We start from the raw sequence: 288,358 nt of genomic DNA on the forward strand, positions 1-288,358 counted from the left end.
TGGAATGGATAGGAGAAACAATGAAATGCCTTGACGGCGTGAGAATGTCGTGTCCATAAAGTTCCCAGCTGCGCCTGAATCGACTAGCGCCTTACACTGGGGAACTACCATGTGATCGGGAAAGTGGATAGGTAGGGTACAGTGCGCAGCAGAGGGCTCTGAACGAGTGTGGGTGTTCGATACCTGGGGTGATGCGAGAGTGCCCTGCCTGCCGCCTCCAGACCCAAAAGAGCATTGACTATGACGTGTCATTTCTGTGATGAGTGTGATAGAAGGAGTCAGGCGCAGGAGGGTAATCACCAAATGCAGAGTTTATTCCGTTGTACACAAATAGCGCTGGATAGCGACAAACGAAACAGGCACAGGGGAAAATCTACCCTGGCAATACAAGGTAACGGTAGCTCCAACAATAACAGGCACAGGAGAAATATCTTCCCCGGCAATAACAAGGTACGAGTAGCTCCACCGAGCTACACTACTCTCACGAATAAACAATCACCCACAAGGACAAGGGGGGCAGAGGGAACAGTTATACACAGACTAATGAGGGGATAAGAACCAGGTGTGTGTGATTAACAAGACAAGACAAATGGAATGATGATATATGGAGCGGCAGTGGCTAGTAAGCTGGTGACGACGAACGCCGAAGCCTGACTGAACAAGGAGGGGAGGCTGCCTCGGCGGAAGTCATGACATTATGTCTTTAAACAAAACCAATAAAAAGAGAGTAGTGAACACACTTGTTCTAGTGATTGCCCCACACACCATTTAAACTGCAGAAGAATGACATGTAAACATTGAATAAGAGCACATTTTAGACTCGAGTTGAAAAGCCAACATTAAAAAAAAACGTTGTAATAGATTAAAAAGGCCATACAAAACTTTAAATCCTCTAAATCACGTTTCAAACTCATTCCACAAAGGACCAAGTGTTTGCGGGCTTTCGCTCCACCCTTGTACTTGATTGATGAATTAAGGTAACTAATTAATAATGAACTCCCCCTCTTCTGCATGTCTAGGTCTTAATTGAAAGGAAGAAAAAAAAACCTGCAGACTCTTGGCCCTCTGTGGAATGAGTTTGACACCCCTGCCCTAAATGGACAGAAATATTGCTAATCAATTTCATGCCCATGAATAGAACCATATTGTCAGATAAAACTAAGGTTGATGTGGTTTTATGAGTTCAACATTTACTAATATTATATCATCTGCGTATATGAACCGTACAGCAACACTCATGCTAAAATGTTATGTAAACAATTAGCAACTAAACTCCTGTACAGCCACTTTAATTAAGCAATGTGGAATGACTTGAGTTTTTGGACTCGGAACTATGGCCCACCAGCATTGCAAAACAGTATGGGAGGCTTCTTCAGTGGAATGTATATATACAGTGCATTCGGAAAGTATTCAGACCCCTTGACTGTGCATATTACAGCACAGTACATGTGAACCTACTCATAATTAAATTGCAGAGAAAAACTAACTTAAACAGTCTTAATTCCACTGCGATAAACAATGATGGATTGTTTGTGCATATTACAGTACGTCTGTGTGGGATACAGGCTTCAGTTCATAGTCCATTCCCTTTCCGCCCGTCTCCTCAGAAAAAGGCAGGGTTTGTGTGCTCAATGATGCAACGCTTGCAGTGGCGCTTAACAAAGCACAGCACCTCCAGTGGGGCGTCGCAGTCCTGCACGTTGAGCAGCTGCAGGTCGAAGCAGTTGGCCGCCACAACCTGCAGCCCGCGGCCTGTGATGCTCTCACATGACTTGAGGCTCAGCCGCTTCAGATTGAAGCAATTGAGCGCCAGCAGTTCCAGGCCCGCATCCGACACTAGCGGGCACTTCCCGATGTCCAGCGACTTGAGCTTGGGGCAACTCTTGGCCAGGTATTCCAGGCCATGGTCTGTAAGGCCCTCGCAGCCCCGCGCGTTCAGGTAGCGCAGCCGCGAGCAATACTTAGCGACATACCGCACCCCGACGTCGGTGATCCTTCCGCAATGCGCCACGCTCAAGTAGCGCAACCGGCCTTCGAGCTTGGCGATCTCGCGTAGGCCAACGTCGCTGACGTAGTGGCAGTCGCTGACGCTGAGCTCGCGCACGGCGGGGCAGTAGATGACCAGGTAGCGAAGACCCTCGTCGGTAAGGCGCACGCAGCGCCGCAGGTAGAGGTGGGTGAGCTGGGTGCAGTTGGCGGCGATGGTGTGCAGGCCCTCGTCCTCCAGGGCGAAGCAGTCGGTCATGTCCAGGTAGCGGATGGAGATCTGCTGGCCGTGCATGGGCGAGAGTTTGAGGGAGACCTCCCGTGTCAGACTGATGCAGGTCACCTTGGAGCACCCTTGAGGGAGAGAGAGAGAGAATGTAGTATTTAGGTGTATTCAGTATTTATTGTATCAAAACTACAACAAAAATACAAATGAAATACAGTACACCACAAAACCCATTTCTTACAAAACAGTCACAACATTCAACTGAGAGCAAAGCCGCTTTCCTTAGCCCCACTAATTTAATTGCATAGAATGCACGTCAGGTATTCTGCGTCCTGTCCATAGTCATTCCATTCCCCTATTCCCCATTCCATGGTCTTTCTATCTGAAAATACTGTTCTGGAAACTGTATGCAGTGAGAGAGTAGAGAGAGAGAAATACCATGGCAAACAACACTTGACTCTGGACAGTTTATACCACAGAGAACATAAGAGGGTTGTTGGGCTGTCTTAGCAGTCCACCTGGGTCAAATACATACTGGTTTACATGTCAAATGTGTGGTGCACTTGATTTATCTTTGGATTTGCACTTAAATGACTATTACATTGGTTATATTATTCCAGGAAAACTAGTATTTGACATTCGGTGTGTGTTTCACGCAGGTCTGTAAACTGGATTGACCGGAGGTGAGTTCAACAAGTAACAATTTCAGTTGAACGATTTGAATGAACATTCCAAAATGTTACAGTGAAACATCAAACAACACATTTTTGTAAAGATTACTGTGGCAGTTTAGCAAAAATATTCAAACTACAAATTACTGTGCTATTCCTACTACCACTAATAGAAAGCCTACATGGCCACATGATTATTTGAAGTGGCAGTTTAGACCCAAAACAGATACTTACGTTCGCTGCACACTATCTTCTCACACTGTAAGCTAATGTTAGCTAACGTTTCGTGAACTATTTCCCTTGTTGAACACATCGCTGTACAAGTTACTAACTCAAAGACGGAAGCCCTTTTCACCTTGCAACAAGTGCTAGTCAAATTAGGGTTGTGTTATAGGCCTACATGTATTTTTCTATGTGTGTGTGTGTGGGGGGGTATATTAGTCATTTGACTTATTTCAGGTTTTCAGCATGGTAAGTCATAATAATATGTGAACTAATTATTGAAAGAGTAAGACTTTAAAGAGACTTTAAACATTCTATAACCTTGTTATCCTGTACATCCATTCTACACACCCAGGGTAATCCTGGGAGTGGGAGGGACGGTTACAAGTATGATTCATTACTCCCAGGCACTGGTTCTGGAAAAACAGGAGAACTAGGTCATACTTTAGGAATTTGCTTGGACATTTTACCACTTTACCCAAGGCTCTGGTTATACTTCTTTTTAATAACAATTCATAAGTTATTTCAATGCATTACTACTGTACCGGGAAATTAATGCAACGAGGCAGCCTTGCTGCAATCAATGATTTCTGTATGGGATGCTACCTCTCCAAGAGGAGGATTGGCACCTTAGTCACATTTGCCACCATAATATCACTGGGCCGCAGTTCTTTTGTATTTATGGCATGTACTTTTCTTTCTTGCACTCACATCCGCACTTTTTTTATTTTCTTCCTGGCACTGACTCTGCTGATAGCGGCTATAGCAAAGAAGGTTCTGCTCGCAATAACTGTGATATATGTTTGTTCTTTCCTACTAAACATACAGTGGTTGAATGCACTTACTGTAAGTTGCCGTGGATAAGAGTGCCCGCTAAATGATAAAAATGTCAAATGTAATGTAAATGTTTACCTGAGACGTCTAGGTGCTCCAGGTTGGGGCAGCATGACACCACCTCGAACACCGCCTCGTTTGACACATTATAGCAGCCCGCCACCTCCAGGCAGCGCAGCTCAGGGCAGCACTGAGCCACCGTGTGCAGCCCACGGTCCGTCAACCTCCGGCACCCGCTCGCCACCAGCGTCTCCAGCATCAGGCACACGTTGGGCGTGTCCTTGCAGAGACGCTGCGTCAGCACCCGCAAAGCTCGGTCGGCATGGAGCAAGTCGCCTGTCAGCCGAATGCTCTGCCACAGCCGGGGGGCCCATGCCAGGTTGTACCAGCGGCGGCAGACGCGGGCGCAGCAGCACAGCTGGTTGGTGGGCAGGCGGGCGAAGATGTCCAGGAAGATGTGGTCCGGCAGGAGGTCGATGGGCACCGATGTCCCTTGGTGGTGGTCCCGGGTTGCGTGGAGGCGTGAGTAGGTGGAGGAGAAGGGATGGGCGTCGGCGTGCACCATGGCCACCGTTTTGCAGGAGGAGGTGGCACTGTTGAATGAGGCGGATGTGGGGAAGAGAGGGTGGATGTGGGGGTGGGGGGAAAAGTGGGGCTGGGGAGGCAGAATGAGGGCAGGGCTGGGGGTGCTCAATGTCTGCGAGCTCAGGTCTGAATCTGGGAGGGAGAGAAAGCAAGAGAGAAAGAGAAGTAGAGGGTTAATTGTTGAATCTGTGTACACTACGGGTCAAAAGTTTTAGAACACCTACTCATTTAAAGTTTTTTTTTTTTTGACTATTTTCTACAGAATAATAGTGAAGACATCAAAACTATGAAATAACACATATGGAATCATGTAGTAACCAAAGAAGTGCTAAACAAATCAAAATATATTTTATATTTGAGATTCTTCAAATAGCTCCTTGATAACAGCTTTGCACACTCTTGGCATTCTCTCAACCAACTTCATGAGGTAGTCACCTGGAATGCATTTCAATTAACAGGTGTGCCTTATTTAAAGTTAATTTGTGGATTTTTTTTTTTTTTTAATTTGGGGGGAGGGGTAGATCAGCTTTAATATTGCAGATAGATTGTAACTTCCATCAATGTAATTGTCTGCATCACTTCCAATTCCCCATGTTTTTTTCAGGGAAATATATATATATATATACACATACATACATATATACATACACATAGATATACGTACATTCACACACACACACACACACACACACACACACAAACACACACACATACAGTGGGGAGAACAAGTATTTGATACACTGCCGATTTTGCAGGTTTTTCTACTTACAAAGCATGTAGAGGTCTGTAATTTTTATCATAGGTACACTTCAACTGCGAGAGACGGAATCTAAAACAAAAATCCAGAAAATATAATTGTATGATTTTTAAGTAATTAATTTGCATTTTATTGCCGGACTGACGAAACACAGGGGAGGGCCGGGTGGGTGTGTTTCTAAGTTCAGGATCTAGTTCATTGTGTTTCTATGTTGGCCGGGGTGGTTCTCAATCAGAGGCAATGAGAATCAGCTGTTGCTTGTTGTCTCTGATTGGGAACCATACTTAGGCAGCCGTTTGGGCATTTGTGTTTGTGGGATCTTGTTCCGTGTATGGTTTGTGTATGTACCCAAGGACTTCACGTATCGTTTTGTTGTTTTTGTTCGTGTGGTGAATATTTAATATAAGTATGTTCGCATTCCACGCTGCGCATTGGTCCACTCCTTTCAACGATTGTGACACTTTGGAGGGAGTTGAAAGTCCGTGTTGCCCAGCGACAGCCCCAAAACATCACTGCTCTAGAGGAGATCTGCATGGAGGAATGGGCCAAAATACCAGCAATAGTGTGTGAAAACCTTGTGAAGACTTACAGAAAACGTTTGACCTGTGTCATTGCCAACAAAGGGTATATAACAAAGTATTGAGAAACTTTTGTTGTTGACCAAATACTTATTTTCCACCATAATTTGCAAATAAATTCATTAAGAATCCTACAATGTGATTTTCTGGAGAAAAAAATTCTCAATTTGTCTGTCATAGTGTACCTATGATGAAAATTACAGGCCTCTCTCATCTTTTTAAGTGGGAGAACTTGCACAATTGGTGGCTGACTAAATACTTTTTTCCCCCACTGTATATATATATATATATATATATATATATATATATATATATACACACAGTGCCTTGCAAAAGTATTCATCCCCCTTGGCATTTTTCCTATTTTGTTGCATTACAATCTGTAATATAAATTGATTTTTATTTGGATTTCATATAATGGACATACACAAAATAGACAAAATTGGTGAAGTAAAATGAAAAAAATAAATTCTACAAAATAAATAACGGAAAAGTGGTGCGTGCATATGTATTCACCCCCTTTGCTATGAAGCCCCTAAATAAGATCTGGTGCAACCAATTACCTTCAGAAGTCACATAATTAGTTAAATGAAGTCCAGCTGTGTGCAATCATGTCACATGATCTGTCACATGTTCTGAAAGGCCCCAGAGTCTGCAATACCACTAAGCAAGGGGCACCACCAAGCAAGCGGCACCATGAAGACCAAGGAGCTCTCCAAACAGGTCAGGGACAAAGTTGTGGAGAAGTACAGATCAGAGTTGGGTTATAAAAAAATATCAGAAACTTTCAACATCCCACGGAGCACCATTAAATCCATTATTAAAAATGGAAAGAATATGGCACCACAACAAACCTGCCAAGAGAGGGCCGCCCACAAAAACTCATGGACCAGGCAAGGAGGGCATTAACCAGAGAGGCAACAAAGAGACCAAAGATAACCCTGAAGGAGCTGCAAAGCTCCACAGCGGAGATTGGAGTATCTGTCCGTAGGACTACTTTAAGCCGTACACTCCACAGAGCTGGGCTGTACCGAAGAGTGGCCAGAATAAAGCCATTGCTTAAAGAAAAAAATAAGCAAACATATTTGGTGTTCGCCAAATGCCATGTGGGAGACTCCCCAAACATATGGAAGAAGGTACTCTGGTCAGATGAAACTAAAATGTAGCTTTTTGTCCATCAAGGAAAATGCTATGTCTGGCGCAAACCCAACACCTCTCATCACCCCGAGAACACCATCCCCACAGTGAAGCATGGTGGTGGCAGTATCATGCTGTGGGGATGTTTTCATCGACAAGGACTGGGAAACTGGTCAGAATTGAAGGAATGATGCATGGCGCTAAATACAGGGAAATTCTTGAGGGAAACCTGTTTCAATCTTCCAGAGATTTGAGACTGGGACGGAGGTTCACCTTCCAGCAGGACAATGACCCTAAGCATACTGCTAAAGCAACACTCGAGTGGTTTAAGGGGAAACATTTAAATGTCTTGGAATGGCCTAGTCAAAGCCCAGACCTCAATCCAATTGAGAATCTGTGGTATGACTTAAAGATTGCTGTACACCAGCGGAACCCATCCAACTTGAACACATACATATAAATATATACATACATATACATACACATATATACAGTGGGGAGAACAAGTATTTGATACACTGCCGATTTTGCAGGTTTTCCTACTTACAAAGCATGTAGAGGTCTGTAATTTTTTATCATAGGTACACTTCAACTGTGAGAGACGGAATCTAAAACAAAAATCCAGAAAATCACATTGTATGATTTTTAAGTAATTAATTTGCATTTTATTGCATGATATAAGTATTTGATCACCTACCAACCAGTAAGAATTCCGGCTCTCACAGACCTGTTCGTTTTCCTTTAAGAAGCCCTCCTGTTCTCCACTCATTACCTGTATTAACTGCACCTGTTTGAACTCGTTACCTGTATAAAAGACACCTGTCCACACACTCAATCAAACAGACTCCAACCTCTCCACAATGGCCAAGACCAGAGAGCTGTGTAAGGACATCAGGGATAAAATTGTAGACCTGCACAAGGCTGGGATGGGCTACAGGACAATAGGCAAGCAGCTTGGTGAGAAGGCAACAACTGTTGGCGCAATTATTAGAAAATGGAAGAAGTTTAAGATGACGGTCTATCACCCTCGGTCTGGGGCTCCATGCAAGATCTCACCTCGTGGGGCATCAATGATCATGAGGAAGGTGAGGGATCAGCCCAGAACTACACGGCAGGACCTGGTCAATGACCTGAAGAGAGCTGGGACCACAGTCTCAAAGAAAACCATTAGTAACACACTACGCCGTCATGGATTAAAATCCTGCAGCACACGCAAGGTCCCCCTGCTCAAGCCAGCGTATGTCCAGGCCCGTCTGAAGTTTGCCAATGACCATCTGGATGATCCAGAGGAGGAATGGGAGAAGGTCATGTGGTCTGATGAGACAAAAATAGAGCTTTTTGGTCTAAACTCCACTCACCGTGTTTGGAGGAAGAAGAAGGATGAGTACAACCCAAAGAACACCATCCCAACCGTGAAGCATGGAGGTGGAAATATCATTTTTGGGGATGCTTTTCTGCAAAGGGGACAGGACGACTGCACCGTATTGTTGGGAGGATGGATGGGGCTATGTATCGCGAGATCTTGGCCAACAACCTTGGCCAACAAGTGGCTAGGCCACTCCAGGACCTTGAGATGCTTCTTACGGAGCCACTCCTTAGTTGCCCTGGCTGTGTGTTTTGGGTCGTTGTCATGCTGGAAGACCCAGCCACGACCCATTCAATGTGATTTTCTGGATTTTTGTTTTAGATTCCGTCTCTCACAGTAAAAATTACAGACCTCTACATGCTTTGTAAGTAGGAAAACCTGCAAAATCGGCAGTGTATCAAATACTTGTTCTCCCCACTGTATATTGTAACTCAAAACATGACTTCTGAGCTCACTAAAAAGAAAGGCAGATCTGTTTGTTGACCAAACATTCTCGCGATCTTGAAAATCCAAAACAAGGACAATATGATGCCTGTCATGTGATATACAGTGGGGTCCAAAATTATTGACACCCTTGATAAAGATAAACAAAAAAGACTGTATAGAATAAATAATACCAGTATTGAGCTATATCATAATTTTCCAACTTGTGGAATACACTATATATACAAAAGTATGTGGACACCCCTTCAAATTAGTGGATTTGGCTATTTCAGCCACACCCATTGCTGACAGGTGTATAAAATCGAGCACACAGCCATGCAATCTCCATAGACAAACATTGGCAGTAGAATGGCCTTACTGAAGAGCTCAGTGACTTTCAACGTGGCACCGTCATAGGATGACACCTTTCCAACAAGTCAGTTTGTCAAATGTCTGCCCTGCTAGAGCTGCTCTGGTCAACTGTAAGTGCTGTTATTGTAAAGTGGAAACGTCTAGGAGCAACAACAGCTCAGCCGCGAAGTGGTAGGCCATACAAGTTCACAAAATGGGACTGCCGAGCGCTGAAGCGCGTAAAAACCATCTGTCCTCGGTTGCAACACTCACTACCGAGTTCCGAACTGCCTCTGGAAGCAGCATCAGCACAATAACTGTTAGTCGCTTCATGAAATGGGTTTCCATGGCCGAGCAGCCGCACACAAGCCCAAGATCACCATGCGCAATGCCAAGCGTCGGCTGGAGTGGTGTAAAGCTCACCACCATTGGACTTCGGATCAGTGGAAACGCGTTCTCTGGAGTGATGAATCAGACTACACCATCTGGCAGTCCAACGGATGAATCTGGGTTTGGCGAATGCCAGGAGAATGCTACCTGCCCGAATGCATAGTGCCAACTGTAAAGTTTGGTGGTGGAGGAATAATGGTATGGGGCTGTTTTTCAAGGTTCGGGCTAGGCCCCTTAGTTCCAGTGAAGGGAAATCTTTAAACTACAGCATACACTGACATTCTAGACGATTCTGTGCTTCCAACTTTGTGGCAACAGTTTGGGGAAGGCCCTTTCCTGTTTCAGCATGACAATGCCCCCGTGCACAAAGCGAGGTCCATACAGAAATGGTTTATTGAGATCGGTGTGAAAGAACTTGACTGACCTGCACAGAGTGCTGACCTCAACCCCATCGAACACCTTTGAGATTAATTGGATCGCCGACTGCGAACCAGGCCTAATCGCCCAACATCAGTGCCCAACCTCACTAATGCTCTTGTGGCTGAATGTAAGCAAGTCCCCGCAGCAATGTTCCAACATCTAGTGGAAAGCCTTCCCAGAAGAGTGGAGGCTGTTATTGCAGCAAATGGGGAACCAACTCCACATTAATGCCCATGATTTTGGTATGAGATGTTCGACAAGCAGGTGTCCACATACTTTTGTTCATGTAGTTTATATTTTCCTTTATTAATGATTCAATGGAATCAACCAAAATATCACATTTCTAGATTTATGAGAAACCTCTGTTTTCAATACATTGTACATCCTACCCTTGCGAGGATAATGTCGCTGAGCCTTTTTCTATAATGTTGTATGAGATTGGAGAACACATTGGGAGGGATGTTTGACCATTCCTCTATACAGCTCTTTCCAGATCCTTGATATCCTTTGGTCTGTGCTTATGGACTGCCCTCTTCAATTCAGACCACAGGTTTTCAATGAGGTTGAAGTCTGGAGACTGAGATGGCCATTGCAAAGTGGTAATTAACAATTTCTTTGTGGATTTTGATGTGTGCTTGGGGTCATTGTCTTACTGGAAGATCCACTTGCAGCCAACTTTCATCCTCCTGGCAGAGGCAACCAGGTTTTCAGCTAAAATGTCATGGTACTTGGTAGAGTTCATTATTCCCTTGCCCTTAACAAGGGTCCCAGGACCACTGGAAGCAAAACACCCCCATTGCGTCAAAGATCCACCACCATATTTCACAGTAGGTATTAGGTTATTTTATCTGTATGCTTATTTTACTTTGACTCAAACCCACTGCTGGTGTGAATGACCAGAGCACCCGGTTCCAATTCAAGTGCCATTGCCGTATAGCAAACTCCAGGCGTTTACATTTGTTGTTTGATCTCAATAAAGGCATTTTTTCTGGCAACCCTTCCAAAGAACCTGTTGGCATGGAAGTGGTGTTTGATTTTAGATTTGGAGACTTTGTGACCCTAAGAGGTGACCATGTTCAGTAATTCTCCAACTGTGACCCTTGGATTCATCTTTGTCTCCCGGACCATCTTCGTCACTATGCGTGGGGACAAGATACACTTACGTCCTCTACCAGGCAAGTTTACAACTGTTCCAGTGTTTTTAAACTTCCTTATTATTCCCCTAATAATAGTGCTAATTAGTATAGTACATTTCGTGTTTTTTGCTATTTTTTTGTACCCATTGCCCGATTGATGAAGGTCAACAACCATTTGTCTCTTATCTTTTTGAGTTCTTTGCCTTTCCCCATGGTGATGGATGACAAAGGGACTTTACATGTGTGTTACCTCATTTTTATACCCCAGTGAAACAGGAAGTCATTGTAGGTGACAATACAGTTCCTTAGACTGAGATTAACTTTATTTTTTAATTTTTTTTAATGCAGATTTCATTTTGTTTGATTTTATTGATAAGACTCTTGGTCCCGCTTTAAATTACGTTCAGCTTATAAAGGCTTCATAAAGCCTTCATAAGCACTACATAAATGTGTTACAAAGCATCTATAACCATATGTCATGATTTATAAAGGGTTCATAAATGTGGCATAACTGTGTGACGTAATCACCAATGTCAAATGTGCTGTCGTGACATGACTTACTTTAATGTAGGACTGTTATTTATTGAATAATAACACAATACAAACACACACACACACATAGGTTATTGATTACTAACGTAATACAATGAAAACAGGTCCCTAGTGGACTGGACTAACATTAGCATGAATGCTTGGGTAGAAGGAGGGTCAGAGTGGAAGGGAGAGAGAGATTCAAACTATCATGGTTACTTTGGAAACTACCCTCACGGAAATATAAATGCTTAAAACCCCACTAAACGCTCATTCTGATTAGAAATGCAACATGTATTTAAGTGTAGCTGTCCTCGATAGTTGAGTTGATGACGTAGGACTCTGGTTTGCCCAGCAGAGATCCTAATGTCCTTGGTAGAGTTTCTTCAGATGTACCAGCAGTTGTCTGAGAGGGATTGTCCTTCCCAACTCGTGTCTTTAGTGAAAGTTCTCTAGACTATACATGCCAGCTGCAGACTGAGATGATGAGGTCTAGTGTGTTTATCTGCTTCTTCACCTTGTGTAGAGGTTGAGAGTTTCAGAGTTTCTCCATTTCAAACGTGTGGACTAACGTCTCACCTTTTCTGGTCTTTCTGGTCTAACCATTTTGTAACGTGTAGCTTCAGCGTCACGCTTCTTGGTCTTATAGAAATTCAACCATTTGCAACATCCGGCTTATACCGTAGTATGCTTGGTCTTCCTTTGGTAATGGAGTTGTAGTTTTAAACCATTTTGTAACGTTTAGCTCACGTCTGCTGGTCTGTAGAGTTTCAACCATTTTAAGCCGTGGGGCTTCCTGGTCTCCTGTTAATTTGTTTTTCAAAGCTTTTTATGCACTCGGGGGTAAAAGGGGCGTTCCATCATGTTTGTGCTCATCTGGGCGTGGCCACTGACTGAGAACAAATCAATATGGAAAACAGTCATCTCATCTAGAATGCTAAAATCACATTGTCATCTTCACAAAAGTGTTATTATACTTAATCATTCGTTTTATACAACAATTAGATGCAAACCTCATAACTGGGAGGTGTACACGACCAGAGATACAGTTATGTTGTTCCACCGTTTTTAATGACATCACAACATAGTAACGAATTTGACATGATTGTTCTTTAAGTCCCTACCGACCATTTCCCACATTCTTTTAAGTAGGAATATTGTTTCATTATCCACTTTTGGATGTTGGATTCTTGGCAGGAAGACTTCCTTTGTCTCACATGGAAATTCCCTCTCCCAATACTGCATGGCGCGGAAAAGAAAGTTTCTGCAAGGAATTTACGACCAGTCATAAAACTGGCCTCCATGAAAGAGGGTGTTCAAACATTTGCCTAGCCGGCATCTTTGATCCTCAGCCCATGAGTCATGACAGTGACATAATCCACTATGTCAAATATGATTTAAACGTGCTTTATAAAGGGTGACATGTTGGGTCGAAAGATGGCATACGCTCCAAAGTGATGTAATTTTAGTCAAATTACACATAATCTCGTTCCCAGACACTTCTGGCTAAATGCGCAGAAGGTCTGGTGGACCAACATATCAAACTTGGCCTTCATTAGTTAGGGTTAGGTTTAAAATCAAATTTTAAGAATATCAATTGTGTAAATGGGCAGAGTTTAGAAATAATTAGGATGTTTTGACTGTGTTAAGTAGTGACGATGACAAATATTTTACTCAGTAAGGTCACTCCCATTCTATGGTCACTCCCACCAACTTTGAATGGTAGATATCCCAGGCTTATATGTGCTGTGTGTGTAATAGCCTGGGGACGACGTTCCACCAAGAAACACTTCCCTTGATGAATGTCCCCAACCTAAAGACATTTAAAGTGTTTTTCTTCTGGAACCAAGTTACATGTTCCTCAGTACACAAACATGTACACAACAAAAACTACTACTCCAAATCATCTTGGTTCTGACACACACACACACAAACGTAAGCTTTGCAGGTCCATCAACCCATTTAAATACCTCTCAGACCCTACAGTAACCTGTGGATCATGAGAGAACCTTCATAAATCAGCAGAATGTTAATAACCTATTTATTTACACTTTATGTAGTGTCCTGTAATACTCAGTTTGAAGTGAGACACCTTCGGTCATTCATAACACATCCCTAAAGACGCTGTACTTAACTCAAAGTCAGACCCCTTTGATCATTTATAACACAACATAAAGGCTTTATGATGTAAACACAAATGTATTAACACTTGGGGAATTATCACTAACAGCTAAAACAAATTAACATTAACGACATGTTTAAACCATACATTTCCTTTTATTTGTACATTTTTAAAACATTACATTTCAAAAAGTCCAGCAATGCAAATACATTGAACATTACACATGGCTGTGAATAGTGTAGCTGGTCCCTGAGCTGGCGGACGAATGGTTCTTGTCCCTTCCTGCTGGAGGTACTGCATGTTGGTTTCAACCTTAAAGTAACAACAAAGAAAGTTAGCAGGTCTGTTAGGAAATGCCTTTGTCACACCATCTGGATAAGGGCATTTCTGTGCTGCGCCAGAAACTCTAAATGGGAAGATGGGAAACTCCATTGAATTCGTATTATTATATTCCTCTTTCATTTACAAATCTCATGACGTGACTATGAGACAGGGCTGTATCTAGGGGGATTTGTATTTAGCTGAGCCTGCTAGCTAGCAATTGCTGTGAAGTCACCAAAATGATTTGCAATAACGATTGAGGTAGCTACAGTATGTACATGTAACATTTAACTACTACAAACTAATTTAAATTCCAATAAATAAAGGTTAACTTACTTGTTTTTCTCTATCCAGTGGCAGCACAAGTGGGGCATTTGATTTGCGAATTCATCACATGATCAGCATCTCATCACCAACAATAAAAAAGTACTTCCGGGTCACGGAATTTTGGAAATGTTCTAAATAAATGTCCCCCACGTAATAGTAGAAGAGTGTCATTAACCATTCATGATATATGAAAAATAATTGTCTTAAATGACATTTGCATTACATTTCCCTCTCCCTCTCTTTTGTGGTCTCTCTCTCACTCTTTCTTGGTCCCCTCTTTCTTCCTCTTACTCCGGGAGTTTTACCGCTCAGCCAGTGAGTCAATCTAAAGGGGGAGGGTGTGCTGAGAGAGAGGGACAGAGTAAAAACCCATCTGAGTCTGCTTTGGTGGACTAGGCCGCAGGTTCTGAAATGGTTCCTTTCTCTCTCTGCGTTGCTTCGCGATGATAGACCAGTGAGACGGAACCCACTTTGGGATTAACACTTTTGTCAATTGACATTCATTCAATTCAATGTTTGAAAGCAAGGGTTTTTTATACCTTTAAAAAAAATCATACCCATGTCTGAGTGGGTCTCAAGCAACCAACACTTTGGGTGGGTCACGTATAGTGAAAAGACAATAATAATATGCCATTTAGCAGACGCTTTTATCCAAAGCGACTTACAGTCGTGCGTGCATACATTTTTGTGTATGGGTGGTCCCGGGGATCGAACCCACTACCTTGGCGTTACAAGCACCGTGCTCTACCAGCTGAGCTACAGAGGACCACAATGTTTGAGCCTGACTGTGACTTCATTTATTATCCTTCTTATAGATTCTTGCTGTTGCGCCTCTCAATCAGCCAGTCACTGCAGCGAGATGGGGCGCTGAATGAACCCATACAGGAAAAACATACATTTCAAATGGATAAATGTAAAATATAAAATGTTGCCAAATAATGTATTTAATTTGTATTTATTTAATGCATTTTAAATACATTCCAACATATATTAATGAATGTATTTAAAATGTATATATACTCCAAATGTATGTCAAATGTATATCACAATATATTTTAAATGCATCGGAAAATGTTTTTAATATATTTCAAAATACATTTTGATATACATTAAAGAATGTATATATTTTTGAACATATTTTCACATGTATTTATCGATATACTGTATTTGGTAAATATATTTAAAAATGTATTTGGAAATGTTTTGTAAAATGTATTCCAACATGCATTTAAATGTATTTGTAAGAAATATATATTTTTAATGAATATATATGCTAAATATAAAGCATTACCCAAATCATATTGTAACGAAATGGTGACTGTCTTAACAATGAAACTTTAGTAGGCTCTTTGGTATCACATGCACTTATGTCAGTCTCATTAAGACTGCATAAATGGCAGTGTACAAGCTTAACCTTTATTCACAGAACATAACACATAAACTGGCATGAAAATCTGTCTCATGGGAGAACATTTTTTTTTATGTCCACGAATATTGACCACGAAGATTGCCATACTCATATTGACTATAATGGGGATCCTGCTTTCTGAAGACATTGCCTGCAGTACCCCGGTCAGCCTTGAACCATGAAATCCTCAATGAGAAGGGGCAGTCATTCTCCCTTGGTAAACAAACTGAAATCTTGGATCAGTGACTCAACGCAGCCATAAGATGAGATACATTTGTTAGTGAACAATCCCTTTAAAGGAGTCTGATTTCTTGTGGTTGTTCTTTTGATTAATCCTGTTATAACTAACCCCTACCCCTTTCTTCCTACAGCGGTATATGGTTTTCTTTATTAAATCCCAAAACATCATAGAGGAAATATTCAAACATCTGGTCTTAAAACTTAGGCTTTGCCACAGCAAAGAGGAAGAGAAACGAGACGCATTTCATGTTTCTAACCACTCTTATCCCCCCCCCCCCTCCTCCTCCTTTGAATCATGGGGCCTTGCTAGTGATCTGTAAACCAGAGAGGATCTGGGGTAGTGTTCTCAGACTCTGAATGCTGTGTGTTAAGGGAGAGCCTCCACTCCCAGTTCACTACAACACAAACAGACACAACAAAGCTAGCCCTGGCCTGTACACTCCCTAAACTTGACATTAGTGGGAATTGGACGCGGAAAGAAGAAAACTTCAGAGCAAAAACAAGTTTGTTGTCTTTCTCTCCGAAAGCATGCAATTCTAATATCCCATTTTAATGGGAAAATAGGGAAGAAATCGCCCAGAACAATATAAAAAGTCCATTTCAAAATGGTTCCAAGAACAAAAAAAACATACTGCTGAGTGAGAAAAGTGTGTCATCGAAGTATTGCCAGATGTCTCCTAATTCAAAATAAATATTGGTAACACTTTTTGCTTAAAGCCAACCAGTATAATGCTTTACTTCTTGTAATAAGCATATATGAGCCTGTGATTGTGTCAAGGCGTCAGTGTAATGCGGTAGACGAAGTCAGGCGCAGGACACAGAACTAATCGAAAAAGCATACTTTACTCGTACGTAAATGAATGAACAAAACCTCCACGCAGGGAGGAACAAACCCGCACACTAACGACAACCAAAACATGAACAAACACGCACAACACACAGTGTGAGACATATGGTTAAATAGGGAAGACATAACTACATGATGGGAAACAGGTGTGACCAATGAAGACAAAACAAGTCGAACATAGACACATGGATCGGTAGTAGCTAGTACTCCTGTGACGACGAATGCAGAAGCCTGCCCGAGCAAGGTCAGCCTCGGCTGAATTCGTGACAGTACCCCCCTTCTTCCGGCAGGGCAGGCGAAGGGGCAGGTTTCGGGTCGAGAGCCAGACCCGGTCCCCCGGTGCATACACCGGGGCCTCACTGCGGTGGCGATCGGCGCTCGACCTTTTGTCGCCTGATGGCCCGCTGCAGGTGTACATGAGCAGCGTTCCAGGTCTCTTCCGAGCGCTGAAACCACTCATCCACCGCAGGAGCCTCGATCTGGCTCTGATGCCAAGATGCAAGGACCGGCTGATAACCTAGTACACACTGGAAAGGAGTAAGGTTAGTAGAGGAGTGGCAGAGTGAGTTTTGGGCCATCTCTGCCCAGGGGATATAACCCGACCACTCCCCCTGCCGGTCCTGGCAATAGGACCGCAGAAATCTACCCACATCCTGGTTAACTCTCTCCACCTGCCCATTACTCTCGGATCGTGGTGTTCCCTTGTGAGGGGGGAAGGTCCGTAACAAAATCCACCGATAGGTGGGACCACGGCCGTTGTGGAACGGGTAGGGGTTGTAATTTCCCTCTGGGCAGGTGTCTAGGTGCCTTACAATGGGCGCACACCGAGCAGGAGGAAACATAAACCCTCAAGTCCTTGGCTAAAGTGGGCCACCAGTACTTCGCACTAAGACAGTGCACTGTCTGACCGATGCCAGGATGACCAGAGGAGGGTGACGTGTGAGCCCAATAGATCAATCGATCGCGAACCTCGAGCGGCACGTACATCCGACCCTCTGGACACTGGGGGGGAGTGGGCTCGGTACGTAAAACACCCGCTCGATGTCCGCGTCAACCTCCCACACCATCGGTGCCACCAGACACGACACCGGAAGTATGGGAGTGGGCTCAATGGACCTCTCCTCTGTGTCATACAGTTGGGACAGGGCATCTGCGTTAGCGTTCTGGGAACCTGGTCTGTAAGTGAGAGTAAACACAAAACGAGTGAAGAACATGGCCCACCTTGCCTGGCGAGGGTTCAACCTCCTCGCCGCCCGGATGTACTCCAGATTGCGATGGTCAGTCAAAATTAGAAAAGGGTGTTTAGCCCCCTCAAGCCAATGCCTCCACACTTTCAGAGCTTTAACCACAGCTAACAGCTCCCGGTCCCCCACATCATAGTTGCGCTCCGCCGGACTGAGCTTCTTAGAAAAGAAAGCACAGGGGCGGAGTTTTAGTGGCGTACCCGAGCGCTGAGACAGTACAGCACCACTGTAGACGCACCGGTCCTCCCTTCAGCAAGGAGGTAATGGGAGCCGCTACCTGACCAAAGCCCCGGATAAACCTCCGGTAGTAGTTGGCAAAACCCAAGAATCGCTGCACCTCCTTCACCGTGGTTGGAGTCGGCCAATTACGCACGGCCGAAATGCATTCAATCTCCATCTCCACACCTGACGCGCCAGGCGGTGTCCTAGGAAGGAGATGGACTCTTGGAAGAACATACATTTCTCCGCCTTCACATACAGGTCATGCTCCAACCGTCGACCAAGCACCTGACGCACAAGGGACACATGCTTGGCCCGTGTAGTGGAGTATATGAGAATGTCATCAATATACACCTCTACACCCTGTCCGTGCAGGTCCCTGAAAATCTCATCAACAAATGATTGGAAGACTGATGGAGCATTCATCAAACCGTATGGCATGACGAGGTACTCATAGTGCCCAGAGGTGGTACTAAATGCTGTCTTCCACTCATCTCCCTCCCGGATACGCACCAGGTTGTACGCGCTCCTGAGATCCAATTTCGTGAAGAAGCGCACGCCGTGCAATGACTCCGTCATACTAGCAATCAGAGGTAGTGGATAGCTGTATTTTAAAGTGATCTGTTAAATCACATTATCTGGTGTAACAATCTGTAGCTAAGAGAAGTGGTGATCAGCAGATGATGGGAGAGGTGGTCATGATGAAATTGCCATTCCTAAGAAACATACATAAAATTCAGGGAATACATGTAAAGCTGTGGGAGGAGAGTTGTCATGATCAAACTGCCATTCAGTTCGTTATGAGTCAACTGCTTGAAATACAGCATAATTTCTAATCCCTCGACAGGGATACAGTTCTGCTACAATGACACACGCAGGCAAAGGAATTCTGTTTATGTGGCTTGGGAAAGTATTCACCCCCGTTGGCATTTTTCCTATTTTGTTGCCTTACAACCTGGAATAAAAATTGATTTTTGGGGGGTTTGTATCATGCCTACCACTTTGAAGATGCAAAATATTTTTTATTGTGAAACAAACAAGAAATAAGACAAAAAAATACTATTCTTTCAATTTTTTAATAATGGATTTAATGGTGCTCCTTGGGATGTTCAAAGTTTCTGATATTTTTTTATAACCCAACCCTGATCTGTACTTCTCCACAACTTTGTCCCTGACCTGTTTGGCGAGCTCCTTGGTCTTCATGGTGCCGCTTGCTTAGTGGTGCCCCTTGCTTAGTGGTGTTGCAGAATCTGGGGCCTTTCAGAACAGGTGTATATATACTGAGATCATGTGACAGATCATGTGACACTTAGATTGCACACAGGTGGACTTTATTTAACTAATTATGTGACTTCTGAAGGTAATTGATTGCACCAGATCTTATTTAGGGGCTTCATAGCAAAGCGTTGAATGCATATGCACGCACCACTTTTCCGTTATTATTGTTTTAGAATTTTTTGAAACAAGTAATTTTTTTTCATTTCACTTCACCAATTTGGACTATTTTGTGTAGGTCAATTACGTGAAATCCAAATAAAAATCCATTTAAATTACAGGTTGTAATGCAACAAAATAGGAAAAATGCCAGCTAGTTGTTAGCTAGCCAGAGAGCCACGAAAAATTGTTAGCTAGCTATCCACAAAGAGTTGAATTGACATCTACCTTGAATAACATGCGGCTAATGGCTACTCTGACTCGATCACCACACTGGAAAGGGATGTTCTCCAAATGAAAAAGGAAATCAAGGAACTTAAAGAGAAAAATTAAAATTTGGAGGTTAGATCCTGTCGTTCGAATTCACGCGTGATGGGTGTGTGAGAGAGACAGGAGGATGGCAAGTGCCCTACAGAGTTCATCGAAGAGATGCTACAACAGGCATTCGGCTTGGACAAACCCCTGCTGCAAGAACGCGCACACCGCACTCTATGAGAGAGACCGGGTGATGACCAGCCACCGCGAGCATTCGTGATAAGATGCCACTACTACCAAGAGAAAGAAGCAATCCTCCGCAACGCAGCCGAGGTCAAACAAGTGATATCCACACATGGAGACCAGATCCGAATCTACCCTGAATACACCCAGGCGGTTACCAAGCAGAGGTCTGCCTTTCATTGAGGTGAGGGCCATGCTCAGGGGCTGTGAGGGAATCCGTTATGGCCTGTGGATTTGAGGGTAACAACCCCAGATGGCATTCGGAAAAGCTTCTCGGAACCAGCGCTAGCTAAGGATTTCATTCTGAAGAATTTGACAAGCAAGTGAAGACCTAACACAACAGTAATTCCGTTCTCTCTTTCCAACTCTGGGCGAAATGCTAGCCTAACCAACCAAGCTAGGAAGCAACGGGCCATTTGGCTATCTGGAGGCTTCTCTGCATTCCACAGTAAGAACATCATACCAAAGGTCAAGCATGGTGGTGGTGGTGTGATGGTTTGGGGATGCTTTGCTGCCTCAGGACCTGGACAACTTGCCTTAATAGAAGGAACCATACATTCTGCTCTGAGATGTTGTGGCAGGACTTGAAACGAGCAGTTCATGCTTGAAAACAGTCACTGAGTTAAAGCAGTTCTGCATGGAAGAGTGGGCCAAAATTCCTCCACAGCGACGTGAGAGACTGATCAACAACTAAAGGAAGTGTTTGGTTGGAGTCATTGCAGCTAAAGGTGGCACAACCAGTTATTGAGTGTAAGGGGGCAATTACTTTTTCACAAAGGGGAATTGGGTGTTGAATAACTTTGTTTATGAAATAAATATGTAATTGTTGTGTTATTTGTTCACTTATGTTCCCTTTATCTAATATTAGGTTTTGGTTGAAGATCTGATAACATTCAGTATCACAAATATGCTAAAGTAGAGAAAATTAGAAAGTGGGCAAATACTTTTTCACAGCACTGTATATATATATATATATATATATATATATATATATATATATATATATATATATATATATCGCACCAGTCAAAAGTTTGGACACACCTACTCATTCAAGGGTTTTTCTTTATTTTTACTATTTTCTACATTGTAGAATAATAGTGAAGACATCAAAACTATGAAATAACACATATGGAATCAAGTAGTAACCAAAAAAGTGTTGAACAATCAAAGTATATTTTAGATTTTAGATTCTTCAAAGTAGCCACCCTTTGCCTTGATGACAGCTTTGCACACTCTTGGCATTCTCTCAGCCAGCTTCATGAGGAATGCTTTTCCAACAGTCTTGAAGGAGTTCCCACATATGCTGAGCACTTGTTGGCTGCTTTTCCTTCACTCTGCGGTCCAACTCATCGCAAACCATCTCAATTGGGTTGAGGTTGGGGGATTGTGGAGGCCATGTCATCTGATGCAGCACTCCATCACTCTCCTTCTTGGTCAAATAGCCCTTACACAACCTGGAGGTGTGTCTTGGGTCATTGTCCTGTTGAAAAACAAATGATAGTCCCACTTAGCGCAAACCAGATAGGATGGTGTATCGCTGCAGAATGCTGTGGTAGCCAGTCCTGGTTAAGTGGGCCTTGAATTCTAAATAAATCACTGTCAGTTTCACCAACAAAGCACCCCCACACCATCACACCTCCTCCTCCATGCTTCACGGTGGGAACCCACATGCGGAGATCATCTGTTCACCTACTCTGCGTCTCACAAAGACATGGCGGTTGGAACAAAAAAAATCTCAAATTTCGACTCATCAGACCAAAGGACAGATTTCCACCGGTCTAATGTCCATTGCTATTGTTTCTTGGCCCAAGCAAGTCTCTTCTTATTATTGGTGTCCTTTAGTAGTGGTTTCTTTGCAGCAATTCGAACATGAAGGCCTGATTCACACAGTCTCCTCTGAACAGTTGATGTTCAGATGTGTCTGTTACTTGAACTCTATGAAGCATTTATTTGGGCTGCAATCTGAGGTGCAGTTAACTCTAATGAACTTATCCTCTGCAGCAAAGGTAACTGGGTCTTCCTTTCCTGTGGTGGTCCTCATGAGAGCCAGTTTCATCATAGCGCTTGATGGTTTTTGCGACTACACTTGAAGAAACTTTCAAAGTTCTTGAAACTTTCCGGAATGACTGACCTTCATGTCTTAAAGTAATGAAACTGTATTTTCTCTTTGCTTATTTGAGCTGTTCTTTCCATAATATGGACTTGGTCTTTTACCAAATAGGGCTAACTTCTGTATACCACCCCTACCTTGTCACAACACAACTGATCGGCTCAAACGCATTAACTTTTAACAAGGCACACCTGTTAATTGAAATGCATTCCAGGTGACTACCTCATGAAGCTGGTTGAGAGAATGCCAAGAGTGTGCAAAGCTGTCATCAAGGCAAAGGGTGGCTACTTTGAATAATCTCAAATCTCAAATATATTTTGATTTGTTTAACACTTTTTTGGTTACTACATGATTCCATATGTGTTATTTAATAGTTTTGATGTCTACTCTATTACTCTAAAATGTAGAAAATTGTAAAAACCCTTGAGTGAGTAGGTGTGTCCAAACTTTTGACTGGAACTGCATATCTGAGAATGCTGGAGTTGCACATTTTGTCTAAAAAGGGCCATTCTGTCTCTCTTCTCTCTTGGTCACATACACAAGCGCACACAGACAGACAGACAGACAGACAGACAATCAGAAAAGTAGCAGACAGACAGACATTCAGACAAGTAGCAGACAGACAGACCAACAGACAGACACATATGCTTTGAAACGGACATCAAACTGATGTAAGTTCAGGAACATGACCGCTCCATGAAAAGAACTGGCTCCGGCAGAAGCGGTCAACACAGTGCCGCTAACCCCAAATGCCAAAATACTCTGGTCTGGACGTCCAGTTGACCAATACTAAAGCTGCTGCCTCTAAATAAAAACAGAAATTAGAATTGAGTAAATTGTACCCAAACACCATAGAGTATGGGGTACAAAAGCTTTTTTAGTAACTTGCTTTAAGACTAAATAATAGGCCCTGGACTTTTTACAAATGCCTTTTTTCCCAAGTTGGCAAAACTGGTTGCAATTATATCATTATTACGTACTTTGATGTTGTGGTGAGGTTGTGGACTGACTGTAGAAGGATCTTTTTAGCAACCAGAAATAGTTGTCTTTGACTGGTTGTTATTTGGTTATCTGATGTCTCTACAACCAGAAAAACAGTACTGAATTGAAATATGACATCATAATGACGACCTATGCCAAATGCTTTTAGATGACTATCCCCCTAAAATCCATTAGAAGAAGAAAAAAAATGTATATTACCAATTGCAGGATAAACCAATGTTAGAGTTTACATAGCTGGCCATAAATGGATGTTGCATTTTACTTTATGGGTTGGTTATGTAGGCTTCTTCTAACCCATTGCTTTCTACTACAGATAATAATACGATTAAGCTATATCTTTATATTAAAAACCAAAGTCTGTCAGATTTCCAGTCATTCCAATTAATTTAATACCCCTTGATCTTTAAGAATATGACTTGGAAATTAGCCAAATTGTTTTACCTGAGCATAACCCAAAAACAAAGGACTTATTAGCCTACTGATTTTGTTGTCACGGAGGACTGATTGGGCACATTGCTTCAAAACGTGGTTGAAAAGGAAATGCTACTCTAATGGAATGGCATGCTTTGAGGAATACTGAAAAGTGCTATTTGCATTTTGTTTTAAATGTATGCCATGTGATGCATTTGCTACTGGCCTATTGTTTACGTTTTTGTTGGTGACACTTTGATATCTCGATAAAGTGTGCGTGTTCGAGCATGTGTCCGTTAGGACTATAGATTTGTTTTTATCAGCACAAATTAGATTGAACAATAAAAGCCCCACTTGTGGTCTTCTTAAATTAAACTAGTTTTTGACAGTATGGAGCACAATACACAGAGGAATTTAGAAGGGAGGAACTCCCCTCAAACATTTATTCCATAGGCTGGGTCCACTCTACTATGCAGCTGTTGCAAGAGCTAATTTTCACTGGCTGTCCACTGGTCACAAAAACAATGATTGATTGGCAGATTAAAGGGAAACTGCACACCTGAGCAAGAGGACAAATACATTAGAGTGTCTAGTTTGAGAAACAGGCGCCTCACAGGTCCTCAACTGGCAGCTTTGTTAAATAGTACCCGCAAAACACCAGTATCAATGTCAACAGTGAAGAGGCGACTCTGGGATGCTGACCTTCTAGGCAGAGTTGCAAAGAAAAAGCAGAAGTGCACATCCAACAAAGGTAATTGGCCAGAGATAAAATGATGTTTAAATCACGTTATATCTACCGTAGCTTTGATTGGACTGATCATGTCAACATCATACAGTGAGGGAAAAAAATATTTGATCCCCTGCTGATTTTGTACGTTTGCCCACTGAAAAAGAAATGATCAGTCTATAATTTTAATGGTAGGTTTATTTGAACAGTGAGAGACAGAATAACAACAACAAAAATCCAGAAAAACACATGTCAAAAATGTTATAAATTGATTTGCATTTTAATGAGGGAAATAAGTATTTGACCCACTCTCAATCAGAAAGATTTCTGGCTCCCAGGTGTCTTTTATACAGGTAACGAGCTGAGATTAGGAGCACACTCTTAAAGGGAGTGCTCCTAATCTCAGCTTGTTACATGTATAAAAGACACCTGTCCACAGAAGCAATCAATCAGATTCCAAACTCTCCACCATGGCCAAGACCAAAGAGCTCTCCAAGGATGTCAGGGACAAGATTGTAGACCTACACAAGGCTGGAATGGGCTACAAGACCATCGCCAAGCAGCATGGTGAGAAGGTGACAACAGTTGGTGCGATTATTCGCAAATGGAAGAAACACAAAATAACTGTCAATATCCCTCGGCCTGGGGCTCCATGCAAGATCTCACCTCGTGGAGTTGCAATGATCATGAGAACGGTGAGGAATCAGCCCAGAACTACACGGGAGGATCTTGTCAATGATCTCAATGCAGCTGGAACCATAGTCACCAAGAAAACAATTGGTAACACACTACGCTGTGAAGGACTGAAATCCTGCAGCGCCTGCAAGGTCCCCCTGCTCAAGAAAGCACATATACAGGGCCGTCTGAAGTTTGCCAATGAACATCTGAATGATTCAGAGGAGAACTGGGGGAAAGTGTTGTGGTCAGATGAGACCAAAATGGAGCTCTTTGGCATCAACTCAACTCGCCGTGTTTGGAGGAGGAGGAATGCTGCCTATGACCCCAAGAACACCATCCCCACCGTCAAACATGGAGGTGGAAACATTATTATTTGGGGGTGTTTTTCTGCTAAGGGGACAGGACAACTTCACCGCATCAAAGGGACGATGGACGGGGCCATGTACCGTCAAATCTTGATTGAGAACCTCCTTCCCTCAGCCAGGGCATTGAAAATGGGTCGTGGATGGGTATTCCAGCATGACAATGACCCAAAACACACGGCCAAGGCAACAAAGGAGTGGCTCAAGAAGAAGCACATTAAGGTCCTGGAGTGGCCTAGCCAGTCTCCAGACCTTAATCCCGTAAAAAATCTGTGGAGGGAGCTGAAGGTTCGAGTTGCCAAACGTCAGCCTCGAAACCTTAATGACTTGGAGAAGATCTGCAAAGAGGAGTGGGACAAAATCCCTCCTGAGATGTGTGCAAACCTGGTGGCCAACTACAAGAAACGTCTGACCTCTGTGATTGTCAACAAGGGTTTTGCCACCAAGTACTAAGTCATGTTTTGCAGAGGGGTCAAATACTTATTTCCCTCATTAAAATGCAAATCAATTTATAACATTTTTGACATGCGTTTTTCTGGATTTTGTTGTTGTTATTCTGTCTCTCACTGTTCAAATAAACCTACCATTAAAATGATAGACTGATCATGTCTTTGTCAGTAGGCAAACGTACACAATCAGCAGGGGATCAAATACTTTTTTCCCTCACTCTACTTTCAAAGTCTTGGCTAGCAAGCTAGCAGTCATCATCATGAATGAAGTCAACAATCTACTGGCAAATCCTTTTCAATCCTTGTCATGTGAAGAGAAATTATGAAGAGAAAATATAGATAAAACCTATCGGTGCTCATCGGCCATTGGACATAAACATTACAGAACAAGTTGGAAATCGCAAATTCAACAATGAGTGGTTTGGAATGAATCAGTGGCTAACTGCAAGCATTCCAAAGTAATCACTAGCCTGCTATTCAGTGGAGTGGATGTGTGGTCCAGTCTGGGTTTAATGGTCTCTTTTTCAAGCTTAAAAGGATAAACATTAAACATGGGCCATGTTGTCAATCCAGCATGACTTCTGCCGCTTTCAAAACAACTGGAAACTTGGAACTGGGAAATCTCAGACTTCAGTGAGTTCAAGACAACTGGGAACTCTGAAAAAAATGGACTTGGAAAATACGTTTTGAACAATCTTCCAACTCGGAATTCCAAGTTGGGAACTCGGGCATCTTTCCAGAGCGACGACCTGAAGATCACCGTCGTCATGAATCGACGTGGTTTTTGTCTGAGTTCCCAGTTGTCTTGAAAGCACTATAAATCCAGAGAATGCCAGACGTTGATGACAAAGTTTGATGACAGAATTTTTCCATGAAGGACCGCCATGCCACCTTCCTGTTCAAGTGAGCACAGCACACACAAGGTGAGTCCAAAAATGTATTGTATGCTGCTGCATAAATTATGTAATATGCCAGGGAGATATGTATACTGTAGCTAAGAAAGTAATACTAAGTGTATTTTGTGTACTAAGCTGTTAGTAGCCCATGTGCCTCACCCTAATAATTTGGTCCCTTTTCCCCTTATAATTTAGCCTTCTGTTCAGACTTGGTGATGCACATGTAGCCTACAGCCTATTTTAGAGAAATGCCATCATCGAATATTGTAAGAGCTTTCATTGTCTGCTTATATGCCCCCTTTATTTATCCTACGGTGTTGACTTGGTGTACAGAGAGAATACTGTAAGAACAGCCCATGTTCTGAATTCTGTCGCTGTACATTTCAAATGCGCTGAACAAATAGTTATATTGACTACGTCCGTCCTAGCTCGCTCATTAATGTCTTAATTGAAATTACGGATTGCCTCTTATCCTCTCGTCGTCCCCTTATGCCATAGTTTGTACATCTCAATTGTCAGTAGAAACCACATTTGTTTAAGCAAGTCAGCCATATCAGCTATGTTTTTTTTAAGGCAGTACATGAGGCTGAATTAACTGTTTCGTTGCCAGACAAGGCTCCGCTGATAGCCAGGTGTAGCAGTGGTAAGGTTTTGGGACAGCTGTTGGGACTCTGCTGTTGGGACAGCTTTATGTAAGCCCTAACAGTTTGTGGGCACCGTTTGTCACCGTTATAGTGCAATTAATGTATTGTTTAGTGTTGTGTTGTGTAGTGTAGTGGCTTTGCTGGCATGCATCTAAAACAAATCTGGGGAGTTTGCCCCACCAATATTTACATTCTAAAATCGCCACCAGTACAGAGTAATATGAGAATAATGCAATTGCTGAATTTATGTAGTTATTCTAAACTAAGTGTTTTGATAACTTTCAAATGTAGTAACAGGTCCATGTAGAATAAACAACCTTTACATAATGCCATATAAGTAATGTTCTGCTAATATAACAATGTGCACCTTTCAGCTTCCATTCCCAGCCGATACAGATAATGTGCCTATTGGCATTTTGTCTGGTGGTAATGGAGCTACCTTGGCAAACATGTCAGAGTGGTCATACCTTCCTGTGTGGTGTGCCATATAAAACTGGAGTTCCCTGATCCTGGTGTGGAATACACAGGGTTTTCCCCTCCCTATGTTGACTAATACCATTCAATTCAATAATTTAAAAAAGACATTACAAGTAAAAGTTGTCTAGTAACATTTTTTATGCCGAGTGCCAGGTCTCTCTCCATTTAGAGATATCAGTATCATGCCAGTCTGTCAGTCTGGACTTCATCACATCATCTTGCAAGTCTCCATGTGCTGGATCCATACATGTTTCTGTGAACATATACACACATAGTCACTGTTCTATAGCAATCGCTGTTAGGATAGGTAATATCTGACACACAAACAGGTATGTTGTTGAAATTCGAACAGGTCAGATAAAAACGACCCAATTATTTTCTCCCCATCAAACGAAGAGGCTGGCATCTGGCAAACGCGTCTACAGTCCTCTCCATCTGCAGAAATGGGCAGAGTTGAGGCAGAGTTCATCAGTGACACATGGAATTAAAAGGGTGTTGCAAATACTGGGCATTTTTGCTGTACTGTCTTATTAGTAATCACCTTCAGTCCCACATTGGGGATGTGTTGAGTGCCAGGTCTCTCTCCATTCTTCTGCATCAGTATCAAGCCTGTCTGTCTGTCAGGACTCCATCACATCATCTTGCAAGTCTCCAAGTGCTGCCTCCATAGATGCATCTGTGAACACATACACAGTTACTATTTTATTACCAATGGCAGTTAGGATAGTATATGTTTGTTTGTCAATATCACCACTGTTGAAGTTTGAACAGGTCAGACTAAACCTACCTAATTCTGGTCTCCCCATCAACGACCGGTGGTGAGCAGGCAAGAGGTGAGGCTGGAGGTGAGGTCATTGCCAGCGCCCCATTGATGTAGATCAGCTCCTGGCCCCTCATCAAAGATACTGGTCGGTCAAACACACACACACAGAGCACTGATTACATTATCAGTGGTGGCTATGATTAGCATGGTGGAACCAACCTGATTGCTGCATTCACCTTTCTATTTCACTTCAGATATCATGCAGTGATCAGGCTGGTTCCACCAGGCTCGGTTATGAAGGTGAATTGGGACAAAACTCAAAACTGTTTTGACCTTTGACCAGGTCAAATGTCACCAATCTGATTCGAGTGTCCTCCCTGTTCCATTTACTTTTGCAAACAGCGAGGGTCCTCTTGCTGAGGGTCCCCTTGCTGGTCTTCTCTATGTTGCATGTTCGGCTGCAAACTGGACATCTCTCAAACAACTGCAGCAGCAAATCCTCAAAAACAATGTACTTCCTCATCTTCTGAGGTAGGGTGACCACATGTCCCGGATTGTGCGGGACAGTCCCACATTTTGGCCCTTTGTCACACATTTTATCAACAAATTCAAACACCACCAATTTAGAAAAAAAGGTTCATTTGTTCCGTATTTTAGTCAGACATTCCAACCTGTCTCTTGCAGTCACGTTGTGTTTCGAAAATATATATCATAAGGATGTGGTAGCCTAAGCCTCATGGAGATTTTAAACACTTCTCCAATCGTTGTTGAGATCTGATATTCTGCGCAGCGCAAGACAAGACATAGGCCAATGTCATATGCCTATCGTCAACCAATATTTCTCTAATCCTTTCGGGCTAAATTCAAGCTAAACTGGAGAAGACAGTTACAGAGTTCCTCAATTAAACGTTTCGAGCTTATGCTGCGACCGTTTGTGGTAGATGGTGGCAGATTGTGGTAAATTGCGTCATTCTGTCATTGCACCACTCTATCACAAGGGGGAGTTAGAACGCTGCTCTATCGGTAGTCTAAACTGTGGCACAAATTATATTTTCGTAAATTAATGGAGGTGTGAATGTTTCAGTCCGAGAGTCTCTCTTCTCTGGCACTAGAGTCCTGCATCAGGCAAAAAATAATAATTGCTGGTGGGTGGTCCCGAGTTGAGAGAGAACTTGGGTAAATACAATGGTGCAATTACACTTGACATGTGGACTGACGATTTTCCAAAAATAGGCACGGTGGGCTTTTGGTTTCTCTCCCTCTAAAAACAGAAATAAATCATTCTAAATAACAAACGGGCTTTATTTACAACAGTGTGAAAGAATGATAGCCGCTCTATATAAAGTGAGTTTCTGAAACACAGAGTCCTTCTTTGCTGATGTGAAGAAGAAACTGAATGAAAGAGAGTCCAGCGAGGATAGGGAGGGGGAAAAGTTGCCCATATTTTCAAGACCTGAGCTACTTCATTTATTTATAAGATATGTACTAGTTTATTTAGGCAATTTAATATACTCATTTAGGCTTGGCCTATTTAGTTGGCTATTCCATAGCATCAAGCTATATTTGTCAGCATGAAGCTGAGTGACTCACTCATTCGTGGCTTTGGATCAAAATAAGTAAGTACCAACATTCTTTCTGATAGTCTTTAATAAAGAAATGTTTTGACCAAGTTAATCTGCTCATGTTGTGTGTGTTCAATTATTTGTGACATTGAAAAGATGCTGGAGGAGTGCTTGATGCCATCTGTCAAGCATGGTGGAGGCAATGTGATGGTCTGGGGGTGCTTTGGTGGTGGTAAAGTGGGAGATTTGTACAGGGTAAAAGGGATCTTGAAGAAGGAAGGCTATCAATCCATTTTGCAACGCCATGCCATACCCTGTGGACGGCGCTTGATTGGAGCCAATTTCCTCCTACAACAGGACAATGACCCAAAGCACAGCTCCAAACTATGCAATAACTATTTAGGGAAGCAGTAGTCAGCTGGTATTCTTTCTATAATGGAGTGGCCAGCACAATCACCGGATCTCAACCCTATTGAGCTGTTGTGGGAGCAGCTTGACCGTATGATACGTAAGAAGTGCCCATCAAGCCAATCCAACTTGTGGGAGGTGCTTCAGCAAGCATGGGGTGAAATCTCTTCAGATTACCTCAACAAATTGACAACTAAATAATAATAATATGCCATTTAGCAGACGCTTTTATCCAAAGCGACTTACAGTCATGTGTGCGTACATTTTTACGTATGGGTGGTCCCGGGGATCGAACCCACTACCCTGGCGTTACAAGCGCCATGCTCTACCAACTAGAATCCCAAAGGTCTGCAAAGCTGTAATTGCTGCAAATGGAGGATTCTTTGACGAAAGCAAAGTTTAAAGGACACAATTATTATTTCAATTAAAAATCATGATTTCTAACCTTGTCAATGACTTCATTTCCTATGCATTTTGCTATATTTCCTTTTCAAACTCATTTCATGTATGTTTTCATGGAAAACAATGACATTTCTAAGTGACCCCAGACTTTTGAACGGTAGTGTATATTCAGAAAAATATGTTAGTTCAATGCTGGGAGCAAATGTTACTTAAATGTCATGTTGAGGTAGATATACTGTAGGCCTTCTAATCCATACCTAGCTGTGCTTAACTGTCTCAAATACAGTATGTGACACAACACAAATGTTAAGTCCAAAGTACTTATGACCAGGGGCCATGTACAGCATCAATAGCATGTGTTACTGATATTATAATATACTGTTATGTAATAATTTAATCCAAACTCAACACACACCATTCAGCACAATCGACCACACCCCAAACATTTCTTCAAGACAGCATGGTCACAAAATTGTTGCTCATAGAATTAAACCAACAGCAATGGTGCAATACAGCCTATACACACACAAAGGACCTTCCAGGTAAAAAGCTCTAACCTGAACTTTTTTTTTCCCTATACACCTACACTACCAGTCAAAAGTGTGGACACACCTACTCATTCAAGGGTTTCTCTTTATTCTTACAATTTTTTCCATTGTAGAATAATAGTGAAGACAGCAAAACTATGAAATAACACATATGGAATCATGTAGTAACCAAAAAAGTGTTAAACAAATCAAAAAATATTTTATATTTGAGATTCTTCAAATTGCCACCCTTTGCCTTGTTGACTGCTTTGCACACTCTTGGCATTCTCTCAACCAGCTTCATGAGGTAGTCACCTGGAATGCATTTCAATTAACAGGTGTGCCTTCTTAAAAGTTAATTTGTGGAATTCCTTTCCTTCTTAATGCGTTTCAGACAATCAGTTGTGTTGTGACAAGGTAGGGGGGGTATACAGAAGATAGTCCTGTTTGGTAAAAGACCAAGTCCATATTATGGCAAGAACAGCTCAAATAAGCAAAGAGAAACGACAGTCCATCATTACTTTAAGACATGAAGGTCAGTCAATACGGAACATTTCAAGAACTTTTGTGCAGTCACAAAAACCATCAAGCGCTATGATGAAACTGGCTCTCATGAGGACCGCCACAGGAATGGAAGACCCAGAGTTACCTCTGCAAAGAAACAACTACTAAAGGACACCAATAATAAGAAGAGACATGTTTGGGCCAAGAAACATGAGCAATGGACATTAGACCGGTGGAAATGTGTCCTTTGGTCTGGAGTCCAAATTGGAAATGTATTGTTCCAACCGCTGTGTCTTTGTGAGACGCGGTGTTGGTGAACAGATGATCTCCGCATGTGTATTTCCCACCGTAAAGCATGAAGGAAGATGTGTTATGGTGTGGGGGTGCTTTGCTGATGACACTGTATGTGATTTATTTAGAATTCAAGGCACACTTAACCAGCATGGCTACCACAGCATTCTGCAGTGATACGCCATCCCATCTGGTTTGAGATTAGTGGGACTATCATTTGTTTTTCAACAGGACAATGACCAAACACACCTCCAGGCTGTGTAGTGCTATTTTACCAAGAAGGAGAGTGACGGAGTACTGCATCAGATGACCTGGCCTCCACAATCCCTCGACTTCAACCCAATTGAGATGGTTTGGGATGAGTCGGACGGCAGAGTGAAGGAAAATTAGCTAACAAGTCCTCAGCATATGTGGGAACTCCTTCAAGACTGTTGGAAAAGCATTCCAGGTGAAGCTGGTTGAGAGAATGCCAAGAGTGTGCAAAGCTGTCATCAAGGAAAAGGGTGGCTATTTGAAGAATCTCAAATATATTTAGATTTGTTTAACACTTTTTTGGTTACTACATGATTCCGTATGTGCTATTTCATAGTTTTGATGTCTTCACTATTATTCTACAATGTAGAATAATGTAGGATGTTGTCCTTTAGTAGTGGTTTATTTGCAGCAATCCGACCATGAAGGCCTGATTCACAAAGTCCCCTCTGAACAGTTGATGTTAAGATGTGTCTCTTACTTGAACTCTGTGAAGCATTTATTTGGGCTGCAATTTCTGAGGCTGGTAACTCTAATGAACTTATCCTCTGCAGCAGAGTTAACTCTGGGTCTTCCATTCCATTCCTGTCGCAGTCCTCATGAGAGCCAGTTTCATCATAGCGCTTGATGGTTTTTGCGATTGCACTTGAAGAAACTTTCAAAGTTCTTCCGTATATTCCGTATTGACTGACCTTCATGTCTTAAAGTAATGATGGACTGTCGTTTCTCTTTGCTTATTTGAGCTGTTCTTGCCATAATATAGACTTGGTCTTTTACCAAATAGGGCTATCTTCTGTATATCCCCCTACCTTGTCACAACACAACTGATTGGCTCAAATGCATTAAGAAGAAAATTAATTCCACAAATTGACTTTTAAGAAAAACACCTGTTAACTGAAATGCATTCCAGGTGACTACCTCATGAAGCTGGTTGAGAGAATGCCAAGAGTGTGCAAAGCAAAGGCAAGACAAAGGGTGGCTATTTGAAAAATCTCAAATATAAAATATATTTTGATTTGTTTAAAAAAAAATTGGTTACTACATGATTCCATAGGTGTTATTTCATAGTTTTGATGTCTTCACTATTATTCTACAATGTAGAAAATAGTACAAATAAAGAAAAACCTTTGAATGAGTAGGTGTGTCCAAACTTTTGACTGGTACTGTATATACCACTACTTCATAAAAATAAAATCTCAAAACATCTTATAACTCTTCTGCAGTAAAATCTCGTACACCCAGGTACTTCTCTGCAGCTACTACCTACACCCATAAAAAAATAAACACTACCCCATTCCACTGCTTTGACCCTATCTGCTCCTGCACCATGCCAACTGCCTGGGAAGATGGGACACCACCACTCAACTCACCCTGTAACTCTTCTGAAGTGAAATCTCATATACCCAAATACTTCTCTGCGGCTGCCACCACAACATCTATTTTCTGTGATTTATGTTCCATATCCTCTCGCCTGAACTTGGCATCCAATCCAATATGCTGCATTACCGCCCCCAACTGAACTATAGTATAAATCCATTACACTTTGTGATGCAATATGGGAAAAGTGGAAAAATAAAATAGAAATATATATTTTTTTACCCTACACTCATTAAAACCGACCATCGTATTTCAATACTTTAACTCTCTGATCCTACCCCAGGCCAACGACCTGCAAGGACGGGACACTACCACGCAACACACCCTGTAACACTTCTGAAGTCAAATCTCTTACACCCAAGTACTTCTCTGCAGCTGCCACCACAACATCTATTTTACGTTCTATCTGTGTGGTAGATTTGATAACCACTGCTATGAACGCTAAGAAGCTAACCTTACTGAAACATATCAATCATTGGCCTATCCCACTGTTCTGGCACAGATCTACTATTCACAGGGATCCTCTCAGAATCTCTCACCCTTGATCCACCCTCCTCTACTTTCGTCACTGCCTCAGCATAAGACATCTTCTGCACTACTCTGACCCTGGCCACCTCAACCTGCCTCTCTCGCACCGGACAACTCCGATCCCCAGCAACATGGGCACCCATACAGTTGACAACTTTTTCCACCGAAACTACACATTCCTCTGTCCCATGTCCTCCTGCACACTTCCCACATCTTGGAATCTCCCTCCTACACACTGCTGCGACATGACCATAAGTTTGACACCTATAACACGGCAGTGTATATGGCACAAAAGCGCTAACAGCATAACTCATATCCTAACATGACTTTGTCAGGTAAATACTCTGAATCAAAGCTCAAAAGAACAGACTGTGTCACCTCTTTCACCACGCTCCCCACAGGATCTGCGTCGCACCATACGGCAGGCATTACAAACACCAGGAATCTTCAACTTAAATTGCTCCACCTCCACACTTAATGCTACCCCAGAAATCACTGCCTTCAATGGTGCTCTGTACCTAAGCGCAAAGAAAGATACAGGTCTTTCCCAAATTTGCTTCGCACGTAGGGCCTGCTCCCTCTTATCTGAAGAAACACAAACAAACATCACAAGTCCACTTTAAGCTACCTTCAACGACTCATTAGCACCCACCATCTTTTCCACCCAACCCGAAACCACCCATGGATCAGCCAGAAGGCCTGGTTCTACCCTTTTCAAAAATCTCACTCTCACTGGACCAAACGTATCTTTATCATAACCATGTCCATCAATGCAAGGCTCGGGCTCCGAGCTCCTCACAACACCTTCTACCCCTTCCATTTCACCTCCAGAACTTGAACTGGCGTCCGGCTCACTATGTTTGAACTTGACACCAATCTTCCCCGACATAATCTTCCCCGACAAACACTTACCCAAACCTTTGGTTCCTAGCCTGTCACACAATATTCTTCAGTTACAAATAGTGATAGGGAAATGAAGCTTCCTGAAGCATGGATGCTTTCCAGCCAATTGTGTCAAATAGGTTCATTACTCAAGGCATTGATCAACACAGTGTACACTAGTGGTACCTGCTGGTCAAAATAATTTAGAGCAGCCAAATTATTATAGATGATGTCCCACACGCTGTAGTGCAGAGTAGCCTTTTTATCTTCTACCGAAACCAATAGCAAACCAATCAAGTGGTTGTTTGACAAAATGTCATTGATCACGTGCTTCTGATAAAGTGATACAGGCAAAGTTATACAGGCACCAGGGTTATGGTTACAATGACACTCCAGTTAAAGAGCATTGGGAGGCAGAGATGCAGTTCAGTTTAAGTCTTCATATATTCAGGTAATGGAGAAGATACATGGCAGGGAATGATTGACAATTGTTAACATGACTCTTGTCTTGAGACATGGTTGGCTTTTTATGGAATAATATAATAATGACTTACAGTCATGCGTGCATACATTTTTACGTATGGGTGGTCCCGGGGATCGAACCCACTACCCTGGCGTTACAAGCGCCATGCTCTACCAATTGAGCTACAGAGGACCACAGGAATATGGTTGATCTAAAAGGAGACACAGAAAGGTGCACATAATAATGGAAAATAACAGCAATGAACATGCATAATTAACTGGCTGTTAATGGCAGTAATCAATGACAATATGCAAATACAATAAGCATATAAATTACTAAAGCTATGCGTAAATATAGCATCAGTTAACAATGAATGGCCAGAAAGGGGTGCAATAGAATGCTGCATGGTAGGCCGAAGCTATAGCAGGCTAATTTATCAATGGCTACATAGCATAGCATAGCAAGCAAACAAACAATATAAAGCTAACAAAAGTAGCAAGAATAGCTATAAAGCAGGCCTAGTTGTCATAACAAAGGCAATGCACAGAAAGCGCAACACATAAGCAAGTGACCATTAAGAAAACAACCACAGAGAACAGTAGACTAAAAATGGCTGTTTGACTGAGCCGTTAGCATTTCACAGCCATTAGCGGCCGATATCAACTACACAAAACAAACAATGGTGAGAGAGTCCTCTTCTTATCCTAAGCAGTGTACTTCGAAGCAGTGTGCCGATGCCTGTACTGTATCACTTTATCAGAAGCATGTGATCAATGACATCCAAAGCTTAATTTCCATCTGATTGGTTTGGTAGAAGACAAAAAGGCTATGGGGTGTGGGACGTCGTCTATAATAATTTGGCTGCTCTAAATTATTTTGACCAGCAGGTGCCACTATTCTACAGTATAAATAATCCACAATCATCAGACAACCAATAATACATACCCAGATAGTGGCTTGCTCTACTCAGACAATCAAAAAGTATTTGAAATTATCCTCTTTGATTATATGATATGTGACTTGAAGTCCTAAGTATTTATGGTTGTCTGAGTAGAGCAAGCCACTATCTGGGTATGTTTTATTGGTTGTCTGATGATTGTTAATGATTTATACTGGTTAAACCAAAAGGAACTGCCAGTTGGTTTTAAATATTTGTACAGAATTCCCTGCTCGGTGACGTGGATGCAGGGGAGGGCATTCGTGACAGGTGTGTCCTCTGCCAGTATCTATGGTCACAGGAGTACAGAGGGCACTCGTGGCAGGTGTGCCCTCTATATAACTCTATGGCAAGGTATTTATACGGGCAGGTTCAAGGGCACCTCCTTTCAATCTGGGTCCTTCACCCAGACAGAGCTGAGTAGTTGAGCACAACAAACAACTCTCACAAACAACAACCAGTATGTGTCATTGAAATGTGAGTACATTTATCTCATAAAAAAGGATAAAAAGAGGACTCTCACCATTGTTTCTTTTATATAGTTGATATCGGCTGCTAATGGCTGTGAAATGCTAACGGTTCAGTCCAATAGCCATTTTGAGTCTACTGATCTGTACTCTTTGGTACTTGTAGTGTATATGGACGCATGTTTACTGGGCACCCTTATTAGGGAAGGACATTAAGGAAATATTTAAAGCACCCCTTGGTCATGTTCAGGTGAAAACGTTGTACCTGAAGGTCCTTTGTGTGTATAGGATGTAGGGCACTGTTGGTTTTGTGACTGTGCAGTCTTGAGGAACTGTTTGGGGTGTGGTCGATTTGTTCTGAATGGTATGTGTTGAGTATGACAATCAGAGTTTCAAGATTCAAGATTTTCATCATATAAAGCCAATGCAATGTCCTTTTGTTTTCAGTTGGTTTGTTTGGAGAGGCTTTGCTGGTTTGATGTCCAGGCAGTTTAATGGCAGCGCCCTCCTCCAAATAAGGTGACTGTCTTTATGTAAATACAGTGGTTAACTGTTCAAATCAAAAAATCAAATCAAAATACAGTTCTTTCTACTATCTAAGTACAGTGTTTGTCACAGTTATTGGTGAACTTAGTCAGCTGAATCTCTGAAAGCACTGTTGTATTTCAGAGAACTAGCTAGTGGAAGTAACAGATCTGTCATTTTGGTGTACTCATGTTAATGTGTTAATCTGTGTCAAACAAGCAAATCTAAGCTTTAATAAACATTGCTTGTTCTTTTTTATCTGCCTCTGTACTATTTCCATTTAATGGGCCTAGAATGTGTCGTTTAGATGTTACAATTGTAATCAAATATTGTATATTTTTGCTAAGGTGTTGTCTGGTCCATGGCATTGCTCAGAACGGTTGACCCAACTCAATAGGTGGCCTGTCAAAAACCTGTGTCTTATGTTCTGGTTGGAGTGTTCCCCTCATTAAACGGTGACTGGGGTAGTCTGGTAGTTGTGCCATGTTAGCAAACCCTATGAGGCAGCTGTTACTACAATATACTACAGAAAATGCTGCAGTATACTAGTCATGTCCTCAAAAACACTACAGCAAATACTATAGTATACTAGTCATGTCCTCAAAAACACTACAGCAAATACTATAGTATACTTCAGTCATGTCCTCAAAAACACTACAGTAAATACTATAGTATACTTCAGTCATGTCCTCAAAAACACTACAGGAAATGCTGCATTATACTAGTCATGTCCACAAAACACTACAGTGACTACTGTTTTTGCTGACTTTACAGTACAGTGAATACTATCATATATAAATATAGTAATCCTATAGTGTTTTTAATGTGGGTTAGCTGTAAATGTGTAACATGTTTGTTTGAACTAAGACCACAATGGAAATAAATGTAACTTTTTTGGTTGACACATTTCTAAATTGTATTCACATTTGTGGTTGTATTGTTATTAAATAGTCTAATAAAATCAATCAAGGGATACTTGTGTATAGTATACTACAAAATTCTATAGTAACCACTACACGATCGAGGGGGGAACCTCAGAGGAAATCCCTGGCATGAGCTCCCCAAGGACCGCACGTTCAAATATGAAGTACTGTCAGTGACCTGGTCTGGGCATACCGTACTAGATCAACCTTCCTCTACCAACTCTTTGCTAAGCTTCAACGCTTTCAAGAAACTTGGCTTGGACTTTATTCATTCTTTCTTTGAGTTATGTCATCCACCTCGAATTTAGGATCTGATCCCATGCTTCCACCAGCCCCCTGCAATCCAAATAAGTCTGCGTTGGCCAGCTAAGCTAAAGCCTGTCTTTGGGTCTAAGGGAGAGTGATGTCACTGTCCGACAAGGCCACTTCATTATCTTTTGGTTAACATTGAGCTGCAAAACCAAAATGTCTGTCTCTAAATTTACCTTCCCGTTGGACCAGGGCAAGGAACATAATAGTACACCACTTTTTGTCTTTAGGTAAAATGAGAACATGGTGGAAAACAGGGTGGGAATCAAATTCTTAAATCAAAACATTATGCCCTCATATCAATTTCTTGGTGAAACTGTTCCCCACCTGCTCTGTTTTAATATAATTGGCAAAGAGGAGTGAAGCAGGAAGAGGAATTGTGTATTTACATAGATTCCAAAATGACTTCCTCATTCCACAAAGTGTAGAGGGACAGTTAAGTTACATGACAGGTAACGGTTCTACGTTCATTACACATAACCTATACATTACAGTTTTGAATGTGGTATGTATGGGTTATGAATGTGTTATGAAGTCCTTACGTAGGTACCTTTTTTAAGTAAAGTGTTACAGGGTGTCCTATGCTGGGCTTGCAGTGCAGGGCTTAAAGTCTGTCTCATGCAGGACTGGGCACAGACTTAATTGGTCATCATGGGCCTGTTTTACATCCGACAAATTCCGATATCTCTATACAACTCTTTTCCTGCTCTTTAAATAAGAATATCCAAAACAGTCCTGAGGGTGTAGGTAGTCCAAATCAATTCAGTGATAATGAGACGGAGCAGGAAGAAAGAACAATGAAGATGAGGACAGATGATAAGGAAACATAGCTTTAGATGAATGAATGTCAATACCAGGTGCTGGATTCTCTCTCACGACACTTCTAACCCTTAACAGATAGGCCCATAACAAGATCGAGCAGATCAACTTGTTGGAAGCAGGCTTACGGCTAGAAACTCACAGTTCCCTCCTATCAAGCTCCCTCTAATATTATTATTCCCCTTTGCGGAATCACGGTCCAAAACCTTGCCCGTTTTCTGCCAAAGAAAATGTGTCTGGGACTATGTTTTCCAGGACACAGTTGTAAAGGATTTGTAGTGGAGGGATGTAGCCTAGACTAGACTGAACAGCTCCAGCAAGAGCCAATCAGGTGTTTGATAAAACATGTGACCTAACCTCTATAGAGAACCCAGGAAATAAAAAGCAAAGTATGACCGGCCATACTATTAGGACTTGGCAACGGCTCAACCAACAGCTGTGGATGAATCAGACATGCTACCAGACCTTTTTTCCATGCATATTTCTATTCAGGTCATAATACTTCATTTTCCCTAAGTTGTGACTTCTTTAACCTTAAACTGCTTACAGTGATGTTTACGTTTTCTAGCACAACTGTCACCATTACAAGGTTCCCTCTGGAAAAACCAAAGTGGCCTTGTTTTGAGTGAAACTACCATTCATGTATTCATTGTATTGTTGTCAATTTGCTTATAAATGTACTTTACTTGAACCCTGTGTCATAAGGCTACACAAACTGTCATGACCACAAACCATTGTAAAAGACATGTACGGAACTTTGGCGACTACTAAGACTCTTTTAAACCACCCGCTATGGGCTAGATGTGTCAATGTGTAGTTCATACATGTACAGTGGCTTGCGAAAGTATTCACCCCCCTTGGCATATTTCCTATTTTGTTGCCTTACAACCTGGAATTAAAAGGTTTTGGGGGGGGTTTGTATCATTTGATTTACACAACAAGCCTACCACTTTGAAGATGCAAAATAATTTTTTTTGTGAAACAAACAAGAAATAAGACAAAAACGGAACTTGAGCGTGCATAACTAACTATTCACAACCCTCAAAGTCAATACTTTGTAGAGCCACCTTTTGCAGCAATTACAGCTGCAAGTCTCTTCGGGTATGTCTCTATAAGCTTGGCACATCTAGCCACTGGGATTTTTGCCCATTCTTCAAGGCAAAACTGCTCCAGCTCCTTCAAGTTGGATGGGTTCCGCTGGTGTACAGCAATCTTTAAGTGATAACACAGATTCTCAATTGGATTGAGGTCTGGGCTTTGACTAGGCCATTCCAAGACATTTACATATTTCCCCTTAAACCACTCAAGTGTTGTTTTAGCAGTATGCTTAGGGTCATTGTCCTGCTGGAAGGTGAACCTCCGTACCAGTCTCAAATCTCTGGAAGACTGAAACAGGTTTCCCTCAAGACTTTCCCTGTATTTGGCGCCATCCATCATTCCTTCAATTCTGACCAGTTTCCCAGTCTCTGCCAATGAAAAACATCCCCACAGCATGATGCTGCCACCACCATGCTTCACTGTGGGGATGGTGTTCTCGGGGTGATGAGAGGTGTTGTGTTTGCGCCAGACAGTGTTTTCCTTGATGGCCAAAAAGCTCAATTTTAGTCTCATCTGACCATAGTACCTTCTTCCATATGTTTGGGGAGTTTCCCACATGCCTTTTGGCTAACACCAAACGTGTTTGCTTATTTTTCCTTTAAGCAATGGCTTTTTTCTGGCCGCTCTTCTGTAAAGCCCAGTTCTGTGGAGTGTACGGCTTAAAGTGGTCCTATGGACAGATACTCCAATCTCCGCTGTGGAGCTTTGCAGCTCCTTCAGGGTTATCTTTGGTCTCTTTGGCCTCTGATTAATGCCTTCTTTGCCTGATCCGTGAGTTTTGGTGGATGAATACAACAGGTGTAGACATTACAGTGAAATGCTTACTTACAAGCCATTAACCAACAATGCAGTTTTGTAAAAAAATAAAATAACAGTAGGGAGGCTATATACAGGGGGTACCGGTACAGAGTCAATGTGCGGGGGCACCGGTTAGTCGAGGTAATATGTACATGTGGGTAGAGTTAAAGTGACTAAGCATAGATAATAAACAGAGTAGCAGCAGCGTAAAAGAGGGGGATGGGGTTGGGGGGGCAATGCAAATATTCCAGGTAGCCATGATTAGCTGTTCAGGAGTTTTATGGCTTGGGGGTTGAAGCTGTTAAAATAACTTTTGGACCTAGACTTGACACTCCGGTACTGCTTGCCGTGTGGTAGCAGAGAGAACAGTCTATGACTAGGGTGGCTGGAGTCTTTGATAATTTTTAGGGCTTTCCTCTGACACTGCCTGGTATAGAGGTCCTGGATGGCAGGAAGCTTGGCCCCAGTGATGTACTGGGCCATACGCACTACCCTCTATAATGCCTTGTGGTCAGAGGCCGAGCATTTGCCATACCAGGCGGTGATGCAACCTGTCAGGATGCTTTCGATGGTGCAGCTGTAGAACTTTTTGAGGAACTGAGGACCCATGCCAAATCTTTTCAATCTCCTGAGGGGGAATAGGCTTTGTTGTGCCCTCTTCACGACTGTCTTGGTGTGTTTGGACCATGATAGTTTGTTGGTGATGTGGACACCAGGGAACTTGAAGCTCTCAACCTGTTCATGGTGCTGCTTGCTTGGTGGTGCCCCTTGCTTAGTGGTGTTGCAGACTATATATACTGAGATCATGTGGCACTTAGATTGCACACAGGTGGACTTTATTTAACTAATTATGTGACTTCTGAAGCTACTTGGTTCCACAAGATCTTATTTAGGGGCTTCATAGCAAAGGGGGTGAATACATATGCATGCACCACTTTTCTGTTATTTTTTTATTTCACTTCACCAATTTGGACTAATTTGTGTATGTCCATTACATGAAATCCAAATAAAAATCCATTTAAATGACAGGTTGTAATGCAACAAAATAGGAAAAACGCCAAGGGGTATGAATACTTTTGCATGGCACTGTATCTATGAGCAGAATTACTGTCTTACCTCAATTAGCCACAAAATCCCTAGTTTGAAATAGGAAGTGGTGTAAAGTACTTAAGTAAAAATACTTTAAAGTACTACTTAAGTAGTTTATTTTGGTATCTGTACTTTACTTTATTATTTTTATTTTTGATTACTTTTACTTCACTACATTCCTAAAGAAAATAATGTACTTTTTACTCCATACATTTTCCCTGACACCAAAAAGTACTTGTTACATTTTGAATGCATAGCAGGAGAGGAAAATGGTCCGATTCACGCACTTATCAAGAGAATGTCCCTGGTCATCCCTACTAACTGATCTGGCAGATTCACTAAACACAAATGCTTTCTTTGTAAATTATGTCTGAGTGTTGCAATGTGCCCCTGGCTATCCGTAAATGTAAAAAATAAATAAAAATTATGCCGTCTGGTTTGCTTAATATAAGGAATTTAAAATTATTTATACTTTTACTTTTGATACTTAAGTACATTTAAAATCAAATACTTTTACTCAAGTAGTATTTTACTGGGTAACTTTCACTTTTAATTGAGTCATTTTCTATTAAAGTAACTTTACTTTTACTTAAGTATGACAATTGGGTACTTTTTCCACCACTGGAAATAGGGTTTGGCGATATTACGATAGCATAGTCTATTGACGCTGATTGACAGCCATCGTAGATGGTGATGACATCGTGATGTGACAGACGATAGTTTAGCCTATTTGAACTTAACTGGCACCACGCACTAGAAAACGGAGTCTCGCATTGTACAGAAGGGCAGACAACAAGTGACATTCTAAGTAATTTGCCTATTGCTATTTGCTATAGCCTATTTCAATAAATATGTTATATAGCAAGAGAGGACTGTAAGCCAGACAGAGCAGAGAATTCTACCAAAGCAGCGCAAAATGCCCAGTCAGAAAATATTGTTTCTCTCTGTCAGCTGCGTGGTCCTCTGTAGCTCAGCTGGTAGAGCACGGCGCTTGTAACGCCAAGGTAGTGGGTTCGATCCCCGGGACCACCCATACACAAAAATGTATGCACGCATGACTGTAAGTCGCTTTGGATAAAAGCGTCTGCTAAATGGCATATTATATTATTATTATTATATTATCATTAGGCTATAGCGTAAACCTATTCATTTTTTTTAACTGACACTTCTTCACTATCTTGTGGCCAATGGCCGATCCTCCTTCTAGGCCTATCATAAAAACTTTAAGACAAGTTAAAATTAGGAACAGTAGCTTATAGTGTTGCACAGTATATCGAAACTTCTGTACTTTTTCGATACTAGAACATGAAAAACGGTTTGGTACTAGACTTTTTGCTACTTTCGGTACTTCTGTCAAATGTGTCTCATGGGTCAAGTCTGTCTATCAATGCAGCCGATGTCTCCCTTATAGCGAGTGCACTGTGCCTGCTCCACTTAGCCTGCACTGGAAGTCTGGGCTGCATCATGTTAGCTCCCCACTCATGCTGCACAGACGTTAACACACTTGAATAATGCGACACGGCATGTGGAAATCTTGAAACTGTTAATTACTGTTTGCAAAACAATATCCATACCGGCTACAACACTTTACAATGCAATACGATACTGGTAGCTTCCAGGTTTGTAGGCTAACTTTCCTTGCTAGCTTACAGCTGAAGGCAGCGAACATCAATTCACTACCCCACTACTTTGTTTGTGATAATATGCAAACCATAATGCAAAATATGCTGATTTCAAAGCTGATTGACACCAAAACTTTATTAATTCACTTAATCAGGCTCTCTCTCTCATGTCTCTCCAAAAATATGATCTATATGAATGTGTGTGAATACGGCTCTGACTGGCCTCTTGCCTCATGAATTACGTCATACTGGTTATAAAATAAGCTAGTTCTATGCAATGGTTGTTGATCAGTACAATAAAATAAGTCCCAAATGGAAGGGAAACAGATTGTTTATCATCTGTAGCCCCATGAAATCAGCCAAAACAAGCTCAACTCAATGCATGCACACTCCTATTGAATATGCATTCACCTGTATTGTGAGTAGGCCTAGGCTACATCTTGATTTACCCAGTTTATCAATTAAGATTTACCATTCAAATAAATGATTAACATTATGTTATGTAGTTAGTTGGTAAAAATTGATTGTATAATTGATAAATTAATGCATACATGGCTGTCTCTGAAAAATGTTGACATAAAAAATGTCTAATGTAATGATCGTGAACTCAAAAGATGCCCAACGATTGAGCAGAGCAGTAGCGCAGTGCCATTCTGTGACTTTGGCTAATATGCCTTATTTTTCTGCCGTGGTATAGTTTTGGTATCGAGTATCGTGATCCCAACCTGGTATCGAATTCAAAATTCTGGTATAGTGAAAACGCAAGTAGCTTATTTCCCAAATATTCTAGCCTACGAAGGTGTGGTCCTACAGTTGTAGTGGCTTTCAAAAATAATAAGCCTGAATGTCTATAGCCTAAGCCTAGGTATAGGCTATTCTTACTCACAGAATTATGAGCTGTACCGGAGCACCAAGTCTAGGTCCAAAAGGCTTCTTAACAGCTTCTACCCCAACACCCTCTTTTGCGCTGCTGCTACTCTCTTTATTATCAATGCATAGTCACTTTAACTCTACCCACATGTACATATTACCTCGACTAACCAGTGCCCCCGCGTCCAGTTGCATTCGATTTTGATATATATATATATATATATAGCAAAATATTTTATGAGGGGTGGCCAATAGGGGCGATAGCATCATATATCACATAGTTTTATGGGTACATAATAACGATAGGAGAAAGGTTGACATCGCCCAACCCTAGTTTGAAAGCCAATTTTCCTACATTTCTCCCCACATGGGCCAGCCCCCTAGCAATTTGAGTTCTAGACAGCCCCTCGTAATTTGAGTGACAGCTAGCAAGATGTGCACACACAGCAGAGTAAGAAAGAGCGCAATGACGTGGTGCACATACTGTATGTGACGTAGTACACCATTTTTGGGGACCACTTTTGGCTCGTGAGGCTGGCTAAAAAGTATACAAAAGTACTGGAGAATCTCTTTTAAAGCAGTGGTATTCAACGTGGGGGGGGGGGGGGCTACAGCATTCAAGGTGATAATGGCTGGGGTCACTTTTGCTTGTTTTTGCTGTTCTCCAAATAGCATATATATATATATATATATATATATAGTACCACTCAAAAGTTTGGACACAACTATTCATTCAAGGGTTTTTCTTTAATTTTACTATTTTCTACATTGTAGAATAACGACAGTCCATCATTACTTTAAGACATGAAGGTCAGTCAATACGGAAGAACTTTGAACGTTTCTTCAAGTGCAGTCGCAAAAACCATCAAGCACTATGATGAAACTGTCTCTCATGAGGACTGCGGCAGGAATGGAACACCCAGAAATAACTCTGATGCAGAGGATAAGTTCATTAGAATTACCAGCCTCAGAAATTGCAGCCCAAATAAATGCTTCACAGAGATCAAGTAACAGACACATCTCAAAATCAACTGTTCAGAGGGGATTGTGTGAATCAGGCCTTCGTGGCTGAATTGCTGCAAAGAAACCACTACTAAAGGACACCAATAAGAAGAAGAGACCTGCTTGGCCCAAGAAACACGAGCAATGGCCATTAGACCGGTGAAAATGTGTCTTTTGGTCTGGAGTTCCAACCGCTGTGTCTTTGTGACGCGGTGTGGGTGAACAGATTATCTCTGCATGTGTAGTTACATTTACATCATTTAGCAGGCGCTCTTATCCAGAGCGACTTAGAAATTTGAGTAGATATATTCGTTTGACCGAAACGGACTGATTTATCTCTCGCGTTTCAGTAGCGTGAGGAGTTGAAGGCGAGTATTTATTTTATGTTTCCGCGTGTTCCGGTTAAACATTGCTAGCGAAGAATCGCCGAAAGGGTTAACGTGAGACGTCATTAGTAAACCCCTTCCCTTGTTAAATGGGACACTGTATGTGCTTGGAAGTGAGATTCCCTGTACAAGGAGGGTAGCTTTGCACTAGATGCTAAGCTAACAAAGTGAAATCCCGTTTGAGTTCAGTTTCTGGGATCAATGACCCTTGGGTGACGGAAGTTCCGCCCCCTCGTGACTCCCGTTTTTATTTCAGCTTGATTAATCAATGAAAATTGCTTTTGCAAGTTCATTAAAAGCCAACATTGGTCCAATATCGCTGTGCTCAGCAGAAGCATGTGCAAGAAGCTGTTGAGATGAAGGGACAGGTGGAGAGAACCAGGAAGCTAAAGACAAAAGCCGACAAAGACCAGATGCTGCTAGCCGAGGAGCTGCATTTGAGAATGGATCAATTAAAAGATGTGGCAAAAACTTATGACGAATGAGAACAAACTCTTGAACAAAATCGTCTTCTACAGGAACAACTCCATTTAGCCAAAACTAAATATGTGAAGTCCATGCAAAACTAGATCAATTTGACAACCATACTTAAAAACAAGAGTGAGCAACTTGATGCCCTGCAAGCAGTTTTGAATGGCACCACTCAAAGCAATAATGTTCTAGTCCAAAAGCTGCAAACCAAAGACGATCAGTTAATGAACACAATGACTAAATTGGATGAAAAAACAGCATGTACTGGAACGGTCGCCACATGCGGACGCTGTGGTGACTGACAGGCCACAACAGCCACTGAGCGTTTTTGAAGCACAAACACCAGGAGATTTGGTTGAAAGGTTACAGCCAATCTACAAACAACGCGGCTGCTGACAACTCGTACAACGGGTCCGACCTTTTCGTTTGTGCCTCGGACACCAACACCCACCACTGGTGGGGGGTCCCAAGACACAAAGGGGGGGAATACTAGCCCAGACCCATGATGAACATCGTCAAGGCCGGTGGGGGGGTCGAGACTACGTGCAACACTGTACGAGACCGCCAGAGCAGGAAACAAATCTAGTTGTAAACTTCCCGTGAGAACAGGGAGGAGCGGACAAGCCCCTCGACGGGGATAACCTGAGAATACAGTTGAAGTCGGAAGTTTACATACACTTAGGTTGGAGTCATTAAAACTCGTTTTTCAACCACTACACAAATGTATTGTTAACAAACTATAGTTTTGGCAAGTCGGTTAGGACATCTACTTTGTGTATGACACAAGTAATTTTTCCAACAATTGTTTACAGACAGATTATTTCACTTATAATTCACTTTATCACAATTCCAGTGGGTCAGAAGTTTACATACACTAAGTTGACTGTGCCTTTTTAAACAGCTTGGAAAATTCCAGAAAATGATGTCATTGCTTTAGAAGCTTCTGATAGGCTAATTTACATAATTTGAGTCAATTGGAGGTGTACCTGTGGATGTATTTCAAGGCCTACCTTCAAAATCGGTGCCTCTTTGCTTGACATCATGGGGAAATCAAACGAAATCAGCCAAGACCTCAGAAAAAAAATGGTAGACCTCCACAAGTCTGGTTCATCCTTGGGAGCAATTTCCAAATGCCTGAAGGTACCACGTTCATCTGTACAAATAATAGTACACAAGTATAAACACCATGGGACCACGCAGCCGTCATACCGCTCAGGAAGGAGACGCGTTCTGTCTCCTAGAGATGAACGTACTTTGGTGCGAAAAGTGCAAATCCATCCCAGAACAACAGCAAAGGACCTTGTGAAGATGCTGGAGGAAACAGGTACAAAAGTATCTAAATCCACAGTAAAACGAGTCCTATATCGACATAACCTGAAAGGCCGCTCAGCAAGGAAGAAGCCATTGCTCCAAAACCGCCATAAAAAAAGCCAGACTACGGTTTGCAACTGCACATGGGGACAAAGATTGTACTTTTTCGAGAAATGTCCTCTGGTCTGATGAAACAAAAATAGAACTGTTTGGCCATAATGACCATCGTTATGTTTGGAGGAAAAAGACTTGCAAGCTGAAGAACACCATCCCAACCGTGAACCACGTGGGTGGCAGCATCATGCTGTGGGGGTGCTTTGCTGCAGGAGGGACTGGTGCACTTCACAAAATAGATGGCATCATGAGGAAGTACAATTATGTGGAGATATTGAAGCAACATCTCAAGACATCAGTCAGGAAGTTAAAGCTTGGTCGCAAATGGGTCTTCCAAATGGACAATGACCCCAAGCATACTTCCAAAGTTGTGGCAAAATGGCTTAAGGACAACAAAGTCAAGGTATTGGAGTGGCCCTCACAAAGCCCTGACCTCAATCCTATAGAATATTTGTGAGCAGAACTGAAAAAGTGTGTGCGAGCAAGGAGGCCTACAAACCTGACTCAGTTACACCAGCTCTTTCAGGAGGAATGGGCCAAAATTCACCCAACTTATTGTGGGAAGCTTGTGGAAGGCTACCCGACATGTTTGACCCAAGTTAAACAATTTAAAGGCAATGCTACCAAATACTAATTGAGTGTATGTAAGCCTCTGACCCACTTGGAATGTGATGAAAGAATTAAAAGCTGAAATAAATCATTCTCTATACTATTATTCAGACATTTCACATTCTTAAAATAAAGTGGTGATCCTAACTGACCTAAGACAGGGAATTCTTACTAGGATTAAATGTCAGGAATTGTGAAAAGCTGAGTTTAAATGTATTTGGCTAAGGTGTATGTAAACTTCTGACTTCAACTGTACATCTGAGATATCGCTGAGGTGTACCACACCTCCAAAACAAATGGCAACAATAATCATTCCTTGCCATGTGTAGTTTCAACTACAATGCAACTAATAAAATGCTCTAATCATGTATTCTGATAGGATAACATTTCAGAATACATCGGTAGGATAGCTGGTCCCCTTCAGTACCAGTACCAATGCCAGCAACAGTCAGTCCAGCCACACTCAGTAAGAAGGTTAGAGACCTAACAAGTCGAATTGCCCTTGATAACAGCGACAGAGGAGTTAGTAGTCACTCACATTGCAACACGTGAAAGGGAATCTCCCAAAACACTCATCTGATGGTTAACACACATGCCACTAATAAATAGAACCCTCCATTCAGGAGGAAAGTTATTAGAAGTCATTAACCATGATCACACCGCGTGAGTTTAGCTCCTCCGTGGCTAACATAGCTATGAAATAGACTCCTTAATAACTATCGCCACTACAATGGTGTAAGACACATTGACTTGTAGTAAAACCACTGCAGGTCCCCTTGGCATATAGCTTGAGGTCGGCACTGATTCTTACTGCCCTTCAGTCATTGACATGGAAATTATCTGATGACGTCAGACTCATTCTGAACAGGTTGCAGCCTACCAGGATACTTGGTTTTCTTTCCCTTGGCATGTGTGCTTGTGTAAGCATAAATGCACAACGGAACATTTTTAATGAGGAATTATGCTAGGATCACTTAAGGGTCAGAGCAAAATACCAGCCTTGGTAAAGTAGAAAATTTACCCTGAGGCCTTTGACTCTACATCTACAGTACTCACCAGTTTCGTGACATAACAGCCGGTCATAAATAGTTTGCAGAAACTCTCCCTCTGGCTCTCTAGTATGGTAAGACTGAGATTTTCTTTGTTCCAGAGTCCTTTGCCGCCCAAAAACTTCAACATCCAACAATGAACACTGGGACAATATATTTCAACATCCGAATGTTGGGAATGATGAGAAATGGAATATGGAAAATGAATGTCTATTTTATGATGTCATTAAAAATTGTATAAAGGCGTTATAACGAAAACATTGTAACTTGAAGAGCGTTTACACTGTGTATATCAGGCTTACATCCTTTACCTTGTGTAGAAAATATCAAGGAGGAAGACAATATTTTCGTGAAGATAAGAATGTGATAATGGCTTTCTAACAAGATCATAGTGATGATATTTTGCCTCGTAACTAGCCATACCTGAGGGAGCTCAGAGAGCGTGTCAGTATGACAGAAACGCCCCTTTTTACCCGAGGGTATAAAAGATTGAGTTAAGAATTAATCAAGAGACCAGATGGACTCAAGCTGCAACTTTTGTCTCCATTGGTTACGACCCTGAAAATCAACACGAGGTGAAGATGACAGTCACCTCTAACAATCAATGTTACATTTACATTTTTACATCTTTAGTCATTTAGCAGACGCTCTTAACCAGAGCGACTTACAGTTAGTGAGTGCATAAATGTTTTCATACTGGCCCCCCATGGGAAATGAACCCACGGCTGAGTAGCTGTTCTAAGTACTGTATCTAAGAAGGTGAATTTAAGTGGGACCGTCCTGTTGCTCTCTTCAAACATTTTTACATTTACATTTTAGTCATTTAGCAGACGCTCTTATCCAGAGCGACTTACAGTTTTTTATACTGGCCCCCCGTGGGAAACGAACCCACAACCCTGGCGTTGCAAACGCCATGCTCTATCAACTGAGCTACATCCCTGCCGGCCATTCCCTCCCCTACCCTGGACGACGCTGGGCCAATTGTGCGCCGCCCATGAGTCTCCCGGTCGCGGCCGGCTGCGACAGAGCCTGGATTCGAACCAGGATCTCTAGTGGCACAGTTAGCACTGCGATGCAGTGCCTTAGACCACTACGCCACTCAGGAGCGCCATTGTCTACTACACTGCTCTCATCACCCCACTAGCGATCATCGACACGGCTGATTAGCCGTCCTCAGAAGACCATTTCCAGAACGAGTGAAAGTAAACATACAACTAAGAAGGACATTGTGACCTCTTGTGGACAATCAGAGCCTTACCTCTGAGGACGAAGGAGAAGGCCCAATCGAACCGTTTCTACGAAGGCCTGGGTCCAACAGAGATACACGACTAAAATCTTCAACACGTAAATACATGCATTACTTCTTACCCGAAAGTGCTGGCAGTTCGGGGCAAGGTATTAGGATTACTGTGAGAGTAGTTCCCAAATGTATCCAAGTGTTGCTTCTCTTCCTCTCTCTCTTTCTTTAACTCTCCATATTTTGTAACAAGTGTCATATTGTGTTAATACGATGATGACAGGTCCCTAGCGGACTAAGTTTCTAATCAATAACCTATACCGTGTATGTGTGTATTCTATGTTATCATTTAGTTTGGTAGTAAATAAACAATCAAATCAATTTGTGTGGTACGGAATGATCAGTAAGACTCGGGTTTGTGCAGATTCAAGAAGTCTGCGACGTTCAGAATGAGACTGATATGAGGTAAATGATAAATAAGTGACTATCGATATCTATAAATTATTGAGTTTAATTCGGGAAATGGTAACTCGTTAAACAACTACCCTTGTCATGCCCCAAATTCCTCATGAGTTAATTGTTACATGATTAATTTAATCTAGTAACAATTAAACATAGCAGGTAATTATTCACATTAATGACAGTCACGTCACGACAATATACACCACCAGTCAAAAGTTTAGATACACCTAGTGGTACTGTGTATGTGTGTGTGTGTATATATATATATATATATATATACACACACACACACACACACACACACACACACACACAGTACCAGTCAAAAGTTTGGAGCAGCAACTCATTCCAGGGTTTTTCTTTATTTTGACTATTTTCTACATTGTAAAATAATAGTGAAGACATCAAAACTATGAAATAACACATATGGAATCATGTAGTAACCGAAAAAGTGTTAAACAAATGAAAATATACGTTATATTTGAGATTCTTCAAATAGCCACCCTTTGCCTTGATTACAGCTTTGCACACTCTTGGCATTCTCTCAACCAGCTTCATGAGGTAGTCACCTGAAATGCATTTCAATTAACAGGTGTGCCTTCTTAAAAGTTAATTTGTGGAAATTATTTCCTTCTTAATGCGTTTGAGCCAATCAGTTGTGTTGTGACAATTTAGGGGGGTATACAGAAGACAGCCCTATTTGGTAAAAGACCAAGTCCATATTTTGGCAAGAACAGCTTAAATAAGCAAAGAGAAACGACAGTCCATCATTACTTTAGGACATGAAGGTCAGTCAATACGGAACATTTCAAGAACTTTGAACGTTTCTTTAAGTGCAGTCGCAAAAAACATCAAGTGCTATGATGAAACTGGCTCTCATGAGGACCGCCACAGGAAAGGAAGACCCAGAGTTACCTCTGCTGCAGAGGATAAGTTCATTTAAAGTTACCAGCCTCAGAAATTGCAGCCCAAATAAATGCTTCACAGAGTTCAAGTGACAGACACATCTCATCATCAACTGTTCAGAGGGGACTGTGTGAATCAGGCCTTCATGGTCGAATTGCTGCAAAGAAACTATTACTAAAGGACACCAATAATAAGAAGAGACATGCTTGGGCTAAAAAACACGAGCAATGGACATTAGACCGGTGGAAATGTGTCCTTTGGTCTGGAGTCCAAATTGGAGATTTGTGAGACGCGGTGTGGGTGAACGGATATGTGGGAACTCCTTCAAGACTGTGGAAAAGCATTCCAGGTAAAGCTGGTTTGAGAGAATGCAAAGCTGTCATCAAGGCAAAGGGTGGCTATTTGAAGAATCTCAAATCTAAAATATATTTTGATTTCTTTAACACTATTTTTTGGTTACTACATGATTCCATATGTTATTTCATAATATTGATGTCTTCACTATTATTATACAATGTAGAAAATAATCAAAATAAAGAAAAACCCTGGAATGAGTTGCTGCTCCAAACTTTTAACTGGTACTGTGTGTGTGTGTGTGTGTGGAAATGCAGTAAATGCATTAGGCCCTAATCTATGGATTTCACATGACTGGGAATACATATATGCATCTGGTCACAGATGCTTTAGTTTATTTAGTAAATATTTTCTTAACTCTATTTTCTTAAAACTGCATTGTTGGTTAAGGGCTTGTAAGTAAGCATTTCACGGTAAGGTCTACACCTGTTGTATTAGGCGCATGTGACAAATAACATTTGATTTGATTTGAAACACTAGGTGATGGCGGCGGAGGAATGGCACGACAATGGGCCTCAGAATCTCATCACGGTATCTCTCTGTATTCAAATTGCCAGCGATAAAATGCAATTGTGTTCGTTGTCCGTAGCTTATGCCTGCCCATTCCATAATCCCACCACCACCATGGGGCACTCTGTTCACAATGTTGACATCAGCAAACCGCTCACCCACACGACGCCATACACGTTGTCTGCGGTTGTGAGGCCAGTTGGACATTCTGCCAAATTCTCTAAAACAACGTTGGAGGTGATTTCTGTTAGAGAAATTAACATTCAATTATCTGGCAACAGCTCTGTTGTGTGACAGAACTGCACATTTTACATAGCCCTTTTATTGTCCCCAGCACAAGGTGCACCTGTGTAATGGTCATACTGTTTAATCAGCTTCTTGATATGCCACACCTGTCAGGTGGATGGATTATCTTGACAAAGGAGAAATTCTCACTAAACAAATTTGTTGGTCCCATGTAAACAAATTTCTGCACAAATGTAAGTGAAATAAGCTTTTTGTGCATATGGAACATTTCTGGGATCTTTTATTTTTATTTCAGTTCATTAAACATGGGACCAACACTTTACAAGTTGCATTTCAGTGTACTTCAGGGGCTTCGGGTAAATTCAACTGTAGAGATACATGGACTAAAGTTAACCATTTTGTTACACATTCAGTAAGTCTACTGTGGAAAGACCAAAATATCTTTGAAAACATTAAAACGGGCATATCCCGAGAATCACAGAGTTCCAACAGCTGAGAAACGCAGTGTGTGTGTTACAGGGCTTGCTTATTTAAGTTTGAGCCAGGGCGTAAATGGAGATGGAGGAGCCTGGGCGGCTGTACTCTCCTCTGAGATGGGGGGGAGACCCTGACCTCACTCCCCTGTCCTCACTCCCCTGTCCTCACCACTCCTTCCCCTCCCACTCTCCACTACCCCCCCTCCCCGGTATATTAGCGTGTGTCTCTCAGTGAACTGTGGCTCACCTCTGACTATACGCTGGGTCCAGCCCCAGATCAGATTTCTCCAGCAGAGTCAAGCTAGGAGGACCTAGCAGAACACAAACCAGTGCCCCCACTCCCACTGTGTGTGTGTGTTTTAACTATCCATCTCTTGTAAGAATACCATGAGTCATTTCACTATTCCGGCATTTTGCCTTTGATCTCCTTAGTTATTTGGGATTCCAAAGAAGATTGACTTAGCATACTTCCATACTCACAAATGTGGTGGGTACGGGTTTATGAAACATAAATGACTGAGTAACAACTGATAGAATCAAATACAATTGTATTTGTCACATGCGCCGAATACAACCTTACCATGAAATGCTTACTTACCAGTCCTTAACCATCAATGCAGTTAAGAAAATAGGAGTTAAGATTTGTTTAAATGCATAAACGAAAGTTTAAAAAAAAAAGTAGTCCGGGTAGCAATTTGATTAATTGTTCAGCAGTCTTATGGCTTGGGGGTAGAAGCTGTTAAGGAGCCTTTTGGACATAGACTTGGCGCTCTGGTACCGCTTGCCGTGCGGTAGCAGAGAGAACAGTCTATGACTTGGGTGGCTGGGCCTTCCTCTGACAACGCCTAGTATAGAGGTCCTGGATGGCAGGAAGCTTGGCCCCATTGATGTACTGGGCCGTACGCAATACCCTCTGTAGCACCTTACGGTCAGATGCCGAGCAGTTGAAATACCAGGCGGTGATCCAACCGGTCAGGGTGCTCTCGATGGCGCAGCTGTATAACTTGTTGAGGATCTGGGTACCCGTGCCAAATATTTTCAGTTTCCTGAGGGAGAATAGGCGTTGTCGTGCCCTCTTCACGACTGTCTTGGTGTGTTTGGACCATGATAGTTTGCTGGTGATGTGGGTACCAAGGAACTTGAAGCTCTCGACCCACTCCACTACAGCCCGGTCGATGTGAATGGGGGCATGTTCGGCCCTCTTTTTCCTGTAGTCCACGATCAGCTCAATTGTCTTGCTCACGTTGAGGGAGAGGTTGTTGTCCTGGCAGTGTCTCTCACCTCCTACCTATAGGCTGTCTCATCGTTATCCGTGATCAGACCTTCCACCGCTGTGTCGTCAGCAAACTTAATGATGGTGTTGGAGTTGTGCTTGGTCACGCAGTCGTGGGTGAACAGGGAGTAAAGGAGGGCACTAAGCACGCACCCCTGAGGGGTCCACGTGTTGAGGATCAGCGTGGCGGATGTTGTTGCCTTCCCTTTCCACCAGGATCCAGTTGCAGAGGGAGGTGTTTAGTCCCAGGGTCCTTAGCTTAGTGATGAGCTTTGTGGGCACTATGGTGTTGAACGCTGAGCTGTAGTCAATGAACAGCATTCTCACATAGGTGTTCCTTTTGTCTAGGTGGGAAAGGGCAGTGTGGATTGCAATTGAGATTGAGCCATCTGTTGGGGCGGTACGTGAATTGGAGTGAGTCTCAGGTTTCCGGGAAGATGGTGTTGATGTGAGCCATGACCAGCCTTTCAAAGCACTTAATGGCTACAGACGTGAGTGCTACGGGGCGGTAGTCATTTAGGCAGGTTACCTTGACGTTCTTGGGCACAGGGACTATGGTGGTCTGCTTGAAACATGTAGGTATTACAGACTCGGTCAGGGAGATGTTGAAAATGTCAGTGAAGACACTTGCCAGTTGGTCTGTGCATGCTCTGAGTACACAACCTGGTAATCCGTCTGGCCCCACGGCCTTGTAAATGTTGACCTGTTTAAAGGTCTCACTCACATCGGCTACAGAGTAAGTGATCACACAGTCGTCCGGAACAGCTGGTGCTCTCATGCATGCTTCAGTGTTGCTTGCCTGGAAGTGAGCATAAAAGGCATTTAGCCCATCTGGTAGGCTCGCGTCACTGGGCAGCTCGCGGCTGGGTTTTCCTTTGTAGACCGCAATAGTTTGCAAGCCCTGCAACATCCAACATCCAACGGGCGTCAGAGCCGGTGTAATAGGATTACATCTTTAGTCCTGTATTGACGCTTTGCCTTATTGATGGTTTGTCTGAGGGATAGCGGGATTTCTTCTATGGGTCCGGATTAGTGTCCCACTCCTTGAAAGCGGCAGCTCTAGCCTTTTAGCTCGGTGCGGATGTTGCCTGTTATCCATGGCTTCTGGTTGGGATATGTACGTACGGTCACTGTGGGGACGATGTCATCGATGCACTTATTGATGAAGCCGGTGACTGAGGTGGTATACTCCTCATTGCCATTGGATGAATCCTGGAAAATATTCTAGTCTGTGCTAGCAAAACAGTCCTGTAGCTGCTTAACATCCGCGTCATCTGACCACTTCCATTTTGAGCAAGTCATTGGTACATCCTGCTTTAGTTTTTGCTTGTAAGCAGGAATCAGGAGGATAGAATTATGGTCAGATTTGCCAAATGGAGGGCGAGGTAGAGCTTTGTACACGTCTCTGTTTGTGGAGTAAAGGTGGTCTAGAGTTTTCTTTCCTGCAAGTTAGTGAAAAAACCCAAAATCTGAATTCATTCAAGCTTGCACTGGTAGTGAAACCGGCAAATAAAAAAATTATCCCATCCATGCATACTAAAACAAAACAAGCTGTTTTTCGTAAAGGGCCATGTACACTACTCTTTAAGACAATCTGCTAGTTCCTTATGAACTATCTCTTGAGAATAGTTTTAAGAGCTTGTTCCCATTTAGTAGCCTCATTGAGTTTAGCTTAAAGAGTGAGACTCATTGTTTTCTAATGGGATGGGACAGGTCATAGCCTTGCATAGGCCTCCCCAGGTCATCACTACTAAAGTGTTCGGTTGTTTTCAGCAGGGGGAATGGGGATTACACCAGAGAACATATGCTGCTTTAAAGATGTGAAGAGCATGATGATAATGATTACGGGCTAGCAAAGCCAACCTAGCTAATTACATCTGATAAAATCAGTCCGTCATTGCTTTGGCTTTGTTGTGTTTATCTCTCGCTCTCTGCTTTGTTTCTTTCCCTACCTCCCTCCCCCCCACCCCCTCCTCCTTTTGGAAAGGCAGAAAAACAAACGATTAATGCGGACCACACAAACATGCACACGCACTTACACAAACATTAACAAGGCCAATTCCAGCACTAGAAACAAAAACATGCACTTTCTCTCTCACTATTACATACTGTACATATCTAGATGAAGGAGAGGGGACAGGTTAAAGAAGGATTTTTAAGCTTTGGGACAATTGAGACATGGATTATGTATGTGTGCCATTCAGAGGGTGAATGGGCAAGACAAAAGATTTAAGTGCCTTTTGAACTGGGTATGGTAGTAGGTGCCAGGCGCACCGGTTTGTGTCAAGAACTGCAAAGCTGCTGGGTTTTCCACGCTCAACAGTTTCCCCTGTGTATCAAGAATGGTCCATCACCCAAAGGACATCCAGCCAACTTGACACAACTGTGGGAAGCATTGGAGTCAACATGAGCCAGCATCCCTGTGGAATGCTTTCATCACCTTGTAGAGTCCATGCCCTGATGAATTGAGGCTGTTCTGAGGGCACATGCACCGAACACACATGCTCGCACACACACCTCAAAATTACACACATTACCTGTGGTAATATTCAGGGACTTAAAGGAAGACCTAATGTTTTATTTTAATGATTTTAAGAGTATGAGGTTTCAATCTGAACAGCCATTGTATTTTCACTGAAGACTTCATATTCTGGGATTGGTACATCCATTTTTGGACTTAATTATGAATTATTAAGCCCCATCCGTCAGCTGTTTACTAAAACAAGTGTAGGCGTGACCAATTTGTTGTTTTTCGAATCACAGATTGCCCCTTTAAGCCAGTCTTGCCTCGACTGGGGATCAAACCCTCAACCTTCTACTCTCAGGTAGGACACCACAAGGCCACTGAGTTGGTACCATGAGCAAAAGCTATATTACAAAAGTTTGCTAGCCTAAAACTAATGATTGTGTACATACACTCAAGACAACCTCTATAGTGTATCCTGGCATCCGATGTGGTGGCCAAATGACTAGTCCATAGCCATGGGACAAAAATTAGTTCTAGCTCACACACACACTTGTGGGCCCATACAATGTAGGGTTGGGAATTCCCAGGGACCTCACAATACGATATTATCATTTACATTTTTTACATTTACATTTTTAGTCATTTAGCAGACGCTCTTATCCAGAGCGACTTACAGTTAGTGAGTGCATACATTTTCATACTTTTTTCACAATACTAATTGCTGATACGATATGTCTTGTGATTCTATAAGTATCACGATTCTATATGTATTGCGATTCATACTGCGATTTTATTGCAATTCGATGTTCCAAACATATTGCTCACTATATGTCAACCAACGAGAGAGCCATGAGAGAATTTATTTTGATCAGTCCTGTAGGGTAAGTGTACCTAATTAAGCTCACCAAAATGTTAGTTTAGACATTTCTAACATATACTGCCCTAATTCTTACAAAAAAATTTAATAAGACATTTGATAAATGTCCGGACTGGGCTTAATGGGTACAGAGTGTAACCTTTAAGCCCATGGGTGTTCCAAATAAGCCCACCTCTTAAATAATACATTTCCAAACTGACATTTCTTATGTAAAATGTTATTATATTAATCTCCCCTAAAGTTATTAAAATCAACTGATCATTAATATTCATCATGGAAGTAGTACTCCTAAAAGGGGTGGGTCCCATCGTATCTACAGAGATCAATGTGGACTTGCCAACCAGTACATACCTGATTCAACTAATCATAGACTTCAATCAATACATGATTAGTGGAATCAGGTGTGTTGCTGCTTGGTTAGAACACAAGCCTGCACCCACACTGGCACTCTGTGGATAAGAAGCCATGCTCAAAGACCATAACACACACAACTTTCAATGATTATCTGAAGGCTAATTCACATTTGCTGTCCTGTTTTTCTTGTTAATTAGTCCAACTTTTCTTCCTAAAGCCTATCTGAAGACTGTTTCGAATCTACCTCTCTACTGTGTATTAAAAAGGTACAGGTGGAAGACCAAAAAACGGAATCACCTTGATTAATAAAAGAAAACAATATGGCAATGCCCCACCTGAAAGTGCATGAGTAATCGCCCAATAGTCATCTTCTTGTCCTCCATTTTGTTTGCATTTTTATCCACCACTTGTAAGTCTTCTATCCCTGATATCCCTCAACCCAGATCTTATTCTTCTCTCTCTGCATCAACGACTACCTGTCCACTCGAAACGTCTTGGAGAGAGTACCGAGGTATCTAACTGTTCCTAATTGTTTCTAATCTTGGTAAAGATAGATCTTAATATGGATCTTAACATGGATAGACACATTATATGCATAATTGTAGTTTGTTTTAACCAACCTAAATCGGAAGAAAAAAAACATTCATGTTCATTGAATACTAGGGATATCAACACCGTATCCCTATGTGTTTCAATTTAAAACAGGCATAATAGGAGCATACTGGGCTTAATTGGAACAACAGTGATTTATGGTGAAAAATACCAACATTGTTTGGGGTATAAATATACACTATAGACTACAATATTATGCAAAGTTAGTATTGATCATATTGAACAACATTCTCTATAGATGGAGTGCTTTTTGTGGTACTGTACCCTTTAAGCCCATCTGAGATCAATATCAAATTTAACAAAGATTGCATCTATGAATAACAATGCAAGGTTCATTTAACAGTGAAATGGGACAAAATGCATTTACAAATGTAAGCTGTTAATGCCTGAAATCTATTATCTTGTTGTAGTTCACCAAGTTATGTTGCTACTTTGTGACTGTGATATGCAGGCATGACTGCTAGCATGAAAAACCCATATTTTCAATTGGCAAGAAATAGTAATGAATGTTCATGAAATATGCTATCACGTGCATATATTAGCACATTAATCTCTTAATTTTACATAAAGTATGATCACTTATCTGAGAAGGTAATACAAATATCTGGAACATTTGTTTATCTGAGGCTAGCCTCAACACCACAGTTTTTTTGCAGTTTTGAAATTGTCCACTAGTGGGAACTTACACATAACTGTCAATACATTTATAATAAAACAAATCTGATTGGCTTATGCCAATTAGCCTATCAGAAGCTTCTAAAGCCATGACATCATTTTCTGGAATTTTCCAAGCTGTTTAAAGGCACAGTCAACTTAGTGTATATACACTTCTGACCCACTGGAATTGTGATACAGTGAATTATAAGTGAAATAATCGGTCTGTAAACAATTGTTGGAAAAATTACTTGTCATGCACAAAGTAGATGTCCTAACCGACTTGCCAAAACTATAGTTTGTTAACAAGAAATGTGTGGAGTGGTTGAAAAACCTAAGTGTATGTAAACCTCCGACTTCAACTGTATTTGGCTAATGTGTATGTAAACTTCCGACTTTAACTGTCTGCAACACCACTAAGCAAGGGGCACCACCAAGCAAGCGGCACCATGAAGACCAATGAGCTCTCCAAACAGGTCAGGGACAAAGTTGTGGAGAAGTACAGATCAGGGTTGGGTTATTTAAAAAATATCCGGAACTTTCAACATCCCACGGAGCACCATTTAAATCCATTATAAAAAAATTGAAAGAACATGGCACCACAACAAACATGCCAAGAGAGGGCCGCCCACCAAAACTCACGGACCAGGCAAGGAGGGCATTAATCTGAGAGGCAACAAAGAGACCAAAGATAACCCTGAAGGAGCTGCAAAGCTCCACAGCGGAGATTGGAGTATCTGTCCATAGGACCACTTTAAGCCGTACACTCCACAGAGCTGGGCTTTACGGAAGAGTAGCCAGAAAAAAGCCATTGCTTAAAGAAAAAAATAAGCAAACACGTTTGGTGTTCGCAAAAAGCCATGTGGGAGACTCCCCAAACATATGGAAAAAGGTACTCTGGTCAGATGAGACTAAAATTGAGCTTTTTGGCCATCAAGGAAAACGCTATGTCTGGCGCAAACACAACACCTCTCATCCCCCCGAGAACACCATCCCCACGGTGAAGCATGGTGGTGGCAGCATCATGCTGTGGGGATGTTTTTTATCGGCAGGGACTGGGAAACTGGTCAGAATTGAAGGAATGATGGATGGCGCTAAATACAGGGAAATTCTTGAGGGAAACCTGTTTCAGTCTTCCAGAGATTTGAAACTGGGACGGAGGTTCACCTTCCAGCAGGACAATGAGTGTTAATTAGTGTTAATACTAATTGTAATTATTTTGCACTATGGCCTATTTATTGCCTTACCTCCATAACATGCTACATTTGCACACACTGTATATGTATTTTTGACTTTATGTTTTGTTTTACCCCATATGTAACTCTGTGTTGTTGTTTTTAGCGCACTGCTTTGCTTTATCTTGGCCAGGTCGCAGTTGTAAATGAGAACTTGTTCTCAACTGGGTTACCTGGTTAAATAAAGGTGGGGGAAAAAAACACTTGAGTGGTTTAAGGGGAAACATTTAAATGTCTTGGAATGGCCTAGTCAAAGCCCAGACCTCAATCCAATTGAGAATCTGTGGTATGACTTAAAGATTGCTGTACACCAGCGGAACCCATTCATCTTGAAGGAGCTGGAGCAGTTTTGCCTTGAAGAATGGGCAAAAATCCCAGTGGCTAGATGTGCCAAGCTTATAGAGACATACCCCAAGAGACTTGCAGCTGTAATTGCTGCAAAAGGTGGCTCTACAAAGTATTGACTTTGGGGGGGTGAATAGTTATGCACGCTAAAGTTTTTTCTGTTTTTTTGTCTTATTTCTTGTTTGTTTCACAATAAAAAATATGTTGTGTAAATGTAAATTATACAAACCCCCAAAAAATATATTTTAATTCCAGGTTGTAAGGCAACAAAATAGGAAAAATGACAAGGGGGTTGAATACTTTCGCAAAGCACTGTAGGTGCCTTTTGGCAAACTCCAAGTGGGCTATCATGTGCCTTTTACTGAGGAGTGGCTTCCGTCTGGCCACTCTTCCATAAAGGCCTGATTTAGTGGAGTGCTGCAGAGATGGTTGTCCTTCTGGAAGGGTCTCCCATCTCCACAGAGGAACTCTGCAGCTCTTTCAGAGTTCTTGGGGACCTTCAATGCTGCAGAAATGTTTTGGTACCCTTCCCCAGATCTGTGCCTCGACAGAATCCTTGACGGAGCCCTATAGACAATTTCCTTCGACCTCATGTCTTGGTTTTTGCTCTGACATAAACTGTCAACTGTGGGACCTTTTATATAGACAGGTGTGTGCCTTTCCAAATCATGTCCAATCAATTGAATTTACCACAGGTGGACTACAATCAAGTTGTAAAAACATCTTAAGGATGATCAATGGAAACAGGATGCACCTGAGCACAATTTTGAGTCTCATAGCAAAGGGTCTGAATACTTATGTAAATAAGGTATTTCTGTTTTTAATGTTTTATACATTTTCAAACATTTCTAAAAACCTGTTTTCACTTTTATTATGGGGTATTGTGTGTAGATTGATGAGATGTATTTTTTTTAAAATACATTTTAAAATAAGGCTGTAATGTAACAAAATGTGGAAAAAGTAAAGCGGTCTGAATACTTTCCGAATGCACTGTACATGCCGATAACAACTTATAAAGCATCATACCTGCATATTTGAAAATGTTACCAAAAAAACGACTACATTTGGCAAATGTGTTGTACGTGACTGCTCTGTAAAATCAACCACACAGTTCCGCCCCAAAAAACTATTTCAAAGGATTGGTGGAAAAAACTATCGGAGTGAAACAGAGAATAATCCCTCGCTATTACAGCACAATTGCAAATGAGCACAGTCCATTGTGTTACGTAACTCCAAATGGCTTTAAATGCCACGTGGCCATTATTAGCTGAGGTCAAGCAGATATCGAGTCCTTTGACAAGAATCACTCCATTCTTGACTCCTTTCTATACAGAAAGTGTGAGGAGTGTGCGTTTAGATCATATAGCAATGAGCTTGAACATAGACTCAAGAGCAGAGCGAGGGAGTGCAGAGTGTGCAAATCTGCTGTGAGGTCACACGGTTTGATCACACAGTGAAGAACAAACTGGGCTGACCACTGGGCTGACCACTGGGCTGGCCACTGGGCTGACCACTGGGCTGACCACTGGGCTGACCACTGGGCTGGCCTATGTCTGGGTGTGTCAGTACAGGCACGGCCAAGTTGCAGTCAACCTTTGTTTCACTGCGACCCATTTCCTGGAACAAGCTACCCGATGACCGTTCAGTACACATGTTCCTTGAGTTGGCACATCATAATAACATCGCTTGAATTCGGTGTATGAATACTGTATATCAGCCATAGAGATCCTATAGGTCGTTATCAATAAAACGTCACAATCGAACATTTGTAGTTCTGACTATGCTCTTCAAGAGGTGATGATATTACAACCAAATAGTTCATATTTATTTAACAATCCCTTAAACGGCACCCAGTTGTCAATGGTTTTTAGCAGAGCTGCTGATCTCCTTGACCCCCAGCAGGCAAATCGAACGCTCTGCACCTTATTGTGACATTGTATTGATAACGACCTACAATGGGCTCCAACATTACTGGCACCCCTGACTGGCAATGCACAAACAATACGTAAAAATATATAAACAATATAATTATAGAGAGAAACTCAAAATACCAACCTGTGAGAAATACTGTACTATATTAATGTTCCAATGGAACCCACCAAAATCATTTATTGATTTAATTAAAAATATATGTCCTCCAAATCAAGGTTTCACAATTTAATGGCACCCTTAAAGATTATTGTAAATAACATTTACCAAAATTAAACCAGGAATTAAATTCCACTTATTTAAGTTTATCTAAGTCTTAAGGCCCTATATTGAGCCATTACATCACTTCCTGTTTCACTAGGTAACACGCATGCAATATCCCTTTGTCATCCAACACCATGCAGAAAATAAAAGAACAGGCAGTTCAAAAGACACAGATGGTTGTAGACCTTCATAAATCTAGTAATGGCTACAAGACGATCCACAAATGATTTGAATATACCACTGAGCACTGTCAGGGCAAAAAAATTAAAAGATATGGAACAGTTGAAAACCTCACGGGTAGAGGACGCAAATGCATTTTGCCCCCCAGGATAGGGAGGAGGATGGTGAGAGAAGCAACAAAATCCCCAATAATCACTGTGAATGAATTGCAGGCCTTGTTGGTGTCTTGGGGTCACCAGGTTTCAAAAAGCACCATCAGACGCCACCTCCACAACCACAGGCTCTTTGGAAGGGTTGCCAGGAGAAAGCCCTTTCTGACCCCAACACACAGACGCAAGCGCTTGGAATTTGCCAAACGTCATTTAAATTATGACTGGAAGAAGGTGCTCTGGTCAGATGAGACCAAACTTGAACGTTTTGGTCAGATATAGCATTGGCATGTTTGGCGTCGAAACAGAGATGCCTACAAGGAGAGACACCTCATACCCACGGTGAAATATGGTGGTGGGTCAGTGATATTTTGGGGCTGTTTTAATTCCAGAGGTCCAGGGGCACTGGTTAAGATTTTATGGTATAATGAATTCCAGCAAGTATCAGGCAATTTTGGCTGACAATCTGGTTGCCTCTGCCAGAAGGCTGGGACTTGGCCGTAGGTGGACTTTCCAAAAAGACAATGACCCAAAACATACCTCAAGATCCACACAGAAATGGTTCTGTGACAACAAAATCAATTTTCTGCCATGGCCATCTCAGTCGCCGGACCTTAATCCATTCGAAAATCTGTGGGCTGATTTGAAGAGGGCAGTTGATAAGCGCGAACCCAAGAATGTGAAGGATCTTGAAAGGATCTGCATAGAGGAATGGTCCAAAATCCCTCCAAATAATAATATAATAATAACAATAATAATAATAATAATAATAATAAAAATCATACAATTGTGTTCCTTAACCTTGTCAAACATTACAGGAAAATAATTCATGCTGTTATCCTTGCCAGAGGTGGTTAGACTAAATGAGGAGTGCCAATAATTATGAAGCCCTGATTTTGGTGACATTTATTTTGTATTAAATAATTGTATGATTTTGGTTGGTTCCATTGAAACATTAATAAAGTACAGTATTTCTCACATGTTGGTATTTTGAGTTTATCTCTATAATTATATTGTTTATATTTTTTGAAGTATTGTTTGTGCATTGCCAGTCAGGGGTGCCAGTAATTTTGGAGCCCACTGTATTAAATATCATAAACCCTCAAAGTTCCAGAATGGAGTGAAAATGGCAGCCATATTGATCAAATTCAAACCAGTCTAATTGGAATTAATGGCAGTAGAGGCATAATCCAGATTTTACTTATGCAGTAAAATAAAAGTAAGGCATGTGATATCAGGAATTGTGTAATAGAATTGTCAACCTAAAATATTGTAATATAATTATAAATACAGTTTATATGGGTTTTATACACATTTTCTGTATAAATAGCCTCTAAAATACAGACCATAAATGTCAAAAAAATATATATCTTAAAAAGCTGTGAGTGCTATTATATGATCAGTACTTGTCGCATATACAACTTGTATAAGTCCTATCATCAACTTATTTCAGCCAGTTTATGGCTGTGGATTGACTGCATTGTTTGAATGGAATTTTGGCATATTGGCAGTTAATTTGAGAAATGTATGGACTCATTCCTCAAGCTGACTGGCTAGCTAACTAACAAACATACAGTGCAGACAAATTCTTTTAAATTCATTATTTTACACTATCTTATCACTGCACTGGCAAACCATGGTTGACCAACTCCCTGACCAAAATGGCTGACCTTTAACCCATCATAAGAAGGTTAATGTCTATTCTAGTATTTTAATTCCTAATTCTATAATATCAGCACTCAACATTTCTATTTGATTATCTTCAGGATCATAATACTACTTAAATATACAGTACTTTCCAAGATGGATAAGGTCCACACAGATAGATATACAAGTACCTAATCAGAAACATTCCTCCATGCTATAGCATAACTCTCTCGTGCTCTCTCTCTCACCAAACACAGACACGAGCACACACACGCATTCAAAGTTTATCACAAGGGAAACTGTAGTAGGAGAGGCCCCACGCTAGGAACAATGTTATCTCACAGAGCGCGCTAACCAGGTTGCACACTGCCATTTCAATAAGATCCATCCAGACTGTTCTCCATGGTTGAAAATGCTGCCGTTCCCAAAATGTTCCATGTTAGCTCAGTGAGATGGATGATGGACCAAAACATGTTTTGCTTTATCTGATGCACTGACTTATTCCTGGGAGCGCTTGGAGGATATGCGCTCTAGCTACATCCATTTTAATATTGTGGAAGAACCAAATCTCGGTAGTTACTCGGTTTGATCCTGGGGGCGGAAGTTTTCTAATGGAAACTGGTTATAATAATAATAATAATAATAATATGCCATTTAGCAGACGCTTTTATCCAAAGCGACTTACAGTCATGCGTGCATACATTTTTGTGTATGGGTGTTCCCGGGGATCGAACCCACTACCTTGGCGTTACAAGCGCCGTGCTCTACCAGCTGAGCTACAGAGGACCATAATAACGTCATTATGTCATTTCAACCAGTTTTGCACGTTGGGAATCCATTAAATTCCTACTACCCTGATAGCTACAGTAGTAGTAGCTACTTGGCTGCAACAGCAGACATTTTGGAGCTGAAATGGACCCACTGGCCAAGACCACAGGCTAATGCTGACGGTGCCTTCTCTAGAATACAGGCTCTTCTGGCCTTGCTGCTATTATTTTGGCGCTGTTAAACCCAGGAAGACAAATTATGTAGTGTGTTTGTGTATATACTGACACAGAATAGCCTGTGGATTAACAGAAAAGGCCTCCTCCTAAAGTTCATTGAAAAACACATCTTTCGAGAAGTTGTTTGTGTCTATTTATGTGCTCAGGCCTAAAGATAACACAGATTCAACCTGAATCCCTACAATACGTGTCTGAGTGGTAACTGAGTACTTACTGAATGGTAACCATACAAGAAACATACAGTACCAGTCAAAAGTTTGGACACACCTATTCATTCAAGGGTTTTTCTTTATTTTTACTATTTTCTACATTGTAGAATAATAGTGAAGACATCAAAACTATGACATAACACATATGGAATCATGTAGTAGCGAAAAAAGTGATAAACAAATCAAAATATATTTTTATATTTGAGATTCTTCAAAGTAGCCACCCTTTGCCTTGATGACAGCTTTGCACACTCTTGGCATTCTCTCAACCAGCCTCATGAGGTAGTCACCTGGAATGCATTTCAATTAACAGGTGTGCCTTGTTAAAGGTTAATTTGTGGAATTTCTTTCCTTCTTAATGTGTTTGAGCCAATCAGTTGTGTTGTGACAAGGTAGGGGGGGGTATACAGAAGATAGCCCTATTTGGTAAAAGTCCAAGTCCATATTATGGCAAGAACAGCTCAAATAAGCAAAGAGAAACGACAGTCCATCATTACTTTAAGACATGAAGGTCAGTCAATACCGAACATTTCAAGAACTTTGAAATTTTCTTCAAGTGCAGTCGCAAAAACCATCAAGCGCTATGATGAAACTGGCTCTCATGAGGACCGCCACAGGAAAGGAAGACGCAGAGTGACCTCTGCTGCAGAGGATAAGTTCATTAGAATTACCAGCCTCAGAAATTGCAGCCCAAATAAATGCTTCAGAGTTCAAATAACAGACACATCTCAACATCAACTGTTCAGAGCCGACTGCGTTAATCAGGCCTTCATTTTCGAATTGCTGCAAAGAAACCACTACTAAAGGACACCAATAAGAAAAAGAGACTTGCTTAGGCCAAGAAACACGAGCAATGGACATTAGACCGGTGGAAATCTGTCCTTTGGTCTGATGAGTCCAAATTTGAGATTTGTTTTATTCCAACCGCCGTGTCTTTGTGGGATGCAGAGTAGGTGAACGGATGATCTCCACATGTGTGGTTCCCACCGTGAAGCGTGGAGGTGTGATGGTGTGGGGTTGCTTTGCGGATGACACGGTCTGTGATTTATTTCAAAATCAAGGCACACTTAACCAGCATGGCTACCACAGCATTCTGCAGCGATAAGCCATCCCATCTGGTTTGCGCTTAGTGGGACTATCATTTGTTTTTCAACAGAACAATGACCCAAAACACACCTCCAGGCTGTGTAAGGGCTATTTGACCAAGAAGGAGTGTGATGGAGTGCTGCATCAGATGACCTGGCCTCCACAATCACCCGACCTCAATCCAATTGAGATGGTTTGGGATGAGTTGGACCGCAGAGTGAAGGAAAAGCAGCCAAGTGCTCAGCATATGTGGGAACTCCTTCAAGACTGTTGGAAAAGCATCCCAGGTGAAGCTGGTTGAGAGAATGCCAAGAGTGTGCAAGGCTGTCATCAAGGCAAACGGTGGCTACTTTGAAGAATCTCAAATATAAAATATATTTTGATTTGTTTAACTTTATTGGTTACTACATGATTCCATATGTGTTCTTTCATAGTTTTGATGTCTTCACTATTATTCTACAATATAGAAAATAGTACAAATAAAGAAAAGCCCTTGAATGAGTAGGTGTGTCCAAACTTTTGACTGGTACTGTGTATATATATATATATATATTCACTAAAAAAGTTAAAGTGCCCAACGGAGCATAAGATGTCAAGACACACTTCCAGAGCGTCTGTCCAACAGCTCTATTTGAAGACATGTTGACAGTTTGACATTTATACAGTCACGAGCAAAGATGGTGGTCAATGGCTTCAAGGCAGGCAGACAGACAGATGCATGAACTGTGTGCAGAGATGGGATGACTGTCGAGGCTCGTAGATGCCTAGGGACCTTTCTGGACCACGGCTGAAGTGTGGTGTGCTTTGGCGCTGCAGCTGCCAAGGCATCCTCCAGGTGGGTGCTACGCTTTCGGCCATGGAGGACTAGATAGGAGTGGCTGAGGTGAGGTGCCCTCATGAAGATCTCCTGGCCGGTGTCAGACTGACTGTTTATCAGCTCCGCTCAAGCCAACTGCCCAACATCTCCGCTCAAACTCACTGCCCAACAGCAGATTATGAACATCATTACTAGCTACTTTCATCAATTTCATTCATTGATATTGACCTAATGTATATATTTTCTTTATTGTGTTTTGGAATAATATTTTGTAAATGTAAATTGTACTCTCAATTCAGCCTGTTGCTGCCAGTTGTACAATGTTGTTGAAGAACAGTAAAAAATGTATCATGTTCTGCCTCAAACCCTTTTCAGGGCAGGGCTCCATTGCGAGCTCAACGAAGAGGACGCCTCTAATCTTGGGAAACAGTTCTCATCTCTCCTCCCTTCCACAGACACACGCATGCACACACAACCAGCTAACAATTATAGGGAGAGCGAACGTTTTTGTAATGTTACTGGAATGTTCCACTAATGTTTGAGTGTCCAGTTTTCCATTAGTAAGGGAACATTCTATCAATGTTAGGAAAAACCTGAGAGCCTTTTTAGCATGTTTTGGTGTTAAAATCAGGAGAATGTTCTCTTAATGTCAAGCAGAACTTATCTAGAACGTGGTTACAATGTTCTCAGAATATACAACATTTATGTTCTAGATGCATTTTATGGGACGTTGCAAGAACATTCATGTGTCCAGTTTTCTGAAGGTTAGGAGAATATTCCATCAACTTTCCATCAAACATACAACGAACATGGTTGCCATGTTCTCAGAATGTAAGATATTAATGTTTGAGAGACGTTTCATGGGAACGTTGCAAGAACATTTCTGTGTATCAGTTGTCAGGACATTGCCTGATGCTCTCAAAGAAATGTTCTCCCCCTCCAAAGAATTGTGTAATTACACATCACACCTTGTTATTGTTGCCTAGCCCATCAAGGCCCTGATTGATGAACCACTAATCCATTCACAGCTCTTTTTGTCTGTTGGCAAGGTTACGGATACTCACACACAGTGCTTTTAACATAGTGTCAACTTACATATTTGACACATGATTACATTGTGCATGTTAATTTATACAGTATGTTAATTTATACAGTAATTATTATTCAACATGTCCTCACCTGGGATTTGTACTCAACCTCTTGGTTCACGCCATTCAGATTTTACTGCTACACCACCATGTCTGTCAGTTATCAGTTCATTTGACTATTCTCTCATCATTGATTTTATTGACTTATTTCAACAATTTAAGGGCTTTCTGTATAGTTGTCTAATGTTGGTGGGGCATATTAACCTGTTTTTAATGATACTCTTGAGTGTACTTTTAACAGAGCTGAGGTTTACTACAAAGTACATTCACCCTATTGCTTATACCTATCCAGTTGTTTCAGATCTACACAAGTGCCTAGGGAGAAGGGTGCTGGTGTTGGTGCTGGTGGCCTGGGTTTGAGACCCCATTAGGGGTGTCACCTTACTCACATTCTTAGCAATATATCGAGACCTTGGGACTATAAGGTTCAATCTGACATGGGTTATTCACATACAACTGCTCTTTAGGTGGTCCTTCACATGTAAGATATGTCAGATGTGAAAAAGTCCATTTTACGATAAAAAAAATATCTGCGCCAACTTTGAACTTTGCTGTAAGGTTCTATCTGCAATCCAATCACACAATGTTGGGTTGTAAATACAAAAATAATTGTATGTAATGTTGGGTACTTATTATTGAGTCAATAAAGAAGAAGACACAACTGGGACTTGAAAAAAACTATCTCAAACCATACATTTTGCAGATAAAACCTTATATTCCCAAGTACTTGATTATTCATATTATAGGTTCTGGTCCTCTTTTGCAATTACATTGATTTCTTTTACCACTTTTTCAGAAAGATGGCCATAACTTAAGCTCTTTACGGTAAAAACAAATAAAAACAGGTGCCTCAGATCTTGTTTAAAGCCCATTTGAGGGGCATTGCTGTTTTTGTCTTGTTCTATATCAATATGAAAACCTCCATGGAAGGGGTATTTCACAAAAATGACAAACTTACCACATTTTATTGATAACTAGCAAGCAGTTTACTGACTTTGGGTGTCAGAGAACAGAAACATACATCAGTTTACTCATCCAGAGCTACACTTTAGCAATGTTGCTAGTTCTCCATAGGATATAGTGCATTTGTCATTTTAGTGAACTATTGCTTTAACAAATGTGTGATGCACATTAATATATGTAATGATGTGATTAGAAAGATGGAAGGGTATTATCTTTACTTAATCATTCAATGACTGTATTTTTCCATTGAAATTGAAATAATTGTAACATTCTGTGTCAGAACCTTATTACTGAACCCATATTTACATTTCAGAACTATAAGGTTCTATCTGGGATTGCACCCCCCTAGAAAAACTGATTTACAAATGTCTCAGGATTTTGATACTCTGCACTTTAGGTACCTTTTAAGGTGAGGACCTTAATGGGTTATGAAAGAAGAATTCACTACAAAACAGTTCTGAGATCTGGGATGTGAAAACTTTAATTCTCAATATCTCTGAACTATATTTTGCTCAGATAGAACCTTATAATCCCAAGGTCACGATATATTAATATCATTATTTGGCAACAGTTACAACACAGCTATCTGATCTAATTAAAATGTGAATCTCATTGAAAGATGGGAATCGATAGAATTCTAGATAGCTGAGCATCTGAAAGAGAACTCTATCATCTTTTTGAATTCAACACCACATATAGCATGTAGAACAAACATGTGACTAAGGAATCACATCAGCTCTCATCATGCATTTCTATCTGTAACATTCCTAATTTGTTGCCGAAACATGGCCCAGGTGGTTGTTTTGCTTCTGATAGAAATATACCCAGAACATGGTTCCATTTCCTCAGAATATCAGAAATGTGTATATTTACAGTAGCATGTCTGTACTTTCTCAGATTTGCCATTTAAGCAATGCTGATGCCAGTTATATCAAAACAATAAACAACACAGTGTTCCATCTACATGTTTTTATGTGGAAAAACAGACAAATTGCAACAGAATCAGTTGGGACCAGTGTTGGGGGAAATATATTACTTACAGTAATATATTAATTTGATTATTAACGGAGTAATATAACAAATTCCTGTCTTTAAATGTTGTAATATTATGAGTCACTTTTTCAAATAACCCGTACATTACTTTGAAGCATATCTCTACCGGCGTGTTAGATCTATTTTTTAAAGCCTTGTCTCATGCTAACGGAATTCATGCTGTAGGTTAAATCGTTTACAATGAATAGGCTATTGTAAAGCAGAAAATCTAAGAAAGATAGCAGCTGTGTTACCCCGCATAACCTTTTTCAGCATTTGACTAAAATGAACATCCATTTTAGTAAAATGCAAACTCTGCAAAGGCAGCATTGGCTCTTCATCCAGAAACACCACATCAAACCTGAAAAAGTATCTGGAGGTCGTGCACAAAAGCACAAAGCTGGTAGTCAAAGTTCTACAAATGCGTGAAAGAGGAGAAATCTATACACATTATGATAATAAATAAAGATGCATAAATAATATTTCCAGGTTTTCAAACAATGTCCATATAAACAATAAAAATGTCTGATAAATGCAATTCAAAACGGCAATAAAGACATTAACATACACTGAAGAAAAATATAAATGCAACATGCACAAATGTCAAACATTTTACTGAGTTACAGTTAATATAAGGAAATCAGTCAATTGAAATACATTAATTAGGCCTTAATATATAGATTTCACATGACTGGGAATATAGATATGCTCTTTACATTTGAAACCGGGATTGATCCATGAAGAGCACACTTCTCCAGCATGCCAGTGGCTATCGAAGGTGAGCATTTCCCCACTTAAGTCAGTTATGACGCCGAACTGCAGTCAGTTCAAGTCCCTGATGAGGACAACGAGCACGCAGATGAGCTTCCCTGAGACAGTTTCTGACAGTTTGTGCAGAAATTCTTCAGTTGTGCAAACCCACAGTTTCATCAGCTGTCCGGGTGGCTGGTCTTGGACGATCCCGCAGCTGAAGAAGCTGGATGTGGAGGTCCTGGGCTGGCATGGTTACACGTGGTCTGCGGTTGTGAGGCCGGTTGGACGTATTGCCAAATTCTCTAAAACGACGTTGGAGGCGGCTTATGGTAGAAAAATTAACATTCACTGGCAACAGCTCTGGTGGACATTCCTGCAGTCAGCATACCAATTGCACACTCCCTCGAAACTTGAGTCATCTGTGGCATTGTGTTGTGTGACAAAACTGCACCTTTTATTGTCCCCAGCACAAGGTGCAACTGTGTAATGATCATGCTGTTTAATCAGCTTCTTGATATGCCACACCTTTCAGGTGGATAGATTATCTTGGCAAAGGAGAAATGCTCACTGACAGGGATGTAAACAAATTTGTGCACAATTTCAGAGAATTTTTTTTTTTGTGCGTATTAAACATTTCTGGGATCTATTATTTCAGCTCATGAAACTAACACTTTACATGTTGCGTTTTATATTTTTGTTCAGTATGTGAGAGTAGAGTGACGCCCCCAACAGGTCTTAAACCCAGGCCACCAGCACCAATGACTCACGCCCTAACCACTGTCCCAATAAGGGATATCTCTAGGGCATGTGCTAATTGGGCCAATATAGTTAGGTCCTGTCCAGAATAAACTCTAACCCCTCCTCCTTAGGCAATTGTGTAGATCTGAAACAAGTTGATAGGTGTAAGCAATAGGGTGAATGCCCTTTGAAGTAAATCTCAGCTCTGTTAAAAGTACACTCAAGAAAATATTTTATTGATCATTATCATTAAAACAGGTTAATATATGCCACCAACATTAGACAACTATACAGAAAGCCCTTAAATTGCTGAAAAATGTAAATAAAATCAATGATTAGAGAATAGTCAGATTAACTAATACCTGACACGGACATGGTGGCGTAGCAGGAAGATCGGAGTACTGTGACCCAAGAGGTTGAGTTAAAATGCCAGGTGAGGACATGTTGAATAACAATTACTGTATACATGTACAGTACATGTTAATGAACATGCACAATGTAATCATGTATGTCAAAGTGTGTCAAATATGTAAGTTGAAAACACTATGTTAAAAGCACTGCATGAGTATACATAATCATGCCAACAGACAAAGAGATATGCATCAATCAGGGCCTTGATTGACTCTGCAACATTAACAAAAGATGATGTGTAATGAAAATATTTGGGGACACATGTTCTTCTAATGTTCCCATGAAACGTGTCTAGAACATCAATATCTTATGTTCTGAGAACATGGCAACCATGTTCTGTGTATGTTTGGTGGGACGTTGATGGAAAATTCTCCTAACCCGCAGAACTGGATACATGAATGTTCTTGCAACGTTCAAATTTAACGTGTGTAGAACATTAAGGGATAATCAGCGAGGGGCTATGGGTTCTATGGAAAATAATGAACGACGTGGATACCATGGCTATAATTTAACACATTTGCCGCTAGAAGTGTGTTCATTTGCAGGTAGAAATGTGTTCAACATCCACTGAAGTTGCTAGCAAGTTTACTAGATAGCTACAGTAGTTGCATTGTTAACCAAACCAACAGACTTGCCAGTTTAGCAATAATAATAATAATAATAATAATAATAATAATAATATTTTGGGGGTTGCTTAGAGTGTGTATTTTTTGCATATCCCAACTCCCCCTGAGACACCCGCAGGGAGTGGGGTCACAGGTAGGGTTGCCATTGTACAGCGCCCCTGGAGCAATTAGGGTTAAGTGCCTTGCTCAAGGGCACAGTGACAGATTATATTTTTTTCACCTTGTCGGCTCCGGTATGCGAACCAGCAACCTTTCGGTTACTGGCCTAAGGCTCTAACCTCGAGAATTCCTGCCGCTAACCAAACCATCAGTCCTACCTTGCTATTATGAAAATGTAATTCAACAATGCCAATAATGTTTTCAATTTGACTTTTGCTTTCAAAAGCAGCTCAAACATAGAACATGTAAGAAGGCCATTGAATTCTACCTTGCTGATATACCGTGCGTTATAGGGAAAGAATGCATGCTCTAGAATGCCCTTAAAGCCAATCAGAAACCAGTATTCAACAATGCCAAGGTATATCTTATGTTCTGAAAACATGGCAACCATGTTCTGTGTATGTTTGATGGGATGTTGATGGAATATTCTCCTAACCCACAGAAAACTGGACACATGAATGTTCTTGCAATGTTTCCATAAAATGTGTCTAGAACATTAATATCTTAAGTTATGAGAACATAGTAACTACGTTTTGGGTAAGTTCTATTTGACATTAAGGGAAGGGTCTCTTGGAAACAATCCTTGCACATCACAGGAACATTCCTAGGAAAATGTTAGTTAATGACCTAATGAGACTCTTAAGCGAACATTCTCTGAAGTTGTTAGCTGGGCATACACTCTCTCTCTTTCCAAAGCAGCACCACAGAGTTGGAATCAGTATTCTCCCTCTGCACGGGCCAGACTTTACTTTTAATGAACCAGAGAACGAGAACAATTCATAACAGCAATGGTGGTGGGCAGAGGCGTCATGCCCATAGGGGGCACAGGGGCACGTGCCCCCTCAGATTTGTCCTGTTAAAAATGTTTACATGCAAAATAAACAAATAAAAAATAAACATGTTGTTTCTCTGTAATACTACTAGCCAACTAGCAATTTTATGAAGTTGGCTTTAGCTAGCCCAGATAGGTTCCCAATCTCCCAACCTCAATCAAGTTAGAGTAGCTACTGTACCTTGTCTAACTATCTTAGCTGGCATACCTGCTGGCAAGGTTGGTAGCAATTACCAAATGCAAGCAATTACCAAATGTACTGAATAAGACTCACATTCCTTTCAATCTTTGACCCAGATATTAGCAGAGATGCGGAGAAGCATATTTTGTTTCTTTAAAAAAATATACACCAGTCAGGAGGATACAGACAGCTCAAAGGGTATGCTTAGCTATGCAGAAAAATTGGGACATAGAGTTAAGCATAATGATTATGGCTCTAGATTGCAGGAAAAAGCTGTTTGAAAATGTTTTATTTCTCCAACTTACGGATGGGGGGGGGGGGGGTCTAGGCTCCCTCTGGACCACCCCCAGCCATCCTCACGTACTTTGTGCCCCATCAGATTTTTTGGGTGCATGACGCCCCGGGTGGTGGGCAGTTTGTTTCCCAACATAAAGCATCTCTGAAAACACTTGGTTTCGTCCCAAAATAGTCAACGGTGCAGAAACAAAAGAGAGGGAGAGAAAATAGAGAACGAAATGTAAATGGCCAAGCTTTTGCCTAATGAAGTCCAGATGCCCTACCTTCGCTGGTACCTGCATTCTTTGGAGCTTTGGACGACGTCTGGTCCGTACTCCAACTCAGGTCGGAGGAAATACTGGAGCTACCTTTACCTAGAGGAACACAGGACACACCCCAGTACAAATCAGGACAGGCCATATCACAGTGGAACACACACACCACGAAAAGACACACACAACCAATCCCATCGAAATCCACATCGGCTGGTTACATTGTTTTTACACCAAGTAGTCTTTTTTAGCAGTTTTAAACTAAAGTCACTAGCACCTTAGCCTGGCCCCAGATCTGTTTTTAGGCAACTGACATATTTTTGGATCCCATTTAAGTCTGAATGAGTGACACTTGTATGTCAACTTGAAATAGATGGTGTACCTTGACATTTGTCTACGACAACAACATAATGGTATTGCAAATGAAGGATAATGGGGTGTTCAATAATATAATGCCAGAGAAGCCGGTGTTTGGAGGATATATGTCTCGGGTCGGCAAACCGTGCCAATATATCCTCCAAACACCTGCTTCAAGGTCATTATCACTTTTATACAATGGGTTACCAACATATTCAAATAATGATTGACATTTGTGACCCGTTTTAGGAAGCTAGGCGTATGTTGCATGCCACTACTTCACAGTAGAGGCATTTTATAGTTTTTTTTATTAAAATTAAAACATTTTTTGGCAAAAATACCTTCTGGAACATGTGAACTTTCATGTGCCTTACTAACAAACTTGTATTCCATCTGTAAATACGAATACAATTGTTAAATTACAAGCCTAGTTGGTTTAGCCACGGAAAAAGACAGGAACCTTCCCGCTAGCCTTGATTGGCTGAGATAATGGACGGGTTGGACATGCCGGGAGATGAGTTTGGATTGGTCTGCCATGTAGCATGCTTCTGTCTATAACGTAACCTGCTCAGTCTGCGTTGATAATCCTTTCTACCGCGGCTTTTTTGAAAGATATAACGTTAGCCATCGAGAACTACACAAGTTTAGCTACTTTTCTCAACTACATTGATGCCCTGAATTTAGCAGGCGCTATCGACAGATCAGTTGGAAAAAGTTGTGATGGGCTACTGTCTTCACACGCCACGGTCAGTGTGAACCGGAGTGACTTGACACAACACTGGCCAAACAAGATGTAGCTACAAACAAAACAGAGTTAAATGGGTCCAGTCTACCGTGAAGCGTTCATCCATGTGTATGGATAAGAGTCTAGCTACATTTTCAGATATTATACGTTTCTAATTTTGTCAGTCATTTTCATTGCAAGTTAAAGCCACTGTTAGCTAGCTAGCTAACGTTAGCTGGCTGGCTGGCTCGCTAACATTACGTGTATGATCTGTGTAGTAATATTATTTGTGTCTCAGAAATCCATTTGCATTGCTAGTTATAGGCTAACGTTAGCTAGCCAGCCAACATTGGACCTAGTTGGTTAGCTTTAAATAAATAAATAAATAAATTGGTCATTTAGCAGACGCTCTTATCCAGAGCGACTTACAGGAGCAATTAGGGTTAAGTGCCTTGCTCAAGGGCACATCGACAGATTTTTCACCTAGTCGGCTCGGGGATTAGAACCAGCGACCTTTCGGTTACTGGCACAATGCTCTTAACCATTAAGCTACCTGCCGCCCTTTAGCTACCTGCAGATTCATGCATGGTGCATGGTATTATGAGTTGGGATTATGGTTCATTGTTTAGCTAGCTACATTTCTAAATAAAAGACTCCACTATGCAAGTAACCATTTCACTGTACCGTTTACACCTTCTGTTTCCTGTGAATGTGACAAATAAACATAGATTTTATTTGATATAGTGTGTGTTGAACAACATGACCTGCACCAAAGTCAGATTAGGATATAGGCCAAGGACTAGTGTATTTTTACTACTACTTTTTGCTACTACCTTCACCACTTTTAGTCTTAATCTTTGGTTGTTTACTACACTACCATATTCACTCTGTTTAGCACATGGCCTCACATGTAAATCCTTAAAGAGATGGGTGGGGCTAAGGCTTAAGAGGGTGTGAATGATGCTGAATGGGTGTAGACAAAGAAGAACTCTCCAGTAGGTGTACCAAAACATTAAGGGTCATTTTCTCAAAAGTAGGGTTACAAGTTTATCAACTTTCAAAGCAGAATTACTTTACCATTGTTCCTCAACTGCAGTGTATGATATACCATTTTCTAGCTCAGTCTATACTTTTATCCAATGTAAAAAAGACAATTTCAAATGTTTCTACATAGGACCGAATCCAAGTGATGGATCACATATTTTCATTAACGTTATTTTGATTAATTTATTCATACTATTTCATCCTTCCACAAGATATAGTCCCGACACAAATCTAGGGTTGCTACCCAAGCCGGCTGGTCGTTCGTTCTATCGGTTCGGTTGCCAGAGACGTGACCCAGTCATGAAGTCTTTAATAATAGCAAAGTAGCTGCATTTGTTTTCTAGTGACATTTATTTGGATACATACATAACAATGAGAGGACTGAGCACGCCCCCATTCTCATCGACGGGGCTGTAGTGGAACAGGTTGAGAGCTTCAAGTTCCTTGGTGTCCACATCACCAACGAACTATCATGGTCCAAACACACCAAGACAGTCGTGAAGAGGGCACGACAAAGCCTATTCCCCCTCAGGAGGCTAAAAAGATTTGGCATGGGTCCTCAGATCCTCAAAAAATTATACAGCTGCACCATCGAGAGCATCCTGACTGGTTGCATCACCGCCTGGTATGGCAACTGCTTGGCCTCTGACCGCAAGGCACTACAGAGGGTAGTGCGTACGGCCCAGTACATCACTGGGGCAAAGCTTCCTGCCATCCAGGACCTCTATACCAGGCGGTGTCAGAGGAAGGCCCTCAAAATTGTCAAAGACTCCAGCCACCCTAGTCATAGACTGTTCTCTCTGCTACCGCACGGCAAGCGGTACCGGAGTGCCAAGTCTAGGTCCAAAAGACTTCTCAACAGCTTCTACCCCCAAGCCATAAGACTCCTGAACAGCTAATCATGGCTACCCGGACTATTTGCACTGCCCCCCCACCCCATCCTTTTTACGCTGCTGCTACTCTGTTAAGTATTTATGCATAGTCACTTTAACTCTACCCACATGTACATATTACCTCAACTACCTCAACTAGCCGGTGCCCCCGCACATTGACTCTGCAACGGTACCCCCCTGTATATATAGCCTCCCTACTGTCACTTTATTTTACTTCTGCTCTTTTTTTCTCAACACTTTTTTTGTTGTTGTTTTATTCTTACTTTTTTTGTTTAAAATAAATGCACTGTTGGTTAAGGGCTGTAAGTAAGCATTTCACTGTAATGTCTGCACCTGTTGTATTCGGCGCATGTGACCAATAAAATTTGATTTGATTTGATTTAATGATGCACAATTTTGCCAACTACACAGCTGACATAGGGTTTTCACCACTTCCAAATTCGTCAGATGAAGTTCCGCCTCCATTCATTTTCAACAGGGACACGCGGAGCAAGGCGCAGGGGATTGTGGGAAGATGAGTGGCGAGAACCCTACTAGCGGAGCGGTAGAAAAAGTTCAGCTCTGCTCTACTTTATGCAAATTGAACATGGCCACCGCCGCCGTTAACCAATTAGGTGAGGAGCAGATGTTTGCTTGAAAATCTTCCGATCATGAAAGACAGTTGCACCTGTCATTAGTTCCGGGCAAGCAAACCAAAAAAGATGGAGTAAAGCCAATCATCGCTGTGTCTGGTTTTCCAATTCTATATGATGTCGCTTTGCTAGCACTACACAGCTGATTCAAATAACCAACTCATCAAGATTTGATTATTTGAATCAGCTGTGTAGGGCTAGGGCAAAAACCAAAACATGCACCATTCTCCATGGCTTAATGGTAATGACAATGGCTTCCCCAGGACCGAGTTTGGGAAACCCTGTGCTAGAATACAGAGACAAAATCAGAAGGTCAATGGCATGGAGGAGGACTGCAGAGATTGTTGATGGTGGGAGAAGAGAGATTTGCACAACAATGTTTGCTTGTGCTGCTAGCTATCCCTATGTAGTCCATATCCCTATGTAGTCCATGATTGTCTGTAGACCCTGCCACATACGTCTTGTGTCTGAGCCATTGAATTGCGACTCCACTTTGTCTCTATACTGACGTTTTGCTTGTTTGATTGCCTTGCGGAGTGAATAACTACACTGTTTGTATTCCTCCATATTCCTAGTCACCTTGCCATGGTTAAATGCGGTGGTTCGCGCTTTCAGTTTTGTGCGAATGCTGCCATCTATCCACGGTTTCTGGTTAGGGTAGGTGTTAATAGTCACAGTGGGTACGACATCTCCTATACCCTTCCTGATACACTCAGTTATCGTATTGATGTATTCATCTAAATTATTTTCGTAAGCTACCCGGAACATATCCCAGTCCGCGTGATCAAAACAATCCTGAATAGTGGATTCCAATTGGTCTGACCAGCGTTGCACATGCTTCTTATGACAGCCATTAGACTCTGTAACTGTTTTAAAGTCACCATTGGTCTCTTGGTGAAATCCCTGAGTGGTTTCCTTCCTCTGGCAACTGAGTTAGGAAGGACACATGTATTGTTGTAGTGACTGGGTGTATTGATACACCATCCAAAGGGTAGTTCATAACTTCACCATGCTCAAAGGGATATTCAGTGTCTGCTTTTTTATATTTTTTACCCTTCTACCAATAGGTGCCCTTCTTTGCGAGGCATTGGAAAACCTCCCTGGTCTCCCTGGTTGAATCTGTATTTGAAATTCACTGCTCGACTGAGGGACCTTACAGATAATTGTATGTGTGGAGTTCAGAGATGAGGTAGTCATTCAAAAATCATGTTAAACACTATTATTGCACACAGAGTGAGTCCATACAACTTATTATGTGACTTAAGCAAATTTTTATTCCAGAACTTATTTAGGCTTGCCATAACAAAGGGGTTGAATACTTATTGACTCAAGACATTTCAGCTTTAAATTGTTAATGAATTTGTAATAATGTCTAAAAACATAATTCCACTTTTACATTATGGGTTACTGTGTGAAGGCCAGTGACACAAAAATCTAAATGTAATCAATTTTTAATTCAGGCTGTAACACAACAAAGTGTGCATACTTTCTGAAGGTACTGTTGGTCCAGAATTAGCCCATAGAAACGCATTGGACTTATGTTGGACAGATTTTGGATATAGTGAAACCTCTCGCTTCGCCTCTTTCTCTCTGGTCACACCAGAATGCATTGAATGATGTCAACAAACATGGCTACACACTTAGCCGGCACATAGTTTAGCATTAGCTCATCATAATCAGTACAACCTTCAAATAAGTATTTTACACACATCATAGATGTCCATTACAATCTATGCAAGAATCGGAATGCATGATGTCACCAGTACTTGAAAATGTGAATAAAACAGTAGATAAATTATTACCACACAAACCATTTTCTGCTAGTGATTTATTGATACAAGTGGTGAGTGCCGTTGTTATGATAATTATGATTTGCTAAACCTTTTTTCTAACCTTAACCTCATTCTCTTAACCTCTGTTAACTCACCTAACCTGCTGCATTAGTTAGTTAATTAGTCCTGGATGTTATGGAAGGGTAGGCTGGCGTTCCATCAATATATTCCCTCTAAAAGGCACAGGTTTGGGTTCAAGTTCTTTGTTATGTGCGACGTGAAGACATGATTTGTCCAGGACATTATAGTCTACACAGGGTCCACCACTGACATCCAACATTATGAAGGGCTTGGGGTGTCCGGGTCCGTGGTGATGACCATGCTGGCTCCTCATCTGAGGCCACACTTTGTATGTGGACTGTGGACAAAACAAGACCTTCTGCCCAGAACAAGGCTTCCTGTGTGTAGGAGGACGAATCAATCAGTCGAAGTTTCAGAAAGATGAGACCAACCCTATCCTTATCCCAGGCCAGCAGCATGTTGCGACCTTGCTCATTCGTCACCATCACGAAGGTGTGAAGCACCAAGGAAGATACCTCACTGAAGGAGCCAACCGAGCAACTGGTTTGTGGATAGTGGGAGCCAAGAGATGCAATAGCAGCATCATTCACCAATGTGTAACCTGTAGGAAACTACGAGGAAGAATAGAGCAGCAACGGATGGCAGACCTGCCGGCTGAGCAGATGCAAACAGACCCCCATTCTCATACGGTGCATTCGGAAAGTATTCAGACCCCTTGACTTTTTCTACATTTTGTAAAGTTACAGCCTTATTCTAAAATGGATTAAATCAATGTTTTTCCTCATCAATCTACACACAATACCCCATAATGACAAAGCAAAAAAATATGGAATTTGTGCTAATTTATTTAAAATGAAAAACAGAAATACCTTATTTACATAAGTATTCAGACCCTTTGCTATGAGACTCGAAATTGATTGATCTCCGATGCATTCTGTTTCCATTGATCATCCTTGATGTTTCTACAACTTGATTGGAGTCCATCTGTGATAAATTCAATTGATTGAACACACCTGTCTATATGAGGTCCCACAGTTGACGGTGCATGTCAGAGCAAAAACCAAGACATGAGGTCGAAGGAATTGTCCGTAGAGCTCCGAGACAGGCTTATGTCGAGGCACAGATCTGGGGAAGGGTACCAAAAAATGTCTGCAGCATTGAAGGTCCCCAAGAACACATTGGCCTCCATCATTCTTACAGAGCTCTAGAGTTCCTCTGTGGAGATGGGAGAACCTTCCAGAAGGACAACCCTCTCTGCATCACTCCACCAATCAGGCCTTTATGGTAGAGTGGCCAGACGGAGCCACTCCTCAGTAAAAGGCACATGACAGCCCTCTTGGAGTTTGTCAAAAGGCACCTAAAGACTCTCAGACCATGAGAAACAAGATTCTCTGGTCTGATGAAACCAAGATTGAACTCTTTGGCCTTAATGCCAAGCGTCACGTCTGGAGGAAACCTAGCACCATCCCTACGGTGAAGCACGGTGGTGGCAGCATCATGCTGTGGGGATGTTTTTCAGTGGCAGGGACTGGGAAACTAGTCAGGATCAATGGAAAGATTAACGGAGCAAAGTACAGAGAGATCCGTGATGAAAACCTGCTCCAGAGCACTCAGGACCTCAGACTAGGGCGAAGGTTCACCTTCCAACAGGACAACGACCCTAAGCACACAGCCAAGACAATGCAGGAGTGGCTTCGGGACAAGTATCTGAATGTCCTTGAGTGGCCCAGCCAGAGCCCGGACTTGAACCCGATCTAACATCTCTGGAGAGACCTGAAAATAGCTGTGCAGCAACGCTCCCCATCCAAACTGACAGAGCTTGAGAGGATCTGCAGAGAATGGGAGAAACTTCCCAAATACAGGTCACACCCAAGAAGACTCAAGGCTGTAATCGCTGCCAAGGGTGCTTCAACACAGTACTGAGTAAAGGGTCTGAATACTTATGTAAATGTAATATTTATGTTTTTTTGTTGGAAAAAAAATCTAAAAACCTGTTTTTGCTTTGTCATTATGGGGTATTGTGTGTAGATTGATGAGGGAAAAAAACTATTTAATCAATTTTAGAATTAGAATCTGCGCTCTCTGCAGATCTCCAGGACCAGGGTTGGTGACAACTGTTATACATGGCCTTTCATGAGAACTTCATGAGATCAAGTCCAAGATAACGGAATAACCATTTGACCTAGTGTAGATCAATGTGACTGGAACTGAACCAAAGAGTTCTCAGTTCTGGATTACTTTGTTTCAGATCTGACATATTTTTTCTGTTACCACCACTCTCTTGCTCTCTCTCTCTCTCTTTCAGATTTAGTCTTTTCCCTTACAAAAAAGTTTTTTTGCGGCAAACTTCCCGCAAGTTTGTGGCAAATTTTCCGCAAACTAAATAGTGTGCCACAAAATGTTGCCAGAAGTTTTCAAATGTTTGCCACTAGTGGTGAATCTACGGCAAACCTTTGGCAACAATAATACGTATTGCCAATAGAGGCAAACAGTTTGCCAGAGTTTTCTGGCAGACAATTCTCTCAACATTCTATTTGAATTTGTGGCAAACCTGTGGCAACAACATTTATTGCAGCTAGTGTCAAACAGTTTACCAGAAGCTATTTCTGGTGAACACAGGAGTTCCAAGACCAGTAACATTGTTGAGCACTCATTGGGATTAGAGAAATCTGTTGGAATATGGAAACCAAGCTATCTAGCTAGCTACCTACCAACGTTGTCCGGTGAGTGTCTAACATATTAATTAAACTTCCTAATAAACTTTAACATTTTATTAGCTAAATGATGCCTAGTTAGCAATGTCATGTTTTATGGAATAGAGTGAAACACATTTTGTTGATAACAGTTTCAATCTGTCAGTGCCACAGACTGGCTAGCGTTTAGCTAGCTAACGTTAGCTATCATAATTTTGCTCAAATACAGATTGAGGCCTTCAACAGAGAAATATGTGTACACCATACAGGTCAAGGATTCTTGCATGCATGGCTTTGAGATGTAAATTGCACCAAAAAATGCTGGGTTGTTTGGATGACCCAATTCTGGGTTGCAGGCATTGGGTCAATAGTTAGGTTGTTTTCTGTAAAAACATTAAGGTTGGGTTGTTGATGCTGGGTTATTGAGGTTGGGTTATGGATATTTTACCCAGCCAGTGGGTTAATTCTCCCGCCACCAGCGCGTGAACTTCACCAGAATGTGAGCAAGTGTCGAGACGTCGAAACTTGCAAGTCTTCTAGTGCAACTGAGTGACTGACTGAGTGGAAAATGGCTAATGTTATGTCGACAGACTATTGGTGTTTTGGCTGACTGAAAAACGTTAAAACGGTAAGTAACAAACATTATGAATTAGATGGTCCTTCAGGTTAAATAGGTTGTCCTATCATAATTAGGTAGCTAGCTAACGATAGCTTGAGCGTTAGCTAATGACCGTTAGCTAGCTAGCCATTTTCTGTGCTAATATCTCTGGCTGTGGTAGCTGTAGCTTGCTAAAGTTAGCCTCGTGACGCTATCTTACTGAAGTGTTGTTGTGGAATATAGCTAAATATATGTTTTTTGTAGATTTACCTAGCCAGATAGCTAACTACAGTGGGGGAAAAAAGTATTTAGTCAGCCATCAATTGTGCAAGTTCTCCCACTTAAAAAGATGAGAGAGGCCTGTAATTTTCATCATAGGTACACGTCAACTATGACAGACAAATTGAGCATTTTTTTTCTCCAGAAAATCACATTGAAGGATTTTTAATGAATTTATTTGCAAATTATGGTGGAAAAAAAGTATTTGGTCACCTACAAACAAGCAAGATTTCTGGCTCTCACAGACCTGTAACTTCTTCTTTAAGAGGCTCCTCTGTCCTCCACTCGTTACCTGTATTAATGGAACCTGTTTGAACTTGTTATCAGTATAAAAGACACCTGTCCACAACCTCAAACAGTCACTCGCCAAACTCCACTATGGCCAAGACCAAAGAGCTGTCAAAGGACACCAGAAACAAAATTGTAGACCTGAACCAGGCTGGGAAGACTGAATCTGCAATAGGTAAGCAGCTTGGTTTGAAGAAATCAACTGTGGGAGCAATTATTAGGAAATGGAAGACATACAAGACCACTGATAATCTCCCTCGATCTGGGGCTCCACGCAAGATCTCACCCCGTGGGGTCAAAATGATCACAAGAACGGTGAGCAAAAATCCCAGAACCACACTGGGGGACCTAGTGAATGACCTGCAGAGAGCTGGGACCAAAGTAACAAAGCCTACCATCAGTAACACACTACGCCGCCAGGGACTCAAATCCTGCAGTGCCAGACGTGTCCCCCTGCTTAAGCCAGTACATGTCCAGGCCCGTCTGAAGTTTGCTAGAGTGCATTTGGATGATCCAGAAGAGGATTGGGAGAATGTCATATGGTCAGATGAAACCAAAATAGAACTTTTTGGTAAAAACTCAACTCGTCGTGTTTGGAGGACAAAGAATGCTGAGTTGCATCCAAAGAACACCATACCTACTGTGAATCATGGGGGTGGAAACATCATGCTTTGGGGCTGTTTTTCTGCAAAGGGACCAGGACGACTGATCCGTGTAAAGGAAAGAATGAATGGTGCCATGTATCGTGAGATTTTGAGTGAAAACCTCCTTCCATCAGCAAGGGCATTGAAGATGAAACGTGGCTGGGTCTTTCAGCATGACAATGATCCCAAACACACCGCCCGGGCAACGAAGGAGTGGCTTCGTAAGAAGCATTTCAAGGTCCTGGAGTGGCCTAGCCAATCTCCAGATCTCAACCCCATAGAAAATCTTTGGAGGGAGTAGAAAGTCCGTGTTGCCCAGCGACAGCCCCAAAACATCACTGCTCTAGAGGAGATCTGCATGGAGGAATGGGCCAAAATAACAGCAACAGTGTGTGAAAACCTTGTGAAGACTTACAGAAAACGTTTGACCTGTGTCATTGCCAACAAAGGGTATATAACAAAGTATTGAGAAACTTTTGTTATTGACCAAATACTTATTTTCCACCATAATTTGCAAATAAATTCATTAAAAATCCTACAATGTGATATTCTGGATTTTCTTTTCTAATTTTGTCTGTCATAGTTGACGTGTACCTATGATGAAAATTACAGGCCTCTCTCATCTTTTTAAGTGGGAGAACTTGCACAATTGGTGGCTGACTAAATACTTTTTTTCCCCACTGTATGTGAGTGTCTATAATGGTAGCTTTTTAAGGCTGACACTTCTTCTGGACGGTCTCAGACACGGTTTCACTCGTTAGCTAACGTTAGCTAAGTTAGATGGCTAGCTAAGTTACCATAGCTATATTTGATATATTTTCCATCTGGGTTAATTTAACCAAGCTAGGATTGTCTCATGTCTGCATGGTGATTGACTGAGTTAGCAAGCGGTACTGGACTGACTGGTTTTCAATGGTTTCTGACAGTGGCAGCTTTAATCAGACTTTTGAAGTTGAGAAGGTTGGATGCAAATTCTGTTGGCTAGCTAATTTTATTTACTTTAAATTTGATGTAGCCAAGTTAGTATAGCTAGCTAGCTATGTTTCTAACATTTCTTTATTGCTGTACTTAAATGCATGTCTAGGCCAATGGACAGCTTTGTAAAGGACACGCTGAATGAGTGGAACCTGGCCTCTTTGATTCCAAAGTAAAACTGAGAAATTCCTTTTTGAGAGTGGGCACAGAGCATTGATTTTCATTGATCCTGTGTAAAACAGCATCTACGTCTTCCACATTGTCATCGATAACCAATAGTACAACCTTAATGGAAACTTGAAAAACGAAACTTCACCAAAGCCTCTTTGAACCATGCAGCCACTTTGGGACTAGATACATTGACTTCTTTAACCGTAAAAGCATTGGTTTCTTGCACGTTAACATCCAAAGCCTCCTTCCTAAGTTTGAGTTATTCACTGCGTTAGCACACTCCGCCAACCCTGATGTTCTAGCAGTGTCTGAATCCTGGCTTAGGAAGGCCACCAAAAATTCAGAAATGTCCATCCCCAACTACAACATTTTCCGTCTCGATAGAACTGCCAAAGGGGGTTGCAATCTACTGTAGAAATAGCCTGCAGAGCTCTATCGTACTATCCAGGTCTGTGCCCAAACAGTTTGAGCTTCTACTTCAAAAAATCCACCTTTCCAGAAATAAGTCTCTCACTGTTGCCGCTTGCTACAGACCCCCCTCAGCCCCAAGCTGTGCCCTGGACACCATATGTGAACTGATTGCCCACCATCTATCCTCAGAGTTCGTACTGCTTGGTGACCTAAACTGGGATATGCTTAATACCCCGGCCAACCTACAATCTAAACTAGATGCCCTCAATCTCACACAAATTATCAACGAACCTACCAGGTACAACCCTAAATCTGTAAACATGGGCACCCTCATAGATATCATCCTGACAAATGTACCCTCTAAATACACCTCCGCTGTCTTCAACCAGGATCTCAGTGATCACTGCCTTATTGCCTGCGTCCGTAATGGGTCTGCGGTCAAACGAGCACCCCTCATCACTGTCAAACGCTCCCTAAAACACTTTAGCGAGCAGGCCTATCTAATTGACCTGGCCCGGGTATCCTGGATGGATATTGACCTCATTCCATCAGTAGAGGATGCCTGGTTGCTCTTTAAAAGTGCTTTTCTCTCAATCTTAAATAAGCATGCCCCATTCAAAAAAATCAGAACTAAGAACAGATATAGCCCCTGGTTCTCCTCAGACTTGACTGCCCTTGACCAGCACAAAAACATCCTGTGGCGTACTGCATTAGCATTGCACAGCCCCCGCAATATGCAACTTTTCAGGGAAGTCAGGAACCAATATACACAATCAGTTAGGAAAGCAAAGGCTAGCTTTTTCAAACAGAATTTTGCATCCTGTAGCACTAACTCCAAAAAGATTTGGGACACTGTAAAGTCCATGGAAAATAAGAGCACCTCCTCCCAACTGCCCACTGCACTGAGGCTGAGAAACACTGTCACCACCGATAAATCTACAATAATCGCGAATTTCAACAAGCATTTTGCTATGGCTGGCCATGCTTTCCACCTGGCTACCACTACCCCGGCCACCAGCTCTGCACCCTCTGCTGCAACTTGTCCATGCCCCCCCTGCTTCTCCTTCACACAAAATCAGACAGCTGAAGTTCTGAAGGAGCTGAAAAATCTGGACCCCTACAAATCAGCTGGGCTAGACAATCTGGACCCTTTCTTTCTAAAATTAGCTGCCGAAATTGTCGCAACCCCTATTTCTAGCCTGTTCAACCTCTCTTTCGTAACGTCTGAGATCCCCAGAGATTGGAAAGCTGCCGCGGTCATCCCCTCTTCAAAGGGGGTGACACTCTAGATCCAAACTGTTACAGACCTATATCCATCCTGCCCTGCCTTTCGAAAGTATTTGAAAGCCAAGTTAACAAACAGATCACCGAGCATTTCGAATCCCACCGTACCTTCTCCGCTATGCAATCCGGTTTCCGAGCTGGTCATGGGTGCACCTCAGCCACGCTCAAGGTTCTAAACAATATTATAACCGCGATCGATAAAAGACAGTACTGCGCAGCCGTCTTCATCGACCTGGCCAAGGCTTTCGACTCTGTCAACCACTGCATTCTTATTGGCAGACTAAATAGCCTTGATTTCTCTAATGACTGCCTCGCCTGGTTCACCAACTACTTCTCAGATAGAGTTCAGTGTGTCAAATCGGAGGGCCTGTTGTCTGGACCTCTGGCCATCTCTATGGGGGTGCCACAGGGTTCAATTCTCGGGCCGACTCTATTCTCTGTGTATATCAATGATGTTGCTCTTGCTGCTGGTGAAGCTCAGATCCACCTCTATGCGGACGACACATTGGACACTGTGTTAACAAACCTCCAAACGAGCTTCAACGCCATACAACACTCCTTCCGTAGCCTCCAACTGCTCTTAAACACTAGTAAAACTAAATGCATGCTCTTCAACCGAACGCTGCTTGCACCCGCCCACCCGACTAGAATCACTACTCTCGGCGGGTCTGACCTAGAGTATGTGGACAACTACAAATACCTAGGTGTCTGGTTAGACTGTAAACTCTCCATCCAGACTCACATTAAAATCAAAAGTTAGATCTAGAATCGGCTTCCTATTTCGCAACAAAGCCTCCTTCACTCATGCTGCCAAACATGCCCTCGTAAAACTGACTATCCTACCGATCCTTGACTTCTGCGATGTCATTTACAAAATAGCCTCCAACACTCTACTCAGCAAATTGGATGTAGTCTATCACAGTGCCATCCGTTTTGTCACCATAGCCGCATATACTACCCACCATTGTGACCTGTACGCTCTTGTTGGCTGGCCCTGACTACATATTCGTCGCCAAACCCACTGGCTCCAAGTAATCTATAAATCACTGCTAGGCAAATCCCCGTTTTACCTTAGCTCACTGGTCACCATAGCAACACCCACCTGTCGTCTGCGCTCCAGCAGGTATATCTCACTGGTCATCCCCAAAGCCAACACCTCCTTTGGCCGCCATTCCTTCCAGTTCTCTGCTGCCAATGACTGGAACGAACTGCAAAAATCTCTGAAGCTGGAGACTCTTATCTCCCTCACTAACTTTAAGCGTCAGTTGTCAGAGCAGCTTACTGATCACTGCACCTGTACACAGCCATTCTGAAATTAGCCCACCCAACTACCTCATCCCCATATTGTTATTTATTTTGCTAATTTTCACCCCAGTATCTCTATTTGCACATCTATCATTCCAGTGTTAATACGAAATTGTAACTATTTTGGACTACGGCCTATTTATTGCCTTACCTCCATTACTTACTACATTCACACACACTGTATATATATTTTCTGTTTGTATTTTTGACTTTGTTTTGTTTACTCCATATGTAACTCTGTGTTGTTGTTTTTATCGCACTGCTTTGCTTTATCTTGGCCAGGTCGCAGTTGTAAATGAGAACTTGTTCTCAACTGGCTTACCTGGTTAAATAAAGGTGAAATAAATAAAAAATATATATATATTACATGCACAGCTACCATAGATAGTCTGGCCTTCATTTTACCATACTTTGCACAGATATTCTGTCACAGTGACCAACCTGACACACAACACACACATCACAGGTGGAAGCAGCTCATGGGCTCTTAGGGGTAAAGTGCCTTGCTCAAGGGCACAACAGCAGTAGGTAGTATACAGAGATATTGTAGCTGGTGACCCTCTGGCTGTGTCACGCCCTGACCTGGAGAGACTGTTATTCTCTAGGTAGTTTGGTCAGGGTGTGAAACTCTATGTTTTGTATATCTATGTTTGGCCGGGTGTGGTTCCCAATCAGAGGCAGCTGTCGCTCGTTGTCTCTGATTGGGGATCATACTTAGGCAGCCAGTTTTCCTGCCTGGGTTGTGGGATCTTGTTTGTGTTCTTGTGTGGCTTGTTTCGTGTATAGCCCATAGGACTTCACGGTTTCGTTGATGTTGTTATTTTGTCTAGTGTTTATCCAGTTTAATCAACATGTACGCATACCACGCTGCACCTTGGTCTGACCCGTCTCTCAACGATCTTGACAGGCTGCCGGATCACTCCCTGCAGATTTCCCCGCAGGCAGCTAGGGGTTGGAACCGATAACCCGCTGGTTATCGGCCTGCCTTTCTAACCTCAAAGCTACTGCTGCCCCTATTCATTTTGCTCTTTCCTCACTCCCTTGCCTTTGTTCAACCATTTGACCTGGCTTATCAACCCTTCCCTCTTCAAAGTATGCAATTTAGAAATGTGGGTGAAACTATCCCTTACAATCTCCCCCTAGCGGTTAAGCCTAGCGATTAAGAGTGTTGGGCCAGTAACCGAAAGGTTGCTGGTTCGAATCCCCGAGCCAGCAATGTGGAAAAATCTGCCGGTTTGCCCTTGAGTAAGGCAAACCCCCAAAAACAACTGCTCCCCAGGCGCCGAAGACATGGATATCTATTAAGGCAGTACCCCACACCTCTGAATCAGAGGAGTTGGGTTAAATGCGGAAGACACATTTCGGTTAAATGCATTCAGTTGAGCAACTGACTAGGTACCCCCTTTCTCTTTTGCAGCGGAGGAGATAGACCAGGAAACGCTCTTGCTTTTGGACGACTAGACTATAGCCTGAATTTAAAGAAGAACATGAGACTTACACGCAGCGAGTATTCTGTAAACGGCACCTTCTATTATACACGAGTGGAGGTCCTCGGGACACACACATACAGTTGAAGTCGGCTGTTTACATACACCTTAGCCAAATACATTTAAACTCAGTTTTTCACAATTCATTTAAGACAAGACATTTAATCCTAGTATACATTCCCTGTCTTAGTTCATGTAGGATCACCACTTTATTTTAAGAATGTGAAATGTCAGAATAAGAGTAGAGAGAATGATTTCTTTCAGCTTTTATTTCTTTCATCACATTCCCAGTGGGTCAGAGGTTTACATACACTCAATTAGTATTTGGTAGCATTGCCTTTAAATTGTTTAACTTGGGTCAAATGTTTTGGGTAGCCTTTCACAAGCTTCCCACAATAAGTTAGGTGCATTTTGACCCATTCCTCCTGACAGAGCTGGTGTAACTGAGTCAGGTTTGTAGGCCTCCTTGCTCGCACACACTTTTTAAGTTCTGCCCACACATTTTCTATAGGATTGAGGTCAGGGCTTTGTGATGGCCACTCCAATACATTTACTTTGTTGTCCTTAAGCCATTTTGCCACAACTTTGGAAGTATGCTTGGGGTTGTTGTCCATTTGGAAGACCCCTTTGTGACCAAGCTTTAACTTCCTGACTGATGTCTTGAGATGTTGCTTCAATATATCCATATAATTTTCCTTCCTCATGATGCCATCTATTTTGTAAATTGCACCAGTCACTCCTGCAGCAAAGCACCCCCACAGAATGATGCTGCCAACACCGTGCTTCACGGTTGGGATGGTGTTCTTCGGCTTGCAAGCCTTCCCCTTTTTCCTCCAAACATAACGATGGTCATTATGGCCAAACAGTTCTATTTTTGTTTCAACAGACCAGAGGACATTTCTCCAAAAAGTACGATCTTTGTCCCCATGTGCAGTTGCAAACCATAGTCTGGCTTTTTTATGGCGGTTTTGGAGCAGTGGCTTCTTCCTTGCTGAGCGTTCTTTCAGGTGATGTTGATATAGGACTTGTTTTACTGTGGATATAGATACTTTTGTACCTGTTTCCTCCAGCATCTTCACAAGGTCCTTTGCTGTTGTTCTGGGATTGATTTGCACTTTTCGCACCAAAGTAAATTCATCTCTAAGAGACAGAATGCGTCTCCTTCCTGAACGGTATGATGGCTGCGTGGTCCCATGGTGTTTATACTTGCGTACTATTGTTTGTACAGATGAATGTGGTACCTTCAGTGTTTGGAAATTGCTCCCAAGGATGAACCAGACTTGTGGAGGTCTACAATTCTTTTTCTGAGGTCTTGGCTGATTTCTTTTGATTTTCCCATGATGTCAAGCAAAGAGGCACTGAGTTTGAAGGTAGGCCTTGAAATACATCCACAGGTACACCTCCAATTGACTCAAATTATGTCAATTAGCCTCTCAGAAGCTTCTAAAGCCATGACATAATTTTCTGGAATTTTCCAAGCTGTTTAAAGGCACAGTCAACTTAGTGTATGTAAACTTCTGACCCACTGGATTTGTGATACAGTGAATTATAAGTGAAATAATCTGTCTGTAAACAATTTTTGGAAAAATTACTTGTCATGCAAAAAGTAGATGTCCTAACCAACTTGCCAAAACTATAGTTTGTTAACAATAAATTTGTGGAGTGGTTGAAAAATAAGTTTTAATGACTCCAACCTAAGTGTTTGTAAACTTCCGACTTCAACTGTACATAGTATTGTGGACACACCAAGCTTGAGCAGTAACCAGGTCTGGCCTTGTATATGTTGAAAGATTTGTTGTGTATTTTGAAAACTGATTGTTAAAAGGAATTTATAATTCATTGAGTACTTTGTGCTCACAACAGAGTCAAATGTGCAACGGCAGTCAAGATTACAGAGTGGCTGAAGAACAACATCTGGCCAGCAAACCGAATTGCGGAGTACATGAAGGAGACCGCGATCCAGAGGGTTCAGGTGAACAGACAGAATGGGGCCAAGACAATAGAGAGAGTCCGAGAGTATCCGCGTCTGCTGGATACTCCAGGCATGGTGAGTTAAATTTTTTACAAAAACATTCGTCTTGAATTTGATTCTGCTTGCTGTGATTAACTAGCCTGGCTGACATGACCCACATGACTCACAGAGCAGGGAGAGCTGTGATCACACTTGTTTGGAAAGGAGGCTGTTTGTTAACGCAATATTCACTCATAAATTGTACGACAGGGTTTGACTGGTTCTCTCAAATGTTTTTTTTCCTCTCTGGGGTTGAGACCTATCATTGTTTGGACTTCCTCGGAGGCTGAGTGTGTGTGTTGGTGTTTGAGTGAGAAAGACAGAGAGCCAACCAGTAAAAGCACAGCCCCCTTCATTATCGACGCATTGTGCCGACGTCAAAGAGCCATTTCAGACTGAGGTGAGGAGGACTTCGAGAGTTAAGTGTTAGCCAGACTAATGATTAACTGCAATGGAAAAGTAATTGTTTGTCTGCTTAACTACAGATTGCTCAGGACTTCTCAATTTTAAACCCAGACTGCTCGGGGAAACTCACTGTGAACTGGATTACGGACAAAGAACGTTGCTTCACCAGCCAAGAGAAGCAGGCCTAAGATCTTCTCTTCAAAGTGCAGGTATAGTTTGAAATGACCCTGCTGGTGGTGCCGCAGATGCTCATTCCTTTTTTTTTTCTGAAACATTCAAGTTATGCACTAAACATTATTCTCTCCAGATACACAAGGTGACATCGCTTTAAGACTTCTGCCAGTGGTCCTCCCAACACCAGTCTACAAGTTTGGCAGGAAGACATTCCAACCCAGCTTCAATGACCAGAAAGTCCTTCATTGACTTGCAGCCTGTAAGTTTAAATAGTGGATAGGCAGAGGGAGGCATAGGGAGATTAGATGATAGCATTTCTAAACCTTGAATGACAGGAACAGCATTCCAAAATCTGTTATGCATAACTGCACACTCCAAGACGTTGTGTAAATGAACCTATGAGCCTCAGCCCCAAATTAATGGAAGATGTAAGCCTCAATCAGGGATTGGGTATATTGATGTGTAAATGGCTATATAGCATTCAAAATAAATTGTGTGTGATGGCATTGTCAGCGTGCCTCCATCCTTTGCACAAGTCCTCATATTCTAAAATGTAATGATTTCTATCTAACAGGTTGGGAACCACATGGTTGAGTACCTTCGCTTGTCAGGGGTGACCAAACCCTACTCATTTGTGTTGGCTCTTGCGGACTGCTCACAGGTGTTTACAGTCATTAGTGGACAGGCATTGGAGCAAGGTACATTGCTTGGGACACTGGATGTGTGCTTCAAGTCCTATTATATGTTTGATATCAACTTTCCCAGACTGTGTGCCCCATCATTGTAATTCCTACAGACCACAGTGTATCAGCTGGCAGGAACAAAATGTTTTTTTCCACTGAACAATAGTGGATAAGTATCTACTCCACAGGAAGTTGGTGGCACCTTAATTGGGGAAGACGGGCTCGTGGTAATGGCTAGAGTGGAATTAGTGGAATTGTATCAAACACATGGTTTCCATGTATTTGATGCCGTTACATTTACATTTGTTAGTGAGCATTCCTCTTTTGCAAAGATAATCCATCCACCTGACAGGTGTGGCATATCAAGAAGCATGATCATTACAATAAAATAAAAGGCCACTCTAAAATGTGCAGTTTTGTCACACAACACAATGCCACAGATGTCTCAAGTTTTGAGGGAGCGTACAATTGGCATGCTGACTGCAGGAATGTCCACCAGAGCTGTTGCCAGATAATTTAATGTTAATTTCTCTACCATAAGCCTACCAAAACCAATGTTGTTTTTAAGAATATGGCAGTACGCCCAACCGGCCTCACAACCACAGACCACGTGTAACCACGCCAGCCCAGGACTGCCACATCTGGCTTCTTCACCTGTGGGATTGTCTGAGACCAGCCACCCGGACAGCTGATGAAACTGAGGAGTATTTCTGTCTTTAATAAAGCCCTTTTGTGGTGAAAAACTCATTCTGATTGGCTGGGCCTGGCTCCCCAGTGGGTGGGCCTGGATCCCAAGTATGTGGTCCTATGCCCTCCCAGGCCCACCCATGACTGCACCCCTGCCAAGTCATGTGAAATCTATAGATTAGGGCCTAATGAATTTTTTTCAATTGATTGATTTCCTTATATGATTTCCTTATGATTTTTTGAAATTGTTGCATGTTGTGTTTATATTTTTGTTCAGTGTGTATATATATATATTGTTGTACATTGTGGACAATTATCTGACGTGCTGTGATGTATGTTCTGAAATGCAGGTAATACAAATTAATTATTTGACATTCAACATTTGTATCTTGATTGTGTAGGGAAATGAGGGGGTGGGATGGTAGAGAAGGAAAAAAATATATAAACTGCAAATTTACCACAACAGTTTGCCAAAAAACTAATTTGCATGTGAAAATAGGAGCTTGCTGCAAATTTGTGACAAATTGGCCAAAGGTTTGCCACAACTGTTTGCCAGAAGCCTTTTTTTTCGGTAAGGATTCCCGGCTTCCCTTCCAGCTTACATTTGCAATTAGAAATACATTTCTTGCCTCTGAGAAAAGCACATTTGAACTCAAGTAGCTGATTATATTACCCACCCTCAGACTACTTGCCCACTAACAGGCTTCCTATGAATGTCACGTGTACATGTAGCTTCATTATAGTAAGTGACCCACTCCAAATCCTGTATATTGAGAATAATTATCCCCCCAAATATATTTTTAATGCTTCCTCTGTCTTCTGAAAATAATTCACCTTTCCTGTGAGTTCTGCTTGAGATCTGATGTTGTTGTGATGCCTTTTCCTTATTATCCATGTCTAACTACTGATACAGGGTCAGCTATTTTTTCATCCCCCAAATGGTTCATGTTGGGAGATTAATTTGGTCCTAGATCTGCGATTATGGGCATTTTATAGCTCAAGCTATTGCTCCAGTGGAAATTTGCTGACATCATCAATGTGAGCCAGTTGGCAGGACAACCCAAACTGTAACCTTATAAGAAGTAGCTGGTTGCACCTGTTAAGGTGTAGGGAATGACAACTTATGCTTATGTTTTCCCACCTCATTACACAGGTAACAATGTTGGTTTAAAACTCCAGCCAACAAGTCACTCAGTGGGAGAAGAATGTGGCAGAGGCACATTGTGTAAAAAAGAGGCACTGCTCTGAGTTTTGCATATGACAACAAATGAGATACTAAACAATGAAATGGATCAGTTCGTACTTGACAATGCAAAATCAATTGTGAAATGTTTCCAAAGTACCCACTGGGCACAGACATTTCAACGTCTAGTTTTGATTTACATTTGGTTGAGTTTTCAACTAACGTGAATTAAACGTGAAATCAACAACAAATGTCACCATGTCATTGCATTCAGGTTAAAAGTTTGGTAAAAAAAATACTAAATTCCCCTACGTTGATGACTTTTTGCAAATCAAATCAGTTTTCCACATTGATTCAACGTCATCACATTGAGTTGAAATGATGCGGAAACAACGTTGATTGAACCCATTTTTGCCCAGTGGGTATCTATCTAGAGTGCCTTCAGAAAGTATTCATACCCCTTGACTTATTCCACATTGTTGTGTTACAGCCTGAATTCAAAATGGATTAAATAGATGTTTTTCCTCACCCATCTATACATAATACCCCATAATGACAAAGTGAAAATTTGTTTGTAGACCTTTTTGCTAATTTATTAAAGTTGAAATACAGAAATACTGCATTTCATTTACATAAGTATTCACACCCCTGAGTCAATACATGTTACAATCACCTTTGGCAGCAATTACAGCTGTGAGTCTTTCTGGGTAAGTCTCTATGAGCTGGATTGTACAATATTTGCACATTATTCTTTTTTAAATTCTTCAAGCCCTGCAAGTTGGTTGTTGATCTTGAACAGCCATTTCCATGTCTTGATTTTCAAGCAGATTTAAGTCAAATCTGTAACTAGGCCACTCAGGAACATTCAATGTTGTATTGGTAAGCAACTCCAGTGTATATTTGGCCTTGTGTTTTAAGTTCTTGTCCTGCTGAAAGGTGAATTAATCTCTCAGTGTCTGGTGGAAAGCAGACTGAACCAGGTTTTCCTCTAGGATTTTGCCACATTTTATGCAGTATTACTTTAGTGCCTTGTTGCAAACAGGATGCATGTTTTGGAATATTTTTTATTCTGTACAGCCTTCCTCCTTTTCACTCTGTCAATTAGGTTAGTGTTGTGGAGTAACTACAATGTTGTTGATCCATCATCAGTTTCTCCTATCACAACCATTAAACTCTGTGGTGGAATCCCTGAGCAGTTTCCTTCCTCTCCGGCAACTGAGTTAGGAAGGACACCTGTATCTTTATAGTGACTAGGTGTATTGATACACCATCCAAAGTGTAATTAATAACTTCACCATGCTCAACGAAATATTCAATGTCTGCTTTTATTTTACCCATCTACCAATAGGTGTCCTTCTTTGCGATGCATTGGAAAACCTTTCTGGTCTTTGTGGTTACATTTGTGTTTGAAATTAACTGATCGAGTGAGGGACCTAATAGATAATTGTATGGGTGGGGTACAGAGATGTCATTCAAAAAATCATGTTAAACTCTATTATTGCACACAGAGTGTTCATGCAACTTATTATTTGACTTGTTAAGCACATTTTTACTCCTGAACTTATTTAGGCTTGCCATAACAAAGGGCTTGAATACTTATTGACTCAAAACATTTCAGCTTTTCATTTTTAATTAATTTGTAATAATGTCTAAAAACATAATTCCACTTTGACATTATGGGGTAGGCTAAGTGACACAAAATCTCAATTTAATCCATTCTAAATGCAGGCTGTGACAACAAAATGTAGAAAAAGTCAAGGGGTGTGAATACTTTCTGAAGTGTTCTGTAAGTACATTTAAAACCAGATACTTAAAAAAAAAAAAAGTACTATTTTACTTTCTGAAGGTACTGTAAGTGGATGTAGGACAAAAAGAAGGACAACCATTTTTTTTACTTAAAAGGTATAAAATATATCAAAAGGTTTAAAGTTTGAACAGCGTTTCTAGCTTAAACGGTGTAAGAGGAGTAGCATGCTAAATAATAATAGTAAAAAGTCTGAAGTACTGTATCTCAAGGGTTTAAGTAATTGCTTTTGCTTTGCAAGCCCCACCTAATAATAAGTATGAAGAAGAAGTAGTCAAGGGGTGTGAATACATTCTGAAGGCACTGAATCTAACTAACACCTTTCTGTAGTATGTAGTATGATCAAAAACATCCATAAAGAACACAACCTGAGGTGGATGTGTGAAAGACCAAGATTTCATTCCCAGGTGGCACAATAGCCTATGGCCAGAATCTAGCTTAAGTCCTTACTCTCATCTAATTGACTAACTAACAATGCACAATGTTGAACTCCACAAACAGTTGAACATATACCAACACACTAAAAGAGCAAGAACTACTGTCCCATAGAAATATAATTATGGAACATTGAGTTGAATGGGGATGCCTGTTCTACTAATTATATTTCCATGGTATCTATTGTGTCTACTGTCTTGCATAACAAGCTTTTAACACTTCCTATATGAGTTGGATTTGACCACATGGCCTGTTAAGGTGTAGGGAATGACAACGTATGCTTATGTTTTCCCACCTCATTACACAGGTAACAATGTTGGTCACGAGAGCTGTCATTTTCCCTTTCACCCTTCAATTAATGTTGCCAATAGCCACCGTCTTGTAAACGGCACAATGTTTCTCCCACCATAACATGACATTACTTTGTTCGTGGGCCAATACCTCCTCACTACCAAAATGAGCTTGTGCTTGTGATGCAGCTGTCAAGGTTATTTGTACGAAGAACTTAGTGATTGTGATGGGGCAAACAAAGGTCATTGATTTGTGGATCAGCTTATGTAGCACTAATTACACCTTTCTCATGGTTTGATGCCAAGAATAAATCAGGGCCCAAAGGCAGCCTATGCAAATTAATCCCACTCATTTCAAACAGATGCCAATAACATACCCCTAAAAGGTATGACAGATAATTATGAGGCTATTGAAAAAAAGATAAAGAATGAGAGAATTCTTTTATTTTTTTGCTGTTGTTTCAAAGCTGTTCTTTTAGTTTTTCACTGCATACAAGTAGAATGGGAACGCTTGAGCCACTCTTGGCTTCAATGTTAGTTTGCAAGAAAATAAAATAGGCCTTTAATATTTTCCATATTTAACTTGGCTGTTGTCGAACACCAGACCATTTCTGCATATCTGGGTTATTTAGTTAGTTACAGCAGCCTCTGGTTAGCATTAGCATATCCAGTACCAAACTTTAATTGAAGCCAAGGAGGCATCATTGTTGCATGCTTTACATAAAGCATGAACATGCCCTCAAAGTAACTCCAAAGTGGTTTGGTTACGTTGGTATCATGAAAAACAATAATGAATAGTTACTTTTGCCACTGTGGGTACCACTTTTGTCAGTGCTCTGGAGAATCTGAATTGTTTTGTTACAAGTGATATATGGAAACTTCAGACATGCTACATTGAGTCCCATTAACCATAGGGATAAAGGCCAACTTTAAGAGAAAATGTATATTCTTAATCATTCAATTGACAAAAGGTATTTCTGAATCTGTGTACGTGTGTTTATCCTTTTAGCATGTAGCTAAACTGTACTACACTAATGCAAGTTAGACTAATGAAAAAAGGGTGGATCATTGTAGGGAATACCCACTTGGCAAAAACTGGTTGAATCAACGTTGTTTCCACATCATTTCAACAACAAAAAAATCTACTGAGTTTTGGGGGGAAATAACCTTTTTAGATACTGCTCTATGTAGTCCACTCGGTCGGGGTCTCAACTTACTGTTGAGATTTTGAATAATAGAATACACAAGGTGCCATATCTACATCTGGTTGTGTATCAGCAGTTTTTCTACTGTTATGTCAGTCAATGACAGTCACTCAATTAGCCCATGTCAGCTAACATTTTTTTGATTGGTAAGTTAGTCTAGCGGCCAGCTATCTAAACTTGTAGTAAGCATGGTTGAATTACCGACCTATAGCAAAATGTGTAGAATTGCAGGAAATTAGCTGTTAAACTGCTCATTTTTCTCTCCGCCCCCTGGCGAAATGAATAGAATTGCAGGAAATGTGTTATAAAATTGCTAAATCTTCTCTCCGCCCATGGCAAGATGTGTAGAAGTGCCGCAAACTTGCTTTAAACCTGCAACATTTTCACTACGCCCCATGGCAAAATGTGTAGAATTGCAGGAAATTAACTCTAAAACTTCAGCTTTCTCTCTTCGCTGTCAAGAGGGGGGCTGCTAAAATGTTTTGCTGGCAAGGTGGGGTGGGGTACCTCCCAATCTCTTGCCCTCAAAAGGCTAGGTCTGGCTCTGACTGCATATGTGGGTATGCAAATCCACGATCCACTGCGGCCCCTCTTGATTTTTTTGTGGCCCCCACCCCCATCAAAGTTGCACATCCCTGATGTAGGCTGTGTTGTGATCTTGTTTTCCGTTAGATCAATAATTCAACCTCTTTAAAATTCCTATAACTTTTAGCAGGTTTACCTGAGCTACAAGGCTGCCAATGGCCCATTGTAATGTGAACACCCTCTGTAATGTGTCATGAATATACACTGAGTGTTCTTAAGTGTACAAAACCTTAAATTAAGAACACCTTCCTAATATTGAGTTGCGCAAATGGACTCTACAAGGTGCGGAAAGCGTTCCACAGGGATGCTGGCCTATGTTGACTCCATTGCAAGTTGGCTGTATGTCCTTTGGGAGGTGGACCACGGAAACTGTTGAGCATGAAAAACCCAGCAGCACTGTAGTTCTTTACACAAACCCGTGCGCCTGGCACGTACTACCATACCCCGTTCAAAGGCACTTAAATATTTTGTCCTGCCCATTCACCCTCTGAATGACACACATACACAATCTATGTCTCAAGGCTTCAAAATAATTCTTTAACCTGTCTCCTCCCCTTCATCTACACTGATTTGAAGTGGAGTTTAACAGGTGACATCAATAAGGGATCATAGCTTTCACCCTGATTCACCTGGTCAGTCTATGTCTTGGGAAAATAAATGTTCCTAATGTTTCGTACACTCAGTGTAACTTAGATACGCATATTCAGACAGACAGTTTTAGATACAATCTGTTTTTTTCGGGATATAGCATAGCTGACACATAACAGGCGACACTGTAAAACCAACGATCATATGGGCTATTGTGTTGCCTGTATAATTATGCTCCTGAAACAATTTAGCCGATTATATGACGTTGCCACAATTATGGCTGCAGAACGTACTGTAAACCAAGTTTTCCGGAGATGAGCACCGTGAAATTCGTTACTTACCCTCACTCCCACTTTGTTTCCCATTGTTCGCACCCATCCTGTGTAATGCATAATCTATTTGCAGAGCTCCGAGGTATCCATAAAATAAAACGTATTCCTACAAGAACGTGCGCGTTAGAGGATGAGGGAAATTCACGTGGATGCTATTTTTTCCCAGTTGAAGATAGTCCCAAAAACGTTATTCTCAAACCATAAATCCAAACATAGTTAGCATGTCATTGCAGATATATTTTTGACTGAATACATTTTGATTTCAAACTAAATTATTACAAGACATGCAGGTAGCAGTAGACTGGTCAAACGACACTGTTGAGGCAAACAAAAAATATTGTATTTCCGAGTGTTACAAATGGAAACTTATTCGCAGTCAGCTTAATAAAAATGTATCCGACTAGTTGCGTCAAAGAGCCAATGCATCCACTCCTGCGGAGTAGGAACCCGTTACCATGTAGACATCCTTTCGGCGGCCACGAGAGGCAACGTGGATTTGCTGTAAAATCCTCCCTCTTTCCCCGGAGCATGTCAGTCTAGCCTACCATAGGAATGACTAAGGTAGGATACCATTTTAAAGAGACAATAGACCCAAAAAGTTACAACCATGATTACATTGATAATCTCCATGTTCTAAAGTACCTGAAACAACTTGGACTGTTGCTTCCCTTACAAAAATAAAAAAATCAGTTTTGAAACTGTAGTAAAAGTGTAGTAACTGCAGTCGACTGTGTTATTTTGGACGCAGTAATTGCAGAATAACTGCAGTGTACTGCAGTTGAACTGAAGTTATACTGCACTCTAAATTACTGCAGTAAAAAAAATGTGTTATTTTGGATGCAGTATTTGCAGCATACTGCAGTTATAATGCACTCTAACTGCAGTTATACTGCAGTCTGACTGCAATCTATTTCGTAAGGTTAGCAACAAAGTTGCATCAGTTACTCCCTGTTTCACCTAGAAAAAGGCCTGCAACTCATACGTTTTAGCAGCGTGAAGCGCACCCATGTGTGAAATACTGTGTGACAGTGTGAGAGCAAAGTCTTGGCAACATCATTTCGCTGAGTCTACCTTTTAGGTAGCTATGGCGAACAAGTAGTTCCGTGTACTCGAGAAAAATAAGTACAACTCATTTAATATTGTCAAGGTGTTGGCTTTTCCGAGTACAGTAGCTGAGTATTTGCTACCTGGCTTGATACATTCATCTGTTTCAACAGAAGATATCTGTATATGGGACCTCATCCCGAGGCCTGTAACAGATTTTTGGGGGCTCATCCGTGATCAGCGACACCTGGTGGACGGTTGCTGATCCAGTGATCCAGACATCCAGGCCAAGGTCCAGGATACCGCAAAGCTGAACAAGTAGGCATGTGACCAACATGAGGGAGAGAGATATGGAGTGAGATTTGTCTCTTTATTCTGTAAATATGTCTTCCATTCAACATGACTCACAAATAAAACAACTGTGATCTGTGAATTTAATAAAATATTTTGTAAATACAACCATGATCCATATATGTATTCACCATATCTCACAAATACAACTACAATTTGAACAAATGTAGATTTGTGTGCAAATGTTTAGAAATACCTAACAGTCACAACTGTGGAATGTGCATTTGCGCATTCAAAAAGTGCTTGTGGATCTGTATTCTATGCTTACAGAATTTTGAGAATCTTTTTCCGCCGGTTTGTGTGTTTAATCCACAAATGGACAGTCTATTGAGATCTTTGTCACATAAGGTGCAGTGTGATGGCGTCATGACAGGGCAGGGCATCAAAATCCCAGTGTCTTGGGAGAACATTATCTATCTAGAAGGATAAACAATAACTTCGTGAAATGTGAGTACTACCTATATTTATTCAACTAAATATGTTACAATATAGCTAACATTGGACAAGATAGCTATAGATGCGATCTCATCATGTTTAGATTAACAACTAGCTAGGTCATGTTTAACTAACCAATTGTAAATTCAGGAATGTGTCACTTATGAAGGACCGCACAGTTTTTAAATCCTGAATTGGTCATCTTGCTAGCCAGCTAATGACACATCTTTTTTCATTCAGGGACTAGCTAAATTGGCTAAAGAAGACAAGTGAAGTTAAAGTGACATGTAGGCAGGACAATACAAAACACTCTTTCCCGACTGGTTTAAAGGTAAGAAATTTGAACATTAACTGATTCAAAAAGTAAGAAATGATGCTAGCTGTATTCTGCTCCATCTAGGCTTACTTGCTAGCTAGCCAAGCCAATTGCTGTGCATTGTTACATTGATTAACACTCAGAGCGCTGGAATTGCATAACTACTAGAGTGGCCATGATGGTCATTCTGACCGTTGACATTTGAATTGTATAAATAATCCATAATAAATAATCCATTGCTAATTGAATATATGTATTACGTTAAAATAGGTAATAAAAACCTCAGGACACCAAATGCAAATTGTAATCAGTCATGAAATGTATTGATTGGTCTAGAAGCGCATAGACTGTAAATACTAAAATAAGATGAGTGTATTTTCTGACTGTAAGACAACAGTTGCCTGGCCAGCTGGCCCATCCAAACTACACTGTAACTACACTGAACAAAAATATAAACACAATATGTAAAGTGTTGGTTTCATGAGCTGAAATAAAAGAAGTCTAGTCCTTTTGTTCCATACGCACAAAAAGCTGAGGAGTATTTCTTTTATTATTTTGCCCTTTTTCATGATATCCAATTGATAGTTACAGTCTTGTCCCATTGCTGCAACACCCCGATGGACTTGGGAGAGACGAAGGTCGAGAGCCATGTGTCCTCCGAAACAAGTCCCTGCCAAGCCGCCATGCTTGCTTAACCCGGAAGCCAGCCGCACCAATGTGTCGGAGTAAACGCCGTCCAGCTGGCGACTGAAGTCAGCTTGCAGGCGCCCGGCCCACCACAAGGAGTCACTAGAGCGCGATGGGACAAGGAAATCCCTGCCGGCCAATCCCTCCCCTAACCCAGACGACGCTGGGTCAATTGTGCGCCGCCTCGTGTCTCCCGGTCACGGCCGGCTGTGACACAGTCTGGGATCAAACCCGGGTCTGTAGTGATGCCTCGATGCAGTGCCTTAGATCGCTGCGGCACTGGGGAGGACCTACTGAGGAGTATTTCTGTCTGTAATAAAGCCCTTTTGTGGGGAAAACTCATTCTTATTGGCTGGATCTGGCTGCCAAGTGGGTGGGCCAATGCCCTCCAAGGCCCACCCATGGCTGCACCCCTGCCTAGTCATGTGACATTCATAGATTAATGAATTTGTTTCAATTGACTGATTTCTTAAATTTTAGTTCAGTATACACTACCAGTCAAAAGTTTGGACAAATCTACTCATTCAAGGGTTTTTCTTTATTTTTACATTGTAGAATAACAGTGAAGACATCAAAACTATGAAATAACACATATGGAATCATGTAGTAACCCAAAAAGTGTTAAACAAATCAAAATATATTTTAAATTTGAGATTCTTCAAATAGCCACCCTTTGCCTTGATGACAGCTTTGCACACTCTTGGCAATCTCTCAACCAGCTTCATGAGGTAGTCACCTGGAATGCATTTCAATTAACAGGTGTTCTTAATGCGTTTGAGCCAATCAGTTGTGTTGTGACAAGGTAGGCGGGGTATACAGAAGGTATCCCTAATTGGTAAAAGACCAAGTCCATATTATGGCTAGAACAGCTCAAATAAGCAAAGAGAAACGACAGTCCATCATTACTTTAAGACATGAAGGTCAGTCAATACGGAACATTTCAAGAACTTAGAACGTTTCTTCAAATGCAGTCGCAAAAACCATCAAGCACTATGATGAAACTGGCTCTCATGAGGACCGCCACAGGAATGGAAGACCCAGAGTTACCTCTGCTGCAGAGGATACGTTCACTATAGTTACCATCCTCAGAGATTGCAGCCCAAATAAATGCTTCACGAGGTTCAAGTAACAGACACATCTCAACATCAACTGTTCAGAGGGGACTTTGTGAATCAAGCCTTCATGGTAAAATAACTGCAAAGGAACCACTAATAAAGGACACCAATAAGAAGAGACCTGCTTGGGCCAATGGACATTAGACCAGTGGAAATGTGTCCTTTGGTCTGGAGTCCAATGAATTATTATTATTATTATTATTTTTTTAAAGAATAAAAGCAAATAACTAAAGAGCAGCAGTAAAATAACAGTAGGGAGGCTATATACAGGGGGGTACCGGTGCAGAGTCAATGTGCGGGGGCACCGGCTAGTTGAGGTAATTGAGGTAATATGTACATGTGGGTAGAGTTAAAGTGACTATGCATAAATAATAAACAGAGTAGCAGCAGCGTAAAAGAGGGGGATGGGGTGGGGGTGGGGGGGCAGTGCAAATAGTCCGGGTAGCCATGATTAGCTGTTCAGGAGTCTTATGGCTTGGGGGTAGAAGCTGTTGAGAAGCCTTTTGGATCTAGACTTGGCGCTCTGGTACCGCTTGCCGTGCGGTAGCAGAGAGAACAGTCTATGACTAGGGTGGCTGGAGTCTTTGACAATTTTGAGGGCCTTCCTCTGACACCGCCTAGTATAGAGGTCCTGGATGGCAGGAAGCTTGGCCCCAGTAATGTACTGGGCCGTACGCACTACCCTCTGTAGTGCCTTGCGGTCGGAGGCCAAGCAGTTGCCATACCAGGCGGTGATGCAACCAGTCAGGATGCTCTCGATGGTGCAGCTGTAGAACTTGATGATCACATAGTCATCCGGAACAGCTGGTGCGCTCATGCATGCTTCAGTGTTGCTTGCCTCGAAGCGAGCATAGATGTGATTTAGCTCGTCTGGTAGGCTTGTGTCACTGGGCAGCTCGTGGCTGTTCTTCCCTTTGTAGTCTGTAATAGTTTTCAAGCCCTGCCACATCCGACGAGCGTCAGAGCCGGTGTAGTACGATTCAATCTTTGTCCGGTATTGACTCTTTGCCTGTTTGATGGTTCGTCTGAGGGCATAGCGGGATTTCTTATAAGCGTCCGGGTTAGAGTCCCGCTCCTTGAAAGCGGCAGCTCTACCCTTTAGCTCAGTGCAAATGTTGCCTGTAATCCATGGCTTCTGGTTGGGGTATGTACGTACAGTCACTGTGGAGACGACGTCATCGATGCACTTATTGATGAAGCCAGTGACTGATGTGGTGTACTCCTCAATGCTATCTGAACAATCCCAGAACATATTCCAGTTTGTGCTAGTAAAACAGTCCTGTAGTTTAGCATCTGCATCATCTGACCACTTTTTTATTAACCGAGTCACTGGTGCTTCCTGCTTTAGTTGTTGCTTATAAGCAGGAATCAGGAGGATAAAGTTATGGTCAGATTTGCCAAATGGAGGGCGAGGGAGAGCTTTGTATGCATCTCTGTGTGTGGAGTAAAGGTGGTCTAGAGTTTTTTTTTTCTCTGGTTGCACATTTAACATGCTGGTGGAAATTAGGTGTCTTTGTGAGATGCGGTGTGGGTGAACGGATGATCTCCGCATGTTTAGTTCCCACCGTCAAGTATGGAGGAGGAGGTGTTAAAGTGTGGGGGTGCTTTGCTGGTGACACTGTCTGTGATTTATTTAGAATTCAAGGCACACTTAACCAGCATGGCTACCACAGCATTCTGCAGCGATACGCCATCCCATCTGGTTTGGGCTTACTGGGACTATCATTTGTGTTTCAACAGGACAATGACCCAACACACCTCCAGGCTCTGTAAGGGCTATTTTACCAAGAAGGAGATTGATGGAGTGCTGCATCAGATGACCTGGCCTCCACAATCACCCAACCTAAACCCAATTGAGATGGTTTGGGATGAGTTGGACCGCAGGGTGAAGGTAATGTCCCCCTCATCCTTGACTTTTCCTAAATAAGTCTATATAACACACAGTCATTGTTAGAATGTTAATATCACAAACAGAACTGGAGTTATAACCAGTTTTAGGATGGCATGTGATTTTTTGAATGGTTTTCCCCGGCCTGCTCCGCTCCATCTCCGATAGTTGAATGTGCCATGCCCAGTTGATAATCACCCTTATAATTGCTTCGAAACTGAACCTAAACTATACCAAAACAAATTTCACACATATAACAACAGATGAAATAAATGAAGTATAGTATGATGGGGGAGAATGGGTAAATTGATGAATGAGTGGAAGCGAACAGCTATAATTATGTAATCACATATTGTGATTGAAGAACAGGGCGGGCCATTCTATTGTATTCATCTATTGTAATTATAATCAAAAAAATATTCTAATTATAATCTCTAAACGGTGTACCCTATATCAGTCCACCGAATCCAAGCAGTCTTATTATTCTACTCTAGGCCCATAGCCACGGGAAGTAGGGGTGCTGAGGGTGCTGAAGCACCCCTTGAAAAATCTGAATTTGTTATTTTTAACAAAAGTAGTGCACTGGGCCTTTAATAGTCCTGCCAGGGCGAAAATATTTTTGACAACATTTACAGCACCCCAACCCCCAAACTACTTCCCGCGGCTATGTCTAGGCCTACTTGGAGTAGGTTACACAGTGAGAGCGTGACTAATTTACAATGGCAAGACCAAGACGAATGGATTCACATGCTGAATGAAAACAACTCAGATGGCAGGGAAGAAATGGATCATAACATCTTTGATGATTATTATTCTGATTCATGCTGAACGGCTTTCCATATCTGGGAAAGGATCCATATCGGGCAGCAGGTGAGCGAGTGTTGGATAATGTTTCCACAGCTGTACTAGGTGGAAGGAGGAACTCGCAGCTGGCCTGCTGCTGTGTTCTACAACATGCTTGACTTGGCTGCTATCAACGCACACGTGTTGCAGTGCATGAACAACACCATGAGCAGGAGAGACTTCATCTTGAGTCTGACACAAGGGCTATGTTAGAGAAATATGAGGGCCAAGGCAGCAGCAGGGATTCCACACGAGCCATTGCGCAAGCCAAATTGCGCACAGCTCCCGGGGAAGACAAACTGCAAGGTGGGCAGATGCACTCCAAAGGGAACCAAAGACACCTGTTTCAGCTGGTTGCAATCAAGTGAAAGTGACAAAGATTTGTGCTGACTGTTAGGACAAGGGATAACAGCTAAATGAGAGCCAACTGTTGAGTGAAAACGCACACCATACTGTAAGCACGAGCGAGCCCACAAATAGCGTGTCCAATAACTGACAATAATAGACCATTTTTTACCTCGACACTTACAGTGCCCTCTGTAATTATTGGCACAGTGACACATTTGTTGTTGTTTTGGCTCTGTACTCCAGCACCTTGGATTTGAAATGATACAATGACTATGAGGTTAAAGCACAGACTGTCATCTTTAATCTGAGAGTATTTCCATCCATATCAGGTGAACCATTTTAGAAATTACAGCACTTTTTGTACAGAGTTCCACCATTTTAGGGTCCAAAAGACAAATTCACGTTTATGTGTATTAAAGTAGTCAAAAGTGTAGTATTTGGTCCCATATTCCTAGCATGCAATGATTTCATCAAGCTTGTGACTCTACAAACTTGTTGGATGCATTTGCTGTTTGTTTTGGTTGTGTTTCAGATTATTTTGTGCCCAATAGAAATGAATGGTAAATAATGTAGTGTCATTTTGGAGTCACTTTTATTGTAAATAAGAATAGAATATGTTTCTAAACACTTCTACATTAATGTGGATGCTACCATGATTACGGATAGTCCTGAATGAATCGTGAATAATGATGAGTGAGAAAGTTACACACGCACAAATATCATATCCCCCAAAAATGCTAACCTCCCCTGTTATTGTAATGGTGAGAGGTTAGAATGTCTTGGGGGTATGATATTTGTACATCTTCAACTGCACTTTCAGAGTGATAGTTCAGAACAGTAGTTTTCAAAATGAAATAAAAGTTATCTTGCAAATTCAGCAGGCTAGGGTGTGAAATAGTATTTTAGAAGTGCCGTCTTTATTTTATTACTTTTCGTTGATGCCGTCTTTATTGTGCTTTGGTGTGCACAAGCACCTTTTTTCCCACTTCTATTAATCAAATAAGTGTATTAAGTCATACTAAAGTTTTACTGTGTGTGATGTTTAAATGCATTCTGTCATTACTAAATGTGCAATGTGATAGGTATTTTAACATTAAAAAAAAAAATTACACTAAAAAACATTTGATTAATAAAATATTTAATCAGTCATCTTCCTCAAATGAAGGGGATGATGATGCAATCTTTGCGAGAGGGAGGGAATCTGATTTAATTGGTCCTCAACTCGTGGCTTGTGAAAGAATTCACCCCCTTTAGCATTTTTCCTATTTTGTTGCCTTACAACCTGGAATTAAAATGGATTTTGGGGGGGGGTTGTATCATTTAATTTACACAACATACCTACCACTTTGAAGATGCAAAATATGTTTTATTGTGAAACAAACAAGAAATAAGACCAAAACAAACTTGAGCGTGCATAACTATTCACCCCCACAAAGTTAATACTTTGTAGAGCCACCTTTTGCAGCAATTACAGCTGCAAGTCTCTTGGGGTATGTCTCTATAAGCTTGGCACATCTAGCCACTGGGATTTTTGCCCATTCTTCAAAGGCAAAACTGCTCCAGATCCTTCAAGTTGAATGGGTTCCGCTGGTGTACAGCAATCTTTAAGTCATACCACAGATTCTCAATAGGATTGAGATCTGGGCTTTGACTAGGCCATTCCAAGACATGTAAATGTTTCCCCTTAAACCACTCGAGTGTTGTTTTAGCAGTATGCTTAGGGTCATTGTTCTGCTGGAAGGTGATCCTCCGTCCCAGTCTCAAATCTCTGGAAGACTGAAACAGGTTTCCCTCAAGAATTTCCCTGTATTTAGCACCATCCATTCCTTCAATTCTGACCAGTTTCCCAGTCCCTGCCGATGAAGAACATCCCCACAGCATGATTCTACCACCACCATGGGATGGTGTGCTCGGGGTGATGAGAGGTGTTGGGTTTGCGCCAGACATAGTGTTTTCCTTGAAGGCAAAAAAGCTCAATTTTAGTCTCATCTGACCAGAGTACCTTCTTCCATATGTTTGGGGAGTCTCCCACATGCCTTTTGGTGAACACCAAACGTGTTTGCTTATTTTTTTATTTAAGCAATGGCTTAAAGCAGTGGCTTCTTCCTTGCTGAGCGGCCTTTCAGGTTATATCGATATAGGACTTGTTTTACTGTGGATATAGATACTTTTGTACCTGTTTCCTCCAGCATCTTTACAAGGTCCTTTGCTGTTGTTCTGGAATTGATTTGCACTCTAAAGTACGTTCATCTTAAGGAGACAGAACGTGTCTCCTTCCTGAGCGGTATGACGGCTGCGTGTGCCCATGGTGTTTATACTTGCGTACTATTGTTTGTATCGATGAACGTGGTACCGTCAGGCGTTTGGAAATTGCTCCCAAGGATGAACCAGACTTGTGGAGGTCTACAATTTATTTCTGAGGTCTTGGCTAATTTCTTTTGATTTTCCCATGATGTCAAGCAAAGAGGCACTGAGTTTGAAGTTAGGCCTTGAAATACATCCACAGGTACACCACCAATAGACTCAAATGATGTCAATTAGTCTATCAGAAGCTTCTAAAGCCATGACATCATTTCTGGAATTTTCCAAGCTGTTTAAAGGCACAATCAATTTAGTGTATATAAGACAGGGAATTTTTACTAGGATTAAATGTCAGGAATTGTGAAAAACTGAGTTTAAATGTATTTGTAAACTTCTGACTTCAACTGTACTACAACCATAAAGGAATGCACTTGATGGACAACAAAGTTCAGATATCCTGTTGCCTTTAAATGTTTTTACTATGTAGTAATGTAGTCCATGTGTGCCATAAAAAAATATTATTGTACTTAACACAGTAAACTAGATGCTTTTTCTTGTTAATTAAAAACACAGTTTAATTACATTAAATTATATTGAAGCTGGCATAATATGGGCATGTTATGCTTTGCAATGTTAATGACTATCCAGTAGCAGCTCACTTTGTTGAAGCTAACCATCCCATCTCCTCCCTCAAATACACAGGCATTGAGCATGTTGCTCTACCAAGGAGAGGAGGTAACATTGAGATCCTACTACAACAGAGGGAGGCCTACTGGATATCCTATTTTAAAACATTGACACCTAGTGGTCTGAATATTGATCTCAGGCCCTTCTTATGAACAATTATATTTTCTATGAACAAGTCTTATGAATGAATATGTTATTTCTACAGCTTATCAGTGTACACACAATATGTTCCCCCTGTTGATGATGCTTATTATGCATTATGGTTGAACCAAAACATTTAATTACATTGGAAACAATTAAATATATATGTGAAATTAAATTAAACAATAATGTATGTTGATGCTAATATTATGCTAATAATAACAATATCCTAATACATGCAATATGCTGTAAACGATTGTCTTAAGAGTTTCACTCAATTCATTCTAATCAACCTAATAATTATGACAACACCTCTCACTATTGTTATTGGTTGCACTAATTGTACTGTTTGTCTACGTAACCTGGTTCAAGCATTCATGACATTACCCTGAAGAAGGCACAGTGATGGCGAAACATTGGTGTTTTACCCAATAAATGACTGGGAGTTCACATACATGGAGTGTGCGACTCTCTTTGTTTTTATAGCTTACAGTTTATTTGCGGTTAGTCAGCCCCTCTACACTAAATACTTTTCTCTGGGTGTGCGCCAGCTCATGCTTTCTATTAGAATATTATCGTACTTAACATAGTAAACTAGATTGCAACAAAGTGCTTTTTCTTGTTAATTAAAAAAACAGTTTAATTACATGAAATTATATTGAAGCTGGCATAATATGGGCATGTTATGCTTTGCAATGTTAATGACAATGGATTAGTGATCTACTAGTTGCAGATGTGATAATGTTTACCATCAATTTGTTCTGTGTTAAATTATGTTAGCTCAAAGTTCACTGTAATAAACAGTAACTAGTGTTTTTCCAATGTTGAAGCTGGCATAATATGGGCATGTTTTGCAAGGTTAATGACAATGGATTTGTGATCTACTAGTGGCAGATGTAACAAAATATTTACATTTACATTTAAATTTTTACTCATTTAGCAGATGCTCTTATCCAGAGCGACTTACAATTAGTGAGTGCATACATTTTCATATTTTCATATTTACCATCCAATTTAGCTGTTAAAATTAAATTGTTACTTAAAAGTTCCCTGTAATATAGACTAACCAATTATATTAACCCATATTTTAAGCTGGCATAATATGGGCATTGTATGGTAAGCAATGGTCATAACACTGGATGAACGATCTACTAAAAAAACGAATCAAGCTCACTTAGATCTTGCTGTGTGTGTCATTACTGTAAACACATCTTGCTTTAAAAATGTAACATTTCCTGAACAGCACCAGCAATAAGCTACTGCAGTCGTAGCCTCACTCTACCCGTGATATCAAAGTAAATTTTGAAATAAACGATTTGGTATAAATTTGATTATGAAAGATTGAATAAGTGTGCTTCAAACTGTTTGCTTGGAATGACGCTGACAAAGCTACCTGCCTTATGGAAGTGCCGCTATTGTGACACAATGTTGCAGCATGCACCTTCTTTAGGCCTACTTGTTATTGGAATTAGGGTTCACACATTTTCGTCAACACAATGCGCCACAACAATCTCGCCATGAGGCGCCATTTTATGTGCAACTTGCGTAGAATACTAATTATTCCGTTTAATGGTTGACTTTCCCAACAACCACAACCATGCCTGTTGCTTGTAGCCTTCCATTTAGGTTTAGAATCCAACTCAATGTGCAGGTTAACGTTCATTCTTTAATTTGCACACAGTAAGCAGTCAATAAAACAATCTCAACCTTCTTATAAAACGTTTATTTGGGAAGCACCCAAAAAAATAATCACAGATAGGGTGGGACTCAAGGCATTAACTCTGCATGCTGACAAATGAACAAAGAGCATTGCGTTTCTTCAAATACACTGCTCCAAAAAATAAAGGGAACACTTAAACAACACAATGTTACTCCAAGTCAATCACACTTCTGTGAAATCAAACTGTCCACTTAGGAAGCAACACTGATTGACAATAAATGTCACATGCTGTTGTGCAAATGGAATAGACAACAGGTGGAAATTATAGGCAATTAGCAAGACACTCCCAATAAAGGACTGGTTTTGCAGGTGGTGACCACAGACCACTTCTCAGTTCCTATGCTTCCTGGCTGATGTTTTGGTCACTTTTGAATGCTGGTGGTGCTTTCACTCTAGTGGTAGCATGAGACGGAGTCTACAACCCACACAAGTGGCTCAGGTAGTGCAGCACATCCAGGATGGCACATCAATGCGAGCTGTGGCAAGAAGGTTTGCTGTGTCTGTCAGCGTAGTGTCCAGAGCATGGAGGCGCTACCAGGAGACAGGCCAGTACATCAGGAGATGTGGAGGAGGCCGTAGGAGGGCAACAACCCAGCAGCAGGACTGCTACCTCCACCTTTGTGCAAGGAGGAGCAGGAGGAGCACTGCCAGAGCCCTGCAAAATGACCTCCAGCAGGCCACAAATGTGCATGTGTCTGCTCAAACGGTCAGAAACAGACTCCATGAGGGTGGTATGAGGGCCTGACGTCCACAGGTGGTGGTTGTGCTTACAGCCCAACACCGTGCAGGACGGTTGGCATTTGCCAGAAAACACCAAGATTGGCAAATTCGCCACTGGCGCCCTGTGCTCTTCACAGATGAAAACAGGTTCACACTGAGCACGTGACAGACGTGACAGAGTCTGGAGACACCGTGGAGAACATTCTGCTGCCTGCAACATCCTCCAGCATGACCGGTTTGGCGGTGGGTCAGTCATGGTGTGGGGTGGCATTTCTTTGGGGGGCCGCACAGCCCTCCATGTGCTCGCCAGAGGTAGCCTGACTGCCATTAGGTACCGAGATGAGATCCTCAGACCCCTTGTGAGACCATATGCTGGTGCGGTTGGCCCTGGGTTCCTCCTAATGCAAGACAATGCTAGACCTCATGTGGCTGGAGTGTGTCAGCAGTTCCTGCAAGAGGAAGGCATTGATGCTATGGACTGGCCCGCCCGTTCCCCAGACCTGAATCCAATTGAGCACATCTGGGACATCATGTCTCGCTCCATCCACCAACGCCACGTTGCACCACAGACTGTCCAGGAGTTGGCGGACGCTTTAGTCCAGGTCTGGGAGGAGATCCCTCAGGAGACCATCCGCCACCTCATCAGGAGCATGCCCAGGCGTTGTAGGGATGTCATACAGGCACGTGAAGGCCACACACACTACTGAGCCTCATTTTGACTTGTTTTAAGGACATTACATCAAAGTTGGATCAGCCTGCAGTGTGGTTTTCCACTTTAATTTTGAGGGTGACTCCAAATCCAGACCTCCATGGGTTGATACATTTGATTTCCATTGATAATTTTTGTGTGATTTTGTTGTCAGCACATTCAACTATGTAAAGAAAAAAGTATTTAATAAGATTATTTCATTCATTCAGATCTAGGATGTGTTCTTTTAGTGTTCCCTTTATTTTTTTGAGCAGTGTATAAACAAACAACTTCTGAGTGCAATAACATAGTACATATTTAATAAAAACGTTATGCCTCATGGAAATGAAATGACTTGCAGTTGCTCCATGCTACCAAAATAGAACAGTAAAAAGGGCAAACTATAACAAAACAATTAAATAAGAAATAACACAAGATTTATTTACTAAGATTTATTCAGCAGCATAGAATATTGAGCACCAACAAGATATAAATAACCTTAGGCCTTCAAAATTACCAGTAGCTTAGGTATAAATAGGACAGCAAAAAGAGCAAATTGTTAGCACGTCCACCTGTCTTAAAAACAATCAACCAAAAAAAACATAATACAAATATATAAATAACAAAAATATGAATTGTTTACCATAGAATTGCACATATTGAGGAATTGCACAGAGGTATATAGGCTACAGTATAGGCTTGGCCTACAGCCTAAGCTATCAAATGCCTCAAATAAATTGCACAACAAGGCTAACTAAATTCACTGCTGCTGGTTGCAGCTTAACAATTACAACCTAACTCAAATGGGCAATTATTCGTTAAGATGTGCATTTATTTGTGCATGACCTAGCCTACTACACATTACAAATAATATATGGGTTTTAAAATGTAGTTATAGATACTAGACAATGCTCTGAGGCCAAGCTCAGCCTGTGCTTTCAGGAAGTCTCATTTTTTAGGCCAGAAGTGTGAGAAAGAGCCTGTAATAGTGCAGCAGACTCCCAAGGCTCGGTCTGTTTCTCATTCTGCACAAGGTTTAAATTGTGGCCGAAACAATTCAACCATTGCCCAGTTTTCTGATTGCAGCTGCAATGTTTGTCACGTTGTCTGCTGTTATTGCGGACTGTTTTCTCTTCCAATTTCCATTATTTTAGTGCCTCACTAGGTGAGCTAGGTGGTCCGCTGCCTGGTCTTCTGAAAAAACGCTTGTCTGCAGGCATTTAGAATGCAGTTTCCAGTCTTGAATAAGGTGTACTGTTAGAGACATGTACGGTGTCGTTAACACTGGACTACATGTCGTGAATTGCCCATAAGTTTAGAAAAAATAAATACGATTTTTTTGGCCATATTCTTAATTGTTTTTAATCTTGGAACAGGCATCATGAATAGATGCATTACTTTAGTTTGAGTATTTTAATCTACCTAAATCTGAAGAAAAAAACATTTATGCTCAGGTTTATTGACTATTAGGGCAATCAACAAAATCCCCATGTGTTTCAATGCAATTTGGTCTTAATAGGAGCATACTGTGATTAATTGTAACAGCACTGATTTATGGTTTAAAAAAAAGACAGAATAGCAAAGTTTATTCATAAATATTTGTAAACCAATGTTCTGGGATATAAATATACACTGAGTATACAAAACATTAAGAAACACCTTCTCTTTCCATGACATAGACTGACCTTGTGAAAGCTATGAAAGAGCTGTGGTGAAATGTCCCTTTAAAGCCATCATCTAATCTCTAGCAGTAGCAGCCAGCCAGACCATCTAAATGTCGTCTCTGTGCTCCCCATACTGTACCGTCTTTAGTCATCTTTGTTAGCTAGGCTAGCCTGCCTAAGTGTGTTGCAGAGCTGTCTGACAATCATTTTACTAGTTCTTCAAAGTAGATAAGGCATACTTTGATGTAGTTGTGTAGGTTCCTCTCTCATGCGGTCTTAGTGTATCTAACCTGGCATGCACAAAAGTGTATCTGTGTCCGAGCTGGAAAGAACAGGCGCAATGGATTATGGTCATTGTAGTTAATTACCACGTTTCTGAGCTGAACTAGGTTGAATGTTTCCTTATAAAAACTACAACTCCCTTCAGCCCAGCATCCCACATGGTTCTTGACTTGATTTCTCTCGTGAATAATTTGATTTCTCTCTAGAGGAATGGGGCTGTGGGCTCAGAAAAACACAGAACTAAATGGATTGCAAGTAATTGAACCTACGTCGGTCAATTAATTGTTTAATAACCAAAAAACTAAACAAATGTTGGTTAATCGCTCAGCACTAGTGATATGTGTCAAGGTAGGTGTCAGTAAGAGCCGGGAGAGGTGACATTAACTGGAGATTGAGAAGAGAGACTAAGAGGTTGTCCAGACTTTTCACAGACTACAGAAAGAGGGGGGAGGGGGAAACGTATGAGCAATGAGCTGAACATAACAGCATGCCAGTGGAAGGGAGGACAGTAGCAGGTGACACAACTGTGGTTTGTGACTGCTATGATTCCCCATTGTAGCCAATTCAATTGCAGTAATTCCGTTACCGATTTGGTAATAGAATTACGTGTTTTAAATCACTTAATTCATAAACAAACGTGATATCAGCAAAAACACTAACTAATTGATAGGTCTACCTTTACTTGTTACTTCTGTGAACTTTCATTATACTCTCTCCTCATGAGGGAGAGAAATGTGAAAATATCTTAAAGATGTGGGTTTTTGGTAACGGAATTACAAGGCAATGTAACTGGGAATCAAAATGGCATGTACAAAATCAGCAGGGGACCCCCTTTGCTATGAAGCCCCTAAATAAGATCTGGTGCAACCAATTACCTTCAGAAGTCACATAATTAGTTAAATAAAGTCCACCTGTGTGCAATCTAAGTGTCACATGATCTGTCACATGATCTCAGTATATATACACCTGTTCTGAAAGGCCCCAGAGTCTGCAACACCACTAAGCAAGGGGCACCACCAAGCACCATGAAGACCAAGGAGCTCTCCAAACAGGTCAGGGACAAAGTTGTGGAGAAGTACAGATCAGGGTTGGGTTATAAAAAACTATCCAAAACTTTCAACATCCCACGGAGCACTATTAAATCCATTATTAAAAAATGGAAAGAATATGGTACCACAACAAACCTGCCAAGAGAGGGCCGCCCACCAAAACTCACGGATCAGGCAAGGAGGGCATTAATCAGAGAGGCAACAAAGAGACCAAAGATAACCCTGAAGGAGCTGCAAAGCTCCACAGCGGTGATTGGAGTATCTGTCCATAGGACCACTTTAAGCCGTACCAGGTACTCTGGTCAGATTAGACTAAAATTGAGCTTTTTGGCCATCAAGGAAAACACTATGTCTGGCGCAAACCCAACACCTCTCATCACCCCGAGAACACCATCCCCACAGTGAAGCATGGTGTTGGCAGTATCATGCTGTGGGGATGTTTTTCATCGCCAGGGACTGGGAAACTGGTCAGAATTGAAGGAATGATGGATGGCGCTAAATACAGGGAAACTCTTGAGGGAAACCTGTTTCAGTCTTCCAGAGATTTGAGACTGGGACGGAGGTTCACCTTCCAGCAGGACAATGACCCTAAGCATACTGCTAAAGCAACACTTGAGTGGTTTAAGGGGAAACATTTAAACGTCTTGGAATGGCCTAGTCAAAGCCCAGACCTCAATCCAATTGAGAATCTGTGGTATGACTTAAAGATTGCTGTACACCAGCGGAACCAATCCAACTTGAAGGAGCTGGAGCAGTTTTTCCTTGAAGAATGGGCAAAAATCCCAGTGGCTAGATGTGCCAAGCTTATAGAGACATACCCCAAGAGACTTGCAGCTGTAATTGCTGCAAAAGGTGGCTCTACATAGGATTGACCTTGGGGGGGTGTGAATAGTTATGCACGCTCAAGTTTTCTGTTTTTTTGTCTTATTTCTTGTTTGTTTCACAATCAAAAATATGTTGCATCTTCAAAGTGGTAGTCATGTTGTGTAAATCAAATGATACAAACCCCCCAAAAATCCATTTTTATTTCCAGGTTGTAAGGCAACAAAATAGGAAAAATGCCAAGGGGGGTGAATACTTTCGCAAGGCCTGTATTCTAGTCAAGGCCAGCCTATTCAACTATTGCTGTTCATATACAATTATATCCTATGTATTCTTCAGATATACTACATGTTCTATCCACATACTATCCATAATGTCTAAACATCCCATCACAAACAGTGCATTCGGAAAGTATTCAGACACCTTGACTTTTTCCACATTTTGTTACATTCCAGCCTTATTCTAAAATGTATTAAATTGTTCCAAATTTGAGATTTTTGGTTCCAACCGCCATGTCTTTGTGTGACGCAGAGTAGGTGAACGGATGATCTCCACATGTGTGCTTCCCACCGTGAAGCATGGAGGAGGAGGTGTGATGGTGTCGGGGTGCTTTGCTGGTGACACTGTCAGTGATTTATTTAGAATTCAAGGCACACTTAACCAGCACGGCTACCACAGCATTCTGCAGCGATAAGCCATCCCATCTAGTTTGCGCTTAATGGGACTATCATTTGTTTTTCAACAGGACAATGACCCAAAACACACCTCCAGGCTGTGTAAGGGCTATTTGACCAAGAAGGAGAGTGATGGAGTGCTGCATCAGATGACCTGGCCTCCACAATCACCCGAACTCAACCCAATTGAGATGGTTTGGGATGAGTTGGACCGCAGAGTGAAGGAAAAGCAGCCAACAAGTGCTCAGCATATGTGGGAACCCCTTCAAGACTGTTGGAAAAGCATTCCTCATGAAGCTGGTTGAGAGAATGCCAAGAGTGTGCAAAGCTGTCATCAAGGCAAAGGGTGGCTACTTTGAAGAATCTCAAATTTAAAATATATTTTGACTTGTTTAACACTTTTTTGGTTACTACATGATTCCATATGTGTTATTTCATAGTTTTGATGTCTTCACTATTATTCTACAATGTAGAAAATAGTAACAATTAAAGAAAAACCCTTGAATGTGTAGGTGTTCTAAAACTTTTGACTGGTAGTGCATGTCTTTATAAAAAAAATCCTCAAAATATGCCACATTTTCATTACCTGAGCACAAACTCAGTACCTGTGTAATATCAATCTTGCGCATTACTGACCATAGATCCCTTAACTTATCATTCCAAATTTTCCTGGATTTGGGGGTGTATTCTTTATTCGCATAATTTTTTCCTATTTCAGAATATATGATCACAAAATGTTTCATACCACACATCTAAATCAAATGTTGTTTCTTGGCATCTTTGCAGAGTTTCGATTAGTTCCACCAGAGCTCTACATGCCATTCCAGAACATAGAAAGCAATTTGGCACATTTATTTTCTTACATTTAGGCCTATAGGTATGTATCTTTTGCCCCGAATAATGCACAGTAATACCTGGTTGAGAAAGTTTGTGGCCAACAGAAAATATCATAAATAAAATAGAATGTTCAGGAAGTCTACTTTTTTCTCCAATTAAGTAAAAACATCTGCATTCTTCAACCATCTGTGTAGGGGGTAACACCTTAAATTTCAAACAAGTTTCTAGACAGTCGTGGAGGGTAACTATATAGTCCACCACAGCATTTCCTTTGCCAGATATGGATGTAAAGTTATCGCTTAACGGGCATGTCCTTCCATTAATGATACACATTTTAGAGTCCCAAAGGAATTCTAATAGGGTTTCCCCATGATGATTAACAAAGTCATCCAAAGCAACACGCAATGAAATATCATCAATATCATTTATATAATCATCTAACCTCCCAATTCGACTGTTAAGATCCCCACACATGTAAATAGCATCTGCTTCTGTATAGGTATACTTCACTTAACAAATGACTATAGACGGAGGGTGCATCTCTACCCCATGTGGACTGTTCGGGTGGCAAATAGCATGAAAACACAACAAAACAATAATCTGACTCCTTATGTTCAAAGCGCAAACCAATAATTCCTTCTATGGCTTTATCGATCATTTCAATTTTATATGCTTTCATCATATCAGACTTTACACATATTCCCACTCCCCCAGAGCCTCTGGGGGCTTTCACATGAGTTTTTATGTTGTGTCCATACCATACATACCCTTCAATATCAATAGTTTCTTGCCGACACAAATGCGTTTCATTTATTGAGATAATGTCTGGGTTTAAGGATTTTAGTATTGTTATTCGTAACTTATTGTTCAAGGTAGTCCATCAGTTAACATTCCAATGCGCTATTGAAATCGAATCCCGTAGGGGATAGGAAGCCCCTCAGTATGTAGTAGGTCTGTCCACCCCATGTCCTTGTCCGCGTTGTCCTTCTGGTTGATCTCGTTTCATGACCCGTCCGCTTCCCGTGATGAAATAGTCCTTTCCTCCTGGTATATGTAATCATCCTATCCTGCCACACTGATTCCAGACCTGCTCTCTTATTTGTACATAGAGGTCATGCATGATCAAAATGGAAATATAAACTATTTAGCTTAAAAAGCTACCTTCACTGGCTTGTGTAAACTAATGCGTAAACAGGAAAAGGAACAAAAGGGTCGTCACTAAAAAGGTTCGTCACTAGTTACCATAGCCACAAAGTCAAAACCATGGCTAAACCCCGCCCATTTCTACAATTTATCTTCGAATTTTATTTCAACCTAACCTTAACCCTAACCTTAACCACACTGCTAACCTTATGCCTAACCCTAACCTTAAATTAAGACCATGAAGCATATTTTTGTTTTTATGATTTTTTACAATATTTACACTGTGGCTGTGGTAACTAATGATAACCAAGGAAAAGGGATGATCACAGATAAAACAGCGGGAAAATCTAAAGACTCCCAATGACTGTATATGAAGCATATACACTCAAAACCAATTGGAGGAAAATGTCAGAGCGGCGGGACCTCTGGCTTTCTCATCCAATGGGTTTTGAGAAGGAGAGAGGATGCGAGGAGTATGCAATTAAGGTCTTCTCAAGGAGTTATTTATAAACAACTTTGGGAAGACGTTTCCCTATTCAACTTTTCAGTATACAAAAGTTGTATACTGCCACCTTTAGGTGGAAAGTGATCAACAACAAGCTAGCAACATTTTACATTTTAGTCATTTAGCAGATGCTCTTATCCAGAGCGACTTGCAGTTAGTGAGTGCATACATTTTTTCATACTAGTAAAAGGTCATCAAGCAATTATAAAAAAGTTAAAACATTTGAGAGCGCAATCAGTGTATTATGAATGAATATCCTGTTCATTCAGTGACATTGCAGTAGCAGTATATTGTTCACTTTGTTGTAAATGTAAAAGTATGAAAAATGTATGCACTCTCTAACTGTAAGTCGCTCGGGATAAGAGCGTCTGCTAACTGACAAAAATGTATAATGTAAAATTATGCAAACTGAACATGTATTTCCAACCAGTTTAGTAAACTTTGGGTGTTTTTCAATATGCATACTACCGTGCTCTACACTCTCATGCTCCGAGTACATTCTCCGACCACGTTCTCTTGATTACGTTCTTGTGAGGATGAGAGTGCGGAGAATACATAAAACCATATATTTGAGAAGCACTCCCACTCCCGCTACTGTATTGCCTCGTGCTTCACCTCCCCATTCACTGAACCTTCTTCCAGTCAGGACAATGGCAACAATAGACGAAACAAGATATCCACAAAGCAACTGTTTTACTTCATAACTATCAGCTAGCTACAGTGAGGGAAAAAAGTATTTGATACCCTGCTGATTTTGTACGTTTGCCCATTGACAAAGTCATGATCAGTCTATAATTTTAATGGTAGGTTTATTTGAACAGTGAGAGACAGAATAACAACAACAAAATCCAGAAAAACGCATGTCAAAAATGTTATAAATTGATTTGCATTTTAATGAGGGAAATAAGTATTTGACCCCTCTGCAAAACATGACTTAGTACTTGGTGGCAAAACCCTTGTTGGTAATCACAGAGGACAGACGTTTCTTGTAGTTGGCCACCAGGTTTGCACACATCTCAGGAGGGATTTTGTCCCACTCCTCTTTGCAGATCTTCTCCAAGTCATTAAGGTTTAGAGGCTGACGTTTGGCAACTCGAACCTTCAGCTCCCTCCACAGATTTTCTATGGGATTAAGGTCTGGAGACTGGCTAGGCCACTCCAGGACCTTAATGTGCTTCTTCTTGAGCCACTCCTTTGTTGCATTGGCCGTGTGTTTTGGTTCATTGTCATGCTGGAATACCCATCCACGACCCATTTTCAATGCCCTGGCTGAGGGAAGGAGGTTCTCATCCAAGATTTGACGGTACATGGCCCCGTCCATCGTCCCTTTGATGCGGTGAAGTTGTCCTGTCCCCTTAGCAGAAAAACACCCCCAAAGCATAATGTTTCCACCTCCATGTTTGACGGTGGGGATGGTGTTCTTGGGGTCATAGGCAGCATTCCTCCTCCTCCAAACACGACGAGTTGAGTTGATGCCAAAGAGCTCGATTTTGTTCTCATCTGACCACAACACTTTCACCCAGTTCTCATCTGAATCATTCAGATGTTCATTGGCAAACTTCAGACGGGCCTGTATATGTGCTTTCTTGAGCAGGGGGACCTTGCGGGCGCCGCAGGATTTCAGCCTTCACGGCGTAGTGTGTTACCAATTGTTTTCTTGGTGACTATGGGCCCAACTGCCTTGAGATCATTGACATGATCCTCCTGTGTCGTTCTGGGCTGATTCCTCACCGTTCTCATGATCATTGCAACTCCACGAGGTGAGATCTTGCATGGAGCCCCTGGCCGAGGGAGATTGACAGTTATTTTGTGTTTTTTCCATTTGAGAATAATCGCACCAACTGTTGTCACCTTCTCACCAAGCTGCTTGGCGATGGTCTTGTAGCCCATTCCAGCCTTGTGTAGGTCTACGATCTTGTCCCTGACATCCTTGGAGAGCTCTTTGGTCTTGGCCATGGTGGAGAGTTTGGAGTCTGATTGATTGATTGCTTCTGTGGACAGGTGTCTTTTATACCTTTTATAGAGGTAACAAGCTGTGATTAGGAGCACTCCCTTCAAGAGTGTGCTCCTAATCTCAGCTCAATACCTGTATAAAAGAAACCTGGGAGCCAGAAATCTTTCTGATTGAGAGGGGGTCAAATACTTATTTCCCTCATTAAAATGCAAATCAATTTATAACATTTTTGACATGCGTTTTTCTGGATTTTTTTGTTGTTATTATGTCTCTCACTGTTCAAATAAACCTACCTTTTAAAATTATAGACTGATCATTTCTTTGTCAGCGGGCAAACGCACAAAATCAGCAGGGGATCAAATATTTTTTTCCCTCACTGTATACAGTGTGGAAAAAAAGTATTTAGTCAGCCACCAATTGTGCAAGTTCTCCAACTTAAAAAGATGAGAGAGGCCTGTAATTTTCATCATATGAACACGTCAACTATGACAGACAAAATGAGAAAATAAATCCAGAAAATCACATTGTAGGATTTTTTATGAATTTATTTGCAGATTATGGTGGAAAATAAGTATTTGGTCAATAACAAAAGTTTCTCAATACTTTGTTATATACCCTTTGTTGGCAATGACACAGGTCAAATGTTTTCTGTAAGTCTTAACAAGGTTTTCACACACTGTTGCTGGTATTTTGGCCCATTCCTCCATGCAGATCTCCTCTAGAGCAGTGATGTTTTGGGGCTGTCGCTGGGCAACACGGACTTTCAACTCCCTCCAAAGATTTTCTATGGGGTTGAGATCTGGAGACTGGCTAGGCCACTCCAGGACCTTGAAATGCTTCTTACGAAGCCACTCCTTCGTTGCCCGGGCGGTGTGTTTGGGATCATTGTCATGCTGAAAGACCCAGCCACGTTTCATCTTCAATGCCCTTGCTGATGGAAGGAGTTTTTCACTCAAAATCTCACGATACATGGCCCCATTCATTCTTTCCTTTACACGGATCAGTCGTCCTGGTCCCTTTGCAGAAAAACAGCCCCAAAGCATGATGTTTCCACCCCCATGCTTCACAGTAGGTATGGTGTTCTTTGGATGCAACTCAGCATTCTTTGTCCTCCAAACACGACGAGTTGAGTTTTTACCAAAATGTTCTATTTTGGTTTCATCTGACCATATGACATTCTCCCAATCCTCTTCTGGATCATCCAAATGCACTCTAGCAAACTTCAGACGGGCCTGGACATGTACTGGCTTAAGCAGGGGGACACGTCTGGCACTGCAGGATTTGAGTCCCTGGCGGCGTAGTGTGTTACAGATGGTAGGCTTTGTTACTTTGGTCCCAGCTCTCTGCAGGTCATTCACTAGGTCCCCCCGTGTGGTTCTGGGATTTTTGCTCACCGTTCTTGTGATCATTTTGACCCCACGGGGTGAGATCTTGCGTGGAGCCCCATATCGTGGGAGATTATCAGTGGTCTTGTATGTCTTCCATTTCCTAATAATTGCTCCCACAGTTGATTTCTTCAAACCAAGCTGCTTACCTATTGCAGATTCAGTCTTCCCAGCCTGGTGCAGGTCTACAATTTTGTTTCTGGTGTCCTTTGACAGCTCTTTGGTCTTGGCCATAGTGGAGTTTGGAGTGTGACTGTTTGAGGTTGTGGACAGGTGACTTTTATACTGATAACAAGTTGAAACAGGTGCCATTAATACGGGTAACGAGTGGAGGACAGAGGAGCCTCTTAAAGAAGAAGTTACAGGTCTGTGAGAGCCAGAAATCTTGCTTGTTTTGTAGGTGACCAAATACTTATTTTCCACCATAATTTGCAAATAAATTCATAAAAAATCCTACAATGTGATTTTCTGGATTTTTTTTCTCAATTTGTCTGTCATAGTTGACGTGTACCTATGATGAAAATTACAGGCCTCTCTCATCTTTTTAAGTGGGAGAACTTTCACAATTGGTGGCTGACTAAATACTTTTTTTCCCCACTGTATGTGAATCGTAATAATATAGCTAACCAGATAGTTTAACAGGAAAAAATGACCTAAAACGAATATAATGCAAATAGATTATTTGTTGGTAGCTAACTAACAATTCTTCATGGCTATCGTTGACTTATTATGGGCTTGCGATCTACAGTACGTAGCACAGGAGGTTGGTGGCACCTTAATTGGGGACGACGAATTCGTGGTAATGGCTGGAACAGAATCAGTGGAATGGTATCAAATACATCAAACACATGGTTTCCATGTGTTTGATGCCATTCCATTTGCTCCGTTCCGGCCATTATTATGAACCGTCCTCCCCTCAGCAGCCTCCACTGATACTTGGCAGGTAAACATGCCAAAATTAACACAGCATGTATTTATTAAAGTATCAAGATAAAATATTGTAGTCAGGCAACATATGAGATGTGAATAGGCAACATTTCATTCCGAAGTCGGAGTGTATTTTCTCTCACTTCAGCTCAAATAATGGGCGCCATTGATTTCAAGAAATTTTGCGTAATTTATTACGTGGTTCCGTAATATTTCTTTGCATACTTTCCATTGAAGCTTGCATCGATGCATGCTTCAAAATATGTACAAACGGAGTACGCATTAGAGAAGTGCTCTCCGTGCTCTGTTTTGCATACTTTCATTTGGACTCGTACTCCGACCCTCCCGTGCTCCGATTTGCGTGCTCGGAGCACAGTACATTCGTGGGCAAAAGTTTTGAGAATGACACAAATACAAATTTTCACAAAGTCTGCTGCCTCAGTTTTGATTATGGCAATTTGCATATACTCCAGAAAGTCATGAAGAGTGATCAAATGAATTGCAATTAATTGCAAAGTCCCTCTTTGCCATGAAAATGAACTTAATCCCAAAAAACATTTCCACTGCATTTCAGCCCTGCCACAAAAGGAACAGCTGCCATCATGTCAGTGATTCTCTCGTTAACACAGGTGAGAGTGTTGACGAGGACAAGGCTGGAGATCACTCTGTCATGCTGATTGAGTTAGAATAACAGACTGGAAGCTTTAAAATGAGGGTGGTGCTTGAAATCATTGTTCTTCCTCTGTTAACCATGGTTACCTGCAAGGAAACACATGCCGTCATCATTGCTTTGCACAAAAAGGGCTTCACAGTCAAGGAAATTGCGGCTAGTAAGATTGCACCTAAATCAACCATTTATCGGATCATCAAGAACTTCAAGGAGAGAGGTTCAATGGTTGTGAAGAATGCGCCAGGGCGCCCAAGAAAGTCCAGCAAGTGCCAGGACCGTCTCCTAAAGTTGATTCAGCTGTGGGATCAGGGCACCACCAGTGCAGAGCTTGCTCAGGAATAGCAGCAGGCAGGTGTGAGTGCATCTGCACTCACAGTGAGGCGAAGACTTTTGGAGGATGGCCTGGTGTCAAGAAGGGCAGCAAAGAAGCCACTTCTCTCCAGGAAAAAACTCAGGGACAGACTGATATTCTGCAAATGGTACAGGGATTGGACTGCTGAGGACTGGGGTAAAGTCATTTTCTCTGATGAATACCCTTTCCGATTGTTTGGGGCATCCGGAAAACACCTTGTCCGGAGAAGACAAGGTGAGCGCTACCATCAGTCCTGTGTCATGCCAACAGTAAAGCATCCTGAGACCATTCATGTGTGGGGTTGCTTCTCAGCCAAGGGAGTGGGCTCACTCACAATTTTGCCTAAGAACACAGCCATGAAAACAGAATGGTACTAACACATCCTTCGAGATTAACTTCTTCCAAACCATCCAAGAACAGTTTGGTGACGACCAATGCCTTTTCCAGCATGATGGAGCACTTTGCCATAAGGCAAAAGTGATAACTAAGTGGCTCGGGGAACAAAACAGGAAACTCCCCAGACCTTAATCCCATTGAGAACTTGTGGTCGATCCTCAAGAGGCGGGTGGACAAACAAAAACCCACAAATTCTGACAAACTTGAAAAGAAGGGTCAACACTGCAAATATTGACTCTTTGCATAAACTGAATGTAATTATCAATAAAAGCCTTTGACACTTATGGAATGCTTGTAATTATACTTCAGTATACCATAGTAACATCTGACAAAAATATCTCATAACACTGAAGCAGCGAACTTTGTGAAGACCAATACTTGTATCATTCTCAAAACCTTTGACCACGACTGTAGTATGCATTTTGAGAAACACCCTATGTTTACTGAAGTACAGACTTTGTGAGAATGTGTTTAAATACATTGCAATACAATATTCAGGCCTTATGCATTTCAAACACATTTTAAGGTGTATTTGGGTTTGTTTCCAAAATAAACTATCTATACAAAAGTATGTGGACACTTCTTCAAATTAGTGGATTCAGCTATTTCACCATCTGGCATTCCGACGGACAAATCTGGGTTTGGCAGATGCCAGGAGAACGTTACCTGCCCGAATGCATAGTGCCAACTGTAAAGTTTGGTGGAGGAGGAATAATGGCCTGGGGCTGTTTTTCATGGATCGGGCTAGGCCCCTTAGTTCCAGTGAAGGCAAATCTTAACGCTACAGTATACAATGTCATTCTAGACGATTCTGTGCTTCCAACTTTGTGGCAACAGTTTGGGTAAGGCCCTTTGCTGTTTCAGCATGACAATGCCCCCGTGCACAAAGCGAGGTCCATACAGAAATGGTTTGTCGAGATCAGTGTGGAAGAACTTGACTGGCCTGCACAGAGCCCTGACCTCAACCCCATCAAACACCTTTGGGATGAATTGGAACGCCGACTGCGAGGCAGGCCTAATCGCCCAACATCAGTGCCCGACCTCACTAATGCTATTGTGGCTGAATAGAAGAAAGCTGTTATAGCAGCAAAGGGGGGACCAACTCCATGTTAATGCCCATGATTTTGGAATGAGATTTTCGACGAGTAGGTGCCACATACTTCTGGTCATGTAGTGTATCAGCTTGGTTACCTAATCTTCTGGAACCACAAGATGGAGCTGCAACATAATGAAATGTTTCTTATGTAAGGCACAGAGCCAAATGTGAAGAACTTAAAGGAAAAGACAGGAAAAAGTACTTACATTCAACAGGTATGTGCATTTCCTCAGATGGTATTTATTGGAAGTTATCTTGCATACATATATCTTACATACATATTAACCCTAATTCAAATCATCATTATTACATTTCTAGACAGGTGAAAATAATCTGTCAGAGTGCTGCCAACTGGGCATAGACGTCAATTCAACGTCTATTCCACATTGGTTCAATGTAATTTCATTGAAATGACGTGGAAACAACATTGATTCAACCAGTGTGTGCCCAGTGGGTGGTTTTCACCTTTCCCAATAATGTTAGATCAGAAATCTCGAATCTCTGGCTCCTTTAAATTATTTTTCTCACTTTTGACAGTGATGTAGTGTTTATCCCCTAAAGACGGATAATTGATACCGTATTTAATTTTTCATCCTTCAAATTAAACGAGGGCACGCCAGACCTTTTATTGTGTTGTTTGAAAGTATTCCCAGACATAGAGAAAACACTATTTTGCCCAACCGCCCTATTCAAACCTTGCCAAAAAAGCTCTTGGTTTAGGACAAATAATAATTAGTGGAGCGCTAATTGAGCCCATTTTGGAATTTAATCTAATCAGTCAAAGTCTCCTCTCCCGGATTAAATTAAATAATTACAAAATGCTACCCAACCCATGGCTGACCCGCTCCAATGGCCCTTCCGATTAATAGTCAGGCAGTAAACAATACAAGGGCCAATGGGAGTCTCCAATAGAGCCCTTGTCATGCAGTCCTGTGTCATGCACACAACATGGCTAACCCATGTAATTATACACATACATGCCGTCAAAACAGAGCATGTCCAATTATTCTCACACACCATGATCCCCGTGTGCAACAGGGATGTGGTCAATTTGAATTGAAGTCAGTCAATTCAGGAAGTGATTTCAATTGAATATTCAAAAATTTTAAAACGTTTTTTTTTAAATTGCTTCTCCTATTCAGTTTATTAAGAATAATAAAATAATTTCAGTTTACTTCCTGAATTGACAGCTGACTTCTATTGACCCAAGCCTGGTGTGTGAAACATAGCCAAAGTTGTACACGGAACATGTGGGGATTAAAACACAACCAGCATCAAGCAGACAATCTTTGAAAATACATGAGATCCTAGAAATGACTGATTCATTTTGCACACTCACTCGTGCAATGAGATTCAACGTAGTCGAAAGTAGTGTTTAGAGTTAGAGTTCATTACAATGTTAAATCTGGACAATTATACATTTTTCCACATGATTTGTGTTACAGGAAATTTAAATTAGCACAACCAATGATGAACTAAGATACAAAGCAGAATTTTATGTAGGAGTGGGGGTATAGAAGGCCAATAGTGGCGTGCACACATCTAAAAGAACGGAATGGTTTTGTTGTTTACTGCCCTGCCATATAAAGCTTAAGTGCAGTAACTAGGCAGATCATTGGAAATGTGGTAAGATGTTGTCTTATTATGAAATAATTGTTTGTCCATATTGACCCTGACCTCTGACATGACCTGGGTTCCTAGACGGCAGCTACTGCACTCTTGCTTTGTACGCCCCCTGGAATACGTTTAGATGACGATATTTATTTTTACCCAAATCTGTGTGCATAGATTTAATGTATGTGTATGTGCTTGTCAGTGTCATAGGTTGATACTTGTATCAGCAAAGAAGATAAATAATACCAAGGTAAAGCACAGTAACTGCAGTCCAAAGCTTGGTGAAACAAAGGTAAAATGCTGGGTATGATTGTTACTGCGTTGTAACATGGTTTCACAGTAACTTTTTGCAGTTACTGCAAAAATGACACCAAATGTTCTCCAAAACACAACACAGTAGAGGTCGGGTATTTGTCCACATGATAGAGCATGTATTTAATGTATCAAAAATAACAATTACACATTTCTGACCAAATGCTCAGTTACTGCTCTTTTGCTTTGTAGGGCCGTCCGGAGTACCTGAGTAAACAAAGATACTGCACCGTAAACACTGCCATGGCATGTTTGAGGATCCCCTTTGGGGGAGCCGTACAGTGTACTGTACAGAGACAGATTTGCCATAGGGCAATTCTGGCAAATTCCAGATGGGCTGGTCCAACTTTAGCCCCGCGTGCCTATCTAAATAGTTTTTTTTTCTCCAATTATATATTATTATTATAACAATGGGGGCCTAGAGGAAAATAAATTGGCTGGTGTGTTAGACATGCCTGGGACGATTCTATGTCCCAGTCTGTCGCTGATACTGTATACTGCATGTGCTAGGTTGGGTCCAGAGCTGTGCCATGCTGGATGTCCAATGCCTTCGTTTGAGACCATTTATTTACAATGAGATTGACATTTGTCATTACAGAATGCCCTTGTTCCTCCCCTTGACCTCCGACGTGACCTAGGAGGCCTGGTCAGGACGGAGCATGAAAAGGCGCTTTGTGCACCAAGTGTAAATACAGTGGGGGAAAAAAGTATTTAGTCAGCCACCAATTGTGCAAGTTATCTCACTTAAAAAGATGAGAGAGGCCTGTAATTTTCATCATAGGTACACGTCAACTATGACAGACAAATTGAGGGAAAAAATCCAGAAAATCACATTGTAGGATTTTTTATGAATTTATTTGCAAATTATGGTGGAAAATAAGTATTTGGTCACCTACAAACAAGCAAGATTTCTGGCTCTCACAGACCTGTAACTTCTTCTTTAAGAGGCTCCTCTGTCCTCCACTCATTAACTGTATTAATGGCACCTGTTTGAACTTGTTATCAGTATAAAAGACACCTGTCCACAACCTCAAACAGTCACACTCCAAACTCCACTATGGCCAAGACCAAAGAGCTGTCAAAGGACACCAGAAACAAAATTGTAGACCTGCACCAGGCTGGGAAGACTGAATCTGCAATAGGTAAGCAGCTTGGTTTGAAGAAATCTACTGTGGGAGCAATTATTAGGAAATGGAAGACATACAAGACCACTGATAATTTCACTCGATCTGGGGCTCCACGCAAGATCTCACCCCGTGGGGTCAAAATGATCACAAGAACGGTGAGCAAAAATCCCAGAACCACACGGGGGGACCTAGTGAATGACCTGCAGGGAGCTGGGACCAAAGTAACAAAGCCTACCATCAGTAACACACTACGCCGCCAGGGACTCAAATCCTGCAGTGCCAGACGTGTCCCCCTGCTTAAGCCAGTACATGTCCAGGCCCGTCTGAAGTTTGCTAGAGTGCATTTGGATGATCCAGAAGAGGATTGGGAGAATGTCATATGGTCAGATGAAACTAAAATATAACTTTTTGGTAAAAACTCAACTCGTCGTGTTTGGAGGACAAAGAATGCTGAGTTGCATCCAAAGAACACCATACCTACTGTGAAGCATGGGGGTGGAAACATCATGCTTTGGGGCTGTTTTTCTGCAAAGGGACCAGGACGACTGATCCGTGTAAAGGAAAGAATGAATGGGGCCATGTATCGTGAGATTTTGAGTGAAAACCTCCTTCCATCAGCAAGGGTATTGAAGATGAAACGTGGCTGGGTCTTTCACCTGACAATGATCCCAAACACACCGCCCGGGCAACGAAGGAGTGGCTTCGTAAGAAGCATTTCAAGGTCCTGGAGTGGCCTTGCCAGTCTCCAGATCTCAACCCCATAGAAAATCTTTGGAGGGAGTTGAAAGTCCGTGTTGCCCAGCGACAGCCCCAAAACATCACTGCTCTAGAGGAGATCTGCATGGAGGAATGGGCCAAAATACAAGCAACAGTGTGTGAAAACCTTGTGAAGACTTACAGAAAACGTTTGACCTGTGTCATTGCCAACAAAGGGTATATAACAAAGTATTGAGAAACTTTTGTTATTGACAAATTACTTATTTTCCACCATAATTTGCAAATAAATTCATTAAAAATCCTACAATGTGATTTACTGGATTTTTTTTCCTCAATTTGTCTGTCATAGTTGACGTGTACCTATGATGAAAATTACAGGCCTCTCTCATCTTTTTAAGTGGGAGAACTTGCACAATTGGTGGCTGACTAAATACTTTTTCCCCCCCACTGTATATCTATGTCACTCTTTGCAAGAAAGGTAGGTCTATATTGGAAATAAACAACCGATTTCCCTCCCAATGCTTATTAGGATTGAAGGGGGACCTAGGACTTGTGAAGTGGGTTGGGAAGTGAGCGAACCCACACACACCACATAGACACCAGTCTGAGAGAAATGGGGTTGAACGGGGAGAAGACAGGAGGGCAAGGAAACACAGACTTACTGCTCTAAACAGTCCCCTGATGAGGTCATCCAATTCTGCTTGTTATTAACTTTCCTCTTTGTCAACAGGAAGCGATTCATTATGGACGACGTACAGTGAGGGAAAAAAGTATTTGATCCCCTGCTGATTTTGTACGTTTGCCCACTGACAAAGAAATGATCAGCCTATAATTTTAATATTAGGTTTATTTGAACAGTGAGAGACAGAATAACAACAACAAAATCCAGAAAAACGCATGTCAAAAATGTTATAAATGGATTTGCATTTAATGAGGGAAATAAGTATTTGACCCCCTCTCAATCAGAAAGATTTCTGGCTCCCAGAATTATTTTAATTAGGTAACGAGCTGAGATTAGGAGCACACTCTTAAAGGGAGTGCTCCTAATCTCAGCTTGTTACCTGTATAAAAGACACCTGTCCACAGAAGCAATCAATCAATCAGATTCCAAACTCTCCACCATAGCCAAGACCAAAGAGCTCTCCAAGGATGTCAGGGACAAGATCATAGACCTACACAAGGCTGGAATGGCCTACAAGACCATCGCAAAGCAGCTTGGTGAGAAAGTGACAGTTGGAGGCATGAAAACAGTTGGTGCGATTATTCGCAAATGGAAGATACACAAAATAATCTCCCTCGGCCTGGGGCTCCATGCAAGATCTCACCTCGTGGAGTTGCAATGATCATGAGAACGGTGAGGAATCAGCCCAGAACTACACGGGAGGATCTTGTCAATGATCTCAAGGCAGCTGGGACCATAGTCACCAAGAAAACAATTTCTAACACACTATGCCGTGAAGGACTGAAATCCTGCAGCGCCCGCAAGGTCGCCCTGCTCAAGAAAGCACATATACAGGCCTGTCTGAAGTTTGCCAATGAACATCTGAATGATTCAGAGGAGAACTGGGTGAAAGTGTTGTGGTCAGATGAGACCAAAATCGAGCTCTTTGGCATCAACTCAACTCGCCGTGTTTGGAGGAGGAGGAATGCTGCCTATGACCCCAAGAACACCATCCCCACCATCAAACATGGAGGTGGAAACATTATGCTTTGGGGGTGTTTTTCTACTAAGGTGACAGGACAACTTCACTGCATTGAAGGGACGATGGACGGGCCATGTACCGTCAAATCTTGGGTGAGAACCTCCTTCCCTCAGCCAGGGAATTGAAAATGGGTCATGGATGGGTATTCCAGCATGACAATGACCCAAAACACACGGCCAAGGCAACAAAGGAGTGGCTCAAGAAGAAGCACATTAAGGTCCTGGAGTGGCCTAGCCAGTCTCCAGACCTTAATCCCATAGAAAATCTGTGGAGGGAGCTGAAGGTTTGAGTTGCCAAACGTCAGCCTCGAAACCTTAATGACTTGGAGAAGATCTGCAAAGAGGAGTGGGACAAAATCCCTCCTGAGATGTGTGCAAACCTGGTGGCCAACTACAAGAAACGTCTGACCTCTGTGATTGCCAACAAGGGTTTTGCCACCAAGTACTAAGTCATGTTTTGCAGAGGGGTCAAATACTTAGTTCCCTCATTAAAATGCAAATAAATTTATAACATTTTTGACATGCGTTTTTCTGGATTTTGTTGTTGTTATTCTGTCTCTCACTGTTCAAATAAACCTACCATTAAAATTATAGACTGATCATGTTAAGGGACGGTAAGTGTCATCCTTTTATTAAACTTATCACACTATACTTTCTCAAAAATAAGCAAAGAGAGACAAGCACCAAGTGACTTACATGCCGTGAACACAATAGCAGACAAGTACGAACACGAACAATGATCCACACACAGGTGGATGTGAGAGGTGCCTAAAAACTATCCCCAATCAGAGACTAACTCTAGACAGCTGTCTCTGATTGGGGATCATCAACCACCCTTAGTATTCATGTGAGGGCTTGACTGTGGTCCTACCACAGCCCCTAGTGGAAAAAAAGGCCTACCCACAGTCAAACCTTCACAGTACCCCCCCCCCCCCCCCCCCCCCCCCCTTAAGGTGTGGACTCCCAACCACACCTGATCCCCCCTTCTCCCCCCCCAAAAAAAACACAAAACCAGGGGGAAAAGGCGGAGTACTGGGGCGGTTGATGGTGGAGGCTCCGGCTCCGGGCGCGACGTAGGCAATAACGTCTTCTCCCTTCCTGCCTCCCCGTTGCACACCCGGTCCGGTCTGGACCCCGGCGCGATGCTTCCCCTCTCAGTCCTCCCACGAGGCACCAAGCCCTGTCTGGACCCTGGTGTGGGAGCCCTCAATCCTGGAGAGGGGCTGACATCTGGTCCCGGCCCGGCAGTCCTCCCGCAATGCACCAAGCCCTGTCTGGACCCTGGTGTGGGAGACCCCGACCCTGGAGAAGGGCTGACATCTGGTCCCGGCTCGGCAGTCTTCCCGCGATGCACCAAGCCCTGTTTGGACCCTGGTGTGGGAGCCCCCGACCCTGGAGAGGGGTTGACGTCTGGTTCCAGCTCGGACCCCGGTGGAGCGGATGGCTCCAACATGGGGGGAGAGTAGACAACTGGACCTGGACTGGGTACTGGAGAAGCGGACTGCCCCAGCTCTGGAATGAAGCAGATAACCGGAGCTGGACTAGACACCGGTGGAGCTGAATGCTCTGGCACTGGAATAGAGCAGCAGACCGGAGCTGGACTAGGCACCGGAGGAGCGGACTGCTCTTGCACTGGAATAGAGCAGCTGACCGGAGCTGGACTAGGCACCAGTGGAGCAGACTGCTCTGGTACTGGAGCAGAGCAGCTGACCGGAGCTGGACTAGGCACCGGTGGAGCGGACTGCTCCAGTACTGGAATAGAGCAGCTGACCGGAGCTGGACTGGGCACCGGAGGAGCGGACTGCTCTGGCATTGGAGTAGAACAGATGACCGGAACTGGACTAGGCACCGGTGGAGCGGACTGCTCCATCACTGGAGCAGAGCAGACAGCCGGACCCAGACCAGGCACCGTTAGAGCGGACTGCTCTGGCATGGGAGCGGAGTAGATCTCCGGTCCCGGATTGGGCACCGAGGGAACGGACTGCTCCTGCACTGGAGCGGAGCAGACTTCCGGACCCGTATCCATCCCCATCTCTGGAGCAGGACTGAATGCAGTGCCCAGCCTGGGATGCAGTGCCCAGCCGAGGATTCCACCCCCGTGGTTAGGCTAGCTGCCGGCCCCAAACTGGGCACCGACACGCTAAGGTGCTCCCTGCAGGGGACCATTGCTGGAGGCTCCATGCAGGGGACCGTCACTGGGGGCTCCGTGCAGGGGACCTTCACTGGAGGCTCCATGCAGAGGACCGTCGCTGGAGGTCTGGTGTGAGGAGCAGGCACGGGCCGTACCGGGCTGGGAACACGCATCATTGGCCTGGTGCGAGGCGCAGGCACGAGCCGTACCGGGCTGGGGACACGCACCATTGGGCTGGTGCGAGGAGCAGGCACGGGCCGTACTGGGCTAGGGACACGCACCATTGGGCTGGTGCGAGGAGCAGGCATGGGCTGTACCGGGCTGGGGACACGCACCATTGGGCTCGTGCGAGGAGCAGGCATGGGCCGTACCGGACTAGGGACACGCACAATTGAGTTGGTGCGAGGAGCAGGCACGGGCCGTACCGGGCTGGGAATGCGCACCAATGGTGTGGTGCGCTGAGTTGTCATTTTCCGTGATCGACTATGGGCCAGCGCTGGAGGCACCGGACTGGGAACTGCCGTTAGAGATCTCCGACTGCTCCTGTCCTTCTCTCTCCACCGCCAATCCCCATCCTGTGAGGACTCCTCCGAGAGCCCCCACGAGTGAGGTAACAGAAGCACATCGTCATCTTCCTCCGACTCCTCTGTGTACTCCTGCTCCCATGGTTGTAGGGGCTCCTCCTGGAACCCCCACGAGTGCAGTGGTCAGGGCTCTTCTCCCTCGATCCCTGACCACACCCATAACCCCCCCAGGGGTTTTTCTGGGCTCGACCATCAGTCAGTTTGACCACAAAGGAGACGGGACCACTCTGACTCAGAATGATACCTGGCAACCAGCGTTGGCTGCTTATGAAGTTGCGGATGTAGACAGTGTCATTGGGTTTTAACTGTCTCTCCCTCGCGTGGTGGTCATGTCTCTCTTTTTCTTTCTCCTGCTTCTGTTCCACTCGTGCTTTGATGTCCGGACGCAGTAGATCCAGGTGAGCTTTTGGCTTTCTGCCCATTAACATCTCCGCTGGAGCCTGTCCTGTTGTTGTTTGTGGCGTGATGCGGTACTGGAACAAGAACAGAGAGAGCTTAGTTGTGATGGTTCCCCCAGTCACCCTTTTGAGCCCCTCTTTCAGTGTCTGCACAGCCCGCTCCGCTAAGCCTTTTGAGGACGGGTGAAACGGAGAGCTGCGGACATGGCGAATCCCGTTTCTCCGCATGAATTCTTGGAACAAGTCACAGGTAAACATTGTTGCGTTGTCGCACACAAGAGAGTCAGGCAGACCATGGGTTGCAAACACCTGTCGAAGCTTTTCGATGGTTGTGGTCGCTGTGATGTTGCTCATGATGTGAGCCTCCAGCTACTTGGAGTCCGCGTCCACCATGACAAGGAACATGTGACCCATGAAAGGGCCAGCAAAGTCTATGTGCAGCCTGGACCATGGGCGGTCAGGCCACTCCCACAGATGTAGTGGCACGGGCGGCGCCATCTTCTGGTTACTCTGACACTCAGAACATGATTTAACTTTGTTTTCTACGTCCTGATCCATGTTAGGCCACCAGATGTAAGATCTGGCTAAACTTTTCATCTGGGAGGCACCTGGGTGAGCCTCATGGACCTCATCCATGACTTGTGCACGGCCAGGGGGTGGAACAACCACTCTGGACCCCCAGAGTATGCAGCCATCCTGCACACTCAGCTCAGTTTTGTGCTTTGCATAAGGTCTTAGTCCATCATCCTCTATGACAGGAGGCCAACCCCGCATAAGGAATCTTTTCACTTGGGACATGATAGGATCCCGGTCTGTCCACTGTTTGATCTGTTTGGCATTCACAGGTGAGTTTGACAATCTCTCCATTAGGAAAATTGCCTCAGGAGGCACCACAGTTGTGGCGGGCATCTCTGGTAGCGGGAGACGGCTGAGCGCGTCTGCGTTTGCATTGTCCTTCCCCGCTCTATACACTATAGTGTACTGGTAAGCTGACAGTGTGAGGGCCCAGCGCTGTATCCTTGCTGAAGCCATGGGAGGAATGCATCTTGATTCACTGAAAAGGCTCATCAGTGGTTTGTGGTCAGTGCATATGGTGAAATGACGACCGTAGAGGTACTGATGGAAGCGTTTCACAGCAAAGACTATGGCCAGACCTTCCTTGTCTAACTGTGAATAACCCTTCTCAACACTCGTCAGCGTACGTGATGCGAATCCAATGGGTTTCTCTGACCCGTCCTCCATCTAATGAGAGAGTACTGCCCCGACGCCATAGGGCGTGGCGTCACATGACAGGATGATCTCTTTGTCTTGGTCAAAATGAACCAGAAGTTGTGCTGATTGTAGTAGTGCTTTCACTTCCTTGAAAGCTTTCTCTTGTGCTAGCCCCCACTTCCATTTACAGTCTTTGTGGAGCAGCTGATAAAGTGGAGCCAACACTGTTGACAGCTCAGGGAGGAACTTACCATAGTAGTTCACCATGCCCAGGAACGACCTGAGCTCGGACACATTCTTGGGGTTTGGAGCATCCTTGATTGCCCTGACTTTGTCCTCCACAGGACACAGACCCTGCACTGTGATCTTGTGACCTAGGTATGTCACACTCTGTGCTTGGAATGTGCACTTGCTACGCTTCAGGCACAGCCCTGCCTCAGAGAATCTCTTTAACACCTGCTCCAGATGGTGGAGGTGCTCATCCTCCGTCTCCCCTGTAACCAGGATGTCGTCCAGGTACACTGCTACATGAGGGATCCCCTGCAGCAGATTGTCCATTGTCCTCTGGAAAATGGCAGGGCTGGACGCCACTCCGAAAACCAAGCGGGTGTACCTGATCAAGCCTTTGTGCGTGTTGACTGTGACATACTCTTTTGAGTCCTCATCCAGGAGGAGTTGTTGGTAGGCGTGACTCATGTCAAGCTTTGAGAACGTCTTGCCTCCTGCAAGCATCGCGAACAGGTCATCCACCTGCGGCAGCGGGTAAGCGTCTAGCTTAGAGGCCCTGTTGATGGTGAGTTTGTAGTCCCCACACATACGCACCGTGCCGTCAATTTTCAGAACGGGAACGATTGGAGCTGCCCAGCGGGAGAACTGAATGGGAGTAATGATGTTTGTTTTCTGCAGCCGCTCCAACTCATCTTCCACTTTCTTTTTCATGACATAAGGCACTGTCCTGGGCTTGAAAAAGCGAGGCTCAGCCTGAGGATCCACGAACAGCTTAACTGCAGTGCCCTGCAGTGTGCCCAGTTCATCTTTGAAAATCTCTGGGTACTTTTGAATGACATCCTCAGTCACTCGGGTGTGTTTTATCTCACCCCAGTTCAGTTGTATTTTGTTTAGCCAAGTCACGCCCTAGTAAACTAGGTTGTATGCAATGTCCACCTCTAGAGCCCCCAGCAATGGTATGGTCTTCCCGGTGTACATACGCAGTCTGATCCCTGCCGGTGTGAGGGCAGAAGCACAACTTCCACTGTTGGCCTTTTGAATATTTTTCGCATTACTAGCGGCCATCTCCATCCCTTGAGATAGTTCCCATGCTCTCTTGAAAGTCAGTGTGGCTTCCCCCAGAAACCTGCGATGTATGCTGTCCTCATTAATGCCACAGACTAATCTGTCACGGAGCATGTCCTCTAACATAGCCCCAAACTCACAATGTTCAGAGAGTTCACGTAATTCAGCAACAAAGTTAGCAACAGACTGACCTGTTTTCCGAAAATGGCAGTTAAACTTGAACCTCTGGACAATCACTGAAGGCTTTGGATTGTGGTGAGTCTGAACGAGAGCAACTAGATCCCCAAAAGGAATTTCTCCCGGTCTCCGTGGTGTAGCCAAATTCCTCATTAGCTTGTAGGTTTTAGCCCCACACACACTCAAGAGAATAGAGTGCTGTTTAGCCTCTTCTGTAATTCCATTTGCCAAGAAAAAGTGTCCCAACCTTTCCACATATTCCGTCCAGTCCTCATTCTCTTCCACAAACTCAGTGATAGTCCCAAACATTGCCATTATAACGCCAACTTGTCCTTGATCCTCGTTAGCGATTTTCACTTGCTGCTAATTGCCCCCGTTGGCGTTTCCCTCCAGTGGCGGCTGATCTCCGTCGCTCATTAAGCTAGCTAGCTAACTGACTACCTCCACTGTTTCTTAGCTAGCTAGCACATCGTCCTGTACATGTTGATAAAGTTTTATCCTCGTCACCAAAAAGATGTAGTAACTTGACAAGGAATGCCCACACGCATTTCAATATTACTTTCCTTTACTTTCAACCCAATAAATAAAAGGTGTACAGCCATGTACAAAAACAGTAGAACGATACAGCCCACTCATCCTGTGGTAGAATCACATTGTACAGATCTGACTCTTGGTGATGACATCATCAAAAGGGGAAAGGTCACGGTCAATGCCAATAATAACCATGCACACATGAATAGCAATCATACTATACTGCAGGTAAGTACAACACATATTAAATGTCATTATTTATATAGTGTCCACACTATAACACTAGGAAACTCCAGTATGGGAATATTCGCCATGGTTAGCATCGACATTCCTAAAACAAACAGCGAGCAACCATTGCTGATTGCTATATGTTTAAGATAAATATTAAATAGAAAAATGTGTGTTTTTCCATATATGATTACAATAAAGTGGTGCAAATGAGATCTTTAAAATGTCTCAAACTGGTGATAAAAGTAGTTTGAGTGGGGCCGGTATGTTCCATGAAATGATGCCTCATATCAGAACAGTAAGCTAATACTGTGTGCATCCCCAAATGGCACCCTATTTCCTATATAGTGCATTACTTTTGACCAGGGCTCTGGTCAAAAGTAGTACACCATGTAGGAAATAGGCTGTCATTTGGGGCACAGCCACTATCTAATTTCTAATCTGGTTCATCCACAAATATGCATAATGTCATAAAGGAGTTAACTTTTTAAACATTTCATATTTGGATAACAACTTTTAACTTTGTATAACACTTCAAACACTGTAATTAGGAAGGAATTACAAATATTTCCCTATTTAGGTGACCTAGATCTCATCCTTTTGAGTTTCAGCATAAGGGTTGCACATTACTCACACTGTCTTTGCAACAACAAAGCTCTTCTCATTAGAAAGTACACTAGATTTGCAGTCCTGATGAGAAATAACAGAAACGGCCCATTACTGGGCCAAAGGTCAATAGCAGTCTCATTGTGGGATTTGGTCAAACAAGCAAACATACACACAACAGACTACCACATGCAATCTCCCCTTTGTTCTTTGTCTTCCTCTCACAAAACAACAGAACAGGATGTTTTATAGGGCAACCTTATCCACCAAACCATAATTGACTGAATTTCCCTGGGTTTCCCAAAGCCTTGGTAGGTCCTGGGTGGATCAGTTGGTAGAGCATGGTGCTTGCAATGCTAGAGTTGTGGGTTTGCAACACTAGAGTTGTGGGTTTGCAAAAGCTAGAGTTGTGGGCCACCCATTTTTCAAATCAAACCAAATCCATTTTTATTTGTCACATGCGCAGAATACAACAGGTGTAGACCTTACAGTGAAATGCTTACTTACAAGCCCTTAACCAACAATGCAGTTTTAAGAAAGAATATCAAAAAATTATAAAAGTAATAAATAATTTAAGAGCAGCAGTAAAATAACAATAACGAGGCTATATACAGCGGGTACCGGTACCGAGGCAATGTGCGGGGGCACCGGTTAGTCGAGGTAATTGAGGGAATATGTACAGTTGAAGTCGGAAGTTTACATACACTTAGGTTGGAGTCATTAAAACTTGTTTTTCAACCACGCCACAAATTTCTTGTTAACAAACTATAGTTTTGGCAAGTCGGTTAGGACATCTACTTTGTGCATGACACCAGTAATTTTTCCAACAATTGTTTACAGACAGATTATTTCACTTATAATTCACTGTATCACAATTCCAGTGGGTCAGAAGTTTACAGTGAGGAAAAAAAGTATTTGATCCCCTGCTGATTTTGTACGTTTGCCCACTGACAAAGAAATGATCAGTCTATAATTTTAATGGCAGGTTTATTTGAACAGTGAGAGACAGAATAACAACAAAAAAATCCAGGAAAACGCATGTCAAAAATTTTTATAAATTGATTTGCATTTTAATGAGGGAAATAAGTATTTGACCCCCTCTCAATCAGAAAGATTTCTGGCTCCCAGGTGTCTTTTATACAGGTAACGAACTGAGATTAGGAGCACACTCTTAAAGGGAGTGCTCCTAATCTCAGCTTGTTACCTGTATAAAAGACACCTGTCCACAGAAGCAATCAATCAATCAGATTCCAAACTCTCCACCATGGCCAAGACCAAAGAGCTCTCCAATGATGTCAGGGACAAGATTGTAGACCTACACAAGGCTGGAATGGGCTACAAGACCATCGCCAACCAGCTTGGTGAGAAGGTGACAATAGTTGGTGCGATTATTCGCAAATGGAAGAAACACAAAATAACAGTAAATCTCCCTCGGCCTGGGGCTCCATGCAAGATCTCACCTCATGGAGTTGCAATGATCATGAGAATGGTGAAGAATCAGCCCAGAACTACACAGGAGGATCTTATCAATGATCTCAAGGCAGCTGGGACCATAGTCACCAAGAAAACAATTGGTAACACACTACGCCGTGAAGGACTGAAATCCTGCAGCGCCCGCAAGGTCCCCCTGCTCAAGAAAGCACATATACAGGGCCGTCTGAAGTTTGCCAATGAACAACTGAATGATTCAGAGGAGAACTGGGTGAAATTGTTGTGGTCAGATGAGACCAAAATCGAGCTCTTTGGCATCAACTCAACTCGCTGTGTTTGTAGGAGGAGGAATGCTGCCTATGACCCCAAGAACACCATCCCCACCGTCAAACATGGAGGTGGAAACATTATGCTTTGGGGGTGTTTTTCTGCTAAGGGGACATGACAACTTCACCGCATCAAAGGGACGATGGACGGGGCCATGTACCGTCAAATCTTGGGTGAGAACCTCCTTCCCTCAGCCAGGGCATTGAAAATGGATCGTGGATGGGTATTCCAGCATGACAATGACCCAAAACACACGGCCAAGGCAACAAAGGAGTGGCTCAAGAAGAAGCACATTAAGGTCCTGGAGTGGCCTAGCCAGTCTCCAGACCTTCATCCCATAGGAAATCTGTGGAGGGAGCTGAAGGTTCGAGTTGCCAAACGTCAGGCTCAAAACCTTAATGACTTGGAGAAGATCTGCAAAGAGGAGTGGGACAAAATCCCTCCTGAGATGTGTGCAAACCTGGTGGCCAACTACAAGAAACGTCTGACCTCTGTGATTGCCAACAAGGGTTTTGCCACCAAGTACTAAGTCGTGTTTTGCAGAGGGGTCAAATACTTATTTCCCTCATTAAAATGCAAATCAATTCATAACATTTTTTACATGTGTTTTTCTGGATTTTGTTGTTGTTATTCTGTCTCTCACTGTTCAAATAAACCTACCATTAAAATTATAGACTGATCATGTCTTTGTCAGTGGGCAAACGTACAAAATCAGCAGGGGATCAAATACTTTTTTCCTCCACTGTACATACACTAAGTTGACTGTGCCTTTAAACAGCTCGGAAAATTCCAGAAAATGATGTCATGGCTTTAGAAGCTTCTGAGAGGCTAATTGACATCATTTGAGTCAATTGGAGGTGTATCTGTGGATGTATTTCAAGGCCTACCTTCAAACTCAGTGCCTCTTTGCTTGACATCATGAGAAAATCAAAAGAAATCAGCCAAGACCTCAGAAAAACATTTGTAGACCTCCACAAGTCTGTTTCATCCTTGGGACAAAGATAAGGACAGATAAGGACAAAGATCGTAGTTGTTGGAGAAATTTCCTCTGGTCTGATTAAACAAAAATAGAACTGTTTGGCCATAATGACCATCGTTATGTTTGGAGGAAAAAGGGGGATGCTTGCAAGCCGAAGAACACCATCCCAACCGTGAAGCACGGGGGTGGCAGCATCATGCTGTGGGGGTGCTTTGCTGCAGGAGGGACTGGTGCACTTCACAAAATAGATGGCATCATGAGGAAGTAACATTTTGTGGATATATTGAAGCAACATCTCAAGACATCAGTCAGGAAGTTAAAGCTTGGTCGCAAATGGGTCTTCCAAATGGACAATGACCCCAAGCATACTAATGCAAGTAGTCTGCGTAGCCATTTGATTAGATGTTCAGGAGTCTTATGGCTTGGGGTAGAAGCTGTTTAGAAGCCTCTTGGACCTAGACTTGGTGCTCTGGTATCGCTTGCCGTGCAGTAGCAGAGAGAACTGTCTATGAATAGGGTGGCTGGAGTCTTTGACAATTTTTAGGGCCTTCCTCTGACACCACCTGGTATAGAGGTCCTGGATGGCAGGATGCTTGGCCCCCCTGATGTACTGGGCCGTACGCACTACCCTCTGTAGTGCCTTGTGGTCGGAGGCCGAGCAGTTGCCATACTTGGCAGTGATGCAACCAGTCAGGATGCTCTCGATGAGGACCCATGCCAAATCTTTTCAGTCTCCTGAGGGGGAATAGGTTTTGTTGTGCCCTCTTCACGACTGTCTTGGTGTGCTTGAACCATGTTAGTTTGTTGGTGATGTGGACACCAAGGAACTTGAAGCTCTCAACCTGCTCCACTACAGTCCTGTCGATGAGAATGGGGGCGTGCTCGGTCCTATTCTTTTTCCTGTAGTCCACAATCATCTCCTTTGTCTTGATCACGTTGAGGGAGAGGTTGTTGTCCTGGCACCACACGGCCAGGTCTCTGACCTCGTCCCTATAGGCTGTCTCGTCGTTGTCTGTGATCAGGCCTACCACTGTTGTGTTAGCGGCAAACCTAATGATGGTGTTGGAGTCGTACCTGGCCATGCAGTCATGAGTGAACAGGGAGTACAGCAGAGGACTGAGCACGCACCCCTGAGGGACCCCTGTGTTGAGGATCAGCGTGGCGGATGTGTTGTTACCTACCCTTACCACCTGGGGGCGGCCCGTCAGGAAGTTCAGGATCCAGTTGCAGAGGGAGGTGTTTAGTCCCAGGGTCCTTAGCTTAGTGATGAGTTGAGGGCACTATGGTGTTGAACGCTGAGCTGTAGTCAATGAATAGCATTCTCACATAGGTGTTCCTTTTGTCCAGGTGTGAAAGGGCAGATGGGAGCGCAATAGAGATTGCATAATCTGTGGATCTGATGGGGTGGTATGCAGATTGGAGTGGGTCTAGGGTTTCTGGGATAATGGTGTTGATGTGAGCCACGACCAGCCTTTCAAAGCACTTCATGAAAATGTATGCCTGCACAATTAGGTAAAAGCATCTGCTAAATGGCATATATTAGTTAAAGTAATACATAATTTTTCTCCACAACCCATCCACTAGGTTTAACACTCATGTTCTAAGTGTGAACAAGCAAAATGTATAAAATTAATAACTTTGCTGTTCTACAGTATAGACCCAATTGATCCAAAGGCCAGCTCAGTCACTCAAATATAAATTTTAGGGCAAGGGCTGAGAGTAGTCCTTTGAAAGAATGAATTCTAGGAAGTGAATATTCAAACGGCATAGGGTGGACATTTATTAAGGTTAGGGTTAAGGTTATATTTAGAAACAAGGTTAAGGTAAAGGTTTAGTATCGTTTCGATGCGGTTAAGGTTAGGGTTAGGGAAATGCATGAATCTTAACATTGGATTAGCATACCGCCGTCCGCCGCCATTTATTTTCTGCCGGTCGAACGCATTCTACATTCTAATGCCCGTCATGATATGAATTCAGCAAACATGACCCCATTGGCCCAGTGTGGGTATTCGGTAGGCAAGCTGGGCATGGGCTAGCCCACACCAGCCCAACACGGGCTAGACCACACCCACCCTCAGCGGGGCTGGTAGAAACCGAAACATCCAGTTTTTGGGGGAAATGGAAGAGAGCCTCTGATGCGAGGCTCACAGTTCCCGGTGAAACAACAAGCGGATGAGCGTATGACTGGAAAATATGGAGCGCTCTGAGAAAGTATTAGAGGTAGCACTAACTAAAACTTGCAATATTCCTTTGTCGGAGATTCCATTATCGCTAGATAACGCCAGCTAATATCTGGCTAGCAGCTCGCTACAGCACGTTTGCTATCTCTGAAGTTGTTTCCATCTGGAATATTAACAAGGTGACACTCCATCTTAACTCTAAGAAGAGAACCTCCCCTGACAGTTTTTTTTCTGGTCAAGACCAGAATGTGGGGTATCCCACTCAGGCATTTCTTTTACGCCTGCTACGTTCGGTTAGCCCACAACAATCCCACACTAGCCCAACACAGGCTAACCAGCACGGGCAAGCCCACACGAACCCCATGTCACGGCCGTCTGAAGAAGCGGACCAATACGCAGCGCGTGGAGTGAACATGATGACTTTATTTAATAAAGCAACCACGAAAAACAACAAATGACGATAGTGAAGTCCTCTGTAACACTGACAGAAACATGGAACAAAAACCCACAACCCCAAGGTGAAAACACACCGTATAAATATGGCTCCCAATCAGAGATAACGAGCCGACAGCTGACACTCGTTACCTCCGATTGGGAGTCATTGACCAAACATAGAAAACAACAACCTAGACACCCAACATAGAACATAAACACATAGACTGCACACACCCTGGCTCAACAATAATGAGTCCCAGAACCAGGGTGTGACAGTACCCCCCCCTAAAGGCGCGGTCGCGACCGCGCCTCAAAACCCCCAAACAGGGGAGGGCTGGGCGGGCATACCTCCTCGGTGGCGGTTCTGGCTCCGGCCTAGACCACCACCCCACCATAGTCACTACCCGCTTACGTAGGTTCCTCCAAATGACCACCCTCCACCTTAGCCCCACTAGATTAAGGGCCAGCACCGGACTAAGGGGCAGCACCAGGATAAGCACCAGGATAAGGAGCAGCACCAGGATAAGGAGCAGCACCAGGATAAGGGGCAGCACCGGACTAAGGGGCAGCACCGGACTAAGGGGCAGCACCGGACTAAGGGGCAGCACCGGACTAAGGGGCAGCACCAGACTAAGGGGCAGCACCGGACTAAGGGGCAGCACCAGGATAAGGGGCAGCACCTGACTCAATGGCGGATCCTGGCTGGCTGGCTCTGGGGGATCCTGGCTGGACGGCTCTGGCGGATCCTGGCTGAACGGCTCATGGCTGGCTGAAGGATCTGGCTGCTCATGGCTGGCTGACGGATCTGGCTGCTCATGGCTGGCTGACGGATCTGGCTGCTCATGGCTGGCCGACGGATCTGGCTGCTCATGGCTGGCCGACGGATCTGGCTGCTCATGGCTGGCCGACGGATCTGGCTGCTCATGGCTGGCTGACGGATCTGGCTGCTCATGGCTGGCTGACGGATCTGGCTGCTCATGGCTGGCCGACAGATCTGGCTGCTCATGGCTGGCTGACGAATCTGGCTGCTCATGGCAGGCTGACGGATCTGGCTGATCCTGTCTGGCCGAAGGCTCTGGCTGATCCTGTCTGGCGGAAGGCTCTGGCTGATCCGGTCTGGCGGAAGGCTCTGGCTGATCCTGTCTGGCGGAAGGCTCTGGCTGATCCTGTCTGGCGGAAGGCTCTGGCTGATCCTGTCTGGCGGAAGGCTCTGGCTGATCCTGTCTGGCGGAAGGCTCTGGCTGATCCTGTCTGGCGGAAGGCTCTGGCTGATCCTGTCTGGCGGAAGGCTTTAGCAGCTCCGGTCTGGCGGACGGCTCTGACGGCTCATGGCAGACGGGCGGCTTATGCAGCGCTTGGCAGACGGACAGTTCAGACGGCGTTGGGCAGACAGGCAGTTCAGGCGCCGTTGGGCAGACGGGCAGTTCAAGCGCCGTTGGGCAGACGGGCAGTTCAGGCGCCGTTGGGCAGACGGGCAGTTCAGGCGCCGTTGGGCAGACGGGCAGTTCAGGCGCCGTTGGGCAGACGGCAGACTCTGGCCGGGCGACGCGCACCGTAGACTTGGTGCGGGTGGCAGGAACAGGCCGGACCGGGCTGGCGACGTGCACCGTAGACTTGGTGCGGGTGGCAGGAACAGGCCGGACCGGGCTGGCGACGCGCACCGTAGACTTGGTGCGGGTGGCAGGAACAGGCCGGACCGGGCTGGCGACGCGCACCGTCAGTTTGGTGCGAGTGGCAGGAACAGGCCGGGTCGGGCTGGCGACGCGCACCGTAGACTTGGTGCGGGTGGCAGGAACAGGCCGGGTCGGGCTGGCGACGCGCACCGTAGACTTGGTGCGGGTGGCAGGAACAGGCCGGACCGGGCTGGCGACGCGCACCGTAGGTTTGGTGCGCGTGGCAGGAACAGGCCGGGTCGGGCTGGCGACGTACACTGTAGGCTTAGTACGTGGAGCAGGAACTGGCCGGGCTGGGCTGGCGACGCACACCGTAGGTTCTGTGCGTGGAGCAGGGACAGGCCGGGCTGGGCTGGCGACGCACTCCGTAGGTTCTGTGCGTGGAGCAGGAACAGGCCGGGCTGGGCTGGCGACGCACACCGTGGGCTTGGTGCGTGGAGTAGGAACAGCCCGGTCCGTACTGGGAACACACACCACTGGCCTTAACTGAGGATCAGGAACGGGCCGGACCGGACTGGTAACACACATCAGTCTCTCACGCCGTGCCGCAACAACTTCCCTTCCTCTACTAGCCAATGGCTCCCGTAATCCGATAGCCTTCTCTCCACGTCTCCCTGTGGCAGCCTCCTGCTGCCCAGCCGCCCAAGCCATGTGCCCCCCCCAAAAAACTTTTTGGGGTTGCCTCTCGTCCATCCGACGATGGCCCTGCTGACGCCGTTGCTCCTCTCCTGCCAGGTTCTCCCCCTTCATCGCCCTCCGGTACCGGACGGCCTCCTCCTGCGTAATATGTCCCCAGCCGAGGAGGACATCCACCAGCGTTCTCTCCTGCGGGTGTTCCTGTATACGCTGCTTGGTCCTTTTGTGGTGGGTTTTTCTGTCACGGCCGTCTGAAGAAGCGAACCAATACGCAGCGCGTGGAGTGAACATGATGACTTTATTTAATAAAGCAACCACGAAAAACAACAAATGACGATAGTGAAGTCCTCTGTAACACTGACAGAAACATGGAACAAAAACCCACAACCCCAAGGTGAAAACACACCGTATAAATATGGCTCCCAATCAGAGATAACGAGCCGACAGCTGACACTCGTTACCTCCGATTGGGAGTCATTGACCAAACATAGAAAACAACAACCTAGACAATAATGAGTCCCAGAACCAGGGTGTGACACCCCAACACAGGCGAGCCCACATCAAGCCCAGCATGGGCTAGCCCAGACCAGCCCAACATGGGCTAGCCCAGTAACACATTTAGCTAAATACATTTTAAGACTTGAAAATGATATTATTTATGCATTGAGTTCAATAAATACATTCCTATTAAATAATAGATACAAATGATGGCATAGGGTTTGCAATACACATACGGCCAATACCATGAGCTCATATTGGGGCCCAAATGAGGGCAGCTGATCCAAAGGGTGGGCTTATTTTCAGGCGAATTGAGAGCTGCTCTCACCAAATATGGGCTGCCAACACTGGGCCAATGCCTTGTCCTACCTCTGTCATGCATTTGCCAACAGTTTTTGTATGTACAGTATGTCAGTGCTGGACCAAATCACCAATCCCCAAAATGTTGGGGTGTGTGGTACGCCAGTGCCTACATGGGGCCAATATTTTAGCCAACATTGTTTGCTGGGTATCCTTTGAGCTTATAGGGGTGTAGTGTATGGATCTGTCAATAGAGGTCATCTTTGCTCCAGCACTGACATACTGTACATACAAAAACTGTAGGCAACAGCATGACAGAGGTAGGACAAATGCCATATGAGCTTAGTATAACTGTCTTACCCTATCATAAGCCAAAATGGTTGTATTACGCTATAGTTTATGATTTTGTCGTAATTTGTGTTTGTGATGTATACAATATGTAATGTATATGTATACAATGTATAGCATAGAAATATACTTGAAATTATGTCCATCTCATAGACAGAGGCTCTCCGCACTGCTAGAGCTAACTCTCTCTCCTCTGCTCTTGTCCTTCTAGACCTGTCTGCTGCCTTTGATACTGTGAACCATCAGATCCTCCTCTCCACGCTCTCCGAGTTGGGCATCTCCGGTGCGGCTCACTCCTGGATTGCGTCCTACCTGACAGGTCGCTCCTACCACTGGTGTCCCCCAGGGCTCAGTTCTAGGCCCTCTCCTATTCTTGCTACACATGTCATATCCTCACATGGCCCTAGGCCCTCTCCTATTCTCGCTATACATGTCATATCCTCACATGGCCTCTCCTATCATTGCTACGCAGACGACACATAACTAATCTTCTCCTTTCCCCCTTCTGATAACCAGGTGGCGAATCGCATCTCTGCATGTCTGGCAGACATACCAGTGTGGATGACGGATCACCACCTCAAGCTGAACCTCGGCAAGACGGAGCTGCTCTTCCTCCCGGGGAAGGACTGCCCGTTCCATGATCTCGCCATCACGGTTGACAACTCCGTTGTGTCCTCCTCCCAGAGTGCAAAGAGCCTTGGCGTGACCCTGGACAACACCCTGTCGTTCTCCGCTAACATCAAGGCGGTGACCCGATCCTGTAGGTTCATGCTCTACAACATTCGGAGAGTACGACCCTGCCTTACACAGGAAGCGGCACAGGTCCTAATCCAGGCACTTGTCATCTCCCGTCTGGATTACTGCAACTCGCTGTTGGCTGGGCTCCCTGCCTGTGCCATTGAACCCCTACAACTCATCCAGAATGCCGCAGCCCGTCTGGTGTTCAACCTTCCCAAGCTCTCACGTCACCCCGCTCCTCCGCACACACCACTGGCTTCCAGTTGAAGCTCGCATCTGCTACAAGACCATGGTGCTTGCCTACGGAGCTGTGAGGGGAATGGCACCTCCGTACCTTCAGGCTCTGATCAGTCCCTACACCCAAACGAGGGCATTGCGTTCATCCACCTCTGGCCTGCTGGCCCCCCTACCTCTGCGGAAGCACAGTTCCCGCTCAGCCCAGTCCAAACTGTTTGCTGCTCTGGCACCCCAATGGTGGAACAAGCTCCTTCACGACGCCAGGACAGCGGAGTCACTCACCACCTTCCAGAGACACTTGAAACCCCACCTCTTTAAGGAATACCTGGGATAGGATCAAGTAATCCTTCTACCCCCCCCCCCCCCCAAAAAAAAATTGCAAAATTAACATTTTGTAAAGTGGTTATCCCACTGGCTATAAGGTGAATGCACCAATTTGTAAGTCGCTCTGGATAAGAGCGTCTGCTAAATGACATAAATGTAAATGTAATAGACTGTCAGCCCTTGCATCCGTAGCTTTGTGGATGGATTTTGAGAGTGGTTACTCCATTTCCCCAGCCCGATCTCTCAGTTTACTAAATACAATGGCAAGGTCAGGCTGTTGAAATTACAGATTGGGACTTTAATCTTTCTTTGTGACTTTACACTTTTATATGTTCTACTTACATTCAGTGTGCTAGTAAAAAATGAACCGTGAGGAACCATTTCCATGCTGTCTATACCATTGCAGTAGTCTGGTTAAACCAGACTGAACGCTGCTCTCACCATTATTTGAGTGATTGACTTCATTTAGTGCAGCGTTCAATCTGGTTTAACCAGGCTATCATTGCAGTACCACTGAACTTGAAGTTGCTTGGCATAATGCCTACATAATCATTACATTTACATTTTACATTTTAGTCATTTAGCAGACGCTCTTATCCAGAGCGACTTACAGGAGCAATTAGGGTTAAGTGCCTTGCTCAAGGGCACATCGACAGATTTTTCACCTAGTCGGCTCGGGGATTAGAACCTGCGACCTTTCGGTTACTGGCACAACGCTCTTAACCACTAAACTACCTGCCGCCCCTAATAATCATGATTAGTCATGAACGTTTACGCCATTTTGTCACCCCTAAGTAAGTTCTTGCAAAAATAGGTGAGCAATGCAGCCACCAGCCAAACTCGATTGTAGGGCAATAATAACAGAAGGATGATGCCTTTGTTTCAAGGGACTTCCTAAGAGGGAGAGATCGAAGGCACACATCAGCTAAGCGGCTTGGCATCCTGGTTTTGGGTCCACTGTGCCCTGTGTGTGTATCCTATTACTGGCTGGCACCCCAGATCCAAGGCCCCGGTATTGAAGGACCTTGTCTGTGTGTGTGCATGCGCATGTGTGTGTGCCCCAGATACGTGTGTGTGCCCCGTCTGGGCCCCTCAAAGTACAGACTGTTATTTAAAGCGGTGAGTCTCGGCACTTGAGCAGATTCATGCTCTAATAATTAAATCGAGTCATCTGACTTCATGCTTTGTTGGCCACATACTATTCGGACCCAGCACCCTGTGACTACCTTATTGTGCCTCTCTATAACACTTGGAACATTCTCGGTTCAGTTCTTTGAACTGTTTTTGGACACAATTTGATTAGTCATTGTGAAGGGGTACATGAGGAACGGTCCATTGTCGGGGATGTGATTGTACATGACATGTTCCACTGTGTTGGTGTACCCCTGGAAAAGTACTGTATGTTGGCAGACACTGAATCAATGGTGAAGCTTTCCTTAAAGTAGTCCATAGGCCGGGATTAGGGTGTCCAATTAGTACAGCCTCAAGAAGTGCTTGTGAGACGGAGGCTGTCCTAATATGGATACCGTACACCATCGACACTTTGGGTTTGTACATAGGCCTACAGGGTAGCTAACACAATATGCTATATAACTTTAGTGAATGGATGGACCCCAGGTAGCATGGTCTTATTTGCATGCAGAGTGAGAGGGGGTAATTATTGCACTCAATTAATACATTCAGTAAGTGATTGGATAAGTGAAGTATTGTTTCCACCGTATTCCTCTCACCAGTCCAACCTTCTGAAATAAGTGGACGGGAAGGTTGTATTAGGGACGGAGGAAGTCTGCCTTCCGAAGGGGGTCAGAGTAGCACACATAGCTATGCTTGCATGCAGCAGGGCATTGATGTTAAAGCGATCTATGTCTCATTGAAGATCTAGATACTTTTTCTGAAACCTAATTATGATAAGTGTACAATATTACGTATTGGATCTTTAAAAAATACAACTTTTACATTACCCTGCAGTTTACTTATACAATGGGCTGACAGTGAAGTAGACATACTTGGTATTCATTTCACAAATGATATAAATGAGCTCTCTCAATTTCAATAGAAAACCTGTAAATATAGACAAGATCCTGCAACCATGGAGCGGTGAATACCTGTCTATTTATGGAAAAATAGTCATATCTCAGTTTACTCACTTACTTATGGCGCTGCCTACTCCTGGTGATTCGTTTTTTCAAATCATATGAGCAAAAAAGATTTAGCTTTATCTGGGATGCTAAACCAGACAAGATAAAGCGTGCCTATCTATATAATGAATATGAATTGGGTGGGTTGAGATTATTAAATATAAAAGCACTAAACCTCTCTCTAAAAGCTTCACTTATCCAAAAGTTTTACTTGAACCCTAAATGGTTCTCAAGTAGATTAATAAGAAAAGCTCATCCATTGTTTAAAAATTGCCTTTTTGCCTTTGTTCTGAGTGAAAATGAAACATTTTTCAAAGTATCTCTCTTTTTCAAACAAGCATTGCAGAGCTGGCTACAATTTCAATTTCATCCACCTGAAAAGATAGAACACATTTTACAACAAATATTATGGCTGAACTCAAATGTGCTGGTTGATAAAATACCTGTATTTATGGAAAATGATTGTGATAAAATGATTGTACAGAATTCTTGCCACCAACAAAATGTTGAATATTTGGGGCATACAATAATCACAGCTCTGCAGATTTTGTTGTGAGGATACAGAATCAATAGACCATTTGTTTTGGTATTGCCCTCAGGTAGCCTGTTTCTGGTCTCAGGTTCAGGAATGGCTGAAAATGCATAACATTGATCTATAATTGACCCTAGAAATAGTATTGTTGGGAGATCTGGAGAGACCTGGTCAGTCAATTACTAAAATACTAATACTCTCAGTAAAAGTATTTATCTTCAACTCGCAATTTGTGGATTCTATTTGATTAGATAGATTGAAATTGTATGTTTGAAGGGCAGCTCTTGGGGATCTTGGAGGGCTGGTGGCCTGGCGGTTGGGAGCTTGGGCCGGTGGCTGATAGGTCGCTGGTTCGGGTCCACGTTTTTGACCTTGTGGGAGATCTGTTGACGTGCCGTTGAGCAGGGCGTTGACTCTGGTTGCTTCTGTGGGTCGCTCTGGATGGGAGTCGGTTAGATGACTGAATGTGATGTAGATGTTGAACGGCTTCACTGCAAGTAGATTGTATGTTTTAATATTCAATAATAAAAAATAAATAAACATATTTTTTAAAGCGATCTATGGCAGTGTTTAGTGAAGGAGTCCTGTTTGAGGCAGCTGGCTTCTGCAGTGTAGACCCCCATCGGATCCTGCAATAAGGATAGAGAGTAGTAGAACAGTAGGGAGGAGACAGGGAGGTGGTAGGAACGCAGCAAGCAAACACACAGGTTAGTGGTGGAACAGGTGAGTATAAATGCAGGTAATGATTAGGTAGAGGGGAGGGGTTGATCATGTTTTGGGTGTGGACTTTCCTCCTCAACTTAACTAACTATAGCTCAATTTCACTAGGTACAGACCACACCTTCAACATAGTAGTTTTAAAGATTTTATTGTAAGGGAATGGGAGGTAGTTGAGATAGTTTAGTGACGGGGGAGTGTGATGCTCGAGGTAGGGAGAGGTGTGGTTGTCAGTAGGATGATGGAACCGATTTGGAAGGAGTGTCCGGAGAAGTGATTGGTGGAAATCTGGATTTGGAGAGGGTGTGGCGGAGATGGAGATGGAACCATTGGCGGGTGGTCATGAGGGGCTGCATTTTGGGATAGTTGATGAGGTAGTTAGAGGTCCGTAGGGTCTGATGAAGGATGGGAGACGGAACAGGAAGACGGGGTGGATTGCCGAGCTAGTCTGTCATGTTTCTTTTGAGGGTGAACATAAGGGAGCATTGAGATTGGATGGTGATGTCGGAGATGCAGAGATGACAGGCAGGATCGATGGAGTTGTAAGCGGCGGTACATTCGGCGCAACAGTTGAAGTTTGGTAGAAAGCGATTCCGTAGAGATACACTTTGAGAGCCAGTATAAGAAAGGAAAACTCCCTAGAAGGGAGAAACCTTGTGAGGAACTACAGTGGGGGAAAAAAGTATTTAGTCAGCCAGCAATTGTGCAAGTTCTCCCACTTAAAAAGATGAGAGAGGCCTGTAATTTTCATCATAGGTACACGTCAACTATGACAGACAAATTGAGAGAAAAAAAATCCAGAAAATCACATTGTAGGATTTTTTATGAATTTATTTGCAAATTATGGTGTTAAATAAGTATTTGGTCACCTACAAACAAGCAAGATTTCTGGCTCACAGACCTGTAACTTCTTCTTTAAGAGGCTCCTCTGTCCTCCACTTGTTACCTGTATTAATGGCACCTGTTTGAACTTGTTATCAGTATAAAAGACACCTGTCCACAACCTCAAACAGTCACACTCCAAACTCCACTATGGCCAAGACCAAAGAGCTGTCAAAGGACACCAGAAACAAAATTGTAGACCTGCACCAGGCTGGGAAGACTGAATCTGCAATAGGTAAGCAGCTTGGTTTGAAGAAATCAACTGTGGGAGCAATTATTAGGAAATGGAAGACATACAAGACCACTGATAATCTCCCTCGATCTGGGGCTCCACGCAAGATCTCACCCCGTGGGGTCAAAATGATCACAAGAACGGTGAGCAAAAATCCCAGAACCACACGGGGGGACCTAGTGAATGACCTGTAGAGAGCTGGGACCAAAGTAACAAAGCCTACCATCAGTAACACACTACGCCGCCAGGGACTCAAATCCTGCAGTGCCAGACGTGTCCCCCTGCTTAAGCCAGTACATGTCCAGGCCCGTCTGAAGTTTGCTAGAGTGCATTTGGATGATCCAGAAGAGGATTGGGAGAATGTCATATGGTCAGATGAAACCAAAATGTAACTTTTTGGTAAAAACTAAACTCATCGTGTTTGGAGGACAAAGAATGCTGAGTTGCATCCAAAGAACACCATACCTACTGTGAAGCATGGGGGTGGAAACATCATGCTTTGGGGCTGTTTTTCTGCAAAGGGACCAGGACGACTGATCCGTGTAAAGGAAAGAATGAATGGGGCCATGTATCGTGAGATTTTGAGTGAAAACCTCCTTCCATCAGCAAGGGCATTGAAGATGAAACGTGGCTGGGTCTTTCAGCATGACAATGATCCCAAACACACCGCCCGGGCAACGAAGGAGTGGCTTCGTAAGAAGCATTTCAAGGTCCTGGAGTGGCCTAGCCAGTCTCCAGATCTCAACCCCATAGAAAATCTTTGGAGGGAGATGAAAGTCCGTGTTGCCCAGTGACAGCCCCAAAACATCACTGCTCTAGAGGAGATCTGCATGGAGGAATGGGCCAAAATAACAGCAACAGTGTGTGAAAACCTTGAAGACTTACAGAAAATGTTTGACCTGTGTCATTGCCAACAAAGGGTATATAACAAAGTATTGAGAAACTTTTGTTATTGACCAAATACTTATTTTCCACCATAATTTGCAAATAAATTCATTAAAAATCCTACAATGTGATTTTCTGGATTTTTTTTCCTCATTTTGTCTGTCATAGTTGACGTGTACCTATGATGAAAATTACAGGCCTGTCTCATCTTTTTAAGTGGGAGAACTTGCACAATTGGTGGCTGACTAAATACTTTTTTCCCCCACTGTATTTAGCAGATGTTATTGTGGGTGTAACGAAATGCTTGTGTTCCTAGCTCCAACAGTGCAATAGTATCTAACAATTCACAACAATACACACAAATCTAAAAGTAAAAGAATGGAATTAAGAAATAGATAAATATTAGGATGAGCAATGTCGAAATGGCATTGACTAAAATACAGGAGAATACAGTATATACAGTTGCTTGCGAACGTATTCACCCCCCTTGGCATTTTTCCTATTTTGTTGCCTTACAACCAGGAATTAAAATGGATTTTTGGGGGGTTTGTATCATTTGATTTACACAACATGCCTACCACTTTGAAGATGCAAAATATTTTTTATTGTGAAACAAACAAGAAATAAGACCCCCAAAGTCAATACTACAGCTGGAAGTCTCTACAAGCTTGGCACATCTAGCCACTAGGATTTTTGCCCATTCTTCAAGGCAAAACTGCTCCAGCTCCTTCAAGTTGGATGGGTTCCGCTGGTGTACAGCAATCTTTAAGTCATACCACAGATTCTCAATTGGATTGAGGTCTGGGCTTTGACAAGACCATTCCAAGACATTTAAATGTTTCCCCTTAAACCACTCGAGTGTTGCTTTAGCAGTATGCTTAGGGTCATTGTCCTGCTGGAAGGTGAACCTCCGTCCCAGTCTCAAATCTCTGGAAGACTGAAACAGATTTCCCTCAAGAATTTCCCTGTATTTAGTGCCATCCATCATTCCTTCAATTCTGACCAGTTTCCCAGTCCCTGCCGATGAAAAACATCCCCACACCATGATGCTGCCACCACCATGCTTCACTGTGATGGTGTTCTCGGGGTGATGAGAGGTGTTGGGTTTGCGCCAGACGTAGCATTTTCCCTGATGGCCAAAAATCTCAATTTTAGTCTCATCTGACCAGAGTACCTTCTTCCATATGTTTGGGGAGTCTCCCACATGGCTTTTGGCGACACCAAACGTGTTTGCTTATTTTTTTCTTTAAACAATGGCTTTTTTCTGGCCACTCTTCCGTAAAGCCCAGCTCTGTGGAGTGTACGGCTTAAAGTGGTCCTATGGACTGTCACGGTTTCGGCCGAGGCTGCTCCTCCTCCTTGTTCGGGCAGGTTTCGGCGGTCGTCGTCCCCGGAGTACTAGCTGCCACCGATCTATGTTTCATGTTCGTTTGGTTTTGTCTTGATGTTGTACACCTGTGTCTAGTTAGTCCTCATTAGTGTCCTATTTAGTTCTCGTTGTGTGTGTCAGGTGTTGTGTGTGATTGCTCTTCTGTTTGGTGTTCTGAGCTACGTGTTTCCCTCCGTTGTTTTGGAGAGGTTTTCGCACATGTTAGTGCGCCTATTGTTTGACGCCTGTGTGCGCCTTTATTTCTCGCCTCCGGGCTTGTTTGCTCGTGTACTACGTGAATATTTCACTAAAGTCTTTTGGACTTAGTTTCTGCGTCCTGCGCTTGATTCCTGCACCACACCCACCTTCAGCACCCCTGACATGGACAGATACTCTTTGCAGCTCCTTCAGGGTTATTTTTGGTCTCTTTGTTGCCTCTGATTAATGCCCTCCTTGCCTGGTCCATGAGTTTTGGTGGGCGGCCCTCTCTTGGCAGTTTTGTTGTGGTGCCATATTCTTTCAATTTTTTTAATAATGGATTTAATGGTGCTCCGTGGGATGTTCAAAGTTTCAGATATTTTTTTATAACCCAACCCTGATCTGTACTTCTCCACAACTTTGTCCCTGACCTGTTTAGAGAGCTCCTTGGTCTTCATGGTGCCGCTTGCTTGGTGGTCCCCATTGCTTAGTGGTGTTGCAGACTCTGGGGCCTTTCAGAACAGGTGTATATATACTGAGATCATGTGACAGATCATGTGACACTTAGACTGCACACAGGTGGACTTTATTTAACTAATTATATGACTTCTGAAGGTAATTAGTTGCACCAGATCTTATTTAGGGGCTTCATAGCAAAGGGGGTGAATACATATGCATGCACCACTTCTACGTTATTCATTTTTTTGAATTTCTTGAAACGAGTTATTTTTTTTCATTCCTCTTCACCTCTTCACCAATTTGGACTATTTTGTGTATGTCCATTATATGAAATCCTAATAAAAATACAGCCCGACAGGATGCTTTCAATAGTGCATCTGTAAAAGTTTGTGAGGGTCTTAGGTGCTAAGCCGAATTCTCTTCATCCACTGTCTGTGTGGACCATTTCAGATTGATGTGTACTCCGAGGAACTTTAAGCTTTTCACCTTCTCCACTACGGTCCCGTCAATGTGGATAGAGAAGTGCTCCCTCTGCGTTCCACGATTAGCTCCTTCATTTTGTTGACGTTGAGGTTATTTTCCTGGCACCACTCCGGCAGGGACCTCACCTCATCCCTGTAGGCTGTCTCGTCATTGTTGGTAATCAGGCCATCTGCAAACTTGATGATTGAGTTGGAGTCATCATCACTAGTCATGGGTGAACAGGGAGTACAGTAGGGGGCTGAGCACGCACCCTTGTGGAGCCCCTGTGTTGAGGATCAGTGTTGTGGAGGTGTTGTTTCCTACCTTCACCACCTGAGGGCGGCCCATCAGGAAGTCCAGGACCCAGTTGCACAGGGCGGGGTTCAGACCCAGGGCCCCGAGCTTAATGATGAGCTTGGAGGGTACTATGGTGTTGAAGGCTCAGCTACAGTCAATGAACAGCATTCTTACATAGTTATTCCTCTTGTCCAGATTTTACATTTACGTCATTTAGCAGACACTCTTATCCAGAGCGACTTACAGTTAGTGAGTACATACATTATTTTTTTTATTTTTCATACTGGCCCCTCGTGGGAATCGAACCCACAATCCTGGCATTGCAAACGCCATGCTCTACCAACTGAGGTACATCCCTGCCAGCCATTCCCTCCCCTACCCTGGACGACGCTGGGCCAATTGTGCGCCGCCCCATGGGTCTCCCGGTCGCGGCCAGCTACGACAGAGCCTGGATTCGAACCAGGATCTCTAGTGGCACAGCTAGCACTGCGATGCAGTGCCTTAGACCACTGCGCCACTCGGGAGGCTGATGGGATAGGGCAGTGTGCAGTGTGATGGCGATTGCATTGTCTGTGGATCTTTTGGTGCGGTATGCAAATTAGAAGTGGGCCTAGGGTGTCAGGTAAGGTGGAGGTGATATGATCCTTAACTAGTCTCTCAAAGCACTTCATGATGACAGAATTGAGTGCTACGGGGCGATACTAATTTAGTTCAGTTACCTTTGCTTTCTTGGGTACAGGAACAATGGTGGACATTTTGAAGCAAGTGGGGACAGCAGACTGGGATAGGGAGAGATTGAATATGTCCGTAAACACTCCAGCCAGCTGGTCTGCGCATGCTCTGAGGACGCGGCTAGGGATGCCGTCTGGGCTGGCAGCCTTGCGAGGGTTAACACGCATATATGTCTTACTCACGTTGGCCACGGAGAACGAGAGCCCACAGTCCTTGGGAGGAGGCCGCGTCGGTGGCACTTCTTTTGGTGTTTTTCAGAGTCCGTAGAAATTGTATTTGCCAAATGTGCCGAATACAACAGGTGTAGACATTACCGTGAAATGCTTACTTACAGCCCTTAACCAACAATGCATTTATTTCTTAATAAAAAAGTTAAATAAAACAACAACAACAAAAAAGTGTTGAGAAAAAAAAGAAGTAAAATAAAATAACAGTAGGGAGGCTATATACAAGGGGGTACCGGTGCAGAGTCAATGTGCGGGGGCACTGGCTAGTTGAGGTAGTTGAGGTAATATGTACATGTGGGTAGAGTTAAAGTGACTATGCATAAATAATTAACAGAGTAGCAGCAGCGTAAAAAGATGGGGTGGGGGTGCAAATAGTCCGGGTAGCCATGATTAGCTGTTCAGGAGTCTTATGGCTTGGGGGTAGAAGCCGTTGAGAAGCCTTTTGGACCTAGACTTGGCGCTCCGGTAACGCTTGCCGTGCGGTAGCAGAGAGAACAGTCTATGACTAGGATGGCTGGAGTCTTTGACAATTTTGAGGGCCTTCCTCTGACACCGCCTGGTATAGAGGTCCTGGATGGCAGGAAGCTTGGCCCCAGTGATGTACTGGGCCGTACACACTACCCTCTGTAGTGCCTTGCGGTCGGAGGCCGAGCAGTTGCCATACCAGGCAGTGATGCAAGCAGTCAGGATGCTCTCGATGGTGCAGCTGTAGAAATTTTCAGTCTCCTGAGGGGGAATAGGCATTGTCGTGCCCTCTTCACAACTGTCTTGGACCATGATATTTTGTTGGTGATGTGGACACCAAGGAACTTGAAGCTCTCAACCTGCCCCACAACAGCCCCGTCAATGAGAGTGGGGGCGTGCTTGTCCCTCCTTTTCCTGTAGTCCACGATCATCTCCTTTGTCTTGATCACTTTGAGGGAGAGGTTGTTGTCCTGGCACCACACTTCCAGGTCTCTGACCTCCTCCCTATAGGCTGTTTCATCATTGTCGGTGATCAGGCCTACCACCGTTGTGTAGTCGGCAAACTTAATGATGGTGTTGGAGTCGTGCCTGGCCACACAGTCATGGGTGAACAGGGAGTACAGGAGGGGACTAAGCACACACCCCTGAGGAGCCTCCGTGTTGAGGATCAGCGTGGCAGATGTGTTGTTACCTACCCTTACCACCTGGGGCGGCCCATCAGGAAGTCCAGGATCCAGTTGCAGAAGGAGGTGTTTAGTCCCAGGGTCCTTAGATTACTGATGAGCTTTGAGTGCACTATGGTGTTGAATGCAGAGCTGTAGTCAATGAACAGCATTATCATGTAGGTGTTCCTTTTGTCCAGGTGGGAAAGGGAAGTGTTGAGTGCAATAGAGAATGCGTCATCTGTGGATCTGTTGGGGCGGTATGCAAATTGGAGTGGGTCTAGCGTTTCTGGGATGATGGTGTACAGTGATGTGAGCCATGACCAACCTTTCAAAGCAATGCATGGCTGCAGACGTGAGTGCTATGGGTCGGTAGTCATTTAGGCAGGTTAACCTTGGTGTTCTTGGGCATAGGGACTATGGTGGTCTGCTTGAAACATGTAGGTATTACAGACTCGGCCAGGGACAGGTTGAAAATGTCAGTGAAGACACTTGCCAGTTGGTCAGCACATGCTCGGAGTACACGTCCTGGTAATCCGTCTGGCCCTGCGGCCTTGTGAATGTTGACCTGTTTAAAGGATTTACTCACATCGGCTACGGCGAGCGTGATCACACAGTCGTCCGGAACAGCTGGTGCTCTCATGCATCATACATCAAATCACATTTTATTTGCCACATGCGCCGAATACAACAAGTGTAGACCTTACAGTGAAATGCTTACTTACAAGCCCCCAACAATGCAGTCATAAGAAAATAAAAAATAAAGTTTAAAGTAAAAAATAAAAAGAGCAAATAATTAAAGAGCAGCAGTAAAATAAAAGAACAGTAGGGAGGCTATATACAGGGGGTACCGGTACAGAGTCAATGTGCGGGGGCACCGGTTAGTCGAGGTAATTGAGGTAATGTACGTTTGCCCACTGACAAATAAATGATCAGTCTATAATTTTAATGGTAGGTTTATTTGAACAGTGAGAGACAGTATAACAACAAAGAAATCCATGTCAAAAAGTTATAAATAGACTTGCATTTTAATGAGGGAAATAAGTATTTGACCCCCTCTCAATCAGAAAGATTTCTGGCTCCCAAGTGTCTTTTATACAGGTAACGAGCTGAGATTAGGAGCACACTCTTAAAGGGAGTGCTCCTAAACTCAGTTTGTTACCTGTATAAAAGACACCTGTCCACAGAAGCAATCAATCAATCAGATTCCAAACTCTCCACCATGGCCAAGAACAAAGAGCTCTCCAAGGATGTCAGGGACAAGATTGTAGACCTACTCAAGGCTGGAATGGGCTACAAGACCATCGCCAAGCAGCTTGGTGAGAAGGTGACAACAGTTGGTACAAATATTCGCAAATGGAAGAAACACAAAAGAACTGTCAAAAATGTTATCAATTGATTTGCATTTTAATGAGGGAAATAAGTATTTGACCCCTCTGCAAAACATGACTTAGTACTTGGTGGCAAAACCCTTGTTGGCAATCACAGAGGTCAGACGTTTCTTGTAGTTTGCCACCAGGTTTGCACACATCTCAGGAGGGATTTTGTCCCACTCCTCTTTGCAGATCTTCTCCAAGTCATTAAGGTTTCGAGCCTGACGTTTGGCAACTCGAACCTTCAGCTCCCTCCACAAATGTTCTATGGGATTAAGGTCTGGAGACCGGCTAGGTCACTCCAGGACCTTAATGTGCTTCTTCTTGAGCCACTCCTTTGTTGCCTTGGCCGTGTGTTTTGGGTCATTGTCATGCTGGAATATCCATCCACGACCCATTTTCAATGCCCTGGCTGAGGGAAGGAGGTTCTCACCCGAGATTTGACTGTACATGGCCCCGTCCATCGTCCCTTTGATGCGGTGAAGTTGTCCTGTCCCCTTATCAGAAAAACACCCCCAAAGCATAATGTTTCCACCTCCATGTTTGACGGTGGGGATGGTGTTCTTGGGGTCATAGGCAGCATTCCTCCTCCTCCAAACACATCGAGTTGAGTTGATGCCAAAGAGCCCCATTTTGGTCTCATCTGACCACAACACTTTCACCCAGTTCTCCACTGAATCATTCAGATGTTCACTGGCAAACTTCAGACGGGCATGTATATGTGCATTCTTGAGCAGGGGGAACTTGCGGGCACTGCAGGATTTCAGTCCTTCACGGCGTAGTGTGTTACCAATTGTTTTCTTGGTGACTATGGTCCCAGCTGCCTTGAGATCATTGACAAGATCCTCCCGTGTAGTTCTGGGCTGATTCCTCACCGTTCTCATGATCATTGCAACTCCATGAGGTGAGATCTTGCATGGAGCCCCAGGCCGAGGGAGATTGACAGTTCTTTTGTGTTTCTTCCATTTGCGAATATTTGTACCAACTGTTGTCACCTTCTCACCAAGCTGCTTGGCGATGGTCTTGTAGCCCATTCCAGCCTTGAGTAGGTCTACAATCTTGTCCCTGACATCCTTGGAGAGCTCTTTGTTCTTGGCCATGGTGGAGAGTTTGGAATCTGATTGATTGATTGCTTCTGTGGACAGGTGTCTTTTATACAGGTAACAAACTGAGTTTAGGAGCACTCCCTTTAAGAGTGTGCTCCTAATCTCAGCTCGTTACCTGTATAAAAGACACTTGGGAGCCAGAAATCTTTCTGATTGAGAGGGGGTCAAATACTTATTTCCCTCATTAAAATGCAAGTCTATTTATAACTTTTTGACATGGATTTTTTTGTTGTTATACTGTCTCTCACTGTTCAAATAAACCTACCATTAAAATTATAGACTGATCATTTCTTTGTCAGTGGGCAAACGTACAAAATCAGCAGGGGATCAAATACTTTTTTCCCTCTCTGTATGGGTAGAGTTAAGTCGACTAATACAAGAATGGACGACCTGACCAGAGAGGTCCAGGACCTAAAGAACAGTTTGCAGTTCTCTGGGTCAGCTCGATGAGTTTAAACAGGAGAACGGCAAGATTACAGCAATCTGTAAGTCTTTGACAGAGGACATCAGTTCTGTCTGTGAATCCATGATAACAATGACGGATAATTCAGGGCGTAATCAAGGTGTAACAATCGAGGGACAATCAAGGCGTAACAACATGGTTGTGGACGGAATTGCAGAATCTCCACATTAAAGGGTCAGAATACTTAAGTAAATGTGATATTTCAGTTTTTTGTTGTTAATAAATTTGCTAACATTTCTTAAAACCTGTTTTTGCTTCGTCATCATGGGGTATTGTGTGTAGATTGATGACGGATTTTTAAAAAAAATCAATTTTAGAATAAGGCTGTAACGTAACAAAATGTGGAAAAAGACAAGGGGTCTGAATACTTTCTGACTGCACTGTAAATATAGCTCCATAAATAGAGAGCAGTAAACTGGCATCCAACTCTTAATTTTTCCCTTAAACGTTAAAATCAAAGTTTAATTCAAATTGTATGACAGAGGACTTGCGTGCACTGTACTTACTGTATGTGCATGCACAAATCACTTTCATAAGATCGGTCGGCTCTATGCACTGATCTTGCAATTCATAGGATGGGGTTTCCCTTAACACTGGGATTACCGTCTTCCTTTAGTGAAGTCCAAACATAGAAACCAGATTGAGCTCTTCCCCTGCCAAACATATGGAACGTTTCTAAGACTTACACATCTGTGTGTGAATACCAGACTCTGGTACAAATGGCACCAGAATTGACATTTAGGTCTACTGTGTTGGGGGAAAAGCTGCAAATGAACCTGCGTGAGAAAGTAAAATCCAGCTCATCCAATCACATAGATTTTTTCTGTTCAACTACTGTAGTGCATTCAGTTGTTTTCATTCGAGCTCAGTCATAAATTGGTGTTCATAAGTCCTTAGTTATGCAAATTTTGAATTGAATTGTATTCTTGAGTTATTTTAACATTAAAGGGGATAGTAAAGACGTGGCACAGAAGCAAACTGATCTATTTTGTATTATACTTTTATTCGGAAACTATATTGTCATTATTACTGACAGTACCTAGGGCTGTTGCGGTGACCGTATTACCGCCACACCGGTGGTCACGAGTCAGTAAGGCAATCAAATTCCACGTGACTGTTTAGTCACGGTAATTAGGCTTCTCCAAGCTCTGATGCTGCTGATGGTGATTAGTTGCCTACCAAACTTGCTAACTGCCTGGTACTCAGCACTCTATCGTCCCTCTAATCACTCTGACATCAATGCAAATGTAATCGAAAATTGAATCACGGGAAAAGCGTCCTCCATTTACTATTTAAGTGAGACAGGTGTATGATAATGGTCCATTCTAAATCAAAACAAATTTCACATATTATTTAGTGTATGTAAAGACAAGATTAAATCAAAAATAGTCTGATGGGAGAGAATATTAGCCTATCACTTGTGAATTATATATTATCACTTGTGAATGATGCCCTGTGTAAGGCAAGAAACAATGCCTTTTTTTGCAACTTTTTCTAATCATAGTCTCACACCTCATGTAGCCTAGCCCACGGGCCTATATGTTTTGATAAGGTTTGTATCACAACTAGAGTGGCCAAATAACTTATTTAAATTAAGCACATTAATCCGCTTTACAAGGGGTGTAGAGCCTAACTGGCATACATCAGCAGCGCGTGAGTTTCAGGCATAATCACATTTGCGGTCACTTTTGATAATGGTGTTTTCCCGCTAATGGAACATTCGCACTTATAGCCTACTGCCGTGTGTGCATTGCTGCGCTTATAATGTGAAGAAATAGACAAATCGTTTATCACATTTTATGCTAAACGTTTTGATCTGTTGCGTCAGCCTCATTGCGTAAAAACATTTTTTTGATGCTAGTGGTTGTATTCATTTTGGATCTATCGCATCCCACAACTGTCCCAGACTATGTTTGGAATATTTATTTACAAGTGTCTATCTTCCCTTGTAGCCTGTGAGAAAGACCCGATCACATGATGGAGAGCCATGTGAGTGAGAGGTGCTTCCGAGCATGCAGCACTCAGGGAGAAGGGAACAACGGCCACTGGCCACAAAAGGCATGGATTTTTTTAGGGTGCATTACAGCCACACAAAGGGGATGCCGCCGGGAAATTCGCGGCATTATCAAGTGTTTGTCAAATTGTGAATGAAAGACTGATGAAGTGTGTTCAGCCTGCGCAAAAAACAAAGCAGAGCTCATGCCTTTCAAGCAACTTTTTTTCAAATCATCATTAGAGTCGCATCATGCAGCCTTACAATGTATTAAAAATGAAAACAAATAGCCTAACATTTGTAGAACAACTAAAGTTACATGAATATCTCTAAATTAAGTCTAAATTAATCTTTGCTAACCGCTCAACACAGAATAGCCGCATGTGCGCACTCCCTCAAATCGTTTGGAGAAATAATCCTTTCTATTTTATTCAGCTATGTTGAATTGTATTCTTCATACTATAAAATAATATAAAATAATGCCACGGAATTCTTACCAAATCTTGTCTGCTAAATTAACTAGTGTAGCCCACAGCCATTTATTGTGAAGGTGTAGGATATATTACACGGATTTATTAGACTTTTTTAAATGTAGATGTTCCAAAGGTCTGCATCAGTGGCTTGTAGGAAGCCAGGAGATGCTAAATGTGTTTATGTTAATTAACGGTCAATTACGGTGAGACCGACGAAATGTCATGACCGCCACAGCCATAATAGTACCCCTTTAAGACTTTTATTGTGAAGCACTTAATTATTCCCAGAAGGCACCTGCTCATGTCGAGAGGGAAAGAGAAGAGTTATGTAGCACTATATTGGATCACTCCAATTTGGTATCCTTCCGCTCGGCAGGATACATTCCAAGTAAGAATTTCAGATTAGTCCATGTACCGGGTAGTGCTGCGGCTGACCCCCTTAAATAGCTGTCGTCGCACTACTTCCACCTCTTCCTTTTCTCGGCTCATTCTAAAGAGGGTTCGCTTGTTAAGAGCTCTATGTTAGAGTTTATAAGAGCAGAAATATACCCGCAGCTATTCAGTAGCTTGGAGCAGCTAGCTAGCTAGCCTCTCCACCTGGGTGCTCCGCTGTCCCCCCACTCAGTTTGGCTTGTGCATTCTCATTTTGGTTTTGTCCTTGTGTTTAATTACTTGTGTGTTACAGGAGGGGGTCGCAGTTCCGGAGCGACCCACTAGGTGTCATCCTCCGACAACCTTAGGCACCTCCTCACTCACAGTCGGGACTAATCCTCATCCTATTGGTGTCACCTGTGTCTATTGGTTCACCTGTGTATTCATGGCCTCACTTCCCTGTGTTCCCTTGCTCAGTTTTCTCTGCTAGTTTCTCTATGTCCAGCAGTACTACTCAGTGTCTGATCTGAGATCTATGTACAGGTACTTGAGAAGTGTTCTCCATGTTTCATTATTTGTTTCAGTCTAAGGTAGAATTTCGGATTTGGGCTGTCAGACGGTTTTTGGAGACTTATTTGCTCCGCCTTTCTTTTATCGTGATAAGTCCATTATTTTGTATTTTGGCTTCGGGACCACCAGTGAAGATCCTTGTTTCACCATCTCTGCCTACTGTATATCCTGCACCGTACCTGTTTCACACCTCACCCCAACCCTTACATTTGTGACAGTGTACCAACCTGGGCGATACTTGGTTTGGTGGTATTGCGGCGCTGAGGGTTTGTCCTAGTAGTCTGTGTCTTGTCTGTCCACCGGAACCCTCCCGGTCAGCCCCAAATCATTATTCCTCCTCCACCAAACTTTACAGTTGGCACTATGCATTCGGGCAGGTAGCGTTCTCCTGGCATTCACCAAACCCAGATTTGTCCGCTTCAGCACTCGCCATTCACATTCTGTGAGCTTGTGTGGCCTACCACTTCGCGGCTGAGACGTTGTTGCTCCTAGACGTTTCCACAATAACAGCACTTACAGTTGACCGGGGCAGCTCTACCAGGGCAGAAATTTGACGAACTGACTTGTTGGAAAGGTGGCATCCTATGACGGTGCCACGTTTAAAGTCACTGAGCTCTTCAGTACAGGCCATTCTACTGCCAATGTTTGTCTATGGAGATTGCATGGCTGTGTGCTCGATTTTTTAAACATAAATTACTTCACAAATCATGCAGTGTGGATAGAGCAGCTTCCTATGGAGTGGGCAAGCTCTGTGAGTTGTAAACATTGGGGGATGGAAAGACAACTGACATTTTGAGAGCGATAGAGGGTGGTGGACGAGGCTTGGCTTGAAGCACTGGGCATCTTGTAATGACATGCATTATCTGAATTAGGCCCACAGAATTATACCTACGGAGAAGCGGCTTCTATGGAGGAACTTTGAATGTCTTTGAACTTCAGAGTTGGCTTAACGTTGGACCAGAGAAGCTAGCTAGCTAACAAGCTTGTGTGTGCAGAGCGGCACCAGATTTGAAAACACGTCTTACCTTTTTGTAGTTAATACATCCAATGTGATAACTATAGTATCCCTAACTAGCATTCTCTAATTAAAAATCTCCCTCCCTATCTTCTCAATCACGCTTGTAATGTCAGTAGGCTACAGGTATGCTTCGAAAGGGGAGGGGCAGGTAGCCTACAAGCACACACACTGGCAAATACTTTTAGCTGGCAGGTAGATGCTGGAAGAAGTTTCTGATTGATAGAGGGAGGGCTTTGCATAAGCGCTTTGTTTTGTGTCTGGAACGTAAAATAACGTTATTAACCGGTTCCCCTGCTTTTAAAATAATGGTTATGTTCCGGAACAGTACAGATCACTTTCGTTCCCAGTTCTGTTTCTTGTAAAATGTAGTTATTTTACGATTTTTGGTTCTTTTCCCTGAACCGGTTCCAACCCCTGGTTGCACAGAAAGGAGAAAGGAAGGAAAATGTTCTGAGTCTGGTAAAATTATCTTTGGTATTGTGTAGGCCAGGGCTCTCTAACACTGTTAATGGAGAGCTACCGTCCTGTAGGTTTTCAGTCCAACCCTAATCTAGCACACCTGATTCTAATAATTAGCTGGTTGATAAGTTGAAAACCTATAGGAGGGTAGCTCTCCAGGAACATGGTTGGAGTGCCCTGGTGTAGGCTATAGCAATGTTTTATTAGTTAGCTTGGGTTTGAAGTAGGTGTATCTAGCTGTCTTATTTGTATTTGTTCAATGTTTCAATTGATTTCATAAACTATATTGGCTTTATGTCTGTACAGATTCCTGGTTCGAATCAACCCAAGATGATGAACCCTGAAGATGGGACAAAGTGCATGACAAGGTGGCCCAGAGGAAGCCAACTGTTCTCAACCCCGACATTGCCCCATTCTTCCAAGAGCTCACTGAGTTTGAATGAAGACCTCTAGTGAGGTAAGTACACACACGCAACACTATATTTTTACCCACAGAATAACAGCCTCTCTCATTCTATTCTTTATTTTTCTATGCTTGTCCTAGGGTTGAGAGGAGCTGACAAATCAGAACTGAGGAGGATTGTTACGGAACCCCATGAGGAACATCTGAATTTACAGTAGGGATTCTGTGATATGTTTTACAGTAAGGAAAATAGTACTATAAAATGTATTACAGCATCTCTGCTGTAAAGCAAAGCAAAAGTACAGTATAATTCTGGAAATGTACAGGGAAAAGTTTGACAATGTATGTAATGCACATTGCTATTCCAGCTCGTATGCTCTTCTTCTCTTGCCTAACTTAAAATCATTGCTCCTATTAAATAACGTTGTGAACTATTAGCAGTAGAAAGCTCATCATGGAAGAAAATGAACTAAAAAGGTAACACTTTCTATGAGGCACGCACAATGCTTTATAGTGCATTATAACAGTTGCTATAAGCTGCCATAACAATTCATAAGCAGGTATGACATCCTTATAATACATAACTGTGATGCATTATGACCAAATAATGCATAATTCTTTGCTAAATTGTCACATTCACTGTATTCATGTGGGCATTTTTTCTTTCCCTGTTCTATGAAGTCCTTATTGGTTATCACAGAGATGTACTCCAGCATAGTTTCCTTTACCCAGTGTCAGAGGGTGTCTCCCTCCGAAAGATAGCGAGGGGAAGTGAAGCAATCCAGACCAAAAAGCATGGAATGAGGAATAACATTCACACCTCCTTGTGGAAGTTTATAATGACAAAATATCCTATTTATCTTTGACGACTGGCAGTTTTTATCTGGGGAGAGTCTGTGAGGGATGGCCAGGGAAACTCCCCTTTCCTGCAGCGAAACGGTCAAGGACGTGCAGACCTGCAGAGGAGTCTAAATCAGATAAATTAGGACAAACCTTACGATTGTGAGTAGAACAGGGAGGAGAGGCGCAAAGCAGAGAGTAGGCCAGGATGACATCAAAGGCTGTCAAGAATGAAAGGGACATAACACTCTAAAATCTAAATGTGTCAGATGTTTTCAGACCACAAAAGCAGTGACAACTAAACCAAAAATCAGACATTGTTTTTCCATTGGAATTTGGTCTGACCTTTTCTAGCATGAGAGCTACTTTAAAAAAGAATGTAACATGTCATGAGCTACTCATTTTTTTCTAGCTTTCAAATAGGCACATTCTTATCTTCTCCTCACCTTCTTCTGCAACTCTTCCCCAGGTCCTTAGTGCACTACTTTCTCTTGTACACTATGTTTTCTCCCAATATACCTAGTAAGATAATGGTTAATAAACAACTCTAAGGGGGGCCCTATAAAATCAGAGGTTTTATATTTTCCCATATTAGGTTTTCTCAGTTTGTTTCCTGGTTTTAGATTTTTTTTTGTTTCACTCTCAATATTACAACTGTTCATAGAGAAACAACGAAATCGGATGTTCCGAGTCCATGTCAATGTTTAAATCACATCAGAAGGCCATTGTTTTTAGGTCTAGAAGAAAACAAACACACTTAGATTTTTGAGTGTAATTCACCTTTAATTGCGCATCTAGCCAGTGAGGAATGTGCCATCGAATGTGCCAGTCTAGCGATGGTTCTGTACTGGTGCTGCTCATTTCATGGTAAAGTTAGCAAATAACAAATTATATATACAAATGATATACTTACTCATGAAATACTTCTGCCAGGTAAGCCTACTTTGCAGTTAACATTTAATTGAGAAGGATTTGAAGAAAGTATTTCTGTCAACCCACAAGATAGTTATCACATCAACTGGCTACACACGGAGTGATAGACAAACGCGTGCACCACACAGACAGACAGGGGCAATATTGCTGAAAATTAATTGGCAAATGTTTTGTTAGGTTTGGCTTTTTAAGCCAATAGTGGCTGACCAGGGGTGGGATAATGTAAAAGTGTGCTGATTAGATTGTAGCTGGGAGATTACGGTGTCTGATACTTGTGAGATTTGTTAATGACAGTTTGCGGTGGAACACATGAAAATTGCACATGAAAATTGCATGTACTTTCTGAATTGTTTGCCGAGCTACTCATACAGGTAGCTCGCGATCGACCTGTTGGAGACCCCTGTTCTAGATGGTTGAAAGCATCAATGTGAACGTCATAGAGTGTACAATATTCACTGCCGTTCTGAGTGCCTCATCACTTATACAGTTAAAACCTCTTTATCCATTATATGTTTAATTTGTGTATCTTTGCTGTAACCCACTCTTTCAGCCAATCACAGCTTAGTTTTTTCATGCATCTCACTCCCCCTCCCCCTTCGAGCCAGAGTGAGTGAGATCGCCTACGGAGAAGGTGCCCAGCTAAAGAGTGTCTCAAAGTTTTCTACAACTGTTGTGTGTGTGTTCAGGTACTAGTGAGTACTGTTTCACCAACATGTTTATGCTGTCGTAATTATATTCAAGGCCCAAGTGTTAACAGCCTGTAGTAGAGTTTATTCCAGCCTTTATCAGTACAGGTAACATTAGCTGCTAGCACAGCTGTAAGTTTGCAAGGTCGCTTTCCCCTTTGATGTCTGTATGGGTCGGAAAGCCTACTATTTTGCCATATTGCGTGTAAATACTTATGTATATTACTCTGTTATTATGTAGTCGTAACATTATGTGGTCACGAGCAACTGCAGCGGCATCTCTTTATTAGTGTTATGCCACAACTACACTACATGACCAAAAGTATATGGACACCTGCTCGTCGAACATCCATTCCAAAATCATGGGCATTAATATGGAGTTGGTCCCCCCTTTGCTGCTATAACAGCCTCCACTCTTCTGGGAAGGCTTTCCACTAGATGTTGGAACATTGCTGCGAGGACTTGCTTCCATTCAGCCACAAGAGCGTTAGTGAGGTCGGGCACTGATGTTGGGCGATTAGGCCTGGCTCGCAGTCGGCGTTCCAATTCATCCAAAAGGTGTTCAATGGGGTTGAGGTCAGGGCTCTGTGCAGGCCAGACAAGTTATTCCACACCGATCCCGACAAACCATTTCTGTATGGACCTCACCTTGTGCACGGGGGCATTTTCATGCTGAAATAAGATAGGGCCTTACCCAAACTGTTGCCACAAAGGTGGAAGCACATAATTGTCTAGAATGTCCTTGCATGCTGTAGCGTTAAGATTTCCCTTCACTGGAACTAAGGGGCCTAGACCGAACCATGAAAAACAGCCCCAGACTAAAAGAGCTGTATCGTTAGATCCGTAGAATATATTTTTGTTCCGCAAACAGATTTGAATAGCAGAGAAGTATATGTCATATTCTCTAACTTTTTGTCTAACTTGTTGAGGAAGTGGTCAAAATGTCAGTTGTTTATAAAAAGTTACAGAAAATGTTGTTGATGCGGTTACTTAAACAGCTGTAACTTTCTGTCGGAATAAGATATTTTTGTTCAAACGCCAGATTTGAATAGTAGATTGATTTGTGCAGGCATGATAGCCGCTACAATGAAGGCTATATTATAATGACTATGCCTATGCAGTGCGTGCAGAACTTAAGAATGAAGTGACAATGAGTAACAATGAATATCGTCAGAGAAATACAGGCTAATCATGAATTATACTTGCAAGCCACTACCAGCAGCATATACAGTGCCTTCAGAAAATATTCACACCACTTTTTTCCACATTTTGTGTGTTACAGCCTGAATTTTAAATTGATTAAATTGATATTTTGTGTCACTGGCCTACACACAATACCCCATAATGTCAAAGTGGAATTATGTTTAAAGAAATGTTTACAAATTAATTAAAAATGAAAAGCTGTAATGTCTTGAGTCAATAAGTATTCAACCCCCAAGCATAAATAAGTTCAGGAGTACACATTTTCTTAACAAGTCACATAATAAGTTGCATGGACTCACTCTGTACGCAGTAATAGTGTTTAACATGATTTTTTTTAATGACTACCTCTTCTCTGTACCTCACACATACAGTGGCTTGCGAAAGTATTCACCCCCCTTGGCATATTTTGTTGCCTTACAACCTGGAATTAACATGGAATTTTGGGGGGTTTGCATCATTTGATTTACACAATATGCCTAACACTTTGAAGATACAAAATATTTTTTATTGTGAAACAAACAAGAAACAAGACTAAAAAAAACAGAACTTGAGCGTGCATAACTATTCATCCCCCCCAAAGTCAATACTTTGTAGAGCCACGTTTTGCATCAATTACAGCTGCAAGTCTCTTGGGGTATGTCTCTATAAGTTTGGCACATCTAGCCACTGGGATTTTTGCCCATTCTTCAAGGCAAAACTGCTCCAGCTCCTTCAAGTTGGATGGGTTCCGCTGGTGTATAGCAATCTTTAAGTCATATCACAGATTCTCAATTGGATTGAGGTCTGGGCTTTGACTAGGCCATTCCAAGACATTTAAACGTTTCCCCTTAAACCACTTGAGTGTTGCTTTAGCAGTATGCTTAGGGTCATTTTCCTGCTGGAAGGTGATCCTCCGTCCCAGTCTCAAATCTCTGGAAGACTGAAACAGGTTTCCCTCAAGAATTTCCCTGTATTTAGCGCCATCCATCATTCCTTCAATTCTGACCAGTTTCCCAGTCCCTGCCGATGAAAAACATCCCCACAGCATGATGCTGCCACCACCCATGCTTCACTGTGGGGATGGTGTTCTCGGGGTGATGAGAGGTGCTGGGTTTGCGCCAGACATAGCGTTTCCTTGATGGCAAAAAAGCTCAATTTTAGTCTTATCTGACCAGAGTACCTTCTTCCATATGTTTGGGGAGTCTCCCACATGGCTTTTGGCGAACACCAAACATGTATGCTTATTTTTTTCTTTAAACGATGGCTTTTTTCTGGCCACTCTTCCGTAAAGCCCAGCTCTGTGGAGTGTACGGCTTAAAGTGGTCCTATGGACAGATACTCCAATCTCCGCTGTGGAGCTTTGCAGCTCCTTCAGGGTCTCTTTGTTGCCTCTCTGATTAATGCCCTCCTTGCCTGGTCCGTGAGTTTTGGTGGGCGGCCCTCTCTTGGCAGGTTTGTTGTGGTGCCATATTCTTTCAATTTTTTAATAATGGATTTAATGGTGCTCCGTGGGATGTTCATAGATATTTTTTTATAACCCAACCCTGATCTGTACTTCTCCACAACTTTGTCCCTGACCTGTTTGGAGAACTCCTTGGTCTTCATGGTGCCGCTTGCTTGGTGGTGCCCCTTGCTTAGTGGTGTTGCAGACTCTGGGGCCTTTCAGAACAGGTGTATATATACTGAGATCATGTGACACTTAGATTGCACACAGGTGGACTTTAACTAATTATGTGACTTCTGAAGATAATTGGTTGCACCAGATCTTATTTAGGGGCTTCATAGCAAAGGGGGTGAATACATTAATTTTTTTGAATCTTTTGAAACAAGTTATTTTTTTCATTCCACTTCACCAATTTGGACTATTTTGTGTATGTCCATTACATGAAATCCAAATAAATATAAATGTATATTACAGGTTGTAATGCAACAAAATAGGAAAAACGCCAAGGGGGGTGAATACTTTTGCAAGGCATTGTACAATTATCTGTAAGGTCCCTCAGTCGACCAGTGAATTTCAAACACAGATTCAACCACAAAGACCAGGGAAGTTTTCCCATGCCTCGCAATGAAGGGCACCTATTGGTAGATGGGTAAAAATATAAAAGCAGACATTGAATATCCCTTTGAGCATGGCGAAGTTGTTAATTACACTTTGGATGGTGTATCAATACACCGAGTCACAACAAAGATACAGGCGTCCTTCCTAACTCAGTTGCCGGAGAGGAAGGAAACCGCTCAGGGATTTCACCATGAGGCCAATGGTGACTTTAAAACAGTTACAGAGTTCAATGGCTGTGATAGGAGAAAACTGAGGTTTGATCAACAATGTTGTAGTTACTCCACATACTAACCTACACTAAACAAAAATATAAACGCAACATATAAAGTGTTGGTCCCATGTTTCATGAGCTGAATTAAAAGATCCCAGGAATCTTCCAAACGCACCCCAAAAAATGTTCTCTCAAATGTTGTGCTCAAATTGGTTTACATTCTTGTCATTACACAAGGTGCACCTTGTGCTGGGGACAATAAAAGGCTGCTCTAAAATGGGCAGTTTTGTCACACAACACAATGCCATCCATGTCTCAAGTTGAGGGAGCGTGCAATTGGCATGCTGACTGCAGGAATGTCCACCAGAGCTCTTACCAGAAAATTGAATGTTAATTTCTCTACCAGTTTAGATAATTTGGCAGTACGTCCAACCGGCCTCACAACCGCAGACCACGTGTAGCCACGCCAGCCCAGGACCTCCATATCCAGCTTCTTCACCTGCGGGACCGTGTGAGACTAGCCATTGACCATGTTTGGGATGCTCTGGATCGACGTGTAAGATAGCATGTTCCAGTTCTACCAATATCCAGCAACTTCGCACAGCCATTGAAGAGGAGTCAGACAACAGTCTACAAGCCACAATCAACAGCCTGATCAACTCTATGCGAAGGAGATGTGTCGCGCTGCATGAGGCAAATGGTGGTCACACCAGATACTGACTGGTTTTCTTGCGGTTGGAGGCCGAGCAGTTGCCATACTAGGCGGTGATGCAACCAGTCAGGATGCTCTCAATGGTGCAGCTGTAGAACTTTTTGAGGGTCTGAGAACCCGTGCCAAACCTTTCAGTCTCCTGAGGGGGAATAGGCTTTGTCGTGCGCTCTTCACGACTGTCTTGGTGTGTTTGGACCATGACAGTTTGTTGGTGATGTGGACACCAAGGAACTTGAAGCTCTCAACCTGTTCCACTACAGCCCCGTCGATGAGAATGGGGGCGTGCTCAGTCCTCTTTTTTTTCCTGTTGTCCACAGTCATCTCCTTTGTCTTGATCACGTTGAGGGAGAGGTTGTTATCCTGGCACCACATGGCCAGGTCTCTGACCTCTTCCCTATAGGCTGTCTCATCATTGTCGGTGATCAGGACTACCACTGTTGTGTCATCGGCAAACTTAATGATGGTGTTGGAGTCGTGCCTGGCCATGCAGTGAATTAGGACTACAGGAGGGGACTAAGCACACACCCCTGAGGGGCCCCCGTGTTGAGGTCAGCGTGGCAGATGTGTTGTTACCTACCCTTACCACCTGGGGGCGGCCCGTCAGGAAGTCCAGGATCCAGTTGCAGAGGGAGGTGTTCAGTCCCAGGGTCCTTAGCTTAGTGATGAGCTTTGAGGGCAGTATGGTGTTTAACACTGAGCTGTAGTCAATGAATAGTATTCTCATGTAGGTGTTCCTCTTGTCTAGGTGGGAAAGGGCAGTGTGGAGTGCGATAGAGATTGCATCATCTGTGGATCTGTTGGGGCAGTATAAAAATTGGAGTGGGTCTAGGGTTTCTGGGATAATGGTGTTGATGTGAGCCATGACTAGCCTTTCAAAGCACTTCATGGCTACAGACGTGAGTGCTACGGGTCGGTAGTCATGTAGGCAGGTTATCTTAGTGTTCTTGGGCACAGGGACTATGTTGGTCTGCTTGAAATATGTTGGTATTACAGACTGTTGAAAATGTCAGTGAAGACACTTGCCAGTTGGTCAGCGCATGCTCGGAGTACACATCCTGGTAATCCGTCTGGCCCTGCAGCCTTCTGAATGTTGACCTGCTTAAAAGTCTTACTCACATCGGCTATGGAGAGCGTGATCACATAGTCATCTGGAACAGCTGATGCTCTCATGCATGCTTCACTGTTGCTTGCCTCGAAGCGAGCATAGAAGTGATTTAGCTCGTCTGGTAGGCTTGTGTCACTGGGCAGCTCGCGGCTGTGCTTCCCTTTGTAGTCTGTAATAGTTTGCAAGCCCTGCCACATCTGACGAGCGTCGGAGCCAGTGTAGTACGATTCAATCTTAGTCCTGTATTGACTCTTTGCCTGTTTGATGGTTCGTCGAAGGATAGCGGGTTTTGTTATATGTGTCCGGGTTAGAGTCCCGCTCCTTGAAAGCAGCAGCGCTACCCTTTAGCTCAATGCGGATGTTGCCTGTAATCCATGGCTTCTGGTTGGGGTATGTACGTACAGTCACTGTGGGGATGACGTCATCGATGCACTTATTGACGAAGCCAGTGACTGATGTGGTGTACTCCTCAATGCCATCGGAAGAATCCCGGAACACATTCCAGTCTGTGCTAGAAAAACAGTCCTGTAGCTTAGCATCTGTGTCATCTGACCACTTCCTTATTAACCGAGTCACTGGTGCTTCCTGCTTTAGTTTTGCTTATAAGCAGGAATCAGGAGGGTATAATTATGGTCAGATTTACCAAATGGAGGGCGAGGGAGAGCTTTGTACGCGTCTCTGTGTGTGGAGTAAAGGTGGTCTAGAGTTTTTTTTCCTCTGGTTGCATATTTAACATGTTGGTAGAAATTGGGTAGAACGGATTTAAGTTTCCCTGCATTTACATTTACATTTAAGTCATTTAGCAGACGCTCTTATCCAGACGATAGCCATTGGGACAACCACATCTTGATCACAGTAAGTACACTTCTTCAAACAAGCAGCTGTGAACAAAGTCAGTGCTATCAGGGACAACTACATCTCGATCCCAATAAGTACATTTCTTTAAAAAAGTCAGTGCTAGCAGGTGAAATAAGTCAGGTGTTAGTTTAGACAAAAGACAGTGGTAGTAAAGGGTGGGTAGAAGGATTACTATTATACTATTCCAGGTATTCCTTAAAGAGGTAGGGTTTCAAGTGTCTCCGGAAGGTGGTCAGTGACTCCGCTGTCCTGGCGTCGTGGGGGAACTTGTTCCACCATTGGGGTGCCAGAGCAGCGAATAGCTTTGACTGGGCTGAGCGGGAACTGTGCTTCCGCAGAGATAGGGGTGCTAACAGGCCAGATGTGGATGAACGTAGTGCCCTCGTTTGGGTGTAGGGTCTGATCAGAGCCTGAAGGTAAGGAGGTGCCGTTCCCCTCACAGCTCCGTAGGCAAGCACCATGGTTTTGTAGTAGATGCGAGCTTCAACTGGAAGCCAGTGGAGTGTGCGGAGGAGCGGGGTGACGTGAGAGAACTTGGGAAGGTTGAACACCAGACAGGCTGCAGCGTTCTGGATAAGTTACAGGGGTTTAATGGCACAGGCAGGGAGCCCAACCAACAGCGAGTTGCAGTAATCCAGATGGGAGATGACAAGTGCCTGGATTAGGACCTGTGCCGCTTTCTGTGTAAGGCAGGGTCGTACTCTGCGAATGTTGTAGAGCATTAACCTACAGGATCGGGTCACCGCTTTGATGTTAGCAGAGAACGACAGGGTGTTGTCCAGGGTCACGCCAAGGTTCTTTGCACTCTGGGAGGAGGACACAATGGAGTTGTCAACCGTGATGGCGAGATCATGGAGCGGGCAGTCCTTCCCCGGGAGGAAGAGCAGCTCCGTCTTGCCGAGGTTCAGCTTGAGGTGGTGATCCGACATCGACACTGATATGTCTGCCAGACATGCAGAGATGCGATTCGCCACCTGGTTATCAGAAGGGGGAAAGGAGAAAATTAATTGTGTGTTGTCTGCGTAGCAATGATAGGAGAGACCATGTGAGGATATGACAGAGCCAAGTGACTTGGTGCATAGAGAGAATAGGAGAGGGCCTAGAACTGAGCCCTGGGGGACACCAGTGGTGAGAGCACGTGGTGCGGAGACAGATTCTCGCCACGCCACCTGGTAGGAGCGACCTGTCAGGTAGGACGCAATCCAAGAGTGAGCAGCGCCAGAGATGCCCAACTCGGAGAGGGTGGAGAGGAGGATCTGATGGTTCACAGTATCAAAAGGCAGCAGATAGGTCTAGAAGGATAAGAGCCTCCGTGACACAGAGAAGAGCAGTCTCAGTTGAATGACCAGTCTTGAAACCGTCTTGAGACTGGTTAGGATCAAGAAGGTCATTCTGAGCGAGATAGCAGGAGAGTTGGCTAGAGACAGCATTAAAGTCCCCGGCCACTAGGAGCGCTGCCTCTGGATGAGCGTTTTCCTTTTTGCTTATGGCCTTATACAGGTCATTGAGATAAATCTTAGTGCCAGCATCGGTTTGTGGTGGTAAAAATGACAGCTACAAAAAATGTAGAAGAAAACTCTTGGTAAATGGTGTGGTCTACAGCTTATCATGAGATACTCTACCTCAGGCAGGCAAACTTCAAGACTTCCTTAGTATTAGATTTTGTGCACCAGCTGTTGTTTACAAATATACATAGACCGCCACCTCTTGTCTTACCTGAGACAGCCGTTCTGTCCTGCCGATGTAGCGTATATCCCGCCAGCTGTATGTTATCCATGTCGTCGTTCAGCCACGACTCGGTGAAACATAAGATATTACAGTTTTTAATGTCCTGTTGGTAGGATGTCCTGTTGGTAGGATATTCTTGATCTTAGGTCGTCCATTTGGTTGTCCAATGATTGTACGTTGGCTAATAGGATTGATGGAAGAGGCAGATTACTTGCTCGCCGTCGGATCCTTACAAGGCACCCCGAACCTACGTCCACAATATCTCTGTCTCTTTCTCTTGCAAATGACGGGGATTTGGGCCTTTTCGGGAGTCTGAACAATATCCTACGCGTCCGACTCGTTGAAGAACAAATCTTCGTCCAATACGAGGTGAGTAATCGCTGTCCTGATATCCAGGAGCTCCTTTTGGTAATATGAGATGGTGCAGAAACATTATGTACAGAATAAATTACAAATAATGCGAAAAACACACATAATAGCACAATAAAACGGCAGCCGTCTCCTCCAGGGCCATCTGTATTGTCTCTCGACAATCGATAGCTCTCAAGAACCTCTCAAAAATATCCCTTTGCTATTTTGATATCAATGTGAAAACAGCCTTAGCTTACTGGCCACATTTCGCACACAGATTTGATTGGTGGGGAGGAGAGACCTCATCTGTTCCCATTTGTAAGAAGCGTTTGCTCTTCTTTCAACAGATATGTTGAGCCTGTAGGGGGATTTCCGTTCAGCCTTCATTCTTCATTGAAAACAGCAGCATCCGCATCCCATCAAATGCACTTAGTATCTATCTCTTGGCTGCGCTCTTTTTTTCGACCTTTTATCCTGGATTCCCACATGCATTTTATCAGACCTGGTTTTAAGTAGTATTTGTTTTCTTTCTCAAACTTTAGCGATGCTTGATCGAGCTAGCCTGGCGTAACAGAACCAATGGAATAGTAGAAAGGTTCACACCTCACTCAAAGTATTTGAAAGGAAACAAATACTGGTTGAACCCACGTCTGCTTTTCTTACAGTATTTGAATGTGCCATGGTTTTCTGCTTACTACTCTTACTCTCAGCAGTGTGTAGATTTGAAAACCACACTGATACCCCCAGATGCGGTCCTGAATAGTTTTTTTCTGGCTGGAGGGTTGGCCTTGCGTCCTCCGGTAGCTCCTTATAGTAAGGATCCCTAAGGTTACTAGGATCAAGTAATTTAAAATACATATAAAATGCTTGTTTCATCAAATCAATTAACTGACAACAGCTCTGAACTTACAGTACCATTAAAAAGTTTGGACACACCTACTCATTCAAGGGTTTACACTGTAGAATAATAGTGAAGACATCAAAACTATGAAATAACACATATGGAATCATGTAGTAACCAAAAAAGTGTTAAACAAATCAAAATATATTTTATATTTGAATTATTCAAATAGCCACCCTTTGCCTTGATGACAGCTTTGCACACTCTTGGCATTCTCTCAACCAGCTTCATGAGGTAGTCACCTGGAATGCATTTCAATTAACAGGTGTGCCTTCTTAAAAGTTAATTTGTGGAATTTCTTTCCTTCTTAATGCGTTTGAGCCAATCAGTTGTGTTGTGACAAGGTAGGGGTGGTATACAGAAGATAGCCCTATTTGGTAAAAGACCAAGTCCATATTATGGCAAGAACAGCTCAAATAAGCAAAGAGAAATGACAGTCCATCATTACTTTAAGACATGAAGGTCAGTCAATACAGAACATTTCAAGAACTTTGAACGTTTCTTTGTGCAGTCGCAAAAACCATTAAGCGCTATGATGTTAAACAAATCTAAAAATATTTTATATTTGAGATTCTTCAAATAGCCACCCTTTGCTCACAAAGACATGGCGGTTGGAACCAAAAATCTAATGTTCATTGCTCGTGTTTCTTGGCCCAAGCAGGTCTCTTCTTCTTATTGGTGTCCTTTAGTAGTGGTTTCTTTGCAGCAATTCGACCATGAAGGCCTGATTCACACAGTCCCCTCTTAACAGTTGATGTTGAGATGTGTCTGTTACTTGAACTTTGTGAAGCATTTATTTGGGCTGCAATTTCTGAGGCTGGTAACTCTAATGAACGTATCCTCTGCAGCAGAGGTAACTCTGGGTCTTCCATTCCTGTGGCGGTCCTCACGAGAGCCAGTTTCATCATAGCGCTTGATGGTTTTTGCGACTGCACTTGAAGAAACTTTCAAAGTTCTTGAAATGTTCTATATTGACTGGCCTTCATGTCTTAAAGTAATGATGGACTGTCGTTTCTCTTTGCTTATTTGAGCTGTTCTTGCCATGCTATGGCTTGGTCTTTTACCAAATTATCTTCACTATTATTCTACAATGTAAAAAATTGTAAAAAATAAATTAAAACCCTTGAATGAGTAGGTGTCCAAACCTTTGACTGGTAGTGTATGTGTGAGTTCTGTGTGCTCATATGTATTAATTATGCATGCATATTAAAAGGGGGCAACTGTACGTGCTAAAATACTATTATTAGTTTGTATATAAAGCACCGAATATCCCAAGCTCCCTATTTTGAGGAGCTCCCCCCCTCTAACCAGGGGTCCACTTTGAGTGGATTTGGTTTTAGCCCAACCTCCTGTATAACAGTAGAGTGAAATAAACTAAACAGCCTGCAAATAGAGAGTCATTCAAATCCTTCTTAGTACTAAAGTGAGGTTTTTCCACACTCATGCTAAATTATTATAGTAGATTTTTATAGTCTGTGGCAAGGATGGTGAAATGCTTGAGGTTGAAAATGAAATTTCTTTATCATGCTGGGGAACACAATGTATTTTAGTTTAATGCTATAAAAAAAAGACACAGATGCTCAAAAGGACAGTGTGGCCACTTTTCACTTGACTCAAAACATATGTGGATTAGAATGAGGCCATTTTCACATCTGGCCTATGGAAAAAGGCTGTGATAATTAATAAATGTAGTTTTTCAAAGTTCTAGTAGAAAGGAAAGAGCAATAACTTAATGGTGAAATTGTTATAAGTAGCGAGGGTTTCCAGACGTGTACCTTTTGATGTCCGAGGTGTGCAGAGTCTGTAGAACGGTGTACATTTTAGGACCTCAGCAAGGATGGGCGAGACCTGAGGCTGTGGGTGCCCTAAAATGTACACCGTACTGCAGACCAGTTGCAAAGGCATTTTCGATTGATCTCTTTGAGAATATTAGAGGGAGATTTTGTCACTGCCTTGACTATTACCCAAGTGTTGATGTCTTTTGACAATATACATGGATGAGATTGTGATCCTGTAGATCTATGGTAAAAAGCTGAGGAATACTTCTGTTGGGGAAAGTGCAGTCCCTTTCTTTCTTGGACTGTGACTCATTTGTCGTGACCAAAGAGGGGAGCTTTGCACGCGAGGTCACCTTGATCTTCTAGAGGTCAGTGGAGGGCGTGAGGGACGTCATTGCTGACCCAGATGAAAAAGAGCCATTGATTGAAAGCGTTGCCTCTGATGGTTGAGGTGGTGGGTATATGGCGCCCTTTGGAGAGAGAACGGAGGTGAGGAAAAATAACAGCAGGGACCTTACCTGATCAAGGAGAATATGAATGGCCCATGAGAGATCACCAGCAAGACTAACGTCATCGCCATCAGTTCAGTGATGGTCCTTCTCTAAACACCTCTGTTGCTGACCAACTATGGGAGAAAGCTATCTTTACCAGTAGTATGGGCTTTTAATTGGGTACATCACTCATATAATAGTGTGGTGTTTGCGGGTCCACTCATTAGCTAGCTAACTAACTAGAAGAACAAGAAGACGGTAGCTCAAGTTGAACCGGCGAACCAGGTTTTAATGCCCTTGAAGTACAGGCTGATAGAGGGTAAAAGCATCTGGCTTACTCTAATAACTTGGTGGAACTCAGAGAAGAGGTTATCACTGTCCATTCAGTCTCGGTCTAACTCAGATCCCCCTCAACCCCGAAAGCTAGTGGCCTATCAGCTATCTGAACTAGGGGCAACTCCTCCCCCCATTCTTTCCCCATGAGCAGGGCATGATCACATTTTAGTCATTTTAGCAGACGCTCTTATCCAGAGCAACTTACAGTTAGTGAGTGCATACATTTTCATACTGGCCCCCCGTGGGAATTGAACCCACAACCCTGGCGTTGTAAACACCATGCTCTACCAACTGAGCTACACGGGACTACCAGCTTCTTCAGATTGTAAACTACTCATTGTAGTGTTGTTGTGTGGAAGTAGAAGGCAGTACTAGTAATGTCGCTTTATTTAATCAATGGTTTTTAGAATGATTTCTTAGCACAGTCCATTAGTATTGTAGCAATGCGCTAGGTTTATCATGTGGGGGACATGATAGACCTAGATGGTCGCTACAATAGCTTTAGACTGTGCAAAGAAGTCATTCTATTATCTAAAGAACAACATGTATGAGCGTTAAAAAACAAATACTGTCAGTTATGGGTTGTGGTGTAGTTTGTGGTGTAGAGGTCCTGGTCCTAAGGTTCTGGTTTTCTGATTCTTAAGAGGTTAGTATGCAGTGAAGAGAGAGTTGAGGTTTGGAGCCAAATCTCCCTCTTGCCCTTAAAGAGTCTATACAGTACTTAGTTCTCTGGGGGTGCTCTTGAACCAAAAGGGGTACCCTAAATGGAGATAAATATTGTTCAGAAATTACAAAATTGGATCCTTCCATAGTGCATCTTTAACGCAGAGGTGGTATAAATGGTTCTAGCACTCATGCCTGGGATTGAACCTTACGACAGTCTGGGCAATTTGAAATATACCCAGCTCTGAAACAACAATATAAATCCACAGATTGCACTTTGTGGATTGTTTGATCAAAGCAACTTACATGTTTTTTGTCTGAAAGTAGTGTCATTTAGGGCTGTTACGGTGACTCTATTACCGCCACACCGGCAGTCATGAGTCATGACCACAGTCAAATTCCAGGTAACTAGGCTTCTCCAAAACTGTGCTCTGGCCTGGTACTCAGAGCTCTATTGTCTCTCTAATCACTCTGACATCAATGCAAATGCACTATCCTGGTGAAATTCTTATGATACACTGACAGGGAGAAGGTCCGGCTCAGAGCAAAAGAGCTTAGGACTTTCACTGGAAAGGGACAAAGGTGGAGTAGTTCCCTGACTTATCCAAGGAGGTTCAAGACAAGAGAAATGCGTTCACGGAGGTGAGCCATACAGTGGGGAAAAAAAGTATTTAGTCAGCGACCAATTGTGCAAGTTCTGCCACTTAAAAAGATGAGAGAGGCCTGTAATTTTCATCATAGGTACACGTCAACTATGACAGACAAAATGAGGGAAAAAAATCCAGAAAATCACATTGTAGGATTTTTAATGAATTTATTTGCAAATTATGGTGGAAAATAAGTATTTGGTCAATAACAAAAGTTTCTCAATACTTTGTTATATACCCTTTGTTGGCAATGACACAGGTCAAACGTTTTCTGTAAGTCTTCACAAGGTTTTCACATACTGTTGCTGGTATTTTGGCCCATTCCTCCATGCAGATCTCCTCTAGAGCAGTGATGTTTTGGGGCTGTCGCTGGGCAATACGGACGTTCAACTCCCTCCAAAGATTTTCTATGGGGTGGAGATCTGGAGACTGGCTAGGCCACTCCAGGACCTTGAAATGCTTCTTACGAAGCCACTCCTTCATTGCCCGGACGGTGTGTTTGGGATCATTGTCATGCTGAAAGACCCAGCCACGTTTCATCTTCAATGCCCTTGCTGATGGAAGGAGGTTTTCACTCAAAATCTCACGATACATGGCCCCATTCATTCTTTCCTTTACACGGATCAGTCGTCCTGGTCCCTTTGCAGAAAAACATCGCCAAAGCATGATGTTTCCACCCCCATGCTTCACAGTAGGTATGGTGTTCTTTGGATGCAACTCAGCATTCTTTGTCCTCCAAACACGACGAGTTCAGTTTTTACCAAAAAGTAATATTTTGGTTTCATCTGACCATATGACATTCTCCCAATCCTCTTCTGGATCATCCAAATGCACTCTAGCAAACTTCAGATGGGCCTGGACATGTACTGGCTTAAGCAGGGGGACACGTTTTGCACTGCAGGATTTGAGTCCCTGGCGGCGTAGTGTGTTACTGATGGTAGGCTTTGTTACTTTGGTCCCAGCTCTCTGCAGGTCATTCACTAGGTCCCCCCGTGTGGTTCTGGGATTTTTGCTCACCGTTCTTGTGATCATTTTGACCCCACGGGGTGAGATCTTGCATGGAGCCCCAGATCGAGGGAGATTATCAGTGGTCTTGTATGTCTTCCATTTCCTAATAATTGCTCCCACAGTTGATTTCTTCAAACCAAGCTGCTTACCTATTGTAGATTCAGTCTTCCCAGCCTGGTGCAGGTCTACAATTTTGTTTCTGGTGTCCTTTGACAGCTCTTTGTTCTTGGCCATAGTGGAGTTTGGAGTGTGACTGTTTGAGGTTGTGGACAGGTGTCTTTTATACTGATAACAAGTTCAAACAGGTGCCATTAATACAGGTAACGAGTGGAGGACAGAGGAGCCTCTTAAAGAAGAAGTTACAGGTCTGTGAGAGCCAGAAATCTTGCTTGTTTGTAGGTGACAAAATACTTATTTTCCACCATAATTTGCAAATAAATTCATAAAAAATCCTACAATGTGATTTTCTGGATTTTTTCTTCTCAATTTGTCTGTCATAGTTGACGTGTACCTATGATAAAAATTATAGGCCTCTCTCATCTTTTTAAGTGGGAGAACTTGCACAATTGGTGGCTGACTAAATACTTTTTTTCCCCACTGTATGTGCATGAAACGGGGACTGAAATACTCTTTGCAATATCATGTCGTGTTCTGGGTTATTCTGGGTTACTGTGAGAGGATCACTACGTCGTTTCACAGATCGAAAGGAGGCAAAGAAGTGTGTCGCGGACGTCAATGAGGCCGAACAAATTGAGTAGCGTGGTAGGCTGTGGAAGATCCGCATGGTGGCGGTGGTTCATCACGGATGGACCACCATTTTTCTCTAAGGTGATAGGAGAACTTCCTATGTTGTGAGTAACGGTCTCATTGAGTGTTTATGCTGCGAATGCTGCCTATACATTTATCTTTCTGGTTTACAGTTGATATAATTATAGTACTAGATTAGGTCCCTTGTAGCTCAGTTGGTAGAGCATGGCGCTTGCAACGCCAGGGTTGTGGTTTCGTTTCCCACGGGGGGCCAGTATGAAAAACGTATGCACTCACTAACTGTAAGTCGCTCTGGATAAGAGAGTCTGCTAAATGACTAAAATGTACAAAAAATTAAGCAGGATTATGGTCCAAGCATATCATTCTGTTTTATGGTTATAGTGGGGATTAACATATATATTACAGTGCCTTGCAAAAGTATTCATCCCCCTTGGCTTTTTCCTATTTTGTTGCATTACAACCTGTAATTTAAATTGATTTTTATTTGGATTTCATGTAATGGACATACACAAAATAGTCCAAATTGGTGAAGTGAAAAAAATTACTTGTTTCAAAAAAGTATAAAAAATAAATAACGGAAATATTCACCCCCTTTGCTATGAAGCCCCTAAATATGATCTGGTGCAACCAATTACCTTCAGAAATCATAATTAGTTCAATAATGTCCACCTGTGTGCCATCTAAGTGTCACATGATCTGTCTTATGATCTCAGTATATATACACACCTGTTCTGAAAGGCCCCAGAGTCTGCAACACCACTAAGCAAAGGGCACCACCAAGGAAGCGGCACCATGAAGACCAAGGAGCTCTCCAAACAGGTCAGGGACAAAGTTGTGGAGAAGTACAGATCAGGGTTGGGTTATAAAAAAATATCAGAAACGTTGAACATCCCACAGAGCACCATTAAATCCATTATAAAAATTTTTAAAGAATATGGCACCACAACAAACTTGCCAAGAGAGGGCCGCCCACCAGAACTCACGGACCAGGCAAGGAGGGCATTAATCAGAGAGGCAACAAAAGAAACCACAGATAACCCTGAAGGAGCTGCAAAGCTCCACAGTGTAGATTGGAGTATCTGTCCATAGGACCACTTTAAGCCGTACACTCCACATAGATAGGCTTTACGGAAGAGTGGCCAGAAAAAAGCCATTGCTTAAAGAAAGAAATAAGCAAACACGTTTGGTGTTCGCCAAAAGGCATGTGGGAGACTCCCCATACATATGGAAGATGGTACTCTCTTCAGATGAGAGTAAAATTGAGCTTTTTGGCCATCAAGGAAAACGCTATGTCTGGCGCAAACCCAACACCTCTCATCACCCTGAGAACACCATCCCCACAGTAAAGCATGGTGGTGGCAGCATCATGCTGTGGGGATGTTTTTAATCGGCAGGGACTGGGAAACTGGTCAGAATTGAAGGAATGATGGATGGTGCTAAATACAGGGAAATTATTGGGGGAAACCTGTTTCAGTCTTCCAGAGATTTGAGACTGGGACGGAGGTTGACCTTCCAGCAGGACAATGACCCTAAGCATACTGCTAAAGCAACACTCGAGTGGTTTAAGGGGAAACATTTAAATGTCTTGGAATGGCCTAGTCAAAGCCCAGACCTCAATTCAATTGAGAATCTGTGGTATGACTTAAAGATTGCTGTACACCATCGGAACCCATCCAACTTGAAGGAGCTGGAGCAGTTTTGCCTTGAAGAATGGGCAAAAATCCCAGTGGCTAGATGTGCCAAGCTTATAGAGACATACCCCAAGAGACTTGCAGCTGTAATTGCTGCAAAAGGTGGCTCTACAAAGTATTGACTTTGGGGGGGTGAATAGTTATGCACGCTCAAGTTCTGTTTTTTTGTCTTATTCCTTGTTTGTTTCACAATAGAAAATATTTGCATTTTCAAAGTGGTAGGCATGTTGTGTAAATCAAATTATATAAACCCCCAAAACATCCATTTTAATTCCAGGTTGTAAGGCAACAAAATAGGAAAAATGCCAAGGGGGGTGAATGCTTTCGCAAGCCACTGTATATTACGTTTTCACTCTTATAACAGCAATAATGGGTCAATATAGGCCACAACAGGCGTGTTCGTGCCATGTGTGATGGGCACCACCCAAAGTGTTAGTTAGCTTATTTTAAATATCATTATTATGACCTATACCGGTCTCCCTTTTGTGTTTGATCTTTGTGTCACACCCTGATCTGTTTCACCTGTCTTTGTGATTGTCTCCACCCCCCTCCAGGTGTCAGTGCTCGGAAGACCTCGGGACACTTCACACGGATCAAGGCCTGGTTTAGGGGGAAGGAGATTTTTATTTTATATTTTCATTTATCTGTTTCTTGTGGGGTTGGGATATGTTTATGACATATTTGATCTATGGGAAGTTTAGTGCTCTAGGTGGGGGGCACTACCAGTCGTTCACTTTCTTTGATTCGCTAAGCAGTGGCTATCAGAAATTCATTGATTTAAAATATTCTAACACTCGTCATGTTTTGGTAATAATATATTTACAACCTTTCAGATATGATGACCAATGTGATTAAAGTGACGTCGTGGAATGTGAACGGATTAGGTTCATATTTAAAAAGACGAAAGGTATTGAATTATCTTAAACAAATACACCCACCTGCTGGTAAAGGATGCTCCTAGGGTGGGAGACAGATGGGAGGGCAGTGCTTACCATAATACATTCAACCCCCCCAAAAAAGGTTTCTCTATTCTATTTTCCAAAAGTATACATGTTCTAGTGGGAAAATAGTTTAAAGACAAAGAGGGACGAATCTTGGTTTTACTTGTAAAGATTTCAGGACAAAATATAATATTGGGAAATATTTATGCTCCTAAGGAGGAGGACCCAGACTTCAATTTAACAAAATAATACTGGACTTCGGTGATTTTCCTCTGGTACTAGGGGGGGGGGGTTTATAATCAGGTCCCTGATGCTTTTTTAGATAAATCCAAAACTGGTCTAACCAGGACCTCAAAAACTCAAGAAGCAATTTAACACTGTGTAAAGATGCTGGTCTTTATGATGTATGGAGATTGATCAATCCAACCGTATCTGATTACACATTATTTTCAAATATGCACACTGTTTATTCACACATCGACTACTTCCTGATCTCACACTCTCTGATAGATAAAGTGGGTCCTTGCAGTGTGGGCACAATAGCTATGACAGATCATGCACCCATTGATCTGACTGTTGGAATAGGAGAAGGAACAGAATAATGTAAATGTTGGCGAATGAACACCAGCCTCTTACAGGACAAGGTGTTTTGTGAATTCCTTGAAACACACATTACGATATTCTTTGAAACAAACAACAATAGTATGAAACAGGTATATGTCTAGGAAGCTTTTAAAGCTTACATACATGGAGTAATGATACAACGATCAGCTACTATTAAGAAATTAGATAAACAGAAAATTGATAAACTTGAAACAGAGCTCAAAAAGCTGGAGAGGGAATATTGGTCCAATCCTAACAACACTTCTCTGGTACATCTGACGAAAACCCAATACGAGCTGAATACTTTATTCAGTAAAAAAGCTGAATATTCCCTGTACAGGCTGAAGCAGAGATGGTACGAATCAGGTGAAAAGGCAGGAAAACTGTTGGCAGTCAATTGAAATCTAGAGAAACAGATCGGCAAGTAGGTGGAATCAGAAGTAAGAAAGGCAAGCTGATTACCAATCATAAAGAAATAAACAATATATTTTGAGACTTCTATCTGGAACTTTATACTCCAGACGGTCCTTTAGATATACAGAAAGCAGAGGCATTCTTTCAGAATTTGAACCTTCCTAAACTAACAGAGGAAGACAGGGATTGGCTCGACCACCCTATTACTTTGGAGGAATTGACCAAAACTTTAAGACAAGCACCCAGTGGTAAAACTCCAGGGTTGGATGGGATACCCAGTGATTCCTATAAAAGGTTTGCAGAGCAGCTTAGCCCAGAAATATTGAAAACATTTAACACATCGATTGACACAGGTGAGCTCCCACCTTCTATGAGTGATGCAGTAATCACCCTAATCCTCAAAAAGGGAAAGGATCCATGAGTGTGGGAGCTACCGTCCAATTCTTTTGATAAATTGTAATGGGAAATTGTTAACAAAACTTCTGGCTATGAGGGTGAGTCATATCATTAAGAAAATCATAAATCCAGACCAGGTGGGATTTGTTTAAAGGCAGAACTTCATTTGATAATCTTGCATGTAATCTGGAAGGCAAAATATTTGGATACTTCAGTGGCAGCCTTATCCCTAGACGCAGAGAAAGCCTTTGATAGGGTGTGCTGGGACTACCTGCATTATATTATAAATAAATTTGGATTTGGACAGGGCTTTCAGAATATTATTAAACTTATGTGCAATGACCCCAAATCCATACTAGTCACTAACGGACTACGATCATCTCCATTTTCAGTAGGACGAGGCACGAAACAAGGTGACTGTCTCTTGCCTCTCCTATTTATCATAGCAATAGAACCATTAGCTGAAGCCATTAGGCTGCATCAGTCAATCAAAGGGGTTATAATGGGAGGTAGGGAGAATAAACTACTGCTTTATGCAGATGACATATTACTATTAATGTCAGACCCCCAACTCTCCATACCGCCTTTACTGGATCTAGTAAATGCCTTTTCAGAGATATCGGGCTATAAAGTAAACTGGACCAAATCTGAAGAAATGCTCCTATCAAAACATTGTTTTCAATGGGTCCATTGAATGGAGGTTTCAATGTGTCCCTAGAAACTTGAGGTACCTGGGGATCGCTTTAAATCCTGGTCTAGAGAACATGACTTCTGAAAACTTGACCAACTATTGAACAAAATTCAACTATATAAGCTACAAATCTCATTATGGGGTAGGATACAGGTTATAAAGATGGTCATAGCTCCTAAACTGAATTACATCATCGGCATGTTACCACTGTCCATACCTGTCTATACTTTTAAATCCATAGACAAAATGATTACTGAGTTTATTTGGGCCGGTAAAAGGGCCAGGATGAAACTAACGAGATTACAGGCAAAGACTGAGAAGGGAGGATTAAAGCTCCCTAACATGCAATTATATCAGGAAGCCGTTGTAGCTGCCCAAATAGACTCTCTCTGCATTGAGAACTAGACTAGGCCAATTTGGGTGGACATGGAAGAGGAACTTAATGCCATTCGGAGCATCAGATTATTTGAGTTAACAAAAGGTGGGACTGCAGAATCCAATAATGTCCCATACTAAACATATATGGAGTCAGATTCATAAGAGAGAGAGATTTTCACCTTTCTTGACAAGCTCTGCTTCGTTATGGAACAACCCTAACTTGAAAATAGGGGGACACATGGTTTTCTGGAATGATTGGTATAGAAAGGGGATAAAGAACATTGTTTGTCTGTATCAAGAAAACACATTTTCCTCTTTTGAAGAACTAAGGTCCAAGTATAATTTACAGAAACAAGACTTTGAGATATCTCCAGCTTAGAGATTGCATGTTTAAGGTAGGACAGAATAACAACAAATTCCCAGTACATTCCGATATCAATGTTAAAATAGAAATCCATTGCAAATTACAACATACCGCAGGGCTTATGTACAGTTGAAGTCAGAAGTTTACATACACTAAGTTGACTGTGCCTTTAAACAGCTTGGAAAATTCCAGAAAATGATGTCATGGCTTTAGAAACTTCTGATAGGCTAATTGACATCATTTGAGTCAATTGGAGGTGTACTTGTGGATATATTTCAAGGCCTACCTTCAAACTCAGTGCCTCTTTACTTGACATCATGGAAAAATCAAAAGAAAACCAGCCAAGACCTCAGCAAAAACATGTTTAGACCTACACCAGTCTGGTTCATCCTTGGGAGCAATTTCCAAACACCTGAAGGTACCTTGTTCATCTGTACAAACAATAGTACGCAAGTACACTGCTCAAAAAAATTAAGGGAACACTTAAACAACACAATGTAACTCCAAGTCAATCACACTTCTGTGAAATCAAACTGTCCACTTAGGAAGTAACACTGATTGACAATAAATGTCACATGCTGTTGTGCAAATGGAATAGACAACAGGTGGAAATTATAGGCAATTAGCAAGACACCCCCAATAAAGGACTGGTTTTGCAGGTGGTAACCACAGACCACTTCTCAGGCTGATGTTTTGGTCACTTTTGAATGCTGGCGGTGCTTTCACTCTAGTGGTAGCATGAGACGGAGTCTACAACCCACACAAGTGGCTCAGGTAATGCAGCTCATCCAGGATGGCACATCAATGCGAGCTGTGGCAAGAAGGTTTGCTGTGTCTGTCAGCGTAGTGTCCAGAGCATGGAGGCGCTACCAGGAGACAGGCCAGTACGTGGAGGAGGCCGTAGGAGGGCAACAACCCAGCAGTAGGACTGCTACCTCCGCCTTTGTGCAAGGAGGAGCAGGAGGAGCACTGCAAGAGCCCTGCAAAATGACCTCCAGCAGGCCACAAATGTGCATGTGTCTGCTCAAACGGTCAGAAACAGACTCCATGAGGGTGGTATGAGGGCCCGACATCCACAGGTGGGGGTTGTGCTTACAGCCCAACACCGTGCAGGACGTTTGGCATTTGCCAGAGAACACCAAGATTGGCAAATTCGCCACTGGCGCCCTGTGCTCTTCACAGATGAAAGCAGGTTCACACTGAGCATGTGACAGACGTGACAGAGTCTGGAGACGCCGTGGAGAACGTTCTGCTGCCTGCAACATCCTCCAGCAAGACCGGTTTGGCGGTGGGTCAGTCATGGTGTGGGGTGGCATTTCTTTGGGGGGCCTCCATGTGCTCGCCAGAGGTAGCCTGACTGCCATTAGGTACCGAGATGAGATCCTCAGACCCCTTGTGAGACCATATGCTGTTGCGGTTGGCCCTGGGTTCCTCCTAATGAAAGACAATGCTAGACCTCATGTGGCTGGAGTGTGTCAGCAGTTCCTGCAAGAGGAAGGCATTGATGCTATGGACTGGCCCGCCCGTTCCCCAGACCTGAATCCAATTGAGCACATCTGGGACATCATGTCTCGCTCCATCCACCAACGCCACATTGCACCACAGACTATCCAGGAGTTGGCGGATGCTTTAGTCCAGGTCTGGGAGGAGATCCCTCAGGAGACCATCCGCCACCTCATCAGCAGCATGCCCAGGCGTTGTAGGGAGGTCATACAGGCACGTGGAGGCCACACACACTACTGAGCCTCATTTTGACTTGTTTTAAGGACATTACATCAAAGTTGGATCAGCCTGTAGTGTGGTTTTCCACTTTAATTTTGAGGGTGACTCCAAAACCAAACCTCCATGGGTTGATAAATTTGATTTCCATTGATAATTTTTTTGTGATTTTGTTGTCAGCACATTCAACTATGTAAAGAAAAAAGTATTTAATAAGATTATTTTATTCATTCAGATCTAGGATGTGTTATTTTAGGGTTCCCTTAATTTTTTTGAGCAGTGTATAAACACCATGGGACCACGCAGCCGTCATACCGCTCAGGAAGGAGACGCATTCTGTCTCCTAGAGATGAACGTACTTTGGTGCGAAAAGTGAAAATCAATCCCAGAACAACAGCAAAGGACCTTGTGAAGATGCTGGAGGAAACAGGTACAAAAGTATCTATATCCACAGATACAAGTCCTATATCGACATAACCTGAAAGGCCGCTCAGCAAGGAAGAAGCCACTGCTCCAAAACCGCCATAAAAAAGACAGACTACGGTTTGCAACTGCACATTGGACAAAGATCGTACTTTTTGGAAAAATTTCCTCTGGTCGGATGAAACAAAAATAGAACTGTTTGGCCATAATGACCAACGTAATGTTTGGAGGAAAAAGGGGGTACCTTGCAAGCCGAAAAACACCATCCCAACCGAAAAGCACGGGGGTGGCAGCGTCATGCTGTGGGGGTGCTTTGCTGCAGGAGGGACTGGTGCACTTCACAAAATAGATGGCATCATGAGGAAGGAAAATGATGTGGATATATTGAAGCAACATCTCAAGATATCTGTCAGGAAGTTAAAGCTTGGTCGCAAATGGGTCTTCCAAATGAACAATGACCCCAGGCATACTTCCAAAGTTGTGGCAAAATGGCTTAAGGACAACAAAGTCAAGGTATTGGAGTGGCCATCACAAAGCCCTGAACCTCAATCCTATGGAAAATGTGTGGGCAGAACTGAAAAAGCATGTGCGAGCAAGGAGGCCTACAAACCTGACTCAGTTATACCAGCTCTGTCAGGAGGAATGGGACAAAATTCACCCAACTTATTGTGGGAAGCTTGTGGAAGGCTACCTGAAACGTTTGACCCAAGATAAACAATTTAAAGGCAATGCTACCAAAAACTAATTGAGTGTATGTAAACTTCTGACCAACTGGGAATGTGATGAAAGAAATAAAAGCTGAAATAAATCACTCTACTATTATTCTGACAATTCACATTCTTTAAATAAAGTGGTGATCCTAACTGACATAAGACAGGGAATTTTTACTAGGATTAAAATGTCAGGAATTATGAAAAACTGTATTTGGCTAAGGTGTATGTAAACTTCCGACTTCAACTGTATAGCCACCTTATACATTTTTACATTTAAGTCATTTAGCAGACGCTCTTATCCAGAGCGACTTACAAATTGGTGCTTTGAACTTAGGATAGCCAGTGGGACAACCACCACTGGGGGGGGGGGGGGGGGGGGGGTGTAGAATAATTACTGTTATACTATTCCAGGTGTTCCTTAAAGAGGTAGGGTTTCAAGTGTCTCCGGAAGGTGGTCAGTGACTCCGCTGTCCTGGTGTCGTGGGGGAGCTTGTTCCACCATTGGGGTGCCAGAGCAGCGAATAGCTTTGACTGGGCTGAGCGGGAACTGTGCTTCCGTAGAGGTAGGGGGGCTAGCAGGCCAGAGGTGGATGAACGTGGTGCCCTCGTTTGGGTGTAGGGTCTGATCAGAGCCTGAAGGTAAGGAGGTGCCGTTCCCCTCACAGCTCCGTAGGCAAGCACCATGGTTTTGTAGTAGATGCGAGCTTCAACTGGAAGGCAGTGGAGTGTGCGGAGGAGCGGGGTGACATGAGAGAACTTGGGAAGGTTGAACACCAGACGGGCTGCAGCATTCTGGATAAGTTGTAGGGGTTTAATGGCACAGGCAGGGAGCCCAGCCAACAGTGAGTTGCAGTAATTCAGACGGGAGATTACCTGGATTAGGACCTGTACCGCTTTCTGTGTAAGGTAGGGTCGTACTCTGTGAATGTTGTAGAGCATGAACCTGCAGGATCGGGTCACACCAAGGTTCTTTGCACTCTGGGAGGAGGACACAATGGAGTTGTCAACCGTGATGGCGAGATCATGGAGCAGGCAGTCCTTCCCCGGGAGGAAGAGCAGCTCCGTCTTACCGAGGTTCAGCTTGAGGTGGTGATCTGACATCTACACTGATATGTCTGCCAGACATGCAGATATGCAATTCGCCACCTGGTTATCAGAAGGGGGAAAGGAGAAAATTAATTGTGTGTCGTCTGCGTAGCAATGATAGGAGAGACCATGTGAGCATATGACAGAGCCAAGTGACTTGGTGTATAGAGAGAATAGGAGAGGGCCTACAACTGAGCACTGGGGGACACCAGTGGTGAGAGCACATGGTGCGGAGACAGATCCTCGCCACGCCACCTGGTAGGAGCGACCTGTCAGGTAGGACGCAATCCAAGAGTGAGCAGCGCCGGAGATGCCCAACTCAGAGAGGGTGGTGAGGAGGATCTGATGGTTCACAGTATCAAAGGCAGCAAATAGGTCTAGAAGGATAAGAGCAGAGGAGAGAGAGTTAGCTTTAGCAGTGCGGAGAGCCTCCGTGACACAGAGAAGAGCAGTCTCAGTTGAATGACCAGTCTTGAAACCTGACTGATTTGGATCAAAAAGGTCATTCTGAGAGAGATAGCAGGAGAGTTGGCTAGAGACGGCACGCTCAAGAGTTTGAGAGAAAAGAAAGAAGGGATACTGGTCTGTAGTTGTTGACATCGGAGGGATCGAGTGTAGGTTTTTTGAGGAGGGGTGCAACTCTCGCTCTCTTGAAGACGGAAGGGACATGGCCAGCGGTCAAGGATGAGTTGATGAGCGAGGTGAGGTAAGGGAGAAGGTCTCCGGAAATAGTCTGGAGAAGAGAGGAGGGGATAGGGTCAAGCAGGCAGGTTGTTGGGCGGCCGCAAGATTTTATCTGGAGAGAGAGGGGAGAAAGAAGTCAAAGCATAGGGTAGGGCAGTGTGAGCAGGACCAGCGGTGTCATTTGACTTAATAAATGAGGATCGGATGTCGTCAACCTTCTTTTCAAAATGGTTGACGAAGTCATGCACGGAGAGGGAGGAGGGAGGGGGAGGAGGAAGAGGATTCAGCAGGGAGGAGAAGGTGGCAAAGAGCTTCCTAGGGTTAGAGGCAGAGGCTTGAAATTTAGAGTGGTAAAAAGTGGCTTTAGCAGCAGAAACAGAGGGTCCGCAGGGAGTCTAGTTTTCCTCAATTTCCGCTCGGCTGCCCGGAGCCCTGTTCTGTGAGCTTGCAATGAGTCATCAAGCCACGGAGCAGGAGGGGAGGACCGAGCCGGCCGGGAGGATAGGGGACATAGAGAGTCAAAAGATGCAGAAAAGGAGGAGAGGAGGGTTGAGGAGGCACAATCAGGAGATCGGAGGGAGAAGGATTTAGCAGAGGGAAGAGATGATAGGATGGAAGAGGAGAGAGTAGCGGGAGAGAGAGAGCAAAGGTTGCGACGGCACATTACCATCTGAGTAGTGGCAGAGTGAGTAGTGGGGAGAGCGAGAGAGAAAAGGATACAAAATAGTGGTCGGAGACTTGGAGGGGAGTTGCAGTGAGATTAGTAGAAGAACAGCATCTAGTAAAGATGAGGTCAAGCGTATTGCCTGCCTTGTGGGTAGGGGGGGACGGTGAGAGGGTGAGGTCAAAAGAGGAAAGGAGTGGAAAGAAGGAGGCAGAGAGAAATTAGTCAAAGGCAGACGTAGGGAGGTTAAAGTCACCCAGAACTGTGAGGGGTGAGCCATCCTCAGGAAAGGAACTCATCAAGGCGTCAATCTCATTGATGAACTCTCCAAGGGAACCTGGAGGGCGATAAAATGATAAGGATGTTAAGCTTGAATGGGCTAGTGACTGTGACAGTATGGAATTCAAATGAGGAGATAGACAGATGGATCAGGGGTAAAAGAGATGGGTCCACTTGGGAGAGATGATGATTCCTGTGCCACCGCCGCGCTGACCAGATGCTCTCAGGGTATGCGAGAACTCATGATCAGACGAGGAAAGAGCAGTAGGAGTAGCAGTGTTTTCTGTGGTAATCCATGTTTCCGTCAGCGCCAAGAAGTCGAGGGACTGGAGAGTAGCATAGGCTGAGATGAACTCTGCCTTGTTGGCCGCAGAACGGCAGTTCCAGAGGCTTCCGGAGACCTGGAACTCCACGTGGGTCGTACGCGCAGGGACCACCAGATTAGAGTGGAAGCAGCCATGTGGTGTGAAGCGTTTGTATGGCCTGTGCAGAGAGGAGAGAACAGGGATTGACAGACACATAGTTGACAGGCTACAGAAAAGGCTACAATAATGCAAAAGAGATCAGAATAAAATTAACTAAACATCTGGGGAAGCGAGAGAGCGGGGCCTCCCTCACTTACCTTTCACTGAAACACTCAAATATAACTCTCCCAACTTCCACTTTAGAAATTATAATTGTTGTAAACTACAGCGGTTCAATGTTTTCTAGGAATAGACTAACTTAGTTTATTCAGCTAGCTAACTTGGTACAGTATTCTTCTGTGAAAACCGCCCAGGGCATGCTAGCATCTAATAACACATGGTTTAGCACCAATACTTGGTTACAACAAACTACCAATAGTGTGTTAACACACTAAACAGATCATTCGTGTCTGTGTCTAGTTCCTTTCATAACGCAGAAATAATTAAACGTTGGCTAGCTATCACAAAGCCAGTCATGCTAGCTACACAAGTGGACTACACATCTCGAATGTTCAGAAAGTGAAGTTTTACGTTGCAATATTCTCATTGACTCAAATTATATTGTATTTAGTTGCTACAGTACTGCTAGCTGGTAGTGTTGGCTAGCTAGCAATGGCTGCGGTGTTGACTTTGTTTGAAAAACGGCGTCGCTGCGAACGAATTTGCTGGCTACCTAACCTCGATAGCTTCTCTATACTACACCTTTATCTTTGATACAAAGACAACTATGTAGCTAGCTAACATTACACTAATCAAATCGTTCCAATGTAATGTGTGTCGTTTTGGAGTGGGGCTGTGGTGGGGTGTGTGGGGGTGGGTCGGGGGTCTGGGTGCATTCCGAATGCACTGTATATTCATGTCTGTCATGTTATTGTTTAATGCCAAATGTAAATCTGAAATGTAATCCCGAGTGGCGCAGTGGTCTAAGGCACTGCATCGCAGTGCTAGCTGTGCCACTAGAGATCCTGGTTCGAATCCAGGCTCTGTCGTAGCCGGACACGACCGGGAGACCCATGGGGCGGCGCACAATTGGCCCAGCGTTGTCCAGGGTAGGGGAGGGAATGGCCGGCAGGGATGTAGAGCATGGCTTTTGCAACGCCAGGGTTGTGGGTTCAATTCCCACGGGGGGCCAGTATAAAAAAATTAAAATAAAAGATAATGTAAGTCGCTCTGGATAAGAGCGTCTGCTAAATGACTAAAATGTAAATGTAATTCAATTGCATTGTTGTTATATCGTCAAAGGAAACATTGTTTCCTCGATCCTGACTGGTCTCCCAGTCCCTGCCACTGAAAACCATCCCCACAGCATGATGCTGCCACCACGCTTCACTGTAGGGATGGCATTGGCCAGGTGATGAGCGGTGCCTGATTTCCTCCAGACGTGGCGCTTGGCATTCAGGCCAAGCTTGCTTTGCTAAGCTAATCATCATGCAATCCCTTCTCAAAGTCAAAGTACGTAATGTCACTATTCCAAAGCTATACGATATTACAGATAGCAAGAGAATTATCTCACATCTCTGAAAAGATTTGTAATGTTGTACTTCTTGTTGAGGAAATTCTTCATGCTAATGTTGGGTTTTTGAGCTAGCGCTCAATAGACTCCCATTCACACCTTGAAGGAGGGCGCTCCTTTTCCCCATAATCGCCCAGATTGCACCGCGCGGCCCATTGACATAGCATGGGCAATGTTTCCCAGATTGTCAAAAGTATATCTGCCGTTGCGAATGTTAGACTCCACTCTGTGAGGCACATCGATCTGCAGGTTGAACATGGTGAGATTTTAGATTCCTAAATTCATAGTGCAGTTTGTTTAGGCGATTTTACAGCTAATTAGCTACTTTACATGTTGATATTGTCTTTGGTATTATTGTGTGTATCTACGTTTGCTAGCTAGCTAGCCAGCCAGCCCATAGAGAGAGCATTGCATTGTGGATTTTGTAGTCGACATGAGCTGCAACAGAATTCCACAACGATTTTCCATGTTGCTACCAGCCTTATTATAACGCCAAAATGAAAAATGTGTACACAAAAAATATTGTTCCACATATTAGTGTTTTATTTAACACTGTAATTTAAAGGAATTTGTGGTTTTGGGTGGATTTTTCCTTTAAGTCTACAAAGGTTAAAAGAACTAACTGATGGCAGAGTATGGGTTCTTAATAAATTAACCTTAAGGTTCCTTTTTTAACCTTAAATTATCCTGAAGGATCCTCCAGGAACCTTTTCTTTATAGAGTGTAGCCTACCACAGAGCCTAGTGAAATGTGTTCTTATAAGCCCAGTCATTGCGCTATCGCGTGTGAAAACAAAGTTCTGATTTCCCACTATTTAAAAGAGGAGCCCAGCTTTCTCATGCTGCTATATTTATTGCTTAGTTCTTAACTGCGGGAAGCGCTTCCTCCATTCGCTATTCGAGTGCAGGCTACAGATGACATGTTTTTTTTTGTGGGCCATTCTAAATAAGTCCACACATATATTAGTAGGCTATATGTAAAGACCAGATTAAATTGAGATGGATGAGAATATGATCAAGTGCTTGTCATATTGTGAATAAGAGACTGATGAAATGTGTGCAGCCTGCGCAAGAAACAGAGCAGAGCACATGCCTTTCATGCTACTTTTTTTCAAATCATCATTAGAGTCGCATTATCCAGCCTTAAAATGTATTAGAAATCAGAAAATAGGCTATAGCCTAAGGTTTATATAACAACTGAAGTTGGTCCTTTGTAGCTCAGTTGGTAGAGCATGGCGCTTGTATCACCAGTGTAGTGGGTTCGATTCCTGGGACCACCCATACGTCAAATGTATGTACTGTATGCATGACTGTTAGTTGTTTTGGATAAAAGCGTCTGCTAAATGGCATATATTATTATATAAATAACAATAAATTAAGCATATAGGAGGACCTGTTTCAAATGATCACTTTGTAAACCACTCAACACAGAATAGCCGCATGTGGGAAAAATATGTTTTCAATTTTATTCAGCTATCAATTTTATTCTTCTTACTATAAAATAATATAAAATAATGCTACTGGAATTATAAGCAAATCTTGTCTGCTAAATCATAGCCAGATCAGGGCCTAACATAAGGACGATGTGGTGAATGATGGACGGAGTCAGGCGCAGGAGTAAAATAACCGGATGCAGATTTATTCCTTCCAGACATACAATGCACCTACAGCGGCAATCGAAACAGGTACAGGGGAAACAATCCTCCCTGACCAAACACAGTCTCAGAAAATACAATAAATGTAATGACACAGGGGAAAATCAACCCTGGCAAAATAAATGAGAGAGTATCTCAACCGAGCTACTCTCCTCCCACATAGAACAATCACTCACAAAGACAAGGGGGCAGAGGGAACACTTATACACAGACTAATTAGGGGATGAGCACCAGGTGTGTGTCATTGACAAGACAAGACAAGTGGAGTGATGAGAATGGGAGCGGCAGTAGCTAGTAAGCCGGTGATGACGAACGGCGAAAGGAGGCAGCCTCGTCGGAAGTCGTGACAGACGACTCAGAATATGCCATTCTGTTCTTCTGAAATAGGCAACATTTTCTTCATATCATAATGTTTCTATAGAACTGCCTAAAATAAATAGCCTAATAAATTTATTGTGATGGTTTAGACTATATTAAATTGATTTTTTAGACATTTTTAAATGTAGATGTTCCGCGTTAGTAGCTTGTAGGCTATACATGGAAGCCCGGAGATGCTGAATGTGTGTATGTTCATTAGCAGTCAATTACCGTGAGAATGGCAGTTATTTGCATGACAGTTACCGGTGACAAAATGTCATGACTACCACAGCCTTAGTTTCACTTACTCTTATTTCAGGCAAGACATTTCAATGATATCCTTTTAGTGATGTGAAATTAACTTGTTATCTGCTGAAAAACAATGCTATTGTGAAATGGCCGTTTTAACCCATCACTAATCCACTCTTGACTGTGTGGATCCCTCCTGCGTACACTTTTGACTTGAGTCTTCGGTTTACTTCATGTCTACTTAAGGCTTTGGCTAACGTCAAACCATCAACCCCATACTTCAGAAAGTACTCACACCCTAGACTTTTTCCACATTTTGTTATGTTACAGCCTGAATTTAAAATGAATTACATTTAGATTTTTTTGGTCACTGGCCTACACATAATACCAAAGAGGAATTATGTTTTTCAAATTTTTTACAAATTAATAACAAATTAAAAGATGAAATGTCTTGAGTCAATAAGTATTCCACCCCTTTGTTATGGCAAGCATTAATAAGTTCAGGAGTAAAAATGTGTGTAACAAGTCACATAATAAGTTGCATGGACTCTGTGCCCCACACATACAATTACCTGTAAGGTCCCTCAGTCGACCAGTGAATTTCAAACACAGATTCAACCACAAAGACCAGGGAGGTTTTCCAATGCCTTGCAAAGAAGGGCACCTATTGGTAGGTGGGTCCCAAAAAAAAGCAGACACTAAAAATCATTTTAACAAAATAGCACAGTTGGTTGGGAGCCCGTAAAACGGCAGCCATCCCCCCCGGCGCCATCAGCCGGACTGCCTATATTGTCAGTCCGAGTGTGTATGGGGCCTATAAGTGATATGATATACTTTATTGTCCCGAGGGGAAATTTGACTTGGACAATAGAGTGCTGTTGCTCCCACATAAATAGATATAATCAATTGAGAATAACACCCCATCATACACCCCCCTCCCAACCCACACAAAAAGTTATTATGTCAGGCAAGGCTGTGACTAGGTGGCAGTTCCATTATGATGAAGGACTACAGGCCAGGCTCCAGTCCGTCATTGCCGACTCCCTTGTCTGTCTCTATGTCTCCCCTGCTGTTAAGCAGGTTTATTAAAGGGGTATAAATTAATGTTTATATCTGTTCAGCCTGCATATACAGTGCATTCGGAAAGTATTCAGACCCCTTCACTTTTTCCACATTTTGTTACGTTACAGCCTTATTCTAAAATTAATTAAATTGTTTTTCTTTCTCATCAATCTACACACAATACCCCATAATGACAAAGCAAAAACAGATTTTTAGATTTTTTGCAAATGTATTAAAAATAAAAACGGAAATATTACATTTACATAAGTGTTCAGACCCTTCACTCAGTACTTTGTTAAAACTCCTTTGGCAATGATTACAGCCTTGAGTCTTCTTGGGTATGACACTACGAGCTTGGCACACCTGTATTTGGGAAGTTTCTCCCATTCGTCTCTGCAGATCCTCTCAAACACTGTCAGGTAGGATGGGGAGCATCAATGCACAACTATTTTCAGGTCTCTCCAGAGATGATCGATCGGGTTCAAGTTCGGGCTCTGACTGGGCCACTCAAGAACATTCAGAGACTTGTCCCAAAGGCTCTCCTGTGTTGTCTTGGCTGTGTGCTTAGGGTCATTGTCCTGTTGGAAGGTGAACCTTCGCCCCAGTCTGAGGTCTTGAGGTTTTCATCAAGGATCTCTCTGTACTTTGCTCCTTTCATCTTTCCCTCAATCCTGACTAGTCTCCCAGTCCCTGCCGCTGGAAATCATCCCCACAGCATGATGCTGCCACCACCATGCTTCACTGTAGGGAGGGTGCCAGGTTTCCTCCAGACGTGATGCTTCGCATTCAGGCCAAAGAGTTCAATCTGGGTTTCATCAGACCAGAGAATCTTGTTTCTCATGGTCTGAGAGTCCTTTAGGTGCCTTTTGCCAAACTCCAAGCGGGCTGCCATGTGCCTTTTACTGAGGAGTGGCTTCCATCTGGCCACTCTACCATAAAGGCGTGATTGGTGAAGTGCTGCAGAGATGGTTGTCCTTCTGGAAGGTTCTCCCATCTCCACAGAGGAACTCTGGAGCTCTGTCAGAGTGATCATCGAGTTCTTGGTCACCTCCCTGACCAAGGCCCTTCCCTCCCGATTGCTCAGTTTGGCCGGGCGGCCAGCTCTAGGAAGAGTCTTGGTGGTTCCAAACTTCTTCCATTTAAGAATGATGGAGGCCACTGTGTTCTTGGGGACCTTCAATGTTGCAGACCTTTATTGCTACCCTTCCCCAGATCTGTGCCTCGACACAATCCTGTCTTGGAGCTCTACGGACAATTCCTTCGACCTCATGGCTTGGTTTTTGCTCTGACATGCACTGTCAACTGTGGGACCTTATATAGACAGGTGTGTGCCTTTCCAAATCATGTCCAATCAATTGAATTTACCACAGGTGGACTCCAATCAAGTTGTAGAAACATCTCAAGGATGATCAATGGAAACAGGATGCGCCTGAGCTCAATTTCGAGTCTCATAGCAAAGGGTCTGAATACTTATGTAAATAAGGTTTTTCTGTTTTTTATTTTTAATACATTTGCTAAAATTTCTAAAAACCTGTTTCCACTTTGTCATTATGGGGTATTGTGTGTAGTTGACAAGGAAAAGCATTTATTTAATCCATTTTAGAATAAGGCTGTAACGTAACAAAATGTGGAAAAAGTGAAGGGATCTGAATACTTTCGGAATGCACTGTCGGCACCCTATAACTCCTCCTCGATGGCATCAGCTGGAACTCTGTGTTCAGTGCATGTGTGGGGTCCGATATGACCTTTCTGGCCTGTCTGAAGATGGTCTCCTTGAAAAGAGGAGAGAGAGAGAGGAGGGAAGTGTCATGCCTATAATCTTCCCTGCTGTTTTGTGCTTTGAGCTGCACTGTAAGGTTACCAAACCATATAACAATGCTGTAGCATAGGAATTACTCAATGGTGGATCTATAAAAGAGGAGCATGATCTTCTGGTTGACTCCATAGACCCTGACTCGACACAGGAAGTGCATGCGCTGTTGGATGCATGAGCACACACTCTCCACGTGGGTGTGCCAGCACAGCCCACTGTCAATGTGGACCCCCAGGTACTTGTATGAGTTCACCTGCTCAATGTTCTCCCTGTGTACCACTATGGGGCTGTTGTCCTCAAAGGACTCAGGGTCAAGGATCATCTCCTTTGTTTTTTTCACATTCAGTTGTGTAGGTGGTGTTCATCACACCATCTGACAAATTCTTTGATCTCTGCCCTGTAGCCATTGGTGTAAGTGCCCGAGGACAGCAGTGTCGTTCGAAAACTTAACCACGTAGTTGTTGGGGTGCCTGCTGATGCAGTTGTTTGTATATAGCGTGATGAGGCTAGGGGAACTCACGCAGCTGTGGGGCGCCCCCGTGCTGGTGGTCAGGGCATCAGAGAGCATGGGCGGTGTGTTCAATAGGGCGATATGGGCGACGCACTGCCAAACGGGAAAAGGAAGGGATTTTTTTTCTAATCAATTATATCATGGCAACAGTAGTTCAGTGTTCACGTCTGATCTGCCAGCCACTAAATGTCCAATCAGGCTAAAGTCGTGCTTCAAATGTCCCCGCCCGTTTTGGGGCGATTTCAGTCAGGTTGAAAATCGCCCAGAAGTCTCTCATAGCCTCTAATGTAAAATATTTTTTTTTCAAATTTCTGAGCTTTCAATACATTCTCTATGGGTGTCTGAGGGCTTGCACTTACGCGCTTTCGTCATACGTAACGTAACGTAACCATGAACGGCAGACAGCAACGCTTGGACAGCGACTGGTGTAACCGACATGCACCATCTTTCAGAAAAGATTAAGAAAAATGAGCTGTCAAAGACCCACATTGATAGCTGTTTGAGATTGTCTGCTTTGGTGAGAGTGAATATTGCCACTCAACTGGATGAGGGATACAGGCTAGCTGTCCGCCGCCACAACGATGAGGTTAGCAACAGCAGAGTCGTGAACACTGTCTACGAGAATCGAGACGACCTCATAGAATGTTTTGAAGCCATCCGGACGGGTTCATTGGGTTCATTTGACCAGCCCACCGTACCAGAAGCTACAGAATAAGGACATCGATGCTGTCTTTATCAAACGTGCCCTCGACAGCTTCGCAAGCAGTGTGCAGGCCATAAGGTAAGATAAAGATTAAACAATATCATTCGATCTTTCTCAAAGCAGAGCTTTATTTGAAAATGTATGCATGAAAGGAGACTGCATTTGTGTTTGAAATTACATTATTGTCATTATATATGGCCAGTGGTGTAATCTATCTTATTTTATATACTATGTGTACTGTACAGTGGTGCTCATAAGTGTATGAACACATTCTAAAGCTGACTAAAAAGAGGAATAAAAAAATAAAAAAATCTGTTCATGTTCATTTTTACAAATCTATACAATTGGCCAGAATATGGTTGTTCATATTTACAAATCTATACAATTGGCCAGAATATGGTTGTTCATTTTTACAAAGCCATACATATTGTTTATGCAGTGTTGAGGAATGTGAAAGAACACCCTTGATTATTTTTACTGTGATAACTTATTTTGCTTTTGTAAGCCAACACTTTTGAGATCAGTCAATAAATGCTTCTGGTATTGACTTATATGCTGCCCTGTCTTCATGTTGTTGCTGGACATATCTTTTTAAAAATGTGTGTAGGTCACCTAAATCATCAGAAAAATTGCCCCTCCTTAGAATTTTTTCAGGAGCCGCCACTGTCAGAGAGCGTAGAGTTAACTCTGACTTTACTTTCTGCATCCTGCTGGTAAGGAAGGAGTGGTACCACCTTATTGTGAATGGGTTCGCCTTCATCTGTTTCAGGTTCTCCAGTAGGATATGCACTTGGAATTAATTAAAGGCGGAAGCCCCATCTTGTCAAATTACATATTGGGCTTAAGTAGCTTTACCAAAGAGGGAATGGAACTAACAGAACTCAGGGCACCATCCGATAGTTATCATCTGATGGTCCTCTGTAGCTCAGCTGGTAGAGCACGGTGCTTGTAACGCCAAGGTAGTGGGTTCGATCCCCGGGACCACCCATACACAAAAATGTATGCACGCATGACTGTAAGTCGCTTTGGATAAAAGCGTCTGCTAAATGGCATATTATTATTATTATTATGTGAATGTTGAAGCTACTGATATCAGTCCACATGGATAAAAACAATACATAATACCAAAGTCTGCTGTTGTTTTTCAAAATACAAAAACTGGTCTTACGTACCAACTAATAGACTTTGTATCAACATGGCGGGGAGAACATCACAGTTTCCCACTCATATTTCATTTTTTACAGAAAGCAGGTTTGCTCAAAACGTGAATAAAATACACATTAGCACATTTCAGGAGAAAGTCAAAACATTTATCCCCTGCTGCTGCTACAAAAAAAAACATGAAACATTGAAAATTGTCTACTTTGTTTGCAAACCTATACCTCTTTTTCACAGGACTTCGAAAACACCCACACTAGTGGGTTCAATTTAGATAAAAAGTTCACCTTGTGGCCACCTGGTGTCACGATTTTCAACTTCCCCCTGAAGATGACTTCAACTGTGAGTAACACACCTCCCACTGGGCAGCTTTTTTCAGGCTAGTGGACGCAGGACAGAGGAGGAGAGAACCACGTTGGAAACGACGCAGGAGGAATCCCCCCTTACCTTACCTCACCTCACCATCTCCTCCCTAGCAGGGATGAGTAATACCGAGTGACGGATGGAGAGGTGTGGACAGTTTTGTCAGAGATGGCAAGTGTGTGTGGGTGTCTGCGTGAGTGAGTGAGCCAACACAGCACAGTAATGTCTCAATTGTGTGGCACCCTCTGTTTGTTATTACTGTGAGTAAGCGTATGCACACGTAATTCCTTTTCAAACTATTCGAACAAGCCCAAGAGAAAGATATACAGTGCATTCGGAAAGTATTCAGACCCTTTTACTTTTTCCACATTTTGTTACATTACAGCCTTATTCTAAAATTGATTAAATGTTGTTGTTTTTTACTCATCAATCTGCACACAATACCCCATAATGATAAATTGAAAACAGGTTTTTAGAAATGTGAGCACATTTATTAAAAATAAAAAGCTAAAATATCACATTTAGATAAGTATTCAGACCCTTTACTCAGTACTCGACTAAAGCACCTTTGGCAGCGATTACAGCCTCTGTGTCTGATCAGATATTAGAAAACAAATAGATAAGCTGCCACCTCCAATTATTTGCCCAGCCAGCCAAATATACAGACGAAGATTCAGTGAAACAAAATCACATTGATTGATTATCAGATAAGTCAATGGCGTTTAGTCGGGATATAGCCTAGCCTGCTACGAGAGTGAAGAGAAAAACAATCCACCTGTTATACTAGGCTGGCTAGCAACATTTTAGACTAAAGATTATCATTGTGAACACTCACCTCAATTTGGCTAAAATTTTTCCAGCCTAATTGTAACCAAATATCCAAACTGAGATTCCGGGAAAACAACAATGATTGATTTTAAAGACAAGTCCCCACGCTTGTCTCAAAGCAGCGTGATAACGCTGTCCCAATCATATTGCTTTAAAGTGTTTTAAACAGTAGGATGACTTTGGGAGTTTCCGTAAGCAACAATATGATAAATGCCTTCAATGGCATTAGCCAACTTTATTCCAATATTTGCATAATTCAGTGATATTCATTCCCACAGTCATTATTGATTGATCCATCCAGTTGTGGTTAAGAAAGCGTGCATGCATAGTGGTGGGCTTTGTGAAGTGATGGGACATGCCTCGCAAAGTTTAGAACTTCCACGAAGATGGTAACAGCCTAGTAACAAGCGCTGCCTAGCAACCATTATTATGAAGCATCAAAATGTAATGCATTTCTTACACCAGACTTAGCTACAACTAGTCTTAATTTCGTTGGTGCAACAGCTGTACATTCTGATCCCAAAGTATGCTACGCCTGACCTAGCATTTAAGACCAACTTTTTTACGCCCAACTGGTGCCACCGGCCCCAGAGTTGTGGGTTTCGATTCCCACTGGGGTAATATACCAAAATGTGTGAACTGTTGTCACTTTGGATAAAAGTGTCTGCTACGTAAATGGCATATATTACGGTATTGCAAAATATACAGTACTGTATTGCAATTTTAGTGTAGCATTTTTTTTCTGTTTTTGGACTGCTTATTGCTATTGTATTTATATTGTATTACTGCACTGTAGGAGCTAGAAACATAAGAATTTAGCTGCACCTGCTGTATCACTCAATCAATCAATCACATGTATTTATAAAGACCCTTTTACATCAGCAGATGTCACAAAGTGCTTATACAGAAATCCAGCCTAAAACCCCAAACAGCAAGCAATGCAGATGTAGAAGCACGGTGGCTAGGAAAAACTCCATAGAAAGGCAGGAACCTAGGAAGAAACTTAGAGAGGAACCAGGCTCTGAGGTGTGGCCAGTCCTCTTCTAGCTGTGCCGGTGGAGATTATAAGAGTACATGGCCATTAAGGATAGATCGTTCTTCAAGATGTTCAAACATTCGTAGATGACCAGCAGGGTCAAATAATAATCACAGTGGTTATAGAGGGTGCAACAGGTCAGCACCTTAGCAGTAAATGTCAGTTGGCTTTTCATTGCCAAGCATTCAGAGGTCGAGACAGCAGGTGTGGTAGAGAGAGGGAGAGAGGGGGTCGAAACAGCAGGTCCGGGATAAGGTAGCAGTTCCGGTGAACAGGTCAGGGTTCCATAGCCGCAGGCAGAACAGCAGAAACTGGATCAGCAGCACGACAAGGTAGCACATCCAGTGAACAGGTCAGGGTTCCATAGGCAGAACAGCAGAAACTGGATCAGCAGCACAACCAGGTGGACTGGGGACAGGGATACCCAGGAGTTGCCAGGCCAGGTAGTCCTGAGGCTGGGTTCAAGGGCTCATGTTCTCCGGGAGGGGAGAGAGAGTGAGTGGGAGAGAGAGATGGGAGAATTAGAGGGAGCATACTTAAGATCACACAAGACACCAGATAAGACAGGAGAAATACACCAGAAGGGACAGACTGACCCTAGACCCCAGCACATAGACTACTGCAGCATAGATACTAGGGACTGAGATGGGGGTCAGGGGACACTGTGGCCATGTCCGACAATACCCTCGCTAGTGTGTTTGATCAAATACAAAGTTATTTTACAGAAAACAAATTAACAACAGACTTTCAGCATGCTTATAGGGAAGGGCATTCAACATGCTCGGCACTGACACAAATGACTGATGATTGGCTGAAAGAAATTGATTGTAAGAAGATTGTGGGAGCTGTTTTGTTAGACTTCAGTGCAGCTTTTGATGTCATTGATCATGATCTATTGCTGAAAAAACGTAGGTGTTATGGGATTTGCATCCTCTGCCTTATTATGGATTGAGAGTTACCTATATGCCTTCTTGACATATCAGTTGACCAGACAGGTCCTACAAGCTCTAGTTTTGTCGCACCTGGACTACTGCACAGCTGTGTGGTCATGTGTGGAAAAGAAGAACAAAGCAGCATTTATCACACTTAGATGTACACAGAGGGAAAGTGTCAGTAACATGCATGTCAGTCTCTCCTGGCTCAAAGTTTAGGAGAGATTGACTGCATCACTATTGGTCTTTCTGCAGGGTATTGATGTGTTGAAGGTACCGAACTGTCTGTTCAAGCAGTTGGCACACTGTTCGGACACTCATCGGTACAACTCAAGACATGCAACCAGAGGTCTCTTCACAGTCCCCAGGTCCAGAACAGGCTGGGAAACGCACAGTATTAAATAGAGCCATGACTACATGGAACTCTCTGCCACCACAGGGAACTCAAGCTAGCAGTAAAACCAGTGTAAAAAAAAACTGATAAAAGAACACCTTACTGCACAAAGGGGACTGCGAAGAGACACAGCCATTTCATAGATCTTGTATTGTACTTTGCACTGTATTATGTATTAGACCTAGATATTGTGTGTATGTACTGATATGTAGGCTATGTGAGACAAGGCGGAGTATAGCCCACGAAGATCTCCTCCACCTCACGAGCCCGAGGGGGCGCAATACCGGACAGGAAGATAATGTCAGTGACTTAACCAGCTCAAGTCCAGTATAGCAAAAAAAGCCTGGCAAGACGTGATGCACCCCTCCTAGGGATGGCATGGGAGGGCACTAGGGTCAGAGGCAGAGAATCCCAGTGGAATTGAAGGTTCATTTCTCTACCAAAGTCGCTTTAGAGAATTTCGGAGTGTAACCACACCAGCCCAGGACCTCCACATCCGGCTTCTTCACCTGCGGGATTGTCTGAGACCAGTGTCGTGATGTGACTTTCATCATTGTGATGACTATTATTTATAGAATAATTGCCTTCTATGTTTAATTGTTACTAGATTCAATTAATCAATTAACTCATTAGGAATTTGGGGCACCACGGGAAAAGTTGTTTAACAAGTTACCGTTTCCCAAATTAACTCTAAAGGTATCTAGAAATCTCTTATCATTTAACAGTCATTTATTAATCATTTACCTCATATCAGTCTCATTCTGAAAGTTGTAGGCTCTTTAAGTCTGCACGAACCCGGGTCTTACTGATCATTCCGTACCACACAAATTTATTTAATTATTTATTTACTAACTAATAAAAAATGATAACACAAGATACAAACATGTACACGGTATAAGTAGGGATTAGAAACTTAATACAATGAAAATGGGTCCCTAGCGGACAAACACAATATGACACTTGTTACAAAAGATGGCGAGTTAAAGAGAGAGAAAAACACTTGGATACACATGGACCTACGCTCATAGTAATCCTAATACTTTGCCCAGAACTGCTGCCCATTTGGTAAGAAGTAATCCATGTATTTACGTGTTGGAGCTCTTCGTTGTGTATCTCTGTTTGACCCAGGCCTTCGTGGGAAGGGCTCGATTGGTCTTTCTCTTTCGGATGGCATTTTAGATGTAAGGCTCTGATTGTCCACAAGAGGTCACAATGTCCTTCTTCTTTGTTGTCTGTTTACTTTCACTCGTTCTGGAAATGGTCTTCTGAGGATGGCTAATCAGCCGTGTCGATGATCCCCTGTGGGGTGATGAGAGCAGTGTAGTAGACGATGGTTTGAAGAGAGTAACAGGATGGTCCCACTTAAATTCACCTTCTTAGATACAGTACTTAGAACAGCTACTCAGCTGTAACATTGATTGTTAGAGGAGGCAACTTTGTCATCTTCACCTCGTGTTGATTTTCAGGGTCGGACCAATATGGACAAAAGATGCAGCTTGAGGTCCGGCTAGTCTGATCTGATAATTCATATCTCAATATTTTATGCACTCTGGTAAAGAGGGGCGTTTCCGTCATACTGACACGCTCTCTGAGCTCCCTCGGGCGTGGCTAGTTACGAGGCAAAAGTATTATCATCACTATGATTTTGTTAGAAAGCTAAAATCACATTCCTATCTTCACAAAAATATTGTCTTCCTCCTTGATATTTTCTACACAGGGTAAAGGATGTAAGCCTGATATCCACAGTGTAAAAGCTCTTCAAGTCACAATGTTTTCGTTATAACACCTTAATACCCTTTTTAATGGTAAATATATATACATTTTCCATATTCCATTTCTCATCATTCCCAACGTTTGGATGTTGAAATATATTGTCCAAATGTTCATTGTCGGATTTTGAAGTTTTTGGGCGGCAAAAGTCTCTAAATGTAGTAAATACAGTGCGTTCGGAAAGTATTCAGACCCTTTCACTTTTTACACATTTTGTTACGTTACAGCCTTATTCTAAAATTGATTAAATACTTTTTACCCCATAAAAACAGGTTTTTATGATTTTTTGCTAATTTATTAAATACAAGAAACTGAAATATGACATTTACATAAGTATTCAGACCCTTTACTCAGTACTTTATGGAAGCACCTTTGGCAGTGATTACAGCCTCAAGTCTTCTTGGGTATGACGCTACAAGCTTGGAACACCTGCATTTGGGGAGTTTCTCCCATTCTTCTCTGAGATCCTCTCAAGCTAGTCAGGTTGGATTGGGAGCATCGCTGCACAGCTATTTTCAGGTCTCTCCATAGATGTTAGATCAGGTTCAAGTCCGGGCTCTGGCTGGGCCACTCAAGGACATTCAGAGACTTGTCCCGAAGCAACTCCTGCGTTGTCTTGGCTGTGTGCTTAGGATCGTTGTCCTTTTGGAAGGTGAACCTTCAACCCAGTCTGAGGTCCTGAGCGCTCTGGAGCAGGTTTTCATCAAGGATCTCTCTGTACTTTGCTCCGTTCATCTTCGCTCGATCTCCCAGTCCCTGCTGCTGAAAAACATCCCCACAGCATGATGCACCAGCAGACCAGTCAATAAAGGGGTTGTGTCGCTGGAGCCAAGAGAAACCCAATACCACGGGAACCTGAGGAGACTTAATTAGCAGGAATTGGATCTTCTCGCTGTGGTTGCCTGATACTCGTAGGTTGATGGGGGTGGTTTGTGGGTGACCCGGCCTATAGAGTGCCAGTCCAGCGCTCTAATGTCCATGGGAATGGAGAGGGGCTGAGTGGGGATAACCAGCTCGGACACAAGGGTAGCATCCATAAAGCTCTCATTCTGCCCAGAGTCGATGAGTACCCAGAGAGATTTTGACTGGTTCCCCCACAGCAAGATGGCATGAAAGGGTGTGTGAGTAAGGGGATAGGAAAAGTTATCCGTATGGCCCACCAGAGTACTCGCTTCTACCGGTGAGCCTGGTCTTTTAGTGGACAGGTGGACACAAAATGACCAGTAGTCCCACAATACAGGCAACTCTTCATGTGAAGCCTGTATTGCCGTTCGACTGGAGACAACCTAGCTCTGCCTAGTTGAATCGGCAGACTTCGGAGACTCTCGGGGGAACTGAGGTAGCCTCGGGTTCTCTCTGCAACGGCGCCGTCGGGGACTTCCGGGATGACATGGAGGCGAGGTGGAATCCTTGGGCGGGCGAGTGGAATCAGACTTCCTCTCCTTCTTTCGTTCCCGTAGTCACCCATCGATCCAAATGGTCAAGGCGATGAGCGAGTCATTATCCGTCGGTAGTTCCCGGGCTGGAAGCTCGTCCTTTACTTCCTTCCGATACTCCGTGCAGGAACGTGTCGAACAGCGGGATTCTTGCCGAAGCTGGAGTAACTCCCGGACAATGGAGCATTGAAAACCTTCTTAACCTCCTGCATGAACTCCTCCAGACTGAAGCATACGGCCGACTGTTGTTCCCACACTGCCGTAGCCCAGGCGAGAGCCTTCCCGGACATCAGCGTGATGAGGTACGCTATCTTAGAGTGGTCCGAGGGGAAGGAAGAGGGCTGCAGCTCGATGATGAGCAAACACTGAGTGAGAAATTCCCGACAGGTTCCCGACTCTCCAGTGAAGCGTTCCAAGTGAGGTAAGCGGGGTTCTCGGGAAACCGGGGTGGCCAGGGAGGCCACGCTGCTAACAGCCGGGTTACTGAGGGACTGGGAAGTTACCGTCGTGGTAGGCTGCCTAACAGACAACCCGCGAAATTGCTCCAGCAATGTGTTAAACACTCGGTCATGGCGTTCGGCCAAGGTCTGGAACTGGTCCGAGTCAGCTGGGTCAGTCATGGCCAGTTCGTACTATCACGTTTCAGGAGAAGACCCAGATGCAGACAGTGTCGAAGTAACAAAAGTGTATTACAAAAACAGGGGGAAGGCAAACGACAGGTCAAGGGCAGGCAGAGGTCAGTAATCCAGGGTGGTGTGAAAAGGTACAGAACAGCAGGCAGGGTCAGGGCAGGCAGAATGGTCAAAACCGGGAAAACTAGAAAACAGGAACTTGAGAAAGACAGGAGCAAGGGGAAAGCCGCTGGTAGGCTTGATGAAACAAAACGAACTGGCAACAGACAAACAGAGAACACAGGTATAATAGGGAAGATGGGCGACACCTGGAGGGGGGTGGAGACAATCACAAAGACAGGTGAAACAGATCAGGGTGTGACAGCCAGGGCCAATCAATAGATTAGCACAGTCACTGACACACTTCAGCTATTTTAGGTGACAGCACACACACATCATGCTGTTTTGCCATACAATAATGGTTTGCATTTGTGTCAAGTCGAAACATTGTTACACAGAGAACAAGTGTAAAATATTACATTTGAAGGTCACTAATTACTCATTACTTAATAACTGTATTTCATTCATAACACACTTTTTACAATCCCCAAAATGTAATATTTGTATTTAAAATAAATTGTTGTGATAGAATGAAAGCGTACCAGAACACACTGCAGCACAGCTTGAACAAAACATTTAATTATATATTAATCATACAAATATATGAAGATTTATGTGCAAAAGTAGTTGAACTAAAGGCAAACAAGTACATACCGTACAGTAGACAAAAAGCAGGCAAAAATGCATTAAAGCGAACAAAAGTCAATTTAACAGAGCTATAAATAGTGCCTTAAGAGCATATTAGCATTGGAATATGATGGGGAAGGGGAAACCTAGTCAGTTGCAAAACTGAATGCATTCAACCGAAATGTGTCTTCCGCATTTAACACAATCCATCTGAATCAGAGAGACACTCACGGCTAATCTATCCATTGATCTATAAATTCATAGGAACACAAACACATCAGCCGGAGCTTCCTCCTGTCACTTCTCACACTCCATACAAGAGTGGATACTAATCCACTATTGTTCAGTGGAAAAAAGACGTGCTCGCAACAGTCGTACTGTGGGGGATTCTGTTCCTGGCAGCTGATACACTGTGGTCTGTAGGAATTACCATGCTGGGGCACACAGTCTGGGAAAGTTGATATCAAACATATAATATGACTTGAAGCACACATCCAGTGCCCCAAGCAATGTACCTTGCTCCAATGCCTGTCCACTAATGACTGTAAACACCTGTGAGCAGTCCACAAGAGCCAACACAAATAGGTAGGGTCTGGTCACTTTTGCCTTGCGCAGGTAGTCAACCATGTTGGTTCCAACCTGTTAGATAGAAACCATAACATTTTAGAATATGAGGACTTGTGCAAAGGAGGCACACTGACAATGCCATCACACACAATTTATTTTGTATACTATATAGCCATTTACACATCAATATAAACACCCAATCCCTGTTTGATAGCTACATCTTCCATTCATTTGGAGCTGAGGCTCATGGATTCATTTACATAACAATGTCTTGGAGTGTGCATTTATGCATAACAGATTTTGGAACGCTGTTCCTTTCATTCAAGGTTTGCAAATGCTATCATCTACGTTCCCCATCAATCTCCCAATGCCTCCTTATGCCTATCCACTATTTAAATGTACTGTCTGCAAGTTAATGAAGGACTTTCTGGTCTCTTCAAGGCTGGGTCGGAATGTCTTCCTGCCGATCTTGCAGACTGATGTTGGGAGGACCACTGGCAGAAGTCTTAAAGCGATGTCACCTTGATTGTTTCAGGCTAAAAAATGAATGAGCATCTGTGGCACCACCAGCAGGGTCATTTCAAACTATACCTGCACTTCGAAGAGAAGATCTTGGGCCTGCTTCTCTTAGCTGGCGAAGCAAAGTTTATTGTCCTTGAAGACCGCAATCCAGTTCTCACTGAGTTTCCCCGAGCAGGCCGGGTTTAAAATGGAGAAGTCCTGAGTAATCTGTAGTAAAGCATACAAACAATTACTTTTCCATTGCAGTTAATCATTGGTCTGGCTAATACCTAACTCTCTAAGTCCTCCTCACCTCAGTCTGAAATGGCTCTTTGATGTTGTCGGCCCCATGCGTTGATAATGAAGGGGGCTGTGCTTTTACTGGTTGGCTCTCCTCTGTGTCTTTCTCACTCAAACACACACAGCCACAATCAGCCCCTGAGCGCCGCCCCCTTCTATTACAATGGTTGGATTTTCAAATCCACACAATGAGAGGTCTCAACCCCTGAGGACAAAAAAACATTTTAGAGAACCAATCAAACCCTATTGCACAATTTATGAGCGAATATTGCATTAACAAACAGCCTCCTTTCCAGACCAGTGTGGTCACAGCTCTCACTGCTCTGTGAGTAACGTGGGTCGCGTCAGCCAGGCTAGCAAACAGAATCACCCACGATGCCTGGAGTATCCAGCAGACGCGGATACTTTCGGACTATCTCGACTGTCTTGGCCACATTCTGTCTGGTCCATTGAGCCCTTTGGATCGCGGTCTCCTTCATGAACTTGATTTGCTGGCCAGATGTTGTTCTTCAGCCACTCGGTCATCTTGGCTGCCCTCTCACGTTTGACTCTGTTTTGAGCACAAAGTACTAAATTAATTATAAATTCCTTTTAAATATCATTTTTCAAAATACACAACAAATCTTTCAATATATACCTGACAAGACCCGGCTACTGCTCAAGTTTGGTGTGTCGCTTGGTTTGTCCACAGTCCTATGTATTCACATGCGTGTCCCGAGGACCTCCCCTCGTGTATAAAAAAGGTGGCGTTTTCAGAACACTCACTGCGTGCAAGTCTTTTATGTTCTTCTTTAACTTCAGGCTGTAGTCGAGTCGTCCAAAAGCAAGAGTGTTTCCTGGTCTATCTCCTCCGCTCCAAAATAAAAGGGGGTACCTAGTCAGTTGCACATTTGAATTCATGCAACTGAAATGTGTCTACCACATTTAACCCAAACCCATTTAACCCAAGCCCTCTAATCGACATCCACGTCTTCGGCGTCAGGAGAGCAGTTGTTGTTGGGGGTTAACTGCCTTGCTCAAGGTGCTGAACGACAGATTTCTCCACCTTCCTAGCTCTGGGATTTAAACCAGCAACCTTTAACGTAACTGGCCCAACTCTCTTAACCGCTAAGGGAGAATTTAAGGGATAGTTTCACCCACATTGCTAAATTACATACTTTGAGGAGGGAAGGGTTGATAAGCCAGGTAATTTTTTTTGAACAAAGGCAAGGGAGTGAGGAAAGAGCAAAATGAATAGGGGCGGCAGTAGCTTTGAGGTTAGAAAGGCAGGCCGATAACCAGTGGGTTATCGGTTCCAACCCCTAGCTGCCTGCAGGGAAATATGCAGGGAGTGATCCGGCAGCCAGAGGGTTACCAGCTACAATATCGCTGTATACTACCTACTGCTGTTGTGCCCTTGAGCAAGGCACTTTACCCCTAAGTGCCCATGAGCTGCTCCCTGCCTGTGATGTAGGTGTCAGGTTGGTCACTGTGACAGAATATTTGTGGAAATGACCAATAAAGCAAGTATGGTCAAATTAAGGCCATTTATGGTCGCTGTGCATGTAATGTATCTAGTCCCAATGTGGCTGCATGGTTCTAAGTCTTTCAAGTTTTCATTAACATATAACAGTCTAAGCTGGGGGAGGGGGGGGGGGGGTTCTACTAAGCTATATGGAATTGTTTTAAGAAGGTCATAACAAGGATTATTTTGCTATTTGATTTAGAATTGTTATACCCTTTAAAGTATGAAAATATATATATACAAAATGTATTTGATGAAAAATTTTATTTGGCCTTACTGCTATTAGCCCATACAAACGCATTGAATAACATATTCATTACATGGAACAACAGATAGTCCCCCCCAAAAAATCTAAAGGAAGTTTGTTCTGAAGTGTCTGTCCTATATCTGAGCGATATAAGAAGATCAGGAAACATTCTTATTGTATACTTTTTTTTACATGTATTTAACCCCTTATTTTTGGCATAAACAGTCTCCGTACATACACTACATTACCAAAAGTATGTGGACACCTGCTCGTCAAACATCTCAATCCAAAATCATGGGCATTAATATGGAGTTTGTCCCCCCTTTGCTGCTATAACAGCCTCCACTCTTCTAGGATGGCTTTCCACTAGATGTTGGAACATTGCTGCGGGGACTTGCTTCCATTCAGCGACAAGAGCATTAGTGAGGTCGGGCACTGATGTTGGGCGATTAGGCCTGGCTTGCAGTCGGCGTTCCAATTCATCCCAAAGGTGTTCAATGGGGTTGAGGTCAGGGCTCAGTGCAGGCCAGTCAAGTTCTGTCAAGGCACATGACAGCCCTGCTAACGTTATTTTGACAGACTAAGGGTGTAACGTTAGCTAGCTACCTAATTATGATAGGACAACCGATTTAACCTGAAGGACCATCTAATTCATAATGTTTGTACTTACCTTTTTCACTGTTTTCAGTCAGCCAAAACACCCTTAGTCTTTCAAAATAACGTTAGCCGTTTTCCATTCAGTCAGTCACTCAGTCGCACTAGAAGACTTGCAAGTTGCCACGTCTCAAGACTTGCTCACGTTCTGGTGGACTTCACGCGCTGATGGCGGAATAATTAACCCACTGGCTGGGTCAAATATCAATAACCCAACCTTAATAACCCAGCACCAACAACCCAACCTTGCTGTTTTTACAGAAAACAACCCAACTATTGACCCAACCCAGCAATTGGGTCATCCAAACAACCCAGCATTTTTTTAAGTGTAACTTTCATCTCAAAGCCATGCATGCAAGAAGCCTTGACCTGTCTGGTGCACATATATTTCTCTGTCCTCAGTTTGATTGAAGGCCTCAATCTGTATTTTTGCCTTGTAACTGATTTATTCTACAAAGAGACAAGGAACAACACATGATCAAGATGAGCTAGCTATTAGTTTAAAGCAATGAAATATCTAATTGTTACAAATAATGAATGTATGGGCTACATTTATGAGAATAGTACAATCTTGAAGATGATACACTCATTTATCGCTCATAAAAAGTGTTATGAGTGAGTGCACCACAACCATATTTCCAGGATGTTGATGCAGACTCCTCCCAATACAGCCTCTTCCAACACCACAGGTAGGGGAAGGGTATCCATCTGCAAAAGTGACGTTTTGCTTTTATGTCAAATCTACTCATATTATTGCTAGCTACCTGAGCTGTTGTGCTAGCTATCTCATGTGTCCACCAGAAATGGCTTCTGGTAAACTGTTTGCCACTAGTGGCAGTAAATGTTGTTGCCACAGGTTTGCACACATTCAAATTGAATCTTGAGAGAATTGTCTGCCAGAAAAAACCCTATGGCGAACTGTTTGCCACTAGTGGCAATACATTTTATTGTTGCCAAAGGTTTGCTGCAGATTCACCACTAGTGGCAAACATTTGCAAACTTCTGGCAACATTTTGTGGCACACTATTTAGTTTGCAGCAAATTTGCCACAAACTTGCAGGAAGTTTGCCGCAACAAATACATTTTTGTAAGGGACTGGATACTCAGTTCTTCCTACCAAAACTAGCACCTGGATCTGTAGACGCACTGCTGTGCACAGGATTTTCTCTTTCTTTTTGCACCAAATAATGTCGATTGGTTCTCCTCCTCTCCTCCTACCCGTCAATTAGTCATTTGTCAAGGCAGAATACACTTCTGAAGGCTATTTGCTGCTGATATTTCATTATAATGCCTGCCACATTATTGACAAATGTGAGAAAATAAGATTTGTCAGCACTTCACCACATTCCAATTTGATTGTTTTCAGTCATACAAGGCTCCTCAGTGCCCACCGCACATCTGAGAGATCAAATGAAGAGTTTATTTCCAAAACACTATCCACCAATTTTTCACATTTGTGTTTTTCACCAGAAATGATTGCTTATGGGTACCTTCATGTGTGTGTAAAATATTACTGTTCTCAGATTTTTCATTCATAGATTTTAGGTGTGTATTAAAATATTTGTTTTTTTTTTATAAAATGCTATACACTGAGTGTACAAAACATTAGGAACACCTGCTCTTTCCATGACATAGACTGACCAGGTGAATCCAGGTGAAAGCTATGATAGATCCCAATAGATCCACAGACGATGCAATCGGCATCACACTGCACACTGCCCTATCCCATCTGGACAAGAGGAATACCTATGTAAGAATGCTGTTCATTGACTATAGCTCAGCATTCAACACCATAGTACCCTCCAAGCTCATCATTAAGCTCGAGGCCCTGGGTCTGAACCCCGCCCTGTGCAACTGGCTCCTGGACTTCCTGACGGGCCACCCCCAGGTGGTGAAGGTAGGAAACAACATCTCCACTTCGCTGATCCCCCCCACAAGGGTGCGTGCTCAGCCCCCTCCTCTACTCTCTGTTCACCCATGACTGCGTAGCCAAGCACGCCTCCAACTCAATCATAAAGTTTGCAGATGACACAACAGTAGTAGGCTTGATTACCAACAATGACAAGACAGCCTACAGGGAGGAGGTGAGGGCTCTGGGAGTGTGGTGCCAGGAAAATAACCTCTCACTCAACGTCAACAAAACAAAGGAGATGATCGTGGACTTCAGGAAACAGCAGAGGGTGCACCCCCCTATCCACATTGACGGGACTGCAGTGGAGAAGGTGGAAAGCTTCAAGTTCCTTGCCATACACATCATTGACAAACTGAAATGGTCCACCTACGCAGACAGTGTGGTGAAGAAGGCACAACAGAGCCTCTTCAACCTCAGGAGGCTGAAGAAATTTGGCTTGGCACCTAAAACCCTCACAAACTTTTACAGATGCACAATTGAGAGCATCCTGTCGGGCTGTATCACCGCATGGTACGGCAACTGCACCGCCTACAAGCGCAGGGAGAGGGTGGTGCGGTCTGCTGAACGCATTACCGGGGGCAAACTACCCGCCCTCCAGGACACCTACAGCACCCGATGTCACAGGAAGGCCAAAAAGATAATCAAGGACATCAACCACCCGCTCCACTGCCTGTTTACCCCGCTATCATCCAGAAGGCAAGGTCAGTACAGGTGCATCAAAGCTGGGACAGAGAGAATGAAAAGCAGCTTCTATTTCAAGGCCATCAGACTGTTAAATAGCCATCACTAGCACATTAGAGGCTGCTGCTGCCTATTGAAATTACTGGCCACTTTAAGAAATGGAACACTAGTCACTTTAATAATGTTTACATATCTTGCATTACTCATCTCGTACAGTGCCTTGCAAAAGTATTCATCCCCCTTGGAGTTTTTCCTATTTTGTTGCATTACAACCTGTAATTTAAATTGATTTTTATTTGGATTTCTTTTAATGGACATAACAAAATAGTCCAAATTGGTGAAATGAAATGAAAAAAATAACATTATACAAAAATAAATAACGGAAAAGTGGTGCGTGCATATGTATTCACCCCCTTTGCTATGAAGCACCTAAATAAGATCTGGTGCAACCAATCACCTTCAGAAGTCACATAATTAGTTAAATAAAGTCCACCTGTGTGCAATTTAAGTGTCACAAGATCTGTCACATGATCTCAGTATATATACACCTGTTCTGAAAGGCCCCAGAGTCTGCAACACCACTAAGCAAGGGGCACCACCAAGCAAGCGGCACCATGAAGACCAAGGGGCTCTCCAAACAGGTCAGGGACAAAGTTGTGGAGAAGTACAGATCAGGGTTGGGTTATAAAAAAAAAAAAAAAACAAAGAGACCAAACATAACTCTGAAGGAGCTACAAAGCTCCCCAGCGGAGTATCTGTCCATAGGACCACTTTAAGCCGTACACTCCACAGAGCTGGGCTTTACAGAAGGGTGGCCAGAAAAAAGCCATTGCTTAAGGAAAAAAATAAGCAAACAAGTTTGGTGTTCGCCAAAAGCCATGTGGGAGACTCCCCAAACATATGGAAAAAGGTACTCTGGTCAGATGAGTCTAAAATTTAGCTTTTTGGCCATCAACGAAAACGCTATGTCTGGCGCAAACCCAACACCTCTCATCGCCCGAGAACACCATCCCCACAGTGAAGCATGGTGGTGGCAGCATCATGCTGTGGGGATGTTTTTCATCCGCAGGGACTGGGAAACTGGTCAGAATTGAAGGAATGATGGATGGCGCTAAATACAGGGCAATTCTTGAGGGAAACCTGTTTCAGTCTTCCAGAGATTTGAGACTGGGACGGAGGATCACCTTCCAGCAGGACAATGACCCTAAGCATACTGCTAAAGAAACACTCGAGTAGTTTAAGGGAAAACATTTAAATGTCTTGGAATGGCCTAGTCAAAGCCCAGACCTCAATCCAATTGAGAATCTGTGGTATGACTTAAAGATTGCTGTACACCAGCGGAACCCATCCAGCTTGAAGGAGCTGGAGCAGTTTTGCCTTGAAGAATGGGAAAAAATCCCAGTGGCTAGATGTGCCAAGCTTATAGAGACATACCCCAAGAGACTTGCAGCTGTAATTGCTGCAAAAGGTGGCACTACAAAGTATTGACTTTGGGGGGGGGGGGGGGGGGGTGAATAGTTATGCACGCTCATGTTTTCAGTTTTTTTGTCTTATTTCTTGTTTGTTTCACAATAAAACATATTTTGCATCTTCAAAGGGGTAGGCATGTTGTGTAAATCAAATGATACAAACCCCCCAAAAAAATAATTTTAATTCCAGGTGGTAAGGCAACAAAATAGGAAAAATGCCAAGGGGGGTGAATACGTTTGCAAGCCACTGTATGTATATACTGTATTCTATAATATTTTACTGTATCTTAGTCCATGCCGCTCTGTCATTGCTTGTCCATAAACGTATATATTCTTAAATGCCATTCCTTACTTAGATTTGTGTGTATTGGGTATATGTTGTGAAATTGTTAGATATCACTTGTCAGATATTACTGCACTGTCGGAGCTAGAAGCACAAGTATTTTGCTATACCCGCAATAACATCTCCTAAACACGTGTATGTGACAAATACAATTTGATTTGATTTGATACCTTATTGATGTCACCTGTTAAATCCACTTCAATCAGTGTAGATGAAGTGGAGGAGACAGGTTAAAGAAGGATTTTTAAGCCTTCAGACAATTGAGACATGGATTGTGTATGTGTGCCATTCAGAGGGTGAATGGGCAAGACAAAATATTGAAGTGCCTTTGAACGTGGTATGGTAGTAGGTGCCAGGTGCACCGGTTTGAGTGTGTCAAGAACTGCAACACTGCTAGCTTTTTCATGCTCAACAGTTTCCCGTGTGTATCAAGAATTGTCCACCACCCAAAGGACATTCAGCCAAGGAAGATGTCAGAGGAGGACATCAGCTTGATGTTGAAACGTCAGTCACCTGTTCGCATCCTGTACAATGGATTAAAGTGAGCGTAAAGAAATCAATCTCTGCCTTTTTTTATTGAGTACTCCAACTCCTTTTTACCTCAAATTAGTCCTTTTGGAAGTGTTTCATGATTTTTGTAATTGTTGTTGAGCACCCCTCCTTTCCTTTGTTTGCTGAACTCCGACATCCAGCCAACTTGACACAACTGTGGGAGGCACTAGAGTCAACATGGGCCAGTATCCCTGTGGAACGCTTTCGACACCTTGTAGAGTCCATGCCTCAACGAATTGAGTCTGTTCTGAGGGCAAAAGGGGGGGGCAACTCAATACACTCAGTGTATAACCATTGTTAAGCTGGAATGGAATGTTCGTATACTGTACATTTGACTGTGATATGTGCTTGTCTCACCTAGCTATCTTAAGACGAATGCACTAAATGAAAGTCACTGAATAAGAGCATCTGCTAAATGACTAAAATGTCAAATGTAAATGTTTTACATACAGATCTCATATTACTGTATTGATTCATTAAAAAAAATCCTAAAATATTGATGTCACAAATGTATCATTTGTACAGTTCTTTATGAAAATTTTAGTTACATTTGACAGTACTATTTATTTATCTGAACGTGAGGTGGATATACTGTGCATTTGGAAAGTATTCAGACCCTTTCACTTTTTCCACATTTTGTTACGTTACAGCCTCATTCTAAAATTGATTAAATTCTTTTTTTCCCTCATCTACACACAATACCCCATAATGACAAAGCAAAAACAGGTTTGTAGACATTTTTGAGAAATGTATTTAAAAAAAAAATTAAATATGACATTTACATAAGTATTCAGACCCTTTACTCAGTACTTTGCTGAAGCATGTTTGGCAGCGATTACAGCCTCGAGTCTTCTTGGGTATGATGGTACAAGCTTGGCACACCTGTATTTGGGGAGTTTCTCCCATTCTTCTTTGCAGATCCTCTCAAGTTCTGTCAGGTTGGATGGGGAGCGTCACTGCACAGCTATTTTCAGGTCTCTCCAGAGATGTTCGATCGGGTTCAAGTCCCGGCTCTGACTGAGCCACTCAAGGACATTCAGAGACTTGTCCCGAAGCCACTCCTGCGTTGTCTTGGCTTGTCTTGGCTGTACAATTCCTTCAACCTCATGGCTTTTTTGATCTGATATGCACTGTCAACTGTGGGACCTTATATAGACAGGTGTGTGCCTTTCCAAATCATGTCCAATCAAGTTGTAGAAACATCTCAAGGATGATCAATGGAAAGAGGATACACCTGAGCTCAATTTTGAGTCTCATAGCAAAGGGTCTGAATACTTATGTGAATAAGGTTTTTCTGTTTTGTTTTTTTATACATTTGCAAAAATGTATAAAAACCTGTTTTCGCTTTGTCATTATGGGTTATTTTGTGTAGATTGATGAGGGGGAAAAAAATATTTTATCAATTTTAGAATAAGGCTGTAACGTAACAAAATGTGGAAAAAGTGAAGGTGTCTTAATACTTTCCGTATGCTCTGTATAGAGTTTAACTAAAAACATGATTATTTGTGATAGATTTCAAACAAATACATGTCTGTCATTGACAACCCAGGCCGTGATTAGATAGTGAAAAAACACACCAATCTCTTTCATCAATTCTTTAAACAATAAAGGCTAATTTACAAAAATGTCTGAAAATGGATTTATAGCGTTTTGGAAAGAAACACATCAAATAGACTTCCAACTGACGTCATTCACTCCAAGAAAGGAGAGAGGAAGGCAGGGTGTCAGAAGATCAGAAAACTACACAAGCTTTGATTTCACAGTGAGGGTGCTGAGCGGGAAAACCACAACGTTGAGTCAGAACCACGGTTGGCAGGGGTCTTGACGCCAAACAAAAAACCAGAGGCACACCAAACCGCAGCGCCACGCACACCTGGCATTGACATGCCGGATGACAGGTTAGTACATGTACATTTGAGGACACCCTCAGCCTCCGTTAACTCCAAGAGGGGTGAGACATAAGGCTGACACCTGACACTGACATGCTGGATGGCAGGTTAGTTTGGTGTACATTATAGTTTGGTGATTGACTCAAGGAGGGGTGAGGTGTGAGGCTGCCCTAAAATATACACTGTACGTTTGAGTCACATGTACAAAAGTCACAACCCCCAGATGATTAATTGTGCTGTGGGGCAAATGACTGCACAACCTGTCAAACATTCACTATCGTGTCATACTATCAGGGCCGGTTCTAGCCTTTCCTGCAATTCTGCACATTTTGCCATGGGGTGGAGAGAACTTTCTGCAGTTTTAAAGCTAATTTCCTGAAATTCTATACATTTTGCCATGTTAAAATGATATCTGAGTGAGAGTGGCTAACAAAATCACCAGAGGTAAGGGCCCCTGGGCACGTAATTCGGCCATGATTACTACAAGTTTAGATACCTAGTTAGACTAATTTACCAATCCCAAAAACAATTGTGAGTGACAACTGAGTGACTATCATTGACTGGCATAACAAAAGGAAAACTGCTGATGCACATCCACATTTCGAAACGGCACCTTTTGAATTCTACTATTCTAACGACCCCAAATTAGTTCTTTTTTTAATTTTATAATTAAAATAATAATAATTTAGCCCCCTAGCGGCGATCACTTACGTCGCTTATGGCTGGAGCTGGCCCTGCATACTATCCTGCCACATGGCTTTTGGATCCCACCACTGCCACCAATTTCCTCTAAAGACAAACACTTTCTTCTCTGACACGTGTATCCCACATTACAGCTACCCCTCTGACCCACATGAAACCCTAAAAGGGGATTCCAGCCTTGGGAAGTTACCTCATATCGCCCTGCATCAAAGAGTGACTGATACTGGTAAGACCACTCACCATGAAACAGCAGAGATAGCAATTAATGACAGCGTTGGCTAGTTTGAGCCAAACAACAGGATGGTTTCGCCAAATCACGACAATATCATGGTTTGAGGTTGAATGGAAAAGATAAGCATCACAAATCTATAAATTAAATGCTACTCATCTTGTCCATTCATTTTAGATAGCTGGATCTACAAAACCGAAAGCTCGGAACTTGGACTCATCTTGACAGACTACTTTTGACGTCTGAAAACATTGGAATTTTCCATAAGGTGGGTGAACGCTTGTGCAAAACAAAAAAGGTGAGAAAACACCTGGTAGAACCACTGGTAACAAGCCACCGGTCTCCCTTACAGTGTAAGATAGCAGACCAATTAACAAAGAACAAAGATCAAATCCATAAATGATGAGGGAGAAGTTCTTGAAAACACATTTTGTATTTGAAAAAAATAGGTGTCAGTGCCTTAAAGCTATAGGCTTGGTACTGACCAAACATGTTCATTAAGCAGAACAAAGGAATGTGGAGAGAGTGGGGGCAAATGTGTGGTTCAGCATCTGAGTCCAAGAGATGAGAGAGAACCTGGGAAATGATTAACACATGCCACGAGCTGCACTAGCCGGGGGTGCCTCTAACTCTGATGTGGTGTGTTCTGTGTGAGTGTGTTCTGTGTATGTGTGTGTGAGAGGAGAGTGAGTGTATGTTTTTGTCTATCTCTCTCTCTGTGTGTGTGTGTGTGTGTGTGTGTGTGTGTGTGTGTGTGTGTGTGTGTGTGTGTGTGTGTGTGTGTGTGTGTGTGTGTGTGTGTGTGTGTGTGTGTGTGTGTGTGTGTGTGTGTGTGTGTGTGTGAATGTATGTTTGTCAGTGTCTGTGTGCATCACCATCCACAACAAAGGCAATGAAAAAGCCATTGTGCATTCACATATATGTGACAAGCTGTAATTGCAGCGTGCGAGGTTGGGGGGCAGATGCAAAAACTGTTTGTCACAGCAACACAGCTGGTCAATGGCGAGGAGCAGAAGAAGATCTTTGGGGTACCCGTCACCCATCAGACAGTGACTTGGTTGGTCTTCTTTTTTGGAGGGGGTGTTGGCTTTCATGTGTGGTGTGTGTATGGTATACATGTGAATGTTTGTCAGTTAAACTGACCAAGATGCTCCCACCATGTGTCACGACTTCCACCGAGGCTGCCTCCCCTCCTTGTTCGGGCAGGCTTCGGCGTTCGTCGTCACCGGCTTACTAGCCACTGCCGCTCCACATATCATCATTCCATTTGTCTTGTCTTGTCAATTACACACACCTGGTTCTTATCCCCTCATTAGTCCGTGTATAAGTGTTCCCTCTGCCCCCCTTGTCCTTATGGGTGATTGTTTATTGTGAGAGTACTGTAGCTCGGTGGAGCTACTCGCACTTTGTAGATATTTCCCCTGTGTCTGTATATTGTTGGAGTATCCCGTACCGTGTATTGCCAGGGTAGATAGTTTCCCCTGTGCCTGTTTTCGTGTGTCGCTATCCAGCGCAATTGTGTACGACGGAATAAACTCTGTATTCAGTGATTTATCCTCCTGCGCCTGACTCCTTCTATCACACTCAGCACACCATACTGTGTAAAGGGTTTCAAACGAACATGGTGTCATAACACATGTCAATCAAACTCCCCTGGCTTTACATATTATGGATAACACAGTAATAAAGGCCTTTATTACTTAAACTGTTCCTTGACCTGCATAGAGAATGGCCTAAATGGTGAGATGATTTACATATGTAAGCAATTCATGGTCGAGGCCAGTTTCAGCTCCAACAATGAACCTCATTTATCAACATCCTCTACATAGAAATATGTATATTTGTTCTTACCGATTTTGATATAATTTAATTTTCATTGCATTCTATGTTTCCTTTATTAAAACCAGAAGTCTGGTTATTCAGGGTGACGACCTGAATATATTCAGGAGCTGAACCACATAATGTCTTCAGCAGTTCCTTTACGGATATTTACACAGGCAGCCCCATTCTGATATGTTGCCCAATTATTGGCAACATATCAGCTGATCAGATTGGTCAAAAGACTAATTAGTGTACAAAATATCAGAATTGGGCTGCTTGTGTAAACGCAGCCCATAGTTACCAGGAAATAAAGTAGTATTATGCCCACAATTATTTACATGCATCTGTGGATGATCTGACTCACGCAGAAAACGACTATGGGCCAACATTTCCCTTCAGTCAACGCCAGGAGCCGTATGTATTAAGCATCTCAGAATAGGAGTACTGATCAGATCTTCCCTGCCCCTGTAACCTTTTTCATTGTGATAAAAGGCTAAACTGATTCTAAATCAACACTCCTAAGACGCTTGATACATACAACCCCTGGTCTCACTCTAAAACTGAGAATGGTTTGTATTTTCTAAATATTTTGTCCGCTAATTATTGCTACATTCTGAAAATCACCATGCTTTACATCAACTAAAAGTGTGTACAATTGGTAATTGCTTGTGTCGATTACATCGATTCCAGGCTGTGTTGTGTGTCTATATTTAAACTGTATGTTGTTTTTGTGCATCTGCTCTATGCTACCTTCTCAATTGCCCATTGTTGGATAATTAAAGTATTTTGAATTGAATGAAATTGAATTGTTTGTTTTCTCACAATTTGACATCTCTATAACACACCGCCCCCACACCCTTCTTCCTTCACTCTCTCAGATCAAATCTTTCCACCATGACAGCTTTTCCAGGAATCCCACAGGGAACACTCTCAGATGTGAAATGAGGCTTGAGTTCTTCTTCAACACCTGCTTCAGCGAACAGCAAGGGGTCATGGGTTGGGGTCAAAGCGTGGGGTGCCACATGCATCGTCATAATGCAATGACACCGCTGCCGTGGGCGACAAACAAAACGGTGCACGTGTAAGAGTGTGTGAGTGTGAGAGAACTCAGTAGCCTGCTAGCACGCAGTGCGTGGGAAAGAGAATGGGTGGAGATGGAGGTGAGCTAAGGGTAACAGCTTTGGGGCTAATAAAGAATAATATTATTGTTATCAAATGAAAGCATTGTCTCTTTTTTATTATACAGTAAAAACATATCTACTGTACTGTATCTTCACAGATGTGGGCGCTGACTGAGTGAGAATGAGAAACGGAGAAGGCTTTGGACGTGGGTGTATAGACCTACGCCACTGGGACAGAGAGGATGATGGGAGATGTGGTGTTGCTGTGTGACGGTTGTGTCAAAGATGAGTGTGTCAGACGGGAAGCTCCATAGAAGGGGGGGGGGCACTAAACCACTAATTGATATGACAAGTTTATCTAGACAGCATGGCACGTGTCAAGCACTGTTGCTCGCATCACTTCTATTGATTGTTAGCTAGCGTTGACTAAAGTAAGCTGAAGTTTGTAGTGGCTGTTTAAAGAAAACTGAAAACAACTGTCTATTAATGTTGGTTTAATTATTCCAAATACTATAAAATGATAGCTGGGAACCAAAAGTCAAATTAAAAGTACCTACTGTAATTTGCTTTGCATGTTACCTCTTGCATGCAGTTTCACTGTCTTGAAACCCTTAGCCCAATAAAGCCACATTTCATTCACCAATAAAGCTAGGCAAGCAGTATTTTGTAACAATATTGTGTTTCAAATGTGGAATACTTACAGTGATTTCAGAAAGTATTCATACCCTTTTACTTTTTCACATTTTGTTGTGTTACAGCCTGCATTTTTTCTCACCTATCTACACACAATATTCCATAATGACAAAGTGAAAACATGTTTCTAGACATTTGTACAATTTTTTTGCAAATTAAATACAGAAATATCTCATTTACATGTTAGAATTACCATTCTCAGCGATTACAGCTGTGATTCTTTCTGGGTAAGTCTCTTAGAGCTTTGCACACCTGGATTGTACAATATTTGGACATTATTCTTTTAAAAATTATTCAAGCTCTGTCAAGTTGGTTGTTGATCATCGCTAGACATCTATTTTCAAGTCTTGCCATAGATTTTAAAGACGATTTAAGTCAAACTGTAACTAGGCCACTCAGGAACATTCAATGTTGTCTTGGTAAGTAACTCCAGTGTATATTTGGCCTTGTGTTTTAGGTTATTGTCCTGCAGAAATCTGAATTTGTCTCCCAGTGTCTGCTGGAAAGCAGACTGGTTTTCCTCTAGGATTTTGCCTGTGCTTAGCTCTATTCCGTTTCTTTTTATACAAAACAACCCTCCCTAATCCTTGCCGATGACAAGCATACAAATAACATGTGCAGCCACCACCATGTTTGAAGATATGAAGAGTGGTACTCAGTGATGTGTTGTGTTGGATTTGCCCCAAACATAACACTTTATATTCAAGGCATAAATGTAATTTCTTTGCCACATGTTTTGCATTTTTACTTTAGTGCCTTCTTGCAAACAAGATGCATGTTTTGGAATATTTTTATTCTGTGCAGGCTTCCTTATTTTCACTCTGTCAATTAGGTTAGTATTGTGGAGTAACTACAATATTGTTGCTCCATCCTCAGTTTTCTCCTATGACAGCAATTAAACTCTGTAACGGTTTTAAAGTCACCATTGGCCTCATGGTCTTTGTAGTGGCTAGGTGTATTGATACACCATCCAAATCTGTTTTCAGTCATAGGAAATTATGGCAGAAATATTTTGTACAACAATTTTTAAGATCACCATAAAAAATAAAAATAAATAGGTCAGCAACCCGTAAGACGGCAAATACCCACAGCAGTGCAATCTTCACTTCCCTTCCTTTCTAAGATACTAGAGAAGACTGTAATCATTTTTGCTATTTAAGCTCTGAATATCAGCTACCCAACTTTATTAGGAGTTATCATGAGCCTATTTTCAATGAGAATCAATGTGTTTACACAGCGAGAAATGCAAAGTATAAAATGTTTCACTATGAAACCACTGATTATCATAACAATTTAGCCCATGGGGTGAAACTCCTGGACAGCAGTTGTGAGTAGCCTGATTTTCCATTCCATGTTGTCCATTTTATGTTGACCTGTCCTATTTTTAGGATATTATGTTTGTTAACATGCCATATTCACATCGAAGCACATTTTTTATTTGATTGAGCGCCATTTAGGTTAAGCTATTTGTGACTTGTTTCAGGAAACTAGGCATATGTCGCACGTCACTACATTTATTTTTTATCAAAATAGTTTTTTTGGCAGAAATGCCTTCTGGAACATGTGAACTTTCATGTGCCTTAAAAACAAACTTGTATGCCATCTGTAAATACGAATACAATTGTTAAATTACGAGCCTAGTTGTTTTAGCCACGGAAAAGACAGGAACCTTCCCGCTAGCCATAATGAGTTCGGATTGGTCTGCCATGTAGCATGCCTGTCACGCCCTGACATAGAGATCTCTAGTTGGTTTGGTCAGGGTGTGAATATCTATGTGTAGATCTATGTTATCTATCTATATGTTGGCCGGGTGTGGTTCCCAATCAGAGGCAGCTGTCGATCGTTGTCTCTGATTGGGGATCATACTTAGGTAGCCATTTTGCCTACCTATGTTGTGGGATCTTGTTTCTGTTTGGCTTGTTGGATGTTTAGCCTTTTGAACTTCACGGTCTGTTGGATTTTTTTATTTTGTCGGTGTTTATATAATAAATTACTATGTACGCATACCACGCTGCACCTTGGTCCAATCCTTTACTCAACGAACGTGACAATACCTGTCTCTATGAGATGAGCTTCTCAATATGTGTAGATAATCCTTTCTACCGCGTCTTTTTGAAAGATATCATGAAGAACTGAAAAAGTGTTGCTACTGCTCTTCACTTTCTGGAGAACGATCGTGCCATGCTGACTCTCTCTGACTCTGAAAATGAATCAGACGATGAGGAAATCCCTGATTTAGGTAAAAACATTTTAATTGAACCAGACATTGTAGAGTCTTCTGATGACAGTGATGGGGAAGAAACGGCGATCAACAGTGTTGTTGTCACGGAAGAAGTTGACCGAGTTTTGAAATCAGTGGAATGCCCGGTAGAAGCAGAGTATGACAGCTAAGGAGATGGAGAAAATTCTGCCGTTTGATTGCAAATATGCGGAGGGAGTCGAAAAGAGAACACAGAAGGCTGTGGTATTAAACACCTGTCTCCGGATTACATCTAAAAACTAAAGGCAACCATGGCATCCGTGACAGAGAGGGAGAAGTGTTCATCAATGTATACGGGTAAGAGTCTAGCTAGCTACATTTTCAGATATTATACGTTTCTAATTTAGTCAGAAAGTCATTTTCATTGCAAGTTAAAGTGTAGTGTTAGCTAGCTAGCTAACGTTAGCTGGCTGGCTCGCTAGCTAACGTTACATGCAAGATCTGTGTAGTAATATTACTAGTATCTCAGAAATCCATTCACATGACCCATCATTTTAAACAAGTGTTCCTGGGTAAGAATCATCTAATAATTATGAAATATTTATACAATATTTATCTGGACACTTTATGTGTAGACCAAGAAGAACTCTAAAGTATGTGTACCAAAACATTCAAGGGCCATTTTCTCAAAAGTGGTGTTACAAGTTTGTCAACTTTCAAAGCAGAATCACTTTCCCATTGTTCCTCAACTGCAGTGTATGATATACCATTTTCTAGCTCTGAGTTTCTACTTTTTTCCAATGTAAAAAACATAATTTAAAATGTTGCTACGTAGGACCAAATCGAGCCTGTTGGTCACATTTGATCGGAGAAAGTGCATGATGTAAAAAGTCTCATGACATTGTCCAAAATATTATCTCCAGCCTGTAGGCTACTGAAAAGGCAATACTCTTTCTACCATAGACTATAGGCTAAATGATTTATGTTAGATGCATTTTTTGATGGAACGTTGGTGTAGCACCGCAGCGGTGCGTCTCTCCAACAGCACCCTGGAGAGGCGCACTCGGCATGGACAAGCTAAATATTTTGCACCCCTGCTTTTGACGAAGTGGGCATTGCTTTTCACGGGACAGCATCATCGCTCACCTAAATAGCCCATATGCCGCTGGGTGAGAGAAATTGTCATTCTTTTTGGACAGAATAATGTGAGGTTTTATGTGTTGTTGGAGGTGTGTCTTGTTCAGTTTAGCTCGGAAAATGCCGCCCTCGTCAATCTGTAGCAGTTGGCGGCTGCCTAATCCTGCCTAATGGGCGGGCCGGCCCTGGTTCTATCTAGCTAGTTGGGCTTGGAAATTGATAAATTAACATAGAGAGATCACGCGTTTCTGAAGCTGTGGTGGTGTCACTCTTTTTGCTAGCTACCTGTTTAAAGAGTAAAAATAATCAACTCATTATCCATACCAGCAGGTCTGCTATGAAAAAGTGATCTTGACTTCAATAGGACAACCAGTGTGTGGTTCAGTGGCAGATCTTCAAAATAAAATAAACATAGATAGTTTCAGCAATTCTCAATCAGATGAGACACACCTGGGCTCATTAATTTATAGATGTTACTTAGATTGAGAATGATTTCCATATATGTTATTGCCCATGGTGTAACTGCGATGATGTTTTTAAACACACAGTAAACCAAAAGCCGAATAGACAACACCTGAACCTTACTCAGATGGTAAATATCTCTTTCAAATTCAAATTCATCCATAAATGTGGCCTCTTAATTCACTGTGTGGATACAATTATAAGTTATGCATACTCTTTCCTGACCCTAGCAGGAAAGACCAGGAAAAAGTGTTGGGTTAAGATATGACTTTGTATTGAGTCAAATTAAGGTCACTCAAGCTCATATTTAGATTTAGAGTGACTGACATGAGTTGTAGCATAAAGAGGGTTAGACTATACTCAGGTGGAACAACAGATATGCAATGGTTTTGTCAACAACAGTTGTGCCAATTAATACATATCTCAACAGTCGAGAGGTGCGTACACACTTGCAATGTAGCATACTTGTTGTTAAACTCGAGTGCTGACTAAGCCCTAGAGGTTTTGTAACTTCACATGATTAAGCCTACGTGAATCCAGATCTGAATATTTGATATCCGTTTTACTGTACACTGTTTATAGTAATTGATGCCAAAGCTAATCACTGAATGTCCTACTACAAGGAGTTGGTCAGGTTGACAAACGTCTGTGTCATTTGAACACAGACACACACCAGGGATTGCCAGGGCGAGTACACTGAGCAGTCGGGAAAAGCTCATAATGTGCATTTAGTGACAAGAAAGATTTAGTGATCACACAGTTCACTCTCCGCCTCTCAATTACACACTCACTCGCTTGCTCACACACTCACTTTTCACTCACATAGCTTAGCTTTATGATTATTGTAATTTAAGGAGATTGGGTCTTTATTTCAGGTGAGGAACAAAATGCGTAACCTTTTGGCTCTCCTCTCTGCTGAGACCGATCCGGACCCAGAAGCACAGGCCCAGCTCTAACAGTGGTCCTCCCTACAGGCTGTCCTGTTCCGCACTTGCCACAACAAAAGAGGAGCGATCTGAAGAGTTCCTGCTGTGTACAGGTAATTCAAATGATATCACACACACACTGTCGGTATGTGTGCAGGCACTAACTCATTCTGTCACACACACACACACTTGATTTAGGTTAGATATAGTCAAGGCTTTGTCATAAAAATAATATTGTGCCCTGTTTCAGATTTGCCAAGCACACCTCTGCCTCTGCCCAGAGAAGTAAATATCCGCTTGGTGGATAGGAGAGTTAGGAGAGATGGGTGGCCATTTAATTCTGTGTACAGTTTGTGGGGAAATTCTGTGTGCTTTCCTGTGTTCTCTCTCTCGCTCTCTCGTTCTCTCTCTCTCTCTCTCTCGCTCTCTCTCTCTCTCTCTCTCTCTCACTCACTTACTCACTCACTCACTCACTCACTCACTCACTCACTCACTCACTCACTCACTCACTCACTCACTCACTCACTCACTCACACAAATTAGACCCAACGTAAAGAAATGTTAATAACGTCACTCACTCACACACACAAATTAGACCCAACGTAAATAAATGTTAATAACGTGTTCATTTTATGTATGCTCCATTTTATTTGAGTATTGTGTGCAATAAAGTACATTCACAGTTAAAGCAATGTCTTTGGTTTATTAAATATTTATCTGATTAAAATGTGTGACATACCATGGATCATTTAGCTATGTGATTTTGAATGTTAGGACCCCTTTAGGTATCCCAAAAAAGTACTTTAAAATTATTTGATAAACTATTGAATTTGGCCTTTACTACACAGTAAAATCACCAGTGTTAAATTTGCAGTGTCATAAGTGATGGACTCCATCAGATTTGATTGAACAACATGTAGTGTCAAATGACCCCTAGTGTCGATGTTGATAACTGTAGTTAAATGCTAGGTGTAATGTTTTACTCTAATTAGTGTAAGAAATATCATAACATGCCCACCAATTTTATCTGATGCCTTCAAGATTTCCTTTCTCATCGACACCATTACAGAAGGCAGCACTAGCACGTTGCAGCAAGGTGAGTTTCAAACAAACGTGTCTCTTAATTGGCCATTGTGGAGAGGTTGGAGTCTGTTTGATTGAATGTGTGGACAGGTGTCTTTTATACAGGTAATGAGTTCAAACAGGTGCAGTTAATACAGGTAATGAGTGGAGAACAGGAGGGCTTCTTAAAGAAAAACTAACAGGTCTGTGAGAGCCGGAATTCTTACTGGTTGGTAGGTGATCAAATACTTATGTCATGCAATAAAATGCACACAGTTGAAGTGTACCTATGATAACAATTACAGACCTCTACATGCTTTGTAAGTAGGAAAACCTGCAAAATCGGCAGTGTATCAAATACTTGTTCTCCCCACTGTACATGTACCCTCATTGCTGCTTAATTTGAAATTGGTTGTTTAGACTATTTTAGTTACTTTCTTGTAAATTGAATTAGTTTACAGTCAATTGTGAGTCACAAATCAGTATTTGAATATTGTTGTGCTGTAGATTTAATCTCATACAGTTATGGTTATGGATTACATGTTCATGGTAGCCTATCTTCAAAAACTACTCAACAGAACTTGACTTGTTTGAATACTTAAATCAATGTCTCTTTCTTTCTCTCTTCTCATATCTGATATCTGTTTCACTGATTTCTGCTCTCGTAAAAGCCTGGGTTTTCTGCACATTAACACCAGAAGCTTATTACCTCAAATTGATCAATTGAAAGTGTGGGTTTACAGATCCAATCCAGATGTGTTGGTCATTACTTAGACGTGGTTAAGAAAGAGTGTTTTGAACACTGATGTTAACCTTTCTGGTTATAACCTTTTTTGGCAAGACAGATCTTACAAAGGTGGTGGAGTGGCAATCGTTACCAAGGAACACCTTCAGTGCTCGGTTGTCTCCACCAAGTCTGTCCCCACACTATTTTATTTGCTGGTTTTAAGCATTAAACTTTCAAATAGCTCTTTGTTGACTGTTGCTGGGTGTTATCATCCACCATCAGCAACGGCCTGTACCGTAAATGCCCTAGCTCTCTCCTGGCCCCTTACACTAAGTCTGAATTTGTCCTGCTAGGTGACCTAAACTGGGACATGCTTGAACCACCTGACCAAGTTCTAAAGCAATGGGACTCCCTAAATCTTTCTCAGATTATTACCAATCCCACAAGGTATGACTCCAAACACCCAGAAAATGCTACTCTCCTTGATGTTATCCTCACAAATAATCCTGATAGGTATCAGTCTGGTGTTTTCTGTAATGACCTTAGTGATCACTGTTTTACAGCCTGTATTCATAATGGCTGCTCAGTGAAACGACCTGTCCTGATTTGTCATAGACGCTTTCTAAAACACTTTAATGAGCAAGCCTTCCTTCATGACCTGACCTCTGTAAATTGGTATAGAATCACATTGATCCCCTATGTCGAAGACACTTGGACCTTTTTTTGATATTTTCAGTGGTATTGTTAACAAACACACCCATAAAGAAAATTAGAATTAAAAACAGGTTCAGCCCCTGGTTCGACCGTGATCTGGCAGAGTTACTCCACCTCAAGAATTTCATTTGGCAAAAGTCTCGGCACACGCATACTCAGGCTGACTGGCTCTCGTTCAGGCAAATGAGAAATAAGTGCACTCAGGCTATCCGAAAGGCCAGAGTTTGTTACTTTAAAGAGCAGTTCTCTCACTGTGGGTCTAACCCCAAGAAGTTCTGGAAAACGGTTAAAGACCTGGAGAATAAACCCTCCTCCTCACAGCTGCCCATGTCCCTTAATGTTGATGATGTGGTTGTTACTGACAAGGAGCACATGGCTTAGCTCTTTAATCACCACTTCATTAAGTCAGGATTCCTATTTGACTCAGCCATGCCTCCTTGCCCATCCAACATTTCCTAATCTCCCACCCCTTCTAATGTGCCTAGCCCCGATGCTCCTCCCTCTTTTTCCCCTGCCCCGCTACACAGCTTCTCCCTGCAGGTGGTCACTGAGTCTGACGTGCTACAGGAGCTCCTTAAACTTGACACCAAAAAACCATCTGGGTCAGATGGTTTAGACCCTTTCTTCTTTAAGGTTGCTGCCCCTATTATCGCCAAGCCTATCTCTGACATTTTTAACCAGTCTCTCCTCTCTGGGGAGGTTCCCATTGCTTGGAAGGCAGCCACGGTGCGTCCTTTATTTAAAGGGGGGAGATCAAGCTGATCCTAACTGTTATAGGCCAATTTCTAGATTCTGGATTTTTGTTTTAGATTCCGTCTCTCACAGTTGAAGTGTAGCTATGATAAATTACAGACCTCTACATGCTTTGTAAGTAGGAAAACCTGCAAAATCGGCAGTGTATCAAATACTTGTTCTCCCCACTGTATATATATTATTTCCACTGTGCCATTAATCCATGTTTGAAAGATGCAACCTAAATATGCAAATATTGAGTTATAGGACAGTGGAAACAAAATATGTAATATTAGTGGGTTTGAAGTGCTTTATAGACACATTTTCATAATGGAAAGTTATGTTTCAGGAAAAGTGACAACCAAGTTTCAGAAATACGATATAAAAAAAAACAATTTGGGTAATCAACTACAAGCACGGAAAGGGGGAAAATAAAACATGTAAAAATGTGTTCAGTTCCCCTTTAACTGACGGTATAACAACAGAATTTCCCCTTGGGGATCAATAAAAGATCTAATGCAAACATTTCACAGTTTTGCTATAGGATCGCCGTTAAACTCCAACTCACATAGTAATTGTTTTTTAAAACTATCTATAGAATGGACTGGAGAACAGCAAACAGAACAATTGAATGTAATTCCCCCACTAATAGTTATTTTGAAATTGTTTGTCTCAGCATTCCTGAAATGACGTACCAGTCGCCAGCCAAACGAATGCAAAGCTGTATGATGAGTCGGGAACTGAAGTTGATGGAGAAGTGTTTGAGGAGGTGCTGACACAGTCAAGTCTTGGACAACGTTACTGATACTGGTATGTGTTGGTTTTTCACAGTAATAAAGTTTGAGGAGGGTTTAACTGTCAGCCTCTCCTTTGGGGTAGTCACTTAATTTGCCATGTCTGTCTTTGTCAAAACCTTTGCAATAATCAACCACTTTGTGTGACAGTATTTTCCCAGATTACTTCCTCCTTTGCCAGTTCCTTGAGTCGGTTGACGTCATTCTGAGCAATGATGGGAGCAAGAAAATGACAGAGAGCTGAGGATGAAGTTAAACATGTACGTTTCTGTGTGTAATGTAATGAGCCTCTGTATAGAGTCATTAATTGCTAACCTCTCTTTCTCTTAACTAATGTTCTGTATATCAGCTTACCCCCTTGATAGTTGGGAGTTGTAATCCAGTGCATACGTTTTTACCTGCAGTGTCCGATAAGAGCGGGTAAGAGTGGTTCTGGATTGTGCTTGATCATTTTATTTTCATAGTTAATCCATAACATACTGAAGAGGAAATCTGGTGGCGGTCTTGTCATCAAGGAATACTTTCGAACCAAAAGGCTGACTGATGGCACCAGACGAAAGATGATTAATATTCTTACAGCAGAGATGACCGAGACTCACGGGTAACCACTAAACCAGGCACACAAGAAAGCTGTCTGTATCTAGGCTGTATTTCAGTATGTTACAATTTTAGCAACCAGAACCAACAGGGGGATTCATTGCAAATGGATTAATAAAGTACTCTTCTTGTCAGGACATCACCATCCACGCCATGTGAGGGAGACATATGCTCAAGGAATTGTCACCTTGTTCCCTTACCTCAAGTACCCCTACTAAACCAAAGGATATGTGAGTATTAATTGGCCAAAACGTTTTTGTATAGGCCAAATTTAGCATGCATTTGTGTTTTGGATTGCATGTTACACAATGTTCAATTGTTGTCTGATTTAAGAGTGTTTAAGTATGTGAGAAAAGTGTTGCTGTGACTTTTCCATTGTGTTTAGATGAGTGAATGTGTCCTCATTTTCTTCAAGGAACATTATTTTGACCCTCAAACTGGAAATGGTTACTTGTCCTGGAAAATCAAAACCACCCAGAGGAATTCAGCTTCATCTGAGAAACGACAATCTAGCCAGTCATTCAGCGGTGGCCCAATAGCTGAGAGAGAGACTTCATCCCGTTCAGAGATTACCCTGAGTGATGAACAGTGCAGGGAGGCCATTTCCCTCATGAAGCATTCTTCTGAAGAGGCCACCAAGCTGAAGATGAAGATGACATTTGAAAACAGACGGAAGATGACTCATGACCCAAGTAAACGCTGTGAGTTGCTGACTGAATTTCCACGGTTCATGGATATGAAGTGTCTGGTAAGCTCTTCAAATTCAACATTTCAAACAGCATCACCTTATCGGCATCCTCCCTTGAATCCAAAAATGGAGAGTTGGATTGCTTTGGCAGTTTCGTAACTATTGTACTGCTGTATTACATTTTTCTCATTTTCTTTCTGTGTTAAGGATGGGCCAGTGACCTCTCCTCCATCCTCCTCTTGCTCCATTTGATTCCCCCTTCATCACAAGGCCACAAAAGACCAGGCAAGGTGTCTACTTCTCAAGCTGAGAAGCATCTCGTCATATTCAAAAAGGTTTGTATTGGTCTCCTTATCTGAGTACCTATTGTCACTGTTTATTGAATCCAAGCCACTATACTATTGCCGAATTAATGGTATTGTTTCTTTTGTTGTTTTTGTCTTCAGGCAGGAACCAGTATCGAGGAACACCTTTAATGCCATTGCCCAAAGCAGTCAACTGTACCTCCTTGCTGTCAGGACCATCAGGAGCAGCATCCATAGTTACTTCATCATCCTGGACAAGCAAGCTCTGCCATGCAACTCTACAAGCGCTCTTGGTGCCTTCGATGAGCTCTTCAAGACAAACTTTGTGTTTGGGATCTCTTAGAATCTGATGCTGCACAGTATGTACACCTTCATGCAGACAGCTGTGTACATTCACATTTACATTTTACAGTCATTTAGCAGACGCTCTTATCCAGAGCGACTTACAGGAGCAATTAGGGTTAAGTGCCTTGCTCAAGGGCACATCGACAGATTTTTCACCTAGTCGGCTCGGGGATTAGAACCAGCGACCTTTCGGTTACTGGCACAACGCTCTTACCCACTAAGCTACCTGCCGCCCCAAGTGTACAAGATACAGTAGATATTGGGAAGGTTAAGTAGAGTCCACGTGTTGCAGAGCTTAGAGCTAGATTCAGCAGAAATATTGAGTTCAAATATGAACTAGTCATGGGAGTACCAACTTGCTTGTGAGGCATCTCAAGTTGATTCATGGACTTTGCCATTGTAAAACACTCAAGCTGAAATGTTGTCAAACAGGTTGTTGTCGTGTATTTGGTACTTTTTCAGGCTTAAGGAAACAGAAACGCTAGGCAAAATCCAGCAGTCTTTTACTTCATTGAATTCTGAATCTAAACGGAAAAAGTATTTTGCACAGAAATGGGAAACTGTTAACCCAGTGGAGAAAGTGCTTGGTGTTAGATTTGATAATAGAATAAACAAAACAACTGGAACTTATGATCAAGTAGTCGAAACTGACAAGTTTGCTTATGTTCCAATTCTTATGTCCCAAACCTTAGTGATATGTTCAAGTCGAGTCACAATTTCGAAGGAGTTTAATTTGATTTGGAAGATGGATTGTATATTAAGAGACATACCCTCTTCTCCAAATAAGAAAATGTGTTGCAAATTCAACTGTTTTATGATGACTTTGAGACAACTGTAATGGGTGATTTGAAGGAGTCAGGCGCAGGAGGGTAAATCACAGAATAACAGGATTTATTCCGGAATATAGTTACGCAGTAATGCGTCAAAACAGTCCAGTGCGCAAAACAGGCGCACTGGAACCAACAAGGCATACAGGGAAAATAACCCGGCAATACAAAATACAAGGAGCTCAACCGAGCTTCACTCTCCTCACAATAAACAATCACACACAAAGACAAGGGGGCAGAGGGAACACTTATACAAGTACTGATGAGGGGAAATGAACCAATCCATTGGGATCAATGAAGGGTATTCACAAGTTGGGGGGTATATACTTCACTTTGAGACATTTTCCACCAAAATTGAATTCATCTTCAGTCGTGGTCAAAAGTTTTGAGAATGACACAAGTATTGGTCTTCACAAAGTTCGCTGCTTCAGTGTTATGAGATATTTTACTATGGTATACTGAAGTATAATTACAAGCATTCCATAAGTGTCAAAGGCTTTTATTGACAATTACATTACGTTTATACAAAGAGTAAATATTTGCAGTGTTGACCCTTCTTTTTCAAGACCTCTACAATCCGCCCTTGCATGCTGTGTTAACTTCTGGGCCACATCCTGACTGATGGCAGCCCATTCTTGCATAATCAATGCTTGGAGTTTGTCAGAATTTGTGGGTTTTTGTTTGTCCACCCGCCTCTTGATCGACCACAAGTTCTCAATGGGATTAAGGTCTGGGTAGCTTCCTGGCCATGGACCCAAAATGTTGATGTTTTGTTCCCCGAGCCACTTAGTTATCACTTTTGCACCATCATGCTGGAAAAGGCATTGGTCGTCACCAAACTGTTCTTGGATGGTTGGGAGAAGTTGCTCTCGAAGGATGTGTTCATGGCTGTGTTCTTAGGCAAAAGTGTGAGTGAGCCCACTCCCTTGGCTGAGAAGCAACCCCACACATGAATGGTCTCAGGATGCTTTACTGTTGGCATGATACAGGACTGATGGTAGCGCTCACCTTGTCTTCTCCGGACAAGATTTTTTACGGATGCCCCAAACAATCGGAAAGGGGATTCATCAGAGAAAATGACTTTACCCCAGTCCTCAGCAGTCCAATCCCTGTACCTTTTGCAGAATATCGATCTGTCCCTGATGTTTTTCCTAGAGAGAAGTGGCTTCTTTGCTGCCCTTCTTGACACCAGGCCATCCTCCAAAAGTATGCAGATGCACTCACACCTGCCTGCTGCCATTCCTGAGCAAGCTCTGCACTGGTGGTGCCCCGATCCCGCAGCTGAATCAACTTTAGGAGACGGTCCTGGCGCTTGCTGGACTTTCTTGGGCACCCTGGCGCCTTCTTCACAACAATTGAACCTCTCTCCTTGAAGTTCTTGATGATCCGATAAATGGTTGATTTAGGTGCAATCTTACTAGCAGCAATATCCTTGCCTGTGTAGCCCTTTTTGTGCAAAGCAATGATGACGGCATGTGTTTCCTTGCAGGTAACCATGGTTAACAGAGGAAGAACAATGATTTCAAGCACCACCCTCCTTTTAAAGCTTCCAATCTGTTATACTAACTCAATCAGCATGACAGAGTGATCTCCAGCCTTGTCCTCGTCAACACTCTCACCTGTGTTAACGAGAGAATCACTGACATGATGGCAGCTGGTCCTTTTGTGGCAGGGCTGAAATGCAGTGGAAATGTTTTTTGGGGATTAAGTTCATTTTCATGACAAAGAGGGACTTTGCAATTAATTGCAATTCATCTGCAACTCTTCATGACATTCTGGAGTATATGCAAATTGCCATCATCAAAACTGAGGCAGCAGACTTTGTGAAAATTAGTATTTGTGTCATTCTCAAAACTTTTGACCACGACTGTACACTTATGTGCGCTCTTCCATACCCAGGACCTTAAAACTTACAGATTTGATGCCATACTAAAGCCAATTGTAAGTGACCTGAAAGTGATTGAGACTGAGGGAATTGAAGTTTCTATGTTTAATGGTCATTTTCATGACAGTATTGTCCAAGTTACTGGTGATAATCTTGGTATACATTGCCTCTTTGGTTTTGTCGAATCATTTAGTGCCTGGTATTGCTACAGTTTTTTCCTCACTGAGAAGGGGGATTTTCAAACTGTGTTCTGTGAAGATGACCGAAGTGGGATTTTTGCAAACAAAAGGCATGCATCCAGACGATTGTCAAACTGTACAGTCAAATCCAACACTACCTCATGTATACGGTGTGAAACATGCTTATTTATTGAACTCTCTGCAGTAGTTCAACACAGCTGACAACTTCGCTGTTGATATTATGCATAACATTTTAGAAGGAGTTAAATAGTTTGAGGTAAAACTTTTGTTACAGTATGTACAAGCTAACTTTGTGACTGCCAAATACATTTTTTGTAGAATACAGTCATGTAACTATGGCTACACAGAGGAATCGTCCACCTTCAGTCAAATTGGATGATGAAAGCAATGCTCTGGGCCTAAAAGCTATCCAATCGTGGTGTCTTCTCCGCAATATGCAATTGATATTTGGTGATCTGGTTCAGAATTATGATAAATACTGGCAACTGCTACTGTTACTACTACAGATCGTGAATATTGTGATTTCTCCAGTATTAACCGAGGGTTTAAAACACTTAATTGCTGAGCATCATAGGCTCTTCAAGTATTTGTTTCCTAATAGGAATATTTTGCCTGAACATAATTTCATGATACATTATCCTAGGTGTATAAGGAATATTGGTCCGATTCTTCACACATCGTGTATGCGTTATGAAGCGAAACACATCTTCTTTACACAGCCAAAGCGTTTAAAAAATATCACCATGACACTAGCCAAAAAGCACCAACATCACATTGCATATACAGTGGCTTGCGAAAGCATTCACCCCCCTTGGCATTTTTCCTATTTTGTTGCCTTACAACCTGGAATTAAAATTGATTTTTGGGGGGTTTGTATCATTTGATTTACACAACATGCTTACCACTTTGAAGATGCAAAATATTTTCTATTGTGAAACAAACAAGAAATAAGACAAAAAAAAACAGAACTTGAGCGTGCATAACTATTCACCCCCCCCAAAGTCAATACTTTGTAGAGCCACCTTTTGCAGCAATTACAGCTGCAAGTCTCTTGGGGTATGTCTCTATAAACTTGGCACATCTAGCCACTGGCAAACTGCTCCAGCTCCTTCAAGTTGGATGGGTTCCGCTAGTGTACAGCAATCTTTAAGTCATACCACAGATTCTCAATTGAATTGAGGTCTGGGCTTTGACTAGGCCATTCCAATACATTTAAATGTTTCCCCTTAAACCACTCAAGTGTTGCTTTAGCAGTATGCTTAGGGTCATTGTCCTGCTGGAAGGTGATCCTCCGTCCCAGTCTCAAATCTCTGGAAGACTGAAACAGGTTTCCCTCAAGAATTTCCCTTTATTTAGTGCCATCCATCATTCCTTCAATTCTGACCAGTTTCCCAGTCCCTGCCGATGAAAAACATCCCCACAGCATGATGCTGCCACCACCATGCTTCACTGTGGGGATGGTGTTCTCGGGGTGAGTTTTGGTGGGCGGCCCGCTCTAGGCAGGTTTGTTGTGGTGCCATATTCTTTAAAAAAATTTAGAATAACCCTGATCTGTACTTCTCCACAACTTTGTCCCTGACCTGTTTGGAGAGCTCCTTGGTCTTCATGGTGCCGCTTGCTTGGTGGTGCCCCTTGCTTAGTGGTGTTGCAGACTCTGGGGCCTTTCAGAACAGGTGTGTATATACTGAGATCATGTGACAGATCATATGACACTTAGATTGCACACAGGTGGACTTTATTTAACTAATTATGTGACTTCTGAAGGTAATTGGTTGCACCAGATCTTATTTAGGGGCTTCATAGCAAAGGGTTGAATACATATGTACGCACCACTTTTCCGTTATTTTTTTTTCTGAATTTGTTGAAACAAGTTATTTTTTTCATTTCACTTCACCAATTTGGACTATTTTGTGTATGTCCATTACGTGAAATCCAAATAAAAATCAATTTATATTACAGGTTGTAATGCAACAAAATAGGAAAAACGCCAAGGGGGATGAATACTTTTGCAAGGCACTGTATAGGGCTTGCCAGGAGAGTTACAGGTCTTGTAGGTATTCTCCAACTCTAATCTAGTGCACCTGATTCTAATAACTAGCTGGTTGAAAAGCTAGAGGAGGGTAACACTCCAGGAGATCTGAACCTCCACCTAGTCCCCCCACCCTTTTCACTTGTATCCTCTCTCCCTCTACTATAGCATCTTTGGTGATTGGACTGAGAGGGATGTAAACACAGACAGCCAGTGGTGGAAAAAGTACCCAATTGTCATACTTCAGTAAAAGTAAAGATAACATAATAGAAAATTACTCAAAAAAATTACTCAAGTAAAATACTACTTGAGTAAAAGTCTAAAAGTATTTGGTTTTAAATATACTTAAGTATCAAAAGTAAATGTAATTGCTAAAATATACTTAAGTATCAAAAGTAAAATGTATAAATCATTTCAAATTCCTTATATTAAGCAAACCAGAAGGCACCATTTTCTATTTACGGATAGCCAGGGGCACGCTCCAACATTTTACATTTACATTTTAGTCATTTAGCAGACGCTCTTATCCAGAGCGACTCACAGTTAGTGATTACATTTTTTTTTTTATACTGGCCCCCCGTGGGAATCGAACCCACAACCCAGGCGTTGCAAACGCCATGCTCTATCAACTGAGCTACATCCCTGCCGGCCATTCCCTCCCCTACCCTGGACGACTTGTGCGCCGCCCATGAGTCTCCCGGTCGCGGCCGGCTGCGACAGAGCCTGGATTCGAACCAGGATCTCTAGTGGCACAGTTAGCACTGCGATGCAGTGCCTTAGACCACTGCGCCACTCAGGAGTTCAACACTCAGACATAATTTACAAACGAAGCATGTGTTTAGTGAGTCTGCTAGATCAGAGGCAGTAGGGATGACCAGGGATGTTCTCTTGATAAGTGTGTACATTGGACAATTTTCCTGTCCTGATAAGCATTCAAAATGTAATGAGTACTTTTGGGTGTCAGGGAAAATGTATGGAGTAAAAAGTACATAATTTTCTTTAGGAATGTAGTGAAGTAAAAGTAAAAATTGTCAGAAATGTAAATTGTAAAGTAAAGTACAGATACCCCAAAAAACTACTTAAGTAGTACTTTAAAGTATTTTTACTTAAGTACTTTACACCACTCGCAGCTTGCAGCTACCACATTTAACAATGTGTGATTCATTCACCATTACATCATAATTTAAAATAAAGTGAATAATCTTTGTTTCATATGCTTGTTTGTTTGTGCTCAGGAAGCCAAGTAGGTTAATGTGAATAGTACTGATGACTATTACAATCATGTTGGTAAGGTTGACTTGAGTGAAATGTTATGTTTCGGCATTGTACTACTTTTTATAACTGGTCTCTTCACCTGCTGCTTGCATTTCAATAGCTACATTGTTTATGAATTACACAATTGTCAAAAAGTGAGGATAAATCAGGCTAAGATGCTCTAACATCAGTCAACAACCTTCTTTGTGCAGAACAACATTGCCTGGACACGTATAATTTGGGGTGAGACATATATTGGAGATATGGGCAAAGAGTAGCTAATACCGATGATCAAGGTAAGAATAGACATAGCTGGGCCTCCCGAGTGGTGCAGCGGTCTAAGGCACTGCATCACAGTGCTTGAGGCGTCACTACAGACCCGGGTTCGATCCCAGGCTGTGTCACTACCGGCCGTGACTTGGAGTCCCATAGGCCGGCACACAATTGGCCCAGCGTCGTCCGGGTTTGGCAGGGGTTGCTTTACTTGGCTCATCGCGCTCTAGTGACTCCTTGTTGCGGGTCGGGCGCCTGCAGGCTGACTTCGGTCGTCAGCTATTTTCAAACACGACCTCTATTGGACACCGTACTTATAAATATACATTTACATTTTAGTCATTTAGCAGACGCTCTTATCCAGAGCGACTTACAGTTAAGTGAGTGCATACATTATTATTTTTTTTTTTCATACAGTCCCCCTGTGGGAATCGAACACACAACCCTGTCGTTGGAAACGCCATGCTCTACCAACTGAGCTACATCCCTGTAGATTTTATACATGTAGTTTCACCTGACTGATAGCTTAGCAAATAGTCAAATCAAATCAAATTTTATTGGCCACATGTGCCGAATACAACAGGTGCAGACATTACAGTGAAATGCTTACTTACAGCCCTTAACCAACAGTGCATTTATTTTTAATAAAAAAGTAGAATAAAACAACAAAAAAGTGTTAAGAAAAAAAGAGCAGAAGTAAAATGAAATAACAGTAGGGAGGCTATATATACAGGGGGGTACCGGTGCAGAGTCAATGTGCGGGGGCACCGGCTAGTTGAGGTAGTTGAAGTAATATGTACATGTGGGTAGAGTTAAAGTGACTATGCATAAATAATTAACAGAGTAGCAGCAGCGTAAAAAGATGGGGTGGGGGGGCAGTGCAAATAGTCCGGGTAGCCATGATTAGCTGTTCAGGAGTCTTATGGCTTGGGGGTAGAAGCTGTTGAGAAGTCTTTTGGACCTAGACTTGGCACTCCGGTACCGCTTGCCGTGCGGTAGCAGAGAGAACAGTCTATGACTAGGGTTGCTGGAGTCTTTGACAATTTTGAGGTCCTTCCTCTGATAGTGTAGGTGTAGAAAAGGCCAGACCTTCAGATTTAGTATTTCCCTATGCACCCCTAGTTTGTCCCTTTTAGTTAGAATGTCCGACAGCTCATCAGTCAATCACCCCTAACTTTCTATCCAATCAGAGACATTCTCTTTAGCCTGCTCATTATAAGTCTCGCCTCCATTCAGTGAGTTTCGCAAAAGACAGGAAATGGACAGTTTGTGATTAGTTGCAGGATGTTTAACTGTATTTGTGTGTGCATCTAAAAGTAAGTAAGAATATGTGATGTTTATCATACTGTATGCTGTCGGGGGGGGGGGGTTGTTATTATAAAGTTGTAAGTTGTAATTGCTTATGCATCGTCATTGCCAGCAACAATGCATTGCAGTTATGTTTATGCTTGAGATATAAGAAGATTTAGGTCCTTTTATTACCGTGGTCATTCTATGCAGAGTTTGTTTACATTGTACAGCCAGCTGGTAACTGCAGTAGCTTATTAGAGATAGCAGGTTTAAGTTGTGTTAGTGAGCACTCTCACTCTGTCCACCATTTTCATGGTCAGTACGCAGATATTGCACCTTCCAGTGGTTATGTGTCCTTGCGGGCCACATTATAGTTTACCGTCTATGTTAGCATACTAGAGCTGTATTGTGTAGCAGTGTATAGACTGCAGGTGTATTCTGCTGCTGTAATTCATGTTCTCCTACATTGAATTATCTTTTAGATGTAATAGGAGCCTATTACATACAGCATATCATTTTAAGTCAGTATTGTATTCACATCTGTGTGAAAACTTATTTCATTGCGTTTACATTGCATACTGTGATAAACTCATCTGATTATGCCTTTATACAGTATGCATCTTATAGTAATAATCACATATTATTGTGTCCTATAATATGTTCCTTTTTCTACTCCTTGTAGAACCACATCCTACAGTTGTTCATTAATGAACTCTAAAGAGTACCAGTGTGTGGTTCATGGTGGTGAGGTGACAAGCCAATTAAGATGGAATCCATACTGCTCTAGCTGGCAGCCTTGTAGTGTTTTGATATCCAACCCAGCAACCCAGCAACCTAGCCCTATTTTACATGGTCCTTCAGAAGATCCGGATATAGGAACCACCACAATCAAGAGGATGCACCAGCCTGACTCGACAATCATGCAGCCCCGGCGTGAGACTTGCCTCCCAGATAATGTGATGGACTCTGACCTTAGAGGTCCAGGTTATATCAGTCGCTTGTCACCACCCACCTCGCAACACACTGCCACGCCCAACCAAAGAGAAGAAGAGGACTTCTATGATGAGGCTAGTTCATCACTCTCTACATTACCCACAGCAGTCCCCATGAGCGGACTGTCATCTTCAGAGAGATGGAGCAAGAAATCGAGCATCTTGCGTCCCGAAAAGTAAAAATGAAGAATGCAGCCCTCCTGCGCAAGGCAAGTGGACAATCAGAAACCATAATAGAACTAAGACACTAAGCCACCCAGATTCCCGATTTCATGGCAGTTTTACAGAATAAGAGATGACTATGAAGCACTTCACTATGAGGTGCGAGAACTCAGGGCTACAGTTTCTACACAGCTACAGACACCACGGCCAACCACATCTTCTGAGCCATCTCTACGCACCAGTATGCCACACCAAAGCCAGGAGACGCACGTCAGAGACAGATCAGTACCTGGGTCTCACACAAGAACCTGACCTACAGACGAAGATAAGGAAGTGTGTCCATCAGACCCCAACCTTGTGGCTGCGCTCAGAAAGCACATCAGATGCACAGAGCTGGCACAGGCCCCCTCCAGATCAGCAGCTGTGTCACCTGACCGTGGTGAATCACCCGACCACTCTGTAGCCCCAAGTCTGATTCCCGATGTTGACACTGCCTGGGACTATTTTTATATGAAATTTGTGTCCATTTGCCCCTGTGAAGAAATTTAGAGTCAGTGGAAGGGACAATCCCTGGTTTTCAGATGACTTGTCAGAATTAATTAGAAAGAGAAATGTCTCTTGGGCTCAAGCTAGACATACAAATGCTCCTGTTGACTGGGCCTCCTTCAATCAATCAATCAAATGTATTTATAAAGCCCTTTTTACATCACCAGATGTCACAAAGTGCTATACAGAAACCCAGCCTAAAACCCCAAATAGCAAGCAATGCAGATGTAGAAGCACGGTGGCTAGGAAAAACTCCCTAGAAAGGCAGTAACCTAGGAAGAAACCTAGAGTGGAATCAGGCTCTGAGTGGTGGCCAGAGCGCTAAGAAACAAATGTACAGGATTGATCAGGAAGTCCAAATCAGATTTCTATCTGTCACAGAGAACCTTAACAACCCTACCGAGTTCTGGAAGCTAATCAAATCAGTGTCAGGTTCTAATGTATCCTATGGCCTTCCTGACCATTTAATGATGGATTCTAAATGAAGTGAAGGATAAAGCCGATATTGTAGGGTTTTTTAACAAGCACTTCATATCTGCTGGTTCAGTTTTTGATAGTGGTGGGGCCTAGGCCTCTAATGTAAGCTCTGTTACAGTAAACTATGATATAGGCCCTCATGTGAACCATTTAAACTTTTAGCCTGTTTCTTATGCTGAGGTCTATAAAGCACTAAAGGCAATAGACACTAAAAAGTCTGCAGTTCCAGACAACCTGGATCCCTACCTCTTAAAGATAGAAGACGGTATTATTACTGAACCTGTGGCTCACATTTTCAAATAGTCTCTTGACCAATTCCATACCCAGCATTTGGAAATCAGTTTATGTCCTCCCACTGCTAAAGGGTGGAGATCCCTCAGATGCTAACAACTATTGTCCTCCAAACTCCCTATCCTGGCCAAAGTCTATGAATCCCTAGTGAACTCACAGTTAAAAAATGTTTTAATTGAAAATAACATACTGAGCGGGGTTCAGTCTGGCTTTAGATCGGGGCACAGCACCACAACTGCAGCTATGGCAGTGGCAAATAACATCATAAATTCACCTGATAAAAAGCAACATTGTGCTGCTCTGTTTGTTGATTTATCACAGGCATTTGATTCAGTTGACCATGAATTGTTGCTAGCTAGACTCAGTAACATTGGTCTCAGTGAAGGGGCAGTAAATTGGTTTAGGAACTATCTTTCTGACAGAACACTGTGTATATGCTGACAATCACAAGTCTAGCTTTCTTGAGATTAATATACGTGTGCCCCAGGGTTCCATTTTAGCTCCTGTGTTGTTCTCAATTTGTATTAATGATTTGGGAAATGGGATGCAACCAGCAAAGTTGCATCTAAATGCAGATGATACAATCATATATTAATGTGCTCCTTCTCTGGTTCAGGCTGTTGAAGACCTCCAGACTGCTTTTCACTCACTTCAGGCCTCCCTTTATGGTCTACAACTGGTCTTGAATGTACAAAAATCTAAATTCATGACCTTCACCAGAGCTCGCACTCAGCCAGAGAACGTTGGCATTATCACATCTGGTGGCTTATCCATTGAAAAAGTGTAATCCTACAAATTCCTAGGTACATGGTTGGATGACAAGTTGTCCTTTAAAGTTCATTTGGATAATCTTGTGAGGAAGCTTAAATATAAATAGTTTTTTGTTTTCGTAATAAGGCTTGCTTCCCGCTTATGGCTAGAAAGAAGTTTGTTCAGGCCACTTTTCTCTCTGTAATTGATTATGGTGACTTGTTGTATATGCATGCAGCCTCCTCTGTCTTACAGTGTCTGGACTCTGTTTATCATGCATCCTTGCGCTTTATTACAAATGCCAAGTCACTCACCCACCATTGCACCTTGTACCAAATGGTGGGTTGGACCTCACTTTATATGCGCAGAAAGCTACATTTGTATGTGTTCATCTACAAAGCCCTTTTGGGTAAACTCCCTCTTGGTGGTTGCTACTTAAAGTCCCCAGGACATTCACAGTATTAGGCAAGACTGCCTTCTCGTCTTGTGCACCAGAGACATGGAATAGTCTACAATCCACGCTTTATCTAGATATGTTAGTGCCACTGAATGAATTTACATTTTTGATGGGAGACTCTGTTACAGAGGAGTGTAAATGCTTATTTTAGGCTGGATCATGTTGTTGAATTGTATTGTATTGTTGTATGTTTTAATTCTGTAATGTATTGATTGTTGCTGCCTTCTTGGCCAGGTCTCCCTTGAAAAAGAGACTTTGGGTCTCAATGGGCTTTTCCAGTTGTAAATAAAGGTTAAAATGAATAAATAAATAACACCACAGTAAAGCAATCTTCATTCCTTCCAGAAGGACGAGGGAAGGGGATGCCTACCTTCTGCGGCCACTCTGCTGTTCCACCCCCTCCCTTGTCAGGCACCAGGCACTACAAAATCTCTGGTAAGAGTTCGGGAGCAGCCACCGGTTTCTCCACGGGGCAGTGAGAGGCTTAGCCACAATAGCCGATGTCACAGCTCCAGTTGTTGTGACCCCAAGTACCGTCCCATGGGGCGGTCCACCGTCCTCATGGGGCTGCCCAACACCCCTCTGTCCCAGGTACTGCAACCCCGTCTGCTTGCAGTTGACCCCCCGGACTCAGAGCTGACCTGTCAACTTATATGGAGACGTAGGCATCTCCCAGGTGGTCACCTCCAGAAGCACCCAGAAAGCACTCCCCTGACTTCCAAGCTCCAGCAGGTAACTCCGCTGATCTGCTCCCTAGCCCTTAGTCACTAGTAGTCACCTCCTTGTTGTGGTCTTTTATTGAGACACACATTTCCCACTGTAAATTTGGAGACTGCTGTAGAAAAGGCAAGACCTTCAGATTTAGTATTTCCCTATGCACCCCTTGTTTGTCCCTTTAATTAGAATCACTCCTAACTTTCTATCTAATCAGAGACATTCTCTTTATCCTGCTCGTTGTAAGTCCCGCCTCCAGCCAGTGAGTTTCATTGAAGACAGAGAATGGACAGTTTTTGATTATCCACAGACATAATAAGAAGACAAGTTGCAGGATGTTTAACTGTATTTGTGTGTGCATCTAAAAGTAAGTAAGAATATGTGATGTTTATCATACGGTATACTGTCGGGGGGGATAAAGTAATCTGGGTTATTATAAAGTTGAAATTGCTAATGCATCGTCATTGCTAGCAACTACGTTAGCTAGTTAGCCAGGCTAACTATTTTCTATGCGTCATGCACACAGTGCATTGCAGTTATGTTTATGCTTGAGATATAAGAAGATTTAGGTCCTTTTATTACCGTGGTCATTCTATGCAGAGTTTGTTTACATTGTACAGCCTGTTGGTCACTGCAGCAGCTTATTAGAGATAGCAGGTTTAAGTTGTGTTAGTGAGCACTCTCACTCTGTCCACCATTTTCATGGTCAGTACGCAGATATTGCACCTTCCAGTGGTTATGTGTCCTTGCGGGCCACATTATAGTTTACCGTCTATGTTAGCATACTAGAGCTGTATTGTGTAGCAGTGTATAGACTGCAGGTGTATTCTGCTGCTGTAATTCATGTTCTCCTATACTGATTATATTTTAGATGTAATAGGAGCCTATTACATACAGCATATCATTTTAAGTCAGTATTGCTCTAGCTGGCAGCCTTGTAGTGTTTTGATATCCAGCCCAGCAACCTAGCGTAGCTATCAGAACACAGGTGTAACCCTGCCCTATTTTACAGTAGGGAACTATGGAACATTCAAGGACATGAAGGTATGAGGTCGAATTTTGTTGAAGGCACACAATTAGAAAATTGTTTTATGTGAAACCTCACCTTCTGCACTGTTTTTTTATTTTATTTGTTAAAACAATTATAGAATATTAAAACATACAATCTACTTGCAGTGAAGCCGCTCAACAACTACATCACATTTGTCATCTAACAGACTCCCATCCAGAGTGACACACAGAAGCAACCAGAGTCAACGCCCTGCTCAAGGGCACGTCGACAGATCTCCCACAAGGTCAAAAACGGGGATCCGAACCAGTGACCTATCAGCCACCGGCCCAAGCTCCCAACCGCCAGGCCACTAGCCCGCCAAGATCCCCCCCACAGTTCCCCAAGAGCTGCCCCTCAACCACTGTGATGTTTAACATGCAATCTGGGGATTCTATTTGATTAGATAGATTCAAATTGTGAGTTGAAAATAAGTACTTTTAGTAAGAGTATATTAGTAATTGACTGACCAGGTCTCTCCTGATCCCCCAACAATACTATTTCTAGGGTCAATTTTAGATCAATGTTATGCATTTTCAGCCATTCCTGAACCTGAGACCAGAAACAGGCTACCTGAGGGCAATACCAGAACAAATGGTCTATTGATTCTGTGTCCTCACAACAAAATCTGCAGAGCTACGATTATTATATTCCCCAAATATTCAACATTTTGTTGGTGGCAAGAATTCTGTACAGTAATTTTAGCTGAAAAGCATAAAGTCTTGAATCTTGCGTCGTTTTATATATCATACACCCTATAGCATGAAATCTGTACATCAAAAATCTCAACTATTTTGCAATCTGTATGGCACAGCTGGCAACATCCTGGTCCTCAAATGAAACTGGTATACTTTCCTGTTTATACTATTTGTATTCCTCCGCCAGTTTTGATCCTTTATATTGGGCAGACAGACCAGTTCCCTACCTCCTCCCATTGTCACCTGCTTCCTCCATTTTTGGGGTAATGCTGTAATCAATTGGTTGTAATCTTGGATTGAGCAGACCTTCCCATACAATTCTGATAACTCCATGAAAGACATAACTCTACCATTCCAATTTACAATATCATTTAAAAACAACATACCCTTTTCAGACATATTTTCCATAAATACAGGTCTTTTATCAACCAGCACATTTGAGTTCAGCTACAATATTTGTTGTAATATTTGTTCTATCTTTTCAGGGGGGTGAAATTGAAAAAACGAATCATCAGGAGTTGGCATTGCCATAAGTAAGTGAGTAAACTGAGATATGACTAAGGAGTTAATCAGGGCTATTTTTCCATAAATAGACAGGTATTTACCTCTCCATTGTTGCAGGATCTCATTTATATATTTTGTGATATGAATACCTTCAGCTCATTTTATAGGTAAACTGCAGGGTAATGTAAAAGTTGTATTTTTTAAAGATCCAATACGCAATATTGTACACTTAATAATAATTAGGTTTAGTCCAGAGAGTCCAGAAAAGTTATCTAGATCTTCAATGAGACATTGCAGAGCTCTGGCTTGTGGACTTAATATAAAACTTGAGTCATCGGCATACATGGACACCTTTGTTTTTAAGCCTTGGATTTGTAATCCTCTAATGTTGTTATTTGATCTGATTTTAATAGCTAGCATTTCGATGGCCATAACAAATAAATATGGTGACAGCAGACACCCTTATTTAACTCCTCTTGACAATTCAAAACTCTCGGAGAAGTAGCCGCTATTTACTATTTTACACCTGGGGTTGCTATACATTACTTTTACCCATTTTATAGGAGAATCACCGAAATTGACAAATTACAGGCATTTATAAATCAAATCCAGTCTTACTTTATCAAAGGCCTTTTCAAAATCTTCTATAAATACCAGGTCTGGCTTCTTAGATGATTAATGTTTTATCTATTATTTCCAGTAGTTGTTGTATATTATCGTCCATGTAAAAAACCTGTCTGATCAGGATGAACAATACCTGGTAAAACCTTTTTAATTCTGAGTGCTATGCATTTCGCTAGTATTTTTGCATCACAACATTGAAGTGTAAGAGGCCTCCAGTTTTTTTAGACAGACTGGATCTTTATATTTGCATCTGGGTCTTCTTTTAATAATAGTGAAATCAGACCTTCCTGCTGAGTACCTGACAGACTACCATTTCTATAGGAGTTGTTAAAACAAGCTAACAATGGAGATTTGAATATATCAAAAAAGGCTTGATGTACCTCTACCAGTATGCCATCAAGCCCTGGCGTTTTTCCAGACTGAAAGGATTTAATAGCCTCAAAAAGTTATTCCTCTGTAATATTCCTACTAATCTTTTAGTACATTTGTTAATTTTCAATTTTTTTTATTATTTTGAAAAAATAAACTTACAGTAATCGTCATTCAGAGGGTGAGGGTGAGACAGAAACGAGAACATCTGCTTAAAATATTTAGCTTCCTCTTTTTAAATCATAGATGAAGCTTCGTCTTTAGTAACATGTTTCTGCAAATTATTTTTAGTAGCGTTCCTGTGATGGAGATTCAGGAAGAATTTGGTGCATTTTTCTCCATTTTACATCCAGTTTGCTTGATTTTTGTAATATTTTACATTAGATCGTTCTTGAATAAGTTCTTCCAGTTCTTTTTGTTTTTCCTCTAACTTATTTTGTGTCTCTGTCGTATCATTTTTATTGCTATCTTCCTGTACTACTAGTTCATGTATTTCCCTTGTTAGTCTTGTCTCTTTAGACAGAAACTGCTTTTTTTATTATTTATTAATATTGAATTGAATGACCTCTGAAGGTACATTTAAAGGTATCCCCAACAATAAGGGGATTTGCTGAACCCATATTGTACTGGAAAAATTCAGTTAAAATTATTTTGTCTTAGTTAAAAATAAATTGTCCTCCAGTAAACTTTGATTAAATTTCCAATATACCCGTCCACGTGGAAATTCTGTAAGAGTTATGTGAAGGCCAATTAGATGATGATCCGATCGCATTCTGTCTCCCATTAATACTTTTTTAACCTTTGATGCAAGAGAGAAAGAGACAAGAAAGTAGTCAAGACGACTAGCTTGATTAAGTGTCCTCCAGGGTTTTTTAGTCTCCAAATATCCACTATTTCTAATGTGTCCATAATATTGTGATTTCCTCGGTGATGATAGTTTGTAGAGTGATTTCCTTTAGTGCCCATTGAGGTACCTCTGATGCCACGGTGCCAGGACCGGCTGATTCCCTAAAACACAGTGAAATGGTGACAGGTTAGTGGAGGAGTGGCGGAGAGTGTTCTGTGCATATTCGGCCCATGGCAAGAACACCGACCACTCCCCCGTCCGGTCCTGGCAGTGGAACCGCAGGAACCTACCCACATCCTGATTCACCCATTCCACCTGCCCATTAGATTCGGGGTGAAACCCAGAGGTCAGGCTGACCGAGACCCCTAGACGTTCCATGAACGCCTTCCAGACCCTGGACGTGAACTGGGGACCCCGGTCAGACACTATGTCCTCTGGCACCCCGTAGTGCCGGAAGACGTGAGTAAACAGGGCCTCCGCAGTTTGCAGGGCCGTGGGGATACCGGGCAGAGGAAGGAGGCACAACGACCAGGATGGTGGTGTTACCCTGAGAGAGGGGAAGATCAGTTAGGAAATCAATGGATAAGTGGCCGTTGTGGAACTGGTAAGGGATGTAACTTACCCGCTGGAAGGTGCCTAGGTACCTTACTCTGGGCACGCACCGAGCAGGAGAAGACATACACCCTCACGTCCTTAGCCAAGGTAGGCCACCAGCACTTCCAGGTCAGGCAGCGCACTGTACGGCCAATGCTTGGGTGACCAGAGGAGGGGGACGTGTGTGCTCAATATATAAGATGATCACGGACACTAGACGGCACGTACCGAAGCCCAGCGGGGCACTGAGGTGGAGATGGCTCTGTTGGTAACACCCGCTCTATGTCCGCATCCACCGCCCATACCACCGGCGCCACAATGCAGGAGGCCGGGAGTATGGGGATGTTGTCAATGGGCCTCTCCTCTATGTCGTACAGTCGTGACAGTGCATCTGCCTTCACGTTCTTCGTGACTGGTATATAGGACAGCGTGAAATCAAACCGGGTGAAGAAAAAGGCCCACCTGGCCTGACGAGGGTTCAGCCTCCTTGCTACCCAGATATACACCAGGTTACGATGGTCAGTCCAGATGAGGAAAGGGTGTTTCGCCCCCTTGAGCCAGTGCCTCCACGCTGTCAGGGCTCTGACTACAGCCAACAGGTCCCGATCACCAACGTCATAGCTCTGCTCTGCCGGGCTGAGCTTCTTAGAGAAGAAGGAACAGGGGCGGAGCTTGGGTGGCGTACCCGAGCGTTGGGATAGGACAGCGCCTACCCCTACCTCGGACGCGTCCACCTCCACCACGAACGGTAATGATGGATCGGGTTACTGAAAGCCCTGTCAGCCTCAGCAGCCCAGCGGAGCCGGGACGGCCCACCCTTCAACAGAGAGGTGATGGGGGCTGCAACCTTGCCAAAGCCCTGTATAAACCTCTGATAGTAATTGGCAAAGCCAATGAAGCGCTGCACCTCCTTACCGTGGTTGGAGTTGGCCAATTACGCACAGCTGAAATGCAGTCTCCCTCCATCTCCACACCTGAGGTGGTATCCGTGGAAGGAGACGGATTGTTGGAAGAACATACATTTTTCAGCATTGGCATACAGGTCTTGCTCCAACAGTCGGACAAGCACTCTGCGAACCAGGGACACATGCTCGGCGCGCGTAGCGGAATACACCAGGATGTCATTGATGTAGACCACCACACCGCGACCAAGCATGTCCCGAAACACCTCGTTCACAAAGGACTGGAAGACTGATGGAGCATTCATCAACCCGTACGGCATCACCAGGTATTCATAATGCCCTGTGGTTGTGCTAAATGCTGTCTTCCATTTGTCCCCTTCCCGGACATGCACCAGGTTGTACGCACTCCTGAGATCTAATTTCGTGAAGAAGCGCACCCCATACATTGATTCGATAACAGAGGAAATGAGGGGTAGAGGGTAACTATAGCGAACGGTAGTTTGATTAAGTGCACAGTAATCAATGCAAGGGCGCAGACCCCCGTCTTTCTTCTTCACGAAAAATAAACTTGAGGAGTCGGGTGAAGTGGAGGGACGTATGAACCCCTGACGCAGGGACTCGGAGACGTATGTCTCCATAGCCTCTGATTCAGCATGCGACAAGGGATATACATGACTCCTGGGATGCACAGCGTCTAACCAGAGGTTTATCACGCAATCCCCCGCCCGATGGGGTGGTCATTTCGTCGCCTGCGTTTTGGAAAACGCGTGTGCCAAATCGAGGTATTCGGGGGGAATGCGCACGTGGAGGTAGTGTCTGGCCTTTCCACCGTGGTTGCACCAACGGAAACAGCTAGACACCTACCCTGATACTCTCGCGACCACCCCGTGAGAGCCCTCTGTGGCCATGAAAAGTTGTGGGGTCGTGTAGTGCTAGCCAGGGAAGGCCCAACACAACAGGGAAATCAGGGGACTCAATAATGCGAAACGTGATTTGCTCATTATGGGTCTCCTGCGGAATCATAGTGACTGGTGCTGTAACCTCCCTAACAAAATCTGACCCTAATGGTCGATTGTCAAGTGCTTTGATGGGTAATGGAATGGACAGGGGAACCAATGGAATACATAGACAAAGAGCTAAAGACCTGTCCATAAAGTTCCCAGCTGCGCCTGAATTGACTAGTGCCTTACACTGGGGAACTACTGTGTAATCAGGGAAGTTGACGTGGATGGTGAAATGCACAGCAGAGGGCTCTGAACAAGTGTGGGTTTGCACTACCTGGGGTGACGCGAGAGTGCCTTCCCTGCCGCCTCCAGACCCAGAAGAAATCTGACGACATCGTGCAGCAGAATGTCCTCTCTTGCCACAAGAGTGACACTGGATCTGTCGTCCTCCGTTCTCCAGGAACGCTGCACCACCCAGCTCCATCGGAACGTGATCCGGGTTGAAGGGGGGTGAAACGGGCAGGCCCCTTCCAGGACGTCCTCTCGAAGCCAGCAGGTTGTCCAACCGGAAGGCCATGTCCACCAGTTGGTTGAAGGTCAACGTGGTATCCCGGCAGGCTAGCTCCCTTCAGACGTCCTCACGCAGGCTGCATCGGAAGTGATCGATGAGGGCCCGCTCGTTCCACACGGACCCAGCCGCAAGAGTTCTAAACTCCAGGGCAAAATCTTACGCGGTCCTCGTCCTCTGCCTCAGATGGACCAGACGCTTGCCCGCCTCTCTTCCTTCGGGGGCATGATCAAAGACTGCCCGGAAGACGCGAGTGAACTCTTTGTAGTTGTTCAACGCGTCTCCTTCTTCCCTCTAGACTGCGTTGGCCCACTCCAGGGCTTTCCCTGAGAGACAGGAGACGAGGGCGGACACCTTCTCCGATCCGATGGAGCAGGGCTGATGGTGTTGAAATAGAGGTCCAGCTGTAGGAGGAAACCCTGGCAGCGGGCAGCTGTCCCGTCGTCTTCCCTCGGTCGAGACAGGTGAATACCTCTGGGTGCTGGTGTGTGGGTGACTGGATCCGGTCGCTCAGCTGGTTCCACAGGGTCCGGTCCTCTGGAGAAACCGATCCATCACTTCGCCCAAGCTGGCTAACATGTTGGAATGATCCCGGACCCGCTCAAAGACTCCAGGCATATTCCCCTCTCCTGCTGACTCCATGCTGTTGGGTGTGTTATTCTGTAGCGGGTGATTTGGACGGTGTCAGGCACAGGAGGTGTAAATCACAGAATAATGGTTTATTCGGCCAATACAGCATTTCGCAGCAATGCGGAAAATAACTACAGTGCGACTTAACGGCCCACTGGGAAAAACAAAACACACGTGTGAATATCCCGCAGATAAAGTACAATATGCTCCACCGAGCTATCGACACCTCCACATGGAAACAATAACACACAAGACATGGGGAGCAGAGGGAATACTTATACAGACACTGATGAGGGGATATGAACCAGGTGTGTGTGTGAAAACAAGACAAAACAAATGGTGAAAAGAGGAGCGGCAGTGGCTAGATGGCCGGTGACGATGAACGCCGAAGCCTGCCCAAACAAGGAGATGAGGCAGCTTTGGCGGAAGTCGTGACAATTTGTGGTTCTCACCTCTGCCTTTGTCTCCAAAGTTTTAGTGTTTGCATTGTGTGTGCGTCACACCTTCTATGTGAGTCACTGTACAGATAAAGTTTAGGCTTGGTGTTTTTACTTTACAGTAATGTCATTTTGTAAATTTAGTCAACTGTGATTCTCTGTGTCTTACAACAATATATCTCTTTATTTTATTCACCACAGAGTGGGGGATGCAGAGGATTTGGATTACGTTTGGGAGACACCCCTACCCAGCAAGCGCCCCGGCCGGTCAAGGTCTTCACCCCCCACTGCTATATCAATCACCCCATCTGATGGTTTTACATCCACTTTTCATAGACCTCTTGAAAAATAAAATAGGGGCTTGTGGGACCATTTGTCCTAACAGACTCGGTTTCCCCAAGACCAAGATAAACGACATGACAAAGACAGCGGAGAAGGGGACCATACGTTGGATCAGGACTAACAAGCTGCTTTTTATTAAATGGAAGGACACTAGGGAAGTAACCATTCTCACCACACAGCATAAGGCATTCAATAACAACCATGTCTCAAGGAGGGTGAAAAAGGAAGAATGTCCCCATTCCTGTTTCTGTGAAAGACTACAATGCCAGATGCTCTGACAGGCTACTACCAGGTCCTCCACAAGACCAGGAAGTTGTATAAGACATTTTTTACCACTTTGTGGACATTGCTACAGTAAATGATTTCATTCTCTACAAGCAGATGGCCAAAGCAAAAGGTCAAACCCCTATCTCCCAGTTGGTCTTCCGAGAGCAGCTGGTGTTGGAAATGGCTGAATTGGGGGCCCAAAGCAACCTCACAACCATCACAAGACCCCCCACTCAAGGTGAGCGCCACTATTCAACACACATCCCAAAAGAGAAACGGAAGACCTGCAAGCATTGCACAAAACACAGGGGGGAAAAAGGGTGAAATGCCAGATCTTCTGTCTGAAATGACAGTTCGCTTTTTGTTTCCTGGCAGAGAGGGACTGCTTCAAAGACTATCACGACATGCACAAGCCAGGGTGAAAGTGAAATCTAATCATCTACACCTGGGATGTAAAACGAACACGAATGCCATTTGTAAATAGTTCAGCTTATTTCTATTTTTGCACCTTTTTTATTGAAGGACACGTGTGTAACCAAGTTTGTGTTTGATAAGACATTTTTATATATTTTTAATGTATATTTGTTGCTTTTATATTGTTTTTGTAAACAGTTCATTTGTATGTGGGACCAATACATTGGATATGCCTAGGCCAAACGTTCAGGCACTTTGGAGAGGTTGAAAAAACACTTGGATATCCCCTCTATGTACCCCGACACCACTGCAATGTTTGAGAGAGGCTGGTGTTGTAGAAATTTCGTTTTTTTAGTGAACAATAACTTTTAGGCACATCCAGTGTGCAAAAACAGTGCAATTGCCACATTCTGACACTTTGGCGATGTTGAAAGGACACTTGAATGTACCCTGGATACCCCATAACACCACAACAATGTTTGAGTGAGGTTGATATGGAAGAAATTGTGTTATACTGAACAAATAGCATTGAGGGATTGCAAATATGTAATAGCACTGGAATTATCTAATTTACAGACATATGCCACTTTGGAGAGGTTTAGGGACACTTGGAAACGTCCCGTGACCACACCTGACACCACTTACTAAAACATTTGCCCATTTCTAGTTGTTAGGTCTATCAATCCCATTTTTTTGTCTGATATTGTTCACATGTTGTGGAAGCCATCTGATGTGTTTCCAGCTCTGGGCATCAATAATTCACTTATAGCTTGTCAAAGAAAGATGACTTTCAAAATAACAAAACAGTTATTTTGTGTGCGCTTGATCTTGTGTATTCTGAACTATGTAACTCCTATCTATCTTCTGATCATTTCCTCATAATCTCCCAGATGTCTTCTTTCCAAATATACCAAGTTGTGGCACGTCAGAATCATGTAATTACACATGAATAGCAGTTACTTTTGGGTATGTCTATTTAGGCAGAAATCAAAATTTTGCCATTACATTTAAGAGGTTTTAATCAACATCCATGGTGCCTGGGTGTTAAATGTGGAAGACACATTTCAGTTGTACAACTGACTAGGTATCTCTCTCTCTATTGTCAAACTTTTCTATAATTTAACTGCCTTGCTCAGGGGCAGAACGACAGATCTTTACCTTGTCAGCTCGGGGATTCAATCCAGCAACCTTTTGGGAGAAGTGAGAGAGATCAAGTGTGTGTTTGTATGCGTCCGCATGAGTAAGCAAGCGTGTAATTGAGTGTGTGTGTGGTCATATCAACATCATAGTGTTCAGATATTTTTACAGTTCCCTTAATTTTTATCCGGAACCTGACGTCCCCGTAGAATTTTGTGCAGCCCATGGTGTTATGGAGCTGTCTCTGAAGAGCTGTCCGTCTATAAAGAGTTTGTCCACAATGAGAAAGGCACGCTTACCCCTCTCCCTCTGTTGCCTCTGTACAGGATACAGCCTCTTGCAACGTTCGTTTATCTCCCGGGGAAATTGTAATTGAGACCGAATTTGGTCCCTTTAAGCTCCCTTCCCCTGCTGATCAGCTCCTTTTGTTGGTAGTGTTCAAATTTTGCAATGATAGGTCGGGGACCCTTGGTCTTGTCGCTCCGAGCTCCAAGTCTACGGGTTTGTATGTCTAGGAGCGACTCCCTCATCCCACTGTTTTCCCTGAGTAGACAATCCATGTAGGAATCGAGGGTTTTTACCTTGGCTGTGAGTGCCTTGTTCTCTCCTTGGAGCGTGAGAATTTCACTCTGGCGAAACTCCAAACTCCCCCTCAGCCCTGCTACCTCCTCACACAACTTTTCAAGTGTTGCATGGATTATAGCAAGAGCATTAGCCTCTACTTCAACGGTAAGTAAATCGTCCGTGTCTGTAGATGACTCTGTCTTTCTTTTTTTGTCAGGTTAGAGTTATTTTGTGATGTAGCCGGATCTTTCCACGATGGAGTATGTTGTTCCACCATAGCATAAAACTGTTGATACTCGTCGATTTCCCTCAGGATCTCCTTAGTATCCAGGTTGGCTCAGAACTGGAAGTAGTTGTTTACAAATGTTTTAACGATGCGTCTTTCCCACGACGACCGAAGATGTAACAATTAAGTGTTTGCCGCATTAGTTTCTGCACTGTTGTTCAATACACATTACTGACATCTGCTCGTCAGCAATAAATAGCAGCATGTGATTATCAGATAGACGTTTTCTTTCTCCACTGTTTTCAACTTTGTGGCGCATTGGTAAGTCATTGGCTTTAGTAGCATATTATCAGTTGGAATACCAGGTTCGCATCTTACATCACGCTTCCCTTTTTTGCCTACAAGTTTACTATTGAAAAAAAAACAGAATCTATGGCATTGTTTAGGATGCTTAAGACAGAAGCTTATACTATACTAAATAAAATGAATTATTTGAACAACAGTGCAGAAAGTGTGGTTTCACATAAAACAATTTTCAAATTGTGTACAGTTGATAATCATTGCTATGAATGCTAAGAAGCCAACCTTACTGAACCGTATATCACTCCTTGGTCTATCCCTCTGTGCTGGCACAGATCTACTATTCACAGGGATCCTCTCAGAATCCCTCACCCTTGACCCATCCTCCTCTACTTTCTTCACTGCCTCAGCATACAACACCTTCTGCACTACTCTGACTCTAGCCACCTCAACCTGCCTCTCTCGCACCGGACACTTCCGATCCCCAGAAACATGTGCACCCCTAAAGTTGACACACACAACTTTATCCACCGAAACTACACAGTCCTTTATCCCATGCCCTCCTGCACCCTACCCACATCTTGGAATCTCCCTCCTACACACTGTTGCGACATGACCATAAGCATTGCACCAGTGCAGTGGATTCGCCACAAAAGCTCTAACAGGATAACTGATATATCCTAACATGACCTTGTCGGGTAAAGACTCTGACTCAAAACTCAAAAGGAATTGACTCCTCTGTTTCACCACACTCACCACCGGGTCTGCGTCGCACCAAACGGTGGGCGGCACAAACAACAGGAATCTTCGACTTCAATTGCTCCACCTTCACCCTTAAAGCAATGCCAGAAATCAATCATTTCAATGGTGCCATGTTCCTGACAGCAAAGCAAGAAACAGATCTTGATCCAAGTTGCGTGACACGAAGCGCCCGCTCCCTCTGATCAGAAGAAACACAAAAATATCCATTACAGGCTACCTTCACTGATTCATCCTGAAACCACAAATGGATCCACCAAAAGGCAAGGATCCACTTTCTCCAAAAATGTCACGCCTACTTGACCAGATTCTTATCTTGTTCAATGATGCCATGCTCGGGCTCCGAACCACACCTTCCACCTCATTTAACTCACCCTCATTCACTTCCATTTCACCTCCAGAACTCAGTCTGGCACACACCTCATTCTGTTTGCACATGACACCAATCTTTTTTTGACACTACATCTCCACTTTTATCACCATCTTCTTCAAATTCAAATCCAATCTCTGCTTTCCTCATTTAGCTGTAGTGTAGCTATTTTTCTTTGCTACACTTCATTATCAAAAGTATGTGGACACCTGCTCGTCAAACATCTCATTCCAAAATCATGGGCATTAATATGGAGTTGGTCCCCCCTTTGCTGCTATAACAATCTCCACTCTTTGGGGAAGGCTTTTCACTAGATGTTGGAACATTGCTGCGGGGACTTGCTTCCATTCAGCCACAAGCGCATTAGTGAGGTCGGGCACTGATGTTGGGCGATTAGGCCTGGCTCGCAGTCGGCGTTCAAATTCATCCCAAAGGTGTTCGATGTGGTTGAGGTCAGGGCTCTGTGCAGGCCAGTCAAGTTCTTCCACACCGATTTCGACAAACCATTTCTGTATGGACCTTGCTTTGTGCAGGGGGGCATTGTCATGCTGAAACAGGAAATGGCCTTCCCCAAATTGTTGCCACAAAGTTCGAAGCACAGAATTGTCTAGAATGTCATTGTATGCTGTAGCGTTAAGATTTCCCTTCACTGGAACAAAAGGGCCTAGCCCGAACCATGAAAAACAGCCAGAGAACGCATTTCCACTGCTCCAGAGTCCAATGGCCGCGAGCTTTACACCACTCCAGCCCGCGCTTGGCATTGTGCATGGTGATCTTAGGCTTGTGTGGGGCTGCTCGGCCATGGAAACCCATTTGTTGCAACCGAGGACAAACAATTTTGACGTGCTACGTGCTTCAGCACTCGGCGGTCCAGTTTTGTGAGCTTGTGTGGCATACCACTTCGCGGCTGAGCCGTTGTTGCTCCTAGATGTTTCCACTTCACAATAACAGCACTTACAGTTGACCGGGGGACCTCTAGCAGGGCAGAAATTTTACAAACTGACTTGATGGAAAGTTGGCATCCTATGACGGTGCCACGTTGAAAGTCACTTAGCTCTTTAGTACGGGCCATTCTACTGACAATGTTTGTCTATGGAGATTACATGGCAGTGTGCTTGATTTTATACACCTGTCAGCAACGGGTGTGGCTGAAATAGCCAAATCCACTAATTTAAAGGGGTGTCCACATACACTACAAAGTCTATCTTGGTTTGTGTACCTTTCATGACACAGACCTTGTGTATATCAGCTTTCCAACAGTGTGACACAATTCAGTCCCATAGATTTGGGCTGTCTGGTCTTAAACTACTCCAGTCTCTGATTCATATTTGCTGAGAGAAACGGAATGGTTTCGAGCTAGCTTGAGAGCTGACACAGTTCTCCCAAACAAAAGCAGTGAGAATGAGCTACAAGACCATCGCCAAGCATCTTGGTGAGAAGGTGACAACAGTTGGTGCGATTATTCGCAAATGGAAGAAACACAAAAGAACTGTCAATCTCCCTCGGCCTGGGGCTCCATGCAAGATCTCACCTCGTGGAGTTGCAATGATCATGAGAACGGTGAGGAATCAGCCCAGAACTACACGGGAGGATCTTGTCAATGATCTCAAGGCAGCTGGGACCATAGTCACCAAGAAAACAATTGGTAACACACTACGCCGTGAAGGACTGAAATCCTGCAGCGCCTGCAAGGTCCCCCTGCTCAAGAAAGCACATATACAGGGCCGTCTGAAGTTTGCCAATGAACATCTGAATGATTCAGAGGAGAACTGGGTGAATGTGATGTGGTCAGATGAGACCTAAATCGAGCTCTTTGGCATCAACTCAACTCGCCGTGTTTGGAGGAGGAGGAATGCTGCCTATGACCCCAAGAACACCATCCCCACCGTCAAACATGGAGGTGGAAACATTATGCTTTGGGGGTGTTTTTCTGCTAAGGGGACAGGACAACTTCACCGCATCAAAGGGACGATGGACGGGGCCATGTATCATAAAATCTTGGGTGAGAACCTCCTTTCCTCAGCCAGGGCATTGAAAATGGGTCGTGGATGGGTATTCCAGCATGATAATGACCCAAAACACACGGCCAAGGCAACAAAGGAGTGGCTCAAGAAGAAGCACATTAAGGTCCTGGAGTGGCCTAGCCAGTCTCCAGACCTTAATCCCATAGGAAATATTTGGAGGGAGCTGAAGGTTTGAGTTGCCAAACGTCAGGCTCGAAACCTTACTGACTTGGAGAAGATCTGCAAAGAGGAGTGGAACAAAATCCCTCCTGAGATGTGTGAAAATCTGGTGGCCAACTACAAGAAACATCTGACCTCTGTGATTGCCAACAAGGGTTTTGCCACCAAGTACTAAGTAATGTTTTGCAGAGGGGTCAAATACTTATTTCCCTCATTAAAATGCAAATCAATTAATAACATTTTTGACATGTGTTTTTCTGGATTTTTTTGTTGTTATTCTGTCTCTCACTGTTCAAATAAACCTACCATTAAAATTATAGACTGATCATTTCTTTGTCAGCAGGTACAAAATCAGCAGGGGATCAAATACTTTTTTCCCTCACTCTATATGCATCAACATACTTTTACCACATTTGTTTGAAGATACAACTTCACAGTTATATCTACAAATGTTCTTATTACATTGATATGCCACCATGTTAATATGTGTCTTATTCAAATGGGTAACTACACATCCAGGATTAACAATCATTCCTGCTTCATGAGAAAGCATCTGAGTTTGTCTTGTTACAGGGTAATGTGGACTGTATACCAATCGAAATGCGCATACATTTTTTGGGGAAGAAACATGCAGACCTGGGTTCAAATAGTATTTGTTTCCTTCCACATATTTGAGCTTGCCTAGCGCAATGGAACCAATGGAATGGAATGGAATGGAACTCCAGGCAGTCTCAGTTGAATACTCAAAGAATTTGAAAGAAAACAAATAATTGTTATGTATTTCTGTGCATTTACTGACACCACCTTGGTAAGCCACATTAAATCAGTTCGCAGTCCGGATTTGACCTACAAGCCGCCTGTTGATGATCCCTGTAATAGTTTTACATTGCAGTACAATAAGAGGTGCGATGCTGTTATAGTCAGTGATCCACTGTGTTCTGTAAATTGTTGACTCTCATTGTTTTTTATTATTGCCTTTGAATTGTCATGTATTTGATCTGTTGTGGATGCTTGTATTGCTGGCTCTCTACAAAGGTTCCCTTGTAAAGGAGATATCTTATCATAATGCGACTTTGCCTAGAAAAATAAAGATAACTTGGCATCAAGGCGACAATTTAGTGAATTTAACAACTCCTTGTGTTGTTGTTATGATGTCTGCTCTGCTTGGGGAGGCCAGGGGTGCGTTCAATGAGGTGAAACATTCAGAATGTTGCAGATAGAACTGTATTGCAAATAAAGCTGACACTGACAATCTAATTCAATACATTTTTGAATCCCTGAGTTGGAATAATTGTACATACCTGATTCTACCTGACAGCCAATTGTATCTGTGTACATAATACGTTTACATCGGAACATTCTGTAACGTTGCACCTTATTGAACAGACCCCTCTTGGCTCCTGTGACTCTCCCACAAGCAGTCCTCTGTAAACTTCGGTCCCTTCTATCAGATGACTCTGGCATTGTTGGCAGGTAGCCCTGTCTTGTGTGAGACTCAACATCACAACAGGCGCTCAGGGAGCTGAACAGTAACTTTATGTGGCCTAGCACCTGGGAACGAGAGGGATGGGAGACAGAGAAGTTATGTCAAGGTTGTCAACAGCTTCATGTCACGCAACGCTTCCAAGCCTCCAACCAACACTCTTAATATAAATATATTACAAGAGCAGTGTTTAAAAAGAATAGGCCTCAGTCCAAAAAAAAGGAGAGAGCCCTTGCCTTGCAGCGGCAACCTATGTCCAGTCGGATCTCGCCACAAGGTGATATATTGTTTCCAAGGCTGAGAATGAGAGTGACTGGGGAAATCCAACACTCGCCTCTTTGTTTGCTGGGGAGAATTAGAGTGACAACCTACAGACTGTGCGGCTCCTCTGCGTTATCACCCCCCGACTTCCTTTTCTCCTTTCACTCCTCCACTATACGCTACTCTTCAGTCTAGACTTGAACTCTTTTATGGTTTATGGTGCGTTGGCGCACAATCGCACATGGGCCCGTGTAAACTAAAACCAAGGCACTAGAGCGGCATTGAGGGATAGAAAGGGTGCAGCCCAAATAAACAGGGGTAGGCATCCACAGGGATGGACTTCATTTCCAAGACTGTTTGTTCGTTGACCTAAAAATTGCATCAATGAGTCTGCAATACGGGTTAAGGAAAACAAAAGGCTTGTGTACCAAAGAGTACGGAGCGGAGCGCTTGTGAACCATTGATTATAAAAGTTTTGAACTTGAATGTAGAGACTTTACTGAACTTTTCCCTCTGGGGGTGCTCTTGAGCCAATTGGACAGAAGGGTGCACATTTCCCCACACTCATGAGCAAAATAATATATTATTAGCCTAAAACAGATTGTGTGGTTTCCTGATAAGAAATTGATAAATTGTTATATCATATATGTATATGAATTATAGAGCCAATATTGAAGCCAAAATGTGAAGTAAATTATTAGCAACTTAACTTCCATAGTGTATCTTTAAAGTTTGAGGGACTTGAATAACGTCGTTAGAAACATACAGTACAGTATTAAAGCCAAATGTGAATGATAACCTCAAGTCAACTTGATTTGAACAAACTTGATCCACATGAGTGAGGTGAACGGTAGTTCACGCTACCATGCCCTGAACACTTAGGGTCACTACAAGCCATGACTATATCCTACTGTTTCATTCAGTATCTACGGTAAAACTATCACATTGGCAAATTTGCTTAGGCAAATTTCCATCCATGCTTCTTCCCTAAACCGTTTTAATTTCAAAAACCACCTATAAATAAGTGAGGATAATACTTTTTTAACTACATGACTAGCAGTGGGATTTCATAATGCATGCTACCCGAAGCAACACCGATGGACAAAGTTCATTAAAGTCATTTTGGCTAACACGGATACATTGTGTGCAGAGAGGAAAAAATGCTGATAAAGAAAAAAAGTGAATGGGGATCTGGTGGCGACAGGTTCAAAATAAAGTAAATAAGGAAGGGATTCTGCAAACAGTCAAAGTGCACTGACCTTTATTAGCAGGTTGCTCTGTTGACGGAAACACTTGGTTGAATTGGTCGCCCAGTGAGTTGGTGTTAACAACAATCAGTGGAGACTAAAGATCCTGAATGCCAACCAATGTGTCCGGCCTGAGACGTGCCGTTAAGTTATCCTGACAGTCACACCTCACCATTGTTACAGCCCCCCCTCCTTCTTCCTTTATTGTCACACTGGGTGCTAATTCTGTCACCAAATCAAGGAAAGGCCAAGTGTTAACTACAGTATATAAACATGCTTTTATTTGCCAGATGAGTTCAAAAGTCAAATTATAAAATACAACATCTCTAATGAAATGAAAAATATTAAAAGAATTATACAAGATACAGACATAAAAAATCAAATAAGAAGTAGTTAAATAACAAAGTTAAATGAAATACCCCAAAATGCAATTTCACTGTCACGTGCTCAAGATCCAGGATGTAAATGGTAGTGAAATGCTTATTTGCAAGCTCTCCTCAACAGTACAATACACATTTATCAAAAAATACATGATATCAAGAAATGTATTTTATTTATTTAATTTAAAGTACTAAAGAGAAGTAAAAGAAAGAGGGGAATATTTGAACAAAATATACACAAGAATATAGAATATGAAATGTGCTAGACATGGTCGAGTAGCTTATATAAACAATTATAAATAATAGCAGAAATGGTGTGTGTGCGTGTGCGTGTCACAAGATGCAGGCCTCCTTATTGTCCCTAGAATATCTAAGCAAACAGCTGGAGGCAGGGCTTTCTCCTCTAGAGCTCCATTTTTATGGAATGGTCTGCCTATCCATGTGAGAGACGCAGACTCGATCTCAACCTTTAAGTCTTTACTGAAGACTCATCTCTTCAGTAGGTCCTATGATTGAGTGTAGTCTGGCCCAGGGGTGCGAAGGTGAACGGAAAGGCACTGGCCTGCTCCCCTCTCTCCACTGGGATTCTCTGCCTCTGACCAGGGGGCTGTCACTGGCTTACTAGTGCCGTCCCTAGGAAGGGTGCGTCACGTTGTGCCAGGCTTTTTTTGCTATACTCTACTTGAGTGGGTTGAGTCACTTACGTGATCTTCATGTCCGGTCTTGCGCAACCTCGGGCTCGTGAGGTGGAGGAGATCTTCGTGGGCTGTACTCAGCCTTGTCTCAAGGTAGTAAATTGGTGGTCTGTTGATATCCCTCAGGTGGTGTGGGGGCTGTGCTTTGCCAAAGTGGGTGGGGTTATATCCTGCCTGGTTGGCCCTGTCCGGGGGTATTGTGACACCCCCTGTCTCAGCCTCCAGTATCTATGCTGCAATAGTCTATGTGCCGAGGGGCTAGGGTCAGTCTGTTATATCTGGTGATATTCTCCTGTCTTATCTGGTGTCCTGTGTGAACTTAAGTATGCTCCCTCTAATTCTTCCACCTCTCTCGCTCTCTCTCGCTCTCTCTCGCTCTACCTTTTGTCTCGACCTCTGCTATGAAAAGCCAACTGACATTTACTCCTGAGGTGCTGACCTGTTGCACCCTCTACAACCACTGTGATTGTTATTTGACCATGCTGGTTATTTATGAACATTTGAACATATTGAAGAACGATCTGGCCTTAATCTCCACCGGCACAGCCAGAGGAGGACTGACCACCCCTTAGAGCCTGGTTCCTCTCTGGGTTTCTTCCTAGGTTCCTGCCTTTCTAGGGAGTTTTCCTAGCCACGTGCTTCTACATCTGCATTGCTGGGTGTTTGGGGTTTTAGGCTGGGTTTCTGTATAAGCACTTTGTGACATCTGCTGATGTAAAAAGGGCTTTATAAATACATTTGATTTGTGTGTGTGTGTGTCCGTGTGTGTGTGTGTGTCTGCTAATGCAATCAGGCCCGCCAGCGTGGATAGGTTACAAAAAATGCACCGAAGTCTTCTGGGTTCGTCTCCAAATCAGACATAATGTCTTCAGTTGCCCCCTCAAATCGTCGCCACTCTTCAGCAGAAAGCTCTTTTAGGCGACTGGCCAAAGCCTGTTAATTACAGGAGACAATAAGTTATTCTACCCAATAAACAAACAGTCTTGAACACTGGAATCTCTAAACAAAATAACTTTGCAAAACTCAGCACTCAGTTATTGAAAATGTTATTTAAAATGGTTCACATTTATAAAATAACCTGCTTCTGGCAACGCTGCCTTCGCTTTTTCATGTCTGTCTCCGATGCTCTGTCCGGGGTGTCCGACAAATTATTCCTCTCTATTTCAGTCCAAAACCGGGTTGCCGCTGCATCTGAGGAGATAGTCAGTGGGGTGTATTAGCAATGGTTATAGGCATTCAATCCCTTGAGAAAATTGTAAGGTGTAGAACTATGTTAAAGTCAGTCCATGTCTTTATGGGACTAACTCACCTTCAAAATATTTTTACACTCTCCATCTGTGTATCTTGCACTCAGCTGACTTACCAGCAGTGGTGTTGTGCGGACTGTTCTACCTGAGACATGACAAATAAAAAACATGAAATTAGGTTAATGCATGATATTCGCACCACTATTTCATGTAACATGTTTAAGAAGGCTGTCCCTTCAAAGCACTGCCTTCAATAACATGACATAATACTTTTCAGTGGTAAGCTCCTTCACATGACTGGCCAAAGCCTGTGGAATGGGGACAAAAGGTTATTCTGTCCAATGAACAGAAGGTATTCAACACTGAAATCTCCAGGTTACAAATAACTACAATTCATTTTACAGGGCTCATCTTTTCAGAACTGAATACTGTATGGATTGATTCACATTTATAAACTAACCTGGCATGCCATTTGAGTTTTTGGAGTTCCCTCTGTTGCACTTGCAGTCCAATATATGTTTGGTGCCACATCTGAAAAGATAAAGTCAGTGTGGTGATTTAGCAATGAAAGTCAGAGGAAGTCAGAGGAAGTCAGAGGTACTCTTGTAAAAGACTCCAGCCACTTAAACCACAGACTGTTCTCTCTGCTACCGCATGGCAAGCAGTACCAGTGCACCAAGCCTGAAACCAACACGACCCTGAGCAGTTTCTACCTCCAAGCCATAAGACTGCTAAACAAGACTGCTAAATAGCTCATCAAATGGCTACCCAGACTACCTGCATTGACCCTTTTTTGCACTGACTCAATGCACACACACTGGACTCTACCCACACACTCACACAGATACCCTAACACACACACACACACACACACACACACACTACATACGCCCACACACACATAACATGTGCACACATGCATACTGACGCCACTCACCACATACGCTGTTGTTACTGTCTATTATCTATCCTGTTGCCTAGTCACTTTACCCCTACCTACATGTACATAGCTACCTCAATGACCTTGTACCCCCCATGTCACTGTTTCTATTTTTTTTCTTAAACTTTGCATTGTTGAAAAAAGACCCGTAAGTAAGCATTTCACTGTTAGTCTACACCTGTTGTTTACAAAGCATTTGAAAATAAAATTAGATTTACATTTCTCGCTACTGCCAGTCTATTGCCTGTTATGTGTTGTCATGTGAGTACCAATCACTTCAATAATTGATATTTATTTTGAACACCGTGACAAACATTACTATTGTGATAACAAAATGTGAAAAATAGGGTAACAGAAGTAACATGCATCAAAATCCTTGTGAACATTTTAGGATGTGGAACTGGTCTATCCAAGTCTTAATGGGAATAACTCACCTTTTTGTCTCTCTTACTCAATCTCCATTACTTGGCATTCAGTTGATAAAATGTAGCTTACGAAAGTTCAAATCAGGAAGGCTGGTCTGAATGCTCGTTTAACTTCATCCAGCAAGCATAACATAATTCACTCTGTTTCTTATTATACGTGCATATTGGGAATGAATACAAATGTATCATCATCAGCATAGCGTCTTGTTCTTCTCCTCTTCATAGCCTGTGCGGAATCATTCACCTATTTACCTTTAACATATAAGCACGGCACAATAATGCACATTCAGCTCACTCTTGCAATCATCACTTTCCTCTCTCAACCAATGGATGTAAATCTAGGGATGTATATATGTCAATTTACCAATTTTCTCTCACTTGCTGTTTTTTAGCAACAGTTTTCGAATGACGGTCTCTGCTTTCCTTTTTATTTAAGTCATGTCAGATGCCGAAATCTCTCCTGAGAGAGATCCTTGTTCCAGTGATCGATCTACACACACTCCCAGGCGATCCAGGTGATTCCTCCACGACTAGAATTCCCCGTGAAGAAGTTAGATAATTCGGCATTAAGGCCATTTTCAGAAGCTCAATTTATGGGAATCCTGGCCGAGAAGGGAATCACAGTGGTTCCAGGCATTTCAAGCCATGAGCTCCTCCCAACTGGCTACATATATACTTGGCTCATCTCTCCACTCCCAGACGACGGCATCCCTTTCTCGGGAAAAGAGGTTGTTTCTCCCAAAGGGAAGAATCGGCTCCAGAAATCGGCTTCGCCAACGAAGGGGGAAAATTCCAAGACGCAAGGTTAATTCCAAGATGAGAGGCTATGGTCATCTCCGACAAGGCTGGTCCTTCTTCCTCTTCTCCCTATGCCTCCGTGCAGCCTCCTCCACCGCCTCCACCCGGACCCCTCTCGCTGCTGCCGTGACCAAGGACCCGGTGCTGGCAGCTATCCAGCTGTCTTTAAAACCTCTGATCCCAGGCCACAGCATATCCTTTCCATGGCAGAGTTTGTGGTAGCATTTAGCATTTACCGCAATGTTTTTCTCGATGTTTACCCCCAGGAAAGGAGAGCTTGATAATTACATTTCTAAGATTTGTGGCTGTGGTTAGCCTTCATTCCATGTTGATATATCATATTATTCACTTCAGATATCAGATATGGTTGGATTTATCATAAATGTTCATTATACGCATAGTCTCTCAAGGCTATTCATGGGGAACACTCAACCTATGGGCTTTCTTGGCTTTCTTTACATCCGGTATTCATATTCTCTATCATGATTGATTATTACTCAGAACTTCATTATTAAAACTCTGATAAAGAATACATTCAACCACAAAGACCAGGGAGGTTTTCCAATGCCTCGCAAAGAAGGACACCTTTTGGTAGATGGGTAAAAAAGAAATAAATAAAAAAGACAGACCCCTCCCCACCTGCCGGCAGTCCAGGATCCGGTCCACAGTAAAACCGGCTGCCCTCCGACGAGGCGTAGCGGGGGAACAGGACGAGGAGGGGGAGGCAGGGGACAGGTGCGACGGGCTTGAGGAGGGACACATGGATCGTGGGATGCACCCGCATGGTGGGGGGAAGTTGCAGGCGGTAGGCCACTGGTTGACTCGCCGGACCACTCTGAATGGCCCGACAAACCGGGGGGACAGCTTCCTGAAGATCCCGCGTGGAGAGCCACACCCTCTGTCCCGAGCAAAAAACCGGGTCCGGCGACGCCTGCAGTTGGCCTGATGTTGAGGCCTTGACCGAGGCCCGCTTAAGCGCAGCCTGTACCTGCCTCCAGGTGCAGCAACAGCAACTGATGAGGGCCTGGACCGACGGGACCGCCGCCTCCTCCTCTTGCTCGGGGAATTGGTACCCGTATTGGCACTGGAAGGGGGACAGGCCGGTGGACGAGCAGAGAAGGGTGTTGTGGGTGTACTCCGCTCACGCCAGTCGCTGACTCCACATAGCTGGGTTGCTGGAGGCGTAGCACCTCAGCACCCCTCCAGATCCTGGTTGATGCTCTCCGTCTGCCCGTTCGACTGGGGATGGAAGCCAGAAGACAAGCTGACAGAGGCGAACGTCTTCCAGAACCTGGGGGCGAACTGAGGGCCCCGATCTGACACCACATCTTCGGGAAGGCCGTGGACCCGGAAAACTTGCTGCACCACCAACTTAGCGGTCTCCCGGGCCGACGGGAGTTTGAGAAGGGGAATGAAGTGGGCAGCCTTCGAAAACCGGTTCACAACGACCAGGATGACTGTGTATCCATCAGAGGGGGGTAGGGTGGAATTGAAATCCAGCGAGATGTGGGACCAGGGGCGCTTGGGGATAGGCAGGTGTCGGTGCAGCCCTGCCGCGGGCTGACGTGAGCTCTTCGTGCACGCGCACACCGGGCAAGCAGCTACGATGGCGCGCGTATCCCCCTCAGCTGATGGCCTCCTACGCAGGAACTCCAACCACCTGGCACCCCCTGGATGGCTGGTGAGGTCGGACGCATGCGCCCACTGAAGCAGTCGCGAGCCGCCGCCTTGGGTACGTACAGTTGAAGTCAAAGTTTACATACACCTTCGCCAAATACATTTAAACTCAGTTTTTTCACAATTCCTGACATTTAATCCTAGTAAAGATTCCCTGTCTTAGGTCAGTTAGGATCACCACTTTATTTTAAGAATGTGAAATGTCAGAATAATAGTAGAGAGAATGATTTGTTTTAGCTTTTATTTATTTCATCACATTCGCAGGGGGTCAGAAGTTTACATACACTCAATTAGTATTTGGTAGCATTGCCTTTAAATTGTTTAACTTGGGTAGCCTTCCACAAGCTTCCCACAATAAGTTGGGTGAATTTTGGCCCATTCCTCCTGACAGAGCTGGTGTAACTGAGTCAGGTCTGTAGGCCTCCTTGCTCGCACACGCTTTATCAGTTCTGCCCAAAAATGTTCTATAGGATTGAGGTCTGGGCTTTGTGATGGCCACTCCAATACCTTGACTTTGTTGTCCTTAAGCCATTTTGCCACAACTTTGGAAGTATGCTTGGGGTCATTGTCCATTTGGTTGACCCATTTGCGACCAAGCTTTAACTTCCTGACTGATGTCTTGAGATGTTGCTTCAATATATCCACATAATTTTCCTTCCTCATGATGCCATCTATTTTGTGAAGTGCACCAGTCCCTCCTGCAGCAAAGCACCCCCACAGCATGATGCTGCCACCACCGTGCTTCACGGTTGGGATGATGTTCTTCGGCTTGCAAGTAACCCCCTTTTTCCTCCAAACATAACGATGGTCATTATGGCCAAACAGTTCTATTTTTGTTTCATCCGACCAGAGGACATTTCTCCAAAAAGTACGATCTTTGTCCCCATGTGCAGTTGCAAACCGTAGTCTGGCTTTTTTATGGCGGTTTTGGAGCAGTGGCTTCTTCCTTGCTGAGCGGCCTTTCAGGTTATGACTTGTTTTACTGTGGATATAGATATTTTTGTACCTGTTTCCTCCAGCATCTTCACAAGGTCCTTTGCTGTTGTTCTGGGATTGATTTGCACTTTCCGCACCAAAGTACATTCATCTCTAGGAGACAGAACGCGTCTCCTTCCTGAGCGGTATGACGGCTGCGTGGTCCCATGGTGTTTATACTAGCGTACTATTATTTGTACAGATGAACGTGGTACCTTCAGGCATTTGGAAATTGCTCCCAAGGATGAACCAGACTTGTGGAGGTCTACACATTGTTTTCTGAGGTCTTGGCTGATTTATTTTGATTTTCCCATGATGTCAAGCAAAGAGGCACTGAGTTTGAAGGTAGGCCATTAAATACATCCACAGGTACACCGTCAATTAGCCTATCAGAAGCTTCTAAAGCCATGACATCATTTTCTGGAATTTTCCAAGCTGTTTAAAGGCACAGTCAACTTAGTGTATGTAAACTTCTGACCCACTGGAATTGTGATAGAGTGAATTATAAGTGAAATAATCTGTCTGTAAACAATTGTTGGAAAAATTACTTGTGTCATGCTCAAAGTAGATGTCCTAACTGACATGCCAAAACTATAGTTTGTTAACAAGAAATTTGTGGAGTGGTTGAAAAACGAATTATAATGACTCCTAACTAAGTGTATGTAAACTTCCGACTTCAACTGTACATTTTCCCCGATGGACCTCCGCCCGGATCGGGCTCCCACCGTAGCGCTGCTCTGACCAGCCTATCGATTCCCCACAAAACTGGGGCAGCAATCAGGGCGTTGGGGACAATGGGGTCATCCCTCTCCACCATGTCCACGGGGTCGAACTGCCGGGAGAGCGCGTCAGGCTTTGTGTTCTTCGACCCCGGACGGTATGAGATCGTGAACCGGAACCAACGCCCACCTGACCTGGTGAAGAACAACGCCCACCTGGCCTGGCGCGAGTTGAGCCTCTTGGCCCCCTGAATGTAGGCTAAGTTCTTATGGTCAGTCCATTCAACGAATGGATGGACGGCCCCCTCTAGCCAATGCCTCCACTCCCCCAGGGCGAGCTTGACCGCTAGCAGCTCACTGTTCCCCACGTCGTAATTCCGCTCCCCCGGGGACAGCCAACGGGAGAAAAACGCGCAGGGGTGAGTCTTACCATCCGTGAGGAACCACTGGGACAGGATTGCTCCCACCGCAACGTCTGAAGCATCCACCTCTACATTGAACGGTAGGGACTGGTAGGTGGTCTGGGATGGTGGTTTGGGCTGATGAGTGGTCGGTGGAGACCGGAACAGGACAGGGACGGATCCTTCCTCCAGGATGAGCCGCCCCGTGGACCAGTCTATCCAGGGTTTGTGGGTGACCGGCCAGGGGTGTCTGAGGACAAGGGGACACTCCGGAGAGCCACAATGAAAAACTGGATATCCTCCCATATCCCCCCTGCCACCCGGACACGCACGGGGACAGTGCGCCGGGTGATGAAGCCCGACCAGGCCGTCCAGGCCCATGACCAGAACCGGCTCTCGTGCGCCCTCTCATGACGCCGAGAGGTCGACGAGGCCGTCCAGTCACTCAGGCAGCTCCCTGAAGGAGAGCTCTTCCTTCCTCCCCTCCGATAGACCCTGCGCGTAAAGGACGACCAGGGCGGCCTCCTCCCCCATCCTGCCTTTCGAGCCTGGGTCCGGAACTCCACGGAGTAGTTCACCACCGAACGGTCACCCTACCGAAAGGCCATGAGCCGCCTCCCGGCCTCGTGCCCCGACACCACTCGAGAGGTGTCGAACACCTTGCGTAGTTCCTGGGTGAATTGGTAGGAGTCGGAGCACGCCGGAGTTTGGCTCTCCCACTCTGCGGTAACCCAGGAAAGGGCCCGACCCATCAACAGAGTGATGATGTAGGACACCCGGCCCTGCTCCGTCGGGAAGGAGGAGGGTTGTAGGCTGAATACCAGGGAACAGTGGGTGAGGAATTCCCTGCAGCCCTCTGGACGTCCGTCATACCTCTCTGGAGGTGGTAGGCGGGGTTCCCGCGATGTCGCAGGCGAGACTGGAGACGCCGCTTCCGCCGGCTGCCGGGGCTGGTCAGGTGTCCATCCGGCTCTGCACGGCAATCGTCAGCTGGCGGAGATTCTCAGTGATCTGCTGCAGGCTGAGGTCGTGTTGATTCAGCATAGCTCCCTGCATTGCCAATGCGCTCCGATACTGTGCTGCCTCCCCTGGGTCCATATTGGCTCAGTTTTTTGTAAGGGTTGGTGTGAGGTGTGACCCATGTGCGGTGCAGGATAGACAGTAGGCATCAGGCATAGATGGTGAAACAAGGATCTTTACTGATGGTCCCAAAGCCCGGATACAAAACAACGGACTTAACACGATAAAAGAAAGGTGGAGCAAATAAGTCTCCAAAAACAGGCTGACAGCCAAAATACGAAATAGTAACTACGACTGAAATAATAAAGAAACAGGGAGAACACTTCTCGAGTACCTGTACATACTTCTCCGATCAGACACTGATTAGTACTGCTGAGCATAGAGAAACTAGCAGAGAAAACTGAGCAAGGGAACACTGAGTGAGGGCATAAATACACAGGTGAACAGGTAGACACAGGTGACACCAATAGGATAATGATTAGTCCAGACTGTGAGTCAGGAGGTGCCTAAGGTTGTCGGAGGATGACACCTAGTGGGTCGCTCCGGAACTGCGACCCCCTCCTGTAACACGAGGCCAATGGTGACTTTCAAACAGTTACAGAGTTTAATGGCTGTGAGAAAACTGAGGATGGATCAACAACATTGTAGATACTCCACAATAATTTCTAAAAGAACAAAGCCTGTACATAATAACAAATATTCAAAAACATGCATCCTGTTTGCAATAAGAAACTAAAGTAAAACTGCAAAAAATGTGGCAAAGCAGTGAAACTTATGTCATGAATACAAAGCGTTATGTTTGGGGCAAATCCAACACATAACTGAGTACCACTCTTCATATTTTCAAGCATGGTGGTGGCTGCATCATGTTATGGGTATGCTTGTCATCGGCAAGGATTAGAGAGTTTTTTATGATAAAAAGAAACGGAATACAGCTAAGCACAGGAACAATCCTAGAGGACAACCAGGTTCAGTCTGCTTTCCAACAGACACTGCGAGACAAATCCACCTTTCAGCAATAACCTAAAACACAAGGCCAAATATACACTGGAGTTGCTTACCAAGACGACATTGAATGCTCCTGAGTGGCCTAGTTACAGTTTTGACTTAAATCGGCTTGAAAATCTATGGCAAGACTTGAAAATGGCTGTCTAGCAATGATCAACAACCAACTTGACAGAGCTTGAACTATTTTACAAAGAATAATGTGCAAATATTTTAATAATCAAGGTGTGCAAAGCTCTTAGAGACTTACCCAGAAAGACTCACAGCTGTAATCGCTGCCAAAGGTGATTTTAACATGTATTTACTTAGGGGTGTGAATACTTATGTAAATGAGATATTTCTGTATTTCATTTTCAATAAATTTGCTAACATTTTTAAAAACATTTTTTCACTTTGTCGTTATGGGGTATTGTGTGTAGATGGATGAAAAAAAAACACATTTTAAATCAATTTTGAATTCAGGCTGTAACACAACAAAATGTGGAATAAGTCAAGGGGTATGAATACTTTCTGATGGTACAAGGTGTGGGCATAGGACGTTGCAATTAGTGGGGTGGTTAAATGGTGTATTGTTGTGTATTTTGTTGTAGGCCATACATAATCTGATTCCACCAGCATGTGCTTCCAACCCCTAGCTCTGCACAAGGTGAAGGTAAGTTGGCAAAAAGCTTTACAAGCTGATGGCTAAGATAGTTCAATTTACAGTAAGCATGGCATAAACATGAATTGGGTAGTGTTTGTATAGGTTTGTGTTATGGAGTTACAGGTGGTTATAGAATACCTTCCAGACCATGCAATCAATTTAGTCTACCCCTTTTCTCTTTGTAAAACTCAGTTTATCTGGAGTCCTTCCACAGTGCCCTGCTGAAAAATACCCCAATGCGGCAGCATTTTGGGTATACAAGCATGATGGATCGGACACACCTTGCGGTTATGGAGCACAACAAGATTGTGGGACAGAAACCAGCAAGGGACACTGAAAGGTATAAAATCAAGACTACAACAGTAATGACACAACCACCTCATTCTTCTCTTTGCAGATTCTCAAAAGACAATACAAAGACATGTCTACAAAAAATCCTCTGCCAAGGGCTGCTATTGACATGAATAATCTGTCAAAGTCAATGGGCTGGGGAGGTTTACAGACAGGTCTTTGAGAAGATTTTGGTTGTGCAGGGTTGTGCTTAGAGACAGTAAATGTATTGTTGTGTATGAGAACGATTGAGCCATTTCTCTGTGTACGAACTGCCTTCCTAAGACTTTTCACACCCTCTGCAGCCCCCTAGCCCAGTCACTATGTTGACTGATCTTTCCTCTCAAAAGCAGCTCCCAATATCTCCCATTGTCCATAAACAATACACTAGCCTGTCTCTAAAGACTTACTGTAGGTCCCATTTGGTTCACACCTTTACCAACAGTAAAATGTCCCTTCCACAAAAAGGGTAAAATGCTAACACAACAACCATGTCTTTCCAGGAGATGTGCAGTAACAGCAAATCTTCTGCAAGAGGTCCAAACAGAGTTCCTACACCACTTCTAGCAGAATCCTATCCAGCTGGCCGTACGCCGCAGACAGGACAAACCATTCGCCACAAGCACAAGGAGTCTCAGCTTCCCCAGCCCACCATGCCAAACACAATTGCCAGTGTACCGAAGCCGGATAATGGACAGTGTGGCTCAGCATAAGACCATGTAGAACCACCATAAAATAAATATGGATGTTTTCTATCAATCTTCTAAATTTGTCTGCCTTTATGGATTCACCGAAGATATTTATATACAGTGCATTCGGAAAGTATTCAGACCCCTTGACTTTTTCCACATTTTGTTACAGCCTTATTCTAACATGTATTAAATATTTTGTTTTACTCATCAATCTACGCACAATATCCCAGGATGACAAAGCGAAGAGGACAGGTTAGAATATTTTTACAAATGTATTACAAATTAAAAACAGATACAGATACATATGTATTCAGACCCTTTGCTATGAGACTCGAAATTGAGCTCAGGTGCATCCTGTTTCCATTGATCATCCTTGAGATGTTTCTACAACTTGATTGGAGTCCACCTGTGGTAAATTCAATTGATTGGACATGATTTGGAAAGGCACACACCTGTCTATATAAGGTCCCACAGTTGACAATGCATGTCAGAGCAAAAACCAAGCCATGAGGTCGAAGGAATTGTCCGTAGAGCTCCGAGACAGGATTGTGTCAAGACACAGATCTGGGGAAGGGTAACAAAAAATGTCTGCATCTAAGTATTCAGACCCCTTGACTTTTTCCAAAAAAATTTACATTACAGCCTTATTCTGAAATGGATTAAATACAATTTTTATTAAATAAATTGTTTCACATAAATATTCAGACCCTTTACTCAGTACCTTGTTGAAGCACCTTTGGCAGCGATTACAGCCTCAAGTCTTTTTGGGTATGACGCTATAAGCTTGGCACTCCTGTGTTTGGGGAGTTACTCCCATTCTTCTCTGCAGATCCTCTCATGCTCTGTCAGGTTGGATAGGGAGCGTCGCTACACAGCTATTTTCAGGTCTCTCCAGAGATGTTCAATCGGGTTCAAGTCCAGGCTCTGGCTGGGCCACTCAAGGACATTCAGATACTTGTCCTGAAGCCATTCCTGTGTTGTCTTGGCTGTATGCTTAGAGTCATTGTCCTGTTGGAAGGTGAACCTTTGCCCCAGTCTGAGGTCCTGAGCGCTCTGGAGCAGGTTTTCACCAAGGATCTCTCTGTACTTTGCTCCGTTATTCTTTCCCTCGATCCTGACTAGTCACCCAGTCCCTGCCGCTGAAAAACATCCCCATAGCATGATGCTGCCACCACCATGCTTCACCGTAGGGATGGTGCCAGGTTTTCTCCAGATGTGACGCTTGGCATTCAGGCCAAAGAGTTCAGTCTTGGTTTCATCAGACCAGAGAATCTTGTTTCTCATGGTCTGTGAGTCCTTTAGGTGCCTTTGGCTGTCATGTGCCTTTTACTGTGGAGTGCTTCCGTCTGGCCACTCTACCATAAAGGCCTGATTGGTGGAGTGCTGCAGAGATGAAAGAGGAACTCTGGAGCTCTGCAAGAGTGACCATCGGGTTCTTGGTCACCTCCCTGACCAAGGCCCTTCTCCCCCGATTGCTCAGTTTGGCCCGGCGGCCAGCTCCAGGAAGATTCTTGGTGGTTCCAAAGCTCTACGGACAATTGCTTCGACCTCATGGCTTGGTTTTTGCTCTGACATGCACTGTCAACTGTGGGACCTTATATAGACAGGTGTGTGCCTTTCCAAATCATGTCCAATCAATTGAATTTACTACAGGTGGACTCCAATCAAGTTGTAGAAACATCTCAGGGATGATCAATGGAAACGGGATGCATTTTTGTTTTTTAAAACAAAAAAGTATTTAATCCGTTTTAGAATAAGGCTGTAAAGTAACAATATGTGGAAAAAGTCAAGGGGTCTGAGTACTTTCCGAATGCATTGTACATGTGCACAGGCACATACATTACATTTAGAATAATATCTAGCCTAATAGAAAGAAATATGGCATATTCCTCAACTTTTGCATCGTGACCAGACCGTACAAATGTACCTAGGTACATAGGCAGACAGTATCTAGCTACATCCATATCTATCAGGGATGCTTAGACAAATATTTTTGTAGTAAAACCAGCTTATCAGTTTTAGAGATTTACAACAGTATATTGTTGTATTATTTTTTCTCCTCACTGTTAGTAATCTAAGCTAGCTAGTTTGTTAGATGGCCAATAACTGTTACTTACATTTGTTCTCCCCTTCACAGCAGTCTATTACCGCCTCTTGGTTTCAGCCAATCGGTGTGCCCGAATGGACATTTTGACTCTACCTCAGGGTGGTTATCGTCTTCAGCCAATTAGGACACAAAGTTTGGCTGGGGACCAAGTTTTCAGTGTATTTTATAGATGTGTTTGTGTGTGCATCCGCAATGTAAATTGGAGCCTTATATCGTTGGGGACTGTTTATGATGGTTAACGCATGCTACTGAAATCTTGCTCGTGTTGGTTATCTTGTTACATATGTACATTTGTTCTGTCGCCAGCTGGTAACATTGTTTACCTGTTTAACTAATGCATATTGGCTAAGTACAGAATTGACAGTTATTGTGACTATTGCATGGTTGTATTTATTATTTAGTGTATAAGGTGCATGTTACTATTACTGGAAGAGACTGTGTTATATGCCAGCTAAAGTTAGTAAAAGATTCTAGAGGGCCTGGTGCGCTGGAGTATGCACACTTGATTTATGGCCTTGGCCTAGCAATTAAGCAATGCTGCCTCCTCAGATAAGATCTCTAGCTGGTCGGTGAGACAGGCCATAAATCCTGACTGTCAGCTAGCCTCATCAGTGATTAGCCCCTCTCTTCGCTGAGATGTTGTATCTGTAGTAGGTGTACTATGTTAATATGCCTAATGTGTGTGTAGTGCTATGCTATCAAGGCTATGTACAGACCTGATTGTATAGCTGCATTACCTGTGTTAATATGCATGTTTATTTCCTTTCTTTCATAGAACCACAAAGATCTCTTCTTCTATGTGTGTGTGTGTGCTAATTTGTGGTGTTGAACTAGAGAATAAAGCTTTGGATATTGACACATCTGCTTGGTTCTTATCAGACCGCCTCTAGTGGGGTCAGACCAAAGTAGAGTCAGCTAAAGTCACTAGCGGGTGAGGGCTCAGAAGCCAACCGCTCAGAGGCTCCAGCTTGCATTTACATAACTAGCTAGTAAAATTATTTACAGTCGCTGAGGCGTGGCGCATAGCAAGGTAGCAGGCGCCAGTCTAACTAGCTAGCCAACTCCAGTCATGTGCTAATGTTTGCTGTTAACCTAGCTTTAGGTGGCTGGTTGTACCATAGAAGCTTGCTGTTTAGTACCTACAGTGCCTTCAGAAAGCATTCATACCCCTTGACTTATTTCACATGTTGTTGTGTTACAGCCTGAATTCAAAATTGATTAAATTAATTTTTTCTCACCCATCTGCACACAATACCCCATAATTCTAAACATTCTTTTAGAAAAGTTTGCACATTTATT

At 42.9% G+C, this 288,358-nt stretch overlaps 1 protein-coding gene across 1 annotated transcript; it reads right to left on the reverse strand.

Moving 5' to 3' along the window:
• Positions 1-1,603: 1,603 nt before the first annotated feature.
• On the reverse strand, positions 1,604-103,140 carry LOC311150774 (F-box/LRR-repeat protein 7-like; the record flags this gene model as incomplete). The annotated part of the gene is made up of 4 exons (XM_084188299.1): positions 1,604-2,340; positions 4,018-4,656; positions 77,087-77,176; positions 103,104-103,140. 4 exons carry the CDS (start codon positions 103,138-103,140, stop codon positions 1,604-1,606), a joined length of 1,503 nt encoding a protein of 500 aa, XP_084044425.1.
• Positions 103,141-288,358: the final 185,218 nt, after the last annotated feature.

This window comes from Coregonus lavaretus, assembly GCF_964263955.1.
Source record: "Coregonus lavaretus genome assembly, chromosome: 23".
Lineage (NCBI taxonomy): Eukaryota > Metazoa > Chordata > Actinopteri > Salmoniformes > Salmonidae > Coregonus > Coregonus lavaretus.